Genomic DNA, 280,756 nt, shown 5'->3' on the forward strand with positions numbered 1-280,756 from the left:
CCTTATAATAATTTGATCTCCGCTGTATTTTTACTTTTATTTTTGGAACGGGGGAAGGATAAAAGCCCCTAGGATGTAAAATTATATTGAATTCAGCAAGAATTCACCGTCTTACTTTTTTATTTTGATTTTAACCGTGCCTCAAAGTCAAATTCCAGTAATGGAACTGAACAATTTCAAAACGTGGTTGCAGCAAAAACACACACACACACACACACACACACACACACACACACACACAGTGGTTGTGCTGCAGAAAAAGTGTGAATGTTAGGAGAGGGGGGATTTTGGCTCTGCAGCTGCAAGGAGCAGTGGACAAGGGGGTGGGGGAGGAAGTGCAATGGAGCTGGACTGCCCCCCCACCCCCCAGAAAACCAGATGTTGGACTGCAGGTTCAGTTTAAGAAGAATCCAGCCACGCTTCTGCCATTTGGAGTATGGCAACCCCCCCCCCCAGGCTGCGATGGAGCTGGTTAGCCTGGTACCATTTGCACCGGGGGGGGCACACATCATGCTTGATGCCCCCCCCAACTGAGTAGCCATTCCTTCCTCCGCCCCCTCCCACCTAGAGAGCACCTGGGTCACATATGGGGGGCTGGGGCTGGGGGTGGAAGGGGGCTGTGATTCTCCTGCCCCCCCAAACTGCCTGGACACAGAAAATCCCTTCCCCTCCCCCTCCCCCCGCTTTCTATTTTCTATCTTATTTCCAAATGTTTTGTATCTAAGAATTCCACATATTTGTATTATATAATAAATGACAAAATAAAGCCAGTAATATAATAGCCCAATTTTGAGCCTTGTATGTTTATGTGGCATAAAGAAAAGCGGAGACATCACCTTGCCAACAAAGGTCCGTATAGTTAAAGCTCTGGTTTTCCCAGTAGTGATGTATGGAAGTGAGAGCTGGACCGTAAAGAAGGCTGATCACCAAAGAATGGATGCTTTTGAATTATGGTGCTGGAGGAGACTCTTGAGAGTCCCATGGACTGCAAGAAGATCAAACCTCTCCATCCTGAAGGAAATCAGCCCTGAGTGCTCACTGGAAGGACAGATCCTGAAGCTGAGGCTCCAAGACTTTGGCCACCTCATGAGAAGAGAAGACTCCCTGGAAAAGACCCAGATGTTGGGAAAGATGGAGGGCACAAGGAGAAGGGGACGACAGAGGACGAGATGATTGGACAGTGTTCTCGAAGCTACCAGCATGAGTTTGACCAAACTGTGGGAGGCAGTGGAAGACAGGAGTGCCTGGCGTGCTCTGGTCCAGGGGGTCACGAAGAGGCGGACACGACTAAACAACAACAATATTTATGTGGAGGTTTTTGGTCGTCGTCGTCCCCCCCACCCCGGGAGCAGGAGGAGGAACTTTGCGGGGAGGGGCTGGCTGGGCGTTTTGTAGTATTAATGCTGTTTTTTTCCATTTCCAAAATAAGGAACTACTAGGTGAGCTTGTAATTTTCTGCTTTTCAAAAAGCTTCCGGGCATTTTGGAGGTGGAGAGCAGCTGGACACACACACACACACACACACACACACACTTGCACAAACACACCTCTGCCTGCTTTTCATTTTTATCCTGCAGCATTAAATGAGTAATAAATCACAACAATTCCCACAAAAATTCACGAGAGCCTTTTAAAAGCCAGGACGGAAGAGGCAAATGAGTTTCTCGTCTCCTGCGTTTGGGATCCTGTGTACATTTCTGGTCACTTCTCTGCCAAAAAAAAGGATGTTGCAGGAGTTGGGGAAAGTTCAGAAAACAGCAAACGTTCCTGCACAACTCCCTGTGAGGAAAGGTTGCAGCGTTTGGGACTTTTTGGAGATAAGGCGAGTAAGGCAACGGGGCAGAAGTATATAAAATTGTGCCTGGAATGGGAAAAGTAGAGAAAAGTTTTTTTCGCCTCTTTCTCTCAAAGCATCCATACTCCTGAGCAAGCAATGGAACTGAAGGCTGGCAGATCTGGGAAAGATGGAAGAAAGTCCTTCATGAAGCCGAGAGTTAAACGGTGGAACTCCCTCCCACAAGAGTCCCAATAACTAGGTAAAGGTAAAGAGATCCCTGACCATTAGGTCACGGATGACTCTGGGGTTGCGGCGCTCATCTCGCTTTACTGGCCGAGGGAGCCGGCGTACAGCTTCCCGGTCATGTGGCCAGCATGACTAAGCCGCTTCTGGAGAAACCAGAGCACTGCACGGAAATGCTGTTTACCTTCCCGCCGGAGCGGTACCTATTTATCTACTTGCACTGGTGTGCTTTCGAACTGCTAGGTTGGCAGGAGCAGGGACCAAGCAACGGGAGCTCACCCCGTCGTGGGGATCGGTAAGCCCTAGGCTCTGAGGTTTAACCCACAGCGCCACCTGCGTCCTCCCATAACTAGGAAGGCTTTGAAAGAGGAGTGGGCAAATTCATGGAGGGCTGGGGGGGGGCTACTGGCTAGGATGTTTGGGGGCAGCCATCCTTCTGAATCCCAGTTGAAGGGGATCTCAGGAAGACCATATGTTTTCCTGCTCTCATCTTCCTCTCAGGTTTCCAGTAACGGACACTGGGAGAAGAGGGATGCGGGCCTGATCCTGCAGACACTTAGGTTCTTAAGCACAAAGTTACTTTGGAAGGAAGAAGGCCACTTATTGGTTTATTTTACAAAATGTTTATACTGCTTGGTTGTAAGGGAAACCTCAAAGCGGTTTGCAAAAAGATAAAACATTAAAATCAATTTTTGGAAATTCAGAAGATACAAAAGCAAAAATACTAATAGGAGTTAAAGTGGCCTCAACCTTCCTAGGGGTCTAGGGGTCAGCAAACTTTTTCAGCAGGAGGCCGGTCCACTGGGGGTCGGTCAGACCTTGTGGGGGGCCAGACTATTTTTTGAAAAAAGAAATGAACGAATTCCTATGCCCCACAAATAACCCAGAGATGCATTTTAAATAAAAGGACACATTCTGCTCATGTAAAAACATGCTGATTCTCGGACCGTCTGCGGGTGGATTTAGAAGGCGATTGGGCCAGATCCAGCCCCCGGGCCTTAGGTTGCCGACCCACTAGGGTGACGGAAAGCTAGCTCTAGAACTCATAGAATCATAGAATCCTGGAGTTGGAAGAGACCACAAGGGCCATCGAGTCCTACCCCCTGCCAAGCAGGAAACACCATCAGAGCACTCCTGACATATGGTTGTCAAGCCTCTGCTTAAAGACCTCCAAAGGAGGAGACGCCACCACACTCCTTGGCAGCAAATTCCACTGTCAAACAGCTCTTACTGTCAGGAAGTTCTTCCTAATGTTTAGGTGGAATCTTCTTTCTTGTAGTTTGGATCCATTGCTCCGTGTCCGCTTCTCTGGAGCAGCAGAAAACAACCTTTCTCCCTCCTCTATGTGACATCCTTTTATATATTTGAACATGGCTATCATATCACTCCTTTTCCTTTTTTTGTTAAATCTTTTTATTTATTGAGTTTTACATTGCAATTTTTAGATTTAAACATCAACATCATCATTTAGGAATTCCTGAATCCTTTGACTCCCCCCCCCCCGCTCTCCCATGGTTACCATTTTCAATCTTTTTTCAACTGCTTCAATTATTTTCTCTATTTTTCTTAAACAATCCATTTTTACCTTAATTTTTAGCACATTACAAGCGTCACTCAAATCCTGCCAAAGTTTTTAGTTGTTTACAAGTGTTCTCTTAAATACATTGTAAATTTCCCCCCATTCCTTCTTAAAGTAGTTCTCTTCCTGGTTTCTGATTTTCCCGATCATTTTTGCCATTTCGGTGTAGTCCATCATCTTCATCAACCATTCGTCTCCGGTCGGGACTTTTATCTTCTTTCCATCTCTGGGCCAGTAATATCCAGGCTGCTGTTGTTGCATAAAATAAATAGTATTTTCTGCTCCTTAGGTATCTCTGCACCTAAAATTACTAATAAAAAAACCTCTGGTCTAGAACTCCTTTCCCATGCCAGCTTGCCTCTGAGGATATGCAGAGTGCCCTTAGGCAGAGCCAAGCAACCCTGGACGTCTTCTTGCCCCTAGTCCCCACCTTGGCACCCTGCAGCCCCCTACCGCATAATAATGTGGGGCTCCCCACCTAGCAGGGGCCTGTAGGCAGAGGGAGAGGCTCAGCTGGCCCTGAAACAGGAGTGGAAGAACGCTGACAAGGACTCTGAGCATGTACAGAGTGCTGGACCCTGAGCAGCTCTCAAATTTGCATTTGGGACACACAGGTGGGCTTGACTTGCAGGAAATTCGACTTTAGCGGGATGGGTTGTGCCCTCACTTTCAGAGTGACCCCAAAATAATATATGTATTGGCTGCGCACACACAAATATGACCCCCCCAATAAATTCCTTCTCCCCACCCAGCAGAATCTAGGCTGGAGAAGGCAGCTGTGGGGGGGGTTTGGGGGGTTCCCCCTGCAGCCCTCCCGATGTTGCTGCTGCTCCCAGAATCACCCCTGACCTTTGACCCTGCTGGCTGATGGGGGTCCAACCACCTATCTAGGTCAGGCACCCCCATACTCGGCCCTCCAGATGTTTTGGGACTACAACTCCCATCACCCCTAGCTAACAGGACCAGTGGTCAGGGATGATGGGAGTTGTAGTCCCAAAACATCTGGAGGGCTGAGTCTGGGGGTGCCTGATCAAGGGCCACAGGATTCTGTAGGAAAATGCCCTGATGATCACCTTGGGGGGGGGGGAGTGCTAAGGAATTCTCCATGCACAGGCACGCCCCCCCCCATCTGTAGGGAAATGGGGCAGTGTGTGATGGGCTCAGGAGGTTCTGCGCCCGCCCGCCCCCCAAGCTCCTGCTGCTTCTGTGCCTGGGCTCTGAAATGGGGAGGGGAAATGCACTCTGCACTCGTTTGGGAGCACCCTCGTCTTCAGCACAGCTTCCCTATTAACTGGGTTGGTGGGGCGGGGGGGGGGCGCTAAGCCTGGGCATGGAATTAAGGCGAGATTCCAGAATCCCCTTCTGACTACACAATCGAGATACCAACACAATCACACCCAAAAAATAATAACCCGACACAGAAAGGGCTTCCAGCTTGGAGATCAAAGAAAGCCAGGATTTAGGGTTCCTTCCATCCTTCCTTCCTACACCCCAATAATTGATGGTGACCCCTGCACCTGCTTCTGCAACCGCCTCCCTTGAAAAGCAATCGCACAAAAGTGCGCGCTCACCAGATGCAAACTGCATTTTTATTTATTTATTTCAGCGCGATTTATACGGGGAGCTGCCACCCCTCCTCTCTCCTTCCCCCCTCTTTTTTTTTTTATCCCGCACCCAACCTCCCTCTCAGCTGTCAAACGCAAGGCCCTCTGGGAGGTGTAGTCCCCTGGTGGCAGCCGCCTGGCACTCTTCCCCCCCCCCCCCCTGTCGCGGCTTGCAAAGGAAGGAGAGAGAAAATAATAATGCAAAACAGAAAAAAGAAAAAAAGAATTGGGGCGGAGGAGGAGAGGAAGGTTTCTGTGCAACCCTGGGACTACATTCCCCATGGTGCACCGGGGCTCAAAGGAGCTGGGCTGTGATTGGGCCCCCCCTTCCTGCAGGCTGCTGGAGAATGAATAAAATTGTACAGTATATTCTGATGTGAGAGGTTTAAAAAAAAAAAGCAAAAGAAAGAAAGAAAGAAAAGGAGAGAAAAAAATCCTCTCTGCTCCTCCAACCCGCCAGCCCTGGAAGCCAGAGGCAGCTCCACATCTTCCCAAAATGGCTACAGCTGTGCACAAGCCTATCAAATGGTGAGTGAGTGCCCCACATCTGGGGGGTGGCAGGTCCCCCCTCCCCCAGGCATGGGGGGCTGGCGAGCGCAGGGAGGAGAGGGATGGATGTCTCGCCTTCTCCCCTCGGCGTGGATGGCTTTGCAGGGCGCGCGAGGGAGAGCGGCGGGCAGCCGAGGGGCTCCGGCGTCGCGGCTCCTGGTCCTTGCGAGCGAAGGAGGGAGGGAGGGAGGGAGGGCGAAGGGGGGCGGAGTGGGGGTGGGTGAGGGGCTCGAGATGGGAGAGGCCGGCCGGGCTTCCATTGCAGCCACACGGTGCAGGTGGGGGGCGGCTGCTGCTGCTGCTGCTGCTGCTGCTACCTCCGCTGCTGCTGCCAGAGGGGCACGCCGGAGATGGGCGCACCGGGAGAGGGTGCCAGCTTGCGCGCGCCCCTGTACAAAGCGCCCGGCAGTTGTGGTGGTGGTGGTTGGTGGCTGGGGGGGGGGACGCCTTGGGGAGAGACTCCCCCGGGGGCAGCGCGAGCGCGCGCGCGGATCCTGAGCGTGGGCAGGGTGCCCGCCGGTGTTGTGTCTGGGTACCCTCCGTGCGTATTTGCGCGTGCAAAAAGGGTCTTGCACAAGCGGCAGCCGGGCATGCACAGGCTCCAAGGGAACAGGTGTGCGGAGGTTGGGTGGGTGGGGGTCACCTCGGCCGCGCCCCCCCCACCTCTGCGCCCCTTCCCGACTGCCCCTGTTGTCAGAGGGTCTGTGTGCAAAGGGATTAGTCTGCGGTGGGTCGATTCCCAGGACCAAGGGGTATGGGCATCTGGGGTGGGGTGGGGTTGGTTTTTCTTCCCTCCCTCCGTCCCCCCCCCAAAAAAAAAACCCAGGATGGAGAAGCTAAAGGCCAGAACCGCTTGGCCTCCCAGCCCCGGTGTGTGTTTAACAATTGCTAACACTTTAACGTGAAGGTTTGGTTTCCAAAAAAAACGGGACAGACGTAGGTGCCAAGGCTGGATTGGAAAGCCAGTCTGCCCCTCTGAGGCGCTGGTGGGATGGCAGGGATTGGTCATTGGCGAGGGGAAGGCCCTCTGTGTATGGGCAGAGACACTCTTATCATTACTGTGACGCTGTCCTGAAGCCTTGTCTTTAAAAGCAGGGGGAGCTTTCACACAAATCCACCCTTTGGGGTACCAACCAGTCTGCCCTTCCTGGACCCCTTGTTTTGCGTTTTATCCTAAGGGACCCACGAGGGACATCTAGTCCAACCCCCTGCAAGGCAGGGATCTTGGCTGAAGAACCCCTGACCTCTGTTTAAAAGCCTCGAATCAAGGAGGCTCCACCACATTCCTAGGGAGTCAAATAGCTCTTACCACCAGAAAGTGCTTTCTAACCGTTTCATCGGAATCTCCTTTCTTGTACCTTGAATCTATTGGTTCAGGTCCTCTGGAGCAGGAGAAAACAAGTAAAGGTAAAGGGACCCCGGATCATTAGGTCCAGTCATGGCCGACTCTGGGCTTGTGGCGCTCATCTCGCTTTACTGGCCGAGGGAACCGGCGTACAGCTTCCGGGTCATGTGGCCAGCATAACTAAGCCGCTTCTGGCAAACCAGAGCAGTGCACGGAAACGCGTTTACCTTCCCGCCAGAGCGGTACCTATTTATCTACTTGCACTTTGACGTGCTTTCGAACTGCTAGGTTGGCAGGAGCAGGGACCGAACAACGGGAGCTCACCCCGTGGGAGGGGATTCGAACCGCCCACCTTCTGATCGGCAAGTCCTAGGCTCTGTGGTTTAACCCATAGCGGCACCCACGTCCCTTTTGGAGAAAACAAATTCCGTGGGACAGCCCTTCAGATATTTGAAGATGCCTGCCCTACCCGCTCTCAGTCTTCTCTTTTCCAGGCTACACACCCCCAGCTCCCTCAACCGCTCCTCATAAGGCTTGACACCTTCCCTGCCTTCATCCTGGAGCCCTGTCTTCACTTTGTGGCAAGTAGTTCCACAGGTGAAACCGCCTCTTCCCTCTCACCTGCCTTGCCCCTCTGCAGTACAGAGAGGGATACTCCTCAGTCACCCCACCCCCATATACCCCAGGCCTGCTATTTCCTGATGGCTCCATCAAGGCACTTCTTCTGACACAGTGCAGAGTTCACCTATGGAACTCCCTCCCACAAGGCAGGGATGGCCACCAAGCTGGATGGCTTTAGAAGAGGATTGGCCAGGATGGCTCTGCTCTGCCTCCAGCAAACACTTCTGCAACTGCAGGAGGGGAGAAGGGGCTCTTGCGGTCAAATCCTGCTTTGTGGGCTTACTACAGTTATCTGGTTGGCTACTGCGAGAACAGGATGCTGGAATCAGTGGGCCACTGGCCGCATCCTGCAGGCTCTTTTTAAGGGTGCATATGAGGCTTAGCAGCATGGGCCCCAGGCACACATTTGCATGATGTTTGCATATGTGAAGTTATACATATAGATGCAATTTCCAGCTTTTGGGGGGACTTGGCAATTTCCAATTTTGGGGGGACACATGAGAAATTCTGGGTAGCAGGGCATCCTCTGTGCAATGGGATGGTGTCAGCAGGTTTTCTGAACCTGGGACGCTGAATGTGGTGGATTGGGCCCTCCTCTGCTCCACCCATAATCTGTGGCTTATGTTCCCTGGAAAACTGAGAGGCCTCTGGACGGATTAAAGGTAAAGGGACCCCTGACCATTAGGTCCAGTCTTGGCCAACTCTGGGGATGCGGCGCTCATCTCGCTTTACTGGCCGAGGGAGCCGGCGTACAGCTTCCGGGTCATGTGGCCAGCATAACTAAGCCGCTTCTGGCAAACCAGAGCAGTGCACGGAAATGCCGTTTACCTTCCCGCCGGATCGGTACCTATTTACCTACTTGCACTTTGACGTGCTTTTGAACTGCTAGGTGGGCAGGAGCAGGGACCGAACAATGGGAGCTCACCCCGTCGCGGGGATTCGAACCGCCGGCCTTCTGATCGGCAAGTCCCAGGCTCTGTGGATTAACCCACAGCGCCACCCGTGTCCCTTAATCTGGACGGATTAAGATGGCTTTACTGGGGAGAGGGGAGCTGCCTCTCTGGCCCTGGGCTTTAATAGAAAAAAGTTACTTATGGGGCATTTTATTTTGAAAAAGGAGGTATATGAGCAGGAGATCTGGGCTCCTTGCAAAAGGCCAGAGTTTCAGGTCTCCTGAGCTACTCCACAACATCTCTAGGCTCCACATGTTCTTTGTTACTGCCCTAGAGCCAAAAAGGGATGTGGGTCCCCTCCGCCCGTATCTATGTTTGCAGTTGTTTATTTGGAGAGAGTCTGCTTTGGGACTGAGCATCTCGCTGCAGTGGTGCAGCCAGCCAGGCCCTTTGGGCTTTTCAGTGTTTTGCAACCAGATTCTTGCTGGTTTGCACTTGATCTTCCCTGAGGCTTCTTTTGCTAGAGTTCCAGGTCAGAGACCTCTCCAGGTGCTTTGCTGCTTTGAGTCTTTGTCAGCAAACGTGTGAGGGATTCGGGGTTGAGTTTCTGTTGCTTTATACGTTTGGCCTTCAAGTAGGGCAAGAGAAAAGCATTTAAGAACGGAGCAGCTGGTTCGGCCCAGAACTTCTTGCAGTTTAATCAGCATGAGCTTTGCAAGAGCTCAGCTGTAGTTTGGGTTAATAAGCATGAGCTTTGCAAGAGCTCAGCTGCAGCTTGCCAAGCAGAAAACACGCCTTGTAAGGTGTAAATATGACAACAACAAGAAGAAGACAACTGTCTGAGTGATCTTGGCTCTTAAGAGAGGTGCAGAAATGTGGGCCTTTCTCCTTACAGTTTAGGTGAAGATTTCTACCGGGAAGCCATTGAGCACTGCCGCAGCTACAATGCCCGGCTATGCGCAGAGCGGAGCATGCGCCTGCCCTTCCTCGACTCCCAGACGGGGGTCGCCCAGAACAACTGCTACATCTGGATGGAGAAGACTCACCGGGGACCAGGTATGGGGTCTAGGGGCTGCGGGTACTCTCTGTGCTGGGCGCTGTACATAGAGCAGACCCTTCTCTGGGGGCCTTGGGGGTCCGCATGTGTGTCCGGAGGAGGGTGGGGGGAGAGGGGAGAAGGAATGTGCAGCAGCCACGAAAAGAAGGCAAATTCCATGCAAGGGATCCTTAGGCAAGCAATTGAAAATAAAACTGCAGGTATCGTAATGCCCTTAAACAAATTGATTGTGTGGAGTCATGCATTTGGAATAACCCGATCCAGTTCTGGTCGCCTTGACTCGAAAAGGAGTTGGAAAAGGTTCAGGACAGGGCCAAGGGATCAAGGGGGTGGAGGGTTTGGGACTCCAATAAAGGTGGCAACATTTGGGACTTTAGTAGGGATGAAAGTAAACGAGTCGTGCTATGGAACGGAGGACAGAGGAAAGTTTTCCTCCCCTCTCTCCGTACGCTGGAACTCTTGGACATTCCAGCGGAGGTGAATGCTGGAAGATTCAGGACGAATAAAAGAAAGTCTTTCTTCACGCGGGACAAAGTTAATCTGTGGAACTCCCTCCCACAAGATGGCCGCCTACACGGATGGCTTTAAAAGAGGATTGGAGAAACTCAATAAGGAGGAGAGGGCCAGTTAGAGGCAGCTGTGCTTCTGAACCCTAGTTACTGGAAACCGCAGGAAGGGAGAGCGTTTCTCTTGAGTCCAGATCCTGCTCTCAGGTTTCCCACACGCAGCTGTTCAGCCTGGGCTAGACAGGCCCTTGGCCAGATCCAGTAACCCATTCTCATGTTCTTAAGGAACTGCGTGAAGGGGAGGCAAAATGCAGCCAGGAAGCTGAGAGACAGAGAACTTTGACCTCATGTGGACTAGAGCCTTGAAGGTGGCATTGGAGAGATGTAGGCTGGGAGACGCAGGCGGCCCCCACTGTCTTGACTCTTCCCCTTCCCTCCCGCAAAGTAGCTGGACAAAAACGAAAACCTAAGTTTTGCCTCAGTGGCGGAAAAATGACGAGGGATTTTTCAAGGGGATAAATGGATGGCAGGTAGCCATAGCTGTTCAGCCCAGGCCAAATCCCAATTCCTTCCTCCACCCCACCCCACCCTGTCCTGCAAAGATTTGTGGGGGGGAGGGTATTTTTTGCCGCTAACCTTCCCCTCCTTTAGGGCTGGCTCCGGGCCAGATCTACACTTACCCGGCTCGCTGTTGGCGGAAGAAGCGACGTCTCAACATCTTGGAGGATCCTCGCCTGCGGCCTTGTGAGTTCAAGATTGGTAAGGAGTGGGTGGGCAGCAGGGTGGGGAGGGGGGTGCCAGGGCAAGTGTGGCCCCTGCATCGCGGGGCTGTAGAGCCCGAAGGCTCCCAAAGGTCATCCAGCCGAACCCCAGCAGGGCAGGAATCGCAGGGGGCGGGCTCTGTGTGTGTGTGTGTTTATTGAAAATTTCAACATCACAAATTATCAAAACATATCTCTTTTCATGCCCTCCCCATTCTTTTCCCCTCCCCAAAAAGAAACCCTCCCTCGCACCCCCGAGACATCCCTCAGTTCCTCTCTCTGATTTTTCAACACATATTATTCTCTGCATATTATCAAATTGTCAAGATCTTTGAATCGTCTGTCTATTACGTTAACAGCCAATAAGTTTGTGTATGTTTATTCGAAACCTGCCAAGGAGTCTAATTCATTTTGTTGTTTCTTTAAGTACTTTGTAAAGGGTTCCCATCATTCTTTAAAGTCACAGTTGTCCTTGTCCCGTTGTTTGTGTGTCAATTTTGCCAGTTCCGCATAGTCCATCAATTTTTCTTGCCAGTGTGAGTGTTTGGAGAGGGGGGTGTTCGGTGCCCCCCAGGAAAGTAATCTCAGTCTAGTAAGGTTGCAGATCAGAAGCAGAGCGGAGCAGGGAGAATACTTAAGATTGTAGCTAAAATACGGGGCCAGAAGGCTCTCATCATTATTTTGGCCTTTTAATAAATAATAATATTTTTTTTTTATTTATACCCCGCCCTTCCCGGTTTAAAAACCGGGCTCAGGGCGGCTAACAGCAATTATAAAACATTGATTAAAATGTGACTTAAAAACAGCATAAAACACAACATAAAATGCAGCAGCAATATCAATAAAATTCAAAAATTCAGGGGTAATTTCAGGGGCAGGGACCCAGCCAGTAGACATCAAATGATCACCAGGGCTAACTGGCCAAGTTGGTCCTACTAGGGCCAGCAAGGAGACCAGGGAAGGATTTAAATGTGGGGCCCCAGAAAGGGTTTCTTCGTAGAAGAGGAAGGGGGAAAGGGAATAGAGGATCAGGCGAATTCAAATTAAAGGCCAGGCGGAATAGCTCTGTCTTACAGGCCCTGTGGAAGGAGTTTAAATCCTGCAGGGCCCTGGTCTCATGGGACAGAGCATTCCACCAGGTCGGAGCCATCACTGAAAAGGCCCTGGCCCTGGCGGAGGATAGTCTGGCTTCCTTAGGCCCGGGACCTTTAAGCTATGATTATTCATGGACCTTAGGGTCCATGTTGAGCAGGGGGACCTGGGGGTCCTCAGCCCCAGAAGGAAGTGCAAGAACAGCCCTAGAGACCCCTTCCCTAGGCTGCACACTCCCTGGCCCCAGTGCCTTCCCAGAGGGCTTCAGCCTGGCTGAGATGTGTCCTTCACCTGAGACTTTGGAACTCCCTCTTGAAATCAGGCAGGTGTAATTGTTTAGCCTATCCAGATATCTAGAAGTTACCTGGGTTTTATTTCTTTTTAGCTACCCATCTTCCTGTGTTTTTATTTATGATCTCAATGTTTCATTTTATACTTTGGCAAACTGTTCAGAGGTTCTCTTGCAAGCAAGCAGCAAATCTAAATATTGTTAAATGAAACGAATAAATGATGCATTTTGCTTGCCTGGATGGATGCTGGAAATGCAATTTTTTTTTGGGGGGGGCACAGCGGCCTGCTTGTAGAAAACCTTGACTATGACTGTACCTGGGGAAAAGCTCCTCCCACTTTTGCCTCTGGCTCCGCCCACCAGGAATACATGCCTCCCTAGAAGATTTCCCAGGGGAAATGTATCCATTGCCTGTTTTGCTCAAATGGGCTTCTCACCCCTGGTGTAGGCAATGGGTCTCCCCTGGTGGATCGGGGCCCACGACTTGGCTGCAGGATGACCTGCAAAGGCCGGCTTGGCCCAAGGCAGCTCCCATCAACGCAGATGTTCCCTGCAGCCTCAGGGAGGATTTTTACCGAAAGTCAGTTTGGACCTTTGGTTCCTAAACTTTTCTGGGCCTGTTTGGTTCCATGAACTCATCTCCAGTGCCCCCCCCCCACCCTAGGGGAAAAAACACACTATTGGGAATAGTGGTTTGCGTGACCTACTAAGGAAGATCACATCCCAGTCAGATTCAAAACAGCCACGATTAATTGCACACTTGTTCAATTGCACACTAATGAATTGCACGCTTATTCAAAATGCGCTTGCGATCAGACAAAGCTGGCAAACTTGAGACAGCGATACTCGCTTTTAAAAGTTTGCATTGCAGGGGGTTGGACTAGATGGACTTTGGGGTCTCTTCCAACTTTACAATTCTATGGTTTTATGTAAGATTAACTATAGAACTTTTAGAAGACACCGGAAGGCAGCCCCGTATAGGGAAGTTTGGAATGGCTGATGTTTTATAATGTTTTTATATCTGCTGGAAAATGCGCAGAGTGGCCGGGGCAACTCAGTCGGATAGCCGGAGTACAAATAATAAAACGATGATGGAGAAATTGATTATCTTTTACTCCCCCAGCCCCTGTTTGCCTCCCCCTTGCCTCTAAGCATTCCTCTAGGTAATAATAGGGACGCAGGTGGCGCTGTGGTCTAAACCACAGAGCCTAGGACTTGCTGATCAGAAGGTCGGCGGTTCGAATCCCCTTGACGGGGTGAGCTCCCATTGCTCAGTCCCTGCTCCTGCCAACCTAGCAGTTCTCAAGCACGTCAAAGTGCAAGTAGATCAATAGGTACCGCTCCGGCAGGAAGGTTAACGGCGTTTCCGTGCGCTGCTCTGGTTCACCAGAAGCGGCTTAGTAATGCTGGCCACATGACCCGGAAGCTGTACGCCGGCTCCCTCGGCCAATAAAGTGAGATGAGCACCGCATCCCCAGAGTCGGCCACGACTGGACCTAATGGTCAGGGTCCCTTTACCTTTTTACTATGCATGCTCAAATTAGCTCTTTGTAGTTTTAACTTTAACTTTGTCCCACGGGGGGTTTTTTTAAAATGCTCAGAGGAAATCTGATTGGTTCTTACGAACACTGTGTAAAAAGTTCTTTTGTGAATAAAACGACCTGGGCCCGAGTCATCTAGTCTAACCCCCTGCAGTGCAGAAATCAGCTCCACCCCAGGGGAGGTCTAGACCCTTCCCCAAGCTGATGGCCTGCAGGAGATTAGGATGGCTGCTCCCCCCCCCCCAGCCAGGCCCCAGGTGGCTAGTGGGGGCTGGTGGGAGTTGTAGTTTTCCCCCTGGGGGCGCCCAGGTTGGCCGGAAGCTGGCCTGGAGAATTGTGGGTCGGCATCTGTGTGCCTGTGTGCAGAGGTTCTCTGTGTTGACCAGATTCAGGCGGAAAGGATGAATTGGGGGCTTCTCCTCCTCTGACTTGATTTCTCTCCTCCCCCAGACTGTGAGCCCCCCTTGAAGAAGGAGGGGGGGCTGCCCGAAGGTCCCGTCCTGGAAGCCTTGCTGTGCGCCGAGACGGGAGACAAGAAGCCGGAGATGAAGGAGGAAGAGCTCATCCTGGACTGTCCGGTGAGAGAAGCCAGGACCGCCAGGCTCACCCCTAAGCAGGCCTAGTTCAACTGTGGAACTCCCTGCCACAAGAGGCAGAGGGTGGCTTTAAAAGAGGATCGGGCAAATTCATGGAGGAGGGGAGGGCCCAGATAGTTAGATGCCACCACAGATGGAGGCAGTGATGCTTCTGAATGTCTGTCGCTGGGAACCACAGGAGGAGGTGGCGCTTTTGTGTTCGAATCCTGATTCCAGGATTTCCCATATAACAGTCCTCTGGTTGGCCACTGTGAGAACAGGAGGCTAGACTAGGTGGTCCAATCGCCAGGATCATATTATGTTGTTGTGGAACCTCCAGCTCCAGATGCAGTCTACCTAGATCCCTAGGTTCTATGGGGCATTTGCTCCCTGGGAGGACAGGAGCCTGGAGTAGATGGTCCCCCTTTGGCCTGATCTTGAAAGCACTCCTTGGGTGCTCAGGAAGAATCCAATCAGGGCAGTGATCATTGGGCGGCCTGAGGCCTGGGGCTCTCTTTTTCTTTTATATAAATTTTTATTAGTGTTTTTTTAACATACCATTTTCAACAGTAATTAAACATATTTTTACATCTTCTTCCATTTTTTTTTACTTCCATCAGTCCAGCCAGATGGACGGGGTATAAATAACAAATTATTATTATTATTATTATTAGTCTGAAAATTTTCCAATCTAATCTCCTAGTACAGTGGTGCCTCACAAGACGAAAAGAATCCGTTCTGTGATTCTCTTCGTCTAGCGGTTTTTCCGTCTTGCGAAGCAAGCCCATTGACGGATTAGCGGATTAGCGCTATTAGCGGCTTTTAGCGCCTTATCTGCTGATCGGATCAGCTGATAAGCGGCTTAGAGGCTTAGAAAAGGGGGGGGAGGGGAAAAAAACCAGCAGGAACTCGCAAGACATTGTCGTCTTGCGAAGCAAGCCCATAGGAAATTCGTTTTGCGAAGCACCTCCAAAACGGAAAACTCTTTCGTCTAGTGAGTTTTCCGTCTTGCGAGGCATTCGTCTTGCGGGGCACCACTGTATACATTTCTTATTTTCCCTGTTACATTTAAAACTCATAACCAATATCTCTCTTCTTTATCTACTTTGTAGCACTTCATGTATTCCTCCTTACAAAACTTCTTGTAGTCCTACTAGCGTAATTCGTTGGTTACAATGGCTTTTCAAATGGTTCATATACTTCTTCCAATCTTCTGCAAATCTCTGGTCAGCGGTCGTTGGGCGGCCTGCCTCCTGGGCTCTTGACTGTGAGAGGAGGAGTCCCTGCCCCTCTCACTTCTCTCTCTCTCACGCTTTGCAGAAGGCGCCGATTGGGGAATTCCTCCACGACTTGGACACGGACGACCTGGAGGACGACGTCCCTCGCCGGAAGAACAAGGCCAAGAGCAAGGTGGGGCAAGGAAAGGGGGCAGGCAGGGGGCAAAGGCTTCTCCACCGTCTCAAGTCCCAGCCTGAAGAGCCAGCAGACCCTTCACTGTTATAGCAATGGTGGCTCAATGGAGCCTCCAGAGACAGGGGCAGTCTAGCTGCAAGTGCCCAAGGCAGGGCCTCAGCAGCAGGGAAAGGCCAAGGTTTGCTTGGGGGGCTTCTCAGAAGCGACTAGCCAGCCCCTGTCGGGAAAAGGAAGCTGGAGCTTCCGTCCAACCCTGCACGGCTGTTTTTTTGGGGCTCGGAGCATGGGAGCGGGGCAATTGGAGGTTTGGGGAGTGGGCAGTCCTCTTCAAGGGGAAGCTTAGCCCTCCAGCCTCCCCACCCCAGTCCCGCTTTACGGCAATGGGGCTCATTGCCAATTGGATTGTGTGAGACGCAAGTGCCCCTGAGCACGTGCAGAGTGCTGCCGCTCCCCTCCTTAGAGCAGAGGACAGGGAAGATGGTCCCGGTTTTGCCCGCCTCTCCAGGGCTGAGAAAGGGTCCCTCTCTGAAGCCCCTGGGAGCCTGCAGCTGCCGGTCAGAGTAGACGGCCCATAGCTGGAGGAACCAGCGTCGTGGCTCAGCGTAGGGCACTTTGGGTGAGAATCATAGATTCGTAGAGCTGCAAGAGGTCCCATGGGGTCATCTAGTCCAACCCCCTAAAATGCACGTGGGGCCGGGGGGCTCCCACTTTGGGGGCATCTGAGGATTTCTGCCCCCCCCCAAGACAGGCCTGCAGAGCAGCTGCCAGCTGTGCTGGGACAACAGGTGCAAAGCTCCTGCCAGGCGGCGTCCCCTTCTCCTTTCTCCTCTTGGCCCCAGAAGTTTGGGGCCCTCAGGCACGGTGCATACTGTGGGGGGCCCTGGCAAAGGCAGCCCCCTGTAAAATGAGGGTCCTCTTCTGCTGCCACTGAGCCTCTGCCCCCTTTTTGTGCAAAGTGGGTCTGGGAGGCACCCTAATCTCTCCCCCCCCATTCCTCCTCCTCTTGCAAAACCATCCAAAATAGGTCAGCCTCCTTTAGGATTGGCTTCTGCTCAAATCACATTCCTTAATCTGCGTTTAAAGCTGCAAACCGCAGAGGCATGTTTTTGGATTTCGGCAAGATCAGGCTGAATTTGCCTTTTGTTCTGCACCCTCCATCCTTGTTATTTTGCTCGACTTCTGCATTTCGACCTCAACCGACGTGCAGTTCAGCTCTTGCAAAGCTCAGGCTGCTTATCTCGGCTCGCCTGAAGCTCGGGGAATTCGGGGTCTGCTTCTGCAGCTCAGCTCTTGCCGAGTCCCCCAGGTTGGTTGGGATAATTGCCGGGGAAACTTTGCAATGAAAAAAACATTGAAGCTGGGAGCTGAACTGGTTGACAGACCCTTCTTAGGTTCTTATGGAGCCTTCAAGCCCAGGCGCAGTCTATCTCAGTGTTTCCCAAACTTTTTTGGGCAACGGCACACCTGTTTACTGAAAAAAAATCTCGCGGCACACCACCATTAAAGCCCCGCCTCGTGACGTCAGCGCGCAGCGTCACGCCGGGAGGGACGCACGAAAGTGAAAGTTTTTCCCCTCCCCCTTGCCGGGGAACCTCCAAGCTTTGAGGGTGGGAGGAGGCAGCAGAGCGAGGGACTGAGGGATGGCGGCAACTGAGGCGGCGGCGGCTGTTGTGGTGGTGGCGGTGATAGCGGGCGGAGGAGGGGGCGGCGGCGGGGCTTGAGGAGCCGTCGCCGGGAGTTGCTGCTGCTGTTGTTGCTGCTGCTGCCCGGACATGCCGGCCTCCTCCTCCTCCGCTGTCTCGCGCTCCTCCCTTTTGCACGCGCTGCCCCGCCGCTCGGCACCACCACCGCGGAGCCGCCCCCGGCTCAACGCGGATCCTCGCCGCCGCCGCCTCTCACCGCCCGACTCGCCCGCCTCCCTCCCACGGCACACCAGCCAATGTCTCACGGCACAGTAGTGTGCCGCGGAACACCGGTTGGGAAACACTGGTCTATCTGGATTCTGAGGTTCTATGGGATATTTGGCCACTGTGCATAGCTGTCAACTTACAGATTTGAAAATAAGGGACCAGCAGCCTTGAAAATAAGGGATCAGCAGCCAAAAGAAGGGATTTTGCTTAGCTTATGCAGAAATCCGCTACACATGGAGCCATGCTGCTTTTGCTGCGACTGACTGTGTTTTGCAGGGGTTTGGACTAGATGATCCTAAGGGTCTACAACTCCCACCAAAGAAGAGTGGCAGACAAAACTGCTGAATGACGTTGAGATGGCAAAGCTTACAGGCAGAATTAGAAACCAGGAAGAGGACCTCTTTAATAAAGAATGGGGAAAGTTTATCATTTAGTTGAGAAGCTATTGTCAAGAGCTACATACATTGGTAGGATTGACAGAAAATTTGTAGTAAAAATTTGAACTATGGCTGGACAAAGGATTTATAAAAATAGAGTTATGAAAGGGATGCAGAGGGGGAAATCATTACATTAAGATGCTGCACTGGCTGGAGGGGATGCTAAGCAGCACGTCGCGGCGGACGTCTCGCAAGAGAGGGGCTGCCTGCCCGCCTGTTGCCACCCATCTCCTCACGACGCACCCCTGAGGGGGGAAAGGGAGAGAAGGAGACGCGGCAGCTTGTGTGCGCTCTCTCTCGGGGCGGAGGACCCCGAGCCGCTGCTTCCCTCCCGAGCCGGGCAAGCATGAAACCCGGGAAATTTAAGGGGCATCATCAATAAGGGACAGCAGCAGGACACGGCGCTGGGATAAGGGAGTTTCCCGCCAAATAAGGGACGGTTGACAGCTATGCCACTGTGAGAACAGGAGGCTGGAGTGGATGGGCCAAATTGGGCCTGAACCAGCTGGCTAGTTTCATGCTCTCATGAGCGGAATGCAAGCTCTCCCTCTCCCTGTTCGCCATGCCCATGAGGTCTAGGAGCTTGCTTTTTATTTAAAAACAGAGTGTATCAGCACTGAGACCAGCCTGTCTCTCTTCCCCAGGCCTACGGCATCGGGGGTCTGCGGAAGAGGCAGGACGCAGCGCTGCTGGAAGACCGAGACAAGCCTTATGTCTGCGACAGTGAGTGCCCCTTTGATGGGGGTTTGGGGCAAGGGGTGGAGGTGGGTCGCAGTGGGGCCAGGGGAGTGTTCCTGCTGCCACTTCCTGGCTCAGGAGAAGCAGCCCCCAGGGATGTCTCCAAACAGAGGAGGGGGCAGAGCACAGGGCGCTGAATGGGCAGCTCTGTGGGTCTGGGGGACTTCGGGGTGGAGGCGGGGGGCGGGGAGCTGTGGCCAAGAGCCAGGGATGGTGTGGAAGATGTGAGGAAGCTGTTGGGAGTGCAGAATGCTGCAGCGCGATTGCTGAGCGGAGACAGGTCTTGTCCGCATGTAACTCCAATGCTCAGATTGCCAATTTGCTCCTGGGCCGAGTTCCAGGAGTTACTCTTAGTATCTTGGTTGTTAAGTTGCTTTGGGCTGACAAATTTAATAAATATAACCATGAATAAATAAGACCCCTTAAGCACTTGGGACCAGTTTGCCTGTGAGATTGAATTGGCCCTACCACAAAATTCCCCTTCTGCATTTGGAAAAACTCCATAATTTAGTGTGGCGGCACCTACACTGTGGAACTCCCTGCCACTTGATATCAACCAGGCGCCTTCACAGCAATCTTTGCAAACCTGTCTGGATTTTACAGTTTTATCCTTTAGTAAAGCGCTTAGAGGTGTTCTTTTTGCAACTGAGTGGTACATGAATTTTATGAAATAAAGAGATAAAGAAGTTGTCGTCCAGGAACGCCTGGAGTAGATCCCTTCCTGGGAGATGGGAGTGGGGTGGGGAGGGGAATTAGGGACAGGGCTGTATTAGAGGCAGGGGGTGGGGTTGATGGGTGACCCTCTTCCAGGGGGTTAAGGGCAGGGGTTGCCTCTTCCAGGGGATGGGACCCCCCACCCCCAGTTTACCCATTTTGAGAAAGTCCCCTGGGTGCCAGCTCAGTGACAGAGCACATGTTTTGGATGCAGAGGGTTCTGGGTTCAATTCCTGCCGGCATCTCCAGTTACAGATGGGAGAGAGCCCAAAGTTCTGGAGAGTTGCTGCCAACCAGTGTAGGCAGCACTGAACTAGATGGACCAGTGGCATAAGGGAGATTCCTATGTTCCTGTGCCCTGTGGGTTCTTTTCACCTGCCAGGGATTCTTGAGCATGGCGGGGCAGGGGGTTGGGCTGGATGACCCTCTGGGGTCCCACTCCATCTCCACAATTCTACGCTGCTTCTTCCTTTTCAGTCTGTGGGAAGCGCTACAAGAACCGCCCGGGACTCAGCTACCACTACACTCACACGCACCTGGCAGAGGAGGAGGGCGAGGAGGGCCCTGAACGCCACACCCTCCCCTTCCATCGCAAGAACAACCACAAACGTGAGTGACCCTCCCTGGCCACCTCTCCTTTGGCTGCAGGGAACGCTTAACCCCACCACCCGAAAGAGGGATCAGGGTTCGAATCCCCACCCATTGGCCATGAAACTCCCCGGGTGACTAGAGCCTAACCTCGCAGGGTTATTGCTGCTGCAGAGATTAAATGAGAACTAGGACTTGGGAAAGACCTGGGTTCGAGTCCCCCCTCATTGGCCACAAACCTCCCTGGGTGATCTTGGGCTAGTCAGTCCCGCTCGGCCTAATCTACTTTGCAGGGTGGCTGTGAAGATGAAACGGGGAGGAGGAGAAGGACCTTGGAGGAAAAAGTGGCATATAAATCCAGTTTTCCTTGGGGGAAAAAGTGGCATATAAATGCAATTTTCCTTGGGGGAGAAAGTGGCATATAAATGCAAAGAAGGAGCGAATGAGAGCGTAGTTTGCAGGCCTCCAGCATCTCCAGCTAAGGAGAGGGCTTTGGTCTGAAACCAGGAGAGCCGCCGCAGGACTACATCTCCCATCAGTCTCTGCTGCGGTGGCTGGGGAGGATGGGAATTGTGGTCCACAGCACCCCAAGGGCACCAGGTGGGCAGGGGCTGCTGAGAATTCCCAGCCAGATGAGCCAAAATGCAAGAGTCTGTCCAAGAAGCGAGCAAAGAGCCACTGCTGCCTCAAACAGTGCCCAAAGGGGAATATTTTATCCCTGTGGGATATGCCTTGGAGGACGTGTGGTTTTGATGCCTGCCTCAGGGGCAGGGGGTGTTCCTGAGGCTGTTTCCTGGGTGGGAAGCCTTGCTGGCGTGACCCAAAGGCCTCTTCCTCTCAGCCTGTGCCGCTCAGGGGCGCCCCAGTTTGATGCCAAACCCCCTCGGGCCCAGGAAAGGTCTGTCTTGGCCTTGGCGAGGCGTTGTCAGCTGGTCTGAATCAGCAGCAGAAACCCGAAGCTAAGAGATCCATGGCAGAGATCCTTAGGAAAAGGAGCTGAAAACAAAGCAGCCCATTTCACAACGCTCTGGCGTGAACACATTTGGGGTGTCCTGCGTACGGCCCTGGTTAAGGTAAAGGTAAAGGGACCCCTGACCGTTAGGTCCAGTCGTGGCCGACTCTGGGATTGCGGCGCTCATCTTGCTTTATTGGCCGAGGGAGCTGGCGTACAGCTTCCGGGTCATGTGGCCAGCAGGACTAAGCCGCTTCTGGCGAACCAGAGCAGCGAATGGAAACGCTGATTACCTTCCCTCTGGAGTGGTACCTATTTATCTACTTGCACTTTGACGTGCTTTCGAATGTCTAGGTGGGCAGGAGCAGGGACGGAGCAACAGGAGCTCACCCCGTCGCGGGGATTCAAGCCTCCGACCTTCTGATCGGCAAGTCCTAGGTTCTGTGGTTTAACCCACAGCGCCACCCGCGTCCTGGTTGCTTCGCCTCAAAAGCAGAGGCGGGGAAGATTTGGGAAAGGGCAGCTAAAAGAGGGAAAGGGTGCCACATTTTGTGCCTTTCTGGTTTCAGAAAACTATGAGAAGTTTATTATTTTTATTATGAGTTTTAAAGAATTATGCATGTCCTGGAGACAGCGGGTAGTTCCCCTCCCTCTCTCGTAACACTTCGGGCATGCAAGGAAGCGGAACGTGGGAAGGTTCGCGACAGACTTCTTTCAAATCAGAACCAGTGAAGGCGGTGAAGGTCCTGTGTGAGTGTCTGGAGGCGGCTGGAGGATGGATGGCGGCTAACAGATTGAGGTTGAATCCTGACAAGACAGGAGTACTGTTTTTGGGAGACAGGAGGCAGGCTGGTGTGGAGGACTCCCGGGTCCTGAATGGGGTAACTGTGCCCCTGAAGGACCAGGTGCGCAGCCTGGGAGTCCTTTTGGACTTGCAGCTCTCCATGGAGGCGTAGGTCAGTTCTGTGTCCAGGGCAGCTGTCTGCCAGCTCCATCTGGTACGCAGAATGAGACCCTACCTGCCCGCAGACTGTCTCGCCAGAGTGGTGCTCTGGTTATCTCTTGCTTGGACTACTGCAATGCGCTCTACATGGGGCTACCTTTGAAGGTGACCCGGAAACTGCAACTAATCCAGAATGCGGCAGCCAGACTGGTGACTGGGAGTGGGCGCCGAGACCATATAACACTGGTCTTGAAAGACCTACACTGGCTCCCAGTACGCCTCCGAGCACAAGTATTGGTGCTGACCTTTAAAGCCCTAAAGGCCGCTGGCCAGTATACCTGAAGGAGCGTCTCCACCCCCATCGTTCTGCCCGGACACTGAGGTCCAGCGCTGAGGGCCTTCTGGCGGTTCCCTCACAGCGAGAAGCCAAGTTACAAGGAACCAGGCAGAGGGCCTTCTTGGTGGTGGCACCCGCCCTGTGGAACGCCCTCCCACCAGATGTCAAAGAGAGCAACAAGTACAAGACTTTTAGACAACATCTGAAGGCAGCCCTGTTTAGGGAAGCTTTTAATGTTTCATAGATTATTGCATTTTAATATTCTGTTGGAAGCCACCCAGAGTGGCTGGTGAAACCCAGCCAGATGGGCGAGGTATAAATAATAAATTATTATTATTATTATTATTATTATTATTATTATTATTATTATTATTATTATTATTAAAAATAAAAAAAATTCCTTCCAGTAGCACCTTAAAGACCAACTAAGTTAGTTCTTGGTATGAGCTTTCGTGTGCTCATTTTTTAATTATTATTATTATTTATGCAGCACAGAGTGAAACTGCGGAACTCCCTCCCACTGGAGGCAGGAATGACCACCAACTTCTGCCCTCCACGGTCAATGTTCCCGGATGCCAGTGTCTGGAAACCCCAGAAGGGCAGATTTGCACCTGTGCTCGGATCCTGTTTGCGGGTTTCCCATAATGGGCATCTGTTTGGCCACTGTGAGAACAGGATTCCGGACCGGCTGAGCCTTTGCAGGGTTCTTCTGACATTCCAACACAGCCGCATCCCAATTGGCAACAGTCTTTTAGAAACACAACCTGCCACCTCAGCTCCTTGGCTCCCTGCTTCTTCCAGAAGCTCCACCTCTGCCAGGCTGTTGCACGTTAAGATTTTACATACGTTTGGTTGAATTAGCATATGCAAAGTGCAATTACTGGGTGTCTTCACCTCGCTGCCTTGAGATGGTGGCTGCACTGTTCCTTTCCCTTCCTCTTCCTTGCTTGCCCCCCCCCCCACTGAGTGAGGGTCTTCATTTTTAACACCCCCACCCACCTGCCGATGAGGTTGCCATGGCAACCTGGTGGGTGGAGTTGGCAGGTATAATATTTCCCCCCTTTGGTCTGATTTATCATTTCAATTAAGTTGGAGATGCTTGGAGGAGCCTTGCCGTTGGTGGGGGTTGTTGTGAGGAGGGGGGCTGGGTGGGGGGTGGGGGAGACAGCCCTGAGGGAGGGAGCAGCTGATCTGCAAACAGGGGAGAGGCAGAGGACGTTGGGTCTGGTGCTGGTGGACTGAATTCATATCCTGGAGCCAGCTCCAGGGGGCTGTGGGTGTTTGTTGTTGTTTAGTCATTTAGTCATGTCCGACTCTTCGTGACCCCCTGGACCAGAGCACACCAGGCACTCCTGTCTTCCATTGCCTCCCACAGTTTGCTCAAACTCATCCTGGTAGCTTCGAGAACACTGTCCAACCATCTTGTCCTCTGTCGTCCCCTTCTCCTTGTGCCCGCCATCTTTCCCAACATCAGGGTCTTTTCCAGGGAGTCTTCTCTTCTCCTGAGGTGGCCAAAGTATTGGAGCCTCAACTTCAGGATCTGTCCTTCCAGTGAGCACTCAGGGCTGATTTCCTTCAGAATGGATAGGATGGATCTTCTTGCAGTCCATGGGACTCTCAAGAATTTCCTCCAACACCATAATGCAAAAGCATCAATTCTTCGGCGATCAGCCTTCTTTATGGTCCAGCTCTCACTTCCATACATCACCACTGGGAAAACCATGGCTTTAACTATACGGACCTTTGTTGGCAAGGTGATGTCTTTAAGATGCTGTCTAGGTTTGTCATTGCTTTTCCCTCAAAAAGCAGGCGTCTTTTAATTTAATGGCTGCTGTCACCATCTGCAGTGATCATGGAGCCCAAGAAATATATATTATTATGGGTGTTTTGCCACCCATAATAATATATTCGTGGGGACTGCCCCCCCCAAGTCAATGGGCAAAGCTGAAGCCCTTCCCTGTGGGCACCCACCATCTTCAGCATGAGAGGGCGCCTGTGCCAGGGTGGGTGCCTATGTGCGAAGTCCCACAGAGGTTTGGCTTCCAAAGGCTCAATTTGTGTGAAGGCACAAGAAGGCCTCTTGATTCCGAAAAGTCTCGTGTGTGTGTGTGTGTGTGTGTGTGTTTGTGTGTGAGAGAGCGAAAACCCTTCCTTGGAGGTCAGAAATGAAAAATAAGTGGCATGGATGTTTATAGATGCAGGCAGAGAAGGCCTTTGACAATGTTTCGTGGACTTTTTATGAAGAAGACAATAGAAATGATGAACTTTGGGGAGGTATTTGGCAGAGGTCTTGAGGCAATCTGTTCAGGACAACAGGCCGTGCTGATTGTGAGCAATGTGATAACTGAAAAGTGTAAAATAATGAAGGGGACAACAGAAGGATGTCCCTTGAAACCATTATTATTTATTTTGCCCACCTGTCAGTAGTCTTTCAGCTGCGATCCCTGCATTTCAGGGGGTTGGTGTGGATGACCCTTGGGGGCATCTTCCAACTGTACAATTCTATGATGCTACGAAAATTCTGTGCAACTTTCTGAATATCTAATTCTCTGTGTGTTGTGGTGTTGTGTTGTGTTGCTGTGTGTGAGAATCTTTGTCCCATCGGCTGAGTCCCATCTCTGTGAATCATGAGATTGAAGCAGTGTGCTCTGTGTGTTGTGTGTTATACATGTGATGGAAGGGAAGTTTGTTTTCGGGGAGGGGGCGGGCAGGCGCATTAACACCCCCCCAGCAACGATCTAGGAATCTGCTGTCTATTAGGCCATTTAAAATTGCTGTGTATGAGAGAGCACTGAGGCAGTGTGGGGGGAGTGTGTGTGTGGGGTGCATTGCAAAGGGAGACTGAATGGATGTGATTTTTCCCCTTCCCCCTTTTTTTGAGGAGGGGGCAACATCATGGTGGGGGGGGGCATGAACTGCACAAGGAAACGGGGTGTGGTTGGCGGAAGTCTAGCTTTCAAAGCTTGGGGGGGGGGAGACAGAGAGAGAGAGAGAGAGAGAGAGAGAGAGAGAGAGAGGAGAGTTCTCTCCTGCCCCCCCAACTAACATGCATCCCATCCTTTTTTTCTAGACAGTTGCCATGGCGACCACCAGTGCATACTGATGTAGTTGGATCTGCACAAAGAGCAGGAGATTGGGGGAAGGGACTTGGTTAGCACCACAATCTCTGGAGAACGAGGGCCCGGACGCCTGGGTCCCCCTCCCCACCTCGGATGGTTGGAGGGTGGGCAAGAAAATTTGCCCCATTCTGACCCAGAGGGCTGTGCCTGCTTCTCTCTGGGCTTCCCCCTCTGGGAACTTGGAGGCTCAATCCTAGAACGGGATTTTGCCTGTTTCTTAGCTGCCAGCGCCTCTTTTGCTCTTGTCCCACCCCCTTGCACCCCCACCCCCCAATTACGGTGCCAAAGACTCACTTCCGTGCCCCTCCACCCCACAAACCCCTCCATCCTTTCGCAAAGCTCCCCCTCCCTCTTTTTACATATTCATTTCTTTGCTTGCGGATTCCAAAGATTGCAGATATATATATTTATTTTTTAAAAAACGATTCCTTTCATGCAAACCCGACTGGCTTCTTCTCACGCGGCTGATTTTGATGTGCTCCATTTTTATTTTTATTCCCCCTCCTGCTTATTTCCATTTTATATATATATATCTTTTTGCATGTCTGGCTTCCTCCAGAGTTTTACAAAGAGCTGAACTGGGTCCCTGAGAACCAGCGCAGGCACACAGGTAAAACCATCCCTGCGAGGCGGGGAGGCAGGAGGATGAGGAGGTGGCCGTGGCAAGCGTGCCTGGTTCTCCCCTCTGCCCACCGTCTCCTGGGGGGGGGGGTGCAGCTGAGGCGTCCAGGTTCGAGTCCTGGGGGGCCACCCTTTTCTTGCCTCGGTTCCCCCTTCCTCACCCTGCCGGCCGCTTCTCCAGAGTTGTGGTGATCCACCTGCGGGAGGGGGGGCTCTTGTTTGAGAGAGAAGCCCCCCCTGAACCAAAACCCAAACGCTTCCTCCTTCTGCAACCAGGAGAGATGAAATTCCTCTGTCTGGGGGGTGGGGGCCACTCCCTGCTCTGCTGATTTCATCCCCCTCCTGCGACGCATTTCAAATGAATTTGGCCAAAGATGGGCTGCAGGGCATGGGGGAAGGAGACCTTGGGAAAGGAGGCCTTGAGGACCAGAAACTTAGGGCACAGAGGACAAAATTGCATGGGCTGTACAATACTTTGTGATGGGTGCATGTGTTCATGGACTGCCAAGCCCCCTTGCGGCAGGATTGCTGCCCCTGCATGAGGTGCTGATGGTGCAGTGGGGCGTTTGTCATGTGTGAAAGGAAACTCCAGCCCCCTTCCCCAGCTGCATGTGGACCAAGTGTCAGCAGAAGTCTTGCTCCGCAGTGGGTTGGGCTAGATGACCCTGGGGACCCTTCCCAGCTGTCCTATTCTGTGATGCTACGAAAACTCTCCATGCACTGGGAGGGGGCGGCGAATGTGTGGCCAGGCAGGCGGACAGGAGTGGGACTCCCCCCCTCCTGCCTTGGGGGGGCTAGGGGAGGGAGGGGGGTTCTGGGGTGCACAGGGAGGCCTGTGTGACTCCCCCCTTGATTTCGGCCTCTCCTTGCTGTTGTCTTACAGCTAAGAAAGCACCGGACGGCACAGTCATACCAAACGGTTATTGTGATTTCTGTCTAGGCGGCTCCAAGAAGACCGGCTGCCCCGAGGATCTCATCTCCTGCGCGGATTGTGGCCGTTCAGGTGAGGCCGGGGCTGGCGGGGCGAAGTAGGGGGAAGGGCTTGGCCCACGAGGGGCAGAGCGGTGGAGGAACCTGCCTCCAGGGTATAAACGGGGAGCAGCATCCGAGAATCTCTGAGTTGGAAGGGGCACTCAAGGGCCATCTAGTCCAGCCCGCCGCAATGCAGGAATCGCAGCTAAAGAATCCCTCGCACTCTTAACCTCTGCTCTGAAACCTCCCAGGAAGAATGGTCCACCAGGACGCAGAGCGTTTCTCAAACCGCGGGTCTCAGGTGCACAGCAGCAGGAGGCAGAAGATCTCTGAGCACGTGCAGAGTGCCACGGTGGGTGGCTGTGTCCTTTGAGGTGTGTAGCTTTGCTAGAGACAAGCATTTCACAGCCAACACAGCTGCGCCACAAAGGGCTTTTGTCAGCTTGGAAAGAAACGACCCAGTTCTGGTGATCTGTGCTTAGCCAAAGTGGACTGGCTACTGCTGGGTTTCATACATTGGGCTTCCCTTGAAAAGTGTCTGGAAAGTTTTGAGTGGTGGAGCGGAGGGCAGCGAGGTTAACTGGGATGTGCCGTCAGCAAGCATCTCCCTCCAGCCTTCAGGAGCCATTGCTTGGCACACACCCCTTCGTTGCCACATGATAATTTGGAGGGGTAAAACCACGGCCGGTCTGGAGCCTCTCGGTTGGGGCAAAGGAGGCCCATTCAGTCCAGTCTCCTGTCCTCCCAGTGGCCAATGAGGTGCCCCTTATGGGAAACCTGCCAGCAATACGTGAACACAAGAATCTGGTCCTTCATGAAGGAGCCTAGTCCTCTTTTAGAGCCCTCCGAGCTGTGGCAGGGAGTTCCATAGTTGAATTCTGAAGAAAGGCTTTCTTTTACAGTCATACCTCATGTTACGTTTGCTTCATGTTACGTTCTTTCAGGTTACGACCCGGAAGTACCAGAAAGGGTTACTTCCGGGTTTTACCGCTCGCGCATGTGCATGCGCAGAAGCACAAAATGACATCATGCGCAGAAGTGGCGAATTGCAACCTGCGTGTGTGCAGACGCGCTGCTGCGGCTTGCATTCTTTTCATGTTGCGAACGGGCCTCCGGAACGGATCCCATTCGCAACCAGAGGTACCACTGTACAGTCATACCTCGGGTTGAAGTTGCTTCAGGTTGCGCGTTTTCGGATTGTGCTCCACGGCGACCCGGAAGTAACGGAATGCGTTACTTCCGGGTTTCGCTGCTTGTGCATGTGCAGACGCTCAAAATGACATCACGCGCATGCGCAGAAGTGGCGAATCGCAACCCGTGCACACGCAGTCGTGGGTTGCATTCGCTTCAGGATGCGAACAGGGATCCAGAACGGATCCCGTTCGCAACCGGAGGTACCACTGTATCTGAATCATGCAGAAAAACTTCTCTCTTATCCGAGTCATGCCTGATTTTATCCGCTTCCACCATGTCGCCTCATACTTTCCTCTCAACTAAAAAGCCTGAGACGCTGCAGATTTTCTTCCTGGAGTTTTCTGAACCTTTCCCACCTCTGCAATATCCTTCTTGAGTGCGACAGAACTGCGCACTTTCGGACAATAGGCGTCTGGCCCCGGAGTGGACTCGCTCAGAAGACTCTCCTTCACGGGAAGTTTTGAATCTGAGGTTTTGTGTCAGAGATGCTTGGAAGTCTTAAAGAGCTTTTCCTGCAATGGACAGCTGGCCCATTCATTAATTCATTCCATTTATATTCTACCTTTACCCCCAGAAGCTCCTCCCCCTCCTCATTTACTCATTTGACCCCCACAACCAGCCCCCTGCAAGGGAGGTGAGGCCAAGAGGGTCAGTGACCAGCACAAGCGAGCCTCACTCAGAGCCGAGTGGCGAGATTTGAACCCAGGTCTCTCCCACGTCCTAGTCTGACGCTCTAACCGCTGCACCTGCTGGCTGGCTGCTCCTGCGTGGACTCATGCGCTGCTCTGTGTCTCCCTCTCTCTCTCTCTTATGCGCAGGGCACCCATCCTGCCTGCAGTTCACCGTCAACATGACAGCTGCCGTGCGGACTTACCGGTGGCAGTGCATCGAGTGCAAGAGCTGCAGTCTTTGCGGCACCTCCGAGAACGACGTACGTACGTGAGCCACCGGCCGGGCCTGGATCTGACCGGCTCCCCCCACCCTTCCAGGAGCTCAGCAAATGCTGGGACCCCCCTCCCCATCATCTCCCCATCCTCTGCCTTCGCATCCTTAGAATGCCTTATTGCTCTATCTATTCTTGGGATTGATCACCTGCCCAGGGGCTCCCCTAACCCAGCCCACCCAGGGGACCCTTATGGGAAGCCCGCAAGGAAGCTCTGGGTGCAAGAACAGCTCTCCCCTCCTGCAGTTTCCCACAACTGGGATGCAGCAGTGCTGCTTGCCTCATGTGGCAGAGAGTTCCGCAGTTTTAACTCTGCGCTGTTAAAAGGACTTTTTTATTTTATTTGTCCTGAATCTTTTCTCTTGTTCCTTTGGGGAAGAAGTACAGTTCAGGGGATGAAGACTCCCTTTGCCTGCAGAAACCTCTCTCCCACCCCCACCCCCCAGTGAAATCATGGAATTGTAGAGTTAGAAGAGACCACATGGGTCATCTAGCCCAACCCCCTGCAAGGCAAGAATCTTTTGCCCAAGGTGGGGCTTGAACCCGCAACCCTGAAGATGAAGAATCTGATGCTCTACTAGCTGAGCTCTCCCAAGAGATTTGTGATTGTGGAAGACCCCTTTCTGCCTGAAATGAGCCCCCGTGGGCCCCAGGCTTCCCTGTGTTCCAAAGAGGAGCTCCTGCTCAGTACACCCCCGTCGTCCAGCCCGGACACTGAGGTCCAGCGCCGAGGGCCTTCTGGCGGTTCCCTCGCTGCGAGAAGTGAGGTTACAGGGAACCAGGCAGAGGGCCTTCTCGGTGGTGGCACCCGCCCTGTGGAACGCCCTCCCACCAGATGTCAAAGAGAAGAACAACTACCAGACTTTTAGAAGACATCTGAAGGCAGTCCTGTTTAGGGAAGCTTTTAATGCTTAACAGACCACTGTATTTTAGTGTTTTGTTGGAAGCCACCCAGAGTGGCTGGGGAAACCCAGCCAGATGGGTGGGGCATAAATAAATTATTATTATTATTATTTTATTATTATTATTATTATTACAATTACACGCTTGTAGAGGGACACGGGTGGCACTGTGGGTGAAACCACTGAGCCTAGGGCTTGCCAATCAGAAGGTTGGCGGTTCAAATCCCTGCGACGGGGTGAGCTCCCGTTGCTCAGTCCCTACTCCTGCCAACCTAGCAGTTCGAAAGCACGTCAAAGTGCAAGTAGATAAATAGGTACCACTCCGGCGGGAAGGTAAACGGCATTTCCGTGCGCTGCTCTGGTTCGCCAGAAGTGGCTTAGTCCTGCTGGCCACATGACCCGGAAGCTGTATGCCGGCTCCCTCGGCCAATAAAGCGAGATGAGCGCCACCACCCCAGAGTCGTCCACGACTGGACCAAATAGTCAGGGGTCCCTTTACCTTTAAACCCTTGCAAAGCAGTGTTTCCACGCCCTTCTCTCTCTCTTTTTCTGCTGCAGGACCAGCTGCTGTTCTGCGACGACTGTGACCGGGGCTACCACATGTATTGCCTGAGCCCACCCATGGCTGAGCCCCCCGAAGGTCAGGAGGGACCCCACCCCGGGCAAGGCGGCTTGGTGGGGAGGAGCAGGGGGGAAAGGCGCCCCCGTCTGATGCTTCTCTGCCTTTCTCCACTCCCCGTTTCCAGGAACCTGGAGCTGCCATCTGTGCCTGCGGCAGCTGAAGGAGAAGGCGTCTGCCTACATCACCCTGACCTAGGCTGGGGGCCCGTCGCCCCCCCTTTTCCCGTCCTCGCCCCACTCCTCCGTGCCTAGCCGTGATGGTGCTGAGCATTGCCAGGCCTTGGGGCGTTTGTTGCCCTCTCGCCTGCCACAACAACCTTTTCTCCTCCATCCCCATCTCTCTCCGCACCCCCCCCCACCAGATGCAGCAACGGGGGGGGGGGGGCAAACCCTGCCCGCGTCTCCTGCTGGCTGTCACCAAAACTCAAGACTCAAAAGCCATAAAAGCCAGGGGTAGGCAGCTGCCAGCACAGCAGCCGACCCTGGCCCTTTGCCCCCCCCCTCTAGATGCATGTGAAAGTGGGCAGGTCCTGCCCCCCCCCGCAAGACAAGCCCCTGGGAGGATGCAGTTACCCGCCCCCCCCCCGGGCTGCGACCCAGTTCTCTGCTCCCGTCTCTTTCGGAACCTGGCACCACCTCTGAAAAGGCGGCCGGAGGAATTAAGCTTCTCCAGTGCAGTGGGGGGGGGCAGGATGAAGAGCAATGGGTTTTTTTTTGGGGGGGGTGACTGGCTGCAGCAATGGGAGGACAGAGGGTCACAGCTGGAGCTGGCAGGGCAAGGGGAGGCGGTCGGAAGGGGGTGGGTGGGTGATGCTCAGCTGTCAGAAGGCAGGATTTTTTTCAGTGTTGCTGGATTTTACAGTTGGGGGGAATGAAAACTTGAAGGGAAAAAGTACACCCCCTGGAAAAGGGGATTAGGGTGGGGAAACTACAGCCCCTCCCAAAAAAATAAAAAAATGTGTCAGGGGCTAGCAGGGGCTGTTCCCACTAAGCCCCCCCCCCTTGTGTACATGGTGTTGTTCTGTTGCCTGCATCTGCTAATGTGCTTGGATTGTTCTGTGCATTAAATGTGGTCTGAATTACAGCTCCTGCGGCCGCTGCTCCTTCTTTTTGCCTCCTCCTCCCCCCCCCTAGTCATGGTGTCAAGTTCCAGGTGTGTCTAGACTGATGTTATTTGGGGGGGGGAGATGGGAAGGGCAGCTCCCCTCCCACACAGCGCTGCCATCATCCTCATTCTTGCACCTGGCAAGGCAAAGCTGGTGTCTTGTAGCAAGAGCTGTTGCCATGACAACAGGACAGGAAGAGGAGGATGTTTGGGTACCAGGCTGAAGATGCTGCCCTCCCCCCTTTTTGCCTCAACACTCAGGCAAAATCTGGGGTCTCCGTTCAAGAGAGAGAGAGAAGGAAAAAAGGAAGGAAGGAAAAGAGAGAGAGGAGGGGGTGCGCTCGAGGAATCACACAAGGTTTTCTATGAAATGTTTATTTTATTTCTCTCCTTCCCCACCCCAACACCCAAGAGGTGTGTTGCCCCAAAGAAACTATCATTGAGGATTCCAGAGAATTATACTGGGGGAATTTATTCTTCCCCCCCCTCCTCCTTTTTTTCTTTTTACAAAAGGCTGGTTGTTGCTCTTTCCTATCAGCAATTTTTAAGACAAAAAAATAATAATTAAATAAGACAAGATCTGATCCCAAAAGATTCTTATAAAATTAACACAAGAAACAACTCACACAACACGACTGACAAAAAAAATGAAGGCGAGGCCCCCCCCCACTCCTCCCACCCCAGTGGAGGGGGGTCTTCCATGTCACAGAGAGGAACGCTAAAGGATAGATTTATTCTTATTTTTAAAGTGGGAACGGGGGAAGACAATAATCCGTACAAATTGCAGTGAGATACTGGTACAAAATTCAGGGGGAGTTTTGGGGAAGGGGGTCTGGCAGGGGTGGGGGGCTGGGCTTTGCCACTTCTGGCTGAGAATCTGCCTGGCGTTTGCACCCCTAAGTTGGCTCTGGAGAAGGTGGAGAAGGCTTCTCTCTCCGCCAGGCCCTATGGCTCTACTGGGGGGGGGGCAGGCTCCTTAAAGGTTGAGCTGGGGGTGCGAAAGGGGTAGCACCCCAGGGAGTTAAGACGATCATGGTGTAAGTTCCTGGGATGCTGTCGGAGCTCGGAGATTCTTCCCCACTTTCCTGGCTACCCGCCCCCTGCAAAAAAACCCCACATTTTTTCTTGCAGCAATTCCAATGGCCCTTGCCCCCCTCACTGGGGAAGGGCAGGTAGTGGAAGGCCTTGTCGTCGGGGGAAGGGCCAGGAAGCCCCCCACCGCTGGGTGGGTCTGGGGTTTGCATAGTTCAGACGCTGGCTTGGCAATTTGGCGAGGGGTGCACAACATCACAGTTGGGGGCGTCCCGGGAAGACCCTGCGCCCTATGCTAGCAGCTGGAAGCGCCCCCCCCGGGCTTCCCTTTCTCAGCTCTGCTGGCCCCCACCAGGCCTCCAGGACACCCCCCGCCCTGAGCCCAGCTGGGAAAGGGGTATTGTTCCTCCTGCAATGGACCCCCTCCTGCTCAAAGCACCCCCAAAATGGCTCTGCTGGTCCAGACCATGTGCTTTTAACACACAACAACAACAACAACCTGCAAACAAGGAGAAGCCGCAACAGGGTCTGCGTTTCACAACCACAATGTACCAACTGCCCACACGCATTTCCTTATTGCCGAAGAGTTGCTCAGGCACAGGGGTGCCCGGGGTGTGTGTGTGTCTGTGTGTGTGTGGCGGGACCAGAGGTCGGGAAATGCGAGAGGCACTGATTCCCAGGAGGAGCTGGAGGGAAGAGTGGCCCCCAATGGCAGGACCGCCCGTTGCCACACAAGAGAGGCAAGCGCCCCCCCCCGGCCAGTGGGGCAGGGGCACCACTCCTGCCCCGATTCCCAGGACTGTCCAGGTCCCACAGCTCCCAACTTCTGCTGCCGCTGTGCAACCGTTTGTGTCTGTGTGTGTGTGCTGAGTTCTGAGGCATGCACAGAGATCTCCAGAGGGGCGGGTGGGTGGAGTTACAAACAGTACCATTTATACAAATATAGTGTTTTATAAAGAACATATACATTTAAACTTCTTTTTTTTTTTTACTTCCTGAGCCACTCCCATCCTTGCGTTCTCTAGAAAATAATTTAGTCGTGAGAAAGTGCTCTTTTGAGATTCTCGGTGGTCTCGCTCGAAGGCCCCCTCCCCCCAAACACCCAGAGTCTGTCAAGCGCCAAGGCGCCCCCTGGTGGCGATCCAGGATGGGCAGAGGCGGTGAGGGCAGCGGCAGCCCCCTACCCTGCTCAGGCTGGGTGAGCCCAGGTGCCCATATCGCAGTTCTCTTGGCAAACGCCCAAGGAAGCACCTGAGAGTACACCTGTGGCAAGTGGTGCCCTGGGCCACGCCTGGTGCCAGGTTGGGAAGCGGGCAGGCAGGAGGGCGGGAGGAGAGGTGGCCCTGCTCCCCAAGGAAGAAGGAGGGAGGCTGGCCAGGGCATTGTTGGGGTCCCGCGCCAGAGGAGCCACCACCACCAAGCCCCTCATCTCTCGCTTCCAAGCAGCCCTGCTCTCCGGCAAGCTCACAGCTCCTTCTTCTCCACGGCGCTGGAGAAGATCTCAGCAAACTTCCGCAGCTGCTCGTTGGCCGTCTGGGACTCCTCCTGCAGGCGCTGGTTGTTGTGGCGCAAGTTGGCCACCTCCGCCTGCAGGACCACCTTGTCCTGCTTCTCCTGGGAAAAGAGAGAGGGAGGTGGGAATCGGGGAAGCTAGAGGGGTGTGTGTGCAGTGGTCCGCCTCGTCCACTATCCTCTCCTCAACAGGGGCCAAATACCCCTGAGAACTTAGGAACACAGATCGACTGCCTCTGCAGCTGGAGGCCCCATAACAGCCGAAGAAGAGCCTGGCTGCCGGATCGGGCCAAAGGGGGCCCATCGAGTCCGGCATCCTGTTCTCACAGTGGCCAAAGAGATGCCTGTGATGAGATACCCGCAAGCGTACCTGAAGGAGCGTCTCCACCCCCATCGTTCAGCCCGGAAACTGAGATCCAGCGCTGAGGGCCTTCTGGCAGTTCCCTCCCTGCGAGAAGTGAGGTTACAGGGAACCAGGCAGAGGGCCTTCTCGGTGGTGGCGCCCGCCCTGTGGAACGCCCTCCCTTCAGGTGTGAAGGAATTAAGTAGCTAGCTTATCTTTAAAAGACATCTGAAGGCAGCCCTGTTTAGGGAAGTTTTTAATATTTAATGCTATATTGTTTTTAACACTCGATTGGGAGCTGCCCAGAGTGGCTGGGGAAACTCAGCCAGATGGGCGGGGTTTAAATAATAAATTATTATTATTATTATTAAGCAGAATTGGAGCTCAAGAGCAACTCTGCCCTCCTGGGGTTTCCAGCCCCTGGGATTCAGAAGCATGGTTGACTCTGGCTGTGAAGGCAGAGCCGAGCCATCCTGGCTAAGAGTCACCCAAAGCCCTCTCCTCCCCTGTGAATTTGCCCAATCCTCTTTTAAAGCCACTCCTGGAGCAGGGAGTTCCACAGTGTAACTAAACACGGGGCGAATAAGTCTTTCGTTTTGTCCTGAATCTTCCGTGAGTTCTAGGGAGAAGCCCCCTTCCTCTGCACAGAGATCAGAAGCCACAAGAGACTTCCTCGGACGGTGGAGGCCTCTCCATTGCTGGAGGTTGGACGGCCATCTGTCGTGGACGTCTTGGCTGCGATGCCTGCGTTCCAGGGGGTCAGACTAGATGAGCTCTGGGGTGCCTCCCAACTCCATTCAGTGAAGCAGGAGGCAGGCACAGCGGCTCAGAGTCGAGCTGCACCACCGGATGAGAAGAGAACCCAGGAGTCCGGGCTCCCTTCTTGCCCCTTGTCTGTCAACTTTCTGGGGGTTCATCTGCTGTCCCTCCCCACTCCCAAGTAAGTATCCCAACCCAACATCCCTTTAACATCACTCTACGTGGGGCTGCCCTTGAGACTGACCCAGAAACTCCAGCGGGTGCAGAATGCCACGGCGAGACTCCTTACGGGGTCATCGCCGCGGGATCACATTCATCCAGTGCTATACCAACTGCACTGGCTCCCGGTGGAGTACAGGATCAGGTTTAAGGTGCTGGTTTTAACCTTTAAAGCCCTATACGGCCTAGGACCCTCGTACCTACGGGACCGCCTCTCCTGGTATGCCCCACGGAGGACCTTGCAGTCTTCAAACAGAAACATTTTGGAGGTCCCGGGCCACAGGGAAGTTAGGCTGGCCTCAACCAGAGCCAGGGATTTTTCAGCCGTGGCCCAGATTTGGTGGAATGCTCTGTCACAAGAGACTAGGGCCCTGCGGGACTTGACATCTTTCCGCAGGGCCTGCAAGACAGAGCTGTTCCACCAGGCCTTTGGCCAGGGCACAGACTGACCCCCCTCCTTTGTTCATCCTCATAGAAGTCTACCCCAATGGTTGCCATTAATTTGATTCTGAACTGATTTTAGAATGAATTGATTTTAGAACGCTGTTTGTTACTTTTATTGCTGTTAGCCGCTCTGAGCCCGGCTTCGGCTGGGGAGGGCGGGATATAAATAAAATTTTATTATTATTATTAAATGAGGAGGGTCCTCCAGGGCTTGGAGGGAAAAGAGCGCCCTCCCCCCACTTTGAACCATCCCCTGGGGGGACAGACCACAATCTTACTTTCTGCAGGTCGCTATGGAGCTGCTTCAACATGGCCTCCAGCTGGTAGACTTTGCCCGTCAGGTCCACAGAGGGCTCCTCGCTGCGGAGGGAGGGAGGGGAGAGCAGAGTGTCAAGAGGCAGCATGGCGCAGTGGTTAGAGCATTGTACCAGGGGCCTGGGAGGAACTGGGGTCCAAATCTCGCCTACTCGGCCATCACCAAGCTCATGCCTGTCATGCCTGTACCCTTTTAAGGTGGAACAAAACTACCGTATTTTTCGCTCTAGAAGACGCACCAGACCATAAGACGCACCTAGTTTTTGGAGGAGGAAAACAAGAAAAAAAATATTCTGAATCTCAGAAGCCAGAACAGCAAGAGGGATCGCTGCGCGGTGAAAGCAGCGATCTCTCTTGCTGTTCTGGCTTCTGGGATAGCTGCGCAGCCTGCATTCGCTCCATAAGACACGCACACACATTTCCCCTTACTTTTTAGGAGGGAGAAAGTGAGTCTTATAGAGCAAAAAAATACGGTAATTGGAGAAAACGAGGGCCGAGATCCCTCCTCGGAGAAGATGGAAGGTGGCAAGTGAGTGAAGGCAGATTAGCGCTTGTATCTTAGCCCCACTCCCCGTATGAGAACAGAGCCCCCCTGTCAAGACCCCCAGCCGGTGCCCTGACCCCAAAATGTCCAGAAGCAGGTTGAAATGGAAGTGCCCCCCCAAACCCCCCCAGAGCTGTGCAAAAAGGGCAGCCCATTATTTTAGGTCGATTCCCCTCCACCCTGGGCATCCAGAGAATGTGTACCTGCAGCTCCCCCCCCACATTTTTTGCCCCCACCAGAGACCTTGCTCCCCCAGGGAGAAGCAGGAGAGGAAGCCCAGGACAGCCCCCTTGCCCCCTGGAGGGCCCACGTTCAGTGCCAGAAACACACTCCCGGCTGGGAAGTGGGAGGCCAGGACCCGCCTTCCCCAAATATAAAAGCGAGGGGCTGGAGGAAGGGGCTTCTGCCGGGAGAGGGGGGGTCTCTCTCACCTCATGGTGGGTGTCGTGCGGGGCGTCAGCTGCCGCTCCAGGCTCAGGTGCCCCAGGACGGGGCTGTGGGCAGAGGGGACGTCCGGGCTCAGCGTGGCGTCATGGAGGGAGAAGAGGGAGACCGCTCTTTGCACTGAAAGGGGAGCAGGAAGAGGAGAGATTTGCAGCGCGGTAACCCCCAGCAGGCCAAATAACAGCCCCCCCTTCCTGGCAGGGCCCATTGCCCCATTTTTCTGCACGTTTCCGAGCACAATTCCAAGTGTTGCTGCTTGCCTTTAAAGCCCTAAACGGCCTCGGCCCAGTATACCTGAAGGAGCGTCTCCACCCCCATCGTTCTGCCCGGACGCTGAGGTCCAGCGCCGAGGGCCTTCTGGCGGTTCCCTCACTGCGAGAAGCCAAGTTACAGGGAACCAGGCAGAGGGTCTTCTTGGTGGTGGCGCCCGCCCTGTGGAACGCCCTCCCACCAGATGTCAAACAGAACAACAACTACCAGATTTTTAGAAGACATCTGAAAGCAGCCCTTTCTGAAAGCTTTTAATGTTTGATGCATTACTGTATTTTAATATTTTGTTGGAAGCCGCCCAGAGTGGCTGGGGAAACCCTGCCAGATGGGAGGGGTATTAATAATAATAATAATAATAATAATAATAATAATAATAATAATAATAATAATAATGCCATATATGGCCTAGGACCCTCGTACCTACGGGACCACCTCTCCTGGTATGTCCCACGGAGGACCTTACGGTCTTCAAATAAAAACATCTTGAAGGTCCCAGGCCACAGAGAAGTTAGGCTGGCCTTAACCAGAGCCAGGGCTTTTTCGGTCGTGGCCCCGATCTGGTGGAACACTCTGTCACAAGAGACCAGGGCCCTGCGGGACTTGACATCTTTCCACAGGGCCTGCAAGACGGAGCTGTTCCACCAGGCCTTTGGCCAAGGCACAGTCTGACCCCCCCCTTCTGTAATCCTCATAGCACTCTAGCCCAATGGTTGCCATTGATTTTATTTTGATTTGATTTTAGAATGAATTGAGTTTAGAATGTATTTCAATCAATTGATTGTGATTTTATGTAAACTGTGTTATTTTTATTGTTGTTAGCCGCTCTGAGCCCGGCTTCGGCTGGGGAGGGCGGGATATAAATAAAATTATTATTATTATTATTATTAATTCACAGGTTCTTAGGGCCAGGTGATAACCCACCTGGTGCCATTGCCAGAGCCTTCGGAATGCAGAAGCAGAGAATGGAGTCCCAGCCCATTTTCCGAGGCTGCAGCGCTGGGGCTGCAGGTGCAGCTGGCCCAGCGCTGTGGGGCTCAAACTGGCCAGGCAACACACTGGGAGCCCAGCCCTTCCCTGGCAGGCAGCCACTGGGATTTGCTGCTGCCGCTTTGACGGGCGACTTGGGATTTGGGTTCTGCAACAGCGCTGGGCCTGAAGGAGTCAGGGCGTTTGTTCCCTCCGAGCTCAGGGCAAGGGCCGAGGTTCCCGTGCCCTGGTGATCTCAGCGCTATCTGCTTGAAATCTCCTGCCACCGCCATTGAGCATCAAAGAGGCTTGGTGGGGGGCTCCACCCCCAGCTCTTGCCCTCCCCTCTCACCCAATTAGCTGCTTCTCCAGCAAAGCCTTTCACCTCCCCATTCAACACGCCCCCCCAGCAACTGCTGAGCTCTTCCACTCCCCCCAGCGCTGTGACCAACCCCTCCCTTCTCCCTTTCCCTCAATTAAAACAGCCAAGTGCTAATTAAGGCAGGGACGCCGAACTTCCAAGGCACAGGAGCCTAAATATAGAGCGCCTGAAATGTCAAGAGGCAGGGAGTCGCCGGGGTGCGTGGTTTGGGGGCCGTCGGCCAGGGAAGCCTCAGCTGAGATTCCTGGGTTGGACTAGATGGCCCTTGGGGTCCCTTCGAACTCTGGTTCCAGGGGGAAAGAGGGGGGGATGCTGGGGGGGAGGCAGGAGGGGGTCCCTGCTCCCCAAAGCACCAGAAGATGCTGGGAAGAACATAGCACTCTTTGGTGGCACTTGGACAGCTTTAAAACCCCTCTCCCCACGGCCATTGTATGACCCACACCTATGGGTGCTGTGCGTTGCCAGGCCAGGGATTCTGCCCTGCTGTGGAACAGGGGCAGATGCCACCAGCTCTATGCCCGCAGAGTCCTGGGCTTTCGCCCCGAAACGCTTTCAGCTCCAGTCTCCTGCCAGCCCTTGGATTGGTGGGTCACCCCCGTCTTCCGAGCCACAGGGCAGAAAGGCAAGGGGCTGCTGCAACAGGCAACAAGAGAAAGGGCCCCTCTCTCCCCCTCTGTGGCCGCAGGGCACCCAAGGGAGACCCGGGTGCTTCCTGGAGGGCGTTTGCCCGCTCCTACCTTTCCCCGCCGGGCTCCCGGGCACCAGAGCAGAGCAGGAGGCACAGGTGAGCTGAGCAGCGTGCGGCCGATGGCCCGTCTCCTTCCTCTGTGCTCGGCCGAGTGGCTGCTCTGCACGGGAGTCGGGAGGCAGGCAGGGAGGGTGGCGCCGGCGTCGTGACGCAGATGGCAGGCCTGAGCAGATTGCCGAACCTCCTCCCCGCCCCCCCCCCCGCCGGCAGGGAGGCGGCTGCTCCTCCTTGCTGCCAAGGGAGATCCCTGCCGGAGCCGGGCCTTGCCCGGACACGCAGCCGCTCTCCACCCCCCTGCCCTACTTTCGGCTCAGCAACGAGAGCCGAGCCACTGCTCCTCCTCCTCCAGCCCAAAGGAAAGCAGGTCACGGAGGCAGGCGGCTCCCCCAGGGGCAGAAACCGCAGCCAGGTCCTCATTAGCTTGCCTGGCTAGAAATGAAAGCGGCCGTGTGGGGGGGGCAGAGAGGGAGTGGGGAGGGGGCTCAGGGCACCCCCAAGCTGCTCAGGGGCTCACCCGGGTCACTCGCAACCCACGGTGGCATTTTAACGTATTGTGACACGGCCATTGCTCCTCTACCGATTTTTGCAAGCAATTTTTTGATATCTGGGTTTTCGAAAGGGTTGTGGAATCCTGCTCCGTTTGATGTTCATTCGAAAATCATTTAAAAATAAATTTATGTGCACTGGATCGGAAGCTACAAGGAGTGCAATCCTCGACGTTTTATTGCGTTTTCCGGCTTGCGCATTATGGAGAGGCAGTGTGCAAATTAAATCTGAAATGGAAGCGCTGGGGCAGAAGGAGGCTGGGGCTTTGAAGACAAGAGGCTCAGCTGAGAGGCCAGCAGGGGTGGGGGGGCTAATCCAGGGGTGGGGGCTAATCCAGGATGCTGGCGACCAGGAAGAAGTGGGGGGGGGAAATGTCTGGGAAGGCTAAGCCCAGACAGACGGCAAGCGGAGTGCCTGGGATTTTTCTTTCATTTTTTCAAGGAGGAAACTCACTCCCCTACCCCAAATCCAAATTCAGTGCCTCTTTCACAGATCCAACCACATTTATTCATTCAGGTTTTTTCCCCCATTTCAGGAAATTTATACACAGCTTGACCGCAAAACAAAAACCCTCAAAGAAAAGAAAAGATAAAAGCATAAGATTTTATGTTTCTGTTTAATATTTCTGTTTAAAACAGAAAGATGAAATAGACTAAAAACAGGTCAAAACTCACGCCAGGTTTCTAAGCATCTGGGTGAGGCTTGTCTAAACAAGGATGCGTTTTAAATGGGCACCCAAAAGGAATAGAATCATAGAATCATAGAATCCTAGAGTTGGAAGAGACCACAAGGGCCATCGAGTCCAACCCCCTGCCAAGCAGGAAACACCATCAGAGCACTCCTGACATATGGTTGTCAAGCCTCTGCTTAAAGACCTCCAAAGTAGGAGACTCCACCACACTCCTTGGCAGCAAATTCCACTGTCGAACAGCTCTTACTGTCAGGAAGTTCTTCCTAATGTTTAGGTGGAATCTTCTTTCTTGTAGCTTGGAAGGGAGACTGCATGGTATCAAAAGGCAGGGAGTTCCAAAGTGCAGGTGTGGCCAGACTAGGAACGACCGAGCTCTTACACAGGTGCAGCAGGCATTACCTGGCACCTGCAGCAGCGCCCGTTCTGCTGATCCAAGTGGTTGAGTGGGCATGGATGGGCGAAGGCCACCTTGCAGGTAAACTGGTCCCAATTTGTTGAGGGGTTTTTCTATACGGACTGTAACACCTTGAAGTTGACTCAGGAGCAAATGGGCCTCCAGCGCAGATATCCCAGCAAAGGGGTTTCAGGCCTTGCTCTCGTCAGCAACCCCGCTGCAGCGTTTTGCACTGACGGTTCCGGGAATCCAGCCTTGAACTCAGCAACGCATGACTTAAGACAGGGGTGTCCAACTTCCAAGAGACTGCGATCTACTCCCTCTCTAAATAAACTGGCGGTGATCTACCCATTGGACTGACCAGAGTTGTTGAGATTTCTGGGGGGGGGGAATTGGGGTCACGCAATCGACCAGGATCGACTAGGGATACCCCACAATCGACCGGTAGATCGCGATCAACCTGCTGGGCACCCCTGACTTAAGAGATCCCTAGAGCTGCCCTGGCAGGCCCTGAGGGGGTCTGGAGATCTCAGTCTCCACCTTGGTCCTCCGTCTGACTTTGCAGGTAAGACGCCTTCTGCAAACAACGGCTTCAGGTCTGCGCCACCAAGAAGGCAGCAAGGGCACCAGGAGAGCGGGGAGGAAACTCCCCATTAAGCAAAACTGGAGCGGAATGCCCCACGGAGGACCTTTAGGTCCATAAATAGCAACATCCTAGAGGTCCTGGCCCCTAAGGAAGTCAGCCTCAACCAGAGCCAGGGCCTTTTCAACACTGGCCCCGGCCTGGTGGAACGCTCTGTCTCATGAGACCGGGGCCCTGCGGGATCTGATTTATTTCCGCAGGGCCTGTAAGACTGAGTTGTTCCGCTTGGCCTTTGGCTTGGAATCAACTTGATCCCCTTCCCCTCTTTCCTTTCTCCTTCTGTGACGGAACCCCTACTTGGGGACTTCCCCGGCTTTTTTCTGGCCCACGTAGGACCAGTCTGGATAGTTGGCTTTGGTGAAGATTTGATGTTTTCATCCCCAAAAAGTTTTTGATTTGAGTTTCTACTGAAATGAGGCTGCATTTTAATGTTGTATTTTAATCTTGTTTTTTTAAGTTGTATTTTAATCAATTGTTTTTATACCTGGTGTTAGCCGCCCTGAGCCCGGTCTTGGCTGGGGAGGGCGGTGTATAAATAAATTTATTATTATTATTATTATTATTATTATTATTATTATTATTATTATTATATTTCCTGGGACTCGGGGACACCCCTTCTTCCCCTCCCAGGCTCTCAAAATGATGTGAGAGAGGCGCCCAGAAAGAGCCACAAGCCTCCTAGTTCAGCTGATGCAATCACAGAATTGAAGAGTTGGAAGGGACCCCCAAAGGCCATCTAGCCCAACCCCCTGCAAGGCAGGAAGCACACAGCTGTTCACAATTAACAACATGGGTCCAGTTGAGCTGCGAGATCTTCCTCGCCCCCTGTGCGCCCACTCGACCGCTTCCATGGGTGCAACTGGCCCTGTGACAGGGGCCACATAATTCATCCCTAACCTGGTAAGAAATCAACCTTACAGAGTGGTGGTGCCCAAATTTCAGAAATCCCTGCCTTTGGCATCACTGCATTGCTTCCAGCTAAAACCGTATTTCTGCTTAGCCGAGTCTGCCTGCATGCTTGGGAAGTTTTAGTGCGTCTTTTAGTCTGTTAAAATAAAAAAATTCCTTCCAGTAGCACCTTAAAGACCAACTAAGTTAGTTCTTGGTATGAGCTTTCGTGTGCATGCACACTTCTTCAGATACACTGAAACAGAAGTTGCCAGATCCTTCTATATAGTGAGAAGGTGGGGAGGGGTATTACTCAGGAGGGTGGTGGGAATGGGAGATTGGCAGATAGCTGAGATGAGCCTGTTGACGACTCTTAACCACTGCAATAGGTCTTACAGGAAAAGGCAAGGGGTGAGAAGGTGAGAAATGGCTTAGTCATGTATAATGAGATAAGAATCCAGTGTCTTTGTTCATACCAGGTCTCTCCATGGTTTTAAGTTTGGTAATGTTGTCATTCAAACTTTTTGAAAGTCTTAAATCATCGCTCTTAGCTTTTCTCAAGTGACAATCTTACGCTTTCATCTTTTCTGTAAATGGCTCTCATAAAACAATCAAGCGGCGCGTAAATTTCAGGAAATAAAAGTAATTCACGAAACAAGGTGCTCAGCTGCGGCCAGGAGCCTCGCAAGGCCCCATGCCACTCCCGGGAGAGAACCCAGGAGCCGGCTTCCTTTAGGACTAGAAACCCTGCGCCAGCCAAGCACAGGCCCCGGGGAGCCTCTGCCCCAGTGCAAGGAGGGTCAAGCCCCCCAGAGACCCCCAGGCAACCGCTTCCACATGCTGGCATCTGGCAACGCTGCCCAGGGAGGCCTTCCCTACCTTCGTAGGCCTTGGCCGCGTTGACCAAACTGGACCACTCCAGGCCGGCGGCCGTGTCCGGAAGGGGCATCATGCCCGGGTCAATGCGCCGCAGAGGCTTTTCCCGCACATCCGTCAAGGAGAGCTCAGAGGCCGAAATGGCGCCTGCAGGGAGAGCAACAGCTTCGTCAGGCGGCCGCCAACGTCTCCCCAGACAAGACCACCCTCCATGCCAAGTCGCGCCCGGTTTGGAGGCCCCCCCACCAGGTGGAATCAGAGCCAAGACACAGCCTCTCCAGTCGGCAGAAGATTCTGGGGCTCTGGGGAGCCACTACCAACTAGGCCCCGGGAGAGACCAGGGTTCAGATCCTGCCACGTGGCCACAAAGCTCGGGGCTTTGGGGCCAGTCGCTGCATCTCCCGGCTCAGGCTACCTCCCAGGGTTGTTGTTGTTGTTATTATGGGGTGAGAGGAGGGGTAAACCACGTACACCACCTTGCCTTGGCGGGGGGGGGGGTCCCCCTTTGGCTCACAATAGACGAGGGGGGGAGGCTTAAAAGGATACTTGGCCGGGAGAAAGTGAACAGAGAAAAGCATTTCTCCCTCTCCCAGTGCTCGAACTCGTGACATCCAAAGGAAGGCGGATGTTGGAAGATTCAGGACGGATAAAAAGAAACTCTCCTTTATACAGCAGTATACAAATTTAATAAATTAATGATAATAATAATAGTAGTAGGAAGTCCTCCTTCACGTAGCACAGTGTTAAACTGTGGAACTCCCTGCCACAGGAGGCAATGAAGACACCTGGATGCCTTTAAAAAAAGAGGGTTGGGCAAATTCACGGAGGAGGAGAGGCTCCCAGTCAGGATGGCTCTGCTCTGCCCTCCATGGTCAGAGGCAGTGAATGCTCCCAAAACCCTTGGAGGGAAGCGTTGATAATCCTCCCCTGGCCTCCTCGCTGGCCCAAGTAGGACTAATTCAGCCAGGTAGCCCTGGTGACTATCTAACGCTTATTAGATGTAAAAGGTAAAAGGGACCCCTGACCATTAGGTCCAGTTGTGGCCGACTCTTGGGTTGCGGCGCTCATCTCACTTTATTGGCCGAGGGAGCCGGCGTACAGCTTCCGGGTCATGTGGCCAGCAGGACTAAGCCGCTTCTGGCGAACCAGAGCAGCGCACAGAGACGCCGTTTATCTTCCCGCCAGAGTGGTACCTATTTATCTACTTGCACTTTGACGCGCTTTCGAACTGCTAGGTTGGCAGGAGCAGGGACCGAGCAACGGGAGCTCACCCCGTCACAGGGATTCAAACCGCCGACCTGATCGGCGAGCCCTAGGCTTTGTGGCTTCCCCAAATTGATTTCTGAACTTTGAATTTTATTGTTACTCATGTTTTTATACTGTATTTTATGCTGCTTCTACAATTGTTTAAAATTTGTTGTTAGCCGCCCTGAGCCCGGTTTTCTGAACCGGGAAGGGCGGGGTATAAATAAAAATCTATTATTGGAGAAGATCAGTCTACATCCCAATCCCAAAGAAAGGCAGTGCCAAAGAATGCTCCAACTACCGCACAATTTCACTCATTTCACATGCTAGCAAGGTTATGCTTAAAATTCTACAAGGAAGGCTCAAGCAGTATGTGGACCGAGAACTCCCAGAAGTGCAAGCTGGATTTAGAAGAGGCAGAGGAACCAGAGACCAAATTGCAAACATGCGCTGGATAATGGAGAAAGCTAGAGAGTTCCAGAAAGACATCTACTTCTGCTTCATTGACTATGCAAAAGCCTTTGACTGTGTTGACCACAGCAAACTATGGCAAGTTCTTAAAGAAATGGGAGTGCCTGATCACCTCATCTGTCTCCTGCGAAATCTCTATGTGGGACAAGAAGCTACAGTTAGAACTGGATATGGAACAACTGATTGGTTCCAAATTGGGAAAGGAGTACGGCAAGGCTGTATATTGTCTCCCTGCTTATTTAACTTATATGCGGAATTCATCATGCGAAAGGCTGGGCTGGATGAATCCCAAGCCGGAATTAAGATTGCCGGAAGAAATATCAACAACCTCAGATATGCAGATGACACAACCTTGATGGCAGAAAGTGAAGAGGAATTAAAGAACCTTTTAATGAGGGTGAAAGAGGAGAGCGCAAAATATGGTCTGAAGCTCAACATCAAAAAAACGAAGATCATGGCCACTGGGCCCATCACCTCCTGGCAAATAGATGGGGAAGAAATGGAGGCAGTGAGAGATTTTACTTTCTTGGGCTCCATGATCAGTGCAGATGGTGACAGCAGTCACGAAATTAAAAGACGCCTGCTCCTTGGGAGAAAGGCGATGGCAAGCCTAGACAACATCTTAAAAAGCAGAGACATCACCTTGCCAACAAAGGTCCGTATAGTAAAAGCCATGGTTTTCCCAGTAGTGATGTATGGAAGTGAGAGCTGGACCATAAAGAAGGCTGATCGCCGAAGAATTGATGCTTTTGAATTATGGTGCTGGAGGAGACTCTTGAGAGTCCCATGGACTGCAAGAAGATCAAACCTCTCCATTCTGAAGGAAATCAGCCCTGAGTGCTCACTGGAAGGACAGATCGTGAAGCTGAGGCTCCAATACTTTGGCCACCTCATGAGAAGAGAGGACTCCCTGGAAAAGACCCTGATGTTGGGAAAGATGGAGGGCACAAGGAGAAGGGGACGACAGAGAATGAGATGGTTGGATGGTGTTCTTGAAGCTACTAGCATGAGTTTGATCAAACTGCGGGAGGCAGTGGAGGACAGAAGTGCCTGTCGTGCTCTGGTCCATGGGGTCACGAAGAGTCGGACACGACTAAACGACTAAACAACAACAACAATTATTATTATTATTATTATTATTATTATTATGCTCCCCCCCAAAGCAGAACTCACCCTTCCTCTCCGAGAGGCCCCCATTGCTGGGGGCGGGGTGCTGCTTCCGCACGGGGAGGGTGCTGAAGGTGCTGGTGAAGAGCACGTCCCCCGGCAGGGGCTGCTCAAAGCCGTAGGCGCTGGCATAGCTGGGGTCTCGCCTCCCACTGCATAGGCTCTCGTCCGACAGCGTCCTCTGCAGGGTCTTCTGGGGGGACTGAGGGCAGGAAGAGAGACACGGTCAGAGGAGACTCGGGAGAGGAAAGACCCGCTGAGACCGGGGACCCTCTTTCTCCCATGGGGGCCAGAGAGACGCTACTGGGAGGCCCATGAGCAAAGAGGATGGAGAGCACATCACCTGGATTCATAGAGCGGAAAGGGACCCCTGCGGGCCATCTAGTCCAGCCCCCTGAAATAACGCAGGAATTACAGTGGACAGAGGGCTTAAGAAGGAGAGTCCCGCACAATTCCAAGGGAGTCTGCTCCACTGTCAAAATGGCTCAGAAAAGCCTTCCCAAAGTTTAGGCAAAGAATTCCCTTTCCTGTCATTGTGTTGCAGGAACGCCCCCCCCACATCATTCAGTTTGTACAAGCACGACACACACACACACACACACACACACACACACACACACACACTCTTCTGTTATAAATTCATAGTAAATCAACCGTACATCCATTTTTATTTTGCTCCATGAAGAAAGGACTATCAAAGGGGGACGGTTTGATACAGGACGGCCATAATCTCTTAAGCGTACCAACACACCCTCAGGAGCCCTACCCAGTTGGCATGCCAACTTTGATGGTCCCAGACAGAAGACCAAGACCATCAGGGTCACAAAAGACTTGCATATGGGAATGGATTCAACACGGACTGAAACAAAGGGCAGTGATCAGAAACTGCCAACTCCCCTTTGTCCTCTGGAAATGACTCATGGGGAGGGGGAAAGGAGGAACCAGCCAGGTGACAAGATACCACCACAACTCCTCCCTCAACCCCTCCTTTTTGTGATGTAGGTGTGATGTAATCTTAGGGGTGTAGTTTGGGGGATTAGCAACTAATAAAAGTTGGGGACTTTTTTGTTCCGGGCTTCCATTTTGCTGCGTCCTGGGACAGGACTTGTGAGTCCTGTCGCACAGTTTCCAATAAAGGCCAAGCCTACAGGCTGCTGTTTTGCTCCAAATTGTCCTGGTTGGTGTCTTTGTTTTTTGCCCAAGGGAGCCCTCGGATTCCTCCGTTAACAACTGGAACCCCTTGGTTCGGATCCCAACCTCTGGAGCCACGGAAAACAAGCTTGTTCCCTCTTCTATGGGACAGCCCTTCAGGTACAGTCATACCTCGGGTTACAGACGCTTCAGGTTGCGTTTTTCCGGGTTATGGACCGCCGAAATCCAGAAGTACCAGAACAGGTTACTTCCGAGTTTCGGTGGCCTCGCGTGTGCAGAAGCTCTAAATCGCGCTTTGCGCATGCGCAGAAGCGCCGAATCGCAACCCGCACATGCGCAGACGTGCTGCTGTGGGTTGCGAACGTGCATCCCGCACGGATCACGTTCGCAAGCGTCCACTGTATTTGAAGAGGGCTGTCACCTCTCTGTAATCTCTTTCCCGGGCCAAACAGCCCCAACTCCTGCAACCATTCACAGAAGCGTAGAATCAGAGATTTGGAAGTGACCTCTTGGGTCATTTAATCCAACCCCCTGCAACACAGGAATCTCAGCTAAAGCATCTGTGCCAGGTGGTCATTCCTCATGAGGCTTAATTTTCCAGTCCCTTGATCATCTTGGTCACCCTCCTCTGCACACCTTCCAGTTGCCAACATCCTCCTTAAACTGTGGTGCCCAGAACTGGACACAGTATTCCAAGTGTGGTCTGAGCAAGGCCAAATAGAGAGGGACTATGACTTCCCTCGATCTGGACACTAGACTTCTGTGGGTGCAGCCTGGAATAGCATTCGCTTGTTTTGTTGCTGAATCACGCGGGTGACTCACGCCAAGAGCTTCCTAATCGCTCCGCCTTGCTTCCTGGGCTCTGGGAAGGTGGCACAAAATAGAGGCTGGGCCCTCCCGCTTCCTGCCCCCCACCAGCTCTCCATTTATTCATTTCCCTGCCACCTCCGTACAATTCTGCAAGCGCTCCAAGTACATTCATACCGTGGGATGTATATGGTTCAGGTTGAGTGTTTTCGGGTTGTGCTCTACGGCGACCCAGAAGTAACGGAACATGTTACTTCTGGGTTTCGCTGCTCGCGCATACGCTCAAAATGCCGTCACGCGCATGCGCGGAAGCAGCGAAATGTGACCTGCGCACGTGCAGTCACGTGTTATGTTTGCTTCAGGATGCGAACAGGACTCCTGTTCACATGCAGAGGTATCACTGTGCAGTCATACCTCAAGTTGAATGTGCTTCAGGTTGAGCGCTTTCAGGTTGCACTCTGCGGCAACCCGGAAGTAACAGAGCACGTTACTTCCGGGTTTTGTCGCTCGCGCATGCGCAGACGCTCAAAATGCCGTCATGTGCGGAAGTGGCAAAACGTGATCCGTGCACACGCGCCGTCGCATCTTACGTTCCATTCAGGATGCGAACGGGGCTCTGGAACGGATCCCGTTCGCAACCCAAGGTACCACTGCACTGTATTTTTCGCTCCATAAGACGCACATTTTCCTCCTAAAAAGTAAAGGAAAATGTCTGTGCGTCTTATGGAGCGAATGTGTGGTCAATCGCTGGTTCCCTTTCCAGCCCTGCCCCCTTGCCCTGGCCTCCATTGTTGAATGTTCTGCAGACGGAGGCCGTTTGTTTCCCCAGCGACGTGTGACTGGCTGATTAGACTACAGTGGTACCTCGTGTTAAGTACTTAATTTGTTCCGGAGGTCCGTTCTTAACCTGAAACTGTTCTTAACCTGAAGCACCACTTTCGCTAATGGGGCCTCCTGCTGCCGCCGGAGCACAATTTCTGTTCTCATCCTGAAGCAGAGTTCTAACTATTGCTGGGTTAGAGGAGTCTGTAACCTGAAGCGTATGTAACCTGAAGCGTATGTAACCCGAGGTACCACTGTATCTGTCTGGAAAATGTAGAAACAGCTCCCTTTCCTTTCCTAAAGAAGCTGCCAAACTGCGTGCTGAATCCCATAGAAACAGGATTTCCCCCCTTTGCAAAGTAAGCTCAACAACTGATCCTCAAAAAAGGGGGCTTTTCCCCTTTGCAAAATAAGCCGCACAACTGTGAGCTGATCCCACAAAAACCAGGGCTTTCCCCCTTTCCTCCACTAAAAACTAGGTGCGTCTTATAGTCAGGTGCGTCTTACGGAGCGAAAAATACAGCAAGTCAGGCAGTGGGTTGTGTTTCTGCTGGACTCTGTGTGTCTGCCAGTCCCCCTCTTCCTCCCAAACTCACCAAATCCCTCTCCTGCTCAGCGGAGCCGCCGTCCATGATGATCAGCTTCTTCAGGTCGTCCTCAATGGTGGACTTGTAGGTCTTGCGTGGGGAGCGGAGGTCGCGCAGGGAGGCTCTTAGCCGCGGCTGCCCAAAGACGTTCTTAGTGTTCAAATCCACTTGTCTGGGGGGGGGGGGAGAGAGAAAAGGGGGTGATGGAGAGAAAAGGCTGCAGCATTCGGGGCTTTTTCACTTTGGGGAGAGGCAGCTTTGCAGGAGGCAAGTTTTTCTCCTCGCAGTAGAACTCAGGGAATGTTGGGAGACTTAGCACAGGTGAAAGGAAGTCCTCCTTCAAGCGGAGTTAATCTGTGGAACTCCCTCCTACAGGAGGCAGCGATGGGTCGCCGACTTGGGTGGCTTTAAAAGAGGAAGGGGCAAAGGGCTTCCAGTTTCCGGCGGTGGGAAATGGCTGACTCCCATACGATCGGATCCCAGCCGTGCCGGTAATTCAGGGCTGATATGGGGGTAATTAGCCCTGGCAGACTCCCCATGGTGGGGGAGGACTGTCTCGTAGATTGTCCGAGATTGTCAGCTTGCATCAAGGTGCAAGCGGCAGGACACTGGGTCCCAGAGCACGACACGGCTGGCACTCTCTGAAATCACTCTCATAGCCGGAAATATCTGTTTGATAAAATAATTGGATTTGGACAACAAACAGACATCGTCTGGACCGAAGAAGAAAAAAACTGCAGAACTGAAAAGTCCCTGGTGTTTAAGCTCGGACTTCAAAGAGATTCTCATGATGGTGTTTGGATTACGGAGGTGTTTGGTACGTCCTTTTTCTATTCTTAATATCTACAATTGGTTTTCTATGCCAAACCTCATCAAGAAATTTAATTTCTTAAAAAAAGAGTACAGATGGACTTCTATTTATAATTAAGTATTCAACTGCGCAGCTTTACTTAGACTTGAAAAATATAAAAGAAGAAACAAGATGGCACTTGTTAATACGATGCAGTACAGAAAAATGAGAATTCCTCCCTTTTTTGAGGGAAGCAGGAAGTATTTGCTGGCTGACTTTGTAATGACTTGAGATAACAGTTTGGGACAACATACAGTGCAGCTGTTTGCAGAAGTTTTTCATTATGAGCAAGAGATAAGGCTGAATGGATGTCTAGCAGCCCCCCTACTAGGGCCTGGAGGGGGGATTGTGTGGTCTCCATGAAGGCTGATTGATTGCCAAATGACTTATATCTGTGGTTCCAGTTACAGATAGGTAGCCGTGTTGGTCTGCCATAGTCAAAATAAAAAAAATCCTTCCAGTAGCACCTTAAAGACCAACTAAGTTAGTTCTTGGTATGAGCTTTCGTGTGCATGCACACTTCTTCAGATACACTGAAACAGAAGTTGCCAGATCCTTCTATATAGTGAGAAGGTGGGGAGGGGTATTGCTCAGAAGGGTGGTGGGAATGGGAGATTGGCAGATAGCTGAGATGAGCCTGTTGACGACTCTTAACGACTGCAATAGGTCTCACCCCTTGCCTTTTCCTGTAAGACCTATTGCAGTCGTTAAGAGTCGTCAACAGGCTCATCTCAGCTATCTGCCAATCTCCCATTCCCACCACCCTTCTGAGTAATACCCCTCCCCACCTTCTCACTATATAGAAGGATCTGGCAACTTCTGTTTCAGTGTATCTGAAGAAGTGTGCATGCACACGAAAGCTCATACCAAGAACTAACTTAGTTGGTCTTTAAGGTTCTACTGGAAGGAATTTTTTTATTTACATCTGTGGATTATAGCTCCTTTATATTGCAATATTGCAAACAGTCTGCCCAATAATCTATAGTAACAACTCAACAACGTGGAAGGTACTGCGTCATTAAATCTCAAAAGAAAGGTTTGGATAATTGGAGTGATTTAACAACTTGGGAATTGCTGCGTCATTAAACATTAAATGATAAACTTGGACAACAGCCTGGATTGGAAGATTGGAATGAAGTCAGAAAAAGTTGCGCTGGTAAATAGACAGTTGAAAAAATATATATTTACAAATAAAGCTGTATTTGATGGATGAAAGGATATATGACTTTTGACATGACTGAGAATCGCATAGCCAGGGATGGAGAACTTTAAAGTGATCTTTACATTTCCCTGTTTCCCAGCCAAGTTAATCACACCCTTTTCTCTTCATCTAGGTTTGTTATTTCTGGAATGGCTACCTGTCTGGCACTCAGGTATCAGGATGCCAGGGATTATCACTCCGGCAGAGGGGCTGCTGAGTAGCTGAGCTCACATGTCTATATGAATTTCTGAAGTTTTCCAGTGAGCCAGTACATAGATGCATTTATCAGTGAATTCTTACATTTGGTATTGTGCAGCAGAGGCCCTTGGAATAGGCAGGAAGAAACTGTGATGAAGTGTTTTGTAGGGGCAAATCACAAGTGACTGTGCTGGTTTTGGTAGTGGGCTGCATGTGCATGATATCTGCTGGAGGGGCAAACCCCCCCCAACCTAGACACAAATTCCTGCAACAGTAGTACAACTTGTTCCCTAAGTTTTATGGCAGCCGCACAGACTTCATTGGCCTTCCAGAAGCACACCTCAGGAGCCACCACAGCCCAGATGCAGAGCAGCAGGACTGCCTTCATCCATCCAACGGGAGCTGATCCATTCAAGGGCTGCTGTCTGTCTGCCCCCCAGCCCCCAACCCCAGGCAGGAGGGCTGGTGAGGGGTCTGCACATGCTCAGAGACCCTCTCCTCTTTGCCTCTGCCTTGCACGCTCCAGGGGGCGAGTCCTAAACAGACCTCAAAAATCAACGGCTTCGGATGCGCCTCCCTTTTTCCCATCCACCCCACCCAGCAGAAGGAGAAGGCCAGGCCCCCTACTCACTTCTTGGGGTCTGCAAAGGCCGTGGGCCTGGCGGGGGTCTCCTCGCCCCTCTTCCACCCGGCTGGGAGGTGCTTGTTCCTGCCGCTCTGCTTGGAGAAGAAGGATTTGGGCACGGAGGCCGAGAGCTGGAAGGAGCTGGACTGCGGCATGTGGGGGCCCCGTGTGGCATCAGCCGGGGGCGCCTTGTACACCTGGGCGGGGTACGTGGCCCTGCCGCTGCTGAAAAACAGAGAGGAGGCTCAGTTCGCTATGGGGAGGGTGCTGGGGACACAGGCAGAGATTGCCAGATGCGATAGGAATTTTGAGGTCTTTGCATATATGGAAATGTTCATAACTGCACGTACATAGATTAGCACAGGAAGACCGACCTGAAGCCATTTTGATTCCTAAACTGAGCAAATGTTTTCTCTGCATGGTCAAAGTGGAAAAGCCTCCCCATTGTCTTTTCCTTCACAAATCCTGTCTTAAGGGTATGTCTGTGTTTGAATAGGGTGTGAGCCTGTGACCTGGCCCAGGAACTAAGTATTTATCATTACAAAAGACTGGCCAGGCTCCCCAGGAAATCCAGTCAAGTAACCTGCCAGACAGGAGATAATCAAGGACAGGAGAAAAACAACATTCAAATTTCTGTTTAGACCGCCTTTTTTGTGATGTAGGTGTGATGTATCTGAGGGGTGGTCTTGGGTTACACCCCTTCTGTGATGTATGTATGATGTTTCTGGGGGTGGTCTTGATCTACAGGGTGGCAATTTCAAAAGTCTTTATAAGGCCTTGCACGCCATTTTTCTGGGTCCCTCCTCTCTCCTGCGTGTGTTGAGTGAGGACCCTGTTGCAACAGATCAATAAAGATCAAGCTTACTAGCTGCTTTGCTTCTCAATATTCTCTGCTCGGCCTCTGTTATTCTCTCCTACCAATAGAGAACCTATGTAAGGACTCTATATGGGTTCTTGGATACCCCATTAGGGCAATTTTTGTTTACAACACAGACGTGGAGCTCCCCTGCAAAGGGGCAGGAGTTCAGTGGGGAGAGGCCACCTGACCAAAGGGGTCATGTTCGTTCAGCTGCTACCTGGGACCTGTGAAAAAAGACAGCCAGGGAACCAAGAAATTACACAAAGCAAAACAAAAGAATTGCCGTGAAAATCCCTGAAACGAGAGGTAATCGACTATAGAATAACAAAAAATTAAGGAAAAATTAACCAAAGACTTAACGAGATGCCGGCTACAAAACTTGTTTCACGGAACTAATCAGTTTCCTCAGAAGGAAATAAAGAATTTTAAACCTTAAATGATTTTAAGGGATATCAAACAAACTCAAGAGCAGGGCTGAGACGCTTCCTTGAGTTTACAAAGAAGGTATAAAAACCTCAACGACAAGTTTTAAACGTAGCCCTATTTAAGAGAACACTGTAAACCTTAAACGGTTTTCAATGATTCCCAGCAAACTCAAGAGCAGGGCTAAAACGCTTCCCTGAGTTTACAAAAAGAAAAACTTACAAAGGAATACGAGATAAGCTGCTTTAAGTTTCAAACAAACTCAAAAACAGGGCAGAAACTCAAAAACAGGGCTAAGCGCTCCTGACTGCTGATGTTAAAGACTGCTACCTGGGACCTGGCGTGCTTGTGGGGAATGGCCACCAGGGGGCAGGAGGCTGCTGTTTTAGGGCGCCCATTTGGGGGTGATTTGGGGGAGGAGGTTGGGTGGCGTAGGGTTAAAAACATGTTTTTCCACGGTGCATGTTTTAAGCATCATCATTATTGTATTTGTTCATATCCCACTGTTCTCCCCGCATGGGGACTTTAAGGAGGCTTACGGCTAAAGTGAGAACAGCCAAAAACAGAAGGGGGAAAGCCATAGTTGAAAACAATTAAATGTTAACAGAATAGCTGTGTCTATACAAAAACATGCAGAATCGTAACAATGAAAACATCATAAACCCTGCTTAATGCCCTCCCCTCAGATGTCAATGGAATAAATAGCTATCTGACTTTTGGAAGACATCTGCAAGGCAGTCCTGTAATTTCCTAATGATTGGTGCTTTCTTGCATTTATAATATTTTGTTGGGAGCCGCCCAGAGTGGCTGGGGCAACCCAGTTGGGTCGGAGGTATAAATAATAATAATAATAATAATAATAATAATAATAATAATAATAATAATAAATAAAATAAAGGAGAGAAGTCCAGGAGATCCTTTGGAATCTTGTTTCTGTGTTGTATGTTGGATAATTGACTGTAAAAGCTTGATCTGAAAAACCAAATAAATAAATACAGTGGTACCTCGGGTTAAGAACTTAATTCGTTCTGGAGGTCCGTTCTTAACCTGAAACTGTTCTTAACCTGAGGTACCACTTTAGCTAATGGGGCCTCCTGCTGCCGCTGAGCCATTTCTGTTCTCATCCTGAGGTAAAGTTCTTAATCTGAGGTACTATTTCTGGGTTAGCGGAGTCTGTAACCTGAAGCGTTTGTAAACTGAAGCACCTGTAACCCGAGGTACCACTGCAATAATAATAATAATAATAATAATGATAATAATATGATTATCAGGATAGTATAAATAATAGTAATATTAGGATTATGATCATCATCATCATCATCATCATCACAGCACCAGCCTTTCCGTTATCCAAGAGGGACAGGGAGTAGCAAGAAGGCCTTGCAGAGCCCTGAGTTCCCTTCCAACTCTAACTGGGCAAAAACAAACAAGATGAATTTTAACAGGGAGAAATGTAAAGTATTGCACTTGGGCAAAAAAAATGAGAGGCACAAATACAAGATGGGGGACACCTGGCTTGAGAGCAGTACATGTGAAAAGGATCTAGGAGTCTTGGTTGACCACAAACTTGACATGAGCCAACAGTGTGACGCGGCAGCTAAAAAAGCCAATGCAATTCTGGGCTGCATCAATAGGAGTATAGCATCTAGATCAAGGGAAGTAATAGTGCCACTGTATTCTGCTCTGGTCAGACCTCACCTGGAGTACTGTGTCCAGTTCTGGGCACCACAGTTCAAGAAGGACACTGACAAACTGGAACGTGTCCAGAGGAGGGCAACCAAAATGGTCAAAGGCCTGGAAACGATGCCTTATGAGGAACGGCTAAGGGAGCTGGGCATGTTTAGCCTGGAGAAGAGGAGGTTAAGGGGTGATATGATAGCCATGTTCAAATATATAGAAGGAGGAGGGAGAAAGGTTGTTTTCTGCTGCTCCAGAGAAGCGGACACGGAGCAATGGATCCAAACTACAAGAAAGAAGATTCCACCTAAACATTAGGAAGAACTTCCTGACAGTAAGAGCTGTTCGACAGTGGAATTTGCTGCCAAGGAGTGTGGTGTAGTCTCCTACTTTGGAGGTCTTTAAGCAGAGGCTTGACAACCATATGTCAGGAGTGCTCTGATGGTGTTTCCTGCTTGGCAGGGGGTTGGACTCAATGGCCCTTGTGGTCTCTTCCAACTCTATGATTCTACAATTCTATGGTTCTAGCAGGGGTACCTGGGAGAGAGGGGGCCAGCCCCAGAGAGTCCCCGCTCACCTTGGCTGCTTGAAGTGGTGGTTCCCGCTGCCGCCCCGGGCAGCCCCTCCGGAGCCCATCCCAAAGGCCTTGGGGCCGTGGTAGCCCCAGCTCTGCCCGCCAGAGCCGACGGCCGGGGATGCATCCCTGCGCTTGCCGCTGCCCGCAGCCTCGTGCAGGGCGCCGCCGAAGGGTGGCGGGGCCTTGGTGGCAGGCTTGTCCCTGCGCGAGGAGGACTTGGCGCTGGTGGCGTCGATGCCGCTGTCGCTGGAGCCCCCCTTGGCCAGGGGGTCCGGGTCGGCCTCGGCCGGGTCGGGCGTGTCGAACCAGCGCTCGTCGCTGTGGCTGCTGGAGGCGTTGCTGGAGAGCGTGTTGCTGCTGGAATGGCTGCTGGAGTACTGCCCTTCGCCCTGGAAGCGGGGAGAGCAAGGGCGTCAGGCCTGCGGAGGGGGAGGCCTCTGCGGGGAGGGGGTCCCCCCGCCAGCGCCCACCCCAGCTCACCTTGGAGTGCCGGTTGGGAGAGTCCTTGCCCGCCAGCTCTTGCCTGCTCGGCCGCTTGCTGCCAGACGGTGCCGACGCCCTGGGCTGTGCCGGCACGTGCCAAAGAGGCTCTGCCAAGGGAAGCCGGGAGTCAAACCTTCAGAAAGAGCCCCTTGTTCACACACACACACACACACACACACACACACACACACACACACACCCCAGCCTGCCACATGCTCCAGCGACTTCTAAGAATGGATTTCTGGCTGCTAGATCAGGGCCAGGGGAAGCCTAAGGGGAAGTCCGCAAGCAGCATTCGAACACAAAACCCTCTGCCCTCCTGCGGCTTCCAGAAGCACAGCTGGGTCCCGTGAGAGGGGCACCCTTCAGCCTGGTCCAAGGCGTGAGATAAGGGGCTGAGGCTCGCTGGCAGAGGGCGGGCACGATAGGCCTGCGCTTCCCTCTTGAAGCCTCCTTTCCTTGCCCAGAGGCCAGGGCTAGCGCTGCCACCTTGGTCTCATAGGATGGGCTGCTCCTAGGCCAGCACAGAGCTAGGAATGATTGTTTATAATAATAACAATAATAATAACAATAACAACAATAATAATTTTTTTATTTATACCCCGCCCTTCCCTGTTCAGAAAACCGGGCTCACTGCGGCTAACAACAAATTTAAAACACTTAATTGATGCAACAAAAAAACAGCATAAAATGCAGTATAAAATGCGAATAACAATAAATTCAAAAATCAATTTAGGGGGGGAAATCCATCCAATCAACATTAGATGATTTAGCTAGCTGGCTAAATTAGTCCTACTTGGGGCAGCGTGGAGACTAGGGGAGAATTAGCTGTGGGATCCCAGAGCGGGTAATCTTCATAAAAAGGGGAGGGGGAGGGAAGGAAGGGGAATAAAAGACCAGGCTAAGTTAAAGTTGAAAGCCAGGCGGAATAGCTCTCTCTTACAGGCCCGGAGGAAGGAAGTTAAATCCTGCAGGGCCCTGGTCTCCTGTGGCAGAGCATTCCACCAGGTCGGAGCCATCACTGAGAAGGCCCTGGCCCTGGTGGAGGATATTTATCACATTTAGATCCCACCTTTCCCTCCAAGGAGATCAATGGATCTCCTCCCCTCCCCTTTATCCCCACAACAACCCTGTGAGGTTGGTTGCATCCCCAAATCACCCACATGGGAGCATAGTCTCAACCTGCAGGTGACCAGGGGGTGGGGCAGGCAAGTGAACACCCCCTTCCTCCCAGCATCCTTAGACAAACCACCAGAAGCCTGCCCCAAATACCTCCCGCCCGCCTGCCCCATGGCTGCATCCTCAGAAGCCCCAAGTCTCTCTAGGTACATCAAAGGCAGCTATGAGACACCTGTCGGGGTTTCTTGAGTTGCGATTCCTGCATTCAGGGGTTGAGCTAGATGACTTCTGGGGAGCCCAACTCCCCAATTTTACGATTCTATAAAGGGCTGAGCCCAGGCCCAGGCAGAGGGGGGGGGGGCGATATAGACCACTTGGCCCGGGCCTCCGATTCCAAAAGGGGCTCGGTCAGCATTTTCATCTATATTTTCAATTTTTGTCTTTATATGCAGATACGATGCAAGCCTTGAAATAAAATTATTTGTCAGCATAGCTTTTGTGAAAATTATTTATATACGGACTTATTTATAAGACTTCAGTTATGCCCAGGGTAAAAAAAGGGGGGGCCAGTATACCTGAAGGAGCGTCTCCACCCCCATTGTTCTGCCCAGACGCTGAGGTCCAGCTCCGAGGGCCTTCTGGTGGTTCCCTCATTGCGAGAAGTGAGGTTACAGGGAACCAGGCAGAGGGCCTTTTCGGTAGTGGCACCTGCCCTGTGGAACGCCCTCCCATCAGATGTCAAACTACCTGACATTTAGAAGACATCTGAAGGCAGCCCTGTTCAGGGAAGTTTTTCATGTGTGACATCTTAGTGTATTTTTGGTCTTTGTGGAAGCCGCCCAGAGTGTCTGGGGAAACCCAGCCAAATGGGTGGGGTACAAATAATAAATTATTATTATTATTATTATTGCATCAAGGAGGGAGCCAGCAGGGCCCGAAGCGATAGATTCTGGATGACCAGGAAGGAGATTCCTTCAAGTAGTCTCCCTCCTTCCTTGAAAGTTTATGAGCGGAGTTTAGATGGCCAACACTCAGGGATGCTTTGCTAAAACTGAATTGCAAGGCTCGACGAGCCTTGGGGGTCCCTACGATTTTATGAAATCCACACTACAAGGAAAAAATAACCCGGGCAGATGCTTATTTTTAAATATCTTCCACCACCTGCCTCCCAAAACTGTGGGTATACATTTTTATTTATACCCCGCCCTCCCCAGCCAAGACCGGGCTCAGGGCGGCTAACACCAGCTATAAAAACAACTGATTAAAACACAACGTTAAAATGCAGCCTCATTTCGGTAGAAACTCAAATCAAAAACTTTTTGGGGATGGAAACCTCAAGTCTTCACCAAGGCCAACTATCCAGACTGGTCCTACGTGGGCCAGAAAAAAAGCCCAGTGATACCCTCCCACCAGATGTCCAAGAGGAAAACAACTACCAGACTTTTAGAAGACATCTGAAGGCAGCCTTGTTTAGGGAAGCTTTTAATGTTTAATAGATATTTTAATATTCTGTTGGAAGCCGCCCAGAGTGTCTGGGGGAAGCCAGCCAGATGGGCGGGGTACAAATAATAAATAATAATAATAATAATAATAATAATAATAATAATAATAATAATTATTATTAACCTGGCCCGGGCCTCTGCCTGGCCCTGGCTGAGCTCAACTCACTCCCACAACCCCCCCCCAAAACCCCGCTCCCCCTTACCAGGCTTGGGCCTCTCCATGGTGCTTTCCTGGCTGGCCACCCCACCGGAGGAAGAGCAGGAGTCCCCGTTGGAGGCCGCCTCGTGGGCATAGAGGGGGTCGAAGGGCATCAGGGGCCGCTGCGCTTGTGGGGCTGCATACCTGTGTGTGGAACTGGGAGAGAGAGAAAGGAGAGAAGGAATGAGGCAGGCGGCAGCTCAAGAAGGCAAACCGAGGCTGGGGGGGGGGGGCGAGAATAACACCACCCAAGCCTTCCTCCCGTTCATTAGCAGGTTTTAAAAATACCAAATTTGTGGCAGGGGGGAGAAGAGGGAAGGAGGGGAATGAAGACGCGAAGCGCTCCTCAGTTTGGTGGCCCAGGCAACGGAGGCACAGCCCAGAAAGAGATGAGCAGAAGGGACGAGTGGGGGCTCAGCACACAGCCCCCTAACCACCGCTCTCCAGCCCCACACGTCCCCCCAAAGGAGCAACGCTCCACGGCCAGACCTCTCGGGGCTGGAGCTGCAGCGGAAGACTCAAGTCAAGTGCCAGGCCAGAGGAAGAAGATTCCCTCTTCTCCTGTCAGGTGGGCAGGGGGCAGCTAGGACAGCTCACCCCCCAGACCCCCCTGCTCTCTCCAGGTTCAGAGGGCGAGAGAGCAAGGAGAAGTTGCAGCAGGGCCCGGGTGCTGTGGCCGTGAATGGTGCCCTGCGAGGGTCCCCACTGCACCAGGCATGCCAGCCGACGTCTAATGCCAACCAGGCCGGATGAAGTGGCAGCAACAGACCCCTGGGAAAAGGGGGAGGATGCTTCTCTCGGGCACCATGCCATGATGATGCCAGCCAGCACCTCAAGCTCAGCCTGCTGCCCCTTCCTGGCTCGACCCTTTCACTGCCCTCCCCGAAGAGGCCCAGCGCATGCCAGGGTGACCCATTGCTCCTCCACACGCCAAGCGCTGCCCGTCTGGCTAATGCCCCCCCCCCACCTCGGCAGGACCTGCATCCCTTTGGGCTCAGGGTGGGGCCTGGCACCGAAGCATCCGAGCATTTTGCAGCGGGCACCGTTTGCACGGAGTCGCCGTGAAGTGGAACGAAGAGGAAAAAAGGAGAAGGAGGGTGCAAAATGCCCTTTCCCAACCCAAACACCTCCACCCGCCCACTTCTCAGGGTATCACAAGGTGCCAGCCAAACCTTCTCTGCCACTTGGCACCTTTTTGTCACACGTTGGAGCGCTAAGAAAAACCTGTGCCAAGCAAGGACGTCGCTGTTAACAGGTAGGCGCCTCTGCCGCTTTCTTACTTCTTGCCCTGATTTTGTTCGCAGCTGCTCGCCATGCGGAGTGATGGGTGAAGCCCCCTGCCCTGCTGCCCCCCAACCCACCTGGCGAGATGAGGGGGGGGGGGAGAGAATCTTCTGCTGCCTGGGAATGAAGGCCAGAGAGCCCAGGACTGGGGTCCCAAACTCTCTCTGCGCTGAGAATCGAACCCTCTGCCCTTCTTCCCCACTCCCTGCAGGGCCTTGCCCGGTTGCCACCTGAGATGTGCAGAGACCCCCTTGGGGTTGCCCCCCCCCCGTGCCTACCTTTCCGGAGATGGCTTGTAGCGAGCGTAGGCCGCCCCCGCCGCTGCCCCCGAAGAGCCTGGCATGGAGAAGCTGCCCGAGGGCTGGCGATAGGACAGGACCCTCTCTGTCCCAGGCTGCTGCGAGGAAGAGAGCGCTGGGGGGGTCTCTGGGAAGCTCACTGGCCTGGAAGGGGGGAGGCAGAGAGAGAGAGAGAGAGAGAGAGAGAGAGAGAGAGAGAGAGAGAGAGAGATGTATCAGGAAGAGGAAGAGGAACTTCAGCGCTCTCCCTGGTACCCAGCAGTGCCTCAGCAGGCAGCTCTGCACATGTGCCTGACGCCAGAGCCCCTTCTGAACATCCTCAGCAGAGAGAGATAATTGAGCAATTAGTCAAAGGGGGGGGGGAGGCAATGGGAGAAGGAAAGAGCTTGAGTCATGACCCACAGGGCACATGCGCTCTGCGGCAGGACCGTCCAAAGGGCACTGGCAGGTGCCTTGGGAAGCTGCAAAGATGTTGGATGCAGCAGCAACAGGAGGGCGAGGCTGCCGGGGGGGGGGAGAGAAAATGAGCAAGCCAAGCGCCCCCCCCATGCCTGACCATCCCCTTCCTCCTCCTCACCTCTTGCCATGCTGGGGCTGGGGCTCTCGGTAAGGGGCCACGGCGCTCTGCTTCGGGGTCCTGGTCAGGGACTGGGACTGGCCGTGGCTCGGCTGCGAGGAGCCGTGGGGGGCAGAGCTGCTCCACTGCCAGGCGGAGTTGCTGCGGTAGGGGGGCCGGTAGCCCACCGGCAGGCTCTCCTGCTCCCCCTTGGCCTCCAGGGTGCTCATCTTGAAGGACTCGGCCCAGCCCCTGCAGAGGGAGAGAGAGCAGAGCAGAGGCGCACTGAGCAAAGCTCTCCACTGTCCACACGGAACAGGGTTGGGCTGGATGACCCCCCCGCACCCCTTCCGACTCTTCCTTTTAGAGCCATCGAAGTTGGCCCTCATGGCCTCCACCAGGCCAGAGGCAATGTCACCAGATCCAAGAGTGACCAGGTACCCCTAAGAACCCAGGAATTGTGATAGACTGCCTCTGGACCTGGAGGCTCCACAATAACAAGTGAGAAGAGCTCGGCTGCTGGATCAGGCCCAGACTCCTGTTTTCACAGGGGCCAAAAACCGCAAGCAGGATTCAAGCAGAATAACCCTCTCCCCATCTCCTGTGACTTCCAGCAATTAGCACTCAGGAGAATCGCTGCCTCCAACTGTGAAGGCACAGCACAGTCATCCTGGCTAAGAGCCATTGACAGCCTTCCCCTTCTCCTCCATGGATTTCTCTCCTCCTCTTTTAAAGCCATCCCTGGCTCCTGTGGGAGGGAGTTCCGCAGTCCAACACTGAGCTGCATGAGGAAGGACGTTCGGTTACCTGAGTCATGCACATGGCAGGGGCTGCCAAGATGTGCGGCTTATGAAACAAGGAGAGAGACATGTGCTCAGAGAGACGGTGGGGAGCTGTGCTCATTGACCCCCCCAAAAACACACACACACACTTTGCGGCTCCGATCCTCCAATGGCCCGATGTAAGAACTTCCATGCAATTCTCGGAAGCAAAGAATCACGCTGAGTCAACCTTTGCGAAGACCTCTTGCCATGACTCACGCTCTACTCCACTCCCCCCATCCAGCACGTGTCTCTGGGCTGCCCCCCAATTCCAAAAGGAGCTCCTCTTTTCTGGCTCTCTCTTGGGAGACCCCAGGTGGGTTCAAGGCCAGGGGCCACCTCTGCACCAAACCAGAACTTCCAGCGCGGCAGGAAGGCTGGATTCCAGAACGGGAGGGACAGCCGCAAGGGCCAGGCTCCGTCGGAGGATGGTGACACCCTCCCACCTCGTGATGGGCTTCCCCTGGCCAGGTGGCTCTGCACCCACTCCTCTGGGGTGCCACTGTTTGCTCGTAGGGGGGGGGGCACAGCACACGGAGCTGCCGATTTCACTCACCCAGGCAAGTCTCTAGCAAAAGCAAGCATCTGATTCCTCCCTCCGCCAGCTGGATCTCCAAAAAGCAGTGCTGGGAAGGATGAAGTCATTGGCAACAAGCCTTGGCAGGGAGATCTGCCCCCCCCCCGCAACACCCTGGCTTCAAGGGCCCGACAGGACCACCCCACTCAAATTTCAGGGCCGCCAATACCTGCCTCTGCTGGGTGAGCCCCACTGCCCACCCCCTCGGCTCCGTGGAAAGGAAGGGCAAGCAGTGTCAGTTCAGCCATTGTGCTCATGCACTCCGTTCAGCACCGGCAATTTGGTGGGGGGGGGGGCGGGAGGAGGGCGGACTTGCCGGAAAGCTGAGGGGTGCCTCAACTTGCTCTCCCAAGCACACCTGGCGAATCAGGCAGGAAGCTGGAGAGGCCAAGGGCACAGCTGGGGCTCGCAAGGATGCTACTTAACTCTTTGCAGGCTCTATGCGTCCGCCTCCTCTAGAGGAGGTGAGTAAGAGCAGCCCACTCGCAGGCGGGAGCGGAAAGGGGCCGCGCAGGGTGGAGAACTTCCCAAAAAGGGGAGTCTGGGAAAAACCAGCATGGAACGCTCGCCGTCCTCACCTCGCTCGCGGCAAACGCAGCTTTTCACATCCAAAGCTCTTAAAAAACAGGAACCGCAAAGCTCGCCTTCGCCCCTTGCTGTGGAATTCCCTCCCCGCAGCTTCCGGCCGGATGCTGAAGTCACACCTGAGATGTGTGTCTGCGGGACGCACCCTCTTCCCATAGCCTTTATTTGTTCTGGCTGGTTTAAATTCTGGGTTTTTAAAGTGCCGTGCGCTGTCCTGGGGACGTGCCGGTGAAGGGCAGGTAATAAACCTCTGAGCAACCACAACAATGACAACACTAATGTTTACAGATGGGAGGCTGAGTCGGCACAAAAACGTGGTTACAAAGCATGGATCCACGTGGATTCTCAGGATTTTTGCATTCGGCTACCCCAAACTCACCGTCAAATCACATGTCTGTGGCCACAGCATGAACCACAAAAATCATACATCCACTGTTTCGTTCCAATTTTTCCCCCCTTGTTTTCCTTCTCTAAAAACTAGTTGTGTCTTATGGTCAGGTGCGTCTTATGGAGCAAAAAATACGGTAACTCCATCTCTACCCCCCACCGACGTCTCGCTCACCAGAATAAGAGTTTGCTCAGTAAGAAACAGGCCATCTGCCACCGGTCTTGCAACGACTGCCCCCAAGCATCCACGGACTACAACCTGGGAGAGATGATGCACAGGGGCCGGGCTCTGTGCTGCCCCCCCTGACCCTGCGCTTGAGCCGGGGACTGTTCCCTCCTGCTCTGGTGACTGGGAGGGGAGGCCAGGAGCGGATCTGAATCCTGAACCGACATCTGAAACGGCTCCTCGCTCTCCTCTCCCAGACTCCTCAGGCGCAAAACAGCTGTACGCCGGCATGGTTACGTTCCAGCAATGCAGGGTGCGGCCCAGATTCCCCCCCCCCCAGGGAGCCCACATTCCTGAGCAATGCAGTCAGTTCGGAGTAGGGTGTCAGCACACCCGTCCTCGCTCTCTGTTAGCCTCTGCTCCCGGGAAACGGGTGGAAAGCGTCGTCCCAAGACAGAATGGCCAAGCCTTTGGAAGAACAAGTTTTGTTGGAGGAGGCCCAGCAAGGCTTCTTCAGGGTCAAGTCACAGAATCCTAGAACTGTAGAGTTGGAAGGGAACCCTACAGTCATCTAGTCCAACCCCCTGCAGTGGCTAACCTGAAGGAGCGTCTCCACCCCCATCATTCAGCCTGGACACTGAGGTCCAGCCCTGAGGGCCTTCTGGCAGTTCCCTCTCTGTGAGAAATGAAGCTACAGGGAACCAGGCAGAGGGCCTTCTCGGTGGTGGCTCCTGCCCCGTAAAACGCCCTCCAATCAGATGTCAAGGAAATAAATAACTATCTGACTTTGAGAAGACATCTGAAGGCAGCCCTGTACAGGGAAGTTTTTAATATTTGATGTTTTACTCTGTTTTTAATCTGTTGGGAGCAGCCCAGAGTGGCTGGGCAAACTCAGCCAGATGGGCGGGGTATAAATCAATTATTATTATTATTATTATTATTATTATTAGGTTCTATAAGCATAGGGACGTGGGTGGTGCTGTCGTCTAAACCACAGAGCCTCTTGTGCTTGCCGATCGGAAGGTCGGCGGTTCAAATCCCCACGATGAGGTGAGCTCCCGTTGCTCGGTCCCAGCTCCTGCCAACCTAGCAGTTCAAAAGCACGTCAAAGTGCAAGTAGATAAATAGGTACCGCTCCGGCAGGAAGGTAAACGGCGTTTTCGTGCGCTGCTCTGGTTCGCCAGAAGCGGATTAGTCATGCTGGCCACATGACCCGGAAAAACAATGACTCCCTCAGCCAGTAAAGCGAGATAAGCGCCGCAACCCCAGAATCGTTTACAACTGGACTTAACTGTCAGGGGTCCTTTACCTTTATAAGCATATGGAAAGGGGTGATAAAACTTTGTAAGTGTGTTGTAAAGTGCAATAAACAAATGTGACACTAGATGGCGATTAGTTACAGATAGGTAGCCGTGTTGGTCTGCCATAGTCAAAATAAAAAAATTCCTTCCAGTAGCACCTTAAAGACCAACTAAGTTAGTTCTTGGTATGAGCTTTCGTGTGCATGCACACTTCTTCAGATGGCGATTGTTAGCCTTATGGCAAATTCAATACATTTTTCAGTATGGAAAAAAAAGCATTTCCACAGCGGTTTTTTATATGTGTCTAGATTCCACCATGGACTGGTAACTGGTTAAGGAACAGGAGAACCAGGGAACAGGATGGAGGTATGCGGAAAATCTCTCAAGCATTGTCTGGGCCTCTGCTTGCTAACTTGTTCACAAATGACCTGGAGTTGGAGGAGAGCAGCAAGGGTCAAATTTACAGATCACATACAGGAGCAAAAAGGGATTGTGAGGAATTGAAACTAGAGTAATGTGAAGCCCATTGGCTCAAGATATTTCATCACTTGACATGTGTTTAGGGGGAGCTGGAAATGGCAGTGACTGACCAGGAACAAGATCGTGGGGGTGTACTGAATTAGCAAAATCCAAACGTTGACCCAGCCATTCTGACTTCCGTGCACAAAGCTTATTGCAGAGATTAGATGGTAGTCAGTCTTTATTGAGTCTTATCTTCACTGAGCATTTCCTCTGATTGCTTTATGGGGCGCTTAGACAACACTGGGGAGACATGGGTGGCCTAGGGCTTGCTGATCGGAAGGTCAGAGGTTCGAATCCCTGCGACGGAGTGAGCTCCCGTTGTTTGGTCCCAGCTCCTGCCAACCTAGCAGTTCAAAAGCACATCAAAGTGCAAGTAGATAAATAGGTTCCGCTCCGGTGGGAAGGTAAACGGTGTTTCCATGCGCTGCTCTGGTTTGCCAGAAGCGGCTGAGTCATGCTGGCCACATGACCCGGAAGGTGTCTGTAGACAAACAGCTCCCTCAGCCAGTAAAGTGAGATGAGCACCACAACCCCAGAATCGTTTACGACTGGACTTAACTGTCAGGGGTCCTTTACCTTTACCTTTATAAGCATATGGAAAGGGGTGATGCAGGAAGTACAGTGTACTTAAGACTCTCCAAAAGCCACTGATCAAGTCTCTCACCAAAGACTCTTGAGTAAGCGTAGCAGATGCAGATTAACAGGAGTGGCTTAGTCATGCTGGCCACATGACCCGGAAGCTGTCTGTGGACAAATGTTGGCTCCCTTGGCCTATAGAGTGAGATGAGCATGCAACCCCAGAGTTGTCCGCGACTGGACCTTACGGTCAGGGGTACCTTTAGACAACACTGAGCCTCCACCCTGCCTCTTTTCTGATTTCTAGGCTTTCCCTCATCGCTCATCCACCCACCCCGCATTTCTCCAGGCATTTCTCTCTCACTTCCCAAACTGCAAGAAGTCTCTTTTGAAACATGGATCTGTTGCGCTAGGGAGACAAAGGCCACAAGATCCCCAAACTTTCCTCTCCCTGCTGCTCCACCACTCGGGGCAAGGGGCGAGGTTGAGCGACCACCTCCCCACACACCCTGAGACCTCCTGGGCCTGCAGCAACTGAGACATTAGGGTGAAGGCTGAGCAATTAATAAAAACCGTAACAGCAAACAGTTAACGGTAAAGGGACCCCTGACCGTTAGGTACAGTCATGACCAACTCTGGGGTTGCGGCGCTCATCTCACTTTATTGGCCGAGGGAGCCGGCGTACAGCTTCCGGGTCATATGACCAGCATGACTAAGCTGCTTCTGGCGAACCAGAGCAGCACAGGGAAACGCCGTTTACCTTCCCGCCAAAGTGGTACCTATTTATCTACTTGCACTTTGACATGCTTTCGAACTGCTAGATTGGCAGGAGCAGGTACTGAGCAATGGGAGCTCACCATGTCGCGGGGATTTGAACCGCCGACCTTCTGATCGGCAAGTCCTAGGCTCTGTGGTTTAACCCACAGCACCCAGGCCTAAATGGATATGTTGCTTGAGGCAGAACTGAGCGTCCACTGCAACATCAGCCACAAGTCTTGCCCATCACTCACGGGGACAGTAATGGAGACCTGGGCACCACCCAAATGATGCTGGGACTCCAACTCCCATCAGTCCCAGCCAGCATGGCCAATATGGGAGATGTAGTCTAACTGATCGCTGAAGAATTGATGCTTTTGAATTCTGGTGCTGGAGGAGACTCCTGAGAGTCCCATGGACCGCAAGAAGATCAGACCTATCCATTCTGAAGGAAACCAGCCCTGAGTGCTCACGGGAAGGACAGATCCTGAAGCTGAGGCTCCAAGACTTTGGCCACCTCATGAGAAGAGAAGACTCCCTGGAAAAGACCCTGATGTTGGGAAAGATGGAGGGCGCAAGGAGAAGGGGACGACAGAGGACGAGATGGTGGGACAGTGTTCTCGAAGCTACAAACATGAAGCTACAAACATGAAGCTACAAACATGTGTATCTGAAGAAGTGTGCATGCACACGAAAGCTTATACCAAGAACTAACTTAGTTGGTCTTTAAGGTGCTACAGGAAGGAATTTTTTTTATTTTGACTATGGCAGACCAACACGGCTACCCATCTGTAACTACAAACATGAGTTTGACCAAACATGCTGGAGGCAGTGGAAGACAGGATTGCCTGTTGTGCTCTGGTCCAGGGGGTCACGAAGAGTTGGAGACGACTAAACAACAGTCTAACTGAACTTCAGGACGGCCCTTCCTCAGGAGCAGATGGGCTCTCCTCCACCAGAGGCTGCACAAGCTGTTTGCCAGGGACCCCGAACCAGCTTCCTGTCTTGCACATCAGACACTGACAACACTGCTTCCACAGCCCTTGCCAGCTCTGCGATGAGCAGCGGGAGCAAAAGCGTGCAAAAGGGGTCCATGCGAGGCCACTCAATGGGCACGGCTGCGTCCTCTTGGCACAACACAATGGTTTGGTGCAGAAAGGACCTCTGTGTGGAGCCACAGGAGTCCTTTTGCTTCTGCCAGCCTGCCAGATGTTGGATGCAAAGCAAGGCCAATGTTACCTGCGAGGGACGCCATCCTCGTGCGGCGGGACGATGACCACCTTCACCGTCACGGAGGTGCGCAGCCAGTCGATCATCTGGTCGTGGCTGAGCGTGACCACGGCCACCTTGCAGATCTCCACCAGCCGGCTGCCCTGGCGCAGCCCCGCTTGCCAGGCAAAGCCGTAGTCCTCCACCTCGGCCACCGTCCCGTCAAACTTCACGTGGAAGCCCAGCTGCCCCAGGCCGTTCCTGCGCAGCGTCATCTCCACCGTCTCGCAGCCAGAGGTCATGACCTAGGGAAAGAGTCGGAAGGGGCAAAGAAGAGTGGAACCGTAAGGGACCCCGAGGGTCATCTGATCCAACCTCCCGAATTGCAGGGATCACCGGTCAACCTCTGCTTAAGAAACTCCAATGAAGGATTGCACCCCATCTTCCAGCGGCAGGCGGTGAAATTTTTCGTAGGGGAACAGTTAGGGCCAGAGGCGCTGGTTTGCCAGGACACGTGTGTGATGTTGTGACGTCCCAATGTTCCATGTGTGAGCATCATGCCTCTCTCCCTGAGCCGGGCAGAAGCTTTCCAGGCTCTGGGAAGGAGGTGCTGGGCTTTAACACTTTATTAAATTACTGGGAGGGACGTGGGTGGCGCTGTGGGTTAAGCCACAGAGCCTAGGACTTGCCGATCAGAAGGCTGGCGGTTCAAATCCCTGCGACGGGGTGAGCTCCCGTTGCTCGGTCCCTGCTCCTGCCAACCTAGCAGTTCGAAAGCACATCAAAGTGCAAGTAGATAAATAGGTACTGCTCTGGCGGGAAGGTAAACGGCATTTCCGTGCGCTGCTCTGGTTCACCAGAAGCAGCTTAGTCATGCTGGCCACATGACTTGGAAGCTGTACACTGGCTCCCTCGGCCAATAAAGCGAGATGAGCGCCAGATTCGGCCACGACTGGACCTAATGGTCAGGGGTCCCTTTACCTTAATTTACTGGGAACATTTAGGGGACCAGTCTAGCCCCACAGTCCACCAACCACATGCCACTGCCACCTTCTGAAGGAGACAGTTCCGCTCTGCAGCGGCTCTGACCATCACAAAGTTATTCCTAAACTTTAGTCGCAATCTCCTTTCCTCCCCGCCCCCCATAATTTTTTTTATTTATACTTTTCAGGTTTATACCTATCATTAATTTTACAATCACTTTAACATTTCAAAGCTTGACTTCCTTCCCCCCCTTTCTGCGGTTCCTTAAATTTAATTTTTAATATCTTCTGCATATCCAAATTCATTTAATTTACTCATTTAATTATCTACTTTAAATATATACCCTTATGAAACTGCAGGTTATCACAATAACTCTGCCAATGTTTTTACCTGTCTGCAATTTATCTGTAAATATTCAGTAGACCACTTCCATTCTTTTATGAAACGTTTATTATCTTGATTTCTCTGTAACGGCTCTGACCATCAGGAGGTTATTCCTAAGCTTTAGTCGCAACCTCCTTTCCTGTCATTTGAATACACTGGCTTATGTGAAAACTCCCACTTCCATGGGACAGCCTTTCAGATACAGTGGTACCTAGGGTTAAAAACGTAATTTGTTCCAGAGGTCTGTTCTTAACCTGAAGCACCACTTTAGCTAATGGGGCCTCCTGCTGCCGCTGCACCGCCACTGTACGATTTCTGTACTCATCCTGAAGCAAAGTTCTTAACCCGAGGTATTATTTCTGGGTTAGCGGAGTCTGTAACCTGAAGCGTCTGTAACCTGAAGCATCTGCAACCTGAGATACCACTGTATTCTCTCACATCACCTGCCCCCTCAGTTCTCTTTCCCCCCATCTCCCTCTACCACACCTCCTAAATAAGGCTTGGTTTTCCAACTTGGTTTCAAACTCCCAGCAGCTCCTCGCAGGCATGGAAAGGGCCCAAGGATCCAAGGGTGCTATCCTGACTTAATGTGGCCGTCACTGACCTTCAGGCGCTGCACAATCTCCTTGATGTCCTCCGGATTGCTCTCCAGGGCCCGGATGAAAATGTGGTCCCCGCGCCCATAGAAGATCTTGATGCTGAACGTGTCCGGCGTCCACCCGATCACGTCCGCGCAAAAGCAGTTGAAGACCACCTCCTTGGTGCCCAGGTCCAAGAGGACGACAAACTCGTTGGAGATGCCCAAGATGCACTCAATCTCCAGCCCCTGGGTGTAATCCTGCGCCTGCACGTGCCACGCAATGGCCCCGGCGCTGTGCTGCTCAGCCCCCGGCCGGGCTTTCGTCTTCTCCTTCTTCTTGGAGGCCAGCGAAATCAGGTTGAACTTCCCCGTGGAGTCGATGGGCGTGCTGGTGACGCAGTTCTCCGCCAGGTCCTTCAGGTACTCCTGCCGTGTCCGCGTGGCCATGGTGTGGAACTTGTCCGACTTGTGGGCCGCGTTCTCGGCGTTGATCACCTTGGCCAGCAGGAAGTCCCGGAAGACGTCGGATTTGTGGAAGGCGGCTCGGCTGGGGATGGCTGGCCCAAAGGGAGGGACGTCTTTGGAGCGGGTCACTGCCACGCTGGGAACATGGAAGGAGAGAGGCGGGAAGCACAGCTTGGACCAAGCAGAAGGCAGGAGCCAGCCGGCAGTAAATCACACCATGGGAGTTAACTCATTATTAGCAAAAACACACACAGGCTTGGGATTCCTGGCCTGGACGAGCCTTGGGGTCCCTTCCAAGTCCATGACTTGGCTGAGGGTCAGGCCTCATAAGTCCAGCAGTTCACCTCTGGTAGGTCTTGCCCAGTTGCCCAGACTGAAAGTTCCTACCTCCCCACAGCCGTCTCAGTCTCCACCTCTCCAGGGTTTTCCCCCCAAGCAATCAGAGGCTTAGCCTGCGTGAAGCCAACCTCCTCTCCGCTCTTTTCATGCCTCTCCTGGTTCTGGGAGACCAGGGAGGAGGGGAGCTGGTCACAGCAGGAGGGGGAGACATCCGGGCCACTTCAGTGGCCGAACTCATCTCTGCATCTTGGCTTGCCTCTTCTCCTGGACCTCTTGCTGCCTCCTGTTTCAGCTGAATGATGTCGTGATGACCTCATGTGACGGGTGGAAAGGTGGCCCCGCCCACTCGTCAAATTTGGCCCTGGTCACCTCAAAAGCTCACTTGGCCCACAGGATAAGCATTTCTCCTGACTAGCGTCAGCTCTGCCTGGGGGGGGCTTCCTCCCTCCTGCCAGACCCTTCTAGAACGACTACTGCAGGGGGTTGGACTAGATGACCCTGGGGCCCATTCCAACTGCACCATTTGATGATTCTGCCAGAGAGTCTGTGGGATGAGCCTGGGGCCCCTTTCGGGGAGGGGGTGTTACCTGTAGCAAATGTTCTCTGTGCAGGGATTCTGGGCCCGGACGATGATGAAGACATGCTGGAAATGGGAGCGGATGTTCTGGGGGGTAAAGGGCAGAGCCCCTGGCTCCTGGAAGATGATGGTGACGATGTCGTTCCCAATGTGCCTCTTCCTGAGCAGCTGGAGGAGGAAGGAGGAGGCAGACAGAGGGGGTCTCAGTTATTCATCTGAAGTGTTCCTCAAATGCATTTTCATCCAGACCCACGCGTGCAAACAATACAGTCCGATCGCATCCTGCATGGGGGTTTGTGCTCAAGGGCTCCGCACATGCGCAAGAATGCACATAGTCAAACTACCCCTGTGCCAGCGTCCCTGAGCTTCTATCTGGAGCAGGCCTTGCCCCCAAAAGCAAGGCAGAGAGCTTAAAACAGGGGTAGGCAACCTAGGGCCCAGGGGCCGGATGCGGCCCAATCGCCTTCTCAATCCAGCACGTGGGCAGTCCGGGAACCAGCGTGTTTTTACATGGGTAGAATGTGTCCTTTTATTTAAAATGCATCTCTGGTAATTTGTGGGGCATAGGAATTCGTTTATTATTATTTTTTCAAAATATAGTCCGGCCCCCCACAAGGTCTGAGAGATGGTGGACTGGCCCCCTGCTGCAAAAGGTTGCTGACCCCTGGCCTAAAAGCTTGCCTTGCACCATGTGCTCCAAGGACAAACAGCGCTTTTAAACTCTCTGCCTTGCTTGCATTCAGCCCACTGGCCGTCATCCGTGTAAGGTTGACATTGCACAAGGTAACTAACAAGCTTCCAACAAAATACCGTATTTTTCGCTCTATAAGACGCACCTTTTCACCTCCAAAAACGATGGGGAAATGTGTGTGCGTCTTATGGAGCGAATGCAGGCTCCGTGGCTTCAGCGATAGCAACACGAAGCCTCTGAAGCGCAGTGGGAGCACTCCCGCCGCACTCCAGAGGCTTCGGGTTCCTTTTACTGAAGCCAGGAGAGCAAGACTCTCCCGGCTTCAGCAGAGAGGGAGAGCTGCGCAGCGCCCCTTCAGCGAAGTGGGAGGAGAAATGGAAGGGGCTCCATTTCTCCTGCCGCTTTGCTGAAGAGGCGCTACGCAGAGAGGGGGAGAATTTTTTTTCTTGTTCTCCCCCTCTAAAACAAGGTGCGTCCTATAGAGCGAAAAATACGGTACTAAAAATACAATATAAAAAATACAATAAAACATCAGACATGAAAAACTACCCTAAACACATATGGTTTAGGGCAGTATTAGGACAGTAAGAAAGCAACACATAACGGAAAGTGAGAACAACACCCCAAATCTCAATAGACCTCTGCGTCCAGATGTGCCGGTGGGAGGGAAGAAGAGAGCAGAAAAGCTCAGGAGGTCCAGGTGGTGGCAGGGCAGCGCCACTGAGGGCATCCCTGAACGCAGGGACACATTTGGACACCCAGCCAAGGGGCGCTGGATATGCGACAAAGGAGGTGGGATTGCCAGGACCCCCCAGAATGCTGCAGCCGTCCCCTCAGAACATGCCCGGCATTCCTTGCTCTCTGGAATCAGGGGGACCGAACGTTTTTAATTTCATTTTCCGTTTTAATTTGCACACCGCTTTTCTTCTATGTTGCTAGAACACAAGGCGGTTCTGCAAGCTGCAGGACCAACAAAATAGGCAGCGAAGATCCCACATCTTATAATCTGATCAAATACATCATTTTCTTTTTAAAAAATGCAACTCCCACTTGCGTGGAGCCCACCTCGTACCTGCTGCCTATTGTTGGGGGTGTAAGGAAGCATCGTGGAGACGTGGAACATGATCTCGTAGCCCTGGTAGGTGGTGTAGAGAGAGTGGGTGCCCGTGGAGTCGGCTGGAAGGCAAAAGCAAGCAGGAGAGAGGCTCAGGAGGGACTAGAAGTGGGGACTAGTGGGTGGAGGGGAGGGATGGACTGGGTGGCTCCTTCACAGCCTCCCCCCGAGCAGCCAGAGAGAGTTGGGGAACGGGAGATTTCGGGGGAACAGAGAGCAGCCAGCCAACCTGCCGCCTGCCCCCAGCCAATGGCCAGAGGGACCTACTTTTGGTGTCCAGCTGGGCGGCATACTTGTCGAAGCCCCTGAGGCACACCTTCTCCCCCAGCAGCGCCAGGAACTCCTCAAAGGCCGGCCCGGCCTCTTCGTTGTTGTACATCTCCTCCTCGGAGCTCTGGTCGGCTTTGCAGTACAGGACGCCCACTTTGTGCTTGCGGCAGAGCTGAAGGGGCAGAAGGGAGAGGGAGACACAGCCGGGTGAGAAGCGCCAAGCAGGGGGAGCTCACTGGGCAGAGGCCTGGCGAGAGACACTTCCCGTGCCATGCGTTGCAGGATCCGGCCACGACGGGGCCAGACTCCTTCTTCCCAGACTGGAAGAAAGGCACGAGCAGGGGAGGGAGGCAAGGGCGTCCTCAGAGGAACGCCGCAAGGTGTGCGCCTGAATCTACCTGTGCACGTTCAGAGCACTGAGACCGTAGCTGGAACAGGCCACAAAGGGGAGTCCAGCACCCCGCTTCTCTCTTTTTTAAAAAAAATAATTTTTATTGATTTTAACATTTAAATCACAAAACTTATCACTTATACAATCTTTTTAGACTTCCATCAGCACCTCTGATGATCCACCGTTTTAACCAGTTCTTATGCATTTCTTAACTTTATATTGCCTTTACATCTCTCAACAAATCATCCTTCCCCTTCTCCATTTTTGCAATGCTTCCAATAATACTCCTCACAAAACCTCTTGCAAACCTACCAACGTCGTCTGCTCTATGGCACCCCGCTTCTCAAAGTGGCCAGCCAGCGGCCCGAATGCGAATCCCGCAAGCAGGACCGGAGCAGAACAGCAGCGGAGGGAGAACAGGGCCCCTGCGACTCACAGCCCTCGACAATCGTCTCCTCTGCCATCAATTTGTCTATCTTTGCCACCCAAGTTGAGGCCATCCCTGACTCCCAGGGAAATGAGTTTCAGAGTTTGTGTCTGATGCCTGAAGAATGACTTTTTTTCGGATCTTCCCACACTCAGCTTTTCCCATAGGGTTTGAGCGTGACCATCATCTCTCCTCTTCTCCACAACAAACATCACCATCGTCTGCATCCCGGCCATGTTTTCTCTTGCTCAACTTTTCCCTAAACCGCAAAGTCCCGAATGTGGCAACCTTCCCTCACCGGGGATCCCCTGATCTCTCTGGCTGCCCTTTCATCTCAACTTTTCCCAGATCTGCTGCAGTTGTATCTTGGTTCTCAAACAGAGTCCGTTCAACTCCTGGAACTGTTCAAAAAACAAGGTGCGGCTTCCGATTGGCTGCAGGAGTGTCCTGCGGCCAATCAGAAGCCGCGTCGGATGTTTGGCTTCCAAAAACCGCTCGAAAACTGGAAAACTCGCTTCCGGGTTTCGATCGTTCGATTTGTTTGGGAGCCAAGGCGTTTGAGATCCAAGGTATGACTGTACATCCTTTTGGAGGCGAGGCAAGTGGAGCGGCAGGCAGTAGGATGGCTGTCCCCGAATCCAGTGGATCTCTCCTGCTCCTGGAATCTGCCTCATCCCCTTTCAGAGCCCTCAATGCCCACCCCATTTTGCATACCTCTCCCGGTATGCCCCGCGGAGAACCTTAAGGTCCATAAATAGCAACACCCTAGAGGTCCCGGGCCCTAAGTAAGTCAGATTAGCCTCAACCAGAGCCAGGGCCTTTTCAGTGATGGCTCCAGCCTGGTGGAACGCTCTGTCTCATGAGACCAGGGCCCTGCGGGATCTGATTTCTTTCCGCAGGGCCTATAAGACAGAGTTGTTCCACCTGGCCTTCGGCTTGGAATCAACTTGATCCCCTCCCCCTCTTTCCTTTTTCCTTTCTCCTTCTGTGATGGAACTCCTATTTGGGGACTTCCCTGGCTTTTTTCTGGCCCACCTAGGACCAGTATGGATAGTCGGCCTTGGTGAAAACTTGACATTTGGCCTTTCGCTTGGAATCAACTTGATTCCCTCCCCCTTTTCCTTTTTTCCTTTCTCCTCCTGTGAAGAGGCTGCATCTTAATGTTTTAATGTTGTACTTTAATCTTGTTTTTTAAATTGTATTTTAATCAACTTGTTTTTATTATTGGTTGTTAGCCGCCCTGAGCCCGGTCTTGGCTGGGGAGGGCGGGGTATAAATAAAATTTATCATCATCATTATTATTTAATCCCACAAATCGCTGACATGTCTTTTCTTCTGTCTGATACCGCCAAGTTCTAGCATTATTTGGCAAATGCGTGGTGCTCTCCCACCCCATCTCTTGCCCCTCACTCCACCGACCAGGGAGCAAGGACGGAAGAGGGACCAATGTCCACCCCGTGGCCATCCCACCTCCCCCCGGCTCGCTCACCCCTTGCTCGTCCAGCTTCCGCAGCTGCTCCGTGACCTTGGGGACGCTCAGGGCCAGGCGTAGGCAGTGGATGTTCAGCTCGGGGACCACGTTCTCCAGCACGTCCTTGAGGGGGAGCCCGCGGACAGTGCCATGCTTGGTGGAGGTGGGCGTGGCATCCTCCAGGATGGAGCCGCGGAGGGTGGTCAGCTGCAAGGAGAGAGAGAGTCTGGTCAGAGGAGCCTTCCCTTTCCATGGAGGCGCAGATTGCAGCTATAACAAAGGCGGCATTTTTCCATCTCCGCCAAGCTAAGCAATTGGCTCCTTATCTCTCTTGCCCTGACCTAGCCACTGTGATCCACGCGACGGTCACCTCCAGACTGGATTATTGTAACTCGCTCTACGTGGGGCTGCCCTTGAGACTGACCCAGAAACTCCAGCGGGTGCAGAATGCCGCGGCGAGACTCCTTACGGGGTCTTCGCTGTGAGACCACATTAACCCGGTGCTATACCAGCTGCACTGGCTCCCGGTGGAGTACAGGATCAGATTTAAGGTGCTGGTTTTAACCTTTAAAGCCCTATACGGCCTAGGACCCTCGTACCTACGGGACCGCCTCTCCTGGTATGCCCCACAGAGAAACTTACGGTCTTCAAATAAAAACATCTTGAAGGTCCCAGGCCACAGAGAAGTTAGGCTGGCCTCAACTAGAGCCAGGGCTTTTTCGGCTGTGGCTCCGATCTGGTGGAACACTCTGTCACAAGAGACCAGGGCCGTGCAGGACTTGACATCTTTCCGCAGGGCCTGCAAGACAGAGCTGTTCCACCAGGCCTTTGGCCAGGGCACAGCCTGACTCCCTCCCTCGGCAATCTTCGCGGAGCTCTGGCCCAATGGTTGCCAGTGTCCTGAATTAATTAATTTTACAATGAATGATTTTAGAGTGTTGTTTATGTTATACTTTTATACTGTTTTATTGTTGTTAGCCGCCCTGAGCCCAGCTTCGGCTGGGGAGGGCGGGATATAAATAAAATTTATTATTATTATTATTATTATTTCCTGTCCGGACCTGCCATGTGGGTGGAGCTAACCGACAGGGATCGCTTTGTGGTGGCTCCCGCCCCCAGTGGAGCGGAAAGGCAGAGGCTGAAACCGGCCCAACAGGGCAGGCTGCCTGCCGGGCACGCAGGAAGAGAGGCTGCCCACATGGCTCGGGAACAGGGTCCCCTGGAGACGGTGCTTTCCTTCATTGTGGTCTCAGAGTGTTGGAAGAGAGGAATAATAAACTGTTTTTATACGCAAAGAATATTACTGGCACAGAAATGGAAACAAGAACTACCGACCAAAGAAGAATGGCAGACAAAATTAATGGACCCTGCAGAATTAGACAAGATGACAGGAAGGATCCGAAACCTGCGGGACCAGAGGTTCTCAGAGGACTGGAGTAAATATCTGAACTATTTGGAAAGCAACTGTACTAAACAGATTACGCTAGCAGGATGTCAAGAAGTTTTGTAAGGAGGACTACGCGAAGTATTGCAGAGAAGATTATTAAGAGAGTTATTAGAGAGTTAAGGATAACTGAAAGTAATAGAGAAATTAAGAAATGTAATTTAAGTTATAAAGATTGAAAAATCTTCAGATGTGGTTGATGGAAGTCCAAAACATTGTATAAGATAAGAAAGTATGTGATACGATTTTTGGAAATTATTTGTAAAAATCTATATATATCTATATATCTAATCTATATCTATCTATCTATCTATCTATCTATCTATCTATCTATCTATCTATCTATATCAGAGTGTTGGAAGAGAGAGGCAACCTCGAGACACACCTCAGGGCCCAATTCCAAACATTTAAAGGTTTGTCTCCAATTCACTTTGCAAATTTCAAAGCTTTGCGAAAAGAGATTGAGAAACAGGATAGCTGGAAGAGGGGATGTTTGGGCTCCGGTTTTCAAATAGCAAGGTGGCTTCTTGTAGGGAAGACTGTTCACTTTCCCTAGATAATGGAAATATGTACCTTGAAAGGGGCAGTCAATTCAAATGGAGGGTTGGAAGCCCTCGCAGATAAACGGTCTGGAGAGCTGCAGAACGGATTCGGAAGAGCTTATTGGAATCCACGCTTTTGCTCTGAGGTTGCAAAACAATCCAGAGCAAAGGACCCCCTGGGAAGGCGGAGGGCCAGCCTACGAGCCCCATGGAGACCCCAGCCTCAGAGCAGTCAAGGCCTGCTCTCTCTCCCCCCTGCCCTTTTAATCTAAAGGCCGCTGCTGGTCTGCTCCTCCTCTGGCTGAAGCAGCAAACACAGGCCGTGCGCTGAGTTGCAATGCCCTCTGCTGGGCTCTGGGGAGCTCCTCACAGCTCAGAGACAGGAGGCGAGAGCAATGGCTGCTTAGGACCCCAGGCCACGCTTGTGACCCCTCTTTTCAGAGCACAGCAGCACGCGGGGGTGGGAAGGGGCAACTGCTTTCCACAGGAAGTTGCCTTATATCCGTTCTCCCTTAGAAGATGCGGGACTTGCCCTCGCCGGAGGTTTTTAAGCAGAGGTCGGATGGCCCTCTGTCAGGGATGCTTTGGCTGTGATGCCTGCAGTGCAGGGGGGGGGACTAGATGGCTCTGTGGGTCCCCTTCCAGCTCTCCAAATCTGAGGTTCTACGATCCGCCTATCTGCTGACATCATGGAGGTGAAGTCAGCCGATGAGAAGGGCTCCAGGCTCCAGGGATCGTGCTGGTGGGACTGACCTTTGCAAGCCAAAAAACTGAACCCTCTGCAATCTGCTTGTGAGCAGAGAGGAGATCAGGATCTGGCCTGCACACCAGAAAAGGATCCATTCCCAACTGTTGCAGGAATTTATGTATAGGGTTTGGGGGGGGGTTGCCCCTCCAGCAGATATCATGCACATGCAGCCCACTACCAAGATCAGCACAATCACTTTTGTGACTTGCGATTTGTCCCCACAAAACACTTCATCACAGTTTCTTCCTATCTATTCAAAGGGCCTTTGCTGCACGATACCAAATGTAAGAATTCACTGATAAATGTATATCTATACTGGCTCACTGGGAAAACTTCAGAAATTCATATAGACCTGTGAGCTCAGCTACTCAGCAGCCCCTCTGCCTGAGTGATAATCCCTGGCATCCTGATACCTGAGTGCCAGACAGGTAGCCATTCCAGAAAGAACAAACCCAGATGAAGACAAAAGGGTGCGGTTAACTTGGCTGGGAAACAGGGAAATGTAAATACAGTGGTACTTCGGGTTAAGTACTTAATTCGTTCCGGAGGTCCGTTCTTAACCTGAAACTGTTCTTAACCTGAAGCACCACTTTAGCTAATGGGGCCTCCTGCTGCCGCTGTGCCGCCAGAGCACAATTTCTGTTCGCATCCTGAAGCAAAGTTCTTAACCCAAGGTAACATTTCTGGGTTAGCGGAGTCCGTAACCTGAAGCGTATGTAACCCGAGGTACCACAGTATCTCTTTTGCTACACTTGATGTGTGTTTGGTGGAGGGCAAGGGGAACCATGGGGCAGGTTCCAGCAGTGGCGTAGCGTGGGGGGTGCCAGGGGTGCCGGCCGCACCGGGCGCAACTTCTGGGGGGGGGGCGCGCTCGCTGCCTCCGGAGTCACCGAAGAGCCTCGGGCGCAGGCTGTAGCGGAGCCGCATGTCTCGCAGCGCCCGGCTGAAGGCGCCCGGCAGGCAGCAGCTCTCAGCGCTCGCCGCGGAGGACGCGCCAGGCAGCCCCTCCTCACAGCCCCGCCTCCGCCGGTGCTGCTGCAGCTGCTGGGCTGTTGCATTTTCCTCGCCTCTCTGCCCCCTCCTCCTCCGGGCAAGCGGCGTCGTTTGGGCAGCAGCGCCAGCAGCAACTCGCAGGTTAGGGGGTAGGGGGGCGCAAATTACATGCCTTGCCCCGGGTTAGGGGGCGCAAATTACTTGCGTTGCCCCGGGTGCTGACAGCTCACGCTACGCCGCTGGGTTCCAGGATGCTCAGATTACGGCCACCAGACCTCCCCTTTCATGATGTAACCATGATGTAGTTGGGGGGGGGTGTAACATGGGGATTAGCAGCTAATAAAAGTTTGGGGGCTCTTTTGTTCGGGGCTTCCATCTTGTTCCACCTTGTGGCAGGTGGGAGTCCTGTCGCGACAGCCTTCAATCAAGACCAAGCCTACTGGCTGCTGTTTTGCTCTGGTATTTCTGGCTAGTGTCCTTGTTTTTTGTGCAAGGGAGCCCGTCCTTCCTGTTCTGGCCACAGCAGCTGGCATGGCAGAGGTTCATTGGGGCGGTGTGTGTGCCCTGGATTAGGCTAGGAGCACCCGAGAACATGCAGGCACCACCCGAAACTTTCCCCAAGTCAAGCAAAGCACTGCTTTTGAGCAGAAGACAGTAAGAAAGGATTCAGTTACACAAGATCCAGGTTTCAAATGGAAGTGATTGAAGGGAAAGTGAAACTACTGAAGGCTGCATATAGAATACTGATAGAATGGGAGACGAAAGATGAAGAGGTAAAATCAGTCATGATTAAATGGGCACAAGAGATAGGTCATAACATTATGCTGGAAGATTGGGAAGGGTTTTGAAAAATTGACTTAAAATTTACAGATTGTTCTCTGTTGAAAGAAAATTATATGAGGATGATGTATGACTCCAGTGCAGTTAGGAAAAATGTATAAAAGCAGTTCAAATATGTGTTGGAAGTGTAAGGAAAAAAAGGGGACATTTTATCATATGTGGTGGGATTGTAATGAAATTAAAAAGATTTGGGAAATGATATACAATGAATTGAAGAAAATGTTCCATTTAGCATTTGTTAAGAAACCTGAAGCATTTTTGTTAGGGATTGTAGGAAAAGACCTGCCAAGGAAACTGAAAAATATCTTCATGTATGCGACAACAGCGGTGAGAGTCTTAATAGCACAGGGATGGAAGAATGAGGAAACCCTGACTAAAGAACTATGGCAAGAGAAGCTGATGGACTATGCAGAATTGGCAAAATTGACTTATAAACTACTGGACAAGGATAACCGTGTCTTCAAAGATGAATGGGAACCTTTTACAAAGTACTTAGAGAAACAACAAAGTGAACTGGACTCCTTGGCAGGTTTTGAATAAACAATAAACAATATTGACAATAACCAGTCAGATTTATGCAATTTTGTAAAATGCAGAGAAGAGCATCTGTAGAGAAACCAGAGATTGGAGCTGAGGGAAGTCAAGGGGGGAGGGTGGGTTATTTTATGGGGGGGGATCAAGGATGATATGTATTAAGACAATATGTTTTGTTTAAATTCTTAATAAAAAATATTTTTTTTGAAAAGCACTGCTTTTGAGAAGGAGGTGCCGTTATCCGACACAAACACGCGCGGGGCTCAAGCCAAAGTGCAAAACCAGCCTTGGGCTTCTGAGGACCAGGCGCATAGCTCAGAGAGATGTGGGGGGGGGGGGCAGGCAGAGAGAGCAGCAAGATGCTCTGCGTCCCAGCAGTGAGGGGTCTGTTCCCAGTAACCGAGAGGCAAACTGGCCACCCCCTTCGGCACACAACTTCTGTGGGACAAAATAAAAAAATTCCTTCCAGTAGCACCTTAAAGACCAACTAAGTTAGTTCTTGGTATGAGCTTTCGTGTGCATGCACACTTCTTCAGATACACTGAGACAGAAGTTGCCAGATCCTTCTATATAGTGAGAAGGTGGGGAGGGGTATTACTCAGAAGGGTGGTGGGAATGGGAGATTGGCAGGTAGCTGAGATGAGCCTGTTGACGACTCTTAACGACTGCAATAGGTCTTCCAGGAAAAGGCAAGGGGTGAGAAGGTGAAAAATGGCTTAGTCATGTATAATGAGATAAGAATCCAATGTCTTTGTTCAGATCAGGTCTCTCCATGGTTTTAAGTTTGGTAATGAGTTGCAATTCAGCAGCTTCTCTTTCCAGTCTATTTCTGAAAATAGGTGCTACTGGAAGGAATTTTTTTATTTTGACTATGGCAGACCAACACGGCTACCTATCTGTTCTGTGGGACAGGGAGCCATACATTTCCTCCCCTTGGTGGATTCTGTGGCTTCTTCCAAAGCCCTCCCCAAGCTCAGTATTCCTCCCCCCACACACACACTGTCAGCCTCCAAGGGACTTAGGTTAGACTCTCGCTCTGCAGACATTTCTGGAGGAAGCGGATGCACTGCATGAACCCTGGGAACTCGGTGGGACAGGACAAAGGCCAGGAGGGAAGGAGCTAAAAAGCCTGGGAAGGAAGTGGGCCCAAGAAGAGGCCGGCTGATGGATCAGACCAGAGAGCCCTCAAGCCCAGCGTCCTCCTCTCACAGCGGCCGGCCAGAGGGAAAATCAATTAAGAAAATGAAGAGGGTGCTAGGGAAACTGAGAACGCAACACCTCCAACAAGAATCAGCAGCAGACCCTCTAGCAGAAGCTCTGGGGAAGTCAACGCCAGGCAGGAACACAAGAACCGCAGAACTGTCGAGGTGTAAGGGGCGCCCAAAGGTCATCCAGTCCAACCCCCTGGAACGCAGGAGTCACAGCTAAAGAATCTCTGACAGAGGACCAACTTCTGCTTAGAAACCTGGAGGATGGATGGCGGCTAATGGATTGAGGTTGAATCCTGACAAGACAGAAGTACTGCTCTTGGGGGACAGGGGGCGGGCAGGTGTGGGGGACTCCCTGGTCCTGAATGGGGTAACTGTCTCCCTGAAGGATCAGGTGCACAGCCTGGGAGTCATTTTGGATTCACAGCTGTCCATGGAGGCGCAGGTTAACTCTGTGTCCAGGGCAGCTGTCTACCAGCTCCACCTGGTACGCAGGATGAGACCCTACCTGCCCGTGGACTGTCTCGCCAGAGTGGTGCATGCTCTAGTTATCTCCCGCTTGGACTACTGCAATGCGCTCTACGTGGGGCTACCTTTGAAGGTGACCCGGAAACTGCAAATAATCCAGAATGCGGCAGCTAGACTGGGGACTGGGAGCGGCCACTGAGACCGCATAACACCAGTCCTGAAAGAACTACATTGGCTCCCAGTACGTTTCTGAGCACAATTCAAAGTGTTGGTGTTGACCTTGAAAGCCCTAAATGGCCTCGGCCCAGTATACCTGAAGGAGCGACTCCACCCCCATCGTTCTGCCCGGACACTGAGGTCCAGCTCCGAGGGCCTTCTGGCAGTTCCTTCCCTGAGAGAAGCAAAGCTACAGGGAACCAGGCAGAGGGCCTTTGTGGTAGTGGCACCCGCCCTCGGCGCTGTACCTCAAGTGTCCGAGCAGAACGATCCAGAGGTCAATTTGTAAACCAAAACAGGTTGTAACCCAAGGCGCGCTTTCGCCAATGGGGCCTCCAAAAAAAATTTTTTGTTCGTAATTCCCCCCAAAATGGGTTGTAATCCAAAGAAAGGTTGCAAACTGGGACACAAACTTCCGGGTTTGATGTGTTTGTAATCCAAAATTTATGCAAACCAGGACGTATGCAAACCAAGGTACCACTGTATACTTGTCGCGACAAGCTTTTCCAGTTGGGTGAAAAGGCCTCTGCCGCAGGTTTCATAACAATGCCGTGTTTTTTAAAGCCCTTATCGTTAGATGTTTTTGTTTTCTAAACTATCTTTAAGCTGCTCTTCTGTGAACTGCCTTGAGATGCACGCGGAAGGCGATCTGTAGAGGAACAAAGCAGCCGCCATAGCAGCAACCAACCTCACTGGTTCGGAAGATGATCCTGTACTGGTACTGAGGCCCGTGCTCTCGGTGGTCCTCCAGCTTCTCTCGCCGGATGCTGACGGCCACCGGGCCTAGCTTCTCGTCCACCCCAAAGTAGTTGGCATGCTCTGCAGAGAGAAAGAGAGGGAGGGGGGCATTTGGGGATTCATCCAGAACAGCAGCAGAAGCTCCCTGTCTCAACACACACACACAGCATTCTGGAAACATGGGAGGCAAACTTTGGCTGAGCCCAGCAGTGCCCAAATTGGGGAGTACCACCCCCTGGGGTGCTTTGGGATTACCTAGTGGGGTGCTAAGAGGCAAGGAGGTGATCGAGGGGGAGCACAGGAGGCTGAACCCTCCATGTGCATGGATCACTTGTTCCTGCCTTGCAGCGGGCTGGACTAGAAGACCTCTGGGGTCCCCTCCAACTCTGCGATTCTAGGACGAAACACTGGCCTCGCTTCATATTTGAAGTTCTCCTGCTGTCGTTGCTTTCAAACCTATTTCCTTTGTGCTTGCGATGCCGAGTTCTCACAAGAGAGCCAGTCGCTGGTAATTGCGGGTGATTAACTTATTAATTAGTTATTGTACATCTGTGGCAGGTGAAGGTTTATGTTTATGTTTGGCAAGTAGCTATAAATCAAAATTTCACGCTATGAATTCCCCCCCACACCCTTATGCTTTTTGTAGGAATGCCTAACAATATTTTTCATGCAATACTCTTTAGCTAAGAATATCAGATCAGATCATAGTTTAAAAACGTCTGCCATAGTCCAAAGTTAATTCCATTTTCACTGCGCGTGTTCCTCCTTCTTGCATACTGGGCCAAGTGAATTGTTGCGAGTGCAAGCTACAGTCCAGCAATGTCGTTGAGATCATAGAACTGTAGCTTTGGAAGGCACCCTGGGGGTCATCTAGTCCAACCCCCTGGCCTTGCGTTGTGGCAATCGTAACCTAGATTTAAGGTGCCGGTTGCCACCTAGCTTATATAACTGAATTTCTAACACTGCTGTCAGGGATTCTTAACGAGAGCCATCCAAATTTTGCTTAAAAACCTCCAAGGAAGGAGAGTCCCTTGCCTTCCAAGGTCACAGAACTCTAGAGCTATCGAGGAAATATCTGACTTTTAGAAGAGATCCAAAGGCAGCCTTGTATAGGGAAGTTTTTCCATGTTTGACTGTGCTTATAGTTTTTAATCTGTTGGAAGCTGCTCAGAGAGGCTGGGATAACCCGCCCAGATGGGCAGCATATCAATAAACAATTATTATTATTATTATTATTATTATTATTATTATTATTAACCCCAAGGGTCATCTAGTCCAACCCCCTGGAGAAGAGACATCCCGTTGTACCTGGCTTCTATATCTGCCTTTCCAACATTGCGCATAAATACATCATAAATCCACTTTTAGAAGACATTTTTCTTTTTTCCTTTCTCCTCCTGTGATGAGGCTGCATTTTAATTTTACTGTTTCAATGTTGTATTTTAATCTTGTTTTTAAGTTGTATCCATTCAACTTGTTTTTATTATTGCTTGATAGCCGCCCTGAGCCCGGCCTTGGCTGGGGAGGGCAGTGTATAAATAAAAGTTGTTGTGATGATGATGATGATGATAATGATGATGATGATGATGAAGGCCACCCTGTATAGGGAAATCTTTAATGTTTTACAATTTTTAATGTGCTGGAAGCCACTCAGAGTGGCTGGGGAAACCCAGCAGAATGGGCAGAGTATAAATAATAAAATTATTATTATTATTATTATTATTATTATTATTATTATTCCAACTAAGCCCAAGGAAGAACTTCCTTGCGGCAAGAGCTGTTTGAGAGTGGGACTGACTCCCTTGGAAGGTGGTGGGCTCCCCTTCACTGGAGGTTTTCCAAGCAGAGGTTGGCTGGCCATCCGTCAGGGATTCTTTCGCTGAGATTCCTGCATTGCAGGGGTTGGACTAGATGGCCCCTGGGTGCCCCTTCCAGCCCTACAATTCTGGGCTCCACCTACTGAGCAATTGATTGCCTTTTGCCAGGAGTTATTATCATCCAATAAAGAAGCTAAGCAAATTCCTGAGCAATGTCCGGTTGCCACAGGGTCAGCGCAAGATCCTCCCTCCTGGCCCACCCTGCCAGGGCAACCCCAGAGCGGCGCCCACCTTTGCCGCAGAAGTGCTCCTGGTAGTAGCGGGCGCCCAGGTCGACGTGCTCAATGCTGTAGTGCTTCAGCCGCGCCACGTTGCGCTGCATCTCCTTGGGCACCTCCAGGACGGAGACGCTGGCGTTGGTGCAGCAGGGGGCGGGGGACGCCTCTGCCAGGCAGCCCCCTGTGGCCTCGCCGCCAGGGGAGGCGAGAGAGGCGGGCGAGGCCCGCGAGAAGCTGACGTCGCGCTCGCGCTCCCCGCCCACCTCGTTGCGGAAGTGCGGGCAGCTGAGCAGGAGCCCGTTGCTGCGGCTGTCCCCGGGGTCGTGCCCCAGGTGCTCTTTGAAGTTCGGGTCCTCGGAGCCGAGGAAGGGGGCCGCCGCAGGCTCCGGGGGGCCGCAGGCCCGCGAGGCGGAGGAGACGGCCGAAGCGGCCGAGGCCCCCGTGGCAGTGTTCCTCCTTTTCGCCACGTAGGCCCGCCGCGCCACCACCTCGTTGAGGTCGAAGAGCATGCTCTGGACGTCGTAGTGCGCGAATCTCTTCTGGCACAGCCAGGGCCGCCCGCCTGCGTCCTCGGGGTCCGGAGGGCCACCCTTGCCGCCTTCGGGGTCCCCCCGGCCGCTCCGCAGCTTCCGGAAGATGGAGTCCCCGCCGCCTGCATCGCCCCGGGGTCCCTTCTTGCGGGACTTCTCCTTGGGCTGCAGGGGGAACTCGTCCGCGCCCAGGAGGGAGAGCGCCTGTTGCTCGCTCCGCGCCTCGGCTTTGCTGCTGCCCCGCGCCGCACGGAAAGACCCCGCCTGCTCCTTCCGCCGCGCCGCCTTCCCACTGCGGAACTCATCCAGCATTTCGTAGAAGCTTTGCTCCGAGACGCCTTGAACGTCGATGGAGGAGGTGCTCCCGTACTCCCGGAAAATGGGCAGCTTGGCGCCAGCCCCCCGGGGCTCAAATGCCTCTTGCGGGTCGCACTCACTGAGCGTGATCTCGCTGCTGCTCCGGTTCCGCAGGGGCAGGAAGCCCCGGGCCGGGGACCGCGGCCAGCCGTCAGGGAACTCCGCATCCTTAGAGCGCCGTCGGGCCAGGCGCTGGAAGCCCCGGGACGTCCCGGCGAAGGCGGCCCCATTTTGGAAGCCGCGGGAGCCTGTGGTTGGCGTCTCCAGGTCTCTCGAAGTGCTGCTGGCAGCAGTGGCGGGATCTTTCAGCCCTTCTCTCTTTGGGGGCCAGTCGGCAATCCTGGCCCGCACGCCCATTTTGGGCATGGCCGGGGTGGCCGTTGCCGGCCGCGAGGAAATGGGCGCCTCCGCTTGCGCGGCACAGCCATTCTGGGCCCAGAACCCCGGGGAGTAATAGTCGCCGCCTTTCAATCCGGGGCCCCCCACGTCGCCGCTTTCGTGAACAGGCCGGTACGATGTCATAGTCCAAGGGAAGCGAGGACTGCGACTCCCTGTTTGAAGGGGCCACTCATCCCCATCGGGGAACGCAGACGTCAGCCGTGACTGGGGGGCAAGGCGCCACGGGACGCCAGCCCGCGAGAGCCTCCCTCGGGGCTCCCTGCTGGGGGACCGGCCCCTGCGGCCATCGCACTGGCGAGCAATCCTCAAGGCGCCCCGGCATTTGCAGGAGGAGGCAGCGGGGGAGGAGGGCTGTCAGAGCTTCTTCCGGCAAACCCCAGGCTAATCCGGCGACGTTAACCGTGGGAACGTTTCACTCTGGGCCATCCCTGCAGGAGAGGAGGGAAGGAAAGAAAGAGAGGTTAGCGAGGGAGCCCCTGCTCATGTCACCAGCAGCTTCAGATTCACAGAAAGATAGAATTGTGGGGTTGAAAGGGCCCCCTAAGGGCCATCTAGCCAAACCCCATACATTGCAGGAAACACAGGTCAAGAATCCCTGACAGGCAGCCATCCAACCTCTGCGTACAAGCCTCTGGTGAAGGAGAGTCAATCACATCATCATCATCATCATCATTTATTTATACCCCACCCATCTGGCTGGGCTTCCCCAGCCACTCTGGGCGGCTTCCATCAAAATATTAAAATACCGTAATACATCAAACATTAAAAGCTTCCCTAAACAGGGCTGCCTTCAGATGTCTTCTAAAAGTCAGGTAGTTGTTCTTCTCTTTGACATCTGGTGGGAGGGCGTTCCACAGGATGGGTGCCACCACCGAGAAGGCCCTCTGCCTGGTTCCCTGTAACTTGGCTTCTCGCAGGGAGGGAACCGCCAGAAGGCCCTTGGTGCTGGACCTCAGTGTCCGGGTAGAACGATGGGGGTGGAGACGCTCCTTCAGATATACTGGACCGAGGCCCTTTAGGTCTTTAAAGGTCAGCAGCAACACTTTGAATTGTGCTCGGAAACACAAGGATGTCCGCCCTTCGGTCAAACAGATCCTATCCTCAGAAAGCTCTTCCTCATGTTTAGTTGGAGTCACACGCTGGCAAGCTCAAACTCCATGACCACGAGGGACTTGCAACTCCACCCCACCCCTTCACTCTTCCCAGCAACACAGACTCAGGAGAAGTCCAGACAGAGTGTGGGCGGCCGCAGCGCCAAAGGACGTTTGAGCATTTTCCTGCTCTTTGCGGTTGAGTCAGTAGATGCCATTGTCCACAGATGCTGGATGAACCCAGCAGCATCATGCCATCTCAGAAACCCTATTGAGGCGCCTGAAATACGTCCCAACCATTTCACGCACTCTCCTAAGAATGTCAGACAAGGATTTGCTGGATTGGGCCCAAGGGGGCCCATTGAGTCCAGCACCCTGTTCTCACAGCAGCCAACCAGATGCCCCACTATCCCCGTGGATAGATAGATAAAACTTTATTCGCATTAGCCAATGGCCATAGCAACAGTAAAACATTACAGTATATGCAAAAAAGGGAATTTGATATAAGAGCACAATTTAAAGTCCTGCATCAGCCGTCAGTTAGTGGCCCTTATTCTGATTGCCCCTGCCATGAACCTAGCAACCTTTGCTGTTATGTGCTCATTTTGATCTGATAGAAGAAAGGACATTGTGGCAGTGCTTGAGCGCCCTGGGATGGTTAGGACAAGTGGGGTGGTGATCTCGTTCCTCAGGTCTTTGTGGAGAGCGCAAGACAGGAGGACGGTGCTACCGTCTCCACAGGGACAAAGACGTTTCTCAGGCAGGATCTTTTGGAATCAACCCTCCAGTACCGCAAGATGGCAAAACATCCAGTCTTGCAAGTGTAATAATAATAATAATAATAATAATAATAATAATAATAATAATAATTTATTATTTATACCCCGCCCATCTGGCTGGGTTTCCCCAGCCGCTCTGGGCGGCTTCCAAAAGAATATTAAAATACTGTGATACATCAAACATTAAAAGCTTCCCGAAACAGGGCTGCCTTCAGATGTCTTCTAAAAGCCTGGTAGTTGTTGTTCTCTTTGACATCTGGTGGGAGGGCGTTCCACAGGGCGGGTGCCACTACCGAGAAGGCCCTCTGCCTGGTTCCCTGTAACTTGGCTTCTTGCAGCGAGGGAACCGCCAGAAGGCCCTCGGTGCTGGACCTCAGTGTCCGGGTAGAACGATGGAGATGGAGACGCTCCTTCAGGTATACTGGACCGAGGCCGTTTAGGGCTTTAAAGGTCAGCACCAACACTTTGAATTGTGCTTGGAAACGTACTGGGAGCACGTCTGTATTCTGGGATAATAAGTTTGTGCAGGTATGGGGCCAGAGAATCAAAACGGAGAGGTGGAAAATGATCATACCAAGGGCAGAATTTCTTTATAGTGTGGCCAGGTTGTTCTGATGCTCGATATCTTTTAGACGTTGACCGATTAGACTTTAAGAGTCGTCTTACGTTAAGAGTCGTCAACAGGCTCATCTCAGCTATCTGCCAATCTCCCATTCCCACCAACCCTTCTGAGTAATACCCCTCCCCACCTTCTCACTATATAGAAGGATCTGGCAACTTCTGTTTCAGTGTATCTGAAGAAGTGTGCATGCACACGAAAGCTCATACCAAGAACTAACTTAGTTGGTCTTTAAGGTGCTACTGGAAGGATTTTTTTTATTTTGACTATGGCAGACCAACACGGCTACCTATCTGTGACCGATTAGACTGTTTGCTTTAGTAGGGCCCATAGTGAGGAGGTGTTGTGGGGCCTATCCCCGTGGATCTAGGGGCGGTTCACAACATAAAAAGCCCCCCCCCCCCGGTGAATGTGCCTGGGAGAGTTCGTGGGGCTGGCAGCATCAGGGGCTGGAGTCCCCTGCAAAGCCTTGGACTGAAACCCCAAGCCCAGCCTGCAGAGGAAAGCAGTAAGTTGGCACTTCACACAAAGTCAGGCTTTTGGTCCTCTAAGCTCAGGGTAGCCTACACTGCCTGACATCGATAGTCCTCCTGGGCCCCACGCAGGGAATCTTCCCCCCACCTAGAGATGCTATCACCAAACGCCGCCCCTTCCCCATGAGTAAGAAGATAAAGGAAAGGATACAATCACGCAGTTCCTAGTTAAACGGTGGAACTCCCTGCCGCAGGAACCTGGATGGCTTTGAAAAAAGGACTAGGCAAATTCACGGGGGAGGAGAGGGCTGCTACTGCTGCTACTACTACTACTAATAATAATAATAATTTTTTATTTATACCCCACCCTTCCCGGTTCAGAAAACCGGGCTCAGGGCGGCTAACAACAAACACTTAATTGATGCAACAAAAAACAGCATAAAACATGAATAGCAATAAATTCAGAATTCAAAAATCAATTTAGGGGGGAAATCCATCCAATAAACATTAAATGATCACCAGGGCTAGCTGGCTAAATTAGTCCTATTTGGGCCGGCCAGGAGACCAGGGGAAAATTAGCTGTGGGATCCCAGAGCAAGTAATCTTCGTAAAAAAGGGGAGGGGGAGGGAAGGAAGGAAGGGGAGTAAAAGATCAGGCTAAGTTCAAATTGAAAGCCAGGCAGAATAGCTCTGTCTTACAGGCCCTGCAGAAGGAGGTTAAATCCTGCAGGACCCTGGTCTCATGGGACAGAGCATTCCACCAGGTCGGAGCCATCACCGAGAAGGCCCTGGCCCTGGTGGAGGATAACCTGACTTCCTTAGGGCCCGGGACCTCTAGACTATGGTTATTCATGGGGCATACCAGGAGAGGCAGTCCCGTAAATACTGCTTGCATGTTTCCCCACAAGAGACAACTGTTCAGCTCCTGTGAGAACAGGAGCCTATGCTAGATGGGCCATTGGGCTGATGCTGCAAGATCTTCTTAGGTTCTTTAAGGGGTGTGTGGAGCTACATCCTTTGCCCGTGTCCTGCCTGCAACCTTCGGGGGAGACCTTTCCCGCAAAGCAAATCCTCAGCTGCCCCCCTTCCGCACCCCTGCCTCACTTTCCCGTACAGACACAAGCTGCTCTTTAGAAATGTCAGGCTGCGATGACTGGCAGAATCCGAGACCAGGGAGAAGAGCTGGTGGAAGAAGATTGGAGGAAATTTAAAACTTATTTACAGAAATATTGTAAAATTTTTGAATGCAGGTGACATTGAAATGATTTGAAGGGGTTCTAGCAACAAGGTAAAATGTAAGATGGGATTGATAATAGATAAACTAAATAGGACATGAATTTGCTGAACCAATTTCTAAAAGGGATACAAAAAAGGGAGACGTGAGGAAGTCAGGAAAATAAGTTAACTAAAGATGAGAAATTAAGAAAGAGGGAGTTTTTGTCTTTTTTTAAATACGTGTTTTTTCTTCTTTTTTGTGTGTGTTTAATGTTTGTATTTTTGTATTTTGTAACTTTGTATTTTCCTGTCTTTGTATTTTTCTGAACTTTTCTATTGATAAAACCTAATAAAATATTATAAACAAAAGAAATGTCAGGCTGGGAATGTGCAGCCCACATTCCTCAGCCCAGCAGGTGGTGAAAGAGGCTTCTACCCAGAGGATGGCGGCGTTTTCTCACCCAGGAGACACAGATCTGTACTTTCACAGCCTGCCACCAACCTGCTGGGGGGGGGGGGATGGCAGGAGGTCTCACAGAGCCAAACCCCCAGCCCTGTGCTGGGCTGTGTTTGTGCTCCTCTTAATTCTATTTCCCCAGCCCCCCCTCAAATGCCCCCCACCCAGGTGGTGTCTCCGGTGATGGCAGCAGCCTCCTCTTAGAGGGCAGGGCTGGCAAGGAGGCTCCCCGCCCCACAAAAGCCCATTTGTCTGGCTCTGGGAACAGGGCACCGCTACCCTCCTTGACAACCTCACCATGTCTTCCTCGGCTCGGGCGCCCAGGGCCCTGCGAAGCGGAGGCAGCTTGGGTGACGTCACCCTCGCAGGTGGGGAGTTTCCTTCTGTGGCACAGGGATGCCCCGAGGCCACGTAGAGGCGGCCTTCAACCAGCTTCCCTCTCGGCCTGCTGGGGCTTGCTGGGTTCAACGAGGGCTGAGGCAGCTCTTCTGCCACGTTGGCCCAGGCAAGCAGCATCCTAAGTAGAGACTGCAGGATGAGGCCACATCTAGTCCAGCGGCCAAACAGTTGCCTGTGATCAGAAACATTGTTCTGCCTCTGCAGCTATAGGCAGCAGAGTTATTATCACGGCTAGCAGACACTGATAGACTTGTCTTCCATAAATTGGTCTAGTCCTATTTTATAGTGACCTATGTCGGTGGCGGGACGCGGGTGGCGCTGTGGGTTAAACCACAGAGCCTAGGGCTTGCCAATGAGAAGGTCGGCGGTTCGAATCCCCGCGACGGGGTGAGCTCCCGTTGCTTGGTCCCTGCTCCTGCCAACCTAGCAGTTCGAAAGCATGTCAAAAGTGCAAGTAGATAAATAGGTACCGCTCTGGCAGGAAGGTAAACGGCGTTTCCGTGCACTGCTCTGGTTCGCCAGAAGCGGCTTAGTCATGCTGGCCACGTGACCCGGAAGCTGTACGCTGGCTCCCTCGGCCAATAAAGCGAGATGAGAGCCGCAACCCCAGAGTCGGCCACAACTGGACCTAATGGTCAGGGGTCCCTTTACCTTTTATGTTGGTGGCCTTATCATGGCTGGCAGCCATCAGCAGCCCTCTCCCCCATGAACTTGTCTGATCTTATTTTCAAGTTATCGAAGTTAGTGGCCATCACTGCCTCCTGTGGCAAGGAGTTCCAGAGTCTGGCCTGCACACACACACACTCTTTATTTAATCCGTCCTGACTCTCCCAACATTCAGTTTCGTGGGATGCCTACGGTTCTGGAGTTATGAGAGAGGAAGAAAACCTTTCCCCTTTCTGCACCATTTTATAATATCACCCCTCTTGCCTCTTCTCTGAAGGCCAGAGAGGGTCAAATATCCACAAGGAAGGGGAAGTTCACTGCCTAAGCAGGAAGCGCACTTGCAGTTCCAAAGAGGCTGCCTCTACTCCACAACGGCCCCGCCTGCCTCTTTGGAGAAAACCTGACCAGCTTCCAAGCTGCATATTTGTCAAGGGCGCAGTGCTCTGAGAGAACAACCCTGGGCTGCCGGAAGTTCAGGTCCCACAAGCCACTTCAGTCCAATTCAATAGCTTTATTGTTCTAGCCCAAGGCCATGACAACTTCGTAGCAATAGTATTGATGAAATAATGCAGAAGAGACACCCACGAGACAAACCAACATCCGGGCATGAGAGAAAGAAGATACCAGAAGCAGCAGCAAGTTTAAATTACAAATTAGACCTCCAGAGGACCAAAAAACAGCTTACAGAGATTTTATCTAACTCATTTTTCCTGGGCCTTTTCTTGCGGTCAATGCATGCACCACAAAGCTATTATCATCCCTCAGAAGGAAGTGAACTGTTTCAGCAGGGTAAACCTGCTTTCCTTTGCAGGCAAAGGTTCCCGAAAGCGATCTCTTGGGTCTCCATATAAGGGGCAGGCGAACAGGTGGCAAGAGGTGTCTTCCACCTGAGGCTGACCACAAACTCAAAAGCCTGCCTGCGCGATGGACTGTGTTGCAGGGGCCAACACAAGCCGCGTGCGAACGCTCTGCACAAAGCTGGGAGCCACGAGGTCTTGGGAGACCCGTTCAAAGGAGAGCCTCCCTGCTTGAGAGATACTGTAATTCTGGTAGGGTAAAGCCCCCCCCCCCCGCCTCTATAATTATTTGATGTTTGATTCTTGGTTTCCTTCCATTCCAAATAAATCTAGCGATCTCTTTCCTCCAGCTTTTAAAGCATTGCATTCCTCCCAATACTGGAATGGTTTGGAACAGGAAAATCATTTTTGGTAGAATGTTCATTTTGACTACAGTCATACCTCGGGTTACAGATGCTTCAGGTTGCGTTTTTTTGGGTTGCGGGCCACCGAAACCTGGAAGTACCGGAACGGTTTACTTCCGGGTTTCAGCGGTTGTGCATGCGCAGAAGCACTAAAAACATGTTCCGCTTCCTGTCGAGTCTGTCGGGTGTTGAGTCCCGAGCACCCACGCAACACTTTGGGTGCAGTTCACGGTGGGAAAGCAGTATCTAAGGAAACGCAATCCATCATAGTTAGAGGGTAGTGCTAATGACACCAAGGTTGCAGGTTAAATCCCATATTCCTGCATTTCAGGGGGTTGGACTAGATGACCCATGAGGTCCCTTCCAACGATTTTAAGATTGTATGTTGTGCCACAGATGCCCATCAGGGGAACCTCCGGTGCAAGCAGCCACTCAAGACACCCACACCCACGCCGGGGCTCGCCCTACGAAGCCTTCGCAGGACCCTCTTCTGGGGACAAGGGAAACGGCTTGCTAGGCGGCCAGCGGCACCCTGGGAAACAGCTTTAACCGAAGCGACCCTGGCGGGAGGGAGAGAGGGAGGCGGGCAGCCGAGATAATTCAAGGCGACAACCTTCATGCAGAATCATCCCCGGCTGCTGATCCGTTTGCGGCCGCCCCACAAAGAAAATTGCAGTGTCTGATTTCATTTGGGGGAATTGCGGGAGTTGTCAACCCCAAAGCCTCCTCAGGCACGGCAGGAAAGCACATCTGCTCTCCCCCCCCCCACAAAAAAAATACAGCAACGGGAGGATTCCTCAGCCTGCCTCTGCCGGGAGGGAGCAAGCAGCCCAGCTCCAGGCCTCGCTCTGTGGCCTGCATGCCTCATTTTGCACCTGGTCACCTGCCACCTGAGACCAGGTGAAGATGCTCAGCTCCCAGGTTGTCCCCTGACGTCTCCACCATCTGGAGGTGCATCCTGGGAATCCTTGGACCTGGACTGTCTTCTCACACTCAGACCACATCCTGTGGAATTCTATCTGTTGGATTTTATCTGAATTTCAGGGACCAAAAGTCGTATTGAAAAATACAACTTTCAAGCGTCTGTCCCAAAAATGGCAACTAGGTGCTCCATTTTGGCGAAGGTAACCCTGGTATGACAAGGCTGTATATTGTCTCCCTGCTTATTTAACTTATATGCAGAATTCATCATGCGAAAGGCTGGGCTGGATGAATCCCTAGCCAGAATTAAGATTGCCGGAAGAATTATCAACAACCTCAGATATGCAGATGACACAACCTTGATGGCAGAAAGTGAGGAGGAATTAAAGAACCTTTTAATGAGGGTGAAAGAGGAGAGCGCAAAATATGGTCTGAAGCTCAACATCAAAAAAACGAAGTTCATGGCCACTGGGCCCATCACCTCCTGGCAAATAGAAGGGGAAGAAATGGAGGCAGTGAGAGATTTTACTTTCTTGGGCTCCATGATCACTGCAGATGGTGACAGCAGTCACAAAATTAAAACACGCCTGCTTCTTGGGAGAAAAGCAATGACAAACCTAGACAGCATCTTAAAAAGCAGAGACATCACCTTGCCAACAAAGGCCTGTATAGTTAAAGCTATGGTTTTCCCAGTAGTGATATATGGAAGTGAGAGCTGAACCATAAAAAAGGCTGATTGCCAAAGAATTGATGCTTTTGAATTCTGGTGCTGGAGGAGACTCTTGAGAGTCCCATGGACTGCAAGAAGATCAAACCTCTCCATTCTGAAGGAAACCAGCCCTGAGTGCTCACTGGAAGGACAGATCCTGAAGCTGAGGCTCCAAGACTTTGGCCACTTCATGAGAAGAGAAGACTCCCTGGAAAAGACCCTGATGTTGGGAAAGATGGAGGGCACAAGGAGAAGGGGACGACAGAGGACAAGATAGTTGGACAGTGTTCTCGAAGCTACCAGGATGAGTTTGACCAAACTGTGGGAGGCAGTGGAAGACAGGAGTGCCTGGCGTGCTCTGGTCCAGGGGGTCATGAAGAGTCGGACACGACTAAACGACTAAACAACAACAACCCCGGTTCGGTGGACAGTAACCATTTGGTGTCGTACATCCAAGCTTCTAGCACTGCTTTCCCCCATCCCTGAAATCCATCTGCCTTAGACAGCTTCTGCTGCATGCTGAAGACATGCCTCCAGACCCCTCTGACCACAGACAGCGAAGGCTTTTCCTTTTTTAGGGTTAGTTGATTATGTGCTGCTTCTGCCCAGAAGCACTTTACCTGCTTTTACAGTTGCATGCAAATGGTTCTGCTTCTTTAATTTGCTTATAATTACACAGCCACAATGCCGTCACCCGCGCTGGGACCTTCCAGAGAAGGGCGGGTAAGAAACCCTGCAAATAATAAACCATTCAGCAAGAGTCATGCCGGGACGAAATGGTTGTTGTGGAGACCTTCTTAGCTTTGCATAGCAATGCCGCAGGCCACGCCTCTCGCATTCCAGATTTTGGGCCAGGGCTTGCATTTCCCCCTACAGTTATGTGCACCCAAATGTGCATGGGGTGGAGGTGGGGAGAAGAGACATGAGATGACAAAGCGTTGTGCCCCCACGACAAATCTGCCAGTCTTCTCAAGGTGCCACAACAAGACGGTCTGATGATCTCAAAAAGTTACCTGCTTCACAGGCCCAGGCCTAACTCCTTTGGCCGGCCAGTCGCTGGGAACTCAGCCAGCTTTGGGGAAATTCAATCACAGTCGCTTCTGGTCTCTGACATGCGTTAAGGAGTGGAAGAGCGCATGTCGGCACACCAACAAGGTGGCATCAGCAATTCAAATGCTGGCAACCACCACGTAGCTTAGGGCTGACTCATAGTACTGCCCGAGCTCTGCTTAAAAACCTCCACCAAAGGCACCCTTTGCTAGCCAAGCCACCTGTGCTAGTTGCCCTCCTCAGATTAAAGGCACACCGCAAGAAACATGGGGCTCTTGGGATCACCTTTCTCTTTTAGCATGGCTTTGGAGAGCGCACACAACAAGGTCCATTTGAAGCACACCCCAGGAGGAAATAACAATAACAATAACAATAATTTATTATTTCCCCAGGGGTTTCTCCAGCCACTCTGGGTGGCTTCCAACAAAATATTAAGAATACAGTGGTACCTCAGATTAAGTACTTAATTCATTCTGGAGGTCCGTACTTAACCTGAAACTGTTCTTAACCTGAAGCACCACTTTAGCTAATGGGGCCTCCTGCTGCTGCCGCGCGGTTTCTGTTCCCATCCTGAAGCAAAGTTCTTAACCCGAGGTAATATTTCTGGGTTAGCGGAGTCTGTAACCTGAAGCGTATGTAACTCAAGGTACCACTGTACAATAAAACATCAGACATTGAAAACTTCCCTAAACAGGGCTGCCTGCCTTAACCCCCCCAAACCTGGAGACCTGCCCAAGAAAAAAACAGGGTGGTGGGCTAATCCAAAGGCCTTGGGCAAGGAGAAGAGGGAAGAGGGGGTTGCAAAGCTGGCCATGGAGGACTCGGGCAAGGATGGATCGCCTACGGAAAATGCTCGCCAGGGTTGATTTCTCTGGCAGAACGAAAGGAGGGAGGGAGCATCCATTTAAGCAATTCTTCAAACAATGACCCTTGCAGCGGAAGGCAGAGAACAGGTGCCCCCCCCCCAGCCACGGAGTCAGATGGCCAAGAAGCAGCAGCAGCAGCAGCAGCAGCAGCAGCAGCAATGCCTGGAACCAGAACACGGAAATATGCAAGCTTTCTCCACAGGCAATTAAAACAGGCTGAATTAATCAGGAAAGTGTAGGAAATGGCTCTGTCTTTCAGAGAGGGACTCACAGGCAGGCCAGGCCTCAGAGGGGAAGGGGGTGGGACTCAAGGAATGGACAAATATACAATGGCCTCTCCAAGTCAAAAGTTCACAGCCCAGAAGCCAAAGGCCCTGAACTGGGTGAGCATTTGGGCTTCATTAGCCCAAAGGCAGCGGCTGCCCCCTTGCAAGCCGGACACAGCCAGACAACCTGGGGACTTGAAGGTATACAGTGGTACCTCAGGTTATAGACGCTTCAGGTTACAGATGCTTCAGGTTACAGACTCCACTAACCCAGAAACAGTACCTCGGGTTAAGAACTTTGCTTCAGGATGAGAACAGAAATTGTGCCGCAGCAGCGGGAGGCCCCATTAGCTAAAGTGGTGCTTCAGGTTAAGAACAGTTTCAGGTTAAGAACGGACCTCCGGAACAAATTAAGTTCTTAACCCGAGGTACCACTGTATCTGGAATTTTCTGATCTGATCGTGATCTGTGCAGGAGGCACGTGCGCAACCTGCAGCAGCACGTCTGCACATGCGCAGGTTGCGATTTGGCACTTCTGCGCATGTGCAAAGCGTGATTTAGCGTTTCTGTGCATGTGCGAGCCCCAAAACCTGGAAGTAACGCGTTCCGGTACTTCCAGGTTCGGCGCAGTGCGCAATCCGAAAACGCGCAACCTGAAGCGTCTGTAACCCGAGGTATGGCTGTACAGGCATGCATTGCTATACGTCGGACGTGCTGTTCTTTGACAAGCACTATGAGACAAGGGCTTTCAAAGGCTTCCCCTGCAGCAAGGAGAGTTTCCTGGATTTCTTAAAGAAATCAGCGAAATGGCAGGTCTTCTGGCTTGCTGGAACAGTTTGCAAAACAACAACAACAGCCCAATTCCACAGCCACTGCAGTTTCCTTGCCCCTCACTATGTTGAGATGAAGATGATTTATTACTTGCCCTTCACGCAAGGGTCCCCAGACGGGGTCGCAAAGATTTAAAACAAAACATTAATTGCTTTTTTTTAAAAAAAAACTTTGCAATTGCAAAAAAACCCAAAAAAACCCTCACAGTAACACCTAATAAGAAGCGACAAAAGCTCATACCATTGCTTATATTAGATTTAGATTTCCAATCTTTCTGTGTTAGAAGCCTTCGAGTTTGTTTTCTTAAAGGGGATTACTTTCCCCCGCCACCCACACAAGTATGCTGCATTTAGGCTCACAAATGCAACTTGCTTGCAAACCTGCATTTTATTCCTCATTGCAGGGGGTCAGGCTAGATGGCCCCTGGGGTCCCTTCCGACACTTGTGAGTCGACCTTCTAGGTAAGAAGCAACAAATAAAGCAGCGATGGCCACCGACCTGTCTGGCTATAAAAGATGATGAGAAGATGGCTGACAATGTCTACTAGCTAAGAAGGCTGAGCCGCAGCCTCCAGGTTCTGAATCCCAGTTGCGGGAAACCAGAGGAAGGGAGATTGTTGTTCTCGCACTCGGACCCTGCTTGCAGATTTCCCATAATGGGCATCTGGTCTGCCACTGTGAGAACAGGATGTTGGACTCGATGGGCCCGTGGCTGGACCAAGCAGGCTCTTATTTTGCTCTTAATAAATCCTCTTGACCTCTTATGGACCTTTTTCACGAAAGGGGAAATGAACTTGGTAAATCCGGATTTGAAAATTGAAAAAAAAAGTATTAGCTTATAGAATGTTGTTGTTTAGTCGTGTCCGACTCTTCGTGACCCCCTGGACCAGAGCACGCCAGGCACTCCTGTCTTCCACTGCCTCCCGCAGTTTGGTCAGATTCATGCTGGTAGCTTCGAGAACACTGTCCCACCATCTCGTCCTCTGTCGTCCCCTTCTCCTTGTGCTCTCCATCTTTCCCAACATTAGGGTCTATTCCAGGGAGTCTTCTCTTCTCATGAGGTGGCCAAAGTATTGGAGCCTCAGCTTCAGGATCTGTCCTTCCAGTGAGCACTCAGGGCTGATTTCCTTCAGAATGGAGAGGTTGGATCTTCTTGCAGTCCATGAGACTCTCAAGAGTCTCCTCCAGCACCATAACGCAAAAGCATCAATTCTTCAGTGATCAGCCTTCTTTATGGTCCAGCTCTCACTTCCATACATCACTACTGGGCTTATAAAATAGCTGGGTGTTAATGAGTGAATAGTATATTTAGCTAACAGAGAACCGGAAGTCTTCTTATCTCCCCCCCCCCCCGTTTTCTTTTCATCCTCTCTCTTTTCCTTTCCCCCCCTCCCTTTCCCTTCTGTTCCTTTTCAGATTAGATTTTAAAAACATTGTATTATTATTATTCTGGTGCATTAGAAAAAGCTTTGCATTGGGTGTGGACTTTTGCATATCCTTGGGCAGGTATCAATGAAAACAGGTATGAAAAATAAAATGAAAATAAATTCTCCTCCCTCCAAAGGGTGCAGGGCCACAGCAAATCTACTCTGGCCACCATATTCCTTGGCAGACATGCCTTTCCAAACAGTTTCTTTGCTTGTCCCTGTTCTGCCCACCATCGGGACCCTGGCACCCATCTGATTCTAGGAGCCACCCCTGTCCCAGGAGACTGTTAGCCAGAACTATGTTGGGGGTTTGGAGCCGGAAATCCAAACCGTAATTTCCTTTGCAGCATTTTAAAGCCACAGCCAAAGGAGGACTGCATCTGTCATTGTGCGTAGCAGATGAACTCCGGGAAATGGAAGTCTCCCCTGTGGGCAAGAAGGCAGATGGGGGACAGTTTGGGTCTTAAGTGGCTGGCAATTAAACAGTTAAATACTCACACACACACCCCAACCCTTGGGAAGGAGCAATTAACCATTTTCCTGCAGGCTGCTTGAGATCAAAATTGTCCTCCATCTGCTTTCTTGCCCACAGGAGAGATTCCCTTGGGTGAGGAATCGGAGGGTGTGCCTGGTGGAAAGGGTTAAGCATGCTCTCCCAAATGCTGCCCCGCTGAGAAACTTCACATACACATTCCTTGCAACTAGTTGTGTGCAGATAAATGATCACCAGACTACACTGGAGGGTTGTTGTACTCTGTTCTCCCTCTCTCTGCCACTGCCTTCTTCCAGCCTGTAAACATGGAATACAGTGGTGCCCCGCAAGACGAATGCCTCGCAAGACGAAAAACTCGCTAGACGAAAGGGTTTTGCGGTTTTTGAGCTGCTTCGCAAGACGAATTTCCCTATGGGCTTGCTTTGCAAGACAAAAACGTCTTGCAAGTTTCCTTTTTCTTAACACTGTTAATACAGTTGCGACTTGACTTCGAAGAGCAACTCATAGAACGCGGTGTGGTAGCCTTTTTTGAGGTTTTTGAAGACTTTGGTGATTTTTGAAGCTTTTCCAAAACTTTTCCAACACCATGCTTCGCAAGACGAAAAATTCGCTAGACGAAAAAACTCGCGGTATGAATTAATTTCGTCTTGCGAGGCACCACTGTATATTTTCATTTCCAACGGCAGGTCACTCTTAAAAAAACAACAGCTTTATTTTTAAAAATTAAATAGCCCATTGAATGTAAAATGACCCAAAGCATGAATTTAGAATCATATAGTTGGAAGGGACCTTGACTGCCATCTAGTCGAACCTTGTGCCATACAGGAATACGCACTGGCCAAGGCAACATGGCCAAAACACTGAGGTCCAGCTCAGAGGGCTTTCTGGCAGTTCCCTCATTGTGAGAAGTGCGGTGAAATGAGAGCCATCTTCCAGTATCTGAAGAGCCGCCCCATAGAAGATGGAGCAAGCTTGAGACCCAAACAAGCAGATTCAAATTGCAAGGAAGAAGGACCAGGTGTGCAGCCAGGGAGTCATTTTGGACTCACAGCTGTCCATGGAGGCGCAGGTCAATTCTGTGTCCCAGGCAGCTGTCTACCAGCTCCACCTGGTACGCAGGATGAGACCCTACCTGCCCGCGGACTGTCTCGCCAGAGTGGTCCATGCTCTAGTTATCTCCTGCTTGGACTACTGCAATGCGCTCTACCTGGGGCTACCTTTGAAGGTGACCCGGAAACTACAACTAATCCAGAATGCAGCAGCCAGACTGGTGACTGGGAGCGGCCGCCGGGACCACATAATACCAGTCCTGAGAGATCTGCATTGGCTCCCAGTTTGTTTCTGAGCACAATTCAAAGTGTTAGTGTTGACCTTTAAAGCCCTAAACGACCTCGGTCCTGTATACTTGAAGGAGCGTCTCCACCCCCATCGTTCTGCCCAGACACTGAGGTCCAGCGCCGAGGGCCTTCTGGCGGTTCCCTCCCTGCGAGAAGCAAAGCTAGAGGGAACCAGGCAGAGGGCCTTCTCGGTGGTGGCGCCCGCCCTGCGGAATGCCCTCCCGCCAGATGTCAAAGAGATAAACAACTACCTGACATTTAGAAGACATCTGAAGGCAGCCCTGTTCAGGGAAGTTTTAAATGTGTGACATTTTAATGTATTTTTAATCTCTGTTGGAAGCCGCCCAGAGTGGCTGGGGAAACCCAGGCAGATGGGTGGGGTACAAATAATAAATTTAGTAGTAGTAGTAGTAGTAGTAGTAGTAGTAGTAGTAGTAGTAGTATTCCCCCCCTTTTTTCTTCCTAATGTAACCCTAGCGTCTCAACAAATGAAACTGACCTAAGGAAAATGTAACTTGGAAAAAAGAGACATTGCGCAGACCTTTGTAAACCAAGAAAACTTTAATAAAATACTTTTAAAAGAAGAAACGACTCTGCACCCGGGGCTTGCAAGCCAGGGCCACTCCTGACCTCAGCCACGGAAAAGGAACCGGCCGAACCACTAACGCACCTCTGCTGCCCTGCAACCACGGAAGTCCTCTGTTACCATAGAAACCTGGAGCGCCCCAGCCAGACGGTTCAAAGTCCCGGCCTCCGAGGCTCTGATCCGATCGATTCCTCTTGCAACCTGCCTGTAACCGAGCAGTGATTTATGGCCGGGCTCTGGAGGGCTGTGCAGGTCAGAGCTCAGCCGTGGTTCGTGCCACGAGAACGCCGCCCCTGCGGTGGCCAAACCCCTTGAGGCTTCTTTTCCACCTGCCTTCCAGGTCGCTTAACTCCCACCCATAGCTGTCAGCTTTTCCCTTTTCTTGTGAGGAATCCTATTCGGAATAAGGGAATTTCCCTTAAAAAGAGGGATCGTTGACAGCTGTGCTGCCACAGTCAGCTTTATAAATGACGCAACCTGGTAACTCCTGGCAAAAGGCAACCAATTGCTCAGTAGGTGGAGCACAGAATTGTAGGGCTGGAAGGGTCACCCTGAGACCAGAGCAGGGGTCAGCAAACTTTTTCAGCAGGGAGCCGGTCCTCTGCCCCTCAGACCTTGTGGGGGGCCGGACTATATTTTTTGGGGGGAAATGAACGAATTCCTATGCCCCACAAATAACTCAGAGATGCATTTTAAATAAAAGCACACATTCTACTCATGTAAAAACACCAGGAAGTCCCCACAAATAACCCAGAGATGCCTTTTTAAAAAAGAAATATGTAAAATAACTAAGCAAGTATTAGAAACCACCCCAGAATTGGGCCTACTAAACATCTCCCAAGACAACAATGCCCATTTACACCACAATGAACTCATAACCCACCTACTTTCAGCAGCCAGAAACACCATAACTAGACACTGGAGAGACCTGTCAGGAGTAAGCATGGACCAATGGTACCAAATAGTATGGGAAACAGCCCTACTAGAAAAATTAACCAATACAGTGGTGCCCCGCAAGACGAATGCCTCGCAAGACGAAAAACTCGCTAGACGAAAGGGTTTTGCGGTTTTTGAGCTGCTTCGCAAGACGAATTTCCCAATGGACTTGCTTTTTTTCAAGTTTGTTTCCTTTTTCTTAACACCGTTAATACAGTTGCGACTTGACTTCGAGGAGCAACTCATAGAACGCGGTGTGGTAGCCTTTTTTGAGGTTTTTGGTGATTTTTGAAGCTTTTCCAAAACTTTTCCGACACCATGCTTCGCAAGACGAAAAATTCGCTAGACGAAAAAATTCGTGGCACGAATTAATTTCGTCTTGCGAGGCACCACTGTAAACTGAAACTGACACGGGGACAAATAGAAGAAGACGCCTTCACCCTGGTACGGCTCCCCTTTATCACATACACAGCCTAACAAGACAATGACAAGAATCCATCAACAGCATACAAATCAATATGGCTAACCTGATCCAAAACACCCACCCTCCCACCCCACTCACACATGAAAACAAAGACCACCACAGCCAACCACAAATGAACAACCACACCCCAGGCCAACCCCAACCTCTCTCACCACCAAAGGAACACAAGCGAACAGCACAGAACCTGCACAAGCAACGCTGACACCAAACCCTACATATAGGAAGTAAAATAGAAACATCGCCACCCGACCCCACCCCCACCCATCTTCCCCCCCTCTCCCCCTTTTCTTCGAATGTCTCAATAAATGAAACTGATTTGTAAAAATGTACATGGAAAAAATCTGAGAGACATTACACATACCGTATTTTTTGTACCATAACACTCACTTTTTTCCCCCTAGAAAGTAAGGGGAAATGTCTGTGCGTGTTATGGAGGAAATGCCTACGGGTGGCATGCCTACGGATTTTCCTCCTCTAAAAACTAAGTGCTTGTTATGGTTGGGTGCGTGTTATAGAGCAAAAAATACGGTACTTCTGTAAATCAAGAAAATCTTTAATAGAAATACAAAAAAAGAGACACATTCTACTCATGTAAGAACACACCGGTTCCCAGACCGTCCGCGGGCCGGATTTAGAAGGCGATTGGGCCGGATCCAGCTCCCGGGCCTTAGGTTGCCTACAAATGGATCAGAAGGGGGTAGGCGCCTGCCTTGCGCACAGCAGCCACAGGTGCTCCTCCGTGCTGGCAGAGGGGCAGAGGGAGGGGGTCAAGAGCCTTACAGGCCAGGAAGAGCGGTGGGAGTCACTCCCTGCAGCAGCAGGAGCTGAGCGCCGGCTGAGCTCCCTCAGCCAAGCCAACCTCCTTTGCAGGATGCATCCCCTGCGGCGGCAGCAGCAGCAGCAGCTTAGGGGAGAGCAGACAGAGAAACCCGTCTGCAGACAGCCCAAATCCCCTCTTCCTCCAAGTCAATCCCCAAGCCAGACTCCTTAAGCAGAAGCCCCCCAACCCTTCAAAAAAAAAAATAGCCATTTTTTGCAAAGCACACAAGCCGAACAGGCTCTCCCGACTGCTGGGGGTGTGGGCGTCATTCTCATGCCCAGAAACATCTGCCCTGGCCCACCCATGCTCTCACAGTTGAGGTGGCCCAGTAAAGGAGGACCTTGATGATATTATTATTATTATTATTATTATTATTATTATTATTATTATTATTATTATTATAGCTTTGGAAGAAGCAGTCTGGGCCACAGATGACTCCTTGAGGTTTTTCAAGGAGCAGGTCGACACTAGCCTGTCTCAGGGCACAGGACCGGGTCTCCAGTGTTAAAAACACAGATATATAAGCTAGTCGCCAAATGGCACCTTAAATCTAGTTTGCGGTGGCCACAGCGGAATGCCTGTTCGCCAGGGGGCTGGACTGGATGACCCTCGGGGTCCCTTCCAGTGTTACAATCCTATGATGTCAGCTGCTTGGCTGCAGCCTGCTCTTACAGCAATTCCCTTGTGCCAGTGTTCAAGAAGAAAAAACACACACCCTGGAAATGGAGTTAACTGTGGAATAAGGCAGAGGTTTTCAAAGTGTGGTTGCCAACATGGCTCCCAGAAATCTCCACGTAGTCACAGCTGGACCATAATGTGCCTGGGGGAATTTCAAACACTGATGGGCTTGAGATCCCACAGGTCCCTTCCAAATGCTTGCACCCAGAATTCCTCAGGGTTTCTCCCCAAGGGCCAATGTAGTCCTGACACTGCGAGAGGAGTGTGTGCAAGACGCCAGCCCTTTGGAGCAGCCCTGCTGGCGAAAACCTTGCTTGGGAGCCTGGTAAAAAGCAGCGGCTGAATGGGGCACATGGCAGGCCCTCCTGCCTTTGGAAGGGGAATAATAATAATAATAATAATAATAATAATAATAATAATAATAATTTATTACCACTGTGGTGTAGTGGTTAAGAGCGGTAGTCTCGTAATCTGGGGAACTGGGTTCGCGTCTCCGCTCCTCCACATGCAGCTGCTGGGTGACCTTGGGCCAGTCACACTTCTCTGAAGTCTCTCAGCCCCACTCACCTCACAGAGTGTTTGTTGTGGGGGAGGAAGGGAAAGGAGAATGTTAGCCGCTTTGAGACTCCTTACAGGAAGTGAAAGGCAGGATATCAAATCCAAACTCTTCTTCAGAATATTAAAATACAATCATCTATTAAAGTTAAACATTAAAAGCTTTCCTAAAGAGGGATGCCTTCAGATATCTTCTAAAAATCTGGTAGTTGTTCTTCTCTTTGACATCTGGTGGGAGGGCGTTCCACAGGGTGGGTGCCACTACCGAGAAGGCCCTCTACCTGGTTCCCTGTAACTTGGCTTCTCGCAGTGAGGGAACTGCCAGAAGGCCCTCGGCGCTGGACCTCAGTGTCCGGGTAGAAACACTCCTTCAGGTATACTGGACCGAGGCCGTTTAGGGCTTTGAAGGTCAGCACCAACACTTTGAATTGTACTCAGAAATGTACTGGGAGCCAGTGTTGGTCTTTCAAGATGGGTGTTATGTGGTCTCAGCGGCCGCTCCCAGTCACCAGTCTAGCTGCCGCATTCTGGATTACAGTGGTACCTCGGATTACATACGCTTCAGGTTACACACTCAGCTAACCCAGAAATAGTGCTTAAAGTTAAGAACTTTGCTTCAGGATAAGAACAGAAATTGTGCTCCGGCGGTGCGGCGGCAGCAGGAGGCCCCATTAGCTAAAGTGGTGTTTCAGGTTAAGAACAGTTTCAGGTTAAGAACAGACCCCTGGAACGAATTAAGTACTTAACCCGAGGTACCACTGTAGTTGTAGTTTCCGGGTCACCTTCAAAGGTAACCCCACATAGAGCGCATTGCAGTAGTCAGGTGGGGTCTCATCCTGCGTACCAGATGGAGCTGGTAGACAGCTGCCCTGGACACAGAATGGACCTGCGCCTCCATGGACAGCTGTGAGTCCAGAATGACTTCCATGCTGCTCACCTGGTCCTTCAGGGGCACAGTTACCCCATTCAGGACCAGGGAGTCCTCCACACCTGCCCGCCTCCTGTCCCCCCAAAGCAGTACTTCTGTCTTGTCAGACCAAATCTTGGAGACCAGGTGCTCTGTTTCAGGCTCCAGCTGTGTCTACAAGGGCAAGCCCCGTGGTCCCTGAGGAAAGCGTTCCTGGGTTGTGGAGCTTGGCTGCCACAGAGAGAACAGCTTGTTTGCTTTGTGACTCAGTGAGCAAGGGAGGAGGAGAGCAGGCCTGGCGAGCGAAGGCACACAGCCCTTTGCCAAAGCATCACTGTACGCTTGCTAAGCCGCAAAGCCACAGTTGCACACCTACAGAGCCAGGAAGCTCTGCCCGCCTTGACTCTGGCCGAAAAAGCCTTTCTGTGCTGTTAGCTTCTTTGCTCTGCCTGTTCCTCAGCAGGGTGTGAGAAAATGCAACCTTCACAAAGGCCATTCCTCTCTCCAGGAGGACAGAAGAAGCAAGGCTCATCATGGGATCCTCTCGACCAACGCCCCCCAGAAACAAACCCTATGCTGGGATACCCCTGCTGCGTCCAACAGGGATGTCCATCCACCAAAAGGCAAAGGTAAAGGACCCCTGACAGTTAAATCCAGTCGTGAACGACGCTGGAGTTGCGGTGCTCGTCTCGCTTTACTAGCCAAGGGAGCCAGCGTTTGTCTGCAGACAGTTTTTCCGGGTCATGTGGCCAGCAGGACTAAGCCGCTTCTGGAGAAACCAGAGCAGCGCACGAAAACACCGTTCACCTTCCCGCCAGAGTGGTACTTATTTATCTACTTGAACGTGACATGCTTTCAAACTGCTAGGTTGACAGGAGCAGGGACAAAGCAACGGGAGCTCATCCCGTCACGGGGATTCGAACCACCAACCTTCCGATTGGCAAGCCCAAGAGGCTCAGTGGTTTAGACCACAGCGCCACCCGTGTCCCCCCCCTCAATCCACCGAGGCACCCCCTAAAAAGGCAATGGCACTTGTCACAAGTAGACATTGAGAGGGGGCGAGAGAGGAGCTTGTCCAGAAAATGCCAAGAACGCAGCCTCCATTTGCACAAGTGCGAGTTGGACACAGACCAAAGCCGCCTCCTGGAGCCGGCCCGGGATTGCAAAGCAGAGAGAGCACAACAAAGAGCCTGCTCTGCAAAGCAAAGTCTTGGAGGCATCTGACCCCGACGCCGGCAACGCCAGGCAGAAAAGATGTTTACACCAGAATAATCACACTGTGCAGATCCCATTGAACCAGTCAATCAAAAAGGGTGACAGATGGCCCGGCCGAGTCGTAGCATGAATTAGGTACCGCACGAATATAGGTGAGAGCTCTTGTGTGGGCTGAAGAGGACGGCAGACCCCATAAATGGGCCCAGAATAGCAGTGGCAGCTCATGGTCAGTGCTCTGCCTCCCTCAGCAAATTAATAAGGCAAGAAGAACAGCCAGATAGGCAGCTCTGGGCATCCTCTCGCCAGTGTTTGAAATTCACCAGGCGCTAAGCGCATTTTGCAACTGCCCTGGGTCCAATTGCAACCCCGTGGAGATCTCTGGCACATGGTTCACCCCCCCTCCTCTGTTAATCCCTACAACGACCCTGTGAGGGAGGTTAAGAGGCTGCGACTGTGAGCTTCATGAGAGAGTCGGGATTCGAACCCTGATCTCCCAGGTCCAACACTCTAACCATCACACCACAATGGCTTCCTAAGGCACTTCTGCTATGGGGCAGCTCAGGAAATTACGGTAAGTAAGTGAATAAATATGGAGAAAGGCAAACGTCGCTTAGAGAATGATCTGAAATATTTTCCTTGAAGCTTGAATCTGGTTTACTCTGGGTTGTTTTATTTGATGTGTTAATGTATTGCAAACCGCTTTGAGGTTTCCCCCCCTTTAAAATATGAATTGGCATAGAAATGAAAAGAATACTATTACTACTAATAAATCTCATGGCAAAAAAAGGCACTTAGACATTCTGTTGTGGCGACCGTAACCTAGGTTTAAGGTGCCATTTGATGATTAGCTGATATATCTGAGTTTCTAGCACTGCCTCTCACTCTCTTCTTCTCTTCCCCTGAGGAGAGTTTGCCTTCAAACAGAGCATGCATTTTTGGTTAGGCTGTGGGACTCTCTGGGGCGCAGGCTCCGAACAACAGCCCCAGGCTGAAAGATGCAAGCTGTTTCAGAGCAGCAGCTCCTGCGCAAGCTTAATCGAAACGAACAGAAGCTCCTCTGATGCAGGCAAGCCAGAGAAAAAGGCACCCTCGTTTTCATCAGAGCCCAGACTGGAAAGGCAGATGCGCCCGGGTTCGAATCACCCAGTCCCAGGGTGCTTCCAACACCACGACGTTCTCCTGGCAAAACGAACTCTGCGGCTAATTGCTTTCCCAGGGCTTGTAGGAGGAAACAGGCACTTGATTCATTCACAAGCATCTTAGAAATCCATGTGAAATCCATTCCATGCATTCCCCCTAGATACGCAGCGCCGCATCCGAAATGTTCCAACATGATCAGAATACCAGCTTTTCTAGACTCGTCGGCCAGGGGGGGAAAAACTGGCAAGCCGAGAGGAAAGAGCTCGCCCCCGTCAAATCCTCTCGCACTGAACTACCGCACAGAAATTGACGCAGGCAAAACAACATGTGGGAAAGGGGGCTTCAGAGGGACCGCCTCAGGGGACCAGGCTAAACCCAGACCCTGCAATCGCCACCTGAGCTCCTTCTTTGTATGAGAGTTCCTTACATATATTTAGGTGCCAGGCAGAAACATTCCTCTTCAGCCAGGTATTTCGGCTTCTAAGCAATCTATGGCCTTTTAAAGCAGGGGTTTCTTCTTCTTTTTTCTCCCCCCCCCCCAGAAAGAAAACATTTAATGAATGTACAGTCATCCCTCAGGTTGAAGTAGCTTCGGGATTAGTATTTTTGGGTTGCGCTCCGCGGCAACCCGGAAGTAATGGAGCGTGTTACTTCCGGGTTTCGCCACTCGTGCATGTGTAGATGCTCAAAATGACATCTCGCGCATGCGCAGAAGCGGCAAATCGCGCCCCGCACAGGTTACGTTCGCTTCAGGATGTGAACGGGGCTCCAGAAGGGATCCTGTTCGCATCCAGAGGTACCACCGTATGGGTTGGGGGGTTTTGTTGCTATTGTTTTGCTTTGGTTCTGTAAAGGCGCATCGAGTTGTCTGCAGCGAGAGAAGGAATCTAGTAAATTTAATAAATAAAGCAAACCCGGGCCAAACTGGGTTCAGAACAAGGATAAGGGGGGCAAGGCATGGGTTCCACAGGGGACAGGAAATCACACCATCCCCTGAGGTAAGCAGTGCTAGAAACTCAGATATAGAAGCTAGGTGCCAAATGCCACCTTAAACCTAGGTTGTGGTCTATTCACCAGGGGGTTGGACTAGATGACCTGGGGTCTTTTCCAACACTACGATTCTACAGTCTCAGCTACACTGCTTGAATCTAGCTTGCTCTTACAACAATTCACTTATCCCAGATGGAGAAACACACACAGCAGAAAGGGAAATGGAATTAACTATGGACTAAGGCAGAGATTTTTAAGCTGGCACCCAGAAATCTGGGTCGCAATTCGGCATGTGCCCATAGCAAAATGTACCTGGCGCCTGGGCAACTTCAAACCCTGGAGGTGAGCTATTGGTAACTAGCTTCTGCAAGCCAAAGCCCACCTGAAGAACACGGACGCCCAAGGCGGGCACGGATAGTGGCCGAGACAGCAGCACGCAGAGCCACAAATCCCCCTGGACACAAACCTGCCTCTCCCTTGTGGAAACCTCCTTGCCTCCTTAGAACGCCCAAACCCAACATGTGGTTTCTTGCAACAAGCAGAAAAGCAGGCTACACAAAGTGATCGCTCTCAAGCACTCAAGGACCATTCTCCTATTAAGAAGGTCAGCAAGAAGTTGAAAGTGTTTGCACTTGCAAAGAGAGACACAAGTACAAACCCCCGCCCTGAATTCCTGGCTTTCCCCTTCACACTTGGCCTCCGAACTGCTTATCTGGAGACCCTGTTCCTTGTGAGCGACATCATCAGCTTTCTCATCCTCCTCTCTGGGCTCCTTCCAAACCCGTCTTCCCCGCACGATTCTTGCAAGGAGAAGGAAGCTCACGGTATGTCATCCCCATTACTCATGTCTTGCCGCTGTGACATTTCCTCCAGGAAATGAGACACGGTTGGAAGGCAGGAGAAGGGAAAAAAGGGAGACGGGGCAGATGGCCAGTGTGGTCAAGTCACAGGCATCAGTTTGCGCCGGGGACAAAGCACCCTTGGTTGGGGAGGGTGGCTGGCTTCCTCCTGAACCCAAGTCTCTCCCAGGCCCTATTTCCAACGCTCTAGCCACTACACCACATGCTGGAGAGCTGCTCCATGAACCCTGGGAAAGCTGGGATTCCAGTGCCAAAAGAATTGCTTGGGGAGAAATATATACAGTGGTACCTAGGGTTAAAAACTTAATTTGTTCCGGAGGTCCGTTCTTAACCTGAAACTGTTCTAAACCTGAGGTACCGCTTTAGCTAATGGGGCCTCCTTTCTGTTCTCATCCTGAAGCAAAGTTCTTAACACAAGGGTTTTCTGGGTTAGTGGAGCCTGTAACCTGAAGCGTCTAACTCGAGGTACCACTGTATATATTTCTGATCCTGAAATGTCAGTATAAAGTGGTGCCTTGGGTTAAGAACTTAATTCGTTCTGGAGGTCCGTTCTTAACCTGAGGTACCACTTTAGCTAACGGGGCCTCCCACTGCCGCCGCGCCACCACTGCATGATTTCTGTTCTCATCCTGAAGCAAAGTATTTAACCCGAGGTACTATTTCTGGGTTAGCGGAGTCTGTAACCTGAAGCGTCTGTAACCCGAAGTACCACTGTAATAAGTATTAGGAAACTTGAGCCTCTCCGTCTGCTCCTCCGCCGAAGGGGCACCCACAGATTCCCTCTGGGATCCCCCCAGTCTGCACGATGCGGCTTCCTTCCCACGGGCGAACTCCCGGGGCCACCGCATCGCTACTGGGCTCCAGGGACAGCGTCTCCATGCTCAGGAAGCACAAATCCCCACTCCAAGCAGAGCTCATGGAAACTGGCTGGTGGGAGGGGGGGCGGCTCTCCTTGGCTTGGCAGCCACTGGAAGCCAAAGGAAATTCCACGGAGCCAGAACATAACACTCTGGGGCTGGGCAGCTATGGGAGAGGAGAGAGAGCGAGGGAGGGGAAAGGGCAGCGGCAAAAGGAAGGAGCAAAAGCTTTTTCGAGGAGGGGAGAGAAGACACAGCTGGCTTTTGAGGCAGCTGTTGAAGGTAGCAGATTAACTTCCCTGGCCAAGGAGTGGATTGAAATAAGCGAAGGATTAAAGGAAAGGAAAGAAGAAGGGCCAGAGAGCTCAGGAGGAAAGGCTCAACAGCCGCAAACCAGGAAGGCATGCAAAACTGGCCCCACAGCCTGCAGAAGGGGAACAAGGCTGCCTTGGCGGGGTATGAATAAAGATATATCAATAGTAACCACCAGCAGAACAGGGGCACTAAGCCGATAGCCCCTTCAAGGACTGCTGCTGCCTCCCCTAAGCTGCCAGGAATTTGCACCTGCGATGACCGGCCTCGTTTCAGTCCGTTTCCCTACCCGATCCTTTACAAAATGTCAAAGATTGATTCGGCACCTGCAAGGCTTCTTCTCCCTGGAAGGAGGTGGAGGAGAGCGTGGTTGTTGCAGGGGCCGCAGAGGTCATGGCGACTGGCCTTGCCAGGTGCCCAGAAAGGGGCTTTGTCCTGCTGCTGCTGCCTCCTGGCCGGCCTCACCAGCGAGAGACAGTCCCAATGCCCAGGAAAGGCTCGGCTCTGCGATTCCCACGCTGCCAGCCAGGAGCTGGGCTGCGGTTGGGGAGAGGCAGACAAAAGGCCAGCGCTGGCTGGCTGCTGACCAGTGGCGGTGCCAGGCCTCTGAGCGCTCCCAAGTGGGAGGCCGGTCAAGCCCAGAGGGCGGCTGACGCAGCACCAGAAAGGAGCAGCCCACAGGGAGGAAGCAGCTCAGGAACCCACAGCAAGGCCCAAGGTCTTGCCAAAGCAGACAGAGCTCGCACCTCCAGCTTCACCCTCTGCACATCTGCCTGCGCTGGGATCCTGCAGGCCCTACGCCACCAGCCCCTTCCAGCCTCCCGCAACTTCAGTACTGGCTGGGCCAAGATCCGCCCCACAACTCAGTCTCTGGCCCACAGCAGCCCCCACGAAAGGTGGGTTTGCACCAACACACAGAACGTGCTGAAATAAACAAATTAAGGTCTTATGTATATAATAAAGGTTCATAAATATACCAGGCAAACGCGTACATAGATATATAGGCCACATGCCTGAAGCTGCACAGGGGAGCAACCATGGAGCCATTTTGACTCCCAGGCTGACCAGGTGTTTTTTCTGCAAGGTCAAATGGAAAAGCCTCCCCATTGTCTTTTCCTTCACAAATCCTGTCTTAAGGGTATGTCTGTGTATGAATAGGGTGAGCCTGTGAGCTGGCTCAGGAATTATGTATTTATCATTACAAAAGACTGGCCAGGCTCCCCAGGGTATCCAATCAAGTGACCATTAACAGGTGACCTGCCAGACAGGAGGTAAACAACACACTCCGATTTCTGCTGTAGACCGCCCTTTCTGTATGATGTTTCTGGGGGTGGTCTTTGACTCCAAGGTGGGCAATTTAAAATGTCTATATAAGGGCCTTGGTTCTGGGTCCCCCTCCTTTTCCTGTGTGTGAAGGGGGCACCCTGTTGCAACAGTTCAATAAAGATCAGGCTTACAAGCTGCTTTGCTTCTCAATATTCTCTGGTTGGCCTCTGTTTTTGTCCTCCGACTGATGGAGAACCTACAAAGGACTCTATAAGGGCTCTTGTGGGAAAAAGGGCAGGTTTTCGTTTATTACAGTGCCTTGCAGGGTGAAGGAATCACACCAAGGGAGACACTCAGACCCTCAAAAGCGGCATAGAAATGGGATGGAAAATAATTTGAGGATCCTGAGGAGGCAGCTGTTCCCTTGACTGTGCCTGGAAAGCAGGCAGGGCCCAGGGTGTGTGTGTGTGTGTGTGTGTCTCTCTGCCTCACCACATTCCACCTTCGGCTGCCAAGACAAAGTCCCTGGCACGTGCGACGCCGTGTCCCCGTGCCTAGGTGGCTCAGGTGCCACTTTGCCCTTGAAGTCCCTGAACGCAGCCCCTTCCTGCAGCCAGCAAGGGGCAAGTATGCCCTGTCAATGGCAGCATCGTTGCATGCGGACTTTTTAGGTCCATTAGTGTTTCTACGTGTTTGGTTTCATTTGCTTTCATTTCTGTTCCGAGGCAAAATGAAGAAGAAGAAAAAGAAGAGTTTGGATTTGATATCCCGCCTTTCACTCCCCTTCAGGAGTCTCAAAGCGGCTAACATTCTCCTTTCCCTTCCTCCCCCACAACAAACACTCTGTGAGGTGAGTGGGGCTGAGAGACTTCAGAGAAGTGTGACTGGCCCAAGGTCACCCAGCAGCTGCATGTGGAGGAGCAGAGGAATGACTCACTCCAACGGGTATTGACAGGCTGGAAGGTGGGCAGAAGAGGGCGGCCAGGATGGAGGAGGACCTGGAAGCCAAGCCTGATGAGGAGCAGACGGAGGAAGGACATGATGGCCATCTTCAAATATCTCAAGGGCTGTCCCCTGGAAGATGGAGAAAGCTTGCTTTCTGCTGCTCCAAAGGGGAGGACCCGATCCGAGGGATTCACATGGCAAAAAAGGCGATTCCGACTCAACATTAGGAAGAACTGGGAGCTACGCAAGGTGGCACCTTCCATCCAGTGCTAGAAACTGAGATATGAAAGCTAGGAGCTAAACAGCACCCAAAACCTAGGTTATAGGTGTCACCGCAAGGGAGTGTCTAGGCACACTTTTTTAAATAGCAAGAAAACAAAGCTGAAGACGAATGAACTGTAGCTAAAATCTTACGTTCATTTTTCACATGGTCTAGTCGTCATCTGAAGACTGCAAAAAACAAAGCCATCTTTCCTTTCACACCCCCCCCCCCAATATTATTACGAGGGTCCCTTCTCCAGTCTTCAGAGAGTGGCTGGAAGTCGATAGGCAGAAAAAGGTCATTTTTACAGTGGTACCTCTGGATGCGAACAGGATCCGTTCTGGAGCCCTGTTCGCATCCTGAGTAGAACGTAAGACACGACTGCGCGTGTGCGGGTCGTGTTTCGCCGCTTCCGCACATGATGTCATTTTGAGTGTCTGTGCATGCGCGAGCAGCGAAACCCGGAAGTAACGTGTCCCATTACTTCTGGGTCGCTGTGGAGCGTAACCTCAAAACGCTCAACCTGAAGCACATTTAACCCAAGGTACGACTGTAATCTGAAATCTTAGGCTCAGTACTGTACCCAGAGCTCAGAAACTGCTCGCGCAAATGAAATTCCCCGTCGCAAAATGCGCCTGGAACAATGGGAGTTTCGAATGGCTGCTTCCTTCGCCGGTGCTTCCCAGCTCCTCCCAGGAGTTGTGCCAGTATTTTTGTCTGCCTGAGATTTTCTGCATTCAGAGGCTTATCCCCTTGCCGGACTTTCGCCCCCTACTTCCGCGGCCCCCACCCTGGGCCCGCAAGCCAGGCCCCGGCCTCCTCGGAAAAGCCTTCCTCTGCTCCAAGACCACCTCCTACCAGTAGCTGCCTGGCTGTCGGCTGGAAGCGGCAGCAAAGGGAGGCAATTTAACAAATCTATGACTGGAGGGGAAGAGGCGGCGAGGGGAGCAGTTAATGAAGAGCGGTGGGAAACTGCAGGCAGGGCGGCCTGCCAGAAACATCCCCGACGCAAACTGGAGCAGGCATCAAAGATTTATGGGGGCATTAATTTTTTATTACGAGGGAACGAGCGGCTCTTCGTGTACATGCGGCACACAAACCGGGAGTGGGGGGTGTTCCAGGATTTGAAAAGGCAAAGAATTACGCCGCTGCATCAAAAGGGGGGGGGAGAGAGATTTGCTGGAGATAGAAAAATCCCGCAGCCACCTCACAGGCAAAGCTTAATGTCTGCAAAAGGCAGCAAGGGAGGAAGGATAGGAGGAAGGAAGGAGAGGAGGAAGAAGAAGAAACAGGGAGGGAGAGGAAGAAGGAAGAGGGCCAGATTCCCAAAGACAATTCCATCATTGGCTGGAAGCTTCCATTCATTGCATTGCCCCCTTACGATACGATATGATAATCTTTATTGTCATTGTCCCATACAGAACAACAAAATGGGGGGGGGGGGATCTACATAAGACATTCAAAACCAACAAGCCTGCTATCCCAGCTATCCCAACCTAGTTAGCCCCCTAAAAACTCTGATACCCCATTTTAAAAATACAATATACTCCCATAGAGACTCCTTACAGTGCGTTTAAAACCCAAATCGCATTTGGATAGAAACTGTTTCTCAGGCGGCTAGTCCTGGTCTTTATAACCCTGGACCTTCTTCCAGAAGGCAGAAGCTGAAAGAGATCATTTCCGGGTTGCGCACTATCCTGCGCTATCTCTGCAGCTTTCTTATGGCACCTGGAAGGGTAGATTTGATCCAAGGTGGGAAGAGTGCACCCAATTATTCTCTCCACAGTCTTTCAACCCTGGACAGCATTGTTTTTCCCCTGGCCGTGCAGCTCCCAAACCACACACAGAGACCATAAGTTAATAAACTATCCACAGTACAATGGTAAAATGCCATCAACAGGTCCTTTGAGAGATTGTTTTTCCGGAGGATTCTCAGAAAATATAACCTCTGCTGTGCTCTCTTCATCAGGTCTTTGCTGTTTTCTCCCCAGGTTGAGCTCCTTGCGGGAGAGGGCACCTTCTCAAAAAGCCATCTGCTTCTTTTCCGCTGGCCCAGCATGGAGCACGGGAGGGAGATGATCCTGCAAACAGGCTGCAGGGCATTTTACCTCGGCTCTTGTAAACGCCAGGGCATGGCTGAATTTCCCAGCGCTGGGGAGTCTTGCCATCTATGGACAACCTTGTAGGGCTCTCAGCTGGCCTCCATCTCTGAGTCCCAGGTGGGGCTTTCAAGCGCAGCCACTGTTGGGTTAAGGGCCTCCCAGCAGCCCAGGCCATCCTGGCATGGCAGTTTGAGGATAATAAATAATAATAATAATAATAATAATTTATTTATATCCCGCCCTCCCCAGCCGAAGCCGGGCTCAGAGCAGCTAACAAAAATAAAAGTAACAAAGAATTCTAAAATCAGTTCAGAATCAAATTAATGGCAACCATTGGGCTAGAGTTCTATGAGGGTTACCAGAGGAGGGAGTCAGACTGTGCCTTGGCCAAAGGCCTGGTGGAACAGCTCTGTCTTGCAGGATACAAATGAACAGACCACAACAGGCACTTAAACCGACCGAGTGCCCTCCAGCTGTTGCTGGACTACAACTCCCATCAGCTGCAGTCAGCACAGGGTCAGGGATTATGTGAGCTGAAGTCCTACAGCAACTGGAAGACAGCAGTGTTCAAAACTGGCCAGGCCCCAGTTTGCATCTGCCAACCTAGCAGTTCGAAAGCACATCAAAGTGCAAGTAGATAAATAGGCACCACTCCGGCAGGAAGGTAAATGGCGTTTCCGTGCGCCGCTCTGGTTTGCCAGAAGCGGCTTAGTCCTGCTGGCCACATGACCCGGAAGCTGTACGCCGGCTCCCTCGGCCAATAAAGCAAGATGAGCGCCACTACCCCAGAGGCAGTCACGACTGGACCTAATGGTCAGGGGTCCCTTTACCTTTTTATTGGCCACTTGCAACCAAGTTAAGCTGCTTGGGCACCAGGGTGGAGCCTGACATTTCCCCCATGTGGGGATCCTTGAATCGGGACTGTTTTCACACACTCAGACCCCTTCCTGTAGAATGCTATGAGTTATATTTCATCCGCACAATCGGAAGGATTTGCTTCTTCTGCGCAGCCTGAGCAAGAGAAGTCACCATTAAGAAAAAGAGGTCGGGGTAGGCAAAATATGTATGTGGACTGTCCCCGAATCAAATGATTTTCCTCTTTCAGTTCTTAAAGCTCTTAACTTAGCTCAAGTTTATAATCTGAACTAGCCAGATGTTTAATGGAGAATCAATCACAGTCAGCCCATCAGGCAACTAGACATTTTGCTTTGGCAAATGAAACCTTGGTTTAAGGGATCCGTTTGGCACCTAGCGTATATATCTGAGTTTCTAACATTGCCCCCCCCAGCAAATCTTCAATAATGGCCAAACAGGTAAGTGTTTGGCACACAAGTGATACAGCGGATGGAGGGGAGAAGTGGAGCTTCTCTGTCCTGAAAAGCTGGCTTTGAAGACTCCATCTCACAGATTCCTACTAAGCCCCAAGTAAACTTTAAAGCTGAGAAGCGAGGTGGCAATTCAGCCCAAAGCCAACGCAATTATCAGTTCCCTTCAGTGGAACTGTTGCCCTGCTCTGAGACACTGCCAAAGACAAAGGACTTCCAAGCTCACAAGCAGCTCTTGTGGGCACGGCACACCAACCTCCTTTGCAAAGAAGGCTATTTATTAAACCTGAGTTCTTTATCCAATTGCTCACTCACTCAAGGAATTATCGGTCAAGTTATTCCCTCCCTTGAGCACGCACCACAGAGAATCAAGCCTGGCTCTGATTCAGGGGGATTGGGGGGGGGGGGAGGATTGTGGAGAGCTCCAGAAAGGCCTCTCCAAATTGGGAGAGCAAGCAGCAAAAAGGCAAATGCAATTCAATGTAAACAAGGGCAAAAAGATCTGAATTTCGCACATACGCTCATGGGATCTGACCTGGCTGTGACTGAAGAGGAATGAGGCCTTGGGGTAGGAGTGGAGAGCTTGAGGAAGACGTCAACTCCACGTGCAGAAGCCATGAAAAAGGCCAGTTCCTTACTAATTGCCCAAAACTGGAAGAATCAAAACACCCCATCAATTAGAGACTGGCAAACAAAATTATTTGAATTTGTTAACCTTGCAAAAATGACACAGAAAATCAGAAACCAAAAAAATACAAAGTTTATTAACGACTGGAGTAAATTTATGATATATATTGAAGGGAATTATAAAAACCTAAAAACTATAGCAGGTTCGATATAAATCTTACGATGTGCAAATCATTGACAAGTACGAGCTGCAGGAAAAACAAACTATGTATATTAAGAAGCCTGAAAGCGGGTGGGATGGAGGTCGGTAGAGGGCAGAGGAATGATTGAAGTGCTTAAAACTATAAAGAAATAAATGCGAAGATAAATAACTGTAATGGAAACGGATAAGACCATTTTGCTATGTTTAAACACTTGTAAATTACTTATTCTTTTCTTTTTTGTGATTGTTGATTTGTTTTTCTTTTTTCTTTTGGTTATGTACATGAAACTTAATAAAAAGAATTTAAAAAGAAAAAAGAAAAGAAAAAGGCCAGTTCCATGATGGGGATCATTAGGAAACGGAAGGTGAAGCTGTCCATTATACATCGCTATGGCACAAACACCACTGCATAGAGTTCTGGCTGCCTCATCTGAAAAAGGGCACTGCAGAGCTTGGAAGAAGCTCAGAAAAGAGGCTACCAGAACGACCAAGGGGCTGGAGCAACTTCGCTCTGAGAAGAGGGCATGATGTTTGCAGCTTTCTTGTTGAGAAAAAAGGTGAAAAAGAGGGGACATGACAAGAACATGGAAGTCTGGGAAAGTGGAAAGAGAGAAAAAGATCATAAGAACAGGGTGTTAATATGTTTATCTGCTTGTTCACCTGACGTTGCAGTGATTTCAAGCCATAAAAAAAGAGAGAGAACGCAGAAACCCATTGAGCAAAGTGAGCCAGGATGGCGAAGAACAGCTTTCAGCAAATGTGCACTCGGGAAAAGGGCACTGGGGTCCCCGACAAAGCCTCAGTCCTGCAGAAAACTTCCTCTTGCCACAACAGGCCAGCCCCTGCCCACAGTAAGCTCAGACCCTTCTTCCAGACAGACAGGAGGGCCATTGAGTAGCAGAAGCGTCCCATGGGGGCAGATTCCTCCAACTGTCACAACCCTCAGGGGGGTGCCTTCCGACAAGGCAGGCATTGTATGAAGATAAGGGCCCATTGTGCCCACCCTGGCATCCCTGGGTAAAGGCTTCCTGCAGGCTTATTTTCATATCCGGCATAAAAATAAACTGCGCTCTTCGAGAAACAGAAAAGTTTCCTATTAAAATATTTCAGGAGAGTGCCATGAAACATTTAAAGGGAGAGCTTCCAGGCCAAGAAGTTTAAAATTAGACCCAGTAACTTTGGACGCTGTGTCGCACGCTCCAAATTCCACGGAGAGCAGCTTGCCGGCCACTGAACCACCGTTGCAGGATGCTAGGTCTGCGGCAAGGTGAAGGCATTGCCACTGACACCGTCTCAAGAGGCGTCCTTGTTTTGGGCTGGCAGTTGCAACCTCAGTCATCTAGACCACCCAGAGTAGTTGGGCAAACCGGTCAGATGGGCAGCATATTATTATTATTATTATTATTATTATTATTATTATTATTATGGACGCTCGAGTTGTGAACATGATCCGTGTGGGATGCACGTTCACAACCCACAGCGGCATGTGTGCGCACGCGTGGGTTGCAATTCGGCGCCTTCTATGTATGCGTAAAGCGCAATTTAGCACTTCTGCGCATGCACGAACTCCGAAACCCAGAAGTAACCCGTTCCGGTACTTCCAGGTTTCAGAGAGTCCGTAACCTGAAAAAACGCAACCTGAAGCATCTGTAACCGGAGGTATGACTGTAGTATTATTATTATTATTATTATTACTATTACTATTATTATTAGCACAAATGCACAGAACCAGGCCTCTGGAGCTCCTTCAGATTCAAGGGACACAGATTCGAAGCGACACAGAAAGGGCACACAGTGAGATGACAAAAAAAGGATGTCCACTTGCCAGCGATGCTTCAGCTGCGATTCCTGTACTGCAGGGGGTTGGGCTAGATGATGCTATGGGGTCCCTTCCAACTCTACAATTCCAGGAAAGATCCTCAAAAAGAGTGGTAAGCAAAGAAGCGCTACAAGGATGGTGAGCAGCAGGAATCCAGCGCCCCCCAATCTGAAGAGCAAATGTAATCCCAGCAGAGCAGCCCTGCAGAAGAGAAAAGCTTCTCTCACCCCCCCCCCCACTCAGCTTCAAGCATCTGCATGCAGCCCCCACCACACGGCCGGCTGGGCTGCACGAGAGTATGAGCAAGGCGGGCACAGAGGCCCTCTCCTCCTGCCGCGGGAGTCCAAAGTCTCTGCAAAACAAACAGTCACACACCAAGCCTGAGAAGCACAACCCACACACCTTCTGCCCTCCCAGCTAAGGACACCTTCAGATCACAAGCAAAATCCTCGGGGGAGACCCACTAGTTTCCCCAACACAACCACCAAACTGGCTATTCAGACACAGGCCTGAAAAGGCACCTGCTGCCCGGGGGTTGCCCACTGCGGGAGCCAAGCCGCAGGCAACTGTCACCTGACGCCATTTCCCTGTGTTACCTGAGTCAGGTGAGTCTGGGCAGGTGCTGGGCCTCTCTCTGCCTGGCTGCTGCAATGAGCTGGATGAGAGCCAAGACACCGAAACTGAGCCCCAACCAAGTGGTGGCTTTGGAGGCAGGCAGGCAGGTAGGCCTCCGGTTCAGGAATTCAGCGATCAACTTCCTCTAGGTGGGACTGTGCTGCCCCCTCCTCAAGGAGCACAAACATCGCCTGGGAGCGCTCCTCAGAACAAGAGCCTCTGGCCAGCTAGGGCCACTCCTGGGCAGAGATAGCCTGGCCATGGTAGTCATAGGAGCCAACTCCTAGGGGCAGAGGGAGCTTCCCTCCTCCAATAAAAGATGTGAGGGGGCTGCCCCCCCCCGGTTAATGGGTAAAAAAAAAGGTAAAGGGACCCCTGACCATTAGGTCCAGTCGCAGCCGACTCTGGGGTTGCAGCGCTCATCTCGCTTTACTAGCCAAGGGAGCCGGCGTACAGCTTCCAGGTCATGTGACCAGCAAGGCTAAACTGCTTCTGGCGAACCAGAGCAGCGCATGGAAACGCCGTTTACCTTCCCGCCGGAGCGGTACCTATTTATCTACTTGCACTTTGATGTGCTTTCGAACTGCTGGGTGGGCAGGAGCAGGGACCGAGCAACGGGAGCTCACCCTGTCGCTGGGATTCGAACCACCAACCTTCTGATCGGCAAGTCCTAGGCTCTGTGGTTTAACTGACAGCGCCACCCGGTTAATTACCCGGTTAATGGGCATTGCCATATGGTGCGCATGCATCGCGTCATGTGATCAATTATGTGTGGCATGGCTCACATGAGTGCACCCCCCAAAATTTATTCAAGTTGGCACCCCATGCTCTGGTAACCTCCCAACCAGATAATAATAATAATAATAATAATAATAATAATAATAATAATAATTTTATATCCCGCCCTCCCCAGCCGAAGCCGGGCTCAGAGAGGCTAACAACAATAAAAGTAACACAGCATTCTAAAATCAATTCATTTTAAAATAAAATTAAATTAATGGCAACTATTGGGCTAGAGTTCTGTGAGGATTACCAAAGGAGGGGGTCAGACTGTGCCTTGGCCAAAGGCCTGGTGGAACAGCTCCGTCTTGCAGGCCCTGCGGAAAGATGTCAAGTCCCACAGGGCCCCAGTCTCTTGTGACAGAGCATTCCACCAGATCGGGGCCACAGCGGAAAAGGCCCTGGCTCTGGTTGAGGCCAGCCTAACCTCCCTGTGGCCCGAGACCTCCAAGGTGTTTTTGTTTTAAGACTGTAAGGTCCTCTGTGGGACATACCAGGAGAGGTGGTCCTGTAGGTACGAGGGTCCTAGGCCTTATAGGACTTTAAAGGTCAAAACCAGCACCTTAAACCTGATCCTGTACTCCACCGGGAGCCAGTGCAGTTGGTAAAGCACCGGGTGAATGTAATCCCGCGGCGAGGACCCCGTAAGGATTCTCGCCATGGCATTATGCACCGGTGGAGTTTCTGGGTCAGTCTCAAGGGCAGCCCCACGTTGCCCGAGTTACAATAATCCAGTCTGGAAGTGACCGTCGCGTGGATCACATTGCAATGTGCCCTTGGTGGGGCCCCAATTGGTGCAGAAAGTTTATGACAAAGGAGAGAGGCATGTGTAGGGTTGGAAGGGACCCCACGGGTCATCTAGTCCAACCCCCAGAAAGGCAGGAATCGCAGCTATGTGTCATTGTCACTCATTGAGTCTTTCACTCAAAAGACTCAATGTCCTGAATAGGGTAACTGTGCCCCTGAAGGACCAGGTGCGTAGCCTGGGAGTCATTTTGGACTCACAGCTGTCCATGGAGGCGCAGGTCAATTCTGTATCCAGGGCAGCTGTCTACCAACTCCACCTGGTACGCAGGCTAAGACCCTACCTGCCCGCGGACTGTCTCGCCAGAGTGGTGCATGCTCTGGTTATCTCCTGCTTGGACTACTGCAATGCGCTCTACGTGGGGCTACCTTTGAAGGTGACTCGGAAACTACAGCTAATCCAGAATGTGGCAGCTAGACTGGTGACTGGGAGTGGCTGCCGAGACCACATAACACCGGTTTTGAAAGACCTACATTGGCTCCCAGTACGTTTCCGAGCACAATTCAAAGTGCAGGTGTTGACCTTTAAAGCCCTAAACGGCTTCGGCCCAGTATACCTGAAGGAGCGTCTCCACCCCCATCGTTCTGCCCGGACGCTGAGGGCCTTCTGGCGGTTCCCTCATTGCGAGAAGCAAAGCTATAGGGAACCAGGCAGAGGGCCTTTTCGGTAGTGGCGCCCGCCCTGTGGAACGCCCTCCCATCAGATGTCAAAATGATAAACAACTACCTGACATTCAGAAGACATCTTAAGGCAGCCCTGTTCAGGGAAGTTTTTAATGTATGATATTTTAGTGTTTTTTGGTTTCTATGGAAGCCGCCCAGAGTGGCTGGGGAAACCCAGCCAGAGGGGCGGGGTACAAATAATAAATTATTATTATTATTATTATTTCACACTTACGCAATAAGCCAAGCCTCATGAGGTCACCGTTTGTTGCTATTAATGCTACAAAGGCAAAATAAAAGATAGAGCGTCCTATGGGATCCAAACAACCCCAAAGGAAGGGTGCTGGCCGCCCTATTGCCTGCCAGGTTGCAGTTCCACATCCCATTTGCCCCTCCCCTGCAATGCGCAGCACAGGAACCCCACCAGTCACAGTAAGTCAGCCGGCCTGTAAATCCCTGGAAGAGCCACATCTGCGCAGATGCGCTGCAGGGGAGCAAGCAGCCATCGGATAAAACGCGAGGTAGCAGCAACTGCAGCGGGAGCCTTGCGGCCTGCTCTGAGAAGCTGCTGAGCCAACCCCCTGGATCAACCCCCACCCCACAGCAGGGCTACTCAGGAGTCACCTGCAGGAAGCAGAGACTGGGCCTTCCAAAGGAAAAATCCTTGCAGCTTTCCTTTGTTGCATTACACGGTTTTAAGCTTATTTTAACATAACCTGCTCAGCAAGGTAGAAAAGCAGTAGACAAAAATAGCTTAAATAAATAATCACAGCACCGTGCGGGTCTCCGATGAAGGGAGTCCTCAGGCTGCTAATCCAGATGTTTCAGCCCCTGATAGGAAGAGGGTGATTCATCCCAGCCACAATCCCCACTGCCCTGGCAAAAACCATGAATGGGTCCTGTGGGCCACCTGCCAAGGCCAGGGCAAGGGCATTCCTATGTTTACAGTCACCACCTTCTTCTTGCAGAAGCCGAGATCTGGGGTGGGCTTTGGCTCAGGCAGCAGCTCCCAGGGAAAGCACAGATCCTGACTCACCTCCCTGAAGGAGGAGGACTTCCTTGCAAACAACGCCTCTTGCTCGGGGAAAGAGGGCAAAAGATCGCGAGACCGAGCCCAGACCTCTTGAGCGCAAAGGTCGGCAACTAGATCGCTGCATCCCGGAAAGGAGCCGGCTGGGTTTTGGCCCCGGCAGTAAGGGATCTGCCTGCGCAAGTGGGTCGCAGGGAAACAGCAAGCAAGTGGGGTCTCTCACAGCTGGCCAAACGCCAAGATGTCTGGGTGATCCTCAACAGGAGTTTTATGAATGGCCAACAGCCAACAACTTAATTCTATCACAGCCTGTGCTATCTGCCTTTCAGTCCCTCCTTCCGCCTGCCTCTCCAAACACCCACAGCTATAAAAACTCAGGATAAGATAAGACCCCTTGCAGCTGGCCGCCTGACAAAGTGGGACTTCTGAGAGCTGATATCATGGCAAAGGCGCTGGTTATGTCTTTAAGGTGCCCCACAAAATTGGTTGTCTTTGGAGACACGCCGCGAGTTGCCATCTACTGAACAACTCTTCCTCCCTCCCGACCTGGAAGACACCTTTACAAGCTGAAAACCTGCTTCCGCTCAATCACTGTTTTGGTTTTCTGAATGCAGGCAGCTGGAGGAGGGTGGGGACATAATGAAGACCTTCATTTATCTCAGCCAACACAAGGAAGTCCCAAGGTGCTGAGACGCAGCAGCAACTGGGCTGCTTCATGCGGCCGCTTGGTTTGCTGCCAAAAGGTTCCACAAGGCAACCTGAGCTTCTGCTGATATTGGACGTATTTTGGGGGGAAACACAGCAATACCCCGTATTTTTCGCTCCATAAGACGCACCTAGTTTTTTGAGGAGGAAAACAAGAAAAAAAATATTCTGAATCCCATAAGCCAGAACATCAAGAGGGATCGCTACACAGCGATCCCTCTTGCTGTTCTGGCTTCTGGGATAGCTGCGCAGCCTGCATTCACTCCATAAGACGCACACACACATTTCCCCTTACTTTTTAGGAGGGAAAAAGTGAGTGTTATAGAGCAAAAAATATGGTAATAATAATAATTTATTATTTATACCCCGCCCATCTGGCTGAGTTTCACACACCACCAACTCAGCACTGAACTGACACTCCTTTAAATTAGAACAGGAAGTAGACATTTTTGAAAGTTTGACATCCATTTATTGAACACGGAGGCAAAGGAACTCCCAGGGAAAAACATTCTTGGATAACGTACTTAGGAAAGACACCTGTCTGGAACTAGGGTGCTGTTTTTGCAATGCTACTACTTTCTCCTCATACCCTTCCTTGATTTTTCCTTTCTTCTCTTTATTGCTGTTGTTATTGGTTGTTGCGTATTAGAAACGCAAATAAAAGCAGTTACAAAAAAAATATGATAATAATAATAATTTATTTATACCCTGCCCATCTGGCTGGGTTTCCCCAGCCACTCTGGGCGGCTTCCAACAAAGTACAGTGGTACCTCGAGGTAAGTACTTAATTCGTTCCGGAGCTCCGTTAGCCGAGTCTGTAACCTGAAGTGTATGTAACCCGAGGTACCACTGTACAGTGGTGCCCCACAAGACGAATGCCTCGCAAGACGGAAAACTCGCTGGACGAAAGAGTTTTCCGTTTTGGAGGTGCTTCGCAAAACGAATTTCCTATGGGCTTGCTTCGCAAGACGACAATGTCTTGCGAGTTCCTGCTGGGGTTTTTTCCTCCCCCCCCTTTTTCTAAGCCGCTAAGCCGCTTATCAGCTGATCCGATCAGCAGATAAGCCGCTAAAAGCCGCTAATACGCTAATCTGTCAATGGGCTTGCTTCGCAAGATGAAAAAACCGCTAGACGAAGAGAATCACAGAACGGATTCTTTTCGTCTTGCGAGGCACCACTGTATTAAATTACAGTGGTCTGTTAAAGATTAAAAGCCTCCCTAAACAGGGCGCTGCCTTCAGATGTCTTCTAAAAGTCTGGTAGTTGTTGTTCTCTTTGACATCTGGTGGGAGGGCGTTCCACAGGGCAGGTGCCACTACCAAGAAGGCCCTCTGCCTGGTTCCCTGTAACCTCACTTCTCGCAGTGAGGGAACCGCCAGAAGGCCCTCAGCGCTGGACCTCAGTGTCCGGGCAGAATTATGGAGGTGGAGACGCTCCTTCAGATATACCGGACCGAGGCCGTTTAGGGCTTTAAACAAATGCTCCTCCTCTGTTACACAGACCAAAGTGCTGCTAAAAAAGAAATCGCTGCTTGGCTCTGGAAGGACGCAGAACCACTGTGCAGGGGAACCAGAAGGACCTAAGAGGAGCCTACTGAATCAGGCCAGTAGCCCGCCTAGTCCGGCATCCGGTTATCGCAGTGGCCAACCAGACAGAAACATAGAACTGGAAGGGGACCCCAAGGGCCATCTAGGCCAACCCCTTGCAATGCAGGAATCACAACTAAAGCCAAGGGCCATTTTCACAGATGCCCGTGGGAAACCTGCAAACAGAACCAGAGTGGCAAGAATGCTCTCCTCTCCCGATGGGGCAATCTGGCAGTTGCTCTGAAGGAACCAGACATTCAGAGCCTTGTGGACTTTGGACCAACTCCTCTTGCACGCTGCCTCTGCTGGGGAAGGGTCTGGCCTGCCCGCCCCAATGCAAACAAGCTAGATGCGAAAGGGCAACTGCTCTGAGTCTTGAAGCGTACGAGGCTGCGGCGTTCGCTTTGCAGAGAAGGCGGCCTGGCAGACAAGCCCCCAAACGTTGCACCCTTACCAAAAGGGACCCCAGAGGAGCAGGAGGCTCTTATGCCGTGGCAGAGAATGTCGCTTGTGAAATGGTCCCCAGCAAGCGTCCTAAGGGCGATGGCAGGATTCGAGCCAGGAACTGACAGCAAGCTTTGCCCTCTCCTGAGCAGTCCACAAGGAATTAGGTGGTAGGCTTCTCAGAGGGAGCCAGGTACTCTCAGCACCCAGGGCAGGCCCATTTGACACAAAGGAATGACCCCCAGCACACGACCCACTTCTTAGAGGAGGCTGAGGGGCCCACCAGCAGCCAGCCAGGAAGATGTCCTTGCTAGTGGACTTTCCTACAAAAAAACACCAAACCATCGCTGTTGCTCTCTGTGCCGCCACTCACGGCCACTTCAAACGCGACCAGTTTCCCACATAGAAGCATGGGGGGGTTGTATCCACCTGAGTTCTTTCCATTAAAATTAATGGACCTAAACTAGCCACATGCATTCATTTCCATGGGTCTAGTCCGAGAATGTTATTAGTGCTGGACGCAAGCCACTGTCTCTGGAGGGCTTGGAAAAAGAACAATTGCTTTGAAGGACTGGACGTGTGTGTAATTGGAGAGTCCTCAGGACAACCTTTTTACAAGCAGAAAATTATTTTCGTTTCTGCCAATTGAGAGGCCGTTCTGACATGGTCCAGTGCGTGGGACTCTGTCCTGCCTCCAGAAACACGTGCCGCTTCACGTGCTCTCTCTCGCACAGCATTTTTCGCGACGGAAGAGCCTTCCTGATGGAGCTGCAGGTCATCTGGTCTTCAGCATTATAATAATAATAGTAATTTATTATTTATACCCAGCCCCTCTGGGCGGCTTCCAGCAAAATATTAAAATTCTTTCAGCACCGGGGGGAAAAACATTTTCTGTCACTACAAGGAAGCACAAAACTATTTTGCCACCTGGTTTCCTCAGCTCATCTATCTCCCAATGCCTCAGACACCCTTCCACCCACATTAAAAAAACAGATATAGTTCTTATTGAGAAAAACAAAACATAAAAACCACAAGCATAGCAGTTAACCAGTTACAAGCTGCATGTCTAGTGACACAACGGCATACAAAAAGATCTTTATTTCACCCTCTCAAAAGGCAAAGTGACGCAAGCTCTGCCGTCAAGTGCAATACCTGTCAGATATATCAGTTAGGCCACAGACGGCACCTTAAACTTAGGTTGCAGTCGCCATAACAGAATGTTGATTCACCAGGGGGTTGGACTAGATAACTCTCAGGGTCCCTTCCAACACTACAATTCTGTGATCTCCTCTACATTGCTTGACTATAGCTTGCTCTTAAAACAAGGGAGTCCCAGAGTGCAAGAAGGAGAATACACACAGTTGAAATGGAAATGGTATTAACTATGGACTACTGGATTCAATGGGGCTTAATCCCAGGAAAGTAGAAGTGAGTTTAGCTTAACTGAGTGGGGCTTACTCATGCATAGAATTGCAGTTGGCTCTCTGAGTGGGGAAGGAGATGCAACTTGACTAGTAAATTACATGAATTACTCTTAAACTTGTAGAAAACAGATTATATTGTTAATCGTATGCAAGTTTAATTAGTACTTTTACTAAATCTTCTCTTGTAAATTTTAAATTTGCCCCTAAAACTGCATAGCACCTTAATATATTCTCCAGAAATCTTTAATGGTTTAGTTGAAGCATGCTATCATTGAGTTAATTTTCATATAATGACATGCATCAAATTTAGATTTTTTTGTTGCTGTTCAATATGTTCCCAGATTGTTTGCATTCACTATGACTCATCACTGTATTTTGGATTGTCCTGGACCTGAATACCATTTGGTATTCAAGCCCCAAACCAAAGTCCTGTTTGGATGCATTTTGGCTTGCCTGCTGATGAAAGTGATTATTTCATCAGTACGTGGTGATTTAGACAGCTAACTTAGTAGCAGTTGCCAGGACATTACCACTTCCGTCTCTACGTAGCTCCATCTTATTTCAGATATCAGTATATTGTGGTGTTTAGCTGGCGATATATCACGAAGTTGAAAACCAGGTATCGCCCAGCGCTAGTCATAAGGCTAAGAAGTACAGTGGTGCCCCACAAGACGAATGCCTCGCAAGACAAAAAACTCGCTAGACGAAAGATTTTTCCATTTTTTGAGTCGTTCCGCAAGACGAATTTCCCTATGAGCTTGCTTCGCAAGACGAAACGTCTTGCGAGTTCTTGCGAGTTTGTTTCCTTTTTCTTAAAGCCGCTAAGCCATTAATAGCCGCTAAGCCGCTAATAGCCGTGCTTCGCAAGACGAAAAAACCGCAAGACGAAGAGACTCACGGAACGGATTGCCGTATTTTGCGCCGCATAGGACGCTCCGGCCCATAGGACGCACCTAGTTTTTTTGGGGGGGGGAAATAAAGAAAAAAAATATTCCCCCCCCCAGGTGCGGGGCTGGAAGAACCAGGTCGGGGAACAGTGGGAAGGCACGCTCTGCCTCCCCGCTGTCCCCCGAGCTTGTGGGGCTGGCGATGGGCAGAGCTGTGCTGATCCCGGGATGGCAGGCAGCTCTGCGCGGCCACCGGGAGCGGGGCGGAGCTTAGCGCCCCGCTCCGGATGGCGGCGCAGAGCTGCGCTGGTCCCAGGACGGCAGGCAGCTCTGCGCGGCCACCGGGAGCGGGGCGGAGCTTCGCCCCCGGCTCCCGGTGGCCGCGCAGAGCTGCGCTGGTCCCAGGACTGCAGGCAGCTCTGCGCAACCCTCGGAGCCGGTCTCCCGAGGGTTGCGCAGAGCTTCCTGAAGCCTGGAGAGGGAGAGGGGTCGGTGCGCACCGACCCCCCTCGCTCTCCAGGCTTCAGCGAAAGCCTGCATTCGCCCCATAAGACGCAGGCACATTTCCCCTTCATTTTTGGAGGGGAAAAAGTGCGTCTTACGGGGCGAAAAATACGGTAATTTCGTCTTGCGAGGCACCACTGTAAGGCTTCCTTAGTGGTGGCAAAAGTCAAGTAATCCTCATCGGCATGGAATGATTCTGCCATTTGCTGTCTTGTTCTGCTGGGCAAAAGTGCAGAGCAGGTGCAAATGCCCAGACGACGACATGGAGCCAGAGAACAGCCCCCAGCCAACAGAGTCACCTGGGAGAGGCGGCAGGAGGGCCTCCCGGGCTGTAGGTTTACAGTCTGTTCCCCAGTTATGGACCACAGATATGAAGTTTACGGCATGTAATGCCTTAAGAGAGAATCTAATGAAAATGATCTATAGGTGGTACATAACACCAGTCAAGCTTGCAAAAATCTACCATTTGCCTGATAACAAATGTTGGAAATGTAAGGAGACTGAAGGTACATTCTTTCACCTTTGGTGGACATGCCCAAGGATTAAGAACTTCTGGGAGATGATTTATAATGAAATGAAAAAGGTATTTAAATATACCTTCCTGAAGAAACCAGAGGCCTTTCTCCTGGGCATCGTCGGCCAATTGGTGCCAAAGAAGGATAGAACTTTTTTCATGTATGCTACAACAGCAGCAAGAATACTCATCACTGGAAGACACAAGAGCTACCCACTCTGGAAGAATGGCAGATGAAGCTGATGGACTACATGGAATTGGCGGAAATGACTGGCAGAATCCGAGACCAGGGAGAAGAGTTGGTGGAAGAAGATTGGAAAAAATTCAAAGTATATTTACAGAAATATTGTAAAATTAATGAATGTTAGGAGGATGCTGGAATGAAGTTACATGGCTTTAGCAGAAATGTTATAAGGAACTAAGTAAAAATAGATTGTTAATGGGCCAAAGTGTAAAATTTAAGGCCAGATTGTGTTAAGATAAATTATAGAACAAAAATTGAGAAAGATGGAAAGGATTTGCTGAAATAGCTAATTGAACAAGAATACAAAAAAGGGAGGTGTGAGGAGGTTGATGATACAAGTAAATGAAAAGTAGAGACAGAGAGATATTGGATGTGTTTTTTGAATGTTTTTGCTTTTCTTGTTGTTTTGTTGTATTGTTTTTTATTGTGTTTTTTTCTTATTTTTGATGTCTTGTGAACTTTTAACTTTTTTTCTTCTTTCTTTTTGTAACTATTAAACTTTTAATAAATATCTTTTTTAAAAAAAGTTTACAGTCTGTTCCCATGCAACACCTGATGGGATGCAAGATAGAGAAATGGGTTTCACCTGCCAGCCTCAAAAAGAAGCTGGCTTCCCTCATCTCTCCCTCTCCAACCTCTGCTTAAAAACCTCCAAGGAAGAAGAGTCCACCAACGGAGTCCCTTCCCCTGTTGAACAGCTCTCACTGTCAGAAGATAATTCCTGATGTTTAGTCAAAACTTCCGTTCTGGTAACTTGAAGCCATTGTTTTGGTCCTCGCCTCCCGAGGAGGAGTAAACAAGCTTACTTCATCTTCCATGGGGCAGTCCTTGAGATATTTGAAGTCTCCTCTTCTCCAGACAAAACATACCCAACTCCTTCAACCGTTCCTCATAAGGCTTTGTCTCCAGACCCTTGGTCATCTTGGTCGCCCTTCTCTGCCCACATTCCAGCTTGTCAACATCCTTCTTAAACTGTGGAGCCCAGAACTGGATACAGTATTCCAGGTGTGGTCTGACCAAGGCAGAAGAGAGTTGGACTATGATTTCCCTTGATCTGAACACTAGATTTCTGTTGATGTTTCTTAGAATAGCAATAGTGGTCCCCCCCCCCCGCTGCATCACATGGTTGACTCGTGTTAAGTTTGTGGTCTACTAAGAACCCTCGATCCTTTTGACACATACAGTACTACTGGCAAACCAGCTGTCCCCCATCTTATATCGGTGCAACAATTCTTCCTTACATTTGTCCCTATTGACATTCATTTTGTTAGTTTGGGCCCTTTGTTCAAGTTGTTTTAAGGACGTTGAACAACAACGGGCCCAGGACAGAACCCTGCGGCACCGCACTTGTCACTTTTTCCCAGTATGACAAGGAACCATTAATGAGTACTCTTTGGGTTCAAATCAGTCATCCAGCTACAAATCCACCCAACAGTTACCTTGTCTAGCCCACATTTTACTAGCTTCTTTGCAAGAATATCACGGGGGGATTTGTCAAAAGCCTTACTGAAATCAAGATACACTATGTTCACAGCATTCCCCTGATCCACCAAGCTTGCAACTCTATCGGGAAAAGAAACTAGATTCATCTGACATGACTTGTTTTTGAGAAAACTATGCTGGATCTTAATCACAGCATCATTTTCTAAAGGCTCAAACCGATCTTTCTAGGACCTTTCCTGGTATCAATGTTGAGCTGACTGGTTGGTTGTTATCTAGGACTCCCCCCACCCCTTTCACCATTTGCCCACCTCCAATCTGTAGGGACCTCACCTGCTTTCCAAGAATTCTCGAAGAATGATAGACAGAGGCTCTGAGATTAGATCTGCAAGCTCCTTTAGCATCCTTGGGTGCAGCTCATCAAACTCTGGAGATTTGAATTCATTTAAAGTAGCTAGGTGTTCCCTTACTACCTCTTTTCCTATCTTGGGCTGCAGCTCCCTCCTTACATCACTGATTCTGTTACCACCAGGCTGGGCATCACGTTCCTTTTGGGTGAAGACAAAGTAGGTGTTGAGCAGTTCCGCTTTCTCTCTGTCACCCGGGAGCATTTCTTTGTCTTCTCTGTGCAGAGGAACTGCTACTTGCTTGTTCTCCCTCTTGCTTCAAACATAGCTGAACAAATCTTTGGTTATTATTTTTAACCTCTTTTGCAAGCCTGAGCACATTCTGAGCTTTGACCTGCTTGTTGTTCTCCCTGCAACTATTGCCTACTTGTTTATACTCTTTATTTGTGATTTCCCTTTTCTTCCCTTTCTTATACATGCCCTTCTTAAATCTCAGCTCATCTGTAAGCTCCTTATGCCGCCATACTGGTTTCTTTAGATCCTGTTTTCTTTGTGGTTGAAATTGTCTATGTTTGTGTCTTCAATATTTCACCTTCCAAGAAACTCCCATCCAACTTGGACCCCCTTCTTTCTAAGTATTTCTGATCATGGGAATTCACCCAGTAGTTCCTTAAGCTTTTTGAAATTGGCTTTCTTCAAGTCCGCAGTGTGTGTCCAACTACACGCAGCTTTCCCTTGCCTCTGTATCATGAAACCAAAGAGGACATGATCACTTCCTCCCAAGATTTCCAGTTCCAACCTGTTTCAATAATTTGGGGACAGCGGCTGTAGCACTAGGTGAGTCTTGGGGGCTTGAGAAGCTGGAAGCTTAACTCAGAAGCCCAGTCCTGCGCCGGGCTAATTTTCAGGGATCAAAAGAGACCCACTTTGCTAAAGGTCACATGGGAAAGCTCCCAGGAGAGATTTGCCTTCTTCACAGGAATGGAGGTCCTGGGAGAAGGAATTGGCAGAAGCTCTCTCTCTGCTATTAAACAACCTTGTTCCTGCAGCCTGCCATTTAATTAAGATCTACTTATCTTCAGCACGAGAGAGATTGCTTGCTACATTCCTGGAACTCACCATCGCAGGCTGCCTGCTAATGTGGACGTTGGCGGACGCGTTCCCACTGGCAGAATACCAATCAAAGACAAGCAAGCTGAACCTCAGTCCCTCCTGCATCCGACAACAATTGATTGTCGGATGCAGGAAGGCCTTGGAATGGAGGAGAATTGCCAAGGCCCTCGGAATGAAACCCAACTGCTGAAGCCAAAATCCAGTCTGCAAAACGGGGCATCTTTTGCCACTCACTGCCACCAAGCAGATCTGGATACTGCCAGGCAAACTGGAAAGGAGAACCTGCACCAAAGTCCTCACAGCCTAGAAGGGTCAGGAAGGAGGAAATGGGACTGGGTATAAACTCCGGTTTCCAGGCCCCAAACCAGGGCATCACCCACCAAGGAAGACTCCCCAAGATACACTGAGCTCTGTGGCTTTAAGAGCTGCCCTTGGAGACCAACATGTCCTTGTGCAATAGAAACACAAGAAGCAAAGTACCGTATTTTTTGCTCTATAAGACTCACTTTTCCCCACCTAAAAAGTAAGGGGAAATGTGTGTGCGTCTTGTGGAGCGAATGCAGGCTGTGCAGCTTTCCCAGAAGCCAGAACAGCAAGAGGGATTGCCGCTTTCACTGCGCAGCGATCCCTCTTGCTGTTCTGGCTTCTGAGATTCAGAATATTTTTTTTCTTGTTTTCCTCCTCCAAAAACTAGGTGTGTCTTGTGGTCTGGTGCGTCTTACAGAGCAAAAAATACGGTAAAACTAATGGTCCATTTGCCTCAGTGCTGTCTACACGGACTGGCAGCAGTGGCTCTCCAGGGTTTCAGCCGCAGGAGTCTCTTCCAGCCCCACCTGGAGATGCCATTGGGGATGGAGCCCGGTACCTTCTGAGCGCAAGGCAAGTGGCCCCCCACCACTGAGCTACGGTGGTCCTTCCCCAACAGAGAGGCACAGCACAAACAGTTGTGATTAACAGGAGTCAATCAAAGGGCTGTGATTCGAAGTTCAAGCGCCTGCTTTGGGGAAAGCTAGCACCAACCCCCCATGAGCTGACAGGGAAAAGAGAAAGCTTTGCTAAGGGGGGGGGTTGACGCCAGATCTTTTGTGGGTGGCTTACAGATTGATGGGCCACAGCTGAGTGGCAGAGCTCTCAAACGCAGAGGAAAGTGGGGGAAGGAACACTCTGTAAGGCTTCAATCGCAGGGGGCAGGAATGAAAGAAATCTGATGGGGGGGGAGAGAGAAAATTCAGCAGGACACGAGTTTTAAAGTCTCTCTTCTTCTGCTCAAACCCCCCCAGATCCCCACACAGAAAAACTAACCACGCATCCTGTGAGCTCAACTGCAGCATGCCTCCAGAGAAGATTTCCGCCGCGAACAGAAGGTGGAATTTGCAAGAACCAAGAGTCCAAGTTGAAAACAGCTTGTGAAGCTATTGGAAACAGAGGTAGCCGTGCCAGAGTGCCGGCACCCTGAAGCTCACGTCTCCACTGGAAGCCCCCTGCAATCCTCTGCAGGGCAACTGGAGCTTCGGTTTGACAGGGAAAAGCATCCCACAAGCGACCTTAAAGACTTTATTATTATTATTATTACATTGTATTTATACCCCGCCCTCCCTAGCCAAGACCAGGCTCAGGGTGGCTAACACCAGTATAAAACAATTGATTGAAATACAACTTAATAACAAGATCAAAAAACAACATTAAAATGCAGCCTCATTTCAGTAGAAACTCAAATCAAAAACTTTTTTTGGGGGAGGGATGAAAACATAAAGTCCTCACCAAGGCCAACTGTCCAGACTGGTCCTACGTGGGCCAGAAAAAAGCCAGGGAAGTCCCCAAATGGGAGTTCCATCACAGGAGGAGAAAGGAAAAAGGAAAGAGGGGGAGGGGATCAAATTGATTCCAAGCCAAAGGCCAGGGGGAACAACTCTGTCTTACAGGCCCTGCGGAAATAAATCAGATCCCGCAGGGCCCTGGTCTCATGAGACAGAGCGTTCCACCAGGCCGGGGCCAGTGTTGAAAAGGCCCTGGCTCAGGTTGAGGTTAATCTGACTTCCTTAGGGCCCAGAACCTCTAGGGTGTTACTATTTATGGGCCTTAAGGTCCTCCGTGGGGCATACCAGGAGAGGCAGTCCCGCAGATACAAGGCTCCTAGGCCGTGAAGACTTGCAGATTTATGTCGTGGTCAATGACTTCGAATGTAGCAGTAGCATGGAGGCAAGAAGGACCGGACTGGCGAGCCCTGCTCATTTTTTAGCCCTGCAGCTAAAAAAGCCAATGCAATTCTGGGCTGCATCAATAGAAGTATAGCATCTAGATCAAGGGAAGTAATAGTGCCACTGTATTCTGCTCTGGTCAGACCTCACCTGGAGTACTGTGTCCAGTTCTGGGCACCACAGTTCAAGAAGGACACTGACAAACTGGAACGTGTCCAGAGGAGGGCAACCAAAATGGTCAAAGGCCTGGAAACGATGCCTTATGAGGAACGGCTAAGGGAGCTGGGCATGTTTAGCCTGGAGAAGAGGAGGTTAAGGGGTGATATGATAGCCATGTTCAAATATATCAAAGGATGTCACATAGAGGAGGGAGAAAGGTTGTTTTCTGCTGCTCCAGAGAAGCGGACACGGAGCAATGGATCCAAACTACAAGAAAGAAGATTCCACCTAAACATTAGGAAGAACTTCCTGACAGTAAGAGCTGTTCGACAGTGGAATTTGCTGCCAAGGAGTGTGGTGGAGTCTCCTCCTTTGGAGGTCTTTAAGCAGAGGCTTGACAACCATATGTCAGGAGTGCTCTGATGGTGTTTCCTGCTTGGCAGGGGGTTGGACTCGATGGCCCTTGTGGTCTCTTCCAACTCTAGGATTCTATGAGGGTGTTATTTTTTCAGTAAATCCAGACTTTCATCCAGGTAAGGATCCTGCCTTGGAAACTACCCTCAGAGGTGCCTTTTGACAGGCGAGTTCAGCAGCAGGGAGTCAATACGGATTAGCCTGCAGCAGCTCCCACCCGATCTGGGAACTGCTGAGATGTAACCTCTGCCCAGGTTCCCCTTCCTCCCTACAGAAGTGAATACTGTGAGTAAGTCCCTTCTCTGTCGGGAGAAAGGCAGATTTCCAGCTTTCGGAATTAGCCGGGTGCCAGTCGCATTTTGAGAGTGGCAGCCGGCCTTTTGCGACAGAACGGAGATGTCCAGGCGCCAACCACCCTTGGCACCTGACTTAGCACCTCCACCTGCCTGGTCTGCCAAGGCACAGCGGCAGCAAAAGGCTTGTCTTTTTTTTGCTGCCATGCGAATCAGGTGTTTGCAGGGTAGCGCACTAGCAAAAGACGCATCTTTTGCTGCCATGCTACCCTCCAGACACCGATTCACCCACAGCTATTATTTTATTTATTTATTTATTTATTATTATTACTATTACTATTATTTTGCTGCGGGGCTGCCTGGTCTGGTAGTGGAGCAGCAACCAAGAAAATTTGGCGCCTAGCCATTTTGTTTTGGCACCCACAACCTAGGTCCCAGCAGCCACATGGCTCCTAGCATTCCATTCCCATTTTCTAACACTGGGAGTCTCACCCATCCTGACAGGCCTTGCATAGCAGACCCTCACTACAGGGAGGGTGAAGGCCGCAAGGGACCCTCAAGGCAAGGTGTGCACAGGGATTCTGGCTGAATTTCCCCCATATTCCTTTACGCATTAATATCCTTTTTGCCCTTTCTGACCTCTCTTTGCTGCCTTTTCTTCTATACCTCTTTTAACTCTAAGTTCAAGCCTCTCCCGCGCTTTACTTGCACATGAAGCAAACTGGGAGGCGGCCGTCCAGCCCACTCTTGCATTTCATCTTCCTGGCAGTAGAGTGACGTGGGTGGTGGTAGCCCACATGCTCAGGCTGTTCCTGGCAGCGGTGTCTGCACAAGAGAACGGCCCAATGGGTGGTTGCCCCAAGGGTTGTGTGTGTCTCCTCTTTCTGTCTCACTCAGTGGGGCAAGGGCAGCCCAGGCGATCCATGCGCGACAAAGGTTTCGCTTTATTAAGGCTCCTGTCGCAAGCGCAGCCCCCTGCCTTGCTCCCGATCCGGAAGGGAAGAGCCTCAGAACCCTGAGGGTCCAATCCCATTTCACTAGGTCCCCATTCTACAACCCCTCCTCTGAATAATGAAGGCACCTCGCCAGGGGCAGCAGCCCTTATGGGTGGGTCTCAAACCCTGCAACTTCTAGGAGAGTTTATTGCAGTCGCTGGGGGGTCACAGCAGGAGCACACGACAACCATGCAAACATATGGCAAAAGATTACAAAATGCATCCCCAAGTGCAAGCTTCCTGGGTCTGAGAAAGTGGAAGGTACCTGGACCACTGTATGCACTGTTTTTGGGAATTGCAAGTGGGCTTCCTAGGAAAGGCATCTGTGAGAACAGGATCCTGCACTAGATGGGCCTGATCTGGCAACGGCTCTGCTTATGTTCTTAATAGGACGGAAGGTAGAGATTTCCCTTGGCAGAAATGACTGGCAGAATCCAAGACCAGGGAGAAGAGTTGGTGAAAGAAGACTGGAAGAAATTTAAAGACTATTTACAGAAACATGGTAAAATTAATGAATGTTAGAAGGATGTTGGATAGAAACTAAGGGGTTTCCAGCTGTAATGCTTTAGGAGATACGAAAAAAAAGGTTTATAAATGGGTAAAAGCTTAATGGTAAGGATTTGCTGAACTAACAAATTGAAGTGGAATACAAAGAAGGGAGGTATGAGGAGGTCTGGGGAAATACAGTGGTGCCCCGCAAGACGAAATTAATTCGTTCCGCAAGTTTTGTCGTCTAGCGAATTTTTCGTCTTGCGAATCACGAAATCCCATAGGAATGCACTGAAAATCAATTAATGCGTTCCTATGGTCAAAAAAAGTCCAAACAAAGCCAAATTTGGTACAACAACAGTTTATTAACTGCTCTTTAAAGTCACACATACTGTAAAGAGCAGTTCAAAAATTGAAGGGAAAATAAATTAACTTTATAAACAAAACATGTCTTTGTTTTTAGACAAAGGAAACAAAGTCGCGAGACGTTTTCGTCTTGCGAAGCAAGCCCATAGGTGAAATTTGTCTTGCGAGGCAAATCGAAAACGGAAAAACCTTTCGTCTAGCGAGTTTTTTGTCTTGCGAGGCATTCGTCTTGCGAGGTACCACTGTAAGCGTAAGGAAGATATGTTATGGAAAACTATTTGTTTTTTAACTGTTTTATGTTGTATTTTGTTTCTTTTTATTTTTTATTTTTTTCATTGTTATATTTTAAAAACTTTAATAAATATCTTTTTTTGGGGGAAAGAGATCTCCCAATGCATCCCACAGAAAAGGGAAAGCATGGAGGTGGTGTCTCTCACACCAGAGAAGGGGAAGTGTGACTACCCCACACAAAAGAAATATTTTGGGGAGAATTCACTGATTTCTAACCCTGTCTCCCGTGAACCATTTTGGCTATAAAATTGGGAGCTTGATCCCAGGCAACCAAGGGGCAGCCGCGTGCAGAGGCAGGATTCAGGCAACGTATTAAGACTTCCGAGCTACAGACAATCCCTCACTGCCCTGCACCTTCCGCCCATTTCACTTTCAGGTGCCTGCAGCAGGAATGTTTGGGAGGCAAACACTGCAGGGGAGTGGCTGTTTGCTTAAGGACAGCTACCCCTGCCTGGAGAGTCATTTGTGTACCTTTAGAACAAACAGAAACTCTCCCATTTGTACTCTCTGGCTTTGTTCCTCTTAAAGGCAGGCTGATGCTGACCCAAGCCTGGGAGCACACCTCACTCTCAACAAGTGCTAACTTTAGGCCTTGGATACAGGAAGGCATCTGAATTCTCCCCACGCTTCTGAGCTGAGCTGGACAACCGTTTCCGACACTTGGGCACACCTGTGCGTTTGTCCTGCTGGACTTACACCTATTTCACACGCGGGGAACCGTATTTTAAGTCTACGGAACCGGACACTGCAGGCGACACAGCAAACGTTTCAGCAGCCAGTTTTGCACCGGTCTCCATTCATGCCAACCCTCTGGCCTTTTCCCCACTGCACCTGAAAGTCTAAATTGTAGGGGTGATATGCAACTGGCCTTGCCAGGTGAAAGGGGTGCAGATAAGGAGGGTTTTTTGGTTGCTTTCAGCCCAGTGATTCTGGAAGTTCCCTAACAAAGGCAGCAGCAGAGGAAGCCGGCACCTGGCCTGGCCTGCCACTACTAAGGTCCAGGTCTGGGCAACAGACACGGTCCCAGGCCTCACTGTGAGAGCAGGGTGCTGGCTAGATGGCCCTCTTTGGCCTGACCCAAGGACCCTCTCTGGGTCTTCTTAAGGACTTAGGACACCTGCGTGCTCCAACTGCATGTAATACACACCTGCAAGACTCGCATGCCAAACACCGAGTTGTTCACATGCCCATCACCACAGCATGTACAGGCCACCACCACAGACCAAGCACACAGCCAACCCCCAGTCTCCTCTCCCACATAAACACAGAAGCAGGCACCCAGGATTTCACAGACTAAAACTATCCCCGCACTTGCTCTCTTCTGGTGCACCATTTCCAGGCCCTTATCAGACCCCTGTTTATTTGCCTCCCTTCCCTGGTAAACAATCCCAATCTTCCCAGACACTCCCAGGATTTTCTGCAGCCCCTTCTAAGAGCCACTTTCCTCCCTGGCATCCAGACAAACAATAGGGGGGTTATTAAGTCGGTGTCTGACAGTACCCTGCCCCTAATGCTGCAAATCCCCCTGCTCTCGGTTGCTGCCTCCGCCTCCTGGTGCAGCTGTTCCTTGCAGAGAGTATAATGGAGCCAATACCTTCAGGCAAAGCGAGCAAGTTTAACCCCCCCTTAAATGTCATTTTTGTCTGTTTGGATTCAGCTTCTCTGGCGACACATTGACCCTTTCACTGGAGATCCACCCCACAGAGAAAACCCAGAGCTGTTTGTAAAGAGGGGGGTGGGGGTGGGAATCACCTATGCAGTCCGAACAGCCTCAGCCCCAAAGTTCACACGGCTAATGCCATCTGGAAATCAGTGTCATGTTTTGGCAGGTCAGCACAAGCGAGATTAGGAAGAGGGCCCGCTGCATTCCTCACTAAATCTCTCTCACAGCACATCAAACTCTGTCCCCTTTGTAGTCACCAGTCTACCGACATTATGATAAAGCCCGGCCAAAGTCACCATGGAGGGAGACTTCATGCCAAGTTCGGGGCTGGAGCAGAACAACTGCTGTTCCTCTGGCAGCCAGAGAGCCACCCAACTTCCTGGAAGGAAAGCGTGCACCTTGGCCAGGCGGATGCTAGACAGGAGACCTGGCAGGCTTCACCCATGCCTCCAGTTAAACACAAACCAAACTGCACCCCTTTGCCAGGAGGGGAGAGGAAAAAAATGTCAGCATGAGAAGAGAGAATTACACAACTTAGCCCTCCTCTTCAAAGATGGGTGCTGGGAGAGCAAAGGCAAGCATCTCCCCCTATGCCAACTCGTGCCCCACGGTACAGATTGGAGAGATGGCAAACAAAACCCAAACTGGAAATTGAGGCTCCCCCCCCCCCGCCACCAATCATGTTTTCTCAGGCAGCACCAGACCCGGCCTGAATAGGCGATTGTCTGCAAAATTAGGTCAGGAAAGCCCTGCAGAGGCTCCCACTGGGGAGAAGCTCGAGCTGCTGCACCAGATCCCACATTTCGCAGTTGCTGGGGGCGGGGGGGGGGGAGAGGAGAGCTCACGGAGCCAGGCACTCAGCCCACGAGTACAAAGCTGCCCGGAGTTGGCGGGTCTTTGGGTGGGGGAAACGGGCCAGATGCAAAGTCAGCAAGGCAGATGGACAAACAGCTTGCGGGGCTGAGCAATGGATGGGAAGGGCGCAGGCATGGGGGGGGGGAACCGGGGGCGCAACTCCGAAGCTCTCCTGGGGGTGGCTTCGCTTTCGCCCCGGGACACGAGGAAAGCCATTCCCTTGAAAGAAAGAGCGCTCAGGGATGCCCTGCTTCAGTTGCGATTCTTGCATTGCAGGGGGCTGGACTAGATGGCCCTTGGGGGTCCCTTCCCAACCCGAAGCCCCCGGAGCGGGTCCGGGCGTGTTTCCTGCCCGCCGTAGCAGCTGCCCGGCGCCCCGCCCCCTTCCTCCAGGGACCGCCCCTTCCGTTCCCCCGGAGCCACGCGCGCGCCCTCCTTGCTCTCCTCCCCCACCCCCCGCAGCCCCGGTGGAAACGGGGAGCGAAGAGAAGCCCTCTCGCGCGGGGGCCGCCGGGAAGCGTAGTCCCGCCCGCGCCGCCCTCCCCTGCGGGGCACGAGCGAGCGGACTACGGCTCCCAGGAGGCCCCGCGCGGCCCCCACTGTGTTCGTGCGGCGAGGCGGGAGCGGGGACCGGAGCGGCGGGAATGGGGGGTGACGAAGAGGAGGAGGAAGAAGAGGAGGCTCTGAGAGAGAGAAGGCGCCGGGGCTGAGGGGAGACGAGTCCGGGAGGCGGCGGAGCAGTCGAGGGAGACAGCGGAGGGCAGTCGCGGCAGGTCCCTTCGCCTTTCCCCGCGTGTGTCCCCCCCCCCGTCCCCAGGGGGCGAATGGCGGCGCCCAACGGTCGCTCTGGGACGAGGCGCGCGCGGAGGGAGGGGGGGGTCGAGCGGAGGCGCGGACTCACCTGGCGGACGAGTGGGGGGGGAGCGCGAGGCGGCGTCGCGAAGGAGCGAGGAGAGGATTCAGCTGCTCTGGCCGGGCTCGGCCGCGCTCACTCGCTCGCTCGCCCAGGGGAGGGCGGGGCCACGGAAGGAAGCCCCGCCCCCCTCGCCTCGCCTCTTCTCGCCGCTCGAGGGGGCCGGGGGCGGAGCCAGAGCGGAAGCCCCGCCTTTTCCTCGCCTCTAGTGGGTGTCGGAGGAGGAAGCGCGAGCGGAGGAGGGGGAGGAGCCGTAAAATGGGAGCCCCGCCCTCCCGCCGCCGGAGCTCGGGCCGGGTTTGCTCGCTCAGGGAGAGGGCGGCGCCGCCGCGGGCGGCTCCGCCCCTCGGCTTGAGGGGCCGCCGCGCGTCTTAAAGGCGCAGGGCTCCTCTGAAGGCGAGAAGGCGAGCCTCGTGGGGCGAGAAGCGTGGGGTTGCAGGAATGGCCCTGGCTCGCCTTCTCCTCCGTGCTGCGGGGGATCCGAGGGAGAGGCTGCCCCTGACCATGTGCAGAGTTCCTTCTGCGGCCGCATCCCCTCTGCTAGGCTTCCCCGGGAAAGACTCGCTTCCCAGGGCGACCCTGAAGCCACAGGAAGAAAGTGGGTCTTAAACACGGGGAAACGGGCGGAGTGAATGTGCACGTGCGAATCCTGTGCATTAGCCCACTTAAGGCCATGACTGGAGGGTTTCCTTTAAAAACACAAATCCTACCCCCAAAACCGCCCCCAGCACCCCCTTTTCTGCCATACTCTGCCTGCAGCTGTTTTTCCAGACTCCAGCCTTTCCTGCCCTACTCCAGGCACTCGTAAGGCGCCAAACTAGCATTCCCAGCCCAGCTGGAAAGGGAAGGAGCTTTGCACCCAGGGCAGAAATCCAGGCACCTGCAACAGCCACTGCCTCTCTGGTCGAGGTGGGGGCAGCTGTGGCCACACCTGAGCACAGCCGGGTGATCCTCAGTCCGGCTTCAACCCTAAAGGGGCTTCAGAACCACCACCAAAGGAACACAAGTGAACAGCAAAGAGAACCTGCACAAACGACGCTGACACAAAAACCCACACATGCATTAAGCCAAATAGAAATATCCCCTCCTGATCCCCACCCACCATGGCCCCCTCCACCTCTCCCCCCCCTTTTCGTCCTAATGTAACCCTAAGCCTGTGGGTCCCCAGATGTCAAACTACAACTCCCATCAGCCCTAGCTAGCAAGGCCAGAGCTCAGGGATGATGGGAGTTGTAGTCCAACAACATCTGGGGACCCGCAGGTTGAGAACTGCTGCACCAGACCAACCACAATTGGACACACACCCCGCAGGCGTTGACACTGGAGGCCTGCGCTTTTGGCAAGCTGTGAGGTGGCCAAGGGCCCAATTAGGGCTGCCTGGAGAAACGAGCTCATGGGGTCACGACTGGACAAACGCCAGTTCCCTTGACCTGAAGCGAAATGGGCTCCGTAGCCCATAGTCTCCTTTGACTGGAGTCAGCTGTCCAGGGGTAGAAGAAGAAGAAGAAGAGTTTGGATTTGATATCCCGCCTTTCACTCCCCTTCAGGAGTCTCAAAGCGGCTAACATTCTCCTTTCCCTTACTCCCCCACAACAAACACTCTGTGAGGTGAGTGGGGCTGAGAGACTTCACAGAAGTGTGACTGGCCCAAGGTCACCCAGCAACTGCATGTGGAGGAGCGGAGACACAAACCCGGTTTCCCAGATTACGTGACTACCGCTCTTAACCACTACACCACACTGGCTCTGGGTCCTTTATCCTCACCTTTACCTGCTCTTATCACCACACAATTCAAATGCCGGTGCAGCCACATGCATTTGCATAAGGCAGCGGTTCCCAAAGTGTGCAGTAGAATGACCCAGGTGGGCACAGAGGCAAGTGGGGCACACGCTGCAGCTGCAAATAACTTTCCAGACTTTGAAAAGCTGGTCTCAATGGATCAAATCCACCAATTTTGTTGAATAGATTAAACTAAATAGTTTTAATTGGATTCTCAATAAACATGCAATTGATTTGTTATTGTGTGGATAATGGGTGATACAAACTGCTATTCCAAATAATCCTTTTTATAGGGTAAGGTGGGGGGGGCACTGGCATGGAACTTAGGGAACCAGGTAAGGTAAAGGACCCCTGACCATTAGGTCCAGTCGTGGCCGACTCTGGGGTTGCGGCGCTCATCTCGCTTTATTGGCCGAGGGAGCCGGCGTACAGCTTCCGGGTCATGTGGCCAGCAGGACTAAACCACTTCTGGCAAACCAGAGCAGCACATGGAAATGCCGTTTACCTTCCCGCCGGAGCGGTACCTATTTATCTACTTGCACTTTGATGTGCTTTCAAACTGCTAGGTTGGCAGGAGCTGGGACCGAGCAACGGGAGCTCACCCCGTCGCGGGGATTCGAACCACCGACCTTCTGATCGGCAAGCCCTAGGCTCTGTGGTTTAACCCACAGCGCCACCCGTGTCCCTTTAGGGAACCAAGCAGGTTCAATTTTTTTTGCAAATGGTTGGCACAAGAAGTCCCCATGGAGCCTGTGAACGGTGTGTGTGTTTCTGATTGGCTGTGCATTTGTCAGGCAGCTAGGCATTCCACTTTTAAAGAGTTGTTTTCACTGATATATTGTTTTATTCTCTGTAAACCAAATATAAATGTCATGAAATAAATTACACACCCTGTGTCCTGAATCACCTGTGGCTTCCGCTCTAAGCTCCCTAACAACTTCCTCTCCCAATGCAGAAGAATTTCCTACTTCAACAGGGAAGTTAAAATCTCTCCACTGCCTGCGCCACCATGCCTTTTGGACTGATCCTGGCATGCAACCCTGGGAGGGGGTGCAAATCCAGTTCTGCAGGTTCCGTGATGGGCTGGCTTCCTCTTATCGGGAGCCGATTCCACAGGCTGCGTGGCCTGTTACAATATGTGTGTCTGAACCCATGTCAAGCACACACTCCCAAGAGCTTTAAGACCTTTTGCTAGAGTTGTAATGTGTGTCTGTTAGGAATAATATGTGTTTATCCTTAACCAGCGCACATATATTTAGTCACCTTCATGTAATAAAACAACCTGCCTTTATACCTCTTGTGCAATAACCTCCTGGGGCATCAGGTTACAGTAAACACATATTCATAACAAACACATGTTACAACTCTAGTAAAAGGTCCTAAACTTCTGTTTAGCCTGGAAAAGAGGAGACTGAGAGGTGAAATGAGAGCCATCTTCCAGTATCTGAAGGGCCGCCCCATAGAAGATGGAGCAAGCTTGAGACCCAAACAAGCAGATTCAAATTGCAGGGAAGAAGAACCAGGTGCGCAGCCTGGCAGTCATTTTGGACTCACAGCTGTCCATCGAGGTGCAGGTTAATTCTGTGTCCAGGGCAGCTATCTACCAGCTCCAACTGGTACGCAGGCTGAGACCCTCCCTGCCCACAAACTGTCTCGGCAGAGTGGTGCATGCTCTAGTTATCTCCCGCTTGGACTACTGCAATGTGCTCTGCGTGGGGCTACCTTTGAAGGTGACCCAGAAACTGCAGTTAATCCAGAATGCGGCGGCGAGACTGGTGACTGGGAGTGGCTGCTGGGACCACATAACACCGGTCCTGAGAGATCTGCATTGGCTCCCAGTACGTTTCCAAGCACAATTCAAAGTGTTGGTGCTGACCTTTAAAGCCCTAAATGGCCTCGGTCCAGTATACCTGAAGGAGCGTCTCCACCCTCATCATTCAGCCTGGACACTGAGATCCAGCGCCGAGGGCCTTCTGGCGGTTCCCTCATTGCGAGGTTACAGGGAACCAGACAGAGGGCCTTCTCGGTAGTGGCGCCCGCCCTGTGGAACGCCCTCCCGTCAGATGTGAAGGAAATAAGCAGCTATCCTATCTATAAAAGACATCTGAAGGCAGCCCTGTTCAGGGAAGTTTTTAATATTTAATGCTGTATTGTTTTTAAAACTCGATTGGGAGCCATCCAGAGTGGCTGGAGAAACTCAGCCAGATGGGCGGGGTATAAATAAATTATTATTATTATTATTATTATTATTATTATTATTATTAACATTTCATTTGAGTTTTGTAAGTCTTGTAACAGGTGGAGGAAAGAAAACACTGGCTGGAATGGAGGAGAAAGGGAGAAACTGATGGCTCTTGCCTGGCAAATTTTACCCAATGCAAAGCTGTACAAAGACCGAAAGCCAGCAAACTTTTACTTCCAAGCATCGCTGGTGAAATAGCTGATATCACCTTACCTCATTTGTTTCTTATGGGCTTGTCTGCCTGCAGGGCGCTGGAATGCAGTACTGCTTACAAGCGAGGGAAGTCCCAGCAGGTTTGTTGTTTCACCCTGTGTCTCATGACTTCTGTTGTCTGTCCAAACAGGCCAGCCTATGGGGTCTTGTGGAGCTGCTGCGTTCATTCTCTGCCCGCCCCTGGTGAAGCAGCCAAGTTTTCTGCTGTGCCATCAAGACACTCAGGTTTCTACCTGCTACAAGGAAATTGTGGGAGCCGTCTGGCAAAACGTGACCAATCACTTTCCTCACTTTAGCTGCAGGGGAAGAAAAAGCAGAATTTCCACCCTGATTAAAGGAATCTCGTTTTGGATCCTCTTGCTTACCTGACTCCGCCAAAAATCACCCAGAAGCCTCCATGACACTAGAATTCATTGAGCAGCCCTAGACTGCACTGAAGTACATGGTGTGGATTTGTTTATTTAACCTTCCGTTGGTGCCAGTATTTATTTCTTATAATTGGCTAATAATAATCATCCATGACCACCTTGGCTCTTAGTAGAGTAAAAGAAAATATAGATTGCTTTTGAAACCAAGTCTTATGAGGAATGGTTGATGGACCTGGGTGTGTTTAGTCTGGAAAAGAGGAGACTGAGAGGAGATATGAAAGCCATCTTCAGATATCTCAAAGACTGTCCCGTGGAAGAGGGAGCAAGCTTGTTTTCTCCTGTTCTGGAGGGTAGGACCAAACCAATGGCTTCAAGTTGTAAGAAAGGAAATTCCAACTGCACATCAGGAAGAACTTTCTGACAGAGCAGTTCGACAGTGGAACAGTCTCTCTTCCGGAGACTGGAAGAAGACTGGAAGAAATTTAAAGACTATTTACAGAAATATTGTAAAATTAATGAATGCTAGAAGGATGTTGGATAGAAACTAAGTGGTTTCCGGCTGTAATGCTTTAAGAGATAGGAAAAAAGGTTTACAAAAGGGTAAAAGCTTAATGGTAAGGATTTGCTGAACTAACAAACTGAAGTGGAATACAAAAAAGGGAGGTAAGAGGAGGTCCGGGGAAATAAGTGTAAGGAAGATATGTTATGGAAAATCAATGTGTTTTTTAACTGTTTTTATTTTGTATGTTTCTTTTTATTTCTCATTTTTACTGTTATACTTTAAAAACTTTAATAAATATCTTTTTTTAAAAAAAAAGACAGTGGAACAGTCTCCCTTGGGAGGTTGTGAACTCTCCGTGGGAGGTTTTGAAACCAGATGTTGGATGGCCATCTGTCATGGATGCTTTATCTGAGATTCCTGAATTGCAAGGGATTGAACTAGATGACACTTGGGGTTCTATGACTCTATGGAACGTCTGCAGAAAACTCTCTACTCACCCCAGGAGAGTAGCTCTATATGAGCCTGGTAACAAGGAAAGAGAACAATCCTGCACGCCCTGGGAATCAAACCACGAAGACATTAATTGCAGGTGTGGAACAGGACCCAAGGGATAGCTTGCAGAACCCGGGAGTAGTGAAGAAAGCCTGAAGGCCTATAACAAGTCCGCCAGCACTTTCACATGGACACAGGGCACCTGCTCAGAAACCATGCTCAGCTCTTGAATGCCTGCTTAGCAGCAGAAGGTGGTGCCGGGGCCACCAAGTCCTCCTGCCAGCTTGCCTAACAAGCCCAATGTGCTCCAGGGCATGTGTCCCACAGAGAGCAAGAGAGACATAAACCAGCTTCTTCTGCATTATAATAATAATAAATTATTATTTATACTCTGCCCATTTGGCTGGGTTTCCCCAGCCACTCTGGGCGGCTTCCAACAAAACACTAAAATACAATAACCTATTAAACATTAAAAGCTTCCCTAAACAGGGCTGCCTTCTAAATGTTTTGTAGTTATTTTTCTCTTTGACATCTGGTGGGAGGGCGTTCCACAGGTTGGGTGCCACTACCGAGAAGGCCCTCTGCCTGGTTCCCTGTAACTTGGCTTCTCGCAGGGAGGGAACCGCCAGAAGGCCCTCAGAGCTGGACCTCTGTGTCCGGGCAGAACGATGGAGGTGGAGACGCTCCTTCAGGTATACTGCGCCTTTGAGGCCCTTTAGGGCTTTCAAGGTCAGCACCAACACTTTGAATTGTGTTCGAAAACGTACTGGGAGCCAGTGTAGGTCTTTCAAGACCGGTGTTATATGGTCTTGGCGGCCGCTCCCAGTCACCAGACTAGCTGCTGCATTCTGGATTAGTTTTGGTTTCTGGGTCACCTTCAAAGGTAGCCCCACGTAGAGCACATTGCAGTAGTCCAAGCGGGAGATAACCAGAGCATGCACCACTCTGGCGAGACAGTCTGTGGGCAGGTAGGGTCTCATCCTGCGTACCAGATGCAGCGGGCAGACAGCTGCCCTGGATACAGAACTGACCTACGCCTCCATGGACAGCTGTGAGTCCCAAATGACTCCCAGGCTGCGCACCTGGTCCTTCAGGGGCACAGTTACCCCATTCAGGACCAGGCAATCCTCCACACCAGCCCACCTCCTGCCCCCCAAAAACAGTACCTCTGTCTTGTCAGGATTCAACCTCAATCTGTTAGGCACCATCCATCCTGCAACTGCCTCCAGACACTCACACAGGACCTTCACTGGTTCTGATTTGAAAGAGAGGTAGAGCTGGGTATCATCCGCATACAGATGAACACCCAGGGATTGGAAAGCAGGGGTGGGGGAGGGATCCTGTTAATCTGAAGAGAGCTGGTCCGTCTGGGGCTGCTGGCAGGGGCCCAGCATGGACAAGGAACCTCCCAGCGGGCTACAGGCTGGTGGCAGGAGGGGAAAGATCAATTTCCTCAGCTGTGTCAACACCATCTCTCTATAGTGGGATTCTGGGAAAATATCTATAACGAACTGAAAAAGATGTTTAGATTTTCATTTGGGGAAAAACCCAGAATCCTTTCTCCTAGGTATCATGTCAGAGGAAATAAAGAACGGTCAGGCCAATATTTACGTATGCAACTACGGTGGCAAGGTTATTGATTGCCAAAAACTGGAAAAGAAGCGTCCCAACTAAAACAGACTGGTTATCTAAAATGATGGAATACTTCCATATTGCCGAACCCAACAGGGAGGATAAGAGGAGATATGGTACAAACAGTGAATAAGGAGTGGGCTATCTTTAAGGAACACATCAACATTTATGTGGAAAGAGTAGAATTTCTGACAGATATTGAGGGAATCCAGAAAATGATCAGAGTGAAAGGAGAGTAAAGTCAAGACAGAAGAATAGATTAAAGAAATAATGAAATGTGTTTAAGCTAGTTGGAAAAATAAAGTAGCGTAGCAAGAACAGCTAGAAGTCAAGTCACTTGGTGGGTGTCCGTGTGGGGTAGGTGTGTAGGTATGTTGATATGTACAGTATAGGTAGGTATTATATAGAGTAATGTATGTATGTTTTATGTTATGAAAATAAGGTAGTGTGTTGTGTACGTGTATTGTGTAAATGTGTTTTATGTGTTAATAAAATTAAAAAAACAACCACACTATCTCTCTGCTCCCTCTCCTCAGCCAGACCATGTCCTCCTCCTCCTCTCGGGAATTTAATCTAAGCTTTGACCATTAATTAGACTAACGAAGAAACCATCTGGACCTCAACCTGCGCCCACAAGTAATCCACCCATTAAAACCAAAGATCCCTAATTAAGGGCAAATTCTGGAAATGAGTCCAGGAGCAGCAACGGGCTTGCCAGGCACAAGAGTGAGCAAGCGACCTCCCCTGCCTCCTCTGTCTCCCACAGCAAGGAGCTCAGGCAGAACCGGCCCTGCCATTAGACAAGAGGAGGCAGCCACCTCAGGCAGCAGATTCTGATAGCCAGGGAGGGAACAGAACTCTGCACTCCCTGAGCTAGTCTGCAGCCCTGTCTATTTGCCAGTGATGGAGTCAGATTCAGCTTCTGTTACACGGATTTGGTGTAGGCGCCGTTTCTGTAGTGCGTAGCTAGAGAGGTGTATTCAGAGCTGCCATTTCCCAAATCATAGAATCATAGAGTCGTAAGAGACCACAAGGGCCATCGAGTCCAACCCCCTGCCAAGCAGGAAATGTGTCCCAGTGGTGCAAGAATTGTACCCAGCAGCCAAATTGATGAAATTTGCCAATTCAGTACACACCATTTAGTGAAAAGTTAAAACCAGGAGGGTCTGGTGTTAATTCATTACATCTCGCCGCCCCCACAGACACTTCCCAGACCCAAAACGCACCTCTGTCCCCGTCCCACCTCCCGATTTGGGAATAGATGACAAAAATCCTGCCACCACCCTTTCCACTTCCTTAGGACAAGACCTGCTCCCTTACAGAATTCCTGCCCTAAATATGCTACATGATTAATTACAACTTCCCACTAAACACACACACACACACACACACACACACACACACTGCAAAGCCCCCTTGCAATGCCGAAACCATCTCCTCGTGCGTTTCCATGTGGATACCTACTTAGTAACGCAGGAGTTGTGAGAAGCAGCTGTGATTTTGCCTTCTTTGCTTTTTTCATTGAGTAAAAATTCCCAAGGAAATCTGAGATCTCCCTCCCCTGCCAGAGTGTCAGCCGTGAGGAGAGACCCTACTGCCCCCTTGTGTTCGATCGCTGCCACACATCCTGCTCCCTTTGCATCCATGGATGCAGGAGGAGTGGTCCCTTCTTTTGAGATTGCCATGGCAACCCCAGAGAGCAGCTCAGCCAGCTTGGCCTGTGGGTGGGAAGGGCCTCCTCTGTGATCCCTCACAGGTGCAGGAGCATGGAAAGAGTTCAAGGAACAGCTTACTGGGATTTCATTTCCACTCTGGGATCTAACAACAACTACAACAACAACAACAACAACAACAATGTCCTACTATCACGGACTCATTGGACCTTGCCAACAAAGGTCTGTATAGTTAAAGCTCTGGTTTTCCCAGTAGTGATGTATGGAAGTGAGAGCTGGACCATAAAGAAGGCTGATCGCCGAAGAATGGATGCTTTTGAATTCTGGGGCTGGAGGAGACTCTTGAGAGTCCCATGGACTGCAAGAAGATCAAACCTCTCCATTCGGAAGGAAATCAGCCCTGAGTGCTCACTGGAAGGACAGATCCTGAAGCTGAGGCTCCAAGACTTTGGCCACCTCATGAGAAGAGAAGACTCCCTGGAAAAGACCCTGATGTTGGGAAAGATGGAGGGCACAAGGAGAAGGGGACGACAGAGGATGAGATGGTTGGACAGTGTTCTCGAAGCTACCAGCTTGAGTTTGACCAAACTGCGGGAGGCAGTGGAAGACAGGAGTGCCTGGCGTGCTCTGGTCCAGGGGGCCACGAAGAGTCAGACACAACAATCATGGACTCATTAGGGTTGGCTCCAGGCAAATGGCTGCACCATCTCACAGCTCCACAGGATAGCTCCTCATGTAGACTCTGGGCTCCCAGGCTTGTTTCTCACTTAAAATTGCATTGCTCTAATCATGGAATCCCATCTAGAAGAAGGAAAATTTGGATCCTAAACATTCGCTGCCTCATGGGATAGCTTCAGGAGAAGAAAAGTCTCAGGAGTAAACCCTCTACACATCCAGAATGGAGTCCCTAAGGCGGTTGGATGGCGCCTGGTACGCCTCCTTCCAGCAATTCCTGCAGCCAGGCTGGTGCCAAATGTATTGCTCTGCTTTTCTTTGGACCATATCAGCGAGGCTGGGGGGGGGGTGAGTCTCATTGTCTGGGCAGCCCAGGACCCCTGGACACACTGCCCAGTCTTGCACCCCAGGGAGATCACTTCGGTGCTACTAACACAGCAGTTTGGCTTCACCCCTGTAGGTGAACTCCATTGTTTCTCAAAACAGACAGGTGCCAACAACAGCAATAATCATGAAACAGCCCCACCCCCTTAAACCCCTGCCCTGGCTGCCTGTCCACCCCCAGTTTCAACAGCTGCAAGCTTTGAAATAAGAAATTGTTTTATAGATATCTCTATAAAAGAGATATCTCTAGATTTGTCTGGCAGGGCAAGAAGCCCAGAATAAAATTTAAAATACTAACAGATGCAAAGGAAAGAGGTGGATTTGCCCTGCCAGACCTTAAACTCTATTATGAATCAGCAGCTTTTTGCTGGTTGAAAGAATGGCTGCTTCTTGAAAATACAGACATTTTGGATTTAGAAGGTTTTAATAATGTATTTGGATGGCATGCATACTTGTGGTATGATAAGGTCAAAGCACATAAAGCATTTAAAAACCATATTGTCAGGAAAGCATTGTTTAATGTTTGGATAAGATATAAGGACCTACTGGAAAACAAAACCCCAAGGTGGCTGTCACCGATGGAAGCAAAAGCTCAGAAAAAGCTCAATATGGAGGTCAAATGGCTGAAATATTGGGAAATTTTGGAACAAGAGGGAGATAGACTGAAATTGCAGAGTTTTGAGAAATTAAAAAATAAAGTGCGAGACTGGCTTCATTATTATCAGATAATGGAGGCATACAACTTGGACAAGAAAATTGGCTTCCAGGTGGAAAAATCAAAATTAGAAACAGAACTGCTAGAACCCAAAACTAAGATTTTGTCAAAGATGTATAACTTGCTGTTGAAATGGAATACACAAGATGAAACGGTGAAATCTGCTATGATTAAATGGGCACAAGATGTTGGACATAACATAATGATGGCTGACTGGGAACATTTATGGACCACAGGTATGAAATTCACGGCATGTAATGCCTTAAGAGAGAATATTATGAAAATGATATACAGGTGGTACATGACACCAGTCAAGCTTGCAAAAATCTATCATTTGCCCGATAATAAATGTTGGAAATGTAAAGAAACTGAAGGTACATTCTTTCACCTTTGGTGGACATGCCCAAGGATTAAGGCTTTCTGGGAGATGATTTATAACGAAATAAAAAGGGTGTTTAAATATACCTTTCTGAAGAAACCAGAGGCTTTTCTCCTGGGCATGGTCGGCCAAATGGTGCCAAAGAAGGACAGAACTTTTTTTATGTATGCCACAACAGCAGCAAGAATACTTATTTCAAAGTATTGGAAGACACAAGATCTACCCACTCTGGAAGAATGGCAGATGAAGGTGATGGACTACATGGAATTGGCGGAAATGACTGGCAGAATCCGAGACCAGGGAGAAGAGTTGGTGGAAGAAGATTGGAATAAATTTAAAGACTATTTACAGAAATATTGCAAAATTAATGAATGTTAGAATGATGTCAGAATGAAGTTAAGTGGTTTAAGCAGCAATGTTATAAAGGTGTATGTAAAAATGGATTGTTAACATGTGAGAATCCAAAGTTATATTATGTTAAAGGACTAAGATAAAAACAAAGAGGGAAAGAAATTGCTGAATTAACTAACTGAATTGGAATACAAAAAAGGGAGGCGTGAGGAGGTCTGGGAAACAAGGAAATGAATGTAAGGTATGGAAAGACTGATGTGTTTTCTTTAAGTGTTTTTTATCTTTTTTTGTATTTTGTATTTTTTCTTTTCTCTTTATTTTTGTCTTTCTTTTTCTTCTTTTTTTAATTCATGTAATTCTTTTCTTTGAAACCTTAATAAATATCATTTAAAAAAAAGAAATTCTTATATATATATGGTTTTATTCAATTATTCTTGGTGTGTGTTTTATTGTTGTTACCTGCTCCAAGGATGTGCATATGTTAATAAATAAACACAAACTCGGCATCTTTACCTTCGGAACCCTTCATTACATTGCTTCCCCTCTCTCTTCTCACTTTAGATTCCCATATGACTTCCCTGCTGGGGACCTTCACATCTCCAGCTTCTAGCACCCTTGCCTGTTGATAGATGCCTTGTCCTTTCTGCCTCACTCAGCGGTGGAGGAACCCTCTCTGGCACCCAGGGCAGGGCAGCTCAAACGGAGTGCGCATGTGCAGCATCCCGTACGGACTGCTTGTGTGCAGCGATCGTACAGGATGCCGCTTGCACGAGGCGGCCGTAGGGGCAGCCACTCACATGCAGCGGCCGTACGGGCTGCCACTTGCACTGCGACCATACAGGCTGCCGTGTGAGCGGCATCCTGTACGGACTGCGCATGTGTGGCAGCCTGTACGGTCGCCGTGCAAGAGGCAGCGCATACGGATGCCCGTATGGACGGCGCATGAGAGCGGTGCCCATACGGACTGTGTGTGCCCTCGGCCGCTCTACAGCTGGGCGAGGCCAGGACCATCTTGTCACACACACACCAAAGTTGCACCCGGGGCAACCCGCCCCCTCCACCCCCCACTTCATACGCCTCTGGCCTCACTGCCCCTTAGGCCTGGAACCCCCTCGCAGCACATCTGCTGCAGCTGTAGAGACCAGCACAGAAGAGACATGTTTTGGTGCAGCTGGAGCAGGTGAAGGTGTCTGGCTTTGCTGCTACAGGCAGGTCTTCTCTCTGCACTCCTCCCAGCGGTCATTCTTCCTCCGGTCACTGCTGTGGATGCGAGGCCTGACTGTCTGTCTCCAGGCACTATGATCACCTGCAAGGGATTCCCACGTTTCAGACATGTGGTTTACATATTTGTATGTGTTGGCTTGGTACATTTATGAAGATCTATTTTATATACCATATAAGACCTTAACATTCTTATAACACTGCCTTGCTGATGTGCTTGTCCAGCTCAGTATCAATGGAGGAGCTGCTGGTTATGGTGGAACCCAGGTAGATAAAATCGTCTGCAAGCATGTGATCAGCAATGGGGTGCTGGTGGTGTCTGGACCCAGGATGTTGGTCCTCATCAGTAAGGCCAAACTCCTTGCAGACTTGGGCAAAATGGTTGAGGCATCTGTGTAGAGCTTTCTCAGAGTGCATTCTCAAGGCTGCATCATCTGCATCATCCCTAGATCTTCTGAGAACATATTCCACAGTTTTGTCTGCCCTGTATTTTTTCAACATTCATTTCCAGTGTGTTACGGGAATTACGGGAGGGGGGGCACATCTTTAAAGTTGTTAAATGTTACACATATTATGCCTGAATGTATCCTTTCGACTTGACAGCTCATAAAAATTCCTTCCAGTAGCTCCTTAGAGACCAACTAAGTTATTGGTATGAGCTTTCGTGTGCATGCACACTTCTTCTTCAGATACGTCTTCAGTTTCCTGTGGATTGATGTTTGCTCTGATTCAGCAGTAAAGAACAGGTTTCCCAAGGGAATGCGGCAGGAAATCCACTCCTACTCCTGCTTTCTAGGCATGAGATAAGCAAAGTGTGGATGAGCTCAAAAGCTCCAAGTGCTGCAACTTTTCTTCCTAGGAGAGCTGCTCCATCCCGTTGGTTGTTTTCATAGAATCATAGAATCCTAGAGTTGGAAGAAACCACAAGGGCCATCGAGTCCAACCCCCTGCCAAGCAGGAAACACCATCAGAGCACTCCTGACATATGGTTGTCAAGCCTCTGCTTAAAGACCTCCAAAGTAGGAGACTCCACCACACTCCTTGGCAGCAAATTCCACTGTCAAACAGCTCTTACTGTCAGGAAGTTCTTCCGAATTTTTAGGTGGAATCTTCTTTCTTGTAGTTTGGATCCATTGCTCCGTGTCCGCTTCTCTGGAGCAGCAGAAAACAACCTTTCTCCCTCCTCTATGTGACATCCTTTTATATATTTGAACATGGCTATCATATCACCCCTTAACCTCCTCTTCTCCAGGCTAAACATGCCCAGCTCCCTTAGCCATTCCTCATAAGGCATCGTTTCCAGGCCTTTGACCATTTTGGTTGCCCTCCTCTGGACACGCTCCAGTTTGTCAGTGTCCTTCTTGAATTGTGGTGCCCTGTTTTGGTTGCCCTGTTCCAACTCTGCAATATCCTTTCTGAGGCAAGGTGGTCAGAGCTGTACACAGCCTTCCAGGCACAGTTGCTGTATGAAACCCTCAGAGGACAAGGCAATGTTGGACTCCCTGCTCTCCAAGACTGAAGTTTGCACAACGCAGACTTGACCCTTCAGGTCAGCTTCTGGGGATGGCAAGGATTATGCTGGGTTTTAATACTGAAGAGGCACAGAGGGCAACAGCTTAATGAGACGAATAGGGATTAATAATCAACTCCCGACGTTGGTTACATAACGATGCATTAATAATGTAAACCTCTTACATCATTAATACCTGATTATATGCTACCTCCCTATAGACACTCGGCCCTGTTCATAGAGAAAGGCTGGAGCCAGGGGAAATGGGGAGTATAAATAAATATAAGGGGTAGGTGGGGCTTGTCCACCTGGGAAGGGAGCCCATGTAGGAGAAGACAAAATAAAACAAAATCTTCCAGATCTAGGGCTGCCTTCAGATGTCTTCTAAAGGATGCAAAGTTCCATATCTCCTTGGCTCAGCCGTTGCATAACTCCAGACCCTCCAATGAAAATAGGGACATCCAAACCACAGAGCCTAGGACTTGCCGATCAGAAGGTCGGCGGTTCGAATCCCCGCGACGAGGTGAACTCCCGTTGCTCGGTCCCAGCTCCTCCTAGCAGTTCGAAAGCACGTCAAAGTGCAAGTAGATAAATAGGTACCGCTCTGGCGGGAAGGTAAACGGTGTTTCTGTGTGCTGCTCTGGTTTGCCAGAAGCAGCTTAGTCATGCTGGCCACATGACCCGGAAGCTGTACGTCGGCTCCCTCAGCCAGGAAAGCGAGATGAGCGCCGCAACCCCAGAGTCAGTCACAACTGGACCTAATGGTCAGGGGTCCCTTTACCTTTGTTGTTGTTTAGTGTTTAGTCGTGTCTGACTCTTCGTGACCCTATGGACAAGAGCACGACAGGCACTCCTGTCTTCCACTGCCTCCCGCAGTTTGGTTAAACTCATGCTGGTAGCTTCAAGAACACTGTCCAACCATCTCGTCCTCTGTCGTCCCCTTCTCCTTGGGCCCTCCATGTTTCCCAACATCAGAGTCTTTTCCAGGGAGTCTTCTCTTCTCACGAGGTGGCCAAAATATTGGAGCCTCAGCTTCAGGATCTGTCCTCACCTTTACCTAAGGAAAAGCGGGACATTCCAGGATCAAATCAGAAACCAGGAAAGGTTCTGTAAATCCAGGACTGTCCCTGGAAAATAGGGACACTTGGATGATCTGCCATAGGCCTGATCAACAAGGCTCTTCTTAGATTCTTATGTCTCTTGCCCACTGGTCAGAATGCCATGATGTCACACTCCTGTCTTCCCCTTGGGATTCCAAGGATCTAAACAGGTAATCCCTTTTCCTGCGTTGTGGGTTGGTCGCCATCCTCATCTTAAGCGGCTCTGGTCAAGAATGGTGGCTTATCTGGGCCACGCATCTTCTGAGCTTCCTTGTGGCACTGTGCCCCCACCCTGCCCCTAGGGCCTGCCTAGCGCTACTAGTCATTGCCTGTGGCCGCCTGTGGCAAAGGTGGCTGGCCCCAGCTGCACCCACAGTGTTGTGGGGCCTGGAAAATGAAGCCACGCGAGTTTGGTTGGCTAGGCTGGTTCCAAGCCAGGAACCACGGGAGAAAGGCAGAGGTGGAAAGGAAACATGGCTCTGTCCCATGGAAGTCCAAGGAGGAAGCATTGATACTAATAGGCCTTGCAGCCCCACAAACATATGGAAATTAGAACAGCCTCCTGGATTAGGGCAACAGCCCATCTGGTCCAGCCTCCCGTGGGACCATCAGCCTTCTCTGGATGAACTTTAAGTGGTCAACTGCTCACTGGCAGGGAATGCAGATCCTGAGTTGAACCCCTGGTGTGTGTGCTTCATTTTTTAGGTTTTAGGGGTATCAGGACTGCCAAAGAACTCTCCATCCCTGAAGTTTTTGGAGAGCTGCCTGCCAGTCAGAGAATACCTTTCTAGATGACAGACTGGCCTGACTTGAGCAAGGGCTTACATATCCTATAACAGGGGTAGGCAAACTAAGGTTCGGGGGCCAGATGTGGCCCAATCTCTTTCTCAATCCAGCCAGCGGATGGTCCGGGAATCAGCGTGTTTTTACATGAGTAGAATGTGTCCTTTTATTTAAAAAGCATCTCTGGGTTATTTGTGGGGCCTGCCTGGCGTTTTTACATGAGTAGAATGTGTGCTTTTATTTAAAATGCATCTCTGGGTTATTTGTGGGGCATAGGAATTCGTTCATTTCCCCCCCTCCAAAATATAGTCCGGCCCACCACATGGTCTGAGGGACGGTGGACCGGCCCACGGCTGAAAAAGGTTGCTGACCCCTATCCTATAACTTCTTTGACAGCAGTTCTTTGTGGCTAGTCAGGGTTAAGCTGCTACGACGTCATTTTGATTTTATTTATTTAATTAAGCTATTTCTATACCGCTTAACTGCCAAAGTTTCTAAGCGGTAAATATATAGATTAATTTTTAAGAAGAACATAGAGTATGATGGATAAGCGCCATTAAAATTAATCAGAAAAACAGAAAGTTGATTCAGCACTATATATTCGGTGCATTTAAAATGCATCTCAATTATCATCATCATCATCATTCATTAAATTTATATACTGACTTTCATTGGAGGATCACAGGGCGGTTTACAGTATAGAAACCACAAAAATATAACATGAGGCAAACTAAGCAATACCCCTCCAGTTTAAAAGGCCATAGATTGTTTAACAGCCTTGTGCCTACAGGTGAGTCTCCCAGGGAAGAGCACCCCACAAATCTCACAAGAGCATCCCCCTACAGAAAAGCCCCATTCTCATGTTGCCATCCTTGGAACCTCCCCTTTATGTTGCTTTCATCACTTTTAAAATGTGGTGGTCTCTCCAGTGTGGTGATCTCTCTCTCCAGAGAGCCAGTGTGGTGTAGTGGTTAAGAGTGGGGGACTCGTAATCTGGGGAACCGTGTTCGCTTCCCCGCTCCTCCACATGCAGCTGCTGGGTGACCTTGGGCCAGTCACACTTCTCTGAAGTCTCTCAGCCCCACTCACCTCAGAGAGTGTTTGTTGTGGGGGAGGAAGGGAAAGGAGAATGTTAGCCGCTTTGAGATCCTTCGGGTAGTGATAAAGCGGGATATCAAATCCAAACTCTTCTTCTTCTTCTCCTACATCATCCCTGATGCCTTAGGAGTCTGAATGGCTGAGCAGCAGGCTGAGCAGCCTTTCCAAGGCTAATGGGGGCTGGACTTTGTGGTGCTGCCCCCACCAAGAAACCCTAAACCATTCCCTTCCTCTCCAGATCAACGGTTGCCCAGGACTGTGGGGATTGATTCCTCCCTATTTCCAGGGATATTTTCTGCAGCAGCTGAGCTCCCGCAGCACCACCATGGTGAAAGAACCGGTCCGCATCGTACCCTTGTGGAGGGAACTCCAAGGCCAACTTTACCACAAGCTTCAGATGGTAATGCAGAACCACTGTCCTCAGATGAGAACAGGATTTTCTCCCAGTGATTTGGGGGCTGGAAGGGAGGGTGTGTGCATGCATGAAAGACAGACACAGAGATGGCCCCAGAAAGTTACTGGCTCAGTCCTTGCTGTCCTTCTGTGTCAACTGGCTCAAGCCTTGCTGTGTCAATTCTGTGTCCAGGGCAGCTGTTTATCAGCTCCACCTGGTACGCAGGCTGAGACCCTACCTGCCCGCGGACTGTCTCGCCAGAGTGGTGCATGCTCTGGTTATCACCCGCTTGGACTACTGCAATGCGCTCTATGTGGGTGACCCGGAAACTACAATTAATCCAGAATGCAGCAGCTAGACTGGTGACTGGGAGCGGCCGCCAAGACCACATAACACTGGTCTTGAAAGACCTACATCGGCTCCCAGTACGTTTCCGAGCACAATTCAAAGTGTTGCTGCTGACCTTGAAAGCCCTGAACAGCCTTGAAAGCCCTGAACAGTATACCTGAAGGAGTGTCTCCACCTCCATCATTCTGCCCATACACTGAGGTCCAGCGCCGAGGGCCTTCTGGCGGTTTCCTCGCTGTGAGAAGCCAAGTTACAGGGAACCAGGCAGAGGGCCTTCTCGGTAGTGGCACCTGCCCTGTGGAACGCCCTCCCACCAGATGTCAAAGAGAAAAATAACTACCAAACTTTTAGAAGACATCTGAAGGCAGCCCTGTTTAGGGAAGCTTTTAATGTTTAATAGGTTATTGTATTTTAGTGTTTTGTTGGAAGCTGCCCAGAGTGGCTGGGGAAACCCAGCCAGATGGGCGGGGTATAAATATATTATTATTATTATTATTATTATTATTATTATTATTATTATTATGCCAGCTGAAGGCTGTTTTATTCCAGCCGTCCTTTGGGAACCGACTACTTTTTAATAAAAAGGCCTTTATCTTAATAATACTGTGATAAGAAAACAGCAGCAGCAGCCAGTTCCTTCCTTCTGGCCTTCGATCAACTTTCACTGAGCAGCAGCTTTGGCTGTGCCTGCCACCCCAACGCCGAGGTGGCATGAATGGGGACCGTGTGCTGTGAGTGGCGCAGGCGCATTCCGGTTCTGCTCTCCTCCTGTCTCCAACCCCACTGTCTCTTCCCTCCTCTGGGCAGGGCGCGCAGGAGGTGACAGAAGGATCCAACATCATGCTGAGCGACAGGCCCACCATCATATTCCGGAAGAGCAGCGCCCCCAACTTCATGCCGGTCATCTGCCACTATTTGGGTGAGGCAGGACACTACTTTGCATCCTTCAGCCGGAAGTCCTCCAAGAAGGGCAAGGTGAGCTGGGCCCTGATTGGCCAGGGAGATGGGGAGAGAAATGGCTGAGGGGTGTGGCTGCCCTCAGCCTCCAACCCCCAAACATGGTCAGGATTTTATGCATTATCTTCAAGGAACCCCCACCCTCAAATCCAGCAGCTCCAAAGAATGCAGAAGCTTCGTGTTGTTTAGTCGTTTAGTCATGTCCGACTCTTCGTGACCCCCTGGACCAGAGCACGCCAGGCACTCCTGTCTTCCACTGCCTCCCGCAGTTTGGTCAGACTCATGCTGGTATCTTCGAGAGCACTGTCCCACCATCTTGTCCTCTGTCGTCCTCTTCTCCTTGTGCCCTCCATCTTTCCCAACATCAGGGTCTTTTCCAGGGAGTCTTCTCTTCTCATGAGGTGGCCAAAGTCTTGGAGCCTCAGCTTCAGGATCTGTCCTTCCAGCCTACCAGTGAGCACTCAGGGCTGATTTCCTTCAGAATGGAGAGGTTTGATCTTCTTGCAGTCCATGGGACTCTCAAGAGTCTCCTCCAGCCCCAGAATTCAAAAGCATCCATTCTTCGGCGATCAGCCTTCTTTATGGTCCAGCTCTCACTTCCATACATCACTACTGGGAAAACCATAGCTTTTACTAAATGGACCTTTGTTGGCAAGGTGATGTCTCTGCTTTTTAAGATGCTGTCTAGGTTTGTCATTGCTTTTATCCAAAGAAGCAGGCGTCTTTTAATTTTGTGACTGCTGTCACCATCTGCCGTGATCATGAAGCCCAAGAAAGTAAAATCTCTCACTGCCTCCATTTCTTCCCCTTCTATTTGTCAGGAGGTGATGGGACCAGTGTCCATGATCTTTGTTTTTTTGATGTTGAGCTTCAGACCATATTTTGCCCTCTCCTCTTTCACCCTCATTAAAAGGTTATTTTAATTCCTCCTCACTTTCTGCCATCAATGTTGTGTCATCTGCATATCTGAGGTTGTTGATATTTCTTCCAGCAATCTTAATTCTGGCTAGGGATTCATCCAACCCAGCCTTTCGCATGATGAATTCTGCATATAAGTTAAATAAGCAGGGAGACAATATACAGCCTCTCCCTTAAATCATAGAATCGCAGAGTTGGAAGGAACCTCAAGGGTAATCTAGTTCAACCCCCTGCGCTGTGCAGGAATCTCAACTAAAGAACCCTGACAGGTGGCCAGCCAACCTCTGCTTAAATACCTCTCTGAAGCAGAGTCCACCACCTTCTGAGGAAGTCCATTCCATAAGGGGAGTCCTATAGGATCAGACCAAAGCTCTCCTTAGTCCTGTTTCCCATTTGTGTACAGCAGTCCCCTTCCCTGCTGTTGTTTCCCAGCAACTGGTGTTCAGAGGCAGGCCACCCCTAATCCCAGAGGGAACCTAGATGGCCGCCATGACTTCTCCATGTCTTTCCTCCCCTGCCGTGCAGGAGACAAGAAACAGGCTTAGGAAATGATATTTTCTTACCACCATGCTTGATCTAGATCCCAGTCTCCTCTTCCACAGCTGGGGCAACGTCCCAGGCCCCTTGAGCTCCCACCGCCCTTGCTTCAAGTCAGAGAGCCCACCTTCCCATCCTCTAAAGAGCACAGGAGTCCTGATTCCCAGGCCTCCCCCCTGACTGGCATCGCAACTCCTGAAAGGGGGTTATTTCCCTATGGCCCAGAGAGGGCAGCAGCAGAAACACCAGGCAGCTGGAGAGAACCTTGAATACCACGTCCCTTGTCTAGCACCACAGCTTTGTATTGGATTGTATGATCTATAATAAGCCAATCTGGAGATTGTTTGGGGTGTCTATGTCTTTAAATAGGTGACCCAAGATACTAACCCTACCCGCAGGGCACGGGACAGAGTCCATTGCCTCTGACTCTCAGACTTCTCCTTCAGGTACGGGTCTGGGTGTACAACCCAGAGGACGAGACCCCCATAACAGAGAGAGAGTATGCCATAGAGGAAGACCCAAAGGTCCTATACATCTCCTATGTTTCCCACCTGCACCTCTTTGTGGCCTACTGCGATGACATCCACCTGCGGCTTTTTGGTGACCACACTCAGGAATGCAAGATGCTCTCCGAGGTGAAATCGCCCTATTCGGTCACCAGCATGTGCTACAACCCTGAGACAAGTGAAGTGGTGACAGGTGCCATTGGCATTGTGGCCTTTTGGGGCTTTACCCCAGGGAAGGTTCCCTACTTCGCTGTCACGCGGGAGGTGCAGATCTCAAGTGGCGAATTTGTGCACTACCTCAGCTTGGAGCAGGAGCGGAAAGTGCTGGTGGCCTTGTGCGAGAACATCATCCGTGTGTACGACTACAATACCAAGACCCAGACCCGGGCCTTTCAGGTGAACCAAGGTGTGTCGCTCACTTGCTGCTCCTCCTATTGGCCTCAGAGCTTCCTCTTCACTGGGGACCTCGCTGGGGACATCAAGGTGTGGAACTTTGACAAAGGGACCCAGACCACCCAGTTCAAGGCCCACCAGAGTGCCATCACCACCATCACCACCCGGCACTCGTTCCACACCATCATGACCACATCGCTGGACGGGTTGCTAAAGGAATGGAACCTGACCACCTGTGAGCTCCTCCGGCGCCTGGACATCGGGGAGCAGCTCTTCCAGATGCAGTTCCTCAACGAGCAGACCTTTTTCCTCTGCACCCTCTACACCTTCTCCATCCGCACCGTCCACAACTTCTGCCAGCTCTTCAGCAGAACCAACTCCATCCTCACAAAGCTGCTGCGGGTGCAGTGTGGACCCAACAAGGCTCGCATCCTGGCAGCCACGGAAGATGGGGTCATCCGATTCCTATCCCCTGTCACGGGGGAAATGCTGTTTGTCACCTGGCCCTTCCAGGTACTGGAAAAGGCCCTGGACTACGTTTATGACCCGGACAGAGAGGAGCTGCTGGTGACGATGGGCACCAACGACATCTACGTGCTAGACACCACCAAGAACCCCTGCCTGGTCAAGCACATCTTGCGTGTCACTGAGGGCCTAGATGACAGGGTGCTGTGCCTGGCCTACAGCCGCCTGGACCTGGAAGGCCGCACCTGCAGCTTCATCTTCAGTGGGTACAAGAGCGGAAAGATACGCACCATCACCCAGAACTTGTATCGGATGGGGAACCGCAAATTGCATGACGGCAAGGTGGTGGCCCTCAGCAGCATCTCAGCCTCAGGGAACCTGTCCTACCACTCGCGGGAGTCTTCCTACCTGTGCTCCTACGGCCAGGACCAGTACATCATCCTCTCTGATGTTCTCTTGAAGAAGGACAACTTCCTTGAGGTGTTACCTTTGGTGGTCATCCCAAGCTTCAACTGCCGCATCAACAACCTCCTGCTCATCCCCGGCTACATCTGTGCCCTGACAGAGCACAACCGGGTCCGGCTGTGGCGCCAGGCGTCCCTGGTCCCTGGCCAGAAGAACCGCTTCTGGAAGGAGACTGGCGCCCTGCACTCTACCTCCATCACTTCCTTTGACTACTGCCACACCCTCAGCATGCTGGTGACCAGTGGCTCTGATGGCACCGTGCGCGTCTGGGACATCCTGGGGCAGATGCTGGTGGAGTTTGACACGAGCCTCAAATTCAGCCGAGTCTGCTTTGCCAACCAGCGGGGAGACCTGGTTGTGGGCTGCAACATAAATATCTACTTCATCCCATGTGTCTTGTACTTGCCCAGAGACCACCTCTACATGCTGATGTCCCGGTGTGTGAAGGACGACATGATTGAGCGCCCCTTGGCCTTTCTGCCTCACTTCCTCCTCACCTTCGACATAGTCTTTGTGCCTAAGTAAGTATGGGGAGAGGGACGTGGGTGGCGCTGTGGGTTAAACCACAGAGCCTAGGACTTGCTGATCAGAAGGTCGGCGGTTTGAATCCCGTTGCTCTGTCCCTACTCCTGCCAACCTAGCAGTTCAAAAGCATGTCAAAGTGCAAGTAGATCAATAGGTACCGCTCCGGCGGGAAGGTACCCGTATTTTTCGCTCTATAACACGCACCCGACCATAACACGCACGTAGTTTTTAGAGGAGGAAAACAAGAAAAAAAAATATTCTAAATGAAACAGTGGGTGTATGATTTTTGTGGTTCATGCTGTGGCCACAGACATGTGATCTGACAGTGAGTTTGGAGTAGCCCAATGCAAAAATCCTGAGGATCCATGTGGATCCATGCTTTGTAACCACGTTTTAAGTGGGGAGGGAAGGAAAAGCACTCAAGGGACAAGGAGCACGCGTGGGGTGGGTGGAGAAGGATGCTGCTAATAATGAAGAAGAGTGGTATAAGGGGAGAAGGAGCACACGTGGGGTGGGTGGAGAAGGATGCTGCTAATAATGAAGAAGAGGGGTATAAGGGGAGAAGGCTCCTCTCCTATCCCGCTTTGCTCCTTTAAAGCAAGCAGGCTCTGCTTTTCTCTCTCCTCCCCACTCATCCCCAGCTTAGCGAGCTGAGTGGGGAGGAGAGAGGGACAGAGAGCCTGCTTGCTTTAAAGGAACCAACCGGACAGGATCCGCTTACACTCATGTAAACGGCTCCTCTCCTCTCCCACTTTGCTCCTTTAAAGAAGCAGGCTCTCTGTCCCTCTCTCCTCCCCACTCAGCAGCTCTTCTCCCGCTTTGCTGTTTCAAAGCGAGCCACGGAGGAGGGAAGGAAGGGGAACCATGGATCCTCTGCTCACGACTGCAGCAGATCCCCCCCGCCATCCGTAGGCATTCGCTCCATAACACGCACAGACATTTCCCCTTACTTTCTAGGAGGAAAAAAGTGAGTGTTATGGTGCAAAAAATACGGTAAATGGCATTTCCGTGCGCTGCTCTGGTTCGCCAGAAGTGGCTTAGTCATGCTGGCCACATGACCTGGAAGCTGTATGCCGGCTCCCTCGGCCAATAAAGCGAGATGAGTGCCGCAACCCCAGAGTCGGTCACGACTGGACCTAATGGTCAGGGGTCCCTTTACCTTTAAGTATGGGGAGGGGAAGGGAGGCAGGCAGGCAGGGTGGGATCTGAATGTTGGAGAGGTGGGCAGAGAAGACACAGCTGCAACAGGGTGAACCCCACCCCCAGTTTCCAATTCAGGTGATACAGGAAACTTGTTTCCCACCAATGACCACTGACCTTTGAAATTCTCATGGGGTAGAAACAAAAGGGGGAACATACCTTGTCTAAATGGTTCTAGCACTCAGGGCCAGTAGCCAGTCTCCAGGTCCATGGACTGTTTATGAAGCCAAGGCTGAGGAGCAAGAATGGTTAAAAATTTGGGCCCAAGAACTGCCTTCAAGGTTAGCCAATCCTCTACATGAGGTCTGCATGTTATATGCGTGTGCACACACACACACACACACACACACACACACACACGGGCTGACCGACATATCAATATATTGTCCAAAGTTAGTTGGAAGTCAGTATTGTAATATCAGTTTCATAGTTTTTGACCTGGCAATATATTGAAAATCATGATGTGTGTTAGGGACAGGTGATATATTGTCCCAAACCAATTTCAAGTCCATATCATGATATTGGTTTCATAATTTTTGACCTGGCAATATACAATGGACCCTCGGGTAACGTAACTTTCGGGTTGCGAACGCAGCAAACCCAGAAGTGTATATTTCCGGGTTTTGCTGTGCGCGCATGCGCAAAACTGCTCTGCACGCCGCATGTGTGCACAGAAGTGCTCTATCGCACCACGTGTGTGAGCAGAAGCGGTGCCTCTAGATGTGGACTTTTTGGGGTACATATGGACCCCTGGAACGAGTTAAGTTTGTATCCGGAGGGTCCACTGTATTGTGACTCATGGGTGTGTGTGTCATGTTCAAAAATGTGGGGAAAACCGTGAAACCAGCCAATGCCTCCATCCTTTTTTCAGACATTGTGATATACAGTGCTATTTTTCTCTAGAAAAAGGGGTGTTAGAACTCACCATGAACGCCTCCCTCATTCTCTCAGAATGGCAATGGCAGCCCACCTAAGAGGTGCCGGAACTGAGTTCCAGTGAGTTCCAGTTGGGGGAAAAGCCCTGGTGATATATCAGTATATCACAATGTTTAGCTGGTTATATATCACAAAGTTGAAAACCAGATACCGCCCAGCTCTGATGCAGACCACCAGTTCATTACATTCTGCTGCCTGAGGCAAAAGACAAGAAGGCGCCCTTCCCCAAGGCACATACAGAAGCCAGTAGGACCAGCAGTGGAATCTTACTCCAATACTGGGCAAAGGACAATGAAGGCAGCAGGCTAGGGTAGGGGGCACAGGACAGGATGAAGGGCACTCACATCTCAGGCCATTCCCCCCATCTCACAGCACCTGCTGCCACATTATGGGCTGACCCTGCAGACCACACTCTGCAGACCCACCCCAACAGCGCACCTGCCACCCACTGAACCCCTTGAGAGCCTTCCTGCCTGCCATCTTTATTTTAACCAAGCGTCTCCCTACCTGCCCGCGGACTGTCTCGCCAGAGTGGTGCATGCTCTGGTTATCTCCCGCTTGGACTACTGCAATGCGCTCTACATGGGGCTACCTTTGAAGGTGACCCAGAAACTACAACTAATCCAGAATGCAGCAGCTAGACTGGTGACTGGGAGCGGCCACCAAGACCACATAACACTGGTCTTGAAAGACCTACATTGGCTCCCAGTACGTTTCCGAGCACGATTCAAAGTGTTGGTGCTGACCTTTAAAGCCCTAAATGGCCTCGGCCCAGTATACCTGAAGGAGCGTCTCCACCTCCATCGTTCTGCCCAGACACTGAGGTCCAACTCCAAGGGCCTTCTGGCGGTTCCCTCATTGCGAGAAGCAAAGCTACAGGGAACCAGGCAGAGGGCCTTCTTAGTAGTGGTGCCCGCCCTGTGGAACGCCCTCCCATCAGATGTCAAAGAGATAAACAACTACCTGACATTGAGAAGACATCTGAAGACAGCCCTGTTTAGGGAAGTTTTTAATGTGTGACATCTTAGTGTATTTTGGTCTTTGTGGAAGCCGCCCAGAGTGGCTGGGGAGTCCCCTCCCCCCCCCCCCCCGCACAGAGCTACAGTTCCCAGACGCCTTAACAAACTAGACTTTGGGTGCTTTCCCTCCCCAGGTATCGTCAAGTAGGGAGGCTGGCCAAGAAGTACGAGCGGCTGGAGCCCATCTCCAACCCCAAAGAGGTGGTGATGGAGAACAACGTGGCCACCGTCCAGCATTTCATCGGCAAGGAGGCGAGTGCCCTCCCTGGGCCAGATTTCTACGGGGCAGCGCCATACATCAAGGAGCTGCAGCCGGAGTTCTTCGTGAAGTACCAGCTCCTCCCGCAGCAGGGTGCCAAGGCAACCCCGGAGAAGAAGACGCTTCCAGCCGAGCTTCCACCAGCGCCACCACCGTCCCGTGTGCTTCCACCGCTGGTCGAGCCCATCCCCGTCCTCAGTAGAATACCTTTCCAAGCTGGGCGCACGTGGCCTATCGCCCCCGACGGCTACGTCCCCAATTCGGTTATCCGGGCCCAGCTGTTTCCAAAGGGGACACCCAAGGCCCTGCAGTGCAGCTTGGACCTGAGCAGGCAGCCCTTACCCAGGCGCAAGATGGTCAAGATCCTGCTGCCGGAGACGGACGAGCCCGAAGCAGTAGACAAAATCCGGAGGAAAAAGCCGCAGAAAAAGCCCTTCTCAGGGCTGATGCGCTCCCGGGACCTGCTGTCCGAGATCATCTCGAAGCCCTGGCTGCGGCACAAGCCCAGCGACAACAGCTTGCCCTCCGTCACAAAGGCCATCTTGGACCTCATGGACGACGTGCCCTACTCCACGTACTTGATGTGCACGGCTGCCCTCGTCCAGCTGGCCGAGTCCTACCCGCTGCCAGAAAAGGTCCAAGAAGACGCCTTCGAGCGACTCATCCAGGACACCACCCACAAGGAGGTCAGTGCAGTCCTTCGAAGGGCTTGGGGGGAGGGGTAGCACAGGGACATTGGCAAGCCGTACTTTTACTAGCTTCATTTTTTGTTGTTGTTTAGTCGTTTAGTCGTGACTCTTCATGTCCCCCTGGACCAGAGCACGTCAGGCACTCCTGTCTTCCACTGCCTCCTGCAGTTTGGTCAAACTCATGCTGGTAGCTTTGAGAACACTGTCCCACCATCTCGCCCTCTGTCGTCCCCTTCTCCTTGTGCCCTCCATCTTTCCCAACATCAGGGTCTTTTCCAGGGAGCCTTCTCTTCTCATGAGGTGGCCAAAGTCTTGGAGCCTCAGCTTCAGGATCTGTCCTTCCAGTGAGCACTCAGGGCTGATTTCCTTAAGAATGGAGAGGTTTGATCTTCTTGCAGTCCATGGGACTCTCAAGAGTCTCCTCCAGCACCATAATTCAAAAGCATCCATTCTTCGGCGATCAGCCTTCTTTATGGTCCAGCTCTCACTTCCATACATCACTACTGGGAAAACCATAGCTTTTACTATACGGACCTGTGTTGGCAAGGTGATGTGTTGGAATGTACCCCACGGGCCATCTAGTTTGACCCCCTGCAATGCGGGAATCATAGCTGCAGAACCCCCGGCAGGGGACCACCCAACCTCTGCTTACAAACCTCCAAGGAAGGAGAGTCTGCCATCTTCCGTTGTCATAGAATCATCAAATTATAGAGTTGGAAGGGACCCCACGGGTCATCTAGTCTGGCCCCGTGCAATGCAGGAATCACAGCTAAAGCTTGCAAGGGGATTTCCCAGGGATTTCTCCCCTTTCTCTGGCCAGGTCCTCTCCGTGCGGAATGGCAGCTGTGAGGGGCGGGTGGAGGGTTGCGACTGGAGACCTGGTTGGGGGCAAGAGGAAAGCAGGGGGCTGAGGGAGGAGGAAAGAGCCGCCCGGAAGTGTGAGGCGTTTTAATGGTGGAGGGGCTGAAACCAAAGAACCGAGGTCTATCAGGTTTTCTGGCTGAATCCAAAAAGAGCTAGAGCCAAAGGTTCCCTCTCTGAATTCTCCTCATGAGGAGGGGCACAGGCTGAGGGATCCCATCCCCTCCAACATTTCTCCAAGGAAAATGGGGGCAGGTTGTTCCACTTCAAGAAGCTTCTTCCGCATTTGATCTCCCGTACACACAGGCGTCCATGTGCGCATCTACCGGAGCTGCTCACAGGGTTGTTGTGAAGAAAAAAATGTGTGAGGGGGAAGGGATCTTGTATAGCCCCTTCCACAGATTAACGGAAGGAAGCAACGTTTTAGCTGTAAACTGCCTTGAGTCCCTTTCAGGGGGAAAGGCGGGGATAATAATAATAATAATAATAATAATAATAATAATAATAATAATAATAGAAGAAGAAGAAGCAGCAGCAGCAGCTCTGAGAATGACCAGGAACATATCAGAGCATAAATCCTATTGAACTCAGTGGGAACTGAGTAAAAATTCTTAGGATTTCAGTGTAAGGCTGACGTGTCTGGACCCTTTTACCTGAGAGTAAGCTTCATTGACTACAGTGTGACTTACTTCTGAGTAAGATGGTATAAGCCTCCACTTACAATAAAGGAGAAAAACAATCCACACATTTCCTCAAAAATGGCTGGCTGAGGAAGCGTCGCAATGAAAGACGCAACGAAAGTAGACTGGCGACCTTTTCCTTCAAAAGCCTAGGCAGCGCACCTTCACCATTTCCTTCCTCGGGTGCAACGATCTTATTTCCAGCAGAAACAGGACTCCGTTTTTGGCAGCTCCAACATATAGAGAGAGACTACTTTTAATTGTTCTCCAAGAAATGGAGGGGAGGGCAAAGGGCAAAGCAGGACGTCCTGGGGTCAAATGAACCACCCTGAGGTCTCTAGGTAGAGGACGGTATCAGTGGCGTAGCGTGGGGGGTGCAGGGGGGCCAGCCGCACCGGGCGCAACATCTGGGGGTTAGGGTTAGGGGGCGCAAATCCATGGGTTAGGGGGCGCAAATTACTTGCCTTGCCCCGGGTGCTGACAACCCATGCTACGCCACTGGACGGTATATATATTCAGTAAATAAATAAATAAAAACCAAAAAAAACAGGAGTGCCTTCTGCAATTCCGGGACTGTCCCGGGAAAATCGGGGCACTTGTAGGATATGGGAGCCAGTGCAGCAGGGAGCCACTGGTTTTTCCCGCCTTTTTTGTTTCCGCCGTTCTTCTTGTCCGCTTCGCCTCAGCCCCATGGTGGCCTCTGCTGCTTCCTGCCTCACCCTTCCCCAGTGGCGTAGCGTGGGGGGTGCCAGGGGTGCCGGCCGCACCGGCCGCAACATTGGGGGGGGTGCGCGCGTTTGGCCAGCCCTTCGCAAGACAAAAGTCCATAGGGAAATCTCCGGGACAGCGGGGAAGCGCAGCGCATCTTCCCCACTGTCCTCGGACCTCCTCCGAAGCCTGGCGGTGGGGCGGAGAGACCTTCTCCCCGCGCCAGCCTTCGGATGGCTGTCCTGAAGACTTGTGGTGGGAGCAGTGGCGTAGCGTGGGGGGTGCAGGGGGGGGGCCTGCCGCACCTGGCGCAACATCTGGGGGGGGCGCGGAAGAGACTCCAGTGCTAAAATCCATGGGTTAGGGGGCGCAAATTACTTGCCTTGCCCCGGGTGCTGAGAACCCACGCTACGCCACTGCCCTTCCCCAAGCGAGGCAGAGATGGGGAAGTCAGGTGTCATCGCCAGCGGCCTCACGGCTCCTCTTGCCCCTCATCGTGGCGCCTCACAGGGGCCCCTCTCAGTCCCTCTCCATGCCCCCCTGGCACTTCACGAGGCACGAGGGCAGCCATTTTGTTTTATTTATGACATTTGCAGGCTGCTCTTCCTCCCAAGGGCCCCTGCCTCTGAGGTAAAAACAAAAGGCTCCCCCCTCAGAGACTGAATGTGGTAACTGTGTTGATTCATCTTGCCTTTTTTCCTGACAGAATTAAGGCTCTTTTCCCTCAGCCTCTGCTCCCTTTCAGGTCACAGCTTTGCTGGCCAGGCTGGAAAATCATGGCTGCCTGCCACTCAGGGTTTCGGTTTTATTCTTTGGTATTGTAACACGCTGCTCCAATCACCATGAGCGGTGCGAGATTCCAGGGGTTGTTGTGTTGTTGTTGTTGAGTCGTTTAGCCGTGTCCGACTCTTCATGTCCCCCTGGACCAGAGCACACCAGGCACTCCTGTCTTCCACTGCCTCCTGCAGTTTGGTCAAACTCATGCTGGTAGCTTCGAGAACACTGTCCCACCATCTCGTCTTCTGTCGTCCCCTTCTCCTTGTGCCCTCCATCTTTCCCAACATCAGGGTCTTTTCCAGGGAGTCTTCACTTCTCCTGAGGTGGCCAAAGTATTGGAGCCTCAGCTTCAGGATCTGTCCTTCCAGTGAGCACTCAGGACTGATTTCCTTAAGAATGGAGAGGTTTGATCTTCTTGTAGTCCATGGGACTCTCAAGTGTCTCCTCCAGCACCAGAATTCAAAAGCATCAATTCTCCGGCGATCAGCCTTCTTTATGGTCCAGCTTTCACTTCCATACATCACCACGGGGAAAACCATGGCTTTAACTATACGGACCTTTGTTGGCAAGGTGATGTCTCTGCTTTTTAAGATGTTGTCTAGGTTTGCCATCGCCTTTCTCCCTTAATAATAAGAAGAACAATAAGAACAATAACAATAAGAACAACAACAATTTTTTTTTTCATTTTATAAAATACTTTTATTCCCATGGTAATGGGGATGGGTCATTGGAGCACTGAAAAATTGTAATAATGGCGAGGCAGAGACATGGCAGAATTTATTCTCTATATCCAATAGCCTTCTCTACCCCCCCAACCCCCCAAATTAAACAACAAAGCAACCCAAAGTGGAGAATAAATCAGAGGGATGCAAATATAAGCCAGGGGATGGGACTGGTCATGCTTCATTATCTGAAAACAATTTTAAAAAAATTCCTTCCAGTAGCACCTTAAAGACCAACTAAGTTAGTTCTTGGTATGAGCTTTCGTGTGCTGAAGAAGTGTGCATGCACACGAAAGCTCATACCAAGAACTAACTTAGTTGGTCTTTAAGGTGCTACTGGAAGGAATTTTTTTATTTTGACTATGGCAGACCAACACAGCTACCTATCTGTAACTGGAACAATAATAATGTTATTATTTATATGCCCCAGGGTCTGTGTTGGGACAAATGAGGCTCCACAGAGACTGTTGTGCTTTTAGGATATATGGTTTATTGACACAGGCATTCAAACTGGACTTAGAGGAAGGGGCTCACGGCAATGGCACCCCAAATGGTCCCTAGCCTTGCCCTCAGACGGACGTCATGCCGGCCAAACTCCAACCCACCGGTCTAAACCCTTGGCTTTTATTAGCTTTATTAATGGTGAACCCCAAAATTTCTGCTAATACCAGAGGCGTATTGGTGGGTCTGCTGTTGCGTTCTGAGGCCAAAGGAAAGGATTGGACCCTGATTAAAATAAGACACGAGGCTTTGACCAGCAAGGCTCTCGGAGAAAGTGCATCCCCACACCCCTCACCAGGCCATTTTATTAGCAAAAGAATCCTTTACACAGTGCTCATAACCAATCAGATTTCCTACTTACCAAAGTAAAAATAAAAAAATTCCTTCCAGTAGCACCTTAAAGACCAACTAAATTAGTTCTTGGTATGAGCTTTCGTGTGCATGCACACTTCTTCAGATATTTTGACTATGGCTTACCAAAGTAAGTGAGCCACAGGTGTGTGAATATGAGGAAGGCAGTGACTGGAAATATTTATAGCAGAGACATCATGGTTAAATAAGGCAGACTTACAAAACAGGGACCCTGGGATCCCAAGGGAAGGTAATGAACATATTCAAATGACCAAAGTCATTGTATTGGCCATGTTCATTCATGGGCCAAGGGGGTCCCAGGCCATGTTCCTCCTGGCTTAGAAATGAATAAGGTCAGACCAAAGCGGTATAAAACTGTCCCTTTTCCTTTGGACCCTGAGGACTCTCAGTTGATCCGTTCCTTTCTCCACACTTTAGCCTAGCAAGCAGCAAGACTGGCCCCATCTAAATTTTCCCAAAACTGTGCAGTGGTCCTTCAGCCACTGTAAGCAGCTACACTACCAAGTCTTTATTTTGCAAATACAGATAGGTAGCCGTGTTGGTCTGCATTAGTCAAAATAAAAAAATTCCTTCCAGTAGCACCTTAAAGACCAACTAAGTTAGTTCTTGGTATGAGCTTTCATGTGCATGCATGTATCTGAAGAAGTGTGCATGCACACGAAAGCTCATACCAAGAACTAACTTAGTTGGTCTTTAATAATAATAATAATAATAATAATAATAAATTTTTATTTATATCCCGCCCTCCCCAGCCGAAGCCGGGCTCAGGGCGGCTAACAACACTAAAAAAGTGCAACAATATAAAAACATCATAAGAATTAATTAAAATCAAAATTAATGGCAACCATAAACTAAAGTATTGTAAAGATTGCTGAAGGAGGGAGTCAGGCTGTGCCCTAACCAAAGGCCTGGTGGAACAGCTCTGTCTTGCAGGCCCTGCAGAAAGATGTCAAGTCCTGCAGGGCCCTTGTCTCTTGTGACAGAGCGTTCCACCAGGTTGGAGCCGCAGCCGAAAAAGCCCTGGCTCTAGTTGAGGCCAGCCTAACCTCTCTGTGGCCTGGGACCTTCAAGATGTTTTTATTAGAGGACCGTAAGTTCCTCTGTGGGGCATACCAGGAGAGGCGGTCCCGTAGATACGAGGGTCCTAGGCCGTATAGGGCTTTAAAGGTTAAAACCAGCACCTTAAACCTGATCCTGTACTCCACTGGGAGCCAGTGCAGCTGGTATAGCACCGGATGAATGTGATCCCGCAGCGAAGACCCCGTAAGGAGTCTCGCTGCGGCATTCTGCACCCGCTGGAGTTTCTGGGTCAGTCTCAAGGGCAGCCCCACGTAGAGCGAGTTACAATAATCCAGTCTGGAGGTGACCGTCGCGTGGATCACAGTGGCTAGGTCAGGGCGAGAGAGGTAAGGGGCCAACTGCTTAGCTTGGCGGAGATGGAAAAATGCCGCCTTTGTTATAGCTGCAATCTGCGCCTCCATAGAGAGGGAGGTATCGAAGATTACACCCAAACTCTTAACGGACGGTGCTGGCACTAATTGCACCCCCGCAAGAGATGGGAGTTGCCCCCTCAATCCCATATCGTCCCGTCCCAGCCAGAGGACCTCTGTCTTCGAAGGATTTAACTTCAACCGGCTCCCACGTAACCATCCAGCCACAGCTTCCAAGCATCTGATCAGTGTGTCTGAGGCCAAGTCAGGATGGCCATCCATCAACAGATAGAGTTGGGTGTCATCGGCATACTGATGGCAGCCCAGCCCAAAACTCCGGACAAGCTGGGCGAGGGGGCGCATAAAGATGTTAAAAAGCATCGGGGAGAGAATCGCACCCTGAGGCACTCCACACACCAAGGAGTGGCGGGATGACAGTTCCCCCCCAAGCGCCACCCTCTGTCCCCGACCAGAGAGAAACGAGCGCAGCCATTGAAGGACTGCGCCCTGGATCCCCACGTCGGCGACGCGGTGGTCCAAAAGTTCGTGATCGACCATGTCGAAAGCTGCTGACAGATCTAGAAGAATCAGCAGCCCCGACCCGCCTCGATCCAGCTGTCTACGGAGATCATCTGTTAGGGCGACCAGAGCCGTCTCGGTCCCATGACCAGCGCGGAAGCCGGACTGGAATGGATCCAGAGCCGATGTTTCATCCAGAAACCTACCAAGCTGTTCAGCAACCGCTCTCTCAATCACCTTGCCCAGGAATGGAAGATTCGAAACTGGGCGGTAATTGGATAGATCTAAGGGATCTAATGATGTTTTCTTTAAGAGCGGACGCACCACTGCCTCCTTCAGTTCCCCTGGGAATGTCCCGGTGCCAAGGGACAAATTGATGATATCCCCCAGGGGGGCCCGCACCTCGTCTGGACATGCTCTAATCAGCCAAGACGGGCACGGGTCGAGAGGACAAGTGGTGGGCTTTCCAGCTCGGAGGAGTCTGTCCACATCGGCTGGGGATATCCGGTCAAAGTGGTCCAATACTGGACCCGAGGACAGTCGAGGGGCCTCCAGTTCTTTTATTGTATCCAAATTGGCAGGGAGGTCATGGCGGAGTGACAGGACCTTCTCCGCAAAAAAGCTCGCAAATGCCTCACAGCTATGTGTCGAATTGTTATTTAAATTTGGCTGTCCTTCGAGGGACGTTAAAGACCGAATTATACTAAATAATTGTGCCGGGCGAGAGCTAGCGGATGCAATGGAGGCCGAGAAGTAGGACTTCTTGGCGGCCTTCACTGCCATCTCGTAGGTTTTCATAAAAACCCTATAAGATGTTCTTGAGGCTCCGTCACGGGCACCCCGCCATACTCGCTCTAGCCGTCTGAGGTCCCGCTTCATTTTCCGGAGCTCCTCAGTAAACCAGGGAGCCCGGTTTCTGCGGGGTCGCAGAGGGCGCTTAGGTGCAATCTCATTGATGGCTGCCAGGAGCTGGGTATTCCAGCCCTCAACAAGCTCAGTCAATGAGTCGCCAGGGGGAGAAAGGTCCCGCAAGGCTTGACGGAATCTATCAGGGTCCATCAGCCTCCGCGGGCGAGCCCAAATCGGCTCACCACCTAAGCAGGGTGGGGGTGGAACATCAATCCTGGCTTTCAGAGCATAGTGATCCGACCATGGCACCTTCATCGAAGGAGACAGGATCACATCTATACCGACGCCAAAGATCAGATCCAGCGTGTGGCCTGCTTGATGTGTGGGGCCCGAAACAAACTGGGAGAGCCCTAGTGTCGCCATGGAAGACACCAGGTCCAGAGCCTGTGAGGAGGGAGTGGCATCGGCATGGATGTTGAAGTCCCCCAATACCAATAGGTTAGGGAACTCCAAGGCCCAGCCGGCCACCGCCTCCAGCAGGCCTGACAGGGTGGCTGCTGGTGCGCTAGGTGGCCGGTACACCAGCCAGACAGCCAAGCTCACCTCGGAGCCCCACACTAGGCCAACACATTCAATGCCGGGGATCGATGGCGGTGGTAGAGCCCTGAAAGAACAGTCTTCCCGGATTAATAATGCCACCCCTCCCCCCCGGCCCACAGTCCGTGACTGGTGGAGGACGGAGAAACCCGGGGGCGCCATCTCTCGTAAGGTAACAGTTACCCCTTCGCGCACCCAGGTCTCCGTCACACAAGCCAGGTCGACCCCCTGCGAGATGATGAAATCTCGCAGGGTGGCGGTTTTGTTGCCTATAGACCTGGCATTGCACAACACCAGTGACGGAGGTGAGTAATCCTTTCTCACCCTACCCTCGTCTCTCGGGATGGGGCGCAGATTGGAAGGGGTACGAGCATATCCGTATCTCGATCCCCTTCGCCTATGCCATCTGCCCCCACCGCCATACCTCCCTCGCCCCTCCACAGTAGGAATCCCAGGCCTCATACTCGCCTCCATTTACAAAGTATAAAAGCAAACAAACAAACAAACAGGAAAAAAAAAACAATTACACCAAAGCAAAACCAATCCCCACCCCACTCAACAAACCGTCCCACCCCAACCCAAAATAAAACAAAACAAATAAGAATACATGGATAAAAAACCACCGTTTCTGGTGGTACAACAAAGTAAAAAATAAAAACACTGGAAGGAATTTTTTTATTTATTTTGCAAACTTTATTATGCAACACCAGTAGGAGGTTGGTCACGGGTATTAGCATCTTCTGGAGGGGGGACCAAGGCTGGCTTTCCCTCTAGCCATGCCAAAGGCTGCGGCAGAGTCTGGGCTTTGGTCCAGACCCAGGCGCTGGCCCCTGAGCTCATGTGTATGAGGATATGGACCCCTGTTCTTGCTCCACAGGTGAGGATGAGGCTGGCAGCCTGGGAGGCCTTAGGGAAGATGGACCTGCTGAGTGAACAGGAAGTGGTCCCCCTGGCCCGAGCCCTGCTGGACGAGAACAAGAAAGTGCGTGACCTGGCCCGGTCACTGCTGGACTCTGTGGCTGGCATCACGGACAAATTTGTCCTGAAGAAGGAGATGCAGCGGATGGCGGATTCCAGCCTGGTAGACTTGTAAGTGTCTCCTCTGAGGCGTGAGTGGGGTATCCCTGACCCCCAAAGCAACACCCCCTGTGGCTCGGAGGAGCTTCCTGGAAGGGTCTCTTTTGCAGCTTCTGGCAAAGTTAGACTCAGCTGTTCCCTGCCCAATTGGGTTATGATGCTGCTCTGTGCTGTACCCAGGTGTAGGCTATGACTGAGCATGAGGTGCTTAAAGGTGGGCCTCACATGACACACACCCAGCACATTTGCACAGAGCGGTGTGTGTCCAATTAGCCAATAGCAGAAGCCCTGAAGTAGTTAAAACATCCCCTCAATGAGATGAACAGCAGGACTGAGATGTTTTGAAAGGGAATAAGATATTTTGCTTTGCAGTGGGGAGATTTACTAGAGGGTAGGGAAAGATCTGCCATAAGCCAAAGGCCTGGACCCCCCCACCCCCATTCCTCTGGGGCCCTCCTCTCAATTTTACCCCTCCTTCAGCTATTTACTCTTTGCTCCAAGGGATGTGGGTGGTGCTGTGGTCTAAACCACTGAGCCTCTTGGGCTTGCCGCTTGTCCATCCGAAGGTCTGCGGTTCGAATCTGCTCTACGGTGGTGAGCTCCCATTGCTCGGTCCCTGCTCCTGCCAGCCTAGCAGTTCGAAAGCACACCAGTGCAAGTAGATAAATAGGTACCTCTGTGGTGGGAAGGTAAATGGTGTTTCTGTGCACTCTGGCACTCGTCACAAGCTGTCTGTTGTCAAATGCTGGCTCCCCCCGCCTGAAAAGTGAGGTGAGCGCCGCACCCCGTAGTCACCTTTGACTGGACTTAACCACCCAGGGGTCTTTTACTTCTTTGCTCCTTCCAGGTCTTCATTTGGTCGCGATCAAAGCGCCTTCCCTCGCAGAGTGCGGGCTGCCGGCATCATGGCAGAGACAGCGGATGAAGCGAAGGTTGCTCTGACAGAAGGAGCACAGAAGCTGATGACTCGGGTTGAGAACCAGCTAACAGCCAATCTGTTCTTGATGAACGAGATCCCACCCAAAGTAGTCCGCGACCGCCGCTCCACCGTTTCCCGTCTTAGGTCACCATCCGAGGGAACATCTGTAGACTTTACCACCCCTGAAACCCTTCCCGTTGGACAGGCGCGGTGGCTGGGAATCTTTGGCAGGCCTGAGAGGAGAGCTGTGCCTGTTGCTGCCCCTTTTGCCCCTGAAAGAGGCAAGTACGAACCCCTGCCTAGAGAGGGCATCTTGAAGCGTTGTTGCTGGGAGGAGTGCCATTCGCAGGCTGGCCACCATCCTCTGGGGCTATCACCTGCTTAGGCTCCCTGGTAGGTCAGGCTGTCCTGACTTGGACTGGCAACCTGTGGCCAGTGTCCAATGAAGTGGGTTTGTCTCCCTTTTCACTTGCACAAGCAGCCTTGAATCCCGTGGTAGAAAGTTGTGGAATGACTGACACTTCCACTTGCGCTGCACTTAGGAAGCACGAGTCCCCCTTGCCTCATTCCTTTCCAGGGAAACCTGCTCTTTAGTGAGAGATCAGAACCAGTGTCACTCCAGGAAAACATCAAAACCGTTCGCATTAAATAGCAGTTTTCCTGCAGGGAAAGCAGAGGCACAAGAGGAAGTGTGTGTTGGAGTAACTGGACATGGAAGATGGGGTTCATTTCCCCCATGAGCAAAAATCTCCCCGTGTACGTGATAAGTCAACAGGTGCAAGGTCAGCCAAGCCAGTTGCTATGGCAATGGCCCAGTGTCACCTATGTAAGTGATTCAGGCATGGCAGCTCATTAGTCAGTGAGTCTGTCCGTGAATCAAATTCTGCACTACATCTTGAAGCTGGGGCAATGGAGATACTTCGTGCTTGTGCAGTATGGCGTTTCCGTGCGCTCTGGCTTCTGTCACAGTGTTCCGTTGCGCCAGAAGCGGTTTAGTCGTGCTGGCCACATGACCCGGAAAGCTGTCTGTGGACAAACCAGATCTCTCAGTCTGAAAGCAAGATGAGCGCTGCAACCCTTTGACAGGGCCTTTGACCGTTGCCTTTGACTGGGCTTAATGGTCCAGGGGTCCTTTACTTTTTTTTACATCTGTGTCTTCAAAGCCTACAAGCTGTATGTACCGTATTTTTCGCTCTATAGGATGCACTTTTCCCCCTGCAAAAATGAAGGGGAAATGTGTGTGCGTCCTATAGAGCGAATGCAGGCTTTCGCTGAAGCCTGGAGAGCGAGAGGGGTCGGTGCGCACCGACCCCTCTCGCTCCCCGGGCTTCAGACAGCTATCCGCAAGCCTTCGGAGCGCGGCGGGAGTTCCCACCGGGCTCTGGAGGCTTGCGGATAGCAGCCTGAAGCATGAAGCCTGGGGAGTGCAGCGCCAACTCCCACTGCGCTCCCCGGGCTTCAGGCAGCTATCAGCAAACCTTCGGAGTGCGCCCCCAGCCCCACAAGCTCCGGGAGCGGCGGCAAGGCTGCGTGCAACCTTGCCGCTGCTCCCAGACCTGTTCTGGGGGCTGGGCTCAGGGGAAGCTCGGGCTTCCCCCGCCCCAGCCCCGCGGCTAAACAGGAAGCCAAGACAGCGAGTGGGATCCATCCCGGCTGGAAAGGTTGTGTGTGGCTAAAGAGGAAGCCAAGACAGCCAGCGGGATGGATCCGGCTCGCTGTCTTGGCTTCTTTGCTCTTTGGGGCTGGGGGGGGATAATTCCCCCCTTTATTCCCCCCCCCCTATTTCCCGGCCCTATGGTCTGGTGCGCCCTATGGAGCGAAAAATACGGTACATATCAATGTCCAGAACTATATTACTGAAGCCTTGTCTTCTGCAACAGTAAACCGTTTTGGACCTGAAGCCACCTCTGTGTGGTGAGTGGGATGGGGGACAACTTCTGCTACATAGGTATCTTCCCTCAGATTCCTGACATTATTCTGCCCATGTCTCTGGTTAATCTCACTCCTTTCCTTGTCCCTTCACAGCTGGTGGCGATAAGCTCCCCAGGATCCCTCAAGCACGAGGCAAGGGGCTCACTGTGCCAGGAGTGAGTGGAACAGGACTGGAGGAGCGCAGCCCCAGCCTCAGCCCCACCCCCAGCATGGCCACCGCCACCGCCAGCTCCAGCAGCTCCAGCTTCAGCAGCACCAGCAGTGGCTCCACGTGGCGGGAGGTGCGGCTTGAAAGGCGGGAGCTCAGGGCAAAGGAGAAGGAGAAGAAGGAGAAGGAGAAGGAGAAACGGATCAGGCCCAAGGTCCTTCCCACCGTTCCCCACGAGGCCCCGAAGGTGTTCAAGGTGCGCAAGAAGGCCCAGCCCATCCTCTTGCAGCGGCGTGACACTCGCACCCAGCTCTACACTGAGATGCTGAAGCACCAGAGGGACAGGAAGGACTTGCAGGCGGCCGCCCTCCCAACATCGGAACTCAAGCCAGATACCGTTCTGCCGCCTAAACCCAGTCAGGTGGGTGTCCCCACCCTGCCACCAGTGCCCACCAAAGGCAGCCTCATTGACCCTAACCAGGAGTACAGCTCTGACAAGACCAAGTGGCGTGCCGACCTCCACAAGCTGTTGATGCTCCGCATCGGCCCCCACATAGAGGGCCGCACTGCGGCTGAGGACCTCCTGGCCTCGGCCCGGTATGCCCTGGCTGGCCGCACCATGTCCTGGGAGGACATTGTCAACATCAGCCAGTCCCTCCTCACTTCCCAGGAGAAGGCAGCCGTTGATGAAAAGGCGTGGGCAGCATATATAGAGCGTCTGCAAAAGCCCAGAGGAAGAGTGTCGTTGCCCCAGCCTTCCACGGAGAGCCTGGAGAAGGTGGTGGGAGTCACGAAGAAGCAAGAGGAGTTCAGCAGTTCGGAGACAGAGTTTGAGAGTGAGAGTGAGGAGGAATTCATTAGGGGGAAGGGAGTAAGAGAGCATGGAGAAGCCGGACGAAAGAAGCGAAAGAAGAGAGGCCGGACGGCTGGAGAACAGGAGGGGAAGTCAGCCTCCGACAAAGAAGTGGCAGGGAAAGTGGTGGCGAAGGCGGTTAAAGGGAAATCGTATGACTCACTCCGGGGAAAGGAGCGGGAGGTGGCCAGGACGAGAATGCGAGAGGCGATCAAGGAAAGAGAGGCGGCCAGGGAAAGGGAGCTGGAGGCGGCCAGGGAAAGGGAGCACGAGGAGGCCAAGGCAAGGGAGCTGGAGGCAGAAGCCATGGCAAGGGAGCGAGAGGTGGCCAGGGCGAGAGAGCGGGAGCTGGCCCGGCGGAGGGAGCGGGAGCGGGAGGCAGCTGCAAGGAAACGGAAGAGATTGGGGAAGCTGGTTGACAAAGACAGAGAGGGCCTGGAGGCGCCAGAGCTGGCCAGGAGAGAAGCCCTGAAGCCCATCCTCAGGGAGTCGGAAAGGAAGCTGGTCGGGATGACCGAGAGCGCCCTGGCTGAGGTGAGGGGAAAGGCCCAAGAGAGGATGATGAAGGAGCTCAAGGAGAGAGCATTGGCCGAAGCCCAGCGCCTGGCCAAGGAAGATGTGAAGGCGAAGGCGCTGGGCGAAGCCAGGGACCTGGCCCTGGTCGAAGCCAAGGAGCAGGCGATGCTCAAAGCACGGAAGATGGCCATGGCGGAAGAATGGGAAAAGGTGATGGCTGAGGCACGCAGTAAGGCACAGGCAGAGCTGGAGGAGAGGGTGATGGCCGAGGCGATTAAGATAGCCCAGGCCGAGAATAAAGAGGGGGAGGAGGCCAAGGAAAGGATCCGGGAACTGCTCAGCTCAGTAGTGCTGGAAGTGGACGAGGCCAGGGTCCTGGAGCTGGCCAAGGAAATGGGCTTGGTAGTGGATGAGGAGAGGATACAGGAGCTGCTCAAGGAAATTGCCTTGGAGGTGGACGAGGCGAGAGTCCAGGAGCTGGCAGAGTTAAGGCGTGAAGAACTGGTGGAGGCCATCGCTCAGAGGCTGGCTAAGGAAAAAATGTTGGGCCTGTCTGAGTCGAAACTCAAGGAGCTCATTGAGGCCAAAGCCATGGAGATGGCCCAGGCAAGAACGAGGGCCCTGGAGGGAGAGGGGGAAGAGGAGGAAGAAGTTGGAGAAATGGCTGAAAGAAGAAAGAAAATGGTGGCTAAAAGAGTTATCCATCGGGGGGAGGAAGGGGAAGAGTGGGACTGGGAGTGGGAGGAGCTGGAGAAGAAGGAGGAAGGAGATGAAATGTGGGAAGACCTAGTAGAGAAGACCTTTGAGTTCCTCAATGATGAGGAGAGAGAGGCTCTGATAGCCCTATGGGAGGAAGAAGCGACTCCAAAGCTAGAAGACGACCAACTTGAGCTTTCAGAACATGCTCAACTGTTCTTGGACATCCTGACTCAGCCAGAGAAGCTGGAGTCCAGTGACGCCGCTACCTACAAGCGCCTCTTCCAAGTGGTGTCCATGCTTGAGGTTTCTTCGGGGGTGGAAGCCGAGGCCCTGGCAGGGGCTTTGCTGCAGAAAGCACAGCAGATCTTACAGAAAGGGGAGGAGATGAAGGGGCTCTTGAGCAAAGGGCACTCTGCTCTGCTGCAACAGCTCAAAGAAGCAGTGGAGGCCTACCAGATCTGGAACACTGATTCCCAGGAGCTTACAGCCAAGATGGAGACCCTTCAGAAGACCGCCCTGACGGTGTTGAAGGCGAGGAACCTGAAGGTAAAGCTGCAGAAAGAGTCCAGGAAGAGATCCTTGTGGGAGAGCATGAAGAAGGAGTGGACGGAGGAGAAAGGCAAATTTATTAAGAAGAGTTTCCTGAACAAGAGGCTGAAGGAAGCCATAAAGAAACTGAAGGCTGAGGAAGAAAAGGCTGAGCAAGGAAGAATAGAGCAGCTGCGAATGGAAAGGCGCCTCAAATTCAGATCCCAGCCCATTGTGCTAGGTGAGGTGGAGAAGGAGAAAGACATGGAGAGGCCAGAGAGGGAGAGGAAGGAGGCGGACGAGGAGGAGAAGCAGAAGAGAGGAGAGCTTGGCAGGAGCTCAAGCAAGATAACGTGGTCCCTGGCGGGGAAGGAGAAGGCCTGGAAGGACATCATGCAGACGGAGGGGCTGCCCATGGCCGCCACTATTATCCGGCCAAAGAAGTACCGGCTTCCACACGGCTCTCTGTACAGACGTGGCCAGCCAAAAGTGCGATTCCGTCGGCGGAGCCTCACCAGGGGTCCCCTTAAGCACGCCTTCCGCCTGTATGAAGACAAAGGGGTTGACTGGGAGAGGTTCATGAAGCTCTACCAGTCCCTCATGGTCCTGAAGGAGCAGAAGGGGGGCATCGAGTCGTTAGCGTGGCAGGAGCAGACCACCAAGCTGCTAGACCTCTACGGCTTGACCAACCCGCTCATCCATGCCATGACGCAGCAGCTGCTGCTAGGAGACCGCAGAGAGCGCATATACGTCAAGGGCAGCGCCCTGAGGATGCGGAAGGCGCAAGCTGGTTTGGGGGCAAGGATACTCTACGAGATGATCCATCACTCGGTTCGGCTCCCCCCCAGGCTTCCCACCTGGCATGGCATCATCCCGCTCAGCTATCAGAACAACGTGCACACCTTCAAGGTCCGGGGCATCACCCGCTATGGCACCCTGTCCCTCAAGTGGAAGACCACCGTTGCCAGGGGAAAGGCCTCCAAGCTCCGCCTCTACGTCCATTCAGGCTCCCAGAGCAAATAGCTGCCCTTGTTTGTTTTGTTCTTTAACCCAGAGAGAAATATATAGATTTGTATGTATGTGATATTCTTTTCTACTGAATCTTTTTGAGAGTCGCATCAGACATCCCTCAGCGAGCTGCCTTGAAAGGGATTCTCAAGGTGTTTCCAGGGCAGGGAATGATCCTTGAAGTGCCCAGTGGAAGAAACATGACATAGATGCCATCTGCAGTTGCCGTTTTGAGTTCTTACTGTTAGAGAAGGCGCCTAGTTAAACTGTGGAGCAGGAAGCAATGATGGTCACCAACCTAAGTAAAGGTAAAGGGACCCCTGACCATTAGGTCCAGTCGTGGCCGACTCTGGGCTTGCGGCGCTCATCTCGCTTTATTGGCCGAGGGAGCCGGCGTACAGCTTCCGGGTCATGTGGCCAGCATGACTACGCTGCTTCTGGCGAACCAGAGCAGCGCACGGAAACGCCGTTGACCTTCCCACCACAGTAGCAAGTAGACCTATTTATCTACTTGCACTTTGATGTGCTTTTGAACTGCTAGGTTGGCAGGAGCTGGGACCGAGCAGCGGGAGCTCACCCCATCGCGGGGATTCAAACCGCCGACCTTCTGATCGGCAAGTCCAAGCGGCTCTGTGGTTTAACCCCCAGCGCCACCCGCATCCCAATATCACCAACCTAGACAGCTTCAAAAGTGGATTGGGCAACATGAAGGGGAATAAAGCTATTGCTGGCTACTAGCCACAATCATAGAACCGTAGAGTTGGAAGGGACCCCAAAGGTCCTCTAGTTCAACCCCCTGCAAGGCAGGGATCTCAACTCAAGCATCCTTGACAGATGGCCATGATCATGGCTGTGCTCTGTTCATCCACTGTGAGAACAAGACGCTGGACTAGGTGGGTCCCCTTTGGCCTGATCCAGCTGCAGGGCTCTCCTTGTGTACTCATGAGGAGGAGACCTCATGGAAGCTCTTACGTTCAGAAGCATTTGGACACTGAATATCACACACATCTATCCTGGCACTGGGAAGCTAATTCACTCATGCAGGTGCTAAGTTATGACCATGAAAAAACACAGAAGGTTGGCAAAGCCAGACGTGTCTTTAGGTTATATGGTTTTATTTCCGCATATATACAGTATATATACAGAGAAGACTCCCTGGAGAAGACCCTGATGTTGGGAAAGATGGAGGGCACAAGGAGAAGGGGATGACGGAGGACGAGATGGTTGGACAGTGTTCTCGAAGCTACCAGCATGAGTGTGACCAAACTGCGGGAGGCAGTGGAAGACAGGAGTGCCTGGCGTGCTCTGGTCCAGGGGGTCACGAAGAGGCGGACACAACTAAACGATAACAACATATACAGCCTGAACATAAGATGGAGGGGCTCACGGCATTAATAACCCAGCAGAACTTGTTTCCCTCGTAGTCACAGCTTTGGATCCAGCACAGAGCAAGCAGGTCTTTGGGTCTCCAGCCTTATTCCAGTTCAGCTCTCTCACAGCACTCTGGCTATTGTTTATCCCGGTGGTGGGCAGAAGGTGGAGGAAAGGCCTACCCATTAGCCTGGAGGGACTCTCCTTCCCTGGAAATTTTTAAGCAGAGGTTGGATGGCTTAGGGACATGGGTAGCGCTGTGGGTTAAACCACAGAGCCTAGGACTTGCCGATCAGAAGGTCGGCGGTTCGAATCCCCACAACGGGGTGAGCTCCCGTTGCTCGGTCCCTGCTCCTGCCCACCTAGCAGTTCGAAAGCATGTCAAAGTGCAAGTAGATAAATAGGTACCACTCCGGCGGGAAGGTAAACAGCGTTTCCGTGCGCTGCTCTGATTCGCCAGAAGCGGCTTAGTCATGCTGGCCACATGACTTGGAAGTTGTATGCTGGCTCCCTTGGACAATAAAGCGAGAGGAGCACCGCAACCCCAGAGTCGGTCACGACTGGACCTAGTGGTCAGGGATTCCTTTACCTGGATGGCTTTAGTTGAGGTTCCTGCATTGGGGGGGGGAGGTTGGACTAGATTACCCTTCTTTGCAACTCTGATTCTATTATTCTAGGGCCCCCTCAGCTGTTGCCCTTGAGACCTGGTTCCTTCTTTTGGGATGCAGACGAGGACACTCAAGTCGCCAGCTAAAGTCACTGCCTTACATAGAGCCTTCCCTGATCTGTGCAACAATAGAATCTTCTGTTAGAGTCCAACCCTCACAGAGTACAGGATCCCAAGACCTGGAAGGGACTCCAGGCATCATCCAGCGTGACCCCACAAACCCACAGCAAGAATAAAGATCTCTAGGCAGCCCCTACCCTGCCAGCCAGGACAGAAGCAAGAGACGCCCACAGAAGACAAGGAAAAATCAAGCACTCTAGGTTAGCTCAGAGAGGGCAACAGGCAGCAGCAAAGCCCTGAATTCCTGCTCTTGCTAACTCATGTCTTATGACGTATCTTTGTGTGTGCGTGTGGAGGAACGCAATTTTTTTTTTTAGTCCTTGGCATTTAAAAGTGCCAGCTGTCTGCAGGAAGTCACTGGAACAGAAGCTTCTGCATCCCACTGAGTCTTGGGCTCGGAGGGTGTCTGAGGGAGCAACTGAAGGAGACTTGGCTTTTGCTGCAACCTGAGAGGAGATGATAGATAGATAGATAGATAGATAGATAGATAGATAGATAGATGAATGATAGATAGATAGATGATAGATAGATAGATAGATAGATAGATAGATAGATAGATAGATAGATAGATGTGCAGGATGCCCCTCCCCCTGGAAATCCAATCTCTTTGAGCAACACCCCCCCCAAAAAAAAAATTGGGATAATGGAGTGCATTTGCATTGGAAATGACATGTTCGGGGGATCTTTAAAAAGTTGAACTATCTAAAAAATAGAATCATCACTTGCCAAATCATCATCATCACCATCATCATTATATCACCCTTCATCTGATGATCACAGAGCAGTTTATAACAACACAAGAATGCATACCACAGTAACACTCCCCCCCCCTCCCGCCCACAGTTTAAAAGATGCTTTAATTAAAAGACGCCTGCTTCTTGGGAGAAAAGCAATGACAAACCTAGACAGCATTTTAAAAAGCAGACACATCACCTTGCCAACAAAGGTCCGTATAGTTAAAGCTATGGTTTTCTCAGTAGTGATGTATGGAAGTGAGAGCTGGACCATAAAGAAGGCTGATCGCCGAAGAATGGATGCTTTTGAATTCTGGTGGTGGAGGAGACTCTTGAGAGTCCCATGGACTGCAAGAAGATCAAACCTATCCATTCAGAAGGAAATCAGCCCTGAGTGCTCACTGGAAGGACAGATCCTGAAGCTGTGGCTCCAAGACTTTGGCCACCTCATGAGAAGAGAAGACTCCCTGGAAAAGACCCTGATGTTGGGAAAGATGGAGGGCACAAGGAGAAGGGGACGACAGAGGACGAGATGGTTGGACAGTGTTCTCGAAGCTACCAGCATGGGTTTGACTAAACTGTGGGAGGCAGTGGAAGACAGAAGTGCCTGGTGTGCTCTGGTCCAGGGGGTCACGAAGAGTCGGACACAACTAAACGACTAAACAACAACATGTGGTTCAAGAAGGGACGCAGGTGGCGGTGTGAATCCCTGCGACTGGGTGAGCTCCTGTTGCTCGATCCCTGCTCCTGCCCACCTAGCAGTTCGAAAGCATGTCCAAGTGCAAGTAGATAAATAGCTACCAGTCTGGCGGGAAGGTAAATGGCGTTTCTGTGTGCTGCTCTGGTTCGCCAGAAGCGGCTTGGTCATGCTGGCCACATGACCCGGAAGCTGTATGCTGGCTCCCTCGGCCAATAAAGCGAGATGAACGCCACAACCCCAGAGTCGGCCATGACTGGACCTAATGGTCAGGGGTCCTTTATGTGGTTCAAGGGGTCTCTATTGTTCTATGTCAGGGCGGCCCAACTTTTCATACCAAGTGGGTCACCAGAGCACAGGCAGCGACCATTTCGCTCATGTCCAATTGACGCACCACTGCCGATGTGCAGCTCCTGTTAGAGGGCAGGATGGGGGGCTTGCAGTTGGCTGATGCATGCTCCGTAGTTGCATGCAGGGGCCAGGAAAAGAACTGCTGCACCAAATCGTCACCGCCTGGACTTCAACACAGAACCTGTGGGGCACACACTGCTTTAGTGTGCTTGGGCTGGAGGAGGCAGTGGAGCAAGGCCAAAATTGGACACACGTACCCAGGGACACAGGTGGCGCTGAGGGTTAAACCACAGGGCTTAGGACTTGCCGATCAGAAGGCGGTTCGAATCCCCACGACGGGGTGAGCTCCCATTGCTTGGTCCCTGCTCCTGCCAACCTAGCAGTTCGAAAGCACGTCAAAGTGCAAGTAGATGAATAGGTACCACTCCGACGGGAAGGTAAACGGCGTTTCCGTGCGCTGCTCTGGTTCGCCAGCAGCGGCTTAGTCATGCTGGCCACATGACCCGGAAGCTGTACGCCGGCTACCTCGGCCAATAAAGCGAGATGAGCGCCGCAACCCCAGAGTCGGCCACAACTGGACCTAATGGTCAGGGGTCCCTCTACCTTTACCTTTACACAGCTATGGGAAGGCAGCGCAAGCGCTGGGGAGGGGCATCAACTTGCTGAGGGCCACCCAAAAGGCGTTGAGGGCCATATGTGTAAGACCACCTTGCTCCATGTACCATTTCAGACCTATGGTTTATGTACTCGTGTAGTGCATTTTATTTATGATGCCTTTGTCATAAAAGTAGCCACTAACAGCAGCACAACCGTAGCAGAATACAACCATCTCCTTGCCCTTGGGCTTGCTGTCACGACAGTGATGACTGGGTTGGGTGTGGCAGCCTTGAGCCACCAGGGCCTCCCAGACGCCAGCACCCCCGTCCCCATGGCTGCAAAGCCCCCTGCCGCCACCACGTGCTTCCTAATCCCTGCTGTCTGCAGAGAGAGAGAAGCCTGTAATCCAGGGCCATTTCTGTGTCAAGGCCTTGCCTAACTCCGCTCCCTTTGCACCTGGCCGGGGCTTTGCCAGATGATCCCGGCTTGCAGGCCCTGGGGGTGCCCTGCTCTCAGTGCATACCCTCCCTGCCCCCCCTCCCAGGCCAGATGCTCTAGCATCTGTGTGGACCCTGGGTCAGGCTGAGGGGTGTGTCAGAAGGAAAACGGATATTGATTTATACCTATTAGTAACTTTGCATTAATGTGACATTTTTATATGTGGCTGTGTGCTTTGCGATATTTTGTTTGGCTGTTGCTTATTTTCTGTTCACAGTTTAGAGATATTTTCAGTATATTAAGCAGTGTAGAAATTAAATCAATCAACCAATCTTGCAATTGGTAGCAGCCAATGGGAGGCAAGAGCCATGACTGACCCACAGACATACAGTAGAGTGCTACCCTTTGTGGCTTAGAGCCCTCGTATTTACAGGACCGCCTCTCCTGGTCTGCCCCGCAGAGGACCTTAAGGTCCATGAATAACCATAGTTTAGGGGTCCCGGGCCCTAAGAAAGTCAGACTATCCTCTACCAGGGCCAGGGCCTTCTCAGTGATGGCTCCGACCTGGTGGAATGCTCTGTCCCAGGAGACCAGGGCCCTGCAGGATTTAACCTCCTTCCACAGGGCCTGTAAGACAGAGCTATTCCGCCTGGCTTTCAATTTGAACTTAGCCTGATCTTTTATTCCCCTTCCTTCCTTCCCTCCCCCTCCCCTTTTTATGAAGATTACCCGCTCTGGGATCCCACAGCTAATTCTCCCCTGGTCTCCTCACTGTTTTCCTCCTGTTATAAGGGAGGGGGGAACCTGCCCCTTTTCCCTTATGGGGTACCCAATAGTCCATATAGAGTCCTTTGCAGGTTCTCCATCAGTCGGAGGAAAAAAACAGAGGCCAACCAGAGAATATTGAGAAGCAAAGCAGCTAGTAAGCCTGATCTTTATTGATCTGTTGCAACAGGGTCCTCACTCACCACACGCAGGAGGGAGGAGGAACCCAGAACAATGGTGTGCAAGCCCTTATATAGACTTTTAAATTCCCTCCCTGGAGTCTAAGACCACTCCCAGAAACATCATACATGGATCACAGAAGGGGTGTAGCTCAAGACCACCACCACCCCGATACCTCATACCTAAATCACAGAAAGGGCGGTCTACAGCAGAAATCTGAGTGCTTTGTTTACCTGTCTGCCAGGTTACCAGTTTAATGGTCACTTGATTGGATTGCCTGGGGGAGCCTGGCCAGTCTTTTGTAATGATAAATACTTAGTTCCTGAACCAAATGTGCCCTAAAGACAGGATTTGTGAAGGAAAAGACAAAGGGGAGGCTTTTCCATTTTCCTTTGACCTTGCAGAGAAAACATTTGGTCAGTTTGGGAATCAAAATGGTTTCAGGTCGGTCTTCCTGTGCTGATCTGTGCACGTGCTTGGTTTGTACACTTATGAACATTTAACATATATCTAAGACCTCAAAATTCCTATCACACTATCCAGCCTCTACTTAAAAACATCCAGTGAAGGAGGGTCTGCCACCTTCTTCTTTTTTTTAAATAAGATATTTTATTAGGTTTTCACAATAAAAACATACAAAAACAGAGAAAATGCAACATCACAAAATAGAAAAAAAAGAAAAAAGCAAATACAATACAAAAATACAAACATTAAACACATCAAAAGAAAAAGAAAAAAAGAGATAAAAGCACATATAATAACAAAAAACAAAAATTCCCTCTTTCTTAATTTCTCATCTTCAATTGACTTATTTTCCGGACTTCCTCATGTCTCCCATTCCTGTATCCCTTTTTAAATTAATTCAGCAAATTCATATCCTATTAATTTATCTGTTGTTAATCCAATCTTACATTTTACTTTATTGCTAAAACCCCTGCATTTAGTTTCAATGTCCTCAACATTCATAAATTTTACAATATTTCTGCAAATAAATTTTAAATTTCTTCCAATCCTCCTCCACCGTCTCCTCTCCCTGGTCTCGGATTCTGCCAGTGGGTCTGCCACCTTCTGAGGGAGTCCGTTCCACAGTCAAACAGCTCTTATCACCGGAAAGTTCTTCCTGATGTTTAGACAGAATCTCCTTTCTTGTAACTTGAATCCATTGGTTCAGCTCCTGTCCCCAACAGAGCAGCAGCAAATAAGCTTGCTCCATCCTACTTGGGATAGCCCTTGCGATATTCAGTGGCGAAGCTGCATGCTCCGCTACCGGGGGTGGAATAGTGGTGTGGGGGGGGGGTCCACTCCCTCTGCACCCCTGTTCCTCCACGAGTGGTGATATTTGAAGATGGTATCAATCTCGTATCTCCTCTCAGTTTCCTCTTCTCCAGGCTAAACATGCCCAACTCCCTCATCTGTTCCTCGTGAGGCTTAGTTCCCAGACCTTCAGTCATCTTGGTCACCCTCGTCTGCATGTGTCCCAGCTTGCTAACATCCTTCTTATTGGGGTGCCCACAACTGGGCACAGGACTCCAGCTGGGATCACATGAGAAGCAGGAGAGGGGCTGCCGTTGCAAAGCACTGCCATACACTCAAACTCTCATCCTTCCAAGGCATGGCATACCGTGTGTGTTCACGTCTGATAGCGACCCTCAATTTGCAAGACACAAACTCAGGAGGGAAATAAAACCATGGCCACGTCACATCCATCTGAAATCGAAGGCAGTGCTAGAAATGGGGCCAGGATGAGTCCAAAGGCTGAAAGAGAAAATCTTGGACCCAGGGACAAATCCCTATCATGCCACACGGAAGTTCAGAGCATTTCCTTTGGTGAATGGAAAATCTCTGGCGAAACCATCCTTCCTCAGGAAACAGAGAACTTGACTTCCAGGCTTCATAGAGATGGCTTGGAGGGAATTGATTCTGATGCAAAATAAGCAGCATCCATCCTATGACAGCACGGGTGGCGTTGTGGGTTAAACCACAGAGCCTAGGACTTGCCGATCAGAAGGTCGGCGGTTCGAATCCCTGTGACGGGGTGAGCTCCCGTTGCTCGGTCCCTGCTCCTGCCAACCTAGCAGTTCGAAAGCACCTCAAAGTGCAAGTAGGTACCGCTCAGGCGGGAAGGTAAACGGCGTTTCCGTGTGCTGCTCTGGTTCGCCAGAAGCGGCTTGGTCATGCTGGCCACATGACCTGGAAGCTGTACGCCGGCTCCCTCAGCCAATAAAGTGAGATAAGCATCGCAACCCCAGAGTGGGCCACGACTGGACCTAATGGTCAGGGATCCCTTTACCCTTTACCTATCCTATGACAGTGTCACAACTATTGCAACTGCTAAACCCTAATGGCAAAGTGTGCCTGCACCCAGATGTGCCAAGCCTCTGGATACCAGAGTACAACTTAGGGAGAATGCTGTTGTGCTTGAATTCTGCTCCTGGGCTTCCCACCGAAACATCTGGCAGGCTGGTGGACTAAACGGACTTTGATAGTATCTTAGGTTCTTCTGTTCACAGATGGCACATGCCAGGGAGAGGCAGCATATGCCACTGAAGAGGTTTCTCTTGCTCACCTGAACTGAAGACGCCACGTGACACAACTTTCAGATGCAACAGAAGGTATCTTCCACATGCAGTCGTACCTTGGTTCTCAAACACTTCGGTACTTGTCCGTTTTGGTTCCCGAACGTCGCAAACCCGGGAGTGAGTGTTCTGGTTTGCAAAAGTTCTCCGGAAGCTGAATGTCCGATGGGGCGTCCGCAGCTTCCGACTGGAAGTTGCGACTTGGTTTCTGGATGTTTTGGAAATCAAACGGAATGGATTCTGTTTGACATCTGAGGTACCACTGCATTCCAGAAGAGGAAGAAGAACAAGAGGGGGAGGAGGGGGAGGAGTTTGGATTTGATATCCCACTTTATCACTCCCCTTCAGGAGTCTCAAAGCGGCTAACATTCTCCTTTCCCTTCCTCCCCCACAGCAAACACTCTGTGAGGTGAGCGGGGCTGAGAGACTTCAGAGAAGTGTGACTGGCCCAAGGTCACCCAGCAGCTGCATGTGGAGGAGCGGAGAAGCAAACCCGGTTCCCCAGATTACGTGACTACCGCTCTTAACCACTACACCACGCTGGCTCCTATAGGATGCTGGTATGGCTGCCAACCCAGGTGGTTTTGGAAGAGGATTTGACCCATTCATGGAAGAGAAGTCTATCAAGGGCCCCTATCCAAAATGGTTCTGCTCTGCCTCCATAGCTGGAGGTGGAAATGCGTCTGAACATCAATGGCTGGAAGCCACAGGAGGGGAGAGTTGCTCTTTGTGCTCAGATCCTGCTTGTTGTGGGTTTCCCTTTGGGATATCTGCTTGGCCCCTGCAAGAACAGGAGTCTGGGCTCAATGGGCCATTGGCCTGACCCAGCAGGCTTTTCACAGGATCTGAACCAGAACAGAGGAGTCCACTCTGCAGGATCCATGGGCAGCTTGCAGATGAGCAGTGTTCCCGGAGAACTACCAGTTCTTGACTCTTCTGCTTCGTGCTGTAACCTAGTCCTAGTTTTTCTTGACTGCAAACCGTGGCTGGAAGTCATTTGTTTGAAAGGGGAGACGTTAGGAAAACGAGCCTTGCCATCACGGACAGGGATAGGTTACCAAGTAAAACCAGATCCAGCCAGCCTTTGGCACCAGAGCTACTGTAGACTTTGAATAAAAAGCCGTCTAATCTACAGGCTGCCTCTGGATAAACCGCTCCGACGGAGGCAGAACAGAAGCTCCCCTGGACAAACTCTCCACACCCAGCACACGGCCAGATCCGACGTGAAGACCTGGATCCCAACGGGGCTTAATCCCAAACTGAATGTACTCACACTCATCCACCAGCAGAGAAAATTCTGTGAGAGTTTGTTGTTTACCTGAGCAGAGCCATGCGCTGTGTTGCTCCAGGATTGAAAAAAAAGCTGACACAGTTTTGCAAGTTTTCAGTCCGCCATCTTGATTTAGGGTGGTGTCCAACGGTGTGCCAACACAGATGAAAGTCTGCTCTTGGATCTCAGGAACCACCCTGCAAAAACTGGTTACGGTGTCTCAAGAGGTGCCCAGACGCATGGAGAATGGACAAATGGACTAACAGTTTTCCAAAATACGTGGCAGATTTATATCCTGCCTTTCACTCACTCAGCTGGGGCTTCCAAAGCCTTTTAGGTGATCCTCACTGCAGCTCTGATGGTGGTGATGGGCTCCCAGTGTACCTGTGGAGGTTTAAGGAGCTCAGGCCAGGGGTCACTGGCAACTATTACACCGGGGCGAAAGAAGACCCTGCAAGCAAGTGTTGTCCACCCCAAAAGCTTTCTGCTGATGTCCCCAATAGGAGCAGTGGGGCAAAATGTCTGGCAGGTGGACATTTTTTTAATATAAAAAAACTATTTTATGATACATTTTGTATTGTAAACTGCTTTGGATATTTGAAGGGAAGACCAATATCCACATATCTGAGAGCCAGTGTGGTGTGGTTAGAGTGCAGGACTAGGACCAGGGAGAGATGTGGGTTTGAATCCCCACTCCTCCCTGAAGCTCACTGGGGTGACCTAGAGACAGTGCCTGCCTCTTAGCCTAGCGTAGCTTACAGGGCTGCGATGTTTAAATGAGGAGTGGGCTGGAGGGAACAGCACTGGGCCCCCCCCCTTGATCTCTTTGGAGAATAAGGTGGGATGCAAATCGCGCAATAGGTAGACAAACATTCGAAACAAATAGCGTAAATCAATTCGTTTGGTGGAACAAATTGGTTCAGTGGAAGCTGAAAGCGCGAGGGAGGCGTCGCCTAAAATTGCAGCCTTACCTTGCAACCCCCCCCCCCAGCAAAGGCTCCAAGCCCAGTTCCCAAGGCGGGCGGGGCTTCTCCTCGCCACCGCCATTCCCTGGCCCATCAGGACCCTCCCAAGCGACCCCTGCCAACCAATGCCTTGGCCGGGGCGGAGAACGGAGCGCCGCGCTCTGCACGTGCTCGGAGGCACTCTCTCCCGCAGCCGGCCGACTGGGCTGCAGCGGCGTTTCCAGGACGACGACGACGAGGAGGAGGACTACGAGTCCCATGATGCACCGGGCCCGGGGGGGGGAAACTAGCCTGGCACCAGCTGACAGCTCCGGCGGCTGCACAGGGGATGGAGGGACAACATTAGAATAAGCCGGAGAGCCCGGTCCGCGGGAAAGGGGAGGGGGGACCAGAGGAGGAGGGGGAGGGGCAGCAGCGTTGACAAGGGGGGGGGGCTGCTGCTGGAGAGAGATCGGCAGGGAACCCCGCACCCTCCGCTCCGTGGTGCAGGATGCGCCTGCAGGGGGCGAAGTGATCGCAAGGTTGTGCCGGGGGCGGGGCGCGCAGCCAAGCAGGGACCCCCCCTTCCCATTTCTCCGCCAGGCCATCTGCAGCGGCGCGCGGGCGATGGGGGCGCCGCCGAGGCGGGGAGGGGGCCGCCGGCCCCTGCGCTGAGCGTCGCCCGGAGGGATCCGCAGGGCTGCCGGCTGCGCCCCCGCCCGCCGCCCGGGCAGGTGCATGGAGCAGGGGCGCCCAGGAAGCAGCCCGGCCGCCGGGGGGCGCCAGGCGCAGGAAAGCCCTCCAGGTGAGTCCGTCCCCCACGCACCCACCCGCGGTCAAGGGCAGAGCGCAAGCCCGATCCTGACCCCCCCCCCCTTGCCGGCCGACCTGCAGGGGGGCTGGAGCAAAGCAAGGCAGCCCCCCCCAGCCCCAAACCGCCCCACCCGCCCCGCAGGCGGCTTACATAAGGTTTCGCAAAGCTCATCTCTGGCGTGCCAGCTGGTGGCCCTGGTCTTTGTGGGTTGGGAAGGAGTGGGCGGGCCGAGCTGGCACACCTGCGGCAGCAAAGGGGGCTGTGCGGGGGGGGCGGGCGTCTGCCACCTCCTCCAGGTGAGGATTCCAGCGCAGGATGCGCGCCAGCTCTCTGAGCATGGCATGGGGACCTTGCGGGCAAATGGCCCCGATTTCTCCCTACATCTCTCTGTCATCACCGGGTGGTGTTTCGGAGGGTGGGGGGGGGAGGATAATAGCCTCTTTCTTCTCTGCCAGGGGACGGCGGCTGTCACTCCAGGAGGAGGAGGCTCTTCAGCTGAGCCGCTGGCAAGGGGGGCACCCATCCTGGTATGATTGTTTCGCCTTAAAGCCACAGGCTCCCCTCTCCACCATGCTAAAGAAGAGCCCTTTCTTCCTCCTGCAGCGCGTCTCCCCTCCCTCGGCGCACATTTGGCTCCTTGAGAGTTGAGGAGGCTTCCTGGGAAGACCGCTGGTGGAGGCCCAGCAGGCAGGACAACTGGTGATGGTGGTGAAGATGGATGCCCCTGAGCCCAGAGCTCCGGACGCTGGAGGACTTGGCAAGCGGACCTCAGCTGCAGCCGGCCCCTGAGCCATGCAAGGCCCAGACCAGGGGAGCAGGGCCCCCACGGTGGACACCAGCCACATGGAGCAGGCCTGCAAGGAGGGGGCGGGCAGCGGGGGTCTCTGGGCCGCCTGCCCGCCCGCCCCCAGCCCCTTCTGGACCGCCATCTTTGACTACGAGGCCTCGGCGGAGGAGGAGCTGACCCTCCGCAGGGGGGACTTGGTGGAGGTCCTCTCCCAAGACTCCACCGTCTCCGGGGACGAGGGCTGGTGGGCCGGCAAAGTCCAGGAGAAGGTGGGGGTCTTCCCCAGCAACTACGTGGCCAGTGACGCCAAGTACAGCCGCCTGCAGGACTCGCTGGTCTGCCCTCCTCCGCTGGAGATCTCCTTTGAGGAGCTGGAGCTGGAGGAGATTGTGGGCGTGGGGGGCTTCGGGAAGGTCTACAAGGGGCTGTGGCGGGGGGAGGAGGTGGCCGTGAAGGCCATCCGCCAGGACCCCGAGGAGGACATGGCGGTGACGGCGGAGAACGTGCGCCAGGAGGCCCGCCTCTTCGCCATGCTGACGCACCCCAACATCATCGCCCTGAGGGCTGTCTGCCTCAGCCCCCCCAACCTGTGCCTGGTGATGGAGTATGCCCGGGGAGGGGCGCTCAACCGCGCCCTGGTGGGCCGGAAGGTGCCCCCCCACGTGCTGGTCAACTGGGCCGTCCAGATCGCCAGGGGCATGAACTACCTGCACAACGAGGCGGTGGTCCCCATCATCCACCGGGACCTCAAGTCCATCAACGGTAAGCCCTGTCGCGGGGAGATGTTGCTTCAGCAGTGAAGGGGCTCAAAGGGGGAGGCTCTGCCTAGTCCTGCGTGCTAAGCCAAGCCCTGATCCCGGCAGGGGGCTTCCCTCCTCCTCTTGTGTAACCTCACTTGCTTACCAGTAACCCTGAAGGATAGAGTCATGGACTGGTAGAGCTGGTAGGGTCAGCTTGGGATCACCTAGTTTGTTGTTGTTTAGTCATTTAGTCATGTCCGACTCTTTGTGACTCCATGAACCAGAGCACGCCAGGCCCTCCTGTCTTCCACTGCCTCCCGCAGTTTGGTCAAACTCATGCTGGTCACTTCGAGAACACTGTCCCACCATCTCGTCCTCTGTTGTCCCCTTCTTCTTGTGCCCTCCATCTTTCCCAGCATCAGGGTCTTTTCCAGGGAGTCTTCTCTTCTCAGAAGGTGGCCAAAGTCTTGGAGCTTCAGCTTCAGGATCTGTCCTTCCAGTGAGCACTCAGGGCTGATTTCCTTCAGAATGGATAGGTTTGATCTTCTTGCAGTCCATGGGACTCTCAAGAGTCTCCTCCAGCACCAGAATTCAAAAGCATCCGTTCCTGCAATGCAGGAATCACAGCTATGGAATCCCATCCAAGCTCTGCTCAAAAACCTACAAGGAAGGAGAGCCCACCACTTTCGAGGTAGTTCGTAGCTCTCCCTAATGTTTAGTTGGAATCTCCTTTTCTGTATCTTGAATCCATTGGTTTGGGTCCTCCTCTCTGTAGCAGGAGAAGCTGCTCCCTGACTCAGTGTAGATTTGGTGAAGGGTCCCCAGGGTCATCGAATCCAAAACCCTGCAGTGCAGAAACCACAGCTAAACTCGCCATCTCCTCTGCTCCTGGGGGTAACGAGAAGGGGCCCGGGACTGGTCAGCCAGGGTAACCTGGATAGCTGGTTTGGTGACTGGGCTTGGGGGTGTCTGGGCTGGTCGGTTCCTCTGGGTCACTGGTGGTGAGGAGGCCTCCAAGGAGACCCCTAACTTCCAGGCCTGAGCGGAGCTGAACCCTAAGACCATGGGTAGTGACCTGGCAGGAGAAGAGGACAAGAGCTGGGGGGGGGGGAACCTTGCAGTGCCAACCCCGAATACTGCCATGTCCCTTGCAGGATGTGGGTCCCGGTCTTTTGCTGGCTGGAAGAGGCTCTGCCAATTGCCACCCCACCCTCTGTGAGTCTCCCCAGTCCCAGCAGAACTGAAAAAATTCCTTCCAGTAGCACCTTAAAGACCAACTAAGTTAGTTCTTGGTATGAGCTTTTGTGTGCATGCACACTTCTTCAGATACATGCACACGAAAGCTCATACCAAGAACTAACTTAGTTGGTCTTTAAGGTGCTACTGGAAGGAATTTTTTTATTTTGACTATGGCAGACCAACACGGCTACCTATCTGTAACTGGAACCAGCAGAACTGAAGATGCATAGGGAGGGTGTGATGGCAGACCTTTCTCCTGTGGGTGCCCACCTGGGAGTAGGACCTCCCACCGCCTCCCCCCTCCACAGCTGCTCCACTGGCTCCCTGGCCAGATATTGGCCAAGGAGAGCAGCAGAAGGGGCTTGTTCAAAGGTGGGCAGCTGCAGTGAGGACATCTCCATCCTTGGTCACTGTCCTCCTTGGCGGTGTTGGTGGCAGGGAAAGTGAGGCCTGCTCAGGAAGGGGGTGAGGAGAACTTCCTCCCTCTCCCCAAATGCCAACAGCCATCCAAATGGAGCCACGAAGCCCACCGCATGCTCAAGACAATACCTGCCATGCCAACTGATGGAGCCAGCAAGCGGTGCCCTCTGCTCGATGATACCTTCCCATTTCCTTCTTCCTGGTTCCTTCCTCAGTCCTAATCCTGGAGCACATTGAGAACGATGACTTGGGCGGCCGGACCCTCAAGATCACGGACTTTGGCCTGGCACGCGAATGGCACAAGACCACCAAGATGAGCGCCGCGGGCACTTACGCCTGGATGGCCCCCGAAGTCATCAAGCTGTCCCTCTTCTCCAAGAGCAGCGACGTGTGGAGGTAATTGAGGGTCGCAGTGGAGGGGGCAGGGAGGAAGGAAGGAAGGAAGGACCCAGCTCCCTTGCCCAGAGGGCAGCCATCTTTCTTCTCTCGAGTCACCGAGAGCCAAACAGAAATGCAAATGGACCGGCTCTCCTTGCCACGCAGGAAGCTTCACCTGTTGAACTTCAGCCTGCTGTGCAGCTAATAAAGGACACAGGAGCACCCCCTGGGAAAAACAGAACCCCCAACCACCACTGAGAGGGTGCAGACAGAGAGATCAGCCGCTTGTGAGGGTGGGCCCTTTCTGACCCAGAACCACAGAATTGTGAAGTTGGAAGGGGCACCCAAAGGCCATGTAGTCCAACCCCCAGAACTGCAGACACCGTGCTTGTTTTTGTAATGGTTCCGGGGCAGGGAGACGGAGCGCCTTCCCTCTGCGGCTGCTTGTGGGTCTGAGGCCTCCCCCCACGGACTCACTCCTTGCCTCTATCTTCCCGTCTCCCCTTCCCAGCTTTGGGGTGCTGCTGTGGGAGCTGCTGACTGGTGAGGTCCCGTACCGGGAGATTGACGCCCTGGCGGTGGCCTACGGGGTGGCCATGAACAAGCTGACCCTGCCCATCCCATCCACCTGCCCTGAGCCCTTTGCCCGCCTGCTGGAGGGTGAGTGGGGGCTGCTGCTGCTGCTGGGGGTCCGAGGGCATGGCCCTCTCCTTGTTTGCTCAGTTTTGAGGGTGCGGGGGACAGGCCAGTGGGGCAGGGGTCTTCTGGCACAGGTGTGTGGTCTCTCCCACAGCTATAGGGCTGGGGAAGAGCCCCAGGGGCACAAGTGGGGATTTAGGAGGGGCGCCATCAGCCTTGTGCACCCCACCAGTTGCAACCCAAGGCTCAGAAAGAGGTCGAGACCCCTTATTTTATTATCAAATAAAAGTGCCTCTCCCCCACCCCCTTGTAGGACACTCTTCTCCCCTTGCTTCCTCTGCCAGCCCCTCACCCCAAAGATTCCCCAAATATCTGAACATTTTGCTGGTGGAAGGCAAAGAGCGAGATGGCACCCCCAGCCCCATTCCACTTGTGTCCCCTGCGGAGCTCTCCCTCGTCTTGGGGCACAGCTGAGAGCTTCCTCAGTCTTCCCCCCAGGCTCAGGGGAGAGGTGCTTTGGGGAGGCAGCTGGGAGAACCCGGTCCGAAGGGAGGTGCAAGCTGCACATGCTCAGAAGCACTCTCTTCCTGATTTCAGGGCATGCAGCCCAGGTCTCAGTGCTGAGCCTGCCATGGCTTGCCCTGCACTGTGGCAAGAGATTGAGGGCTTAGTTGGCAGAAAATTTGGGGTGGAGGGCATCCAATGAAAATGAATGATGGAAGACCCCAGGAGGCAGTGAAGGCCACCAGCTCAGATGGCTTTAATAGACTATGATGTTTATTATTATTTATTACAGTATATGCCACCCATCTTGGACTCACAGCTGTCCATGGAGGTGCAGGTTAATTCTGTGTCCAGGGCAGCTGTCTGCCAGCTCCATCTGGTACGCAGGCTGAGACCCTACCTGCCCGCAGACTGTCTCGCCAGAGTGGTGCGTGCTCTAGTTATCTCCCACTTGGACTACTGATATGCGCTCTACATGGGGCTACCTTTGAAGGTGACCTGGAAACTGCAATTAATCCAGAATGCGGCAGCTAGACTGGTGACTGGGAGTGGCCACTGAGACCACATAACACCGGTTCTGAGAGATCTGCATTGGCTCCCAGTACGTTTCCGAGCACAATTCAAAGTGTTGGTGCTGATCTTTAAAACCCTAAACGGCCTCGGTCCAGTATACCTGAAGGAGCGTCTCCACCCCCATCGTTCAGCCCGGACACTGAGATCCAGCGCCGAGGGCCTTCTGGCAGTTCCCTCATTGCGAGAAGTGAGGTTACAGAGGGCCTTCTCGGTAGTGGCTCCTGCCCTGTGGAACGCCCTCCCTTCAGATGTGAAGGAAATAAGCAGCTATCTTCTCTTTAAAAGACATCTGAAGGCAGCCCTGTTTAGGGAAGTTTTTAATATTTGATGCTGTATTATTTTAAACACTTGATTGGGAGCCGCCCAGAGTGGCTGGGGAGACTCAGCCAGATGGGCAGGGGTATAAATAATAATTTATTATTATTATTATTATTATTATTATTATTATTATTATTATCTGACTGGGTTGTCCCAGTCACTCTAGGCGGCTCCCAACAAAATATTAAAACCCCAATAGAACAGATTCATGGAGGGGAAGACTATGCCCTGTCTCCACCGTCAGAGACAGGAAGTGCTTCCAAATCCCAGTTCCTGAAACCACAGGAAGGGAGAGTATTGCTCTTGCCCTTCAACCTTCTTGCTGGTTTCCCACAAGAGTTACCTGCCCGGTCAGTGCAAGAACAGGATGCTGAGCTGCCATCGTCCGGACGCTGCAGGCTCCTCTTCTGTTCTTGTGGAACCTCCAGCCTCGGAGGCAGTCTATCCAGATTCCTTGGGACATTCGGCCTCTGCGGGAACAGGAAGCTGGGCTGGTTGGGCCCCTGGCTGGTTCCGCCAGGCTCTTCTTAATGCTGGGTTTGTTTGGCCTTCTCCTCTGGCCTTCTCTCCCCCCACAGAGTGCTGGAGCCCGGACCCCCATGCCCGGCCGGACTTCGGCTCCATCCTGCAGCAGCTGGTGGCCATCGAGCGGTCGGCCATGTTCCAGATGCCCCTGGAGTCCTTCCACTCCCTGCAACAGGACTGGAAGGTGGAGATTGCTGACATGTTCTACGACCTGCGCGCCAAGGAAAAAGTGAGTTGGCTTCTTTTGGCTCTGGATCTCTTGGGGCTCAGTCCCAGTTGCCTTTCCTCTCTGCTTTAGAGCTCCGGGTCCAAGTTCCTTTTGTTGTCGTTTAGTCATGTCCGACTCTTCGTGACCCCCTGGACCAGAGCACGCCAGGCACTCCTGTCTTCCACTGCCTCCCGCAGTTTGGTCAAACTCATGCTGGTAGCTTCGAGAACACTGTCCCGCCATCTCGTCCTCTGTGGTCCCCTTCTCCTTGTGCCCTCCATGTTTCCCAACATCAGGGTCTTCTCTTCTCATGAGGTGGCCAAAGTCTTGGAGCCTCAGCTTCAGGATCTGTCCTTCCAGTGAGCACTCAGGGCTGATTTCCTTCAGAATGGAGAGGTTTGATCTTCTTGCAGTCCATGGGACTCTCAAGAGTCTCCTCCAGCACCATAATTCAAAAGCATCAATTCTTCGGCGATCAGCCTTCTTTGTGGTCCAGCTCTCACTTCCATACATCGCTACTGGGAAAACCATAGCTTTAACTATACGGACCTTTGTTGCTTTGTTCCTTTTATTTATTCCTTATCTGTCCCAGAGCTTTCTCTGCGGTAATCCAGGGCAGATCTACACTTGTGGTTTTTAACGCTAACGAAGGGTTTTGATATTAAAATGTGGTGCTGCAGAGCAGCCGGCAGTAGGAAGACGGAATTTTGATAAAAGGAACCAAGGTAAAAAAAACGCTTTCCTTTCCAAGTATGCCCTGTGACGCCTTGGAAGGCAGATCTAATACCGTTCTTATAGCGTTAAACAGGTCGGTGTAGATCCAGCCCCGCTCTTTACTGCTGAATCGGAGCCAACGTCAGTAGGCAGGAAAGCCCAGTTGCCGTTTGGAGTGCTTCTGCTTTAAAGAGCGAAGGAAAGGCTGCTCTGACGTGGAGCTTTAAAATGCCTGGGAAGAGCGAGGCAGCAGTTAAGTGGGGACTAGCCCTCAGAGTTTGCACCGAAAGCAAGAGCTGTGGGGTGTTGCATGAAATTTGCATCTGTGCATATGAATTAACAAATTAACAAATGCAAAGGGTGAGAGTCAGCAGCCTTGCCCCCTGGCCAAGAAAAGCACAGTCCTGCTGGCAGTGATGGTCACCTACCTAGATGGGCTTAGAAGACGACAGATTCATGCTTCTGAAAACCGCAAGAAGGGAGAGGACTCTCGTGCTTAAATCCTGCTTGTGGGTTTTGATTTGGGGAAAGCTGGCTGGCCACGGTGAGAACAGGATGTGGCCTGATCCAACAGCTTCTTCTTGTTTTCCATGGAACCTCCAGATCCACAGGCAGTCTATCCTAATTCCAAGCTTCTTAGAGGCATTTGGCCACTGGGAAAGCAGGATGCTGGACTAGATTTTGGGGTACCGGGTGGGTGGGTATGGAGGACTCCCAGGTCCTGAATGTGCAGCCTGGGAGTCTTTTTGGACTCACAGCTGTCCATGGAGGCACAGGTTAAATCCGTGTCCAGGGCAGCTGTGTACCAGCTCCACCTGGTACGTAGGCTGAGACCCTCCCTGCCCGCAGACTGTCTTGCCAGAGTGGTGCATGCTCTAGTTATCTCCCGCTTGGACTACTGCAATGTGCTCTACGTGGGGCTACCTTTGAAGGTGACCCAGAAACTACAACTAATCCAGAATGCGGCAGCTAGACTGGTGACTGTGGGCGGCCACCAAGACCACATAACACCGGTCTCGTAAGACCTACATTGGCTCCCAGTACGTTTCCGAGCACAATTCAAAGTGTTAGTGCTGACCTTGAAAGCCCTAAATGGCCTCAAAGACACAGTATACCTGAAGGAGCATCTCCACCTCCATCGTTCTGCCCGGACACTGAGATCCAGCGCCGAGGGCCTTCTGGCGGTTCCCTCACTGCGAAAAGTGAAGCTACAGGGAACCAGGCAGAGGGCCTTCTCGGTAGTGGCGCCCGCCCTGTGGAACACCCTCCCACCAGATGTCAAGGAAATAAACAACTATCTGACTTCAGACATCTGAAGGCAGCCCTGTTTAAGGAAGCCTTTAATATTTGATGAATTACTGTATTTTTATATTTTGTTGGAAGCCACCCAGAGTGGCTGGGGAAACCCAGCCAGATGGGCAGGGTATAAATAAATTACTATTATTATTATTATTATTATTATTATTATTATTATTATTATTATGCCATTGGGCTGATCTAGCAGTCAGGCTGTTCGTATGGAGCCTCCAGGTCCTGAGACAGTCTATCTAGATTCTTGGGTTCTTTGGGGCATTTGACCATTGTGAGAATAGGAGGCTGGACCAGATGGCTGGACCCTTTGGCAGCTGACCCAGCCTGCTCTGCTTATGTTCTTAATAATAATAATACAAAAAATTATTTATACCCCACCCTCCCCAGCCAAGACCAGGCTCAGGGCGGCTAACACCTGATATAAAAACAAATTGATTGAAACACAACTTAAAAACAAGATTAAAATACAACATTAAAATACAGCCTCATTTCGATGGAAACTCAAATCAAAAACTTTTTGGGGGATAAAAACGTCAAGTCTTCACCAAGGCTAACTTTCCAGACTGGTCCTACATGGGCCAGAAAAAAACCAGGGAAGTCTAAGGCTGCCACTCAACGCTGGCAGACGTGTGCTTACTTTGCACATGCTCAGAGGGACTCCTCTTGGTTCAGCCTGCCTGGCCCTCGTGAGCGGCAGTGGCGTAGCATGGGGGGTGCAGGGGGGACCAGCCGCACTGAGCGCAACATCTGGGGGTTAGGGTTAGGGGGCGCAAATCCACGGGTTAGGGGGCGCAAATTACTTGCCTTGCCCCGGGTGCTGACAACCCACGCTACGCCACTGGTGAGCGGGTCCTGGGGCTGAGCTGTGGCGGGTGGGTGGCTGGTCTGTCGGGTGGCGTTGGGATCCCATCGCCCGCCATCTCCTTTGCCCCAGGAGCTGCGTAGCCGGGAGGAGGAGCTGCTTCGGGCGGCTGAGGAGCAGAAGACACAGGAGGCTGAGCTGCGCCGGCGGGAGCAGGAGCTGGCCGAGCGGGAGATCGACATCGTGGAGCGAGAGCTCAACCTCATCATGACGCAGCTGGGCCAGGAGAAGCCCCGCGTCAAGAAGCGGAAGGGCCACTTCCGGTGCTCCCGCCTCAAGCTGCGAGACGGGAACCGCATCAGCCTCCCTTCAGGTACGGGCCGGGAGCAGAGCACTGGCTTGGCTGGCCAAAGAGCCTAGAGGGCGGGCCGCCGGTCCAAAAGGGTCGCTTGCAGCACCACAACTGTGGAACTCCCTGCCGATTGACACCAGGCAGGCTCCTTCTCTGGACTCATTTCAGCGCCTGCTGAAATCATTTTTGTTTAGACAAGACTAGCCAGGTGTTTTAAGAAGCTGAATCGAGTTCTAATTTGCATTGTGTCTATTGCTATTTTCACTTTCCAAGTGAAAGTGGGTGGTGGTTTGTTTTGTTTTCTGTTTTGTTTTGGTAGAGTGTTTATTTATTTCATCTTACTACCTGCACTTCCAGGAAACCGTCGTTTTCCTTTTTTAAAAAAATAAATATGATATTTATTAAAATTTCAGAAACAAAAAAATTACATAGTTAAAAGTAAAAAAGAGAAGGAAAAATATAGGAGGGGGAAAGAGAAAAAACATACAAAATACAAAGTATAGGGGAAAAAAGATAGAAAAGACACTTAAAAACAAATTACCGTATTTTTCGCTCTATAACACGCACCAGACCATAACGCGCACGTAGTTTTTAGAGGAGGAAAACAAGAAAAAAAATATTCTAAACAAAATAGTGGATATATGATTTTTGTGGTTCATGCTGTGGCCACAGACATGTGATCTGACAGTGAGTTTGGAGTAGCCCAATGCAAAAATCCTGAGGATCCATGTGGATCCATGCTTTGTAACCACGGAGGAGGGAAGGAAGGGGAACCATGGATCCTCTGCTCACGACTGCAGCAGATCCCCCCCCGCCACCCGCAGGCATTCGCTCCATAACAAGCACAGACATTTCCCCTTACTTTCTAGGAGGAAAAAAGTGAGTGTTATGGTGCAAAAAATACGGTAATCCTTCCGTATCTTACATTTCATTTCCTTGCTTTCCTGACCTCCTCTCACCTCCCTTTTTTGTATTCCAGTTCAATTGGTTAATTCAGCAATTCCTTACCCTCTTTGTTTTTGTCTTGGTCCTTTAACTTAATATATTATAGCTTTAGATTGTCACCTATTAACCATCCATTTTTGCATACACCTTTATGACATTGCTGCTAAAACCACTTAACTTCATTCTGACATCATTCTAACATTCATTAATTTTACAATATTTCTGTAAGTAGTCTTTAAATTTCTTCCAATCTTCTTCCACCGACTGAAAACCGTTGTTTTTCTTTTGACAAGCTTTTCCAACTGGGTGAAAGAGCTTTCGTATTATTTTTAAGTTGCCGAAGCCGTTTTTAGCTGTTTTTTAATAGCGCATTTGTAAAATCGCCTTAGGGACGCGGGTGGCGCTGTGGGTTAAACCACAGAGCCTAGGACTTGCTGATCAGAAGACTGGCGGTTCGAATCCCCACGGCGGGGTGAGCTCCCGTTGCTCGGTCCCTGCTCCTGCCCACCTAGCAGTTCGAAAGCACCTCAAAGTGCAAGTAGATAAATAGGTACCACTCTGGCGGGAAGGTAAACGGTGTTTCCATGCGCTGCTCTGGTTTACCAGAAGTGGCTTAGTCATGCTGGCCACATGACCTGGAAGCTGTACGCCGGCTCCCTCAGCCAGTAAAGCGTGATGAGCGCTGCAACCCCAGAGTCGGCCACGACTGGACCTAATGGTCAGGGGTCCCTTTACCTTTATAATGTACTACCTGCACTTCCAGGAAACAACTAAAGTCGTTTTTCTTTTGACAAGCTTTTCCAACTGGGTGAAAGAGCCTCTGCCTTAGATGTTCCTTTTGTATTATTTTTAAACCTGTCTTTTCCGTCCAGTTGCCTTAGCTGTTTTTAACAGCATGTTTGTAAAATCGCCTTGGGACTACTGTAAACGGCAATTCATAAATTCAGCCCCAAAGAGAGCTCTGGCTGGCAAAAGGCAGTCTGGGGAGTCTCCAAAGCTCTCTTAATCCTTGCCCATCCCATCTCTTGGTCTCCTAGATCCGCAGGTTTGTAGAACTAAGAACACCTGGTGAGAAGCAGGAGGGCCATGATCCGGCCTTGAGGGTGGGTGGAGAGGCAGGCCAGGGACTGACGCCTCCTCTGTCTCCTTCCTCCCCATCTAGGCTTTGAGCACAAGATCACGGTGCAAGCCTCTCCCACCCTCGACCGGCGGAAAGGCCTGGGGGCCAACGGCGCCAGTCCCCCCGCAAGCCCCATCAGCATCCCACGGCTGCGGGCCATCCGCCGTGAGTGTCTGCGCACAGATATACAAAACTGCAGAGTCGGAAGGGCCCCCCAAGGGCCATCTAGTCCAACCCCCTGCAAGGCAGGAATCCCAATTACATCATCCCTGACAGGTGGACCCCCCCCCAGCCTCTGCTTAGAAACTGCAAAGAAAGAGAGTCCGCTACCTTCCATCCCACGGCCGAACAGCTCTTGCTGTCAGAAAGCTCTTCCTGGTGTTTAGTCGGAATCTCCTTTCTTTGTAACCTGAAGCCACGGGTTCGAGTCCTACCCTCCAGAGCAAACTTGCCCCACCTTCCATGGGACAGCCCTTGAGATATTTGAAGATGCCCATCATATCTCCTCCTGGTCCCCTCTTTTCCTGGCCAAGCGTCTTGGGTGGCCATCACCCCCCAAGGTTGGTTGCTTGGGGGCTGGTGTTTTTCGGAGGCCCAGCGACGCATGTGCGTCCCCGTCCCCCCGCCAGTCTTGCAAGGGATGCATCTCTTGGCTCACAGGCTGAGGCTTCTACTGCTCCCCCTTCCTGGGTATTCTGAGCAAAAGGGGAATTCGGTGGCTCCGTTTCATTTTTTTCTATTTTTAAAAGATGTTTTGTGGCCTTGTGGCTGCGGATATCTATTTTTTATGAATTGCACCCCACCCTGCTGAGGGCAACTCAAATCATAAAATTGTGGAAAACATCACCCTAATGTTTAATAATAATAATAATAATAATTTATTATTTATACCCCACCCATCTGGCTGGATTTCCCCAGCCACTCCGGGCGGCTTCCAACAGAACACTAAAATACAATAACCTATTAAACATTAAAAGCTTCCCTAAACAGGGCTGCCTTCGGATGTCTTCTAAAAGTCTGGTAGTTGTTGTTCTCTTTGACATCTGGTGGGAGGGTGTTCCACAGGGTGGGTGCCACTACCAAGAAGGCCCTCTGCCTGGTTCACTGCAACTTGGCTTCTCGCAGTGAGGGAACTGCCAGAAGGCCCTCGGAGCTGGACCTCAGTGTCCGGGCAGAACGATGGAGGTAGAGACATTCCTTCAGGTATACAGGACCGAGGCTGTTTAGGGCTTTCAAGGTCAGCACCAACACTTTGAATTGTGCTTGGAAACGTACTGGAAGCCAGTGTAGCTCTTTGAAGACTGGTGTTATGTGGTCTCGGCGGCTACTCCCAGTCACCAGTCTAGCTGCTGCATTCTGGATTAATTGCAGTTTCCAGGTCACCTTCAAAGGTAGCCCCACATAGAGCGCATTGCAGTAGTCCAAGCGAGAGATGACTAGCGCCATCATAACAACCACAGGACTCACTGTGCTTTTGGCCCCAACAAAAAGCCTAAATTCAAGCGTTCAAGATCCACCGGGTAGTTTTATCCCAGTTTCCTACAGGCTGCCCAGACAGGCCAGATCTGATAGGGTTTCCCTCGTAAGAGTAATGGTGAGGTACGAAAGGCCAGTCTTTAAAATTGGCCGCCTGTAACCTGGGACAAGGACAGTGGGAGGGGGGGCGCTGTTAAAACCAGAGGAAGGAGTGCCTGATCTCCCCCCTTCCCGCTCTCTCCCCTCTCCTCTCTGGTGATGCAGTGACCCCCCTGGACGGGACCCGGACGTGGGGACGCAGCAGCTTGGTGAAGAAGGAAGAGCTGGTGGGGAGCAAGAAGAAAGGCAGGACCTGGGGGCCCAGCTCCACCCTCCATAAGGAGAGGCTGGGAGGGGAGGAGAGGTAAGCAAAGCGGGGGGGGGGCATGGCTGTGGGAGGGGAAGGGTTAACGGGGAGGGGGTTTTAGCCCCCTCAAAGGATGAGTGAAAGAGGGCCTTGCGAGGGAGGAGGAAAGCGCAGGGTGGTAGTGTTGGAAGGGACCCCCTGCGGTCATCTAGCCCAACCCCCTGCAAGGCAGGAATCGCAGCGAAAGAATCGCAGAATTGTTGAGTCCCACAGGTTCAGCTATCTCAGCCCCTGCAAAGGAGGTGGTGGGGAAAAGGCAGTCAGGGAACCAAGAAATTACACAGAGCAAATGAAATGCCATGAAAATCCCTGGAACGAGAAGTAATCGGATATAGAGTTAAACTAAATAACAAAAATCAAAAAGTCAAGGGGGGAAATTAACCTAGAATTAAACAAAGACTTAATGAGATGCCGGCTACAAAACTCGTTTCACTGAACTAATCCGTTTCCTCGGAAGGAAATAAAGAAATTATAAACCTGAAAAACTTGTTGTCAGGGGTTCAGGAGCAGAGGCGAGGGCAAGGGAGGAAACAGAGAGCGAGGGGGAGGAGGCAGAAGAAAAGATGAGTGATGACGACGACCCGAGATCTCCGAGCCTTTCCAGTGAATCAGAAGATTCACAAAAAGGAGCACCAGTGGCCAGGGCAAGGGGGGAGATTAGGGGGACACCCCAGGAAGATAGAGCCAGAGGGGACTCAGAGGGGAGCAGTTGGAAATCGGGACCAGCGTCACCGCCAGAGAGCAGGGATGAGGAAGGGCGCCAGGGATCAAGCGCTGGCAGCTCACAACAGGAGGGAGGGCACGAGTCAGGAGTGGCCACACCTCCATCGGGGAGCGAAGAGACGGTTAGACGGAAAGTGGAAGGTTGGGCGCGCGCGCCAAGTTCAAATGCACAGGAAGGTGGCGCAGTAGGCAGCCCGGAAAGGGAGCCAGGTCCTAAAGCCCGGCGCAAGGAGACAGAAGGGTCCGGGGGGTCAGCGTCAGAAGAATCCCGGAAGGAAGAGACCCCGGGGGGCAGAGGGACCCAGAGGAGAACTGTCAGGCGGAAAAGGTGGAGCAGGGCTAGGATATTAAGTTGGTGCACAAGGGGCGGAGACTCAGACGGAGCTTCGCCGATCTAAGCATAAGACGTAGAGTTGCGCGCAGCAGCTTGAGAATGGAGACTGTAACTCAATAAAGACTTTTATTTAATGATCGCTGGCTGGCGTAATCCTCTGTGAGCTAGGATCTGGAAGCAACTCTGACACTTGTCATTGAGGTTTTCATACCTTTTTTGTTAAACTCAGTGAAGCGTTTCAGCCCTGCTCTTGAGTTTGTTTGAAATCATTTAAGGTTTATAATTTCTTTATTTCCTTCCGAGGAAACGGATTAGTTCAGTGAAATGAGTATTGTAGCCGGCATCTCGTTAATTCTTTGTTTAATTCTTTTAATTTTTCCCCTTGACTTTTTGATTTTTGTTATTTAGTTTAACTCTATATATGATTACCGTATTTTTTGCTCCATAAGACGCACCTGACCATAAGACGCACCTAGTTTTTAGAGGAGGAAAACAAGAAAAAGAATATTCTGACGAAACAGTGGATGTATGATTTTTGTGGTTCATGCTGTGGCCACAGACATAGGATTTGACGGTGAGTTTGGGGTAGCCCAATGCAAAAATCCTGAGAATCCATGTGGATCCATGCTTTGGAACCATGTTTTTGCGCCATTGCAGCCCCACGAAACAATGGATGCGTGATTTTTTGGTGCAGACTATAGCCATGGACATGCTATGTGATCTGATGGTGAATTTGGGGTGACCCAGTGCAAAAATCCTGAGGATCCATGTGCTTTTACCTCCTCCCTCCCAGGCACCCTCCTTTAGTATCTCTAAAGTCCCTTATCTCCCCCCCCGATCCCTTGCTGATCAGCTGCTCAGCGGATTTGTTTCAACACCCCCTTCCCTCTTTCTAAAAAATAAAGCATGATTTGCTTTTTGCCCCTTGGCAATTCGGCTCCAGGGACAACGCATTCGCTCCATAAGACGCAGAGACATTTCCCCTTACTTTTTAGGAGGAAAAAAGTGTGTCTTATGGAGCGAAAAATACAGTACTTCTTGTTTCTGGGATTTTCACGGCATTTCATTTATTTCCTATGAAGGAGGAGACTTCTGGTATTGGAAGTGGGGTGGGGGGCCAACCAGGCAGCTGCCCACCTGAAACGGCAGTTGACCCTTCCTCTCCATCATCATCACCATCTGCTGATTCACAGGTTGAAGTCCCTGACGGAGGGGAGCAAGCAGTGGTCGTCCAGTGCCCCCAACCTGGGCAAGTCCCCCAAGCACGCCCCTCTGGTGGTGGGTTTCGCCAGCCTCACAGAGATGGGTAAGTAGGTCCTCCACTTCAGGGAAGAAGCAGAGGGGTTGGGGGCTGCCCTGGGGGCTGGAGGGGACGAGCCCTTGAGCATCTTCCTTTGTGGGGGCCACTCTGGTGGGAAGCAGCAGGAGGGCAAAATTGGGGAAGGGTCCTTGATGTCTTCCCCCTCCTCTAATCTGACCTGCCTTTCTCCCCCTACAGAGGAATACGCAGAGCAGGAAGGGGGCAGCAGCAGCCCCTGCTCCCCCTACCTGCCCCTCTCGCCGCCCCCCGGGGCCGAAGGTGCCACCAGCCTGCCACGGGAAGGTCCCAAGCGGCGGGCGCCCCCCTGCCACCGCCGCAGTGAACTGGTCCTGCTGGGCTGCGCCTCCATCTTGGCCTCCATCGCTCTGGGGGGCGACCTAGCCGATCTGGCAGGGGACGGGGCATCCGGGGGCGGCCTGTCGGGGCCCCCTAGCTCCACCACGCTCCTGTCCCTCTCCTCGCTCTCCGACTGCAACTCCACCAAGTCCCTGCTGCCCTCAGACAGCGATGAGGCCCCCGCCTGCGGGCCCCCTGAGAGCCCCCCGCCAAGGGCCCCCCGCCACAACCCCCTGGTGGACGTCACAGTGGAGAGCTTCAAGAAGGACCCCCGCCAGTCGCTCACCCCCACCCACGTCAGCGCCACCAGGGCCGTCAGCCGCGGGCACCGCCGGACGCCCTCGGATGGGGCCATCCGTCAGGGGTCACCGGGGCCCGACTGCCGGGGTGAGTGCTGGGGCGGACGGGTTGATCGGAATGGGGAGGGGGGCTTCTCTCCTGGGCCCTGGATGTGCTGAGCACCAGTCAGTCTTCCTGGGGGAGTGAATGGGCGCAGGCCAGAAGAAGACCTGAGGTGGAAGGGGCTCTGGAATTGGGGGTGGGGAGAGCCTGTTTCGCCTCCTTTTGCAAAATTAGTATTTTGTTTATTGGCGGGGGGACCTGTATGGCCTAGGACCCTCGTACCTACAGGACCACCTCTCCTGGTATGTCCCACAGAGGACCTTACAGTCTTAAAACAAAAACACCTTGGAGGTCCCGGGCCACAGGGAGGTTAGGCTGGCCTCAACCAGAGCCAGGGCTTTTTCGGCTGTGGCCCCGATCTGGTGGAACGCTCTGTCCCAAGAGACTAGGGCCCTGTGGGACTTGGCATCTTTCCGCAGGGCCTGCAAGACAGAGCTGTTCCACCAGGCCTTTGTCCAAGGCACAGTCTGACCCCCTCCTTTGGTAATCCTCACAGAAGTCTAGCCCCATAGTTGCCATTAATTTGATTTTGAATTGATTTTAAAATGAATTGATTTTAGAATGCTGCGTTACTTTTATTGTTCTTAGCCGCTCTGAGCCCAGCTTCAGCTGGGGAGGGTGGGATATAAATAAATTATTATTATTATTATTATTATTATTATTATTATTATTATTATTATGAAGTTATCATAGACTTGGGAGGGAATTCAAAAACACCTGGCCTCGTGTTTAAAAATATCAGGGAAGGTGCAGTGTGGTCAAAGGCTAGCCACTTAGGGTGGGAAAGGATAAATACCTGCAGCAAAAGTTTCCCCAACATTTTGTATATTTCTTGGGGGGGCGGGGGGCAGGATCCCCCAGAAAGCAAGACACACGCAACTCCCTCGCCTGCCCGCCATGCTGATTCTCCTTTCCCCTCGCCAGGCTCGCAAGAAGCACCGCCCTTCCCTCGCCTGCCGGACCCCCCCTCACTCGTCCCAGCCCACCGCAAGGCCACAGAGCACCCCAACGCCTCCCTGTCGCCGGTGGAGCGCCCCCGGACCCTGGCCTTTGCCCCCCGGCCTCGCCCGGCAGCAGGGCGCCACCGCATCGACCCCTGGAAGCTGGTCTCCTTTGTCCGGACGCAGGGGGGGCCCTCCTCTTCCTCGCCGGGTGAGCCCACCAAGGGGGCCCGGCAGACCCTTCTCGACATGGACATGGAGGGGCAGACCCGGGACAGCACCGTCCCCCTATGTGGGGGTCAGGCCCCCTGCTGCGGCGGGCTGGAGGGAGACATCTCCCACTGATGCGGCATCCCTCTATGGATTGGGCCCACCCCACACCAGCCGGGAGCTCCGGGGGGGGGGGGGAAGCTGCGTCTCTCTGGGTCCCAGAGACGGGTGGACAATGCGGGGCGCTGTATTTATTGTTTCTGGGGATTCCCAGGCACTTAAGTGATGAGCCAAAAGGACAGCTCTCTTCCAAACAATGCAACCGCCCAGCCAGTTGGGGGCGCTGGGCTGACGTTCTGCCCCACGGGTGTGTGTGTGTCTGTGTGCGTGAGAGAGAGAGAGAGAGCGTGAGAGAGCCAGGTTGATCTTCAGCCTCTCTGAAGTCGCACCCGATCCACGCACCTCTTGTGATTCCACTCGTTACGTTGCTTTTTTATATATAAAAAAGGGGTTGAGTCAGAGAAGGTGTCTGCCTGCCTTTTCTTTGCCGCTCGGCAGAATTCCGCCAGGATCCTGCCATCCTTTAGGAGAGACCTTAAGGGTACAGACCCATTTGCAGTGTCCCGGTCATAGCTGTCAACATTTCCCTTCTTTAAAGGGAAATTCCCTTATTCCGAATAAGATGACAAGATGAATTTTAACAGGGATGAATTTTAACAGGGAGAAATGTAAAGTATTGCACTTGGGCAAAAAAAATGAGAGGCACAAATACAAGATGGGTGACACCTGGCTTGAGAGCAGTACATGTGAAAAGGATCTAGGAGTCTTGGTTGACCACAAACTTGACATGAGCCAACAGTGTGACGCGGCAGCTAAAAAAGCCAATGCAATTCTGGGCTGCATCAATAGGAGTATAGCATCTAGATCAAGGGAAGTAATAGTGCCACTGTATTCTGCTCTGGTCAGACCTCACCTGGAGTACTGTGTCCAGTTCTGGGCACCACAGTTCAAGAAGGACACTGACAAACTGGAACGTGTCCAGAGGAGGGCAACCAAAATGGTCAAAGGCCTGGAAACGATGCCTTATGAGGAACGGCTAAGGGAGCTGGGCATGTTTAGCCTGGAGAAGAGGAGGTTAAGGGGTGATATGATAGCCATGTTCAAATATATAAAAGGAGGTCACATAGAGGAGGGAGAAAGGTTGTTTTCTGCTGCTCCAGAGAAGCGGACACGGAGCAATGGATCCAAACTACAAGAAAGAAGATTCCACCTAAACATTAGGAAGAACTTCCTGACAGTAAGAGCTGTTCGACAGTGGAATTTGCTGCCAAGGAGTGTGGTGGAGTCTCCTACTTTGGAGGTCTTTAAGCAGAGGCTTGACAACCATATGTCAGGAGTGCTCTGATGGTGTTTCCTGCTTGGCAGGGGGTTGGACTCGATGGCCCTTGTGGTCTATTCCAACTCTATGATTCTATGATTCTATGAATAGGAAAAGTTGACAGCTATGATCCTGGTTGGTTGGTTGGTTTGTGTTCCTTACATCTCCATCCTGCCTTTCCTCAGAGTATCATAGAATTCTGGAGTTTGAAGGGGTCCCCCCAAAGGCCATCTAGTCCAACCCCCTGCAATGAAGGAATCACAATGAAAGAATCATTGGAGGGCAGCCGTCCAACGTCTGCTTAAAAACCTCCAACCAAGGAGAGTCTGCCGCCTTCTTCCAAGGGAGTCCTTTCCACTGTTCCTGATGCTCAGTCGGAAATCTCCTCTCTTGTAAGCCATGGGTTTGAGTCCTACCCTCCAGAGCAGGAGAAGAGCAGCTTGCTCCATCTTCCATGGGACAGCCCTTGAGATGTTTGAAGGTGGCGATAATATCTCTTCTTCTCCAGGCTAAATGGACCCAACTCCTTCAGCTGCTCCTGATAAGGCCGGGTCTCCAGACCTTTGGTCATCTTGGTCATTGAAACAGGAGTTCAGAGTGGCAAACATACATGGCTTTCTCCCCTACACACACACACACACACACACACACACACACACACTTTAACCTCTTGGCAACCCTGTTAAATAGGTTAGGTATCCAGCGAGCTGCACAGAGATGGGAACCAACCACTCAACCACACTGCCCCGTACTTTGTTAGAGCTGGTAGGGGTTATACAAACACACACACCAGGGACTCTAGCGATACTGAACATCTCCTCCGCCGCTCCCTGCCCTTGACACAGCGTAAGACGCTGTTTTAAAGCCACGAGGGAAGGATTTCTTTGCTGTTGTGAAAAAACAGCATGTCCCCCCCCACCCAAAGTCACTACCGCCTCAGATACCTCCGTGGCCCCCCACCCCCCTGTTTCTAAATGCCATTGGGCCCGGGTTCGAGGGCAAGAAAGGGCTTCGTCTGATCCAGGGCCTGTTTTCGAGAGGCAGCACAATGAATGCCGTAAGATGAAACTTTGGTTTTTCATTTAGAGAAAAAGGTGAATGAGAAGAGAAAGGGTAGAATGCTGTAAAATGGCAAGGTGACAGCGGATGGAGAAAGGTTTTCCTCACATGGAACTCGGCATCCATTGAATTTTGGAAGATTTGGGACGGATAAAAAGAAGCACTTTTTTATAGAGTGCATAGTTAAACTGTGGAACTCCCTGTGGAGCAGTTCTCGCACTCCTGCTTCCGGACTTCCCACTGTGAGAAGAGGATGCTGGACTCGAGGGGCCATTGGGCCTCATCCAGCAACAGGGCTCTTTTCCTAAAATCTTTATTTGCTGTTACAGTGGTACCTCAGGTTAAGTATTTAATTCATTCCGGAAGTCTGTTCTTAACCTGGAACTGTTCTTAACCTGAAACACAACTTTAGCTAATGGGGCCTCCTGCTGCTGCTGCCGCGCCACTGGAGCACGATTTCTGTTCTCATCCTGAAGCAAAGTACTTAACCTGAAGCACTATTTCTGGGTTAGAAGAGTCTGTAACCTGAAGCGTATGTAACCCGAGGTACCACTGTATTTACGACCATTCTTTCAACCAGAGGAGCTGTACAACTTGAGACATTTCCTTTTGGAAATTAAGCTTGGTGCTGCGGGGAGAGACTGATGTCTCTGCTGCCCACCCACCTTCGATTGGCTAACAGGTGCTAACCTCGAGGAGAGCCAGGACCCCTGGGTTCTGTTCCCAGGGCTCCACCCACCCACCCCCACCCCATTCCTTCATCCCAAACAGCAGTCTCGGCAGCGCATGGACTGAGCATCTCTCTCGCCCTTCTTCCTTAGCGATCCCAGTCACCATAGCAACAGCGGGTACCAAAGGCAGGCAGCTGCAGCAGCAATTCTGGGGATGGAGGCAGAGGTGAGCAGGCACTGTGGCTGCAGGAATATCCTCACAGAGATGGATGGCAGCGTTAAACTCTCCCGTAGTGCAAGGTCTCCTCCAGTTCTTTCTCATGCATCACACACACACACACATCACCTCTGTACTGGGTTTAATCTGGGGCCGACAGCTCCCGCCTGGCCCCATAAGCACCACAGACAAGGCCCAGGACAGTGGACTTAAAAGGGATCCCCAAAAGCACCGCAGCTACTCCTGGTTAGGGCAGCAGGTGTGGGATAAATGGATCTCAGGGATATCTGGGTTACGCAGGCTTGAGAATCCATCCATACCGAGACAGCAAACGGGTGTTTCTGTCTCTTTAGCAATCTCTCTGCCAGTGTCGGAGGCCAGGCTGGAACTCCCTGGGTGGCTGGGAGCTGTTTCATCTGTTATGACCCACTTAAGGGTCTCTCCTGCCCACCCACCCTAACTCCCCATCTCCTGAAGTTCCCACAAGGAGATGGGCAAAACTCTACGACGCTGAAACACCCCCCCCACACACACAGCCCAGTTCTTGCAAAGCTGTCCCTCAGTCTCTGCCAGTCCTAGAATCCTAGAATTGTAGCATTGGCAGGGACCTCAAGGGTCATCTAGTCCGACCCCCTGCAATGCAGAGATCTTTCCTGGGCTAGAAGTGGCCCCTCCCTCTGCCCTCTCTGCCTTTCGCTTGCTTTTGGGGAGTGGGTAGTAGGATGGGCTGCAGGCCCTCCCATTGGGGTGGATGTGGCGATTTCTGACGCGAGCGCTGATTGAATTTCACAGGTGTCTATTCCTGAGGAACTGCGGTGGCTAAGACCCTCCGCGGTGGGCAAGGAAACTTCTGGTTCGCTCCTCAGCAGCCAGGCAGCCGCCAGGTGGTCCTAGGAAGCCCCCTCCACCCCCCAGGAAGAGAACAGTGCAGTCTCCCTCGCAGGACTCCACAGGAAGGAAGGAAACCCCAAAGGCACAGGCTTACTGTCACTTCCCAGAGGCGAGTGTCGCCGTGCCAATCAGAAGGTCGGCGGTTCGAATCCCTGCGACAGGGTGAGCTCTCGTTGCTCAGTCCTTGCTCCTGCCAACCTAGCAGTTCAAAAGCACGTCAAAGTGCAAGTAGACAAATAGGTACCACTCCGGCAGGAAGGTAAACGGCGTTTCCGTGCGCAGCTCTGGTTCGCTAGAAGCGGCTTAGTCATGCTGGCCACATGACCCGGAAGCTGTACGCCGGCTCCCTTGGCCAATAAAGCGAGATGAGCACCACAACCCCAGAGTCGGTCACGGCTGGACCTAATGGTCAGGGGTCCCTTTACCTTTACCTTACTGTCACTTCTGTTCCTACCTGGGACAGCACCACAGCTGGGTGTGTGTGTGCGTGCGCTGAAACAGCAGCAGTTGTCCAGATGCTGAGTTGCTGAGGTCTGTCACGCGCATAATGCACAAACTCTGCGGATCCCTAAGTGTGCTGATGTCGGTTGGCATCGGTCGCTGTGATGTTCAGGCTGAAGAAAGCTTATGGAGCTCCCGAACGATCGACCAGGAGGGAAAGAACATGCCAGTCGGGCCTGTGTCTCTGCCAGGGTCCTACTCGAGTGTAGGCTGAACTCCTGACAGCTGGGTGGGGGTGGTACACGAGGCTGGTGCATCTCATCTGGCCCAGGGGAGCTTTTGGGCAGCCCCACCCTGTGTCCCTGCCATTCTGTAACCTGTTCTATAGGGACGTCAGAAAGCTGAGTTCCTGAGTCAGGCCCTGGGGTCCACCTGGACCAGTGTTGCTTACACTGGCTGGCAGTGGTGCCTCTCCAGGGCTTGAGGCAGGGAGTCTCTCTACCTGGCCCCACCTGAAGACGCCAGCAGGGACTGAAGACTTCGGCTGATGCTCCACCGCTGAACAACAGTGATCCTACCTCTCATCTTTCTCTCCCCCCTGCCCCGCCCATAGCTGTCAACTTTTCCCTTTTCTTGCGAGGAATCCTATTCGGAATAAGGGAATTTCCTTTTAAAAAGGGGAAATGTTGACAGATTATGTCGCCCCATGACCTCCCAAGGCTGGTCTGAGTAGCACTCCAAATACCAGCACAGTGCTGGGGGGGTCCTGCTCTGCCCTCCCTGCAAAAACCACTCAGGAAAAGAGGACTTCAAGGGTGCTAAAAGTCCTGCTCTGCCAAGTTAGCTCCATCCAAGAACAGTGCTCAGAGGCTGCCATGGGCCAGGGTCATGGGCTCAGGAATAGCCCCACAAGGCACACTTTGAAAGATGTTAGAGAGACCTCCGCCCCCAAACCCAGCTTGTCAAATATGTCACTCAAGTGAAGGGAGGTGGGTCACTGGGAGGACGGCAGTGCTCTGTTCCTACGGCTCAGGCCTCTGAACATCTTCATTGGGTGCCTGGATGCGACCCTGCCAAATTGGAGGGGCCCCCCGCCCCCCCAATGCCACCAGTATTAAGCATGGGGGTGATTTCTGTTGGAAGCGTTGGAATGCAACTCAGATTGTATTGAAGGTGGTCTGCAGAGGAGAAAGAGGGAGGGAGGCAGGGAGGACCAGCCAAACTTCCTAGACTGTCCTTCAGCCTGTGCTGACTTTCCCAGAGGTGCAAGGGAGACTCTGGGGTCGCTTCCTGACTTTGCTCCTCCCTACTCCCTATGGAAGGGACGCAGGTGGCGCTGTGGTCTAAACCACAGGGCCTAGGGCTTGCTGATCAGAAAGTCGGCGGTTCAAATCCCCATGACGGGGTGAGTTCCCGTTGTTTGGTCCCAGCTCCTGCCCACCTAGCAGTTCGAAAGCACGCCAGTGCAAGTAGATAAATAGATACCACTCCGGCGGGAAGGTAAATGGCGTTTCCGTGTGCTGCTCTGGTTTCGCCAGAGCTTAGTCATGCTGGCCACATGAGCCGGAAGCTGTCTGCGGACAAACACCGGCTCCCTCAGCCTACAGAGCAAGATGAGCACCGCAACCCCAGAGTCATCTGCAACTGGACCTAACGGTCAGGGAGGGGTACCTTTACCTTTACCTCCCTGTGGAAGAGGAGACATCTCTGTGTGTCTCTTCTGATGAGGACAAAGGGCAGGCAGGTGGTTTTTTGTATCCCCCCCCCTTTAGTGAGACAGAATTCGGATCTTCCCGGTCAAGCATTTTCTTTCCTTTAATAAACTTAGCTTTCTTATTTTCTTAAACTCAATGTGGTTCTAACCAGGGGTAAAGTGGGGTCCTCCGAAAAGCAGGAATGGCAAGGCTCAGGTCAGCCTCCAAGCTGTGCGTTAACTCGACACACATCTTCCGGGAGAAGACAGACAGACCAGGAGACCATCATGATTCTAGACTGTCTCTCTCCTTTGATCTGAGCCAACCCTCTGAAGTGCAATCGTACCCCTGGGTTGCAGCTCCCTTCTTGGGAACATTCTGGGCTCAGTATTTTCAACATGGCCTGGATGAGGCTCCCCAGTGTTTGGGTCTGGGAATGTCTCCCAGCCCTGCCTGGAGATACTCCCAGCAGGGATTGACCCTGGGGCCTTCTGCATGCAAGGCAGGTGACCTCTCACTGAGCTATGGCCTTTCCCTCCCTCCTTTCGACATCCTGGATCGCATCCTCTGAGAACAAGGGAGCAATCACGGCTCCTTGGGACTCTGGTTGAGCTGCTTAGCTTACAACCAGGAAAGCCTCCCCTACCCAAAATTAACCTAGAATAAAGGCCTTTGCTATTTTACAAAGGCAATCCCTCTCTCCTAACCAGATTCGCAAGCCGGGTGCTTGCTCTGCACGCCAGGTCCAAGAACTTCCTGGATTTCTTGTTTGAGGAAAGCGGGGTGGGGGAGGCTGCTGTCCTCTCCCCCTGTCCTTGCTCCCTGCTGGGAAGGGACAGGGGCGCTAAGCACCATCCAGCCAAAGCCCTTCCAACGCAGGAAAACGCAGCTGACCCGTATGGTTATCGAACCTGCAACCTTGGCTTTATCAGCACCATGCTCTAACCAACTGAGCTACTGAAGCAAAGTGCTAGGGGCTGCCTCTTCACACCTGTGGGGTGGCTGGGAGCTCAGAGGGGAAGCCATCGTTTCTGGAGGCGAACAGGGTGCCACGAGGGTGCTCAGGAAGGGAGGAGAGATGTAAATAGAGGGGAAAGGACACCCTGACCCCAGACTTGTTCAGGGCACTTGTTCTCAGCCCCCACCATCTTCTGCTTAGTTTTTTTTTTGGGGGGGGAGGGGGACGGACATCTGCTCTAAAGGCTGACTTCAACTCTCCCCAATGGCACCCTGATCTGCTCCTTCTGGGGTGCCCCTCTCTGCTCCCAGTGCCCCACAGCCAATCCGACAGAGGCACATCTTGCAAATTCTCTCGGGGTTTTTTGTTTCGTTGTTGGTTTTTTTGGTTTGGTTTAGGTTTTGTTTTTATATAGAAAAAGGCAAAGCAGAAAGAAGCAGCCCCCAACAGTGTTTTGGCAAAATGCTACATGGTCAAGTCCCGATCTGTCCTTCGTGGGCGGCATAGCTCTGAGCTGGGGGTTCTCTGGCCGCCGTGGCACCTGCCAGGGGCTCGCTGGGCACCTGGCGGCATCTTCCTGGGTCCTGGAGTGCAGCGGGTGGTGGGTTCAGGGCATGGCTGGCACCACGTGTAGAAGCCTCTGTCTCCGATGGGGCAGCTATGCAATCATCTCCTTCTCCCGCTGGCTGCAGCGGCTGATCTTAATCTCTGTCAGCTGGATGTAGCGTAAGACGTTGGTGTCTGCAAGGAAAGGGAGAGGCAGAGCCTGTGAGGAGGAGGAGGAGGAGGAGGAGGAGGAAGAGGAGGAGGAAGAGGAGGAGGAGGAGCCACCGCAGCTCTCCCTTCCCTGGCCGCATCCTGGAAACCCAAGACAAGTCCTCCTGCCCAGGGTCAACCCTCCCCAACTGGTTCAGCCAGGCCCCATCCAGGGAGGGGTCCTTCCCAGCCAGCCCTCCTAGTCACAGTCCTTTTAAGCTGTACAGTGGTGCCTCGCAAGATGAAAAGAATCCGTTCTGTGATTCTCTTCGTCTAGTGGTTTTTTCATCTTGCGAAGCAAGCCCATTGACGGATTAGCGCTATTAGCGGCTTTTAGCGGCTTATCTGCTGATCGGATCAGCTGATAAGCGGCTTAGCGGCTTAGCAAAGGGGGGGGGGAAACCCAGCAGGAACTCGCAAGACATTGTCGTCTTGCGAAGCAAGCCCATAGGAAATTCATTTTGTGAAGCACCTCCAAAACGGAAAACTCTTTCGTCTAGCGAGTTTTCCGTCTTGCGAGGCATTCGTCTTGTGGGGCACCACTGTAGCTGCCACCAGGGGATGAACCCCAAACTTTTGCACCCCAAAGGTGCGCTGTGCCACTGAGCTGAGATTTCAGGCCTTGCCACCTTCCCTTTCCACAGCCAAGCAGGTCCCCCGCCTCTCCCTCCCAGCAAGGCACAAGCAAGTGAATATATATATATATATATATATATATATATATATATATATATATATATATATATTCATAACTGCATATATAAACCACAGGTCTGAAACCCCACAGAAAAAGTCCTGAAACCATTTTGTCCCTCCCAAATTGACCTCAAATATTTCTCTGCAAGGTCGAAGGAAAATGGAAAAGCCTCCCCATTGCCTTTTCATTCACAAGCCCTGTCTTAAGGGTATATCTGTGTATGAATAGGGTGAGCTTGTGACCTGGCTCAGGAACTAAGTATTCATCATTACAAAAGACTGGCCAGGCTCCCCAGGGTATCCAATCAAGTGAGCATTAACAGGTAACCTGCCAGACAGGAGGTAAACAAGGCACTCAGATTTCTGCTGTAGACCACCTCTTCTGTGATGTAGGTATGATGTTTCTGGGGGTGGTCTTGGACTCCAGGGCGGGCAATTTAAAATGTCTATATAAGGGCTTGCACACCATTGTTCTGGGTTCCTCCTCCCTCCTGCGTGTGGTGAGTGAGGACCCTGTTGCAACAGATCAATAAAGATCAGGCTTACGAGCTGCTTTGCTTCTCAATATTCTCTGGTTAGCCTCTGTTATTTTCCCCGACCGATGGAGAACCTACAAAGGACTCTACAAAGGCTCTTGTGTCCCCCATTAGGGAATAAGGGGAGATTTATGTTTATTACACAAGGGACCCACCTTCCTATGAAGTAAGCTTGCAGTGTTTGGGGCTTCTTAGCTCAGAGGAAAGGCAGGTGAGAGACGACGTGATAAGGAGTTTATCAAATTAGGCAGAGAAATGCTAGAAGTCGTGGGGAAGCTGAATATTGGAAGAGCCTGGGCAGGTAAAAGAAAGCCCTCTTTTTACCTATGGGACTCCCTGCCACAGGAGGCAGAGGTGGCTTTAAAATAAGATTAGACTAATTCATGTAGGAGGAGAGGACTTTGGATGGCTACTAGCCAGGATGATTGTTCTCTGCCTCCACTGTCAGAGGCAGCTGTTGAAAACAAAAAATTGCCCTTTTTTCTCTTATGGGGTATCCAAGAGCCCATAGAGTCCTTACGTGGGTTCCCTATTGGTAGGAGAGAATAAGAGAGGCCAACCAGAGAATACTGAGAAGCAAAGCAGCTAGTAAGCTTGATCTTTATGGATCTGTTGCAACAGGGTCCTCACTCACCCGCAGGAGAGGGGAGGGACCCAGAAAAATGGCGCGCAAGGCCTTATAAAGACTTTTAAAATTGCCACCCTGTAGATCAAGACCACCAACCCAGATACATCACACCTACGTCACAGAAAAGGCGGTCTTAAAACAGAAATTTGAATGTTGTTTATCTCCTGTCTGGCAAGTTACTTGATTGGATTTCCTGGGTAGCCTGGCCAGTCTTTTGTAATGATAAATACTTAGTTCCTGGGCCAGGTCACAAGCTCACGCCCTATTCATATCTTAAATGTGCCCTTAAGACAGGATTTGTGAGGAAAGAGAGAATGGGGAGGTTTCCCACTTTGACCTTGCAGAGAAAACATTTGCTCAGTTTAGGAATCAAAATGGCTTCAGGTTGGTGTTCCTGAGCTGATCTATGTACATGCAATTATGAACATTTGTTGTTGTTTAGTCATTTGGTTGTGTCTGCCTCTTCATGACCCCCTGGACCAGAGCACGCCAGGCACTCCTGTCTTCCACTGCCTCCCGCAGTTAGGTCAAACTCATGCTGGTAGCTTCCAGAACACTGTCCCACCATCTCGTCCTCTGTCGTCCCCTTCTCCTTCTGCCCTCCATCTTTCCCAACATCAGGGTCTTTTCCAGGGAGTCTTCTCTTCTCATGAGGTGGCCAAAGTCTTGGAGCCTCAGCTTCACAATCTGTCCTTCCAATGAGCACTCAGGGCTGATTTCCTTCAGAATGGAGAGGTTTGATCTTCTTGCAGTCCATGGGACTCTCAAGAGTCTCCTCCAGCACCAGAATTCAAAAGAAACAATTCTTCGAACATTACCATATATCATGGGTGTCAAACACAAGGCCCGCGGGCCGAATCCGGCCCGCCAGACCTCGCCATGTGGCCCGCGTAGCCGCCGTTCTCGCTGCTGTTCTCGCCCGTCCAGTGCACCATCGCCTGGTTCTGCGCCGCGTCACCTCTCAGCACGAAGGAGGTGGTGAGCAGAGAGGCCGCCTCCGGAGCTCCCCCGCCGGCACCACCCCACAGGCCGCCCGCCTCGTCCCGCGGGCTGCCGTGTCTCTGGCGCCCGCTCCGGTCCAGCGGGCGCACCGCCCAGGAGGCGCCCAGAGCGAGCAGCAGCAGCAAGCAGAGCGGAGCTGCCTGGCCGGACGCTCCTCCACGCGCCCCGGCAGCCGCTGCTGGCGCCGTGCTCGGCCTCCGCTGCGCCGCCGCCGGGCAGGGATGCGAGTCTGGCAGGCGAGACGCGGAGGTGGAGGACGGGAGGGAGCGAGCCGAGATGGAGGCGGGAGCGCGGCGCGGACAGCGGTGTGGAAAACAACGTGCCAGCAGGGCTTCCACGCCCAGGCGAGGCGCAGCCCCACCGAGCCCCGGAGCCCGGCCGGCCGCCTTCCCCGATGGCTGCTGGCAGCAGGGCTGTAGCAGGCGCGCCGGAGCAAGTGGACGGGAGCCCCGCGCCCGCGCCCGGCGCCTCCTCCGCCTCGGCTTGCCACGGAGGACAAGGGGAGGTGGCTGCCTCAGGCAGCAGGATCCACAGGGGCAGCTCGGTCCGTAGTGGAAATTTGCTTCCTCCACCAGCGCCAGATCTGGTGCCGTGCGGGCGCCTCACCCGCCCCGAGCCAAGGGAGCACAAAATAATGATAACAATGCCTATTTATTCTATTGGGGGGGGGCACCAAATTTTGTCCTCACTCAGGGTGGGTGCCATATTACCAAAGTCCGCCCCTGCCCCCCCTCAATGGGATTTGAAATCCAGGGATTTGAAATCCAATACATTCCTAGGAGTGCCCCTGTCCGTACTGAGTAAGCCCCTCAGCCCCTAAAAGCAGACGATACCAACTTTTCAACATTGTGATAGTGATGTTGTGATATGGTAGCAATATATTGCAGTGTTGAAAAGCAGAGGGAGGAACAAGCAGCATTGGCCCCCCTCAGAAACTGGGGTGCAACCGGCACATCTCCCCCCCCCAGTGCCTGGCACAGGGAGGAGGCAGCAACAGGCGGAGAAGGAAGAGAAGGCGCAGACAAGCCCCAGCCACAAGACACAGTCCAGTAAAGGTGCCCTCAGACTGGGCCTGCACAATGTTATGATACATCACCACAGGGGCAGACTTTAGTAATCTTTCATAACAGGGGTGTCAGCCTGAATAAAATATTGAGGGGGGCAGGTAGGCCCCACCTCACATCCCCATCATCATCATCATCATCATCATCATAATTTATTACTGGTCAAAGACCAGCTTGAACCTCACATAATTTATCACATGCCACACACACCCCATTTAAATGTAAAAGCCCATCAACTTCGGGGGTCTCAGCCTGCTCAAATATTTTAGGCCGATATAACCGGCCCTTTGAGGGTGACCAAACTGCTGATGCGGCCCCCAATGAATTTGAGTTTGACACCCCTGCCATATATCTAAGACCTCAAAATTCCTATCACACAGCAATGCTGGAAACCACAAGAGGGGAGAGTTGCTCTTGTGTTCAAATCCTGCTTGGGGGGTTTCCCTTTTTGGGCACCTGATCGGCTACTGTGAGCGCAGGGTGCTGGCCTCGAATGGCCTGATCCAGCACCCTTGTCTTATGTTCTTAAAGTGGAGGAGCTGCCAGGGGTTGAGGCCCAGAAGAAGTGCCCTGCCTCTGAGCTGCGCTCCATTTCAGGCCTTGCCAACTGCCCCTTCTACTCCCACCCCCTTGCCCACCTCTCCCTCCTGCCACGGGCCAAGCAAAGCACCCACCTGCGGGCTCCAGGCTCTTGGCCTCTTTCAAATAGAGCAGGGCGTTGTCGTAGTCGCCCAGATGGTAGAAGGCGATGCCCGCCCGGTACATGGCTTTGAAGTTCCTCTTCTCCTTGGCAAGAACCTTGAGGCAATAGTCCCGCACCCTTTCATAGTTCACCAGCTCCGATTGCAACAGGCAGGCTGGAGAGAGAGAGAGAGAGAGAGAGAGAGATGTTGGGGTCTGAATAGATCAGGGGTAGGCAAACTAGAAGGTCAGCGGTTCGAATCCCCGCGACAGGGTGAGCTCCCATTGCTCGGTCCCTGCTCCTGCAAACCTAGCAGTTCGAAAGCACACCTGTGCAAGTAGATAAATAGGTACCACTCCAGTGGGAAGGTAAACGGCGTTTCTGTGCGCTGCTCTGGTTCGCCAGAAGCAGCTGAGTCCTGCTGGCCACATGACCTGGAAGCTGTACGCCGGCTCCCTCGGCCAATAAAGCGAGATGAGCGCCACAACCTCAGGGTCAGTCACGACTGGACCTAATGGTCAGGGGTCCCTTTACCTTTACCTATGCAAACTAAGGCCTGGGGACCGGATGCAGCCCAATCGCCTTCTCAATCCGGCCAGCAGACGGTCTAGGAAACAGCGTATTTTTACATGAGTAGAATGTGTCCTTTTATTTAAAATGCATCTCTAGGTTATTTGTGGGGCATAGGAATTCGTTCATTTCCCCCCCAAAAATATAGTCCAGCCTATCACATGGTCTGAGGGACGGTGGACTGGCCCACAGCTGGAAAAGGTTGCCGACTTCTGGAATAGATGTTAGGAGAGGGCCTTCTGGCGGATCCCTCCCTGCGAGAAGTGGAGTACAGGGAACCAGGCAGAGGGCCTTCTCGGTGGTGGCGCCCGCACTGTGGAATGCCCTCCCAGCAGATGTCAAGGAAATAAACAACTATCTGACTTCAGAAGACATCTGAAGGCAGCCCTGTTTAGGAAAGTTTTTAACATTTGGTGGTTTATTGTGCTTTTAATTCTGTTGGGAGCCGACTAGAGTGGCTGGGGGAACCCAGCCAGATAGGCAGGGTATGTATGTATGTATGTATGTATGTATAAATAATAGAATATCTTTCCTTCCTCACGTTTGTGAGTTCATCAGAGTGTCATCTATTTGCATCTTAAAAGGGAAGCTTAGATAGCCCAATTTTACCCTTTTAGTTTAAGGAATCCAGGATGCTTTAAGGCAGACTGGATTCTCCTGGTATTTCCTCCCCTTTAAAATAACAATCACACAAACAGCCTTGCAGAAAAGGTAAAAAATAGCACTTGCTCTCTCATAATACTTGCTGAAGAGTAACAGATGCAGAAACTTTGTTCAGACAGGCTGAATGAACACAGTAATTTGATTACAAAGACATACAGTGGTACCTTGATTTACAAACTTAATCCGTTCCAGAAGTCTGTTCTTAAACCAAAACCGTTCTTAAACTGAGGCGCGCTTTCCCTAATGAGGCCTCCCGCCGCTGGTGCCCTTCCACCGGTCAGATTCCGTTCTTAGACCAAGGTAAAGTTCGCAAACCAAGACACTATTTCCAGTTTTGCGGAGTTTGTAAATCGAATTGTTCTTAAACCGGACTGTTCATAAACCGAGGTACCACTGTACTTAAGTCTAGCTTAGAATGCCGTCTGAGCAGGATTTGAGACATAAAATAATAATAATAAATTTTATTTATACCCCGCCCTCCCTGGCCAGAGCAGGGCTCAGGGCGGTTAACACCAGTAAAATTACAATAAAAACATAATAGGAAAAAAACCCACCAATTTAAAATACAGGTTAAAATGCAAATTAAAATGCAGCCTCATTTTAAAAGTAGCCCATAAATCAAAACCGCAAGGGGAGGGAAACATAAGGGTTAGACTGAGTACAAACCAAAGGCCAGGCGGAACAGCTCTTTCTTGCAGGCCCTGCAGAAAGATGTCAAGTCCCGCAGGGCCCTGGTCTCTTGTGACAGAGCGTTCCACCAAGTTGGGGCCAGTACTGAAAAGGCCCTGCCCCTAGTTGAGACTTAGCAGATGTTTTCACATTGCTGGCAGAGTAGGGAAAAAGATAGAAAGAGAGCACACCAAGGCAGGTTGGAGCATAAACAGCTATGCCCCCTGCCCCTCTATCTATGCACAGTGGGGGTGTTTCTCGCAGAGTTCTCTCTTGCAAGTTTACAGGAAATCTCTATGAGCTTCAGCTGCTATCCTGTGCCTGTCTAGCAAACATGAATTCTTGGCTTGACTACACTTTAAATATCCCACAGGAGAGTTAGGGCACCACAATTCAAGAAGGACACTGACAAACTGGAACGTGTCCAGAGGAGGGCAACCAAAATGGTCAAAGGCCTGGAAACGATGCCTTATGAGGAACGGCTAAGGGAGCTGGGCATGTTTAGCCTGGAGAAGAGGAGGTTAAAGGATGATATGATAGCCATGCTCAAATATATAAAAGGATGTCACATAGAGGAGGGAGAAAGGTTGTTTTCTGCTGCTCCAGACAAGCGGACACGGAGCAATGGATCCAAACTACAAGAAAGAAGATTCCACCTAAACATTAGGAAGAACTTCCTGACAGTAAGAGCTGTTCGACAGTGGGATTTGCTGCCAAGGAGTGTGGTGGAGTCTCCTCCTTTGGAGGTCTTTAAGCAGAGGCTTGACAACCATATGTCAGGAGTGCTCTGTTGGTGTTTCCTGCTTGGCAGGGGGTTGGACTCGATGGCCCTTGTGGTCTCTTCCAACTCTATGATTCTATGATTCTATGATTCTAGTTAATGAGGGAGCCAACCTTTTCCCAGGTGGCTCCTTCTGAATCCTTGCATGCTGCTCTACCTGGCCTTGGTGTGATAGCCCTACGTGCCCAAGAATGCAACCACTATCAACGATGTTGATTTTTTAAAATTAAAAAAATATATTTTAAATATTTATAAACTGCACTTTCATGGGAAAAGAACAAGGCCTAGCACAGGACAGGACAGAAGGCCAGGATGCAGCCCCCACCCAGCTGGCCTTTCAACAAGCTGCATCGTTGGGACACAGGTGGCGCTGTGCGTTAAACCACAGAGCCTAGGACTTGCCGATCAGAAGGTTGGCGGTTTGAATCCCCGCGACGGGGTGAGCTCCCGTTGCTCGGTCCCTGCTCCTGCCAACCTAGCAGTTCGAAAGCACGTCCAAGTGCAAGTAGATAAATAGGGCGGGAAGGTAAGTGGCATTTCCGTGCGCTGCTCTGGTTCGCCGGAAGCGGCTTAGTCCTGCTGGCCACGTGACCCAGAAGCTGTGCACCAGCTCCCTCGGCCAGTAAAGCGAGATGAGCGCTGCAACCCCAGAGTCGGCCACGACTGGACCTAATGGTCAGGGGTCTCTTTAAAAACAAAAACAAAAAACAAGCTGCAGCATTGTCACCAGGGAGGGGCGTCCGCAGGGGGTGACATCCTCCCGCCCACCTTGGTTGGGTCTCTTGAGTTGAAAGGCAGCTGTGCCACAAGGCAGGTGCTGAAGGAGATTGGGCCAGGACCCCCGCAAAGGGATACTCGTCCCCCCCCTCAACTGTGCTAAAAAAAAAAGTCCTGGAAATCAGAAGAAGTACCAACATTGAAAGATCGGCAATATAATTTTTTGGGAATACTTGAATTAGCAAAAATTACGGCAACAGTTAGAATGCAATCTAATCAAAATCTCAAACAGGAATGGAAATGTGTAGAAGAATACATGGCCAAAACATGCTCCAACAGGAATTTATTGATTATGCATAGACTGATTCCACAAAGTTAAGCTAAGCTAATATATAAGACTGAATGTTTAATAATTAAGATACAAAAAAATACAATCTCAATAATAAAGTTATAAAATAATAACAAGGAAGTCACGCACGGGTGGAGGGAAGACACAGGGCAAGAAATAAGAAATGGATAAATGTTGGTACATAATGAAACGTGAAAATGTGAATTTACGAATACAGCGGTACCTCGGGTTACATACGCTTCAGGTTACAGACTCTGCTAACCCAGAAATATTACCTCGGGTTAAGAACTTTGCCTCAGGATGAGAACAGAAATCGTCCTCTGGCAGTGTGGCGGCAGCAGGAGGCCCCATTAGCTAAAGTGGTGCTTCAGGTTAAGAACAGACCTCCAGAACGAATTAAGTTCTTAACCCGAGGTACCACTGTATAATGTATATGTATCATTATGTAAAGATTTCATATATGTATTGCAACATTAATAATAAAATAAAATAAAATTAAAAAGTCCTGTTTTAGGGTTGCCATTGCAGTGGCAGAGCTTTGATGCTTACAATGTTCCTGGCAGGGGTCAGCAACCTTTTTCAGCCATGGGCCGCTCCACCGTCTCCCAGACCATGTGGGGGGCCAGGCTATATTTTGAAAAAAAGTATGATTGAATTCCTATGCCCCACAAATAACCCAGAGATGCATTTTAAATAAAAGGACACATTCTACTTATGTAAAAATACGCTGATTCCTGGACTGTCCGCAGGCCGGACTGAGAAGGCAATTGGGCCGGATCCAGCTCCCAGGCCTTAGTTTGCCTAGTAAAGGTAAAGGGACCCCTGTCCATTAGGTCCAGTTGCAGATGACTCTGGGGTTGTGGCACTCATCTCACTTTATTGGCTGAGGGAGCTGGCGTACAGCTTCCAGGTCATGTGGTCAGCAGGACTAAGCTGCTTCTGGCAAACCAGAACAGCGCACGGAAACGCCGTTTACCTTCCCACTGGAGCAGTACCTATTTATCTACTTGCACTTTGACGTGCTTTTGAACTGCTAGGTTGGCAGGAGCAGGGACTGAGTAACGGGAGCTCACCCCATTGCAGGGATTCGAACAGCCAACCTTCTGATCGGCAAGTCCTAGGCTCTGTGTTTTAACCCACAGTGCCACCTGCGTCCCTTTTTTAGTTTGCCTACCCCTGCTCAAAAGCAAACACGATTGTGGGAGGGGAGCAGGCAGTGAGACCTCAGCAGCTGGAAAAGAGGCAGGACAGGATTTCCAGATGCTGTGGGGGGGGGGCGAGTGCTTTGAGTTGTGGTGGTAGCAAACCAGGATCGTTCATAGCTCTTCATGCCCCCTCAGGAGGAGCAGGATCAATTTTACCAAGTAGTAAGCAAATGGGACATGGGTGGCGCTGTGGGTTAAACCACGTGCAATGGCTAGAGTGCTGGCTCATGGCCAGAGAGCTCTGGTTTCAAATCTCTTCACTCAGCCATTAAGCTCTCAAGGCCAGTCACTGAAATTATGCAAAATTCATCTCGCAGTGTTGCTGTAAGGGCATAATGGGGGTGGGTCTTCCCTGATTTTATTTTATTTTTTGAAGAAATGTTGTCCCCACCCCCATATGTGGTGAAGCTGTTGGGAAATGGTCATAGCAACTATTGAGGAAATGGTTCACTTTTATTGCACAAGAGACAATGTAAATATTAAAGCGTATCAAACACAAAAGCCGTGTCTTGTGCTACATGCGAGAAATTCCCTTTGCTAGGACATAGAAGCCAAGCTGGATACCAAGAAGAAGAACTAATTAGGAATTAGCTAATTAGAGAACTAATGAGTATGTAACACCCGGTCTCTAAAACAGGAAGAGAAGGAAAGAGGGAACTGAACCATACAATCCAATATATTAAGTATTGGGTTTCCCTGATTTAGGGGTCGGCTGTTGGCTGCCATAGGCAGTATTATTACCCCTTCTTATCCTTTGGGAGATACACATATAAATAAGGATTTGTATAGTATTAAAACTTGACAGGATTGTAGCAAATACCAAGAGATGTGAATATTTGAGATTATAATTGAGAAGCACTTACACCCCTTCCCTTTCTTCATATTGTTGTTGTTGTCAAATTAAATTTATATACCACCCTTCATCAAAAGATTTCAGGGCGGTTCACAGAATAAATGGTATTGTCTGGATTTGTATGACTATTTGACTTGAAAAGGAGAGTGGGGAGTGGCAGAGCCTTGTACACTGACTTGAGCTCCTTGGAGGAAAGGTGGAAATAATAATAATAATAATAATAATAATAATAATAATAATAATACCCCACCCATCTGGCTGGGTTTCCCTAGACACTCTGGGCGGCTTCCAACAAAATATTAAAAATACAATAAAACATCAAATGTAATACTTCTGAATTTCGAGGGGAATAAATGGATTTCAGTCCTGCGGGCTAGCATTCAAAAATTTTATGTCAAAATTGTAAATATTGGTGAATGAGATTTGCATGGTTTTGTTTCATCCCTAGCAGGAAGTACCCGAAGAAAGAGGAAGGAGAAGGTGAGGGAGGGGCAAGGAGGGTCAAAGGTCAGGGAGAGGGGGGTCACTGCTAGAGGGGAGGCCACCGCCAATATACAAAAGTCTTAAACACATACACCTGATGGATTCCCAAGGGAATCTTCAACCTTTGCAACAGGTGAGAGAAGTAGGACCTCGAGGGTTTCCCCCTGAAACCTTTGGCCTTGGCTGCGATGTTCCTCCTCTCTGCTTGGAAGAGGAGGACCTTGGGAGATGGACCAATGGGTGGGTGGGGAGAACATCCCTTGGACTTTGTGAAATTTTGAATATTTTGTTAAGGGAGGGGTGGCCATCTGGCCAGCAACACCACTGGCCACCTCACCATCCCCGGCTCTTGGGTCTTCTAAACATTTTCTCAGAGGGCAGGTGGACACCCTAGCCTTAAGGCAGCAATTTCTGCCTCACCCCCTGCCCCCCCAACTTGATTCCTCCTGGCACAACTTCCCAGGGGCCGAGCCTCTGACTTTGGCCCTCTGGGCTGGAGGCTTCTCTGCTTGGTATTATCCTGGCAACCTGAACAGTCCCCTGGGAACCCCGTACCTGCAACACCAGGCCTTTCCCCGGGCGTTGCAGGTTGCAGGGTTCAGATCTCCACAGGCCCCCCCCCCACTAAAGAGCTGCAAATTCTCTGGTGCAAAGGGGACCCCCCTAAACGAGGGACGTCCTTGCCCGTTTCCCAGAGGGGGCGCTTTTGACTAGGAAGGGGTCAGAGGCTGGGTCTTGGCCCCAATTAGGGGTGCCAACTTGAATAAAATACAGTGGACGCTCGGCTTGCAAACATGATCCATGCTGGAAGCACATTCGCAACTCGTAGCATTCGCAACATGTGCACGTGTGGGTTGCGATTCGGCGCTTCTGTGCATGCGCAAAGCACGATTTAGTGCTTCTGTGCATGCGCAAGCGCTGAAACCTGGGATTAATCTGTTCCGGTGCTTCCGGGTTCGGTGCAGTGCGCAACCCGAAATCGCACAACCTGAAGCATCTGTAACCCAAGGTATGACTGTATTGTGGGGGCCCAGGTAAGCGCCACCCTGCATAATCACACGCTATTCGAATGGCAATGCCCGTCAACTTAGAAGGGGCAGCCCCCTCAAATATTCTGACCCCTAGGAGTAGGAAAGCAGGATTGGAAAGGGCTCCCCCTGCCGGCTGGACACGGGAGGCGCATGAGAGGGAGCCAGAGACACGTCTGAAGAGGGACAGCTTCGTCAGGACACGGGGGTTCTTTTGCCTGCTTGGAGAACCTTCCAAACTGGGAGGGGGGGTCCCGTTGCCAGGCGAGGGCCCCCCACCTTCTTCCTCTGGGCCTGGCACACAGCTCCCCTCACCCCCCCCCCAAAAAAAGAGAATCCGCCCCAGCCTTACCCGTCAGGCTGTTGTAGCACTCGATCTCGGTGCCCTCGACCAGCGCCCGCTGCTCCTCGGAGAGGCGCTGCTGCCAGCCGGCCCTCCGCAGCGGGCTGCTGCCGTCCTCTGCCTCGGCCTCCAGCCCCTTGAGCTGCAGCAGCGCCCGGTGGTACTTCCCGATGGCCTCGCGGAACTTCTTCTGCTTGTAGCAGCGCCCGCCCTCGGCCTTGAACTCCACCGCCTGCCGGATCTTGGCCTCCAGGTCCGGCTGGGGCTCGGCGGCGCCCGCGGCGCCCGCGGCGGCGGCCCCGCGCAGGTGGGCCCGGCCGCCCCCGACGGCCGCCCCTCCGCCGCTGCTGCCCCCTCCGCCGCCGGCCTGCGGGCAGCTCCTCTTGTAGGGGCTGCGCTGGTCCATGGCCCCCCTCACAGGCCCATGCTCGGGCGCTTGTCTCCGCTGCACCAGCTGGAAGAGCGCGCTGTGCATCGACGGCGCCCCGGAGCGGAGCTTCAGCACCAGGGACAGCGCGCTAGCGGTGCATTGTGGGAAACTCCCTCCGCATCAGCACCGCCGGCCGGGCTGACCTCGGATGTCTCGGCGCCCAGCGAGGAGGCGGCGGCGGCGGCAGGCAGGCAGGCAGGCGCCCTTCCGCTTGGAGGGACTGGGGGCGGGAGGGGGGGGACGCAAAGGAAGGGAGGGGCCACAGGCAAGCCCCGCCTCCTCCGGAGTATGGGTGCGGGTGCGGTTGTGCCGGGAGCGCCGTTTCCTGGCGGAGGGTTTCTGATGGAGAAGCGCTGGAAGCTGCCTTCAGCGAAGAGCCAGAGTTGCAGTCTCGTAATGGGACACCCAGGGGTCGTCTAGTCCAACCCCTGCTGTAACGCAGGAGGCTGAAGAATCCCTGAAAAATTCCTGGAGAGGCTGCCGGGAACTCAGGGCCATGGGTTCAAGTCTTACGCTGGGCAAAATATTCCTTGGTTGCAGGGGACTGGACTAGATGACCCTCGTGGTTGCTCCCAGCTCTATGATTCTGTAATGCCAGGGCACTTCTGCAAGGGAATGGCTCCTTCTGAGTGGGAAGAATATTTATCCAGTTCGCCTGCTAGTGATGTCTGAAGAGCAATGCAGGAATTTTGACCAGAAAGATGGCAGAACATCACTTGTGACAGGCAGCTTGCAGTCACCCTTAGTGGACCATCAGTGTTACGGTCTCTGTATTGACAGTGGAGGTATCAGTGAGTGGGGGTGGGGGTGGGGCAGAAGAGAAGTCTCATCAAGCCTTCCAACTATGTAATGCCTTCGTTTAAATTCACAATGTTCTGTTTTTGTAACGTTTTACCATGAAAACAATTTTAAATCATAGAGGTAAGATTCGAACTGGGGGCTTCCTGGGACGTAGCTTAAATGCTTCACCACTGGGCTACAATAGAGGGGTGGGGACAGATTCTCCCCACACCCATCACCCCTGCCAAGAGGGGCCTGAGATTCCGCCTCCACTTCCAAGGGGACCGACAGACCTTGCCATGAAGAGATAAAAGAAGGCGCGAGAGAGAACAAAACACACTTTATTAAACACTTCCAGAGTCCTGTTTTCTTACAGTTATCTACTCTTTTTTAAAACCAATCTGTTAAGACTGGGGGGAGGCAGAAAGTGCCAGGGAGGGTGGGGTCACTGTGAATAGATGAAGAGAGAAAGAGAGAGATAGAGAGATAGAGAGAGAGAGAGAGAGAGAGAGAGAATACCACCCCCACCTGAATTGTCTCCCAAGGATTCTGCTTGGGCTCCTGGCCCCCTCCCCTCCCCTCCCCACCTGAAGGCTCTGGTCCACCCCACCCCATGCTTCTTCCATGGAGCAGGACTGGGAAAGCTCCTCTTGCCCTGCAACGGGGTGCGATGGGCCCTAAAGGCAAACCCACAGCAGACCCCTCTTCATGGAGTGGGGCTTCCCAGGACGCAGCTCAGGTACTCGGAGGTCGTGATGGCGGGGCTGGTGCTGGTGCAGAGCTTTTGAGGCCGCGAGTATTTCAGGAAAGTGGCACGGAGGGTGGAGCTGGGCCCCCGCAGGGCAGCCTTGGCCATGGGAGGGTGCACTGCCGACAGCTCAGACTCACTGCAATGAGAGAGAGGCAGAAAGGGAGGCAGCAACAAAGGAGGGAAGAGTGTTGTTCTTGCGTTCAAATCCTGCTTGCCAGTTTCCCACAGGCAACTCTCCTGCTGCTGTGAGAACAGGATGGTGGTCTAGACAGGTCCTTGGCCTAATCCTGAAGGGGGTTGGACTAGATGACCCACAGGGTCTCTTCCGACTCTATGATTACCGTATTTTTCGCCCTATAGGACACACTTTTTCCCCTCCAAAAATGAAGGGGAAATGTGTGTGCGTCCTATGGGGTGAATGCAGGGTTTCGCTGAAGCCTGGAGAGCGAGAGGGGTCCGTGCGCACCGACCCCTCTCACTCTCCAGGCTTCAGGAGAGCCCCACCGCCAGCCCCACCAGCTCGGGGGACAGCGGGGAGGCGCAGCGCGCCTTTCCCGCTGTCCCCCGACTTGGTTAGAAGGCTGGCGGGGGGAGAAGCCTGCTCCTCCCCATCGCCAGCCCCGCAAACTTGCTTCGGCATCGTTGTGGGTCCTGTTCTGGGGGCTGGCGTCGGGGGAAGCCCGAGCTTCCCCCACCCCAGCCCCGTGCCTGGGGGGGAAAAATAATTTTCCCCCCTTTATTTCCCCCCCCCCAAATCTAGGTGCGTCCTATGGGTCGGTGCGTCCTATAGGGCGAAAAATACGGTATATGAATCAATGACCTCTGAACAGCCAGCCAGCCAGAGAGCATCACTGCAGCAAAACGGACCCAAGAATCACAGGCCAGATGCAGAACTCCCTGTAAAGGTGAAGCATCATCACCCCATAAGTCCCTGCAGCAACCTTGGCACAAGAGGGAGTATCACCCCCATAAGGGGCAAAGGCAGAGGGGGCAGCAGCTTGCCAGAGCTGTGGGATGTGAAACACAAGAGCAGTCAAGTACAACATTCCTAGAGTGAACATGCTTACACATGGGGAGGAATGTTTGTCCAGCCAGCAGGTAAACTTCCTGTTTCTTTCTGGGCTGGGACAGACTGCCTCTGCATGTGACTAGAGGTGGGCGTGGCCTCACCTGTGCAGGTAATGACAAAAGCACGGCAGGGCAGCCATCTCTCTCTCTCTGACTACTTTCGTCGAAGAAGCAACATCTGCTTACCCAAAGATGCTCTCTTGGCCTCCAGCCGAGAGGAAAGAGGGACTGTCCCCTTATGAGATAGTTTCCAGGTGTATGTTACTTTTCTAAGTCTGCCTTCTGGGATCCGATTGTGAACAGAATGTGAGTAAACTCTTTTTATACTTTTATAGAAGACTGTGTTGTGTCTTACCTTTTATGAGGGAATAAGGGGGAAATACCAGAACAGTTATTATAGAGCAGGGGTGTCAAACTCAAATTCATCGGGGGCCGCACCAGCAGTTTGGTCACCCTCAAAGGGCCGGTTGTATCTGTAGGACTTTATCAAAGTTATTTTTCCTTAGGCACTGGTGTGTGTTGTCTTGAACCTATACACTATTTAATATACCTATTCCAGTACGATTTTAAATAAGAATAGAAGAAGAAATAATAATGATTTTTTAAAAAGATGACGAGATGGGCTTCCAGGCAGACTGGAGCTCCAATGGGGAGGAGACAGGAGCCTGTCCCAACAGAGCAGAGCAGAAGCAAATGCCGCCGCACTCAGGAGTCGGAGGATACGGAGCTGCAGTTTGGACAGCAGCAGTTTCTTCCCTGCAAGGGAGCCCCAGCGGCACTGCGGGCGCGGGTGGCCAGGATATCCTGCTGGGGCCCCGAGCTGCTGCAGTTGCTCCTGGGGAGGGGGCTATCCGCCAAGTCCTCCGGCCCGGAGAAAGCCGATGTGTTGGCGTGGGGAGGGGGGCGGTGTTTCGTAGCCAGGCTCCCGCAGCCAAGTTGCTGGCAGGCTCCCACTTTGCTCCAGCCGCCCAGATGCCGGTGCGGTCCTCTTCGGGGTGGGAGGCACCCCTGCTTTGCAGTGTGGCACACCGCCCGCCCGCCCGCCCGCCTCCCTCCACCCCACTCTGTGCAGCTGAACTGGCAGCAGCTTCGCCTCTCCCAGCCCAGCCAGGGCGCGCCGCCTGCGGCAGGATCTGCGCCTGGTCCCCGCTCTCCACCCGCCTCCGCCATTCCCTTCCCCGCCTGCCGGCCCCGCTACTTACCCACCAGAGCGACCCCCAGCCAGCCCCTGGCCCCGCCGCCCGCGACCCCGGCCATCTCCTCGCCAGCTGCAGCGCCGCAGTGGCCTCTTCTTGCGGCCCGAGCAAGTGAGCGAGCGGCATCCCAAGCGTGGCTCTCGCTCCCTGCCCTCGCTGCCAGCCTCCGCGGCTCTCTTGGGCTCCAAAAGTTGCCGCGAGCGTGACCCGCCACCTCGAGCAGCCGCGCCTGGGAGGCTCCGAGGGGCGGAGGCAGCCGGCTCCGAGCTCGGCTTCGCGGGACCGCCTCCTCCGCAGCAAGCCCCGGACGGGACCGAGCGAGCAGAAAGCCTCTTTGCCCAGCTCGCGAGGCAGGCGAAAGATGTGGGACCGGCCGGTAGGCAGCGCCGTCGGGGCGCGTCGTTTGGAGCCCTGTCTGCAAGCAGGCAGGGAAGGCTGTTTGTGTGGGTCACTTTTTAGAAAGGCAGAGAACCTCCGCCGGAGTGCGGACCCTAAAATCTGGGTCGGGACCAGTAGAAAGGACGAGAAGCTCGCTTCCTCGCCCTTGATGCCATGGGCCACATGACGAGGTCTGGCGGGCCGGATTCAGCCCGCGGGCCTTGTGTTTGACACCCGTGTTATAGAGGCTTTAGTGAGCCTGAGCAAACGCATCCGCTGTGAGTTTAAAAAGGGGAATGTCACTCTGCTAAATTGTGAACTTGTTAACACAAGGTGGAAAGGCTATAATCACACAATATATCCTCTCCTGCATCCCTGAACATTCCCACAAGAGCACACTCTCCCACTCAGCAGTGAGGCAAGATTTGACCAGGGGGCTTCCTGGCCCACCCTGAGAGAGAGAATAACGTCTTCCTTCATGCAGCCCCTATGGAACCCCTCCCACAGGAGGCAGTGACGCTTCTGAGTAGCAGGTGCTGGGGTGCTTGTGGGGCTCCCCAAATGACCGCTGGCTGGCTGACCGCTGAGAGTCTAGGCTATGGGATTAGATGGTGCAGCCAGGCTCTTTATAGGTTCTTAGAATCTTAGCACTGTAAAGTTGGGTAATCTGGTCCAAACCCCTGAAACGCAGGAATTTCAGCTAAATCAAGGACAATAAATTAAAAAGGGCATCGCAAGGCCCTTTCCAAGACTGAAATATATTGGTGACTTCACAGTGGCAGCTTAGGGGCCTGAGAAGCAGCTTCTGAATTTAACTCCAGTTCTTCAGAATCCTAGAATTGCAAAACCTATTCATAACCGAAAAGTATTTGTCCTGTGGCATGAAATCTGGCACAGAGAATCGCCAGCCTCCCAGAAAACACGCCAGCAGGTGGGCTCCTCCTGTGCTGCCTCCTCCCCCCTCCCGGGGGGGGTCTGCTCCTACCTGTACGAGTGAAGGTTCCGGACACCTTCCTGGAGAGCATCCCAGAGCCTGGCACCCTCTTCCGGCAGCACCCTCTGTGCCAGGCCCAGGGCAGCCAGAGAGAGCTGTGCGGGCTCAAAGCGCAGGCAGTCGCAGTCGGCCAGCGAAAGCTCCAGGAAGTACATGGCCAAGAGGAGCACCTGGGGAGGAGGAAGAGCAAGTAGGGGGAAGGGGGACCCAGGAGTCCTGCCCCCACCAGCCCCTGCCCTCAGGTCAGGCCAGGAGCAGGAGGCAAGGGGAGCAGCAACATTCTTGACTCTGAGCATGTGCAGAAGCTGCACTCGGGGAGGAAAGGCTCTGACTTCTGATGTAGTGATCAGATGGGATTACTGTGAGGAATTACGAAATATGCATCTAAGCCATTGTGTCCGCGATGAAAGCGTTGCGTTGACTGGGTTTGATTCATTGACAATAATTTCTGATCAAATCCCACAAGCCTCTGCACCTCTGCCATTTCCCCTCTACTGCCCATTTCTCTACACCTGACAGGCACGTATAAGCATTCTGAAACACAGGCCAGTTGCTTCATCAGGCATCCTTAGTACATAAAGATAGAAGGTTGCTTTGATGTAGTTTGTTAATTTTTAGGTAGATCTTAATTTTTAGGTAGATCGGTTCCCCTACTCACGGGTTGTTGCTTTTTAGCCGAATGTTCCCAGGAAAAGGGTCAGCGCTCACCGACAGCAGCTTTGAGGCTTCACTCCACAGAAAGAGCGATCGACTCACAGCACCGCGCCAGCCCTTTCGCGCTCCGGAGCCCCTTACGGGGTTCCTTCAACGTTTCAGGGGGCGCTGATGGTGCCCGCCGAGTCCCACGGCCACAGGCTATCGCTGCCTGTGGTTTTCCAGCAAGGGTCTCTGCTTTGCCATAGCGGACGACCCGTTTCTACGGAGCTTCCCCTTTACAAGGCAAAGAGGACCGCCACTGCCGTTCGTGCCGCCCCCGGAAGTCCAATTTTTAGGTAGATCTTAAGGGCCAGGAAGAGAGTTCACAAGATGGTAAATACTGCCATCCTGCTTCTCCTGTTTATTCCTATTTATGACCTCCGGGGTTTCCTAAAAGCATTCCTCCTTCCTTCCTCTTTTATTTACTCTGGACTACTATGCATGCTCAAGTAGGAAATAGTTTCTTTGTAGTTTTAACTTTAACTTTGTCCCCACGTGGTGTTTTTTTGAAATGCTCAGAGGAAATCTGATTGGTTCTTACGAACACTGTGTAAAAAGTTCTTTTGTGAATAAAACGACCTGGGCCGAGGGGCGGACAGGAATGATTATTATTATTATTATACGCACTCCTCCCAGAGTCCTACTGGTCAAGCCTCGTGTGTATTCTATTAATCAGAGTCCAATCCTTCCTTGTTTGGGGAACGCTACATTCTGAGCCCCAGAATCTCTTTAAGAGGGAAAGTGAGAGGTCAGCTGTGGCCTGGGAGACCCCCGACGGACACTCACCTCCCTGGCACAGTGGCCCACTTCTGCCAGCAGGTGCAGCAGGTGGACAGGGTTGGCATAGTGCAGCTCGAACTTCAGGCGAGCCAAGATCTTGCGCTCCATGCGCAGCAGCTCCTTCTGGTTGAATGAGTCCTCCATCATGAAGCAGAGCTGGGATGGCTGGAGAGAGGGAGGGGAGGAGAGACAACGGCAGAAAGGGGTGGGTGGGTGGGCAGTCTCCCTCGCAAGGCTGTTTTTAAGCAGAGGTTGGGTGGCCACCTGCCATGGGTGCTTCAGCTGCGGTTCCTGCATTGCAAGGGGTTGGACTGAATGACCTCTGGGGGTCCTTTCCAACTCTATGATTCTTTACCTCTGAGACTGCATTTCCCTGACCACCTTCCATTCAAGCGAATCCCAAAGGGACTCACAAACAATAAATGACAGCAGCGTGACAGGACACCACAAGTACAGCCTAGATCCCCTGATAGTCAGCGAAACAAGTAAAACCAAAGAAACAATATTTAACAAACTACCAACTAAAAAAGAACAAGCCAAACTGCAAAATAATAAGCAGCAGATTCGTGAAAGATTTAACGGTAGCGGGGTTTGGATAGTCAAAATATGTGTGCGATAAAACAGCTAAAAAACAAATATTAGGAAAGGAGGGGTGGGAAATCAAAAAGTAACTTTGTATGTTAAAAAAAATGTTTATGATGATAAATGCTTTGAAATATGGTGGGAGACTTATTAAAAATGATATAAAAATAAGCTAAACATTGCCTGATTACAGCATGTCATATTATATTGTTATGGGTTTGGGGGCCCAGATTCCCCTAAATTCCTGGTTGCCACATCCTCCCCATCATTCCTGGATGTAGTAAAATTTAGAGAAGTTTGGGCTAAACTTTGGGAATCATGCAAATGCCCTGGATTTAGTTCTGCTTGGGAGCCAAGCCAGCTGTGCAGGGCTAGTTGAAGGGGCCGTCAGCAGGGGCCAAAGGTCAGTGGTGGTCCATCAAGGAATCAGGCAGAGGTTTAGGGTTTCAACTTTGAATGGCATAGGCTGGCGGGAGCTCCTTGGAGTAACAAAGAGGAGGAGAGGGGGGGCAGAACAAGAGAGCTGGGGGGTGATAGTCTAGAACCAAGAGACGCAGAGCTTTTTGCTGTCCTTTTGAGTCCAACGCTCCTGGGAGGGGGTAGCAAAACCCCATAGGATGCAAAAGTTCTGGAATCCCCCCATCAAGGTCACATATAAAAAGGTAAAGGGACCCCTGACCATTAGGTCCAGTCGCGGACGACTCTGGGGTTGCGGCGCTCATCTCGCTATACTGGCCGAGTGAGCCGGCGTACAGCTTCCGCGTCACGTGGCCAGCATGACTAAGCCGCTTCTGGCGAACCAGAGCATCGTACAGAAACGCTGTTTACTTTCCCGCCGGAGTGGTACCTATTCATCTACTTGCACTTTGAGGTGCTTTCGAACTGTTAGGAGCAGGGACCGAGCAACGGGAGCTCATCCCGTCGTGGGGATTCGAACCGCCGACCTTCTGATCGGCAAGTCCTAGGCTGTGTGGTTTAACCCACAGCGCCACCCACATCCCTTGCAGGTCACATATATGTGCGAATAAAACCACATTTCACGAAGACACCGCAGTCTCTGCTGTACCTCATTGTCCCAGAAGGGAACAAGGACCCTGGAAAGTGTGCCCCCCCCCACAACCCCTGGGATCTTGCAGCCCTCATGGAGATGGGAGCAGTGTGTTGACAATATGATTAACAAATCAACAAGGCAAAGCAATATTAACAACATAGCAAGTAAAAAAAATAAGCTGGGAGGCGATGGGAGAGGCGCCTGCCTGAGTCTCCTCCTGTGCCCTGGGCCTCCCTGCCCACCCCCCACAAGGTGCTCATTTGCAGGAACGCTGGGCTGCGCAGGAGAGGCGCCAGCCCCACAACCTGGACCCCCCTGAGCTGTGCAGGATCAGCCCACCAGAGGAAGCACCCCAACCAAGGCCACAGCCCAGCCACAGATATTCAGTGCAAACTGCCCCCTTGACTGGCACAGCGTCTCAAGCGCCTCTCCTAGAGGTGGGGGTTTGGGGCAGCCCCCCTCCCCGGTCCGGGCACCAGAGCCTCCCCCTCCCACCTGAGGCCTCCTGCTCACCTGAGGGCAACTGCTCTCCTCTACCTTGCAGGCCAGGAAGAGGCAGGTGGCAGCCAGGAGCTGCAGGGTGGAGATTCGCACTCGGCCCGCTTTCAAGTAGGCGTTGAAGAGGTAGACGGCCAGGAAGAGAGTCTCCTCCGCCAGGGCCAGGTATTCCTGGAGGGTGGGCAGAAGCAAGATTAGGCACAACTTTCTGCGCCCCAGAGTGGCTCATCCTTCTCGTCCCTTCCAACTCTACAGCTCTGTGATTCTATGACTTTGGGGGCGCCATTCCCCGATATCCTGCCCCACAACAAAGGCTCCACCAAGCCCCCAACCCTTGCTTGCTCCAAGGACCCCCTGGCGACCCCCTTCAGGGCAGAAGTTTGCCTCTCCAGCAAGGGGAGGGAGCCAAACCTGCCGCCCCTCCCATTCTGCCACCCGAGGCGCCTGCCTCACCTTGTCTCATTGCAGAGCCGGCCCTGAATGCCTCCCTGCCCACCTGAGTCGGCTGCAAGGGGGTGGAAACTCAGGGCCTCCTGCTGCCCCACCCCAAACAAACTTCCCCACCCGCTCTTCCAGGGGGGGGGGAGACATTTGGGGGGGGGGGGTTCCTGCTGGTATCTACATGCACTTGCACCAGCCAATCGATGATGAGGCCGCGCATCTCTCCCGTCACAGACCTGGGCACGTCAAGCCCCCGGAAGGCGTAATGCGGCTGCTTCTGCTGTGGGGAGGAAAGGGGGAAGAAAGGAGCCCTGAAGTTGCTGCATCTCCTCTTCCCTTCTTCTCATAAACCCCCGTCTTTTGGGAGAGGACAAAGCAAGGGAGCTGTGACAGCTGTCACTCAGTAGAACAGGAGGCTCCTAGGGCTTTTAGGGCCCTCGTATTTACGGGACCGTCTCTCCTGGTCTGCCCCGCACCTTAAGGTCCATGAATAACCATAGTTTAGAGGTCCCAGGAACTAAGGAAGTCAGATTATCCTCCACCAGGGACAGGGCCTTTTCAGTGATGGCTCCAACCTGGTGGAATGCTCTGTCCCATGAGACCAGGGGCCTTCAAGATTTAACCTCTTTCCACCAGGGCTGTAAGACAGAGCTATTCTGCCTGGCCTTCAATTTGAATTCAGACTGATCTTCTATTTCCCTTCTCTTCCCTCCCCCTCCCCTTTTATGTAGATCACCCACTCTGAGACCCCACAGCTAATTCTCCCCTGGCCTCCTCGCTGGCCCAAGTAGGACTAATTCAGCCAGCTAGCCCTGGTGACTGGATTTCCCTCAAATTGATTTCTGAATTTTGAATTTTATTGTTATTCATGTTTTTACACTGTATTTTATGCTGCTTTTACAATGAAGTGTTTTAAATTTGTTGTTAGCCGCCCTGAGCCCGGTTTTCTGAACCGGGAAGGGAAAGGTATAAATAAAAATTATTATTATTTATTATTAATCTGAGGGTCGTAGATTTGAGCAAAAGATTCCTGCACTGCAGAGGGTCAGTCTAGAGGACCCTTGGAGATCCCGTCCAACTTGACAATTAATGTGGATCTGTTAATCCCACCTCCCTGATGGTAAGACCTGTTTGACAGCCGGGCAGTGGTGGTGGACTCCCCTTCATTTGTAAACAGAGGCTGGATGGCCATCTGTCATGGGTGCTTTGGGTGGCATTCCTGCACTGCAGGGGGTCAGACTATAGGACCCTTGGAGGTCCCGTCCAACTCTAAAATTCTGAGTCCCCTACCGGCCAAGCAAGGGGCCTTTGGGAAGCCCCCAAGGCAGGGAGAGAGGGCAGCAGCCCCACCCAAAATCCTCTGAGATAGGGCAGCCCACAGAGGCCTCTCTTGGGGGGCGGGGATTCCAACATTGGTCCTCAGGATAGAAGTCACCTTTCCCCTCCAACTTACCATCAGGTTGCTGAAGATGTCATAGGCATACTCCTTCTCCAGACCCATGCCCAGGCGCGACATGGCTTGCGAGAGCTCCTCCACAAGGACCTCAGAGGCTGGAGCAACTGGGGTGGGAGAGGAAAGAGACAGCCGCTGTGGTGCAGTTTGGCTCGCTTGCCTGAGCTCCCCGCAAAGCACCCGGATGCTTCTGCATGTTGCTGTGCCAGATGCAATGGGTTGTGTTTCAGGAATATGTGTATAGGTTGGGGGGGGGTTGCCCCTCCAGCAGATATCATGCCCATGCAGCCCACTACCAAAATCAGCACAATCACTTTTGACTGACAAATGTATCTATGTACTGGCTCACTGGGAAAACTTCAGAAAATCATATAGTCATGTGAGCTCAGCTGCTCAGCAGCCCCTCTGCCTGAGTGATAATCCCTGGCATCCTGATACCTGAGTGCCAGACAGGTAGCCGTTCCAGAAATAACAAACCCAGATGAAGACCAAAGGGTGGGATTAACTTGGCTGGGAAACAGGGAAATGTAAATATCTCTTTTGCTACACTTGATAGGTGTTTGGTGGAGGGCAAGGGGGACCATGGGGCAGGGTCCAGGATGCTCAGATTACGGCCACCAGACCTCCCCTTTCATGATGTAACCATGATGTAGTTGGGGGGGGTGTAACATGGGGATTAGCAGCTAATAAAAGTTGGGGTCTTCTTTTGTTCGGGGCTTCCACCTTGTTCCACCTTGTGGCAGGTGGGAGTCCTGTTGCGACAGTCTTCAATAAAGACCAAGCCTCCTGGCTGCTGTTTTGCCCTGGTATTCCTGGCTGGGGTCCTTGTTCTTTTGTCCAAGGGAGCCCTCAGATTTCTCCGTTAACAGTTGAGATGGGACTAGGTGCAAGTCCCCCGCATGCCCGAAGGACCCTGTCTTGGGACAAGGAGAGCAGGGAGGTTGGGCAGTGTCCTTCGGGACCTCATGGTTTCCAGGCACTTTGGTAAGAATTAACGGGCTTTGGATTAGGACTACTTAAAATTCACAGCCTGTGGAGAGGGGGAAGCAGTAGGCAGTAGGCAATATGGGAAGCGTCCCCAGGCCAACTCTTGTTCCCTCCCCATCAGGCCTCCCAACTTTTACCCCATCCTGCAAACTATTTTGCCTGGAGCTCCCTTACCTCTTTGCAACACCGGCTCTGCTGAGGTCCTGGGGCAGACAGCGCCCGGCTTCTCAGAAGCAACGTCCCTCTCATGACTCCCGGGGACCTTCCGCTGTAAGAGAGATTTGGGGTGCGGTGGGGTGGGGGCCGATTGATGGATTGATTGCATTTTTATCCCGCTTTTTTCCCTCCCAGGAGCTCAAGGCGGCGTAATGTTTCAGGTTAGGCCGAGAGGCACTGGCTGTCACCCAGGCCAAGTCGGGATTCGAATCCTGGTCTCTCCCAGGTCTCAACCACAGCACCACAGTTTGGCCGCAAGGGCACTAGATTAGACCTGTGTCCCCCACAGAGGCAGAGCAGGGCTCACTCCGTGACCCAGCTCCTGCATCTTAAAAGGCCTCCTCAGAGCCTTGCAGCCTGGGATTGTAAGCAGAGGCACAACTGGGGCCACCACCAATGCGCCAGCGTGGTGTAGTGGTTAGAGCCAAGTTTTCCAAGTTTTATTATGGCCGAAGCCAGTGACACTAAACACCAGAAGATCAAACAACAAGAAATCAACAACAACCTCAGAAAAGAAAGAAGGTTACACAAGGGAACTTCGCAGTGTGCCATTCGACAGAAGAGATTTACGCTTCCTAATTACTGAAGTGCAAAATTTAGCCACCTCATATGATATTGAGCTTGAGGAATCTTCCAGGAGGTATTTTCGAAGAATTTCAGGGGAGGATTCCAAATAATATTGAAGGGGTATAAATTTTGATAGGAGCGGTAAAATAAGTTGAACTCGTTCTTCACTATAAAATTCGCAAAATAGAAGAATGTGTGTGACAGATTCTACCTTATTAGACCTACAAGAGCAGAGACGCGCATGCATTGGAACCCGCGTGAATTTGCCGTACAGCACTGCTGAGGGCATTGTCTCAAAGCGGGCTCTAGAGAAAGCCCATCTATAGGCTTCGTTATTGATGTTAGTTAAGTAAGGGGCAGCTGCAAAATTAGGCCAAGCTTTTAAACATCTATACGTCTCCGGGAGTAGGGCGCCTTCTTGTTGCAGTTCGATATCATAAAGTCTCCTAGTGATAATTGCTTTTGCCTTGTTCAAAGTTCCAATAAAAAGATTTTCAGGGTTTAGGCCAATTTGTTTGATCTTGTTAGTTATTTGCATAAGCCAAGGAGGATAGGGAACTGCGGCCAGGAAGCAGGGTAATAGTCCCTTAGGATTGTAATGGATTTTCAGCCAGAGGGATATTGCTTGTTCCCAGACTTTTAATTCCACTCTGGGCAGCCCTGCCTCTTGCCTTAAGACTGCATTAGGTGTACACTTAGGGGTAGCAAATAATGATCTTAAGAATTTAGATTGTACTGTTTCAAGGGTCTTAAGGTTGGCAGTGGGGCTAATTTGAGAGCCATATAGGAGTTGGGCTAAAGATTTTGCCTGAAAGACTGTTAGGGCCATCGGGAGGAAGCCCGCTCCTTTCCTTCTGAATAATCTAAGGATAGCATTTGCACTTCTTTTTGCTGATATAGCTGATGTGGTCAAGTGTGTTGACAATTTGGCATTATAAGAGAAGGTAATGCCTAAGTATTGGAAGGTCTTAGTCTGTTCAATGGCATTTCCCTTTACACTCCAATTATCTTTCCTGAAGGAGCGGTTAAAGTGTACAATTTTAGTTTTGGCAAAGTTAATTGTTAACAGTTCAGTGTTACATTGGTCACTAAACTTTCCTAAGGCACGTTTCAGACCTAGTGGTTAGAGCACAGGGTTCAAATCTCCAGCTCAGCCACGACGTTCACCTTGGGTGCCAATTGCTGCCTCTCTCAGCCTGACCTACTTCATGGGGTTCTTGTGGGGGTTAGATTATGGTTACCAGATTTTTTTCAATGAATCCGGAGACACTTTCTTTTTTGAAGCTGAGTAGCAACATGGAGTCAGTAGTGGGGATGGTGAGGCAAAAGACCCTGGGCCCAAGCACACATGCATATTGTATGTGTAAGGTGCAAAGCCCTTCTTTTGCACCCTGTGAAACATAAATGCACAGAGTTTTTAAAAAACTGGGCAATGGCTGTCCGCCCGCTGCTCCCCCGATCTGTCAAAACAAAGGGGACAGGAGATTGGGGGAGGCTTGGGAGTCACGGGTGGGCAGTGCGCCGTTGCCCAGTTTTTAAAAAACTCTGCACATTTATGTTTCATAGGATGCGAAAGAAGGGCTTTGCACCTTGCCCGGCAGAGAAACCGCGCGCCTTGTGCCCCTCCTGGGCAACAGCCGCCTGCCTAGAACTCCTGAGCCTCCCCTATCAGTCAAAACAAAGGGGGAAGGGGGCAGGAGATCTGTACCGCCGGATGTTCCCGGTTCCCTTTTGGCAGTGGCAGTCAGCAGCCTGGAGCTGCTCCGGGCTGCTGAGGCTGCCACGTTTCCTGCGGACAGATTTGCAAATCTGGGGACATTCCGGGGACAGAATTTGTCCAGGGACAGATTTGCAAATCCGGGGACTGTCCCCAGGAACATCTGGTAACCCTAGGTTAGATGCGGAGGGAACCACCTGGAACCCTTTGGAGAAAAGGCTGGGATAGAAATGCAGTAGACAAATAAGTCTCCTAGCTGGCTCACTTGATGCCCCAATATACGTGGCAAATGTTCAGCCCCTGATCTCCTATCTTCCAAGAGGTCTGCGTTGCTCACCTCCCATCTTTGGGACTTTGCATTTCTCAGAACTTACCTCTGCAGTGCCGACACCCAGCTGAAAGTAGTGGCTGTTTGTTTTTGAGCATATGCAAAGCGCCTTTACCTCCCTCCCTCCCACGGCAATGACTTCCAAGTGAAGGTCAGTGCAGAATCTGCAACAAAATGTTGCAGCGTAGTCTAAGAGGGCTGATCCTATTCAGGGCTTCAGCCGGTCAGAAATATTCTCCCCTCTGGGATATCCTCCCCCCCCTCCAACCTGTCCCACCTCAGTTTTCTTTCCCAACTGACACCCCAAGGTACTGAGCGTCTTCAGTCCTCCTCCAGTTCTTTGCTTGCAAGGCGCATGTTGTTGCCCCGTAGGCTGTTTTGTCTGAAGGTCTGCTGTGCTTCTCTGTGCCCCCTACTAAAACCTTGAACCTTGGGGGCTCCAATCCTGCTGGCACTCAGCACCCAAGTTCACTATTAAAGGGAGCTGGAAATGGGTGCTCAAAGCTAAGTAATGCCATCATTGCTTCCAGGTGAGCAAGTGGGGGGGGGCAGCTTCAAGGCTGCACCTCTGCCCCCCACTCTGCAAATATTTCCTGTCTTCTAACATTGCACCCCAGCACCCCCTGGAAGACTCACCTTCCTGGATCCTTTTTCACTGCTCAGTCCTTTGTTGTTCTTGCTTTTCAAAGGCTCCCTTTTCTCATCTGCCTGAAATGGAACATATTTAAGGGAGGAGTTAAAGGGGCAGAACTCCCCCACTTTGGTTTCTGGCCCCCCCCATCAGCCCCCACATGGGCTTTTGCCAAGGAGCATCTCGGACAAAGTGAAGGTCACAGGTGTGACCATGAGCAAAATGTGGGAAGTTAAAGCCACTTCAGAGCTGGGATATTTTTTATTTGCAAATGTGCCCCCGCCTTCAGCCTCTCGACCCCCAACCTGAAGCCGGCAAGTCACTGCAGCATCTTCTCCACCGAGGGGAGCAAAGAGAGAGGCCAGGATGGTAGAGAAAGCCTCCTTTGCAATGCTAGGATAGAGAGCGTTTCTGGGCATGTGCAGAGTGCAGGCCTTTCTCCCGCCACATCTGGGAATGGGCCTCTCAGCTCGGGGAACGCAGCTTCCAACGAGGGTCTCTGTTAGGGACCCCCCAAGGGGCTAGCCTGCTGTGGGAGGCAGGTTCTGCAGACAACGCTCCAAGCAGAACAGTGCTCCCCCCGAAAAACAAACCAACCCCCACATCCGCTCAGGGGCCTTTCCCAAAGCTACAGCTCTTTGGCAGCAGAGGGTGGAAAGGGGAAAAATGCAGGGAGACTAAGGACCCCACCCCAAACCCTCCTGCCCCCCCCAGGAGCCCCCACCACAAGAGCAAACCAACAAACTTGCAGTCTGCCAGGATCTCCTCTCTTGAAAGGCGTTGGGCTTGGCCTGCACCCCCCACATGGTCCCCGGAGAAGTAAGGTCAGCTCTGCCAGGGAGTGTCAGGCCCAAGTGAGCTGCAACTCCAGCTGTGCTTAATTAGCAAAGACAGACCCAGTGGGCAGGCCTTAGGCAGCAGGGGCTCCCATCCTGAAAGGGGCTGGCCCTCCCCAGTCACAGGGCCAGAGGTGCTTTTGCTGCCATAAGCAGACACATTTTAATGTTGTATTTTAATCTTGTTTTTAAGTTGTATTTCAATCGTTTTTATACCTGGTGTCAGGTGCCCTGAGCCCGGTCTTGGCTGGGGAGGGCGGGGTATGAATAATTATTAATTATTATTATTATCATCATCATTATCCATGGAGGAGGCTGTTCATGGAAGCCTAGAACCGTGGAGCTGTATCACATAATAATAATAATGTTGTTTACAAAAAGGAAAGGGGTGCAACCTTAGATATGTTTACTAGAAGTCCCACTGGGCTGAAGAGAGCTTACCTGTAGTCAGCATGTTTATAATACCCATTTCATTGTTTGTACCCCAGCCACTCTGGGACTGGGCAGCAGATTCAAGCAGACTTTTAAACCGACTGGCCAATTGAGTCTGCATGTACTGTGCATCTTGGAAACAAGATTCTGAAGGCGGAAAGCATGCTTTTTTAAAGCTATTTAATGTCTACGCCACAATTATCTTAGAAGAGGCATCACCTTCTGCGGGAGCAAAGGTTGAAGGAATGGCTCTCTTAAAAGTGTTGCCCAGCACCTGCTGATTACTGGTACGATAAGCATGCATACTGAAATTAATCAACTTTTTTGTAAAAAAATGCTTAGCCTCAGATATACAGGAATGCCGTTTTAGTCCATTAATTTTGAACTAAAATTTGTGTAACACTGCACATGGGCCCATTCTGGGTTCTCTCACTGCTCTGGCCTAAAACGATGAGGAGCTCAGCTTAATGAAAATGGCACTCAGGAAGGCAGGATCAGGATTTGCAAGAGAGGGAACGTCTCTCCTCAAACATCTCACCCCACAGCCAACTTTGGCTACCTGCACGGCCGGCCGAAAGAGGACATCTTTACACTTCCCCCAAAGCACCAAGATGGAAGACTGGTCCAGGAGCATCTAAACCAGGGGTCAGCAAACTTTTTCTGCATGCAGGGAGCTGGTCCACTGTCCCTCAGACCTTGTGGTGGGCCAGACTATGGTTTTTTTGGGGGGAAAGAAAGAATTCCTATTCCCACAAATAACCCAGAGATGCATTTTAAATAAAAGGACACATTCCACTCATGTAAATACACCAGGCAGGCCCCACAAATAACCCAGAGATGCATTTTAAATAAAAGGACACATTCTACTCATGTAAAAACACGCTGATTCCCAGACTGTCCGCGGGCCAGATTGAGGTGATTGGGTCGGATCCGGCCCCTGGGCCTTAGTTTGCCTACCCATGATCTGGCACCTGGAGAACCAAGCAATGGGGAAAGTGAGGGCTGGGTGTATAAGCAGAGCAGAAATACCCTTTTGGTTAGGCATCATTTGGCAAGATGCTGAATCCTGTCTTCTCCTGTGGGAACAGTTGTTGTTGTGGGGTGCAACTCATTCTATATATGCAAAAATTAATAAGGGTTTTTAATGGGGGTGGGTTTTTTGGAAAGTGTGGCTTGGCACTTGCATTTCTAAGGAAAAGAAGCGTGGGTGACACAAAACGAAGAGCAGGACACACCCTAGAAAGAAAAACAAAACCTTTTATTGCTCGTACCGTACAAATCCAAGGGCAGCAGAGGGAAGGAGAAGAGGGAGGCACCGCGGAGACGCCCAAGGAAGGCCCCTCTCGCCTGGCGCGCCTCCCCACAAAAGACGCTCCGGAGGACTTGCCTCTCATGCGGAACTTATTTTACAAACTGAGTGGGTGAGCTCGGGGTGGGAGGGGAGCCAGAGCCTGCCCCCCCCGTCCCCTCCGGGCGAAGAGAAGTGCCATCGCAGTCGCCGTCCAGCGCTGGAGAGAGATATCGCAGATAAAAACACAGCACAGCAGCAGAAGGCAGGCAGTCCCAACTAAAGCTGCTGAAGAGGGTCAGTATTAAGTTAATAAACCTCAACTATCACAACTACGGAAACTAAGTGGAAAAAACCCCCTTTATTAACCCCCCTTGTGTGTGTGTGTAACACCCCTCCCTCTATATCCAGGACAACCCCCCCCTGAATTCTGTAGAACATACATCGCACGGGATCGGAAAAGTCCTGTAAGGTTATAGTCGCGATCCAAATATGGTTTCCTCGAGGGGGAAAAAAAGCTTCTGAAGTCATATAAAACCTTTAAGCACCTAAATGGAGGTTTCTAAGGCTGCCGGCGCTTTGGAGTCAGACGAGTGTCAAAGGCCTGCATTGAAATGAAAGGCCGAGTGGAGGTGGGGGGGTCAGAGGAGGCCAAAGGGGGCAGAAGGGCTCAGCAGCCCCCCACCAAACCCCCCTCCATGCTTGTGGGGAGGCATCACCATTGCCATTCCCCCCTCCGCCGCCCAACGATTCAGAGCGGCCAAGCCTCTTCCAGCTTGTGTCCACGTGGCGCCAGCAAGCTGGGCTTGCCAAGGCAGGGATGGCACAACAGCGAGTCAGGGGCACCCTGGAGACTCACTGCGGGGGCCCACAGCCGTCCTACCCCCACCCCCAGTTGTGAGCTCAGGCAGCCTGCTGCCTGTCAACCCAGCAGGGGGACCCAGTTCCCTTCCCAGTGCCGGGTGGTGAAGATTCGCACCCGCTGCAGGTGAGGAATGGAAAGGGGGGGGCCACGGTGGGAAGGGGCTAGGCCCCCAAGGCTCTTCAGAGAGGCTGGTGGCTGCTGAGCCCATTGTGGGCTGAGGTCCTGCCTTCCCCTCTGCTCCAGGCCCACAGAAACTAAAGGCAGCAAAAGTCATTTTGGGGGAGGGCGTGGCTGGCCTGAGCCCAGGGAGAAAGGATGAGAAGTGTCGTGGGGGGGGTGTCCCTCCCCCAGAGCCACCCACCTTTTGCACCAGGCGAGTTTACATTCAACCGTATGCAAGAGGAGGGGGCGAGCAGGCTGGGACCCCCCCCCCCCACCGATGGAAATGCAGCCCTCTCCCCTCTGCGCATTGCCCCCACGGCAGGCATGAGGTAATGATGGGAGTCCTGGCCAAGATCGCCAGGACCTTGGGCCAAAAGCCCCCCCAGGAATGTTTCCCGTTGAAGCAGGGGGCAGGAGGGGAGAGGAGGTTAAGGCTTGGAGAACTGGGGCTTGACCCCAGGAAGGCACCTCTGCTGTGGTGGAGGAAGGCGGAGGGCCGGCCCCACACCCCACCACCGTGGGCAATGGACGGGCAGGCCGCACGCTCCTGGCGGACCCCCGTCCTGGCACAGCAAAAGCAGCTCAGCCCAGCTGGGTCGGGAGACCTCCCCTCCCCGGGCTGGGACTCCGCAGCTGCCCACCTGGGTAGGAGGACGCTGAGCTGGCGTGGGGCAGCCGGGGGGAGCCTAAGTGCGGCCACCGGAGAGCTTGACCTGCATGGAGCCTAGGTCGCTGCAAGGTCACAAGGGGGCTTTGCAATGGCGGTCTGGGCGGGCTCCCTCAGCCAAGCCCCCCCAAGTCCTGCTCTACTGGCCTTGGTCTACAGTGGCCCCCAAAGCACAATGGGAGCAGTCTCATTCTCCCCAAAAACCCAGCCCTTTTGAGAGAGAGATGCTGTGCCAAAGGAGGTCAAGTCAGGCCATGGGGGGGGCGGCAAGGGACCATTCTGGAGGGAGGTCTCAGCTCCCGCCCCCGAATGCCACCCCCCTCACAAGCCGCCCCTGCCCCAGCCCGGCTCCTGGAAACACTGCCCTCTTTTTGAGCCCCTTTCTCTGCAGGTTCTCCCCCCACAATGCCCTTTGGTTCAAAGGAGCTGGTGGAGAACGAGGGCTGCTCTCTCGACCCCCCTGGGCACTGCGATGCCCCCGCTCTGTTCCTTGCATTTCCAGGAAGGGGTAAGCAAAGGGTTCCCAACATTCCCACCTTATGGTAGCCAAGCGAACCAAAAGCACCTAAGGGGCAACTGCCTCACCCGTCTCCTGCACAAACGAAAACACATTTGGTGGTGGTGGGGTTTGAATCCCGCTAAAAAGCTCATTATAGAAAGGGGTGCAGTGGGCTTAGCATCAGTAAGGGAGGTGGGGACACCCAGTCTTTCACCCTGACCCACCTTCCCCTCCCTGGATATTCTGCGCTACTTTGGGGGGGGTGCACACGGGTAAGTCTTGCCCCAGCCGAGGGAGAAGCCGACTTGAAGAAGCAGAACCAGATGAAGACAGACTCAGGCGCCGGCCAGTCCAGAGGCCCTTTGCCCAGGAGCCACCCTCGCCCGGAAGAAAAAGGAGTTCTTCCTCCAACACCCCCGTCACTCCATGCAGCCCCACATTGGCCAAGGCGGAGGTGGTCTTGGCAAAGGAGCCTGGGCCTTGCTTCTGCTCTCCAGGCGGGCGCTGCCGCCGCAGCAGGCAAATGTCTCTGCCACCGGACCTCTGCCCCACCAAGAACAAGGCAGCAGACTTAAGAGAGGGAGATGGAGAGCTCTTGCCCAGGTAACCCCAAACGAAGCCTCTTGGGGAGGGGGGTGAGAGATCCGTCTGCACAAGCAGACACCCAGGGGCACAGGCTCTCGTGCCCAAACGGCAGTGCCACCCCTGGGCTGCTGTAGCCCACAAGCCTGTTGGGAGGGAAGGAGGGCACTAACAGTTGTGCCAGGACAAGCGCAGAAGGCCAAGCTGCCCCTGGACCAGCCATGAGAAAGACGGGGGGAGAGGCTTGCTGGAGGCTGGAGGAGCTAGCGATCGCCCAGGGCCCGATCCCTCTTTCACTCTCCAGGGCTCCAGGCAGGCCAACGCTTTGCCCGCAGTCAAAGAGGTAGCAGCAACTGCCCAAGCCGCACCGCCAGCGTTTAGGTACAGCAAGGGAGGCTCCCCCAACCAGGGAGGGAAACCCCAGGAGACTCCATGACCCTCCGAGGAGCCTGGGCTTCCTCTGGCCGCCCCCCACCCAGCCACGTTCCAGTGAAGGGGGGCACCATGCAAAGGCTGGGGTGGAAGGGGAGGGTGGTGGCACCAGGGGGGTGAGCCCACCTTGCCCTCCTCTAAAGGCCGCCCAAGCAGCAGTGGCGCCCCCTGCACACATCCCGAGAAGAGCTCCCAGGAACTCTGCGCAGCTGCTTTCCAACGCCCAGAAAGATGTGCCCCCCATCTCCCCCCCCAACCCCACTACTAGTCGGAACCGTTGGTGAGCCAGTCTGTCTCTGCTGCGCAAAGCCTTGCGGGCCCAGTATTCACACCTCCCCCCGCAGCGTCCCTGGCCATCCGGCAAAGGGGGGGTCCAGCTCCCCCCCCCCAAGAAAACGTGTCTCTGCAGCACACGCTCCGTGTCAGTTTGCCCTCTGGGAGTCCCCTAGGCTCTCCTGTCTCTCTTCCTCCAGTGACCCCCCCCCCCACCTGGCTTCACCAACGTCCTGGCAGGGTGGGGTGGGGGGAGACGCGCTTTCTCCTGCCCAGGGAGCTTTCCAAGCAAACATCCGAAAACAGCCCCCCCAGTCAGGGCAGGGTGCAGATCCTTGAAAGTCGAGGAAAGCCTCCCCCAAGTCCATCTGCGCTGAAAACTCGACAACAGGTGGGGGAGCGGCTGCGGTGGCTGCTGTGGTCCAAGCGGATTCCTGGTGGGGAAGCAGGGGCCCACCCTGTGCTGTTGCTGCTGCCTGGTGGGGGAGGCTGTTTGCCCAGCCCCCCGATTTGGGGCGCTGCAGGGCCAGTGAGATGGGGGGGCACCCTCCCCCTGCAGAGTGTCCTGGCGTCCTGCAAGCCCCGCCGCCGCTCTGGCGGGGGCACTGTAGGGGGAGTGCCGCTGCCCCCCTATTCCCGGATGCTGGCCGAGTAGGAGAACTGGGGGAAGTGGGTCCTCTGGTCGGCCTCTAGCGAGTCCAAGGTGTCGTCTGTGGGGGGAGAAGGAGGGGAGAGTCAGGTCAAAGGAGGCAGAAAGCTGCTCATCGCCTGGGGCGCAAGCGGATTCAAAGCAACAATTCCCCACCCCTGCAAAAGGGGGAATCGAACCCTCAGCCCATGGCTGCCGGTTGGACTAGATGAGCCCTGGGGTGCCCAGGATTCTGTCACTCACATCGGTCAGGAGGGGTGATGGTGATGGACTGTGCTGTGAACTCGTCGTCAAAGTACCGGGTGTCGATCTCAGATGTCACCTGCGGCTTGAAGGGCGGGATGAGCTGGGGAAAAAAAGGGGGCCAAGCTCACTTTGTGGTCCTGGCGCCACCCTGACCCCCCCCACTCCCCCAGGCAGCTTGAGGGGCAGCTGAGGAGGCTCCCCTCCCCACACAACCTGAGTGGCTGGGGGTCAAAGGAATGAGTACTTTGTCTTCACATCAGAGGCCCCCTGTGCCGCCCTCTCTCCTTACCATTTTCTGAACCACGTCCTGCCAGTTGATGGCGGCAAAGAAGCGGTGCTCCATCACCTCCCGGGCGTCATTGGGGCCGCCCCCCAACCTGTGGGCACAACAAAGGGGTCCTGTAACCACAGTAACTGGGGGGGGGAGCGTGAGATTTCCAGCGGGAGTCCCTGTACCTGGGTGGCAGCACAAGGGGCAGTGAGGAGACAATTTTCTCTCGCTGCCCAACAGCCTTGGCATTATTCTGCGCCAGCCAAGTGCCTACTGGATGTTTTGGATGGCAACTCCCATCAGCCCCCTGGGCTGACGGCCGGATACTGGTGGGCTTTGTCGTCCAAATCATAGAATCCTAGAGTTGGAAGAGACCACAAGGGCCATCGAGTCCAACCCCCTGCCAAGCAGGAAACACCATCAGAGCACTCCTGACATATGGTTGTCAAGCCTCTGCTTAAAGACCTCCAAAGGAGGAGACTCCACCACACTCCTTGGCAGCAAATTCCACTGTCGAACAGCTCTTACTGTCAGGAAGTTCTGCCCTCATTCCAAGCCTCCTTTCTCCCAGAGTATAGCGCCTCCCCCCCAAACACCACCCCAGTCAGACCCTCCTCGCTTGCCACAAAAGACCAATGCAGCCAAAACCGCAGTTTATTTCCCTTGATGCACACTGCCCCACAACCCTGGGAAGTGGAATTTGGGGTTCATTGCACTTCTCCGTATCCCTCCTGGGAGGAAGGCTTCCAGGGCAGCTTACGAAGAGGCCACAATAAAATTTCATGATGATAACAATAACAATATTTACACCCAAGCCACTTCCAAAATATTTATATAAAAACATAATAAACCATTAAACCTTAAAAAGTTTCCCTGTACAATGCTGCCTTCAGGTGTCTTCTAAAAGTCAAACAGTTGCTTATTTCCTTGACATGTGACAGGAGGGCGTTGCACAGGGCAGGTGCCACCACCGAACCAGGCCCCGTAACTTCGCTTCTCGCATTGAGGGAACTGCCAGAAGGCCCTCGGAGCTGGACCTCAGTGTCCAGGCTGAATGATGGGGGTGGAGGTGCTGAGGTCATTTTGGTAATCCCAACTACGAAGCTAACCAACTCTGCTTGAGTTAGCCCTGTGCTAAAATCTGCTCTGCTGCGTTGACTCCATGGCAGCATGGCAAGCTGCCCCACCCCCGCCAGGCAGCCTCTTCCACACACAGGCAACGGAAAGCCCACCTCTGCTTGGGGTCCTTCTTGAGCAGCCCGGCCAGCAGGGCCTTGGCCTCGGGGCTGAGCGTGCGAGGGAAGCGGATCTCCTCCATGAGGATGAGCTCAAAGAGGCGCTCGTGGTCTTGGTTGTAGAAGGGCAGGCGCCCGCACATCATCTCGTACATGACCACGCCCAGCCCCCACCAGTCCACGGCACGCCCGTAGTCATTGTCCTCCAGCACCTGGGGGGAGAAAAGCAGGGGCAGCTCAGCCAGGAGGTGGAGGGGAGCAGGCCGGGTCCATCTAGGTGGCCCTTCCTTCCGTCCCGCAGTGTAGAGCCAGTGTGGTGTAGTGGTTAAGAGCGGTAGATTCGTAATCTGGTGAACCGGGTTCGATTCCCTGCTCCTCCACCTGCAGCTGCTGGGTGACCTTGGGCCAGTCACACTTCTCTGAAGTCTCTCAGCCCCACTCACCTCACAGAGTGTTTGTTGTGGGGGAGGAAGGGAAAGGAGAATGTTAGCTGTTTTGAGACTCCTTAAAGGGAGTGAAAGGCGGGATATCAAATCCAAACTCTCTTCTAATTGGTTTTCACTTATTACATTACAATACAGATGTAGGAAAGCCAACACCATTTCTTCCCCATCCTCCCATACATTTATATTTCCTCAAACCATCATGTTATTCTTTTCTCCCTCCTCCCACTTCGCCCCCACTCGATTTCCTCCACATTTTACAATTTACACTAATCTTTACATTCTACAATCTTCTCAAATTACCTATATATTCTTATTATCTTTCCTTACTAATTTTTCTTCCATCCAGTGCGTCACATTTTAATCTAGGCATGTTACTGTATCTTTTTTTGAGCAATATTTTGCCATATATTCATCAAAACCATTTCCACTCCTTTTTAAAATTTTTGATTTGACTGATTTCTTATTATAGCAGTTAAAAAGTAAAGGGACCCCTGACCATTAGGTCCAGTCGTGGCCGACTCTGGGGTTGCGGTGCTCAACTCGCTTTACTGGCTGAGGGAGCCGGCGTACAGCTTCCGGGTCATGTGGCCAGAATGACTAAGCCGCTTCTGGTGAACCAGAGCAGCGCACGAAAACGCCGTTTACCTTCCCACCGGAGCGGTACCTATTTATCTACTTGCACTTTGACATGCTTTTGAACTGCTGTATTGGCAGGAGCAGGGACCAAGCAACGGGAGCTCACCCCGTCGCGGGGATTCGAACCGCCCACCTTCTGATCAGCATGCCCTAAGCTCTGTGGTTTAACCCACAGCGCCATCCGTGCCCCATTATAGCAGTTAATTTTGCCACAATTAAATATTCATTTAGTTTACAAATCCATTCCTCCTTTGTGGGTATAGTTTGTGACTTCCATCTAGGTGGCCCTTCCTTGGCAGCCACAAAGGGGGCAGAAACAGCTACCAAAATCAGGAGAGAGGCCAGCCAGCCACCCCCTTAATCATCTCAGCCTTCGGTTTCCCCGTCCATTTGGGCCGCTGGCCTTGCCCAGGCAGGACCCCCCCCCCGATACCTCAGGGGCCAAGTACTCCGGCGTCCCGCAGAAGGTCTTCATGGTGGCGCCGTCGCTGATGCCCTCCTTGCAGAGCCCGAAGTCTGTGATCTTTATGTGCCCGTCTTTGTCCAGCATGAGGTTCTCCAGCTGGAAGAGGCGCAAAGGCAAGTCAGGGGCGAGGCGGGGAGGGAAAGATTCTGCTCAGATGGGTCCCCAGGAGGTGGGTGGCAGGAATGACACGCTGGGACCAGCCAGAAGCAGCTGCAGCAGCAGACGTGCTGGACCCCGAGGGCAGCCAGCAGGAGAAATCATGCGTTTCATTCCTTACCCCTGTAGGCTGACCCAGAAACCGGGGAGCCAAGGTCCCCACCTAGGTCTGGAGCTGCTGCAATCGTATGCCAGAAGATTCCTGAACTGCACAGGGTTGGACTGGGTGGCCCCACTCTATGACTCTAAAGCAGATGTGGCCAAGCTCACAACTGGTCACATCCTATTTGGACTCCTGGCGCGACTCCAGGCTGTGTGGACAGAGTCTTTGTGCTGCCCTGGCTCCCAGTGTGACTCCAGGCCTTCAAAGGGCTGCTCCATCACTGCACACCACTTGAAGGGCCCAGGATGTCTGCAAGGAGGGCATGATTCCGCTTGCCCATTGGCGGAGGCCAGCGGCTACAGTGGCCTTGAGTCTGGGATTGCCTTGCTCAGAAAGCCCACCTGCTGGCTCCTTCCCCGTGGAAAGGTGGAAAGCCCTCAGTCCTTCCCTGGAGTTTTCTAAGCAGAGCTTGGGTGGCCATCTGCCATGGATGCTTTTAGTTGAGATTCCTGCACTGAAGCGGGTTGGACTAGAGGACCTTTGGGGTCCCTTCCAACTCTACAGTTCTACAATCCCCACACCAGGGGAAGGGTTTTGCTTTCAGGCCTGCTGGTGCTCTTTCCCAAATTCATTCTTCTGGTATTCTCACTATTTCATTGCATTCTGCTTCAAGGGCATTTGAGACTCCATTCTGGACTCGGATTGGGGAGAGCAGGGTTCAAATTCCTGCCTGGCCATGAAGCTCACTGCGCGTCCCTTGGGTGGGACAAAAAAGGAGAAACTCGTAATTTTGCAAGGCGAATTTTAGTTTTAAAAGTACCATGTGCCTCCTCCTCCTCCTACAGAACCTTCCCTCCCTACCCAGCTCAATGCTGCGGGCAAAGGCAAAACCTCTTATGGAAAAGGGAGCCCTCTACAGCTCCCACTTCTCCCCATAAGAAGGCAAGATCCGCTTCCCACCTGAGCGCCTTCTGCTGAGGCCAGACCAGGTGATCTGCGCAGGGTTACCTTGATGTCACGATAGACGACGTCCCGTGAGTGCAGGTACTCCAAGGCGGAAACAATTTCAGCCCCGTAGAAACGGGCACGGTCCTCGGTGAAGACTCGCTCCCTCGAAAGGTGGAAAAACAGCTGGACGGGGAGGGAACTGAATTTTATTATTTCGGCCACAGACCAGTTCCAGCTCACATACAATATCAAGGAAGTCATAAAACACGATAGGAATACATTTGAATTTGCAATTAGGTATAACAGGGACAAGACAGATAAAGCAACAGTTAAAAAATATAACCTAAAATGATAGCACAGCTTGTTGACGGGGAGGGAAGAGGGACATCTGGAAGGTGAGCAGCATGAAGAATGAAGGATGGCAGCCGACAACGGCGATTCTCTGGGGACCCCAGGGCCACGGGTGCAACTGTGCCCAGCCACGTGGCTCCTGTCAGAGCGGGACTGTGTCCCTCTCCCCGCCCCCCCCCCGCACCCAAAGCAGTCACTGACCTCCCCTCCGTTGGCATACTCCATGACGAAGCAGAGGCGGTCGTTGGTCTGGAAGGCGTACTTCAGCGCCTGGAAAAGGGAGTTCACAGAGTCAGCAGCCTCCTATTATTATTATTATTATTAAACTTTAGGCGCAGGAGAAGCAGCAGCAAGCGCCCAGCCCCTCTCACTGAGCCTTCCCAGGTCTTGCTTGTGTGCCTCCCAAGACAAAGGAAGGGAATATGGGACCATCACAGCCTATGTTGTGCAGTTTTAACTGTACGCAGGTGACAACCACTTTGTTGAAATCCTGCAAGATAAATGCATGCAAGGCAGAGAGCTTTTAAACTCACTGCCAATGCAGCGGCGAGGCTCCGTGATTGCAGCAAGCCTCTTCCAGCCCAGCTGGTCCCCTCGACACCTCACTATCCGTAAGGGTTTTTTTGGGGGGGTGTCTAACCCTGGCACTCACCCCCAATCGCACAGAAAGCCCGGTAACGGTCGTCTCTTAAGCGGACGGCACACACCACATCGCCATTTTCCCTTTGCAAGCAAACTGGAAGCCCGTCTCCTACTCTTTTCAAGCAGTCTCGGTTGGTGCCCTCACTGCTTCCATAGATCTGTATAGCAATGTCATTGTGACACTGGCACTATTATTTTCAATCCCTTTCCTAAAGATCCCTAGCATGGAATTTGTCATTTTCACAGCCACCACACACTGGGTCGACATCTTGAGCTCTCGGGTACAACCCCAAAGTCTGGCTTCTGGCCTGATATTTCCAGTTCACAGCCCCTTTGCTGGTCTATCATACAAGGAACCAAGTCTCCGTTCTTTCTCCCCTCTGGCCCCACAAGCAGCCACTCACAGAGACAGAGAATCTCGCAGGGCGTCGGAGGATGCCCTGGCGCCCATTCCGTCCTGCAAGTTCCCGAATGCGTACGTACCGTGAGGAACGGATGCCTCGTGTTCTGCAGGACTCTGCTCTCTGTGACGGTGTGGGCCACCTCGTCCTTCAAAAGACAGGGAAGAAAGCATCGTCACCCGAAACGGCCCCATTATGACATGAGCAAGTGACAGCCCTAAACGGCCTTGTCCCAGTATACCTGAAGGAGCGTCTCCACCCCCATTGTCCAGCCCAGACACTGAGGTCTAGCTCCGAGGGCCTTCTGGCGGTTCCCTCCCTGCGAGAAGTGAGGTTACAGGGAACCAGGCAGAGGGCCTTCTCGGTGGTGGCACCCTCCCATCAGATGTCAAGGAAATAAACAACTATCTGACTTTTAGAAGACATCTTTGAAGGCAGCCCTGTTTAGGGAAGTTTTTAGTGTTTGAAGTTTTATTCTGTTAGTGTTCTGTTGGGAGCCTCCCAGAGTGGCTGGGGAAACTCAGTCAAATGGGTGGGGCATAAATAAATGAAATTATTATTATTATTATTATTATTATTATTATTATTATTATTATTATTATTCCCAGGGGGAACGAAAGCAACACCCCCACCCAGCACTGCTCCTCTTTGTGGGGCTGCACAGAGACCCCCCCTCTTTGGAAGTGTGTTGGGGGGATTGGTATATCTCTAATGATTCCCAGCATGACCATTTATTCATTTCTGCCTGCCTCTCTCGCTGTCTCTCTCATTTCTTCTGCCCCTTCCTCACTCACCCACAGGCTAATGGGACTCTGCACAGCCCCAGGGGGAATCCGACTGGCATTTCATGCCATGTGGACCTCTGATGATGGACGCGTGGCCTGCTATCTGCCCGGATGCAAATCCCGCCTCCCCGCAACTGGGACGTGTCTCCGCCCCCCACGTCAAAGTCACTCCCCCCCTGCCTCCCCCGCTTGGCCCCATACCTTGGCAATGATAACTTCCTTGCGCAGGATCTTCATGGCGTAGTAGCGCCCCGTGGCCTTTTCCCGCACGAGGATGACCTTCCCAAAAGTGCCCTTCCCAAGGAGCTTCAGGTAGTCAAAGTCATTCATGGTCTTTTAACAAGGAAAAACACAACGCTGGGTTGAAAACAGGACCTTCACAGTTTAGAAGGTCTGAACATTTTGAGACTTGCACGAGGACAAATCAAGAGAGAGAGTTTCATTACCACTTGGGTTGACTTCATAGATTTCATGAATACAGAATTCTTATTGCATGGCTGACATAACTTTCCTAATCACACCCACCTCTTTGGTGAACTAGGCTCACCTGCGGAAAAACAACAGCATCTCTTCTAACAATAGGTAGTGCCATCGTTATAGGAATATTCAGAATTAAAGCTTAATTCCTTTTATTACTTTAGTCCATCTCAAAGCATCCTCTAGTTTAAAACAGCGCACTGTATTTCCGTTTTGTTTCATTTTTTTTTACATGTATCATGATTTGGTATACTGTATATTATACGTAGTTTGATTATTTTGTCCCATTCTTTCATAGTTCCACATGTTATATTGGCTTTGCACCAAATCAGTTATTGCGTGTGCTGCTCCTACGTGAATTCCAGTTTTTGTGTTTTACAGCTCCTGTTTTGGAACGAGGATGCTTCTTGTTCTTTATTGTTTAGAATTTATTTATTTTTTAATATTATTTATTTTTAAAGGAAAAAAACACAGGGCTGCCGTTGGCCATTATCAGCCTCCTGGTGGGAACTTGGCACCTTCACCATTTGAAAAGCTTGAACATTGTGAGTCCATGTCCACAGTTAAACTCAGAGTGGCAAAGACTGGCGAAGCCGGGGGGAAACCGCCTCTTTGTCCTCCTGCTCCGCTGAGCCAGAGCGGAAGGTAGCCCCCTCCCTGCCCCCTCCTTACCGCCTTGGCCCGGGTCTTGGTCACAGCCACCTCCATCTCCTCGGCGCCTGTGCTGTCGCTGGGAGAGCCGCACTTGTAGTCCATCCTGTCCTCTTCCGGCTCCTGGTTCTTCAAGCTGTTGGCGACCATCTGTATGGCCCGGATCCACTCCTCCCTGCGGGCAGCACAGGGGACGTCAGGGCATTCCAGCCACCCAGGCACAAAGGCCGGCCAGCAGGCGCCAGTCCCTGGCTGGGAGAGTCCCAGTGCCTGGGGATCGGGAACGAAGGCCTTCCAGCAGCCAGAGGCTGGGTGCAAGCGAGGGCCCCCACCCCTGGTGGAACCGGGGTGGCCGAGTGGAGCTGCCCCAGGGGCCCAGAGAGCAGGGTGGGGTGGGATCAGGCACCCCGCTCCAAAGCCAGACGCACCGCTCGTCGGGGGAGTCGACGTGGAACGTCCTTTCGATGACGGTTGTCCACTGCAAGCAGCGGATGATGAAGGTGTTGGGACGGGGCCGCTCGACTTTCATCAGCTGGCATTCTGGAAGAGGAGGAAGAGGGGGCTGCTGGGGCTTCGACAAGGACAAGGAAGAGGAGCGGCAGGCTCACCTACTTGTCCCCCTCTCTCAAAAACACATGTACAGCCCCCAGCACAGCATCATGGGAGGAAAGGGGAAAGGGCTGGCGTTTTGCTGCGTTCTAACTGCAGTCCACTTGGAGCTCCAGGGGAGCCTCGCAGTCCCTGCCAATATGCAGGGCAGGGGTAGTAGGAGGGTGGGGTGGACGTACCTGCCACAGAGAAGTCATTCAAAGGGGGCAGGCTGTGGTCTGACGTCTCCGGCTTCTCCTTGTACCCAATGAAAGACCCATCGCTTTTCAGGAGAAAGTACCTGGGCCTCCACGTTTTGATGTATTCCCCTGGGAAGCAGAAGGGTGAGGCATGAGGGGCCTGAGGGGGCGAGAGGCACGTGCAGAGTGCCTGCCAGGAGGCTGCCTTTGAAAAGGCCCTGCAACCCAACAGCGTTGACGCCCCTGGCAGCAGATTACCCTCCAAAGCTGGCAAGGGATTCTTGCTCTGCCAAGGGAAGCTGAGCAGGCCAAGCCCAGCCCTCGCCCGCTTCCTCAGGGCACCTGGAGCCGGACTCTGCACCCCTGCCATAAGGACATGAGCAGCCTGCTGGATGAGGCCAAAGGAGCCCCATGAAGCCCAGTATCCTGTTCTCAAGCCTCCTCTTTCTCCATGAATCTTTCCAATGTAGGTTGGCAGCCATTACCAGCTCCTGCAGGAACGAGTTCCATAGATTACTTATTTTTCACACCTTTTCCCTCCTAAAAAGTAAGGGAAAACGTGTGTGCGTCTTATGGGGTGAATGCAGGCGGGAGGCTCTGCTCCGTGCTCCCTTTAAAGAGCCGTGCAGAGCGTGTGTGCGGCTCTTGGGGGCTTTTCCGCGAGGTGGGAGAAGGGACTGACAGGCTGCCCTCTGTCCCTTCCCCCACCTCCTGGAAAAGCCAGCAAGAGCCACTGCCAGGCTCTGCTCAGCGCCCCCTTGGAAGGACTCCCTTTCGTCTCAACCTGCTTTGCTGGGAAGCTAGCAGGAGAAGAGGCGCTGCGCAGCTATCACTCTTGCTCTGCTGGCTTCTCAGCGAAGCAGGAGGAGGGAGGGAAGGGTTTAAAGCAAGAAAAGCAAGAGCCGCTTACATGCTCTGCCCAGAATATTCTTTTCCTTGCTTTCCCCCTCTAAAAACTAGGTGCAACTTATGGTCAGGTGCATCTTATGGAGCGAAAAATACGGCAACTCTGTACTCCTTAAAGACACACCTGGTAAAACATCTGCAGGCCGCTTTGGAGGGTTCAGTGAGGATTTCCAGTGCTCAGGGGTGAGGTGGGCTGCCCCCCCCAGCACGTCTCCAGAGCCAGACCTCTTTTGGCTTCTGGCAAGAGCCATTCAGAGAGGTGGCTCAACCTGGCCCTCTCCCAGGGCCAGGCTCCCCCTTTGGCCTGCAGAAGCCAAGGCTGCGAGGGCACGGGGGGGGGGCTTCCCTCAACAGGGCCAGGCAGCCCCCTCCACCCGCTCCTCTGGCTCCAGGGACCAAAATAGCCTCTGGGCAGACCTGGCTGCTGCTGCCACCAGCTGCTATCTATATTTGTCTGCAAGAGCAGGAGGAGGAATTTGCTGGAGCCACAGCCCTACGGGGTGGGAAGCAGCTCAGGGGACAGCTGGGACTGCCATGGAGGGAGAAGGGAGAAGGAGGGGACTTGCAGTGGGGGGACAAAGAGGGATTTCAGGAGCAAGGGGCTTGTGCTGAAAGTCATGGCTCTGGCAATAAACATCCCCATTGCTCACCCCAGATTTCACAGTCTGTCCTCCACAAGTGTTGACTCGCAAAAGCTAAGGAGTCCAGGGCACCAAGCGTGGAGAGCAGAAGAAAACTGCACAGACCGGGATTCTGGTCAGTGACCAAAATAAATCAATTCATTCATTGGTGCACAGACTGCGGGGAGCGGGGCATCTAGGGACAAGGAGGGAGCTTCTGCTCTTGTGTGCCCCACGGATGCCTCCTTGCCAAGCCCATGCTGGCCACCTCCATGCTGCCCTCCAAACAGCAGAGAATTGCAGGCAGAAAGGGTCAGGCAGGCAATGTCTAACCGTGTGCAAAGGAGTTGGCACTCCTGCACCCCAAGAACGTAAGACAAGCGGGCTGGATGAGGCCAATGGCCCATCTAGTCCAGTGTTCTTTTCTTCCAGTGGCCAGCCAGCTGCCCCAATGGGGAGCCATGAGCAGGACTCTCCCCACTCTAGATTCCCATCCACTGGAGCAAGCGCCCTGCAATGCTGGAGGAGGCACTCAGCCCCCCTGGCAAGCAGATGCTGCAATAATAATAATAATAATAATAATAATAATAATAATAATAATAATAATTATAATTTATTATTTATACCCCACCCATCTGGCTGAGTTTCCCCGTCCACTCTGGGCGGCTTCTAATCAAGTGTTAAAAACAATACAGCCTTGTCCTCCTCCACAAATCCATCTCCTCCTCTTTTAAAGCCATTCGCACTGGTGGGCATCGCTGCCTCCTGTGGGAGGGAGTTCCAGAGTTTAACTATTTGCTGTATGGAAAATGGCTTCCTTTTGTCTGTCCCTAATCTGCCAAACATTCAGCTTTACTGGATGGGCCCAGAACTAGCAATTAATCCAGAATGCGACAGCTAGACTGGTGACTGGGAGTGGCCGCCGAGACCGTATAACACCGGTCCTGAAAGATCTTAATTGGCTCCCAGTACGTTTCCGAGCACAATTCAAAGTGTTGGTGCTGACCTTTAAAGCCCTAAATGGCCTCGGCCCAGTATACCTGAAGGAGCGTCTCTACCCCCATCGTTCTGCCCGGACACTGAGGTCCAGCTCCGAGGGCCTTCTGACCGTTCCCTCATTGCGAGAAGCCAAGTTACAGGGAACCAGGCAGAGGGCCTTCTCGGTAGTGGCGCCTGCCCTGTGGAGCGCCATACCAGCAGATGTCAAGGCAATAAACAACTATTTTACTTTTAAAAGACAACTGAAGGCAGCCCTGTTTAGGAAGTTTTAATGTCTGGTGCTGTATAGTTGTTTGTTTTTTTTTTGGTTGGAAGCCGCCCAGAGTGGCTGGGGAAACCTAACCAGATGGGCGGGGTATAAATAATATTATATTATATAGAGAAAAACTTCTCTGCCCACTTTCTCCACACACAATTCTGTGCACCTCTCTCACGTCCCCCAATACTTGCCCTTTCCCCTAAACTAAAAAGCTCCCAAAGCGAGCTGCTCCAGCCCCCGGACCATTCTGCTTCCCCTCTTTTGCACTACAACTGTACACAAGATACGAAGGGGGGGCCACACTTCTCAGCCTTGCACACTTCCCAGGAGCTTGGGCTCCAATGTTCCTCCAACCCAGAAGCTCAAGCCGCGAGGCAGCCATGGGGAGCGCTCTTCTCTCCATAAGCCGGCCCGGGGGACACCTGCACTTTGACCTAAGAATGCAGAGATAACATAGAGGAGGGGGCAGCAGCAGCAGCAGCAGCAACAGGCCCCTCAGGGACACAGAGGGAGGCTAAGCTCTGTCCAGAAGCCAACAGCAAAAGGAAGTCAACACAGGCTTCATTCAGAGGTGCAACAGACACCCAACAACTTAGGTGCCTTAAGAGACAGGCTCCCTACTGAAGGCTCCAGACATAACAGGGCTCTGTCCTACCCAGAGCCTGGTGCAGCAACCTCCAGGGCACAAGCCCCACTTCCAGGAAAGCAAGAACCTCTCAGCCCCCTCTTTCTGACAAATCTCAGGTGTGTGTGTGTGTGTGTGTACATTGCTCACCTCTCTTGTGCAACCAGCCCTCCTTGATGACCGACACCTCATTCATGTTGACGTGGCCGTGTTGAGCTCACAGGGACTAGATTCTGCCCACTGAGCCGCAGGTGGACTGGTGACCTGCAGAAGAGAAGAGAACAATGGCAGTATGGGTCCCAGGCTCATCAACCTCTAGGGATGGTGAAGAATCCCTCTTCCAAAGAGTTATAGGGCCTCCCTCCCACCCACTGCAAGTGTCCTCAGAACCACACTGAAAAACCTTCTTCCCCAAACAAGGTGGATCCCTCAAGAATCACAGCGGGTGCCAACCCTGCCTCCCTGTGGAAGCAGAGGGCCTCACCAGCCTTGGCAAGGCCCAGATCCCCAGGGATAGGCCACTGGCCCAGCCCAGGGCAAGGCGGGTCTCCCCGGAGGGGGGGTCTTGCACAGGGAACTGAGCTGCTCTGCAAAGCCAGATGCTGTCACCTCCAGGGCCCAGGAAAGCCTATGCAGCAGCTCTCAACATTGGACACAAAGGAAGGGGAAGACTGGGGTGACTGAGGGACCCCCACCCCTGTTAGGGAGGTATTCGAAGCCAAGGGCAATGGGGGTCTCCCTGTCCCTGCGATGATGCCTACACCTGCTGGCAACTTCCCCTTGGCCTTATCTGCCCCCCTGACAACAGGCACCGCCAGCAGCAGATAAGAGGCCCTTGGGAGCTGCCAATGCTCAGACCAGAGAGCAGCCCTGGCCAACCGCAAAAACAAACAGCTAGAGAAAGATTAATCCCAGGCACCTGATGGGATTAAAGAGGGAGAGGGGTTCAAAGACTAGCCCAAAGATGCCGCCAGAGAAGCAGGGAAAGGGCTGCCCCCCCATGCAATTTGGGAGCAGGGCACTGAACAAATGTGCAGGGGGTGATAGGACTGGGGGGGGGGGCTTTCATTACTCTCCTCTTTCCCAAGGGCCAGTTCATTGACGCTTGGGTGACATTCTGAAGGTGGGAGCCCAAGTGAGCAGAGTGGTTTGCTGTATAACAGCCCCCCCCCCAGGTCCACTGTCGACGCAGGAGGCAAGGAATCCCCTTCCCCCTTGGCGGGTCACAGATAACAGGTGAGGGCTGAACTGCCCCAGCCAGCGCAGTCCTCCTGGGCCTCTACAGTTTCAGAATCAGGGGGGCGGACAGGTGGAAACACCTGTTTAAAGGCTCACACTGAGAATCCTGGCACACCGGGAAGAAGGCCAGCTTGGTGCCTCCCCCTCGCCCCCAATTCACCAGCCAGCTCATTGCAGGAAGCAATCCAGCACCCCCAGAGTCCCGGTTCCAGGGTTGTGCAACAGGACGGACCCCCTTGGCCCCCACCAGACCCGCTGGGGATCACCCAAGGTCAGCTCCCTCTCCGTCCCGCCAAGGGCACTTGCCTCCCCACAGCCGTGCAAAGGACACAGCACTGGACTTTAGCCTGACCCAGCAGGGAGCTTCCTGCGTACCTGGCAAAGGAGTGAGCCACCTGGAACCGCCAGGGACCACCAGCGAGGAGGACCCTGTAGCTCTGGCCTTGCCGGACCTCCTGGAGGGGGGCCAGCCTCATTTCCAGGGTTGGGCTCATGAGGCTCAGAAGAAAGGCCCACTCTGAGCCCCACGGCCTAAACGCAGCTCAGCTGAGGCCAGGCGAGAGCATGGAGGTCGCCCACTGGGTGAAAGGATGCCAGGCTGGCTTTTGCGTGTTGACACCGAGTGAGAGGTCCCCCTGCCCAGCCAGGAAGGTGCTTGTGAAAAGCTCTGGCGGCCTTCTGTGTTGCTCCAGAGGCCGAGGCTGACAGCAATGGCGGTGGGGTTGCGACAGGCCTTGGGAGTCATTTACGTAAGAGTGAAAATGCCCCCCTCCCCGCAGGGAGCCAGATCCAGACACGGCGGCTCCACTCCCGGAGGCAGGCACAGAGATTTGGGCAAAAGGGCAGAGCCCTGCAGAGCTCAATGGGGAGAGCCAGACCTCTTGCCATCCCCCCCCTCCACCCAGCTGGCTTTGCTCCCCAAGCAGCTGGAGGAGACGGGTGGGGAACAAAGGTAACCTCCGAAGGGCGACAACAGGCGCCAGAAACCCACCTTTGCTGGTGCCCAGCGTGGAACCGTGGGGCAAAGGGATTGCCCAGGGAGGAGGAAAAGGGAGAGTAGGTGGAAAAGAGCCCAGAGGACTCTTGGAAATTGCAGAGGCCTGCAAATGAAATGGGGATGGGGGGGCTGGTCTAAGAGGCCGACATGCAGACCTCCTGTGTCTTTGACTGAGAAGCGCCACTCAAAAGCACCTGAATAAAAGCCCTTTCATTTTGCATGGCTACTCCCTGGCCCCACAAAACACCTTTTAACAGGAAAAAGGCAATGGCGTTTGTCACACTGGCTAGACACTTTTCTCGGAAACCGGCCCACAGCCCCTTGCAATCAAAGCAAGGTCAATTAAGCCAGAACACAGTTTGGCAGGGAAAAGGTGGGACTTACAGATCCCACGCCAGTAAATGAGGAAACTAAATGCCTCAGGTGATGATTGCAGGGTCTGGGTCGGTCCTTGGGGGACTTTATAGGTCACAACCACCACTTCAAATTGAGCCTGGAAACTAACTGGCAGGCGGTACAGTCAAGCCAGAGTTGGTGTCGTATGCGCAGACTGTCTGGCTGCCAAATTCTGCACCAGCTGCAGTTTCCTGAACCTTCTTCAAAGGCAGCCCCACATATAAAGCATTGCAGTAGTCCAGCCTGCAGGTTGCTACAGATTAGGCAACAAAGGTGAGACTGCACCTGTCACAGTCACAGCTGTCGGCGCCCAGTGGCCAGGACCTTTAGCTGAGAAGGGAGAAGGGCAGCAAGATACAGAGTCTGGTCTGTAAACCCAAACCCCACCTGGGCAATGGGTGGCAAAGAGACCCCTCTTCTGTGCAGAAAGGGCAGCTGGTGAAAGTAAGAAATGCAAGTTTTAAACAATGGAAAGAGTGGTCTGGGTTTGTTGCTGCTGCTTCTAAACACGATCCCCCCTCTGGGAATGGATGGAAGGGGTAAAAGCCAAGTGGGTGTTCTGAGCTGCACCTGCTTCCGCTTCTCTCTGAGTAAGAGAACTCGGGTCCAGCTCTCCAGGAACGAGTCCTTGCTGGCCTGGTTCACCCAGCTCCTCCAGCAGAAGGGACAAGGCAGAGAACTTGGGGTCCTGCAAGGCTCCAGCCTGGAGAACTGGAAGCAGGAGGGACTGTGCAGCCTGGAAGATCTCATGACAAAATGAGGCTCCTGATGTCAGCAGGCAGCCATGGGGGGCGGGGCAATGCGGTGGTCTAGGTCAGGGGCCCAAGGACTTCCAGGCCCCCCCCCTAGGATCCAGTGCTGCTTCTGGAGTCGCCCCACCCAGATGTGTTTTATAAAAAAGCAAAAACAACCTTGTAACTCCTCCTATTTGCCAGAGGGTTGTCTTCCCAAGCGAAGGTTGCAAGAAAATGATCAAGGAGTGTTAGCCGGGGGGGCGGGTGTTAAAAACCATCACCCCCTCACCTGTAATTTCAGAGCCTTTGTCTATTATCTTTGAGAATTCTTGGAGAACGGGTGAGGTCCCTACAGACTGGAGGTGGGCAAATGCTGTCCCCATCTTCAAAAAGTAGGGAAAGGAGAACCCAGGAAACGACCGACCGGTGAGCTTGACATCGATACCAGGGGAGGTCCTAGAACAGATAGTTCATCAGTTGGTCTGTGAGCATTTAGAAAAGGATGCTGTGATTACTAAGACCCAGCATGGGTTTCTCAAAAATAAGTCACATCAGAACAATCTGATTTCCTTTTTTGATGGAATTACAAACTTGGTGGATTAGGGAAACGCTGTGGACATAGTGTATCTTGATTTCAGTAAGGCTTTTGACAAAGTCCCCTATGATATTTTTGTGAGGAAGCTGGTAAAATGTGGGTTGAATGAGGTAAATGTTAAGTGGATTTGTAGCTAGTTGAATGATTGAACCCAAAGAGTTCTCATTAATGGTTTCTCGTCAACCTGGGGAAAAGTGACAAGTGGGGTGCCACAGGGTTCTGTCCTGGGCCCGTTGCTGTTTGACGTCTTTATAAATGACTTGAATGAAGGAATTGAGGGGATGCTCATCAAATTTGCAGATGACACCAAATTGGGAGGGGTAGATAATTCTGCAGAAGACATTAGAATTCAAAATGACCTTAACAAATTAGAGAACTGGACGCAAGCTAACAAAATGATTCTCAATAGGGACAAATGTCAGGATCTGCACTTAAGCAGGAAGAACCAGATGCCCAAATAAAGGATGGGGGGCATTTGGCTTACTAGCAGTACATGTGAAAAGGATCTAGGCGTCTTGGTGGACCACATGCTGAACATGAGTCAACATTGAGATGCAGCAGCAAAAAATGCTAATGCTATTCTAGGCTGCATCAACAGAAGTCTAGTGCCCAAATCAAGGGAAGTAATAGCCCCACTCTCTTCTGCCTTGGCTAGACCACACTTGTAATATTGTGTCCAATTAAGGGTAACTCAATTTAAGATGTTGACAAGCTGGAAGATGTGTAGAGGAGGGCAACCAAGATGATCAAGGGTCAGGAAGCCAAGCCTTATGAGGAACGGTTGAAGAAGCTGGGTATGTCTAGCCTGGAAAAGAGAGGAGATATGAGAGCCATCTTCAAATATCTTAAGGGCTGTCACATGGAAGATGGAGCAAGCTTGTTTTCTCCTGCTCTGGAGGGTAGGACTCGAACGAACGGCTTCCGGTTACAAGAAAGGAGATTCTGACTAAACATTCGGGGGAAAACTTTCTTACACTAAGGGCTGTTCAGCAGTGGAACAGACCCCCACGAGAGGTGGCGAACTCTCCTTCCTTGGAGGTTTTTAAACAGGTTGGATGGCCCTCTGTCAGGGATGCTTTAGCAGAGATTTCTGCATTGCAGGGGGTTGGACTAGATGACCCTGGGTGTCCCTTCCAACTCTAAGATTCTATGATTCCCTGGAGAGGCATATACACACAAGCACACCCTTCAGAGAGGGTGTCTGGTCTCTTTCCTCCCCCCCTCCATTTTGTACACCTGTTCCCTACCACATAGGCTGCTGGGCTGCTTCCCCATCCCAGGCCACCAAGCCACAGCTGCTGTTGCTGCTGCTGAGAGAGGAAGGCCACCTAATCCCAATTCCTCTCCCTGGTTGAACACACAAGAGCAGCAACGCTCACCCCACAGGGAGGGAGGCGGGAGGGCAGGCAGTGGGGGGGGGGAGAAGAGAGACTTGTTGACTTGCAGAGCATGTGTGACTCAGATATTGCGAGCACCAGAGTTGTTTACGCTCTCCAGGATGTGACCCTGTGGAACAGGAGGGGGGAGGAAGAGGGGGGGTGGTCCCCAGGAAGAGGAAAAACACGCTGAGTGCGATAGAGAGAGAAGGGAGAGGTATTGATTGGAGTTAAGGGAAGAGAGGACACAGCTGTCTGAGAGGGACACAGGTGTCGACTGACTACAAGTCCCATCATTCCTGACCATTGGCCATGGTGGCTCAAGCCAATGGGAGATGGAGTCCATATCTGGAAAGCCAACAGATGCCCCCCTCATCCCACTCCCCAGCCCTGTTGTAAAACCTTTGTAACAGCTAGGATTAAGGTTGTATAAGGGGTCTTGGCAATCTATAACAGGTACGTCCAACTCCCAAGAGACTGCAATCTATTCTCCCAGTACGTATAGAAAAATTGTCTGTGATCTACCTTTTTTTAAGGAGTTGATTGACCAAAGTTGTTGAGCTTTTGGGGGATGAATAAGGAACACCCAGGCAATCACTTTCACTTTACTTATTACAGCAATCGACACCAGGGACACACCCGCAATCGGCAGGTAAATCAATCGACCTGTTGGACATACCTGATCTATAACATGCAGGGTGGTAGCCAATGCTTGTCCTACTCTGAGTAGGCCCTTTGAAATTAATGAACCTCTATTAACCATGTTCATTAACCACAGTGGGTCTACTCCGAGGAGGAATAGCATTGCATGCAGTCCATTGTTATAATGGTCAATTCCTTGCTGTCGCCATCAAAAAAATAGGATTTGAAAGCACAAGAGATCCAGAGGGGAGGCTAAGAGCCAAGCTAGGGCAGCTTCTCTGGGCGCAAGCAGAGTGCCCAGCCTTCAGACAGACACCCCTCTATTCTTAGAAGTTAAACACTGCTTAACCTGCTGAGGGGACATGAAGATGTTTAGGAAAGGGAACTGCGCTTTTCACAGTCAACATGAACTTGTGAGCTGCTAAGATTAACAACAAAGGGGTGGGAAAAGCATTTGACAAACAGGCCCAGGGAACAGTTAGGAGAAGCCCCTAAACCTGTGAAGGCAACAGTTTGCATCTGAGCTTTTGCACTTGAATGCTTTTAATTCTTTCAAAGCTTTTGTAATTTTGGTGCACTGACCGGCTCAAGGCTTAAAGCAGAGCAGATTTACTACTTTCAGGCCACGAGAACTTTGCAGCTCCTTCTTACCCAAATTTACAAAATGGGTTCAAGTGCCTCCAAAGGAGGTCTGGGGGCAAGAGCTGGAGGAACAAGAGTGTCATGGCCTAATACCCCAAACCTCGACACCACCAAGGGGCAAAGCTCTCTCCTCAATCTACCAGGAGGGCTCTGGGGGGGAGACAGAAGCAGCTGACCCCTCCCTCTCCCCACACATGCTGTTTCTCTGCCTACACACCAATGACCCATCCAGATTGAAGCACTCTTGTGGAATCTTCCTCCTTTTCCTAAATCCTGTGGCTGTGTAATACACAATTTATTTACTCCCCCATCAAACTTATCCAGCGTCTTCGCAACATATATATTTTATTACAGAAAGGAAAGCCACTGCCCATTCCACCAGGACCCTCTCCTCGCACCGTTCGTTTTCCCAGGAAGGCCCAGGAAGGCATCTGAAGCGGATGCTCCTCTCTTCAAGATCTCTCTTCCTGAGAGTGGAATTTCAAGTCCGGCTATTGCTACATCCCAGCGCAGACATTCCAAGGGCAGGCCGTGCAGGAGGAAGTGAGCGCACCGTCCGGGAGCAACAAGCCTGCCCGCCAGCCGGCACATTTCCTAAATGTCGAGCAGCGACTCTTGAGTTATTTTTAGTGGCCTGCTGGGGCCTTCATAAGAACACCCTGCTCCTTCGTGCAATCCCCGCACAAGGGAGAGATCCAGGTGAAGGGATTGAAGCCCAAGGAGCAGAAAGCAGGGGGCTTCTATGCACAGGAGCCGGAACACACGAGTTATACACCCTGAAACGCCCAACACTCAGGTGTCACTGCAAGGTGGACTGAAACAGGTAGCAGAGGACGAGGGGGGCCTGGTAACCGTCCTGGAAGCCTGCTGCCTGCCCAAGTGCAGAAAATGTGGTCTGAAAGAGCCAAGGCCCCAGCAGTGATTCATCTGCTCCCGACCTCCACGAGGCAGGCAAACTCTCTCCCCTATGCTACAGGCAAAAGCCTAGCACCATGTGCTCTAGTCTGGAATGTGGTCTTCAGCTAAGGGGACAAAACCTCTCCGGGAAGGCTGGCAGGCACCCAAAGCCTGGAACTGGCAGGATTAGCATGCCTCGGTCCCCCCAAAACCACCCCCGAGGTCTGCTGCTCTAGTGCCAAAGAGTGCCGGTTTCTCAGGACTATCCTACAAACACACCGGTAAGGGCAGCTTAGTGTCCAGATGCTGGGGAAGGCAACTTTCCCTCTGCGTGTGCATTCAAATGCAACCAAAGAAACAGAAGGGAAGCAACATGAGTCATAACCGTGTGCACTGTGGCCCAAGATCAACAACATCCAAAGGCCAACAGACCAAAGAAGCCAGACGGAAAAGGGCAGCGAATGTGGGTGATGTGTCAAGAGAAGGCCCCAAAACAAGGCACAGAGCAGAGACCCAGCGGTTAGCACGTCAGCTGACATCCAGCCACAGCAGCCCCTGTGGATTCCCCCAAACACAGGGGGTGGTTTCCAAAGCAAGGCCCCTTCAAAACAAAACCCCAAGCTCCTCGCACCTTGGTACTAGATTGCAGCTCTGAGGTGCAGCCGTCCCACAAGGGCAACCCAAATGCAGCTTCTGGCAAGGAGGACCAGCTCTTGGCATCTCCTGGCATCATACAGGCGTGCTTAAGAGAGCGCCAGTACGTAAACACATGTACATACAGACCCACACTATTCCTCATCTCCTTTCTCCTCCACAAATTGCTTGGCGGGGCTGCATCTCCCAAACAGCTCAAGGTGCCCTGCAGGGCTCCCTCCCTCCCTGTTCTATCCCCACAACCACCCTGTGAGGTAGGTTAGGCTAAGAATTTGGCCCAGGGTCACGCCCAGTGAGTTTTATGGCCAAATGGGGACTTGAACCCTGGACACACAGTTCCTAGCCCAGCTCTAACCACTATGCAATGCTGACTGGAGCTGCTACCTTGCTGGGTGTGACCAGGAGCATCTGCCTAGCCTATGGCTCCCTTTTTATCATCAGCTGGCTTCCAAAGGAAGAAATGGGATACATTCTCCACATATGCATGAGCAACTTGGAAGAATAGTAGGAAGCCAGTAGCACTGCCCATAAGGAGCAAGCAAAGGTGTCAAGATAGCCTACCCAGAACTGCCCCCCCCCCAAAAAAAACAGTTTGGTGTGTGGAGTGAAGACCAAACAAGGCCCTAGGTTGCCATTCAGGTGGCAGCAGCTCCTGGCAGCACCCTTAGGAAGGCAATTCCACAGAGCCCTAGAGTTGAGGGGGCCTCCAAGGGTCATCCAGCCCAACCCCCTTGCAGTGCAGTTTGTGTCTTCAGTGGCTCACCTGAAGCAGGGCAGTGCCAGAACTGCTGCAATTCCATCCCATAAGTAGCTGTGTGAGCCGGGGGTGGTGGTGGGGGGTGGCAGCAAAGGGGCCTCCTCGGCTGGCATCTGGAGACCCAGCCCGGAGGCAGCGAGGCAGTGGAACAGACTCTCTCTGGAGGGGGCACCCAATTGAGCGTGGTGGGCGGAGGGGAAAAGGACGGGGGGGGGGGATTCTTCAGCTGTCACTCCTGCACTGCAGGGGGTTGGGCTAGAAGACCCCTGGGGACCCCTCCCAGCTCCACCCTTCCCGCAGGGGCCATCTGCATGGGATGCTTCGGTTGCGATGGCCGCCTTGCATAGGGTACGACTAGATGACCCCCGGGGATCCCCTCCCAGCTCTACTCTTCCGACCCTGCGATTCCGGGCGTAGCGGCCGCCTGGCGGGGATGCTTCGGTCGTGACGTAGGGCGGCACGGCTGCCGCGGAGCGGGGTTGGGCTAGATGACCCCTGGGGGTCCCGCCCCGCCCTGCGGTTCCGCGAGCGAGCCTGCCTCCCAAGGCCGGAGGGAGGGCGGGCAGCGCGGGCAGAGAGGCCGCGTGTTGGGGGAGGGGCGCCCTGCCTCCCCCTCAGGCAGCCCCCCCCCGCGACCGGCTCGGCCTTCCGCGCAGGCCCCGCCCGCGGCCGCCTCTGCTCCCCCCGCGCCCATGGTTCGCTCCCGCGTCCCCCCCCCCGCCCGATAGTTCTGCCCCGCGCTCCCCCCTCCCTCGCCTCCCACAGTGCCCCGCGCTCGCGCCTGCGTCTCTCCGGGCGATACCACTGAGGGCGGGGGGGGGGCGCGGCCTACCTGGCTCCTCCGCCGCCGCCGCTACCGGCGCCCCCTCAGGGCCGCCATCCTCATCCTCGCCGCCGCGTCAGGCCCGACGGCGCCCGCGCTCCCGGAAACCCCGCCCCCCGCCGGGCCCACGCATGCAGGAAGGAGGGGGAGGGGCGGAGGCGGCCGGGGCGGTGCGCGCAAGCGCGGAGCGAGGCGGAGCCCGGCGAGGCGAGGCTGCAGGGCCGCGAGACCGAGGACGAGCAGCAGCGCCGCCGTTGCCGCCTTCGGCCGTGTGCGCATGCGCGCCCCGGGCGGCTCCCGAGCCGCGGCGAAGCCGTCAAGGCGCCTGCGCGGCAGGAGGAGGCCCGGCTGGGCTCGGAGCGCATGCGCGGCTGCCCGGGCCGGGGCGAGAGGCGGCTTCTCCACGTCCGCAGCTGGCGCGGCCAATAGGAAGGCAGAGGGGGAGGAGCCACTGCCACCATCTCCCCGCGGGATCGAGCCGGAGCATGCGCAGAGTGCAGGATGGTAGCAGTGCAGGGGACAGCTTCCGAGCGCAGCAGGTCTCTTCGGCGAGAAGGTCGTTAAGCCGCCAGGAGGAATAAATGACCGGCTCTCGCAGTAGTGATGATGACCATGCCTTTCTCATTCCACTTGCTGTTAATGTATTTGCATGGGGTTTATTGTCTGTAAGTTACTTTAGGCCGCCCTGGATAATGTAAAGCAACTCGCAAATTTAATAAATAGCAAATGAAATGTAGCCTGTAGATGTAAATAAGGACGACAAAGGTCAAAAGCCACGTAGTGGAGGAATTACGATGGGGGGGGGGCGGGACACACAAAATATACATGTATTGGCTAGGTAATTTAGAGGGAGGGATGTGCACGTTTCCGTTGGAATCTATACTTACTTTTTTATTCTATTTATTACATTTATATACCACCTTTTCCTGCCAGGAGCTCCAGGTGACTCATGTTCAGTGGCCCCTTTTATCCTCACAACGTGCTGTGAGGTAGGTTAGGCTGAGAGAGACGGTGACTGGCCCCCAAGGCCACGCATGGAGCTTCATGGCCAATGAGTGGGGATTCGAACCCTGGTCTCACCCAACACTATTATGCCACGCAAGCTACAGACCTCTAGGAATTAGGGCTGATGGTTTGGGGGCCTGGAGTATACAGTAACTTCCTAACGGAATTTAGAACTCGGGGGGCCAAGCTGGTTTGGCAGGCCGAAGTCTGTGCCCACCACCGCACACACTCCCCTTCACCCCCCAGCTTCAGAGGGACTCAAGGGAAATATAGAGCAATCACTTGCCCCAAGCTCAGAAGGCAGGCAGGTAATTCACCCCATTTTACGCAGAGGTTTTGGTTTTATTGTTATTGTTTGGTCATGTCCGACTCTTTGTGACTCCCTGGACCAGAGCACGCCAGGCACTCCTGTCTTCCACTGCCTCCCACAGTTTGGTCAAACTCATGCTGGTAGCTTCAAGAACACTGTCCAATCATCTCGTCCTCTGTCGTCCCCTTCTCCTTGTGCCCTCCATCTTTCCCAACATCAGGGTCTTTTCCAGGGAGTCTTCTCTTCTCATGAGGT

At 52.1% G+C, this 280,756-nt stretch overlaps 7 protein-coding genes across 17 annotated transcripts; 3 read left to right on the forward strand and 4 right to left on the reverse strand.

Annotated features, from left to right (window-relative positions):
• Nucleotides 1-5,314: 5,314 nt before the first annotated feature.
• Nucleotides 5,315-31,920, forward strand: DPF1 (double PHD fingers 1). Of its 6 annotated transcripts, none has more exons than XM_082231265.1 (12): nt 5,315-5,731; nt 9,507-9,667; nt 10,826-10,918; nt 14,308-14,435; nt 15,753-15,842; nt 18,837-18,915; nt 20,122-20,253; nt 26,143-26,193; nt 27,088-27,207; nt 29,189-29,301; nt 30,774-30,855; nt 30,962-31,920. In XM_082231265.1, the coding sequence occupies exons 1-12, from the start codon at nt 5,700-5,702 to the stop codon at nt 31,030-31,032; spliced, it is 1,152 nt and encodes a 383-aa protein (XP_082087391.1). In that variant the 5' UTR covers nt 5,315-5,699; the 3' UTR covers nt 31,033-31,920. The 6 variants fall into 6 exon arrangements, with proteins under 6 accessions (XP_082087391.1, XP_082087390.1, XP_082087393.1 ...); XM_082231264.1 differs by having other exon boundaries at nt 5,317-5,731; nt 10,826-10,933; XM_082231267.1 differs by having other exon boundaries at nt 5,318-5,731; nt 10,826-10,933; nt 27,145-27,207.
• Nucleotides 31,921-32,300: 380 nt separating this feature from the next.
• SIPA1L3 (signal induced proliferation associated 1 like 3) lies at nt 32,301-143,293 on the reverse strand. Of its 3 annotated transcripts, none has more exons than XM_082230942.1 (21): nt 143,177-143,293; nt 86,493-88,193; nt 84,335-84,465; nt 76,672-76,860; nt 74,362-74,536; nt 74,053-74,156; nt 72,300-72,457; nt 70,933-71,509; nt 68,991-69,265; nt 62,082-62,312; nt 61,484-61,648; nt 59,926-60,077; nt 57,099-57,208; nt 56,619-57,007; nt 53,089-53,307; nt 50,218-50,380; nt 46,847-47,042; nt 43,961-44,104; nt 37,541-37,673; nt 36,529-36,610; nt 32,301-34,587 (listed from the first exon to the last, which is right to left on the reverse strand). In XM_082230942.1, the coding sequence occupies exons 2-21, from the start codon at nt 87,886-87,888 to the stop codon at nt 34,438-34,440; spliced, it is 5,139 nt and encodes a 1,712-aa protein (XP_082087068.1). In that variant the 5' UTR covers nt 87,889-88,193; nt 143,177-143,293; the 3' UTR covers nt 32,301-34,437. The 3 variants fall into 3 exon arrangements, with proteins under 3 accessions (XP_082087068.1, XP_082087069.1, XP_082087067.1); XM_082230943.1 differs by lacking the exon at nt 143,177-143,293 and adding an exon at nt 113,231-113,359; XM_082230941.1 differs by lacking the exon at nt 143,177-143,293 and having other exon boundaries at nt 86,493-88,228.
• Nucleotides 143,294-157,197: 13,904 nt separating this feature from the next.
• Nucleotides 157,198-185,827, forward strand: WDR87 (WD repeat domain 87). Of its 3 annotated transcripts, none has more exons than XM_082230926.1 (8): nt 157,198-157,820; nt 160,544-160,705; nt 161,855-162,022; nt 163,906-165,809; nt 169,103-169,913; nt 178,810-179,021; nt 179,857-180,209; nt 181,954-185,827. In XM_082230926.1, exons 1-8 carry the CDS (start codon nt 157,716-157,718, stop codon nt 185,625-185,627), a joined length of 7,389 nt encoding a protein of 2,462 aa, XP_082087052.1. In that variant the 5' UTR covers nt 157,198-157,715; the 3' UTR covers nt 185,628-185,827. The 3 variants fall into 3 exon arrangements, with proteins under 3 accessions (XP_082087052.1, XP_082087054.1, XP_082087053.1); XM_082230928.1 differs by lacking the exon at nt 157,198-157,820 and adding an exon at nt 158,527-158,594; XM_082230927.1 differs by lacking the exon at nt 157,198-157,820 and adding an exon at nt 158,610-159,107.
• An 11,214-nt stretch (nt 185,828-197,041) lies between these two features.
• On the forward strand, nt 197,042-215,384 carry MAP3K10 (mitogen-activated protein kinase kinase kinase 10). 2 transcript variants are annotated; one of them, XM_082230988.1, is made up of 11 exons: nt 197,042-197,127; nt 197,740-198,685; nt 200,538-200,718; nt 201,212-201,360; nt 203,313-203,488; nt 206,427-206,667; nt 208,754-208,876; nt 210,452-210,590; nt 212,844-212,956; nt 213,149-213,694; nt 214,634-215,384. In XM_082230988.1, exons 2-11 carry the CDS (start codon nt 197,929-197,931, stop codon nt 214,993-214,995), a joined length of 2,787 nt encoding a protein of 928 aa, XP_082087114.1. In that variant the 5' UTR covers nt 197,042-197,127; nt 197,740-197,928; the 3' UTR covers nt 214,996-215,384. The 2 variants fall into 2 exon arrangements, with proteins under 2 accessions (XP_082087114.1, XP_082087113.1); XM_082230987.1 differs by having other exon boundaries at nt 197,073-197,127; nt 197,592-198,685.
• Nucleotides 215,385-222,544: 7,160 nt separating this feature from the next.
• On the reverse strand, nt 222,545-235,669 carry TTC9B (tetratricopeptide repeat domain 9B; the record flags this gene model as incomplete). Its single annotated transcript, XM_082232521.1, has 3 exons — nt 222,545-222,910; nt 227,526-227,708; nt 235,204-235,669. The coding sequence occupies 3 exons, from the start codon at nt 235,667-235,669 to the stop codon at nt 222,828-222,830; spliced, it is 732 nt and encodes a 243-aa protein (XP_082088647.1). The 3' UTR covers nt 222,545-222,827.
• A 1,367-nt stretch (nt 235,670-237,036) lies between these two features.
• On the reverse strand, nt 237,037-252,640 carry CCNP (cyclin P; the record flags this gene model as incomplete). Its single annotated transcript, XM_082232522.1, has 9 exons — nt 237,037-237,291; nt 240,783-240,961; nt 242,274-242,432; nt 244,414-244,569; nt 245,021-245,119; nt 246,293-246,399; nt 247,454-247,547; nt 250,744-250,815; nt 252,566-252,640. The coding sequence occupies 9 exons, from the start codon at nt 252,638-252,640 to the stop codon at nt 237,111-237,113; spliced, it is 1,122 nt and encodes a 373-aa protein (XP_082088648.1). The 3' UTR covers nt 237,037-237,110.
• Nucleotides 252,641-253,245: 605 nt separating this feature from the next.
• Nucleotides 253,246-279,330, reverse strand: AKT2 (AKT serine/threonine kinase 2). The gene is made up of 14 exons (XM_082231211.1): nt 279,196-279,330; nt 269,585-269,698; nt 266,026-266,154; nt 265,666-265,777; nt 265,259-265,412; nt 264,311-264,442; nt 263,407-263,472; nt 262,483-262,551; nt 261,991-262,113; nt 260,691-260,819; nt 259,173-259,387; nt 257,959-258,046; nt 257,667-257,769; nt 253,246-257,484 (listed from the first exon to the last, which is right to left on the reverse strand). The coding sequence occupies exons 2-14, from the start codon at nt 269,628-269,630 to the stop codon at nt 257,405-257,407; spliced, it is 1,446 nt and encodes a 481-aa protein (XP_082087337.1). The 5' UTR covers nt 269,631-269,698; nt 279,196-279,330; the 3' UTR covers nt 253,246-257,404.
• Nucleotides 279,331-280,756: the final 1,426 nt, after the last annotated feature.

Source organism: Podarcis vaucheri (assembly GCF_965113315.1).
Source record: "Podarcis vaucheri genome assembly, chromosome: 7".
Lineage (NCBI taxonomy): Eukaryota > Metazoa > Chordata > Lepidosauria > Squamata > Lacertidae > Podarcis > Podarcis vaucheri.

Coding starts and splice junctions, on each gene's coding strand:
- AKT2 (XM_082231211.1), bottom strand. CDS start 269,630: ATGAATGAGGTGTCGGTCATCAAGGAGGGCTGGTTGCACAAGAGAG. Junction 265,778..266,025: donor GAATGACTTCTCTGTGGCAG/GTACGTCCACCC, acceptor CTCCTCTTCCAG/AATGCCAGCTGATGAAAGTC. Junction 265,413..265,665: donor GTCGACTCCCCCGACGAGCG/GTGCGTCTGGCT, acceptor TGCTGCCCGCAG/GGAGGAGTGGATCCGGGCCA.
- WDR87 (XM_082230926.1), top strand. CDS start 157,716: ATGCAAAGTTCCATATCTCCTTGGCTCAGCCGTTGCATAACTCCAGAC. Junction 169,914..178,809: donor AGGACACCACCCACAAGGAG/GTCAGTGCAGTC, acceptor CTTGCTCCACAG/GTGAGGATGAGGCTGGCAGC. Junction 180,210..181,953: donor CCCTTTTGCCCCTGAAAGAG/GCAAGTACGAAC, acceptor GTCCCTTCACAG/CTGGTGGCGATAAGCTCCCC.
- MAP3K10 (XM_082230988.1), top strand. CDS start 197,929: ATGCAAGGCCCAGACCAGGGGAGCAGGGCCCCCACGGTGGACACCAGC. Junction 198,686..200,537: donor GGACCTCAAGTCCATCAACG/GTAAGCCCTGTC, acceptor TTCCTTCCTCAG/TCCTAATCCTGGAGCACATT. Junction 200,719..201,211: donor AAGAGCAGCGACGTGTGGAG/GTAATTGAGGGT, acceptor TCCCCTTCCCAG/CTTTGGGGTGCTGCTGTGGG.
- DPF1 (XM_082231264.1), top strand. CDS start 5,700: ATGGCTACAGCTGTGCACAAGCCTATCAAATG. Junction 9,668..10,825: donor GAAGACTCACCGGGGACCAG/GTATGGGGTCTA, acceptor CCCCTCCTTTAG/GGCTGGCTCCGGGCCAGATC. Junction 18,916..20,121: donor CAAGCCTTATGTCTGCGACA/GTGAGTGCCCCT, acceptor CTTCCTTTTCAG/TCTGTGGGAAGCGCTACAAG.
- SIPA1L3 (XM_082230942.1), bottom strand. CDS start 87,888: ATGACATCGTACCGGCCTGTTCACGAAAGCGGCGACGTGGGGGGCCCC. Junction 69,266..70,932: donor AGATTGTGCAGCGCCTGAAG/GTCAGTGACGGC, acceptor CTCTTTCCCTAG/GTCATGACCTCTGGCTGCGA. Junction 50,381..53,088: donor GCCTTTGCAGACCCCAAGAA/GTGAGTAGGGGG, acceptor CCCCCCCCCCAG/ACAAGTGGATTTGAACACTA.